The sequence below is a fragment of the Crinia signifera genome, chromosome 1 (assembly GCF_055691185.1).
Source record: "Crinia signifera chromosome 1, ASM5569118v1, whole genome shotgun sequence".
In the NCBI taxonomy this organism is placed as follows: Eukaryota; Metazoa; Chordata; class Amphibia; order Anura; family Myobatrachidae; genus Crinia; species Crinia signifera.
The window spans coordinates 200,608,216-200,896,336 of record NC_139217.1 but is presented as its reverse complement, the minus strand read 5'-3'; the positions used below and the strand labels follow the sequence as shown (position 1 = coordinate 200,896,336).

At 44.0% G+C, this 288,121-nt stretch overlaps 1 protein-coding gene and 1 long non-coding RNA gene across 3 annotated transcripts; both read right to left on the bottom strand.

The window, feature by feature from the left end:
• Positions 1-107,700: 107,700 nt before the first annotated feature.
• On the bottom strand, positions 107,701-112,951 carry LOC146067136 (uncharacterized). Its single transcript, XR_014472939.1, has 2 exons — positions 109,347-112,951; positions 107,701-109,178 (listed from the first exon to the last, which is right to left on the bottom strand). It is a non-coding gene; the product is annotated as an uncharacterized LOC146067136 (long non-coding RNA).
• Positions 112,952-132,991: 20,040 nt separating this feature from the next.
• Positions 132,992-252,799, bottom strand: PARM1 (prostate androgen-regulated mucin-like protein 1). Of its 2 annotated transcripts, XR_014472938.1 has the most exons (5): positions 252,448-252,799; positions 172,806-173,531; positions 154,136-154,214; positions 134,638-136,932; positions 132,992-134,469 (listed from the first exon to the last, which is right to left on the bottom strand). XR_014472938.1 is itself a non-coding variant. In XM_083179158.1 (4 exons), the coding sequence occupies exons 1-4, from the start codon at positions 252,530-252,532 to the stop codon at positions 136,848-136,850; spliced, it is 975 nt and encodes a 324-aa protein (XP_083035284.1). In that variant the 5' UTR covers positions 252,533-252,799; the 3' UTR covers positions 132,992-136,847. The 2 variants fall into 2 exon arrangements, 1 of the variants encoding a protein (XP_083035284.1); XM_083179158.1 differs by having other exon boundaries at positions 132,992-136,932.
• Between the last annotated feature and the right edge of the window lie 35,322 nt (positions 252,800-288,121).

The following is a 288,121-nucleotide window of genomic DNA, read 5'->3' as shown; positions in this document are numbered from 1 at the left end:
ACTACCAGAATTAAGATCTAAATGGGCGATCTATATACCAGAACTTAGTGAAGAACCCTGGAGAATAGTGTTGGTTCCACGAGGAGCCACCAACTCCCTTAGGGTGTAACAGGTGCAAATAAATATTCTACATAGGACTTGTATCCCACATTAGGTTACGCAAATTATCAACTAAACAATTTAGATAGCTGTCCAAAGTGCAGTGAGCCGGGATGTTCGTTTTGGCATCTGCTATGGCAGTGTAAACATGTTCAAGTGTTTTGGCAGGGAATCAGAAAAACTTTGGTAAATATGGGAACTCCATCTCATTGTTGTCGACCACTAAGTCAGTGGTCAGGGAACTTGGTCCTCATTACCCCACACAGTGCATGTTTTGCTGGTAACCCAGCAGGTGCACAGGTGTACTAATTACTCAGACATTTTATAAGGTCCGCAGGTGGAGTTAATTATTTCACTTGTGATTCTGTGAGGAGACCTGCAAAACATGCACTGCGTGAGGTAATGAGGACCGTGTTCCCTGACCACTGCATTACGTTGTATCCTAGGTGTATGGCCACATGAGACTGTCATTTGAGATGAGGCAGTTTGCTATTAATGAATGCTTGATTGCTAAAGTCATCATAGCCCGATAATGGATGGCGAAAAAGGGCCCAGATATTCAGGCATGGATTCATTTGGTAAATGGTACACGAGAAGTTTCTTCACTTGACAAGAATGACAATCATGAAATTTTACAGTATTTTGGGAGGGTGGTATATTGAGAATTAAATAATGTTTGTTTTATTTAGAGTATAGTTAAACCAAGCAAGGTTGGGAGGGAGGGTTGGTAAGGAAGAGTTAATTTGTAAAATTACCAGCAAGTATTTATATATTTATTTTTGGGACGCACTAGCATATTTAATCACACTTTGTAAATAATTGTTATAAAATGAAATACAGTTAATTAATTTTTGTGCTTTGGGTTCTGAGAGAAATACGCATATAAGTAGGGAGAGGGGGATAATGGAGCCAAGACTGATTTATACCTGACAGGATTGCAGTGGGGGACAACCAGACATAGATTGTTGATGGAGAGTAAGATTGTTATCAATGTTTTTCATTTTTTCCTTTGCCGCCATTCCCCAATAGATTAGATAAGAACAAATACAGCTAGGGTTGGTGGCAATGGTATTAATGTACTAATGTTGGTTGATATCTGATAAGTGGACATAGTAAGACAATGAGCCATACACGTCGGAGATACTTTGAAAAACAAGGTTTATTACCATATAAATTTTTGAAGGTTGTAAGTTTTTTGTCTTTTATGTCAATGTATGGGTCTGTACGTATAGATATATGTACATGTATGTTAGTATGTGGAATTTTTTTTCAATAAAGAAGATTTAAAAAAAGGAATGTCTGCCAAATTTGATTAATGAGTGCTTGTACCCAAAATGTTTTGTTCCCCTCGAATATTACACCACAGTCTCCCTTAATCCACTTTGCATTTTCATCAAATCAACTTTTTTTTCTAAATGGATTAGCCTCCCACTTAAGCATGTTTTCTGGCATTTGCTTTCATCTATGTCAAGCAAGTGGAATTTCACAATTAGACAAATAATGTATTCTCTTCCTCCAGTTTTGAATCTGGATAAAGAGAGAATGGTGACCTTTAAAGCACGCTACACTGAGCAATATAAATGTCCAACACAAAAGTGGATTCAGTATTGAATCCCGGCGGTCGGGATCCCGGCGTTCAGAATCCCGACGCCAGAATCCCGACAGCCGAAATGCCGACAAGGGGGGGGGCGTGGATCGCCCCCCTTGCGGGCTCGCTGCGCTCGCCGCGCAGCGGGCCCGGTGCCTCGCTGCGCTCGGCACACTAATTTATTCTCCCTCCAGGGGTGTCGTGGACACCCCAGGAGGGAGAAAGTGTCGGCATTTCGGATTCTGAACACCGGGATCCCGACCGCCGGGATCGTAACTGCATCCCCACAAAAGTGCATGATCTTGATTAGTGTAGGCTTGCTCAATCCTTCTGTCTTCATGTAATCCCGGACAGACCCTATGATGTTGAGATCGAGGCTCTGTAGGGACTGATACCATTGCGCAAAAGCAGAGTGAGGAGAGGAGGGACGGAAGTGGCGGTGGGGTGAGGCGGAGCCTGTTCTGTTATACTGTACTAATGTAGATGCCAAAGTTTTCAGGTTATAAAGTATGTAAAAATACAAATAATATATAAAGAAAAATTCTTATTTTTTTATTTAATTTTTATTTATCAAAAAGAGGAAGAGGTAACACAATATAAATCGTTAAACAGACGATTGTAGATACACTCTTTCACATTTTTCAATAACAAGAATGAAAAAGACAGACATTTTTTTAATAAGGGAAAGTAGCGAGAGGGGGTAACGGGGGAGGGAAGATAGAAAAAGAGGAGTAAAGCAGCCCATACACACTGCTATGAGGGCATACTTTCCGTGCTGTACTAGCAAGGATCACATTGCATTGCCTGTGCATGCGTTGTGCATGCAATGTGATGAAACCTAAGTACAAAAAGTATGTGCTTGCACATACTTTTTGTACTTAGGTTTCATCACATTGCATCGCATTGCATGCACAACATGTGCACATGCAATGCAATGTGATCCGTGCTAGTACAGCACAGAAAGCATGCCCTAAATAGCAGCATGTATGGGCTGCTTAAGCGGGAAGTGTAAGGACAAATTCAATTATTCAGGTATTTAGTCAAAAATTAAGTAATCTTGGGGAGAGGTATATGGTCAATACTGAGAAGAAAAGCTTATTAGTATCTGGATTAGGTTGATGTAGGTGTTAGTTGAGAGAGCGGTGTAACCATTGTACATAGCCAAGGGTCCCATGTGAGATTAAATTTATCGGGACAGTCATGTAGGTGGTATGTTATTTTTTCCATATGAACCATATGTAATTGTGTAGGGCAGATACAGGTGGGGTGTTTAGGGATTTCCAGTTTCTGGCAATTACTGATTTTGCGGCTGATAAGATATGGGAGAAGAGCTTGTTCAAGGAGGGGTCAAGGGCCTGAAAGGGGCGGCCCAGAAAAAAGACCCAGGGGTCAAGGGAGAGCGGGATACCTGATAAAGATGACAATAAATCAAGGACTTTTTCCCAAAAAGTGACTATCAAGGGGCAGGTCCACCAAATATGGAGGAGTGTGCCTCTCTGGCCACATTGTCGCCAACAGGTCGGAGTGGAGGAGGGGAACATCTTGGAAAGTCTATCTGGGGTGTAGTACCATCTGTATAATAACTTATATGAAGTCTCTTTAATTCTGGTAGAGATGGAACATTTGGCGATGCCCACTCTCACCTCGTCCCAGCAACTGTCATCTGGGGGAGGACCAAGGTCTTTTTCCCAGTCTAATTCATGGCGGAGTTGTGAAGGAGAAGTGATGTCTATTATTAATGAGTATATAAAGGAGATCATACCTCTGCGGAGGGGGTCAGTGATACAGGCCCTTTCAAAGGGGGTTAAGTCTCTGCTTGTGTCTAGTTGGGGAAGAGACATAATAAAGTGTCGGATTTGGAGGTATTCATAGAAGGGTAGGTATGGGGAAGAGAATTTCGATTTGGTGTCATCAAAAGACATCCAAGTCCCTTGGGAGAACATATCATGAATCCACCTTATTCCGGAATTGTACCATAAAGTGAAGTGCGAGTGGAGAGTTCCAGGAGTGAAGGCGGTGTTGTCCCAAAGTGTAGTGATAGAAGAGGGGAATGAGGATAGTTTAAATTTGATGGAGAGGTTATGCCATATTGATAGGTAAAATTTAAGTGAGGGGAGGACGTTAATTATTGAAGGGTTATACGTTTTATCGAGGCCCCAAATGGAAGACAGAGAGCGGACTTTTAAAAGATGAGATTCAAGGTGTAGCCATGCTATAGATCCTGGGGGAGCAAAAGAGGCCACTATTTGGCTTAGATGACATGAAAGATAGTAAAATGTAACATCCGGGAGGCCCCTACCGCCTTTAGATCTAGGGAGTTTGAATACGTTAGAGGATATCCTAGGAGACTTTTTATTCCAGACAAACTTTGTAAATGAGGTTTGTATGTCTCTAAGTATTTTGTCGGGAACTCTGATAGGTAAAGTCTGGAATAGATACAAGAGTTGGGGCATTAAAGTCATTTTAAGAGTTATAATGCTTCCCAGCCTGGATATTATATAATAATTCCATTGTGAAAGATCTTTTTTGATTTTTGTCAGAAGGCGGGGAAGTTCTCTGCATAGAGGAAGTCATAGTGAGAGGTTATATAAACTCCCAGATACTTGATTTTGCGGTCTTGCCAGTGGAACTGGTAAGAGGAGCGTAACGAGTAGCTTCCGATTTATAGAAGTTGATTTTGTAGCCAGAGGGAGCCCCGTATTCATTAATAATGTCATATAAGGCTGGGAGGGAGGTGTGGGGGTGGGTGAGGGAGAGTAGGACATCGTCCGCGTCAGGGAGATTTTGAATGATTGGTTGTCCACCTCCACTCCTTGCCTATCAGATAATCTGATCATAGCTGCCAGTGGCTCAATTACCATGGCAAATACTAGGGGTGAGAGTGGGCAACCTTGTCTTGTCCCATTAGAAAGAGGAAAAGGGGCAGAAAAAATGCCGTTCGTCTGGACTTTAGCTAGTGGTGAAGAATAAAGTGCTGTGACTGCTGTTAAAAATTCTCCAGAGATACCAAAGGTACTTGTTTCCTAGCACGGCCACAATCTTGTGGATCGTGTACCTTTAAGTTAAGGTACACGATCCACACGATGGACCCGATTTCCTTTGAAATCAGGTCCATTTTGCCGGCAAAGGTACAAAATCGGGGGCATCGCGTCGGTCGGGACCATTAACATTGGTCCCGACGCGACCGACGCGATGCCCCCGATTTCCCCATAGGCTTCAATGTTAAAATATTTTTTAACATTGAAATCGTGAGGATCGCGTCGGTCTTGTGCCATTATAATGGCACAAGATGAGATGGACTTGATTAAGTCCATCTCACCTTTAAAAAAATGTGAAAAATGTGAAATGGGCCAATATGACCCATTTCACATTATAGATGTCCCAGTCGTCACCCCACGATAGACGCCAACCCGAAGCGTGGCGAGCGCAGCGAGCCCGCGAGGGGCGGCGGTGCGCGTCCTCCGACCTTTTCATTCCCCTACTATCCACGTCGGCGTGGAGTTGAGAATAGAATAGTGTGGCGAGCGCAGCGAGCCCCGCGAGGGGACGCGTATAACTTCACAGGTATACGCGTCCCCTCGCGGGGCTCGCCGCGCTTCGGGCTCGGTGGCTCGCTGCGCTCGCCACACTATTCTATTCTCAACTCCACGCCGACGTGGATAGTAGGGGAATGAAAAGGTCGGAGGACGCGCACCGCCGCCCCTCGCGGGCTCGCTGCGCTCGCCACGCTTCGGGTTGGCGTCTATCGTGGGGTGGGGTTTACGTCGTTAAATTTGGGGGTCTAGGGAATATTTTACATTGAATCCAATGTAAAATCGGGTCCCAGGGACCCGATTTACATTTCATTCAATCAAAAAATCGGGTCTAAAATCGGGTCGGTCGCGACGATCGCATCGCATGCAACCAAATCGCATGCGATGCGATCGACCCGATTTTTCCGACACGACCACCCCGATGTAAATCGGTGTGGCCGTGCTAGGAAACAAGTACCATACCAAATGCTTGGAATGTATTAAATAGGAAAGACCATGAAATTCGATCAAATGCTTTTTCAGCATCTAACGATAGAATTATGGAGGGAGTCTTTCTGTTGTTGGGAATTTGGATAAGGTCAATTGCCCTTCTGGTGTTATCCCTGGCCTGGCGACCTGGGATAAAACCCACTTTAGCGTATAGCTTTATATCAGGGACGTGCAGTCAGGGGAGGCAGGGGAGGCAGTGCCTCCCCTGCCATTAATGATTAAGAAAATAATACAAAGAAAATACTTATGACACATGTGTCATAAGTATATGCTTTATATTATTATAATAATTTTTACAGGTTTTTTTTATTTTTTTGGAGGCACCAAGAGTGGTGCCTCCGGCTTTCCATGTTAAACTACCAGAACAGGGGACGGGCAGTGGGCGGGGCTGAGCACCGGGCTGTAAAAGCCCATTCAAAAAAGCTGGACAAGCGGCACCTATAGCAGTGCCTCGGTGACAGGGACGTGCATTCTGCCTATATGAAAGCACGCCCCTGTCACTGAGGCAGATGTGATTGGGCAGAGTGGCGCCATTTCAGTGACAGGGACGTGCATTCATATAAGCAGAAAGCACATCCCTGGCTGTCCCCGAGGCACTGCTATAGATGCCGGCGCTGCTTATTGGCAGTGCTATTTTTAAAGGTGGATGAGCGGGTGCAGCTATGGCTTGTCCGCTGATTCATGTTGCAGGGGCTTTTGTTCGGGCGCGGGAGCTGTCGGGGCTGCTTGGGGCTCTGCCTTTCCCAGCCGCTCCGGTCAGTGCTGCCAGTCAGTGCTGTGGGGTGGCGGGGGACCTAGTCCTTCCTGTGCAGGGATCCAGCATGAGCCAAGCCTGAGGGCTGCCGCTGCTCACACATACCTGCTGACCCCTCCAGCCCGTCCCCTGTATCCCTGACTCACAGCAGCCACACATTCCGTGATACTTGCAGACCTAAGGCCAGCCACTGCGGAGTTAGCTTCACGGAAGCTCTGTCCAGGCCCCCAGCACTGACAGGAACATCTTGTCCTGCTCCCTGGGTTGGTGCAGCTGCATTACCAAAAAGAGGAGCCCAGTGTGTGCAGCTGCTTCTTACCTGAAGATATGGGCTTGGATGTGGTGACAGGAGGGCTGGTGGTGGATCTGGCAAAGCAGTCATTATGTGGAGCCAGGCCCTGACCAAGGAAATCGGCAAGAAGCAGAGTTTACCCAGCAAGGAAGGAAGAGGTAAGTGACTAGTGTGCCCTGGCCAGTTGTCTAATGTTTCCAAACAGCTGCCTCCATATTCTGCCTCCATAACAGTGCAGCACTGTTTACGTAGATTCACCTGCCTGCAGACTCTCACCGTTTCCTGGCTCCTGCTGTTCCCTCTCACGGCAAGGCTGCAGGTTATTTTCCTATAAAATGTGTATTGCAATTGGCATCTGATCTGGCTTGGAAAGTGGTGCTTGTGATATTGAAGATGATCCCAGGATCGTTCAGACCACTAGGATTGTCCCCTTTTCACCTAGACTGGTAATTATACTTGGATAGTTTTAATGTCTCATAGAGCAACATAAGTATCAGAACAGTTTTGCTGAACTATGTAATGATACATGTGTAACATTTCTTTACAAACTACTTCAGAGGTTAAGCCTGTGATTATCAGTATGAAGCTATGAATAAATCTGTATACCATTAACATTATTGTTACTATAAGGTTTGGCCAATGCTAGTTTTTATTTTTCATGCTTTTTGGGGGGTATTTTGTAGTCAGTGTCTATAGCAAATAGGCTGCAGCCCTTTTATCTATAATCCTTTTATTTGTTATTTAAATACATATATTTTTTAAGCGAATGCAGCATTGAGGACACATTCCTGAGTTGCACTAGATACACCCATAAATGGAGCTAGACACACCTTATAGGTGGCGCATGATGCCCACTAAACAGTGTGCCACAGGAACATTCTGCTACAAACTATAATCTCCATGAAACTAGTTTTCAAAAGTAGGCAAGTGTGGTTTAAGGGACAGGGGTGTGTGTTTGTGTAAAATAAGTGTATTTTTAAATGAAAGAAGTATATCAGCCATACTGTATGTACTAGCCTCTGAGTACACTGGCTGTGCGGGATGCCAACTGAACTCAGAGGTTCTTTTAAAGAGGCAGACATTTACAATGCAGAACCATGCCTTGTAAATGATTGCCCTTTTAAAAAAACCTCAGAGTTCGTCTGGCACCCTGCACAGCCAGTGATCTCAGAGGCTAGTACATTTGGCTGCATGTGTTTTTTAATAGCCCACACATACAGTGGCTCTTAAATAATGTGGTGTCTTTATATGGGTAGTATAACACATGCGAGTTTGAAAAAAAATGTTTGTATACTAGTTGGTATTTTAAGAGGTAAAACACTTTCTGGAAATGTTACGGCCACTAGTGTGGTTATTGTAGGGCAGGATTAAGGCAACATTTCGGTTCATAATAGCCATCGTCAGGATATGTACTGGTGTGTATATTAGGGGAGAGGCAGGGTGTGCTGGGTTTGGGTTGCTTCTCCACGGACAGGCATGAGCTGCTCTGCGGGTCTCTGCTGCTTATGCAGGTGGCAGCTCCCGCACCTGCTTGTCAGTGCAGAAGCAACCTCACAGAGCTGGTCGGTTCTGGCTCCACTAAGCCAGTGCCTCACCAACCACTAACTTCACCGCACGTCACTGCTTTATATCTAAGTTTAATAATGAGATTGGCCTGTAGCTGGCACAATCGCGAGGGTCCTTACCATTTTGACTATGATCCTAGCTTCAAACATGGATTTGGGAAAAGGGGAGCCATGTGTGACATCATTAAACAAGGATTTAAGGTCATTTAAGATCAATATGTTACTTAACTTCTTATAATAGGAAGCCGTAAAGCCTTTGAGGGTTTCTGGGTACTTAAAACTTGCAAGATCTCCTCTTCAGTAATATCACGATTGAGTTGGGCAGAGGTATGTTCTGATAGGTTAGGGAGGTGGGCTTGTTTGAGAAAGTCTGATATCAAACTATTAGGGGTTCCAGGACTGATACTGTTTTTATTTAAATTATAGAGTTTAGAGGGAATGGGATCATTCGTCAGACTGCATTTAGGTCTACAGTCATTAGGTCGACCCCCCTAGGTCGACTGGCAGGAAGGTCGACCTGACTTAAGGTCGACATGGGCCAAGGTCGACATGACTTAAGGTCGAATTTGCATAAAGGTCGACATGAGGAAGGTCGACTGTTCAGAAGGTCGACATGGGTTTTTCACTTTTTTTTATCCGAACGTCGACACAGTCGACTTGGACACAGTTGGCAATGAGAATCGGACCCTCGCATCGCTCGCTTCGCTCGCAATGCTTCGGACACAGTGCCTCGCTGCGCTCGGCACACTATTTTATTCTCCCACCACGCCCTAGTGGATGGTAGGGCATGAAATACCGCCTGTCGGCACATGTCGGCTCAAAAAACAGTGAAAAACCCATGTCGACCTTATGACCAGTCGACCTTCCTCATGTCGACCTTTATGCAAATTCGACCTTAAGTCATGTTGACCTTGGCCCATGTCGACCTTAAGTCAGGTCGACCTTCCTGCCAGTCGACCTAGTGGGGTCGACCTAATGACTGTAGACCTAAGTTAATTCTAATAGATGACCGCATCCGTTTAGAGTAATAGTCCCGAAACTCCAGGTTAATCGTTTCAGGAGAATATGAGAGAGTGCCAGAGATGGTATGTATTGCTAGGATGTTGTTCTGGGAGTGTTGAGATTTAAGTCTAGATGCCAAGAGTTTATCGGCTTTGTCTCCTTTTTCATAGAATGTCTGGTTTAATTTTTGGAGCGTTTTAGCTGTGCGAAAAATTCTTTTTATTCTAATCATTTTTATAGTCTATGGCATGTCAGGCGGTGCCTCATCTGGCTACCTTTTGTACACATGTCTTTTCAAAACTCAGCAACTCTCCAGCAGTGTAAATAGTGCTGTATAATGCCAGCATGTACACCTGAGCTTTCATATTGTGTGCAAATCTGGCTCTGGTACTTGCCTGGGGCTCCTCAGCCATTTACCTCACCGCACGTCCCTGCTAAGGGGAAGAAGAATGAGGCAGGTGGGGCAGTTAGTAAGGGGGAAAATAAAGGAAGTAGGAGAGGAGAGAAGAAGCATTTTGGGAATTTAAGCAAAGCACAATCGCATGTCAGGGAGCTAACCTTATGCGTTAAGTGGTATGCCTTTCATATGTGTTGGTAGAAAAGGTTTTTTTTTTTTTTTTACTAGTTTGCTAGCAATTTCGTGATTTAAACCTTACACTCTTTTAGATTGTCTAGAGCAGAGGTTCTCAACCTTGGTCCTCAGGAGCCCCACACAGTGCATGTTTTCCATGTCTCCACACAGAATCACAGGTGAAATAATTAGTTCCACTTGTGGATCTTTTAAAATGTGTCAGTGAGTAATGAGTGCACCTGTGCACATGCTGTGTGACCAAGAAAATGTGAACTGTGTTGGGGGTCTGAGGACTGAGGTTGAGAACCACTGGTCTAGAGACTGCCAGACCTCCAGCCAGTTAATACCGGGTTGGACCTGGGTTTAAGACACATTTACACTACAGTGCTACCCGGTAAATTGCTAGATCAGCCCCGTTTACACTTAACCCAGGTAAGGCCTGTTTTTTCCGTATAGATTACATAAGAAAAGGCCTTTTTAAAGGGATGTACCAAAGGGGAGGTCATAAAACAGGGCCACCATTACCCAAAAGGGATGCCATTAAACAAAACATTTTCTGATTAAAGGATAGACCAGAAATATTTTTTTAAAAAAGTTTTGCTTTTATTTTAGTCCCAAATATTCAATATGAAACCTTTCCAAAAGTGTCTTCACACAGGACACGTAAAACTATTGTGAAAACTGTTGTTTGCAGTATACCTGAGCCATTGGTGTACCTGACATGTAAAAAGTGCACATAAACATGTACAAAATGCACATAAAAATACCCCAGAAGCTCCAATCATCGCTGTTTTTCAAATAACCCTGAACCCAGGTGCAAACCTGGTTCTAACCTGGGCCCTTATTCTGGTCGGTGCGGATTTATCCGCGTGAGTTCGGGCCGCCGATGTTTTGTATCTGCGCATGTGCAGAGGCGTCTCTGCGCATGTGCGAGCGGGGCGTACGGCCAAATCCCGCATGATATGTGAACACTCCGAACAGGGGGTGGAGAGGGGCGTGAAGGGCTATTTGGGCTCATTACCATATGCATACGCCCCGCGTTTCATGGGCATTCCCATGCAAACGCTGGGCGTACGTATGGTAATGCGGCCGTGACGCTCGTGTAGGGGGCGGACATATGACATCGCCGGATGTCAGCTGCCCGCCCAGATCCCTGCTTTTGCACGGAAAAATATCCGTGTGGTCTGAGGTTGCGGGAGCTGGTGGAGCACTCGGTCCTGCATTCGATGGTCTGCGACCATCAAATGATGGGGGAGGTTCCCTTAGATGGAGGAGGCGTATTCCGTGAAAAATACACGTGCGGTCCGTTCGGCCAGCTTCTTACCGCGTACGGACGGAGTTGGCGATCCGTATGGAAGGCGGGGTTTCGCACGCACAGTCCTGGCCGCATAATCGGATCCGGCCGCACCGATCAGAATAAGGGCCCTGGTGATTACCTGGGTAGGATTGCCGAGGAATCCAAACCGGGTTATGTGACAGGGAGCATTTCCACTGGCAGAAAAACCCGGGTAGATGCGCGTCCCTGTGGAGATTACCAGGTTATTTCTGCTAGTGGAAAAGGGGTATAAGGCAGTGAGCAGATTTATGTTCTGCAGTGGTTTCAGTCAGGAACAGACCCAGACAAGAATGCCAGTTGCCTTCTCTGATCTTCATTCTGGTAATACTGTCCCTAGCAACATTTGTTATACTATAAACAGGTATTTCTGCATTGGAGCAGAGTTATAAGAACGTCAAAACATTGGTATGTACAGATTCTTCCACCCCTCAGACAAACTGGACAGTACTTCCTAACCTATACGATGGTGGTATTTCCAACGGCAAGGGGCCATACTGTATGTAATAGTGTCTGAGTTCGGCAGCAGTGTAAGATGCCGGCTGAACTGAGACTTTTTTTTTCTTAAATGGGTAATTATTTACAAGGCATTTACAAACGTCTGAGTTTGGACATAATGGCTGCCAAATTCGGTCTCTGACGAGATTGTAGTCCCTATTGAAAAGAACAAGGACTACAATTCCTAAACGCCAAACTACTGATAGTCTTCCCACCTAGTGCAAGCAGCTATGAGGTTTGAGCGCTCACCATTCTCTTTATGAATGCAGTGCTTTGCAGTAACAAGAGTGCAGTTCTTAGGGAGGTTTGGACTTTACTGTGCCCTGGTTGTGGCTAATGTTGGACTGGGACATGAAGGGCCCACTGGGGGAATGCAGGTGTAGTGACCCATGCTTAAGTTTGTGACCAGACCTCCATGGGGTATGGCAGCCACCGCAGAGGCTTGGCTAACCATTAGAGAGTGTATATTCTGGGCCCCTTTGATAAATGTTTATAGTATACGCCGCGAGTGCATGCATGATTAGGTCACACTTTTAATAAAAGTATTGAGTTTGGCCCCTAATCCCGGCTACAAACATGGCAGTTAAGGGGTGTATGCGCTGTACGATTGCCTTGCTATTCGATTGCAATTTGATTGGCATCGAATCGCATGGCAAACAAACCCATTATCTTTTGACTATATAGTACAGAGTACTATATCTGTATTTTTATAGTCTTCCCTGCCCAGTCTATTTTTCTATTCAATATGGAATAAACGTGAGGTTGAACTCGATGGCAAGTCTTTATTCAACCTTAACTACTATGTAACTATGTAACACACGGGGATCAAATCTGCATCAAATGTGGAAAAAAAACAAAATATACATCCAATTTAGACTATATAGTCAAAATCTAATCGAAAGTTAGTGAGAATTGCACCCTGTGTACGGAGCAATAGTGTAGTTATTGTTGAAGTAAGGGTTCACTCTACACGGATTCAGTATTAAATGCCGGTGGTCGGGATCCCGTTGTTCAAAATCCCGACGCCGGAAATTCAGACAAGGGGGGGGGGACGTGGATCGCCCCCCTTGCGGGCTCGCTGCGCTCGCCACACAGCGGGCCCGGTGCCTCGCTACGCTCAGCACACTAATTTATTCTCCCTCTGAGGGTGTCGTGGACACCCACAGAGGGAGAAAGTGTCGGGATTTCAGCGGTCGGGATTCCGGCATCGGGATTCTGAACGCCGGGATTTACACTGCATCCCACTCTTCACATACTCCGTGGGTGGTTGCTACAGGGAAGCTTCATTCCATTCAAGATGACTACTGAACCTATTTCTGAAGACGTGTGTCACCATATTGTCATTGTGTTATAGCACCACAGAGCAAGACAGACACCTTCCTTTTAGCTCTAGGTGAGACCCTGTGAAAACAGCTACAGAGATCAGCACCTATACAGAGAATGGTAATGCATGTAGAAGCCCCAAGAGACGGTGGAGAGCGGGTACTCATTCCACAAGACTGAACTTGTAGTAGTGGCAACACCAGAAGTCTCTCCAGTCCATTCACACTGTGGTGACTGTATGTGACTGACTATATGTATGTGAATATGGTATATATTGTATATATGTGGGTGACTGTATGTATGTGCATTGGTGTGACTACATATGAATGTGTGTGGACTGCACAAGGTAGGTTAGAGCAAGCAGCTGTGAAATTATTTATTTACACCCTGCGTAACATGAAATGGGGGTATGATGTTTCTCCATGTCCCCTTTTAATTTACATGGGTAAGAGTTGCTCACAACAACCCATTGCACGTGTGCCAAATTTTGCTCTTTATCTCCCACCCCTCCCCCATTCTTAGGTGCCAAATCATAAGTGAGGCTACCGGGGAGCACAAGGGCAAATTGGTGGACAAGTTGGACTGATGAACAGGGCCTTAACTTTTGTCAATCTCTCTGCCATCAACAAAACCTGTCTTTCCTTCCCCAACAACAATTCAAATGTAGCTCTCTTATGGTGGTCTCTTCAAATACCACAGGGATGGTCGGGATCTACTTTTTGTAGACTTACCTGGTGATCTACCAGCATCTTTTCTTGTGCAAGGTATTCCCCTTCTTTACCACACGAATTATGCAAAATAATGTTATGTGGTGGGAGGGGGAAGGTGGTTTCTTTACAAATACAAGTTCATCCCAGTTGCTGCCTGTGATGGAGTTTTGTGAGGGTAAAATGAATCAGAAGAATTTTGTTTAACAAAATGGAAGCTAAATGTTTGACTTATCTAGGTATAGCTACAGTAGCTTTACCAGCTTAACAAACATGTGGTATTCTTTCTATAATGGAAATCTACTATTGTTCAGAAAATTATTCCCAACACTGTAGAAGCTCCCACAAATGAGTAGCATTTGTAGGATGCTCTGTTTTCACCCTTCATCCCAAACCAGATCAACAGAGTTTAAGTTCGGACACTTTCTAACCATTCCATTCCCCCATACCCCTCCCCCCTCCCCTGTAGATGATACTGACATAGCCTGGAGGTGTGTTTTGGGTAATTAACTTGTTGCATTATAAATCCCTGACCAGAGTGCCAGTCACTGTGCTATTTGCCAGCTTGGGATACAGCTATTGAGCCTCAGACCATTACACTCCCCTCTACATGTTAGATAAGTTGGGGAAAAAGTTGTCTTGTTGGGGAAAAAGATTTGCACAATGTATTTTGACAGGCTACTCTCACTGATGTCGGGAAGGGGATGCAAAGGTTTTAAAAATAGTGGGAAATGTGTTTGGATAATCTGGATTGGTAATATTATGAAGTTGGGATGGGGGGGGGGGGGGCAAAGCTAGTGTTGGATATTGTGAACTTGGGCTGGCGTGGAGGAGGTGAGGACAGGGCCGACAACAGAAATCTTGGGGCCCTGTACACTGATATTTCTGGGGCCCCCAGTGTAACAGAGTGCTAAAAATGAACATGCAATACCAATAGAAATAAATCAAAGAGATTGTAATGTTAAGCTCCATACACACGGAATACTAGATGATGGTTGCTGATAAAAATGAGACTCTCTGCTGGGGGAAGCCGCTGGTCGCATTAGCATGCTCGTGGGACCAGCGACCACCACCAGGGCTAGTTGCGGGAGCACACTCCTGGCGACAGTTGCCCTATACACACAGGGATATGGTTGCTCAGTGACCAAATCCCCGGTGATTATGGCTAAAATTGCCCCATGTGTATGGGGCTTTACAGCTATTTTTTAATTTGTGTGGTAGCCGGGTTTTGTTTTGCGGTGGTACAGAGAGTGCACGCTAAATTTCCTTACTATTATGGGGCCTCCGGATCTGCTGTTATCTGCGGCTTCTACTGCAGGGCGATCAACAACAGAACATATTTTGAAAATGCAGTATCTGCTTTTTGGGATTCACAGAAGTTCCTATAAGTATTCTTGTTGATCGCCCAGCAGTAGAAGCCGCAGATAACAGCGGATCCAGAGGCACCATAATAGTAAGGGAGAGTTAGCATTCACTCTGAGGCTCTGTACTACCACCGCAACAAATCAAAAAATAGCTGTAACGTTACAATCTTTTTGATTTTTTTTTGCATGTTTATTTTACTGCACTCTTACACAGTAACGCACTAAATGTAGGTGAGGGACCCTACAGATTGAATATCCCCCTAATTCTCTCTCTCTGACACCCTCTCTCTCATTACTGTCTTTCCCTGACACTCTCGCTTTGTATTCCCTTTTGTCTCTCTCTTCCCCAACATCCTCTTTGTCTCACTCACTCTCCCCCCCCCCCAACCTGAAAGGCATTGTAATTGGTGAGAGGGGGGACCTTTCATGATTTTACTATGTAGCCCACAAAGCATTAATTATGCCCCTGTCTCCTCATCATTTTGTATGTCATCTAATGTCTCCCCATCACCCATTTCCTATTTCAAGGCCATCCCCATTTTTCCAGCACATGCAAAATAACTCCTTGCTCTTTTCCCTATGGTGCTCCCTCAGTTATTTTTTTCTGGATCCGCCCCTGACAATGACTAACATGTGGTGCTAGACACAGACAGTCTCCCTGTTGCCCAAAACAGAAAGCCAGGCCAGCACACCCCTATCACAGGAAGAGGAGTGGCAGATGCTGTGAACATCTGGTCTGACTTTATATGTGCTGGTCCTCCAGGTAGTTTCCACTTATTTTTGTTACACTCCCCAGCCTCTGCTTCATGCCCCACACATTACTAGATTCAGTCAGTGTGCTGAGGGATGGAAGGTGGGTGCTATGTGCAGGGGTTAGAGATGGAGGCAGTGAGGGGAGAGATGGAAGATGGGTGCTAGGTGCAGGGGTGAGAGATTGAAGGTGGGTGCTAGATGCAGGGGTAAAAGATGGAGGGTGGGTGCTAGGATAAGGGGTGAGATATGGAAGGTGGGTGCTAGGTGCAGGTGTGGAGGTTCAGTCAGTGTGGTGAAAGATGGAGGGTGGGTGCTAGGATAAGGGGTGAGAGATGGAAGGTGGGTCCTGGGTGCAATGGAGACAAGTGGAGGAGTGATAGGTGCAGGGCTAAAGAAGGGAAGAGGGCATGAGAGGTGTAGGGGTAAATTACAGAAATGATAAATGGGTTTATTCTAGTTCATTCTTTCTGACAAAATCCTTCTTAGATGGACAAAACCATGTGCACTGCGGGTGGGGCAGATGTAACTTGTGCAGAGAGAATTAGATTTGGGTGGGGTTTTTCTTCAAAGTGAGATCTATATTGCAGTGTAAAATAAAGCAGTCAGTATTTTCCCTGCACAGAAACAAAATAACTCACCCAAATCTAATTCTATCTGCACATGTTACATCTGCCCCCCTGCAGTGCACATGGTTTTGTCCATCTAAGAAGGATTTTGTCAAAAAGAATGAACTAGAATAAACCCCAAAGTGAGAGGGGCAATGGTGATATGTAAGACATTAAGGAAAGCTGAACAAGAACATATACTGTATGGGGGAAGAGAATGATGGACACAGTGGAGGTAGATAACCCAGGTTGGATTCCATATAATATGATATGGTTTATTTTATAGTATAAAAAGTATTGAAAATAGATTTTACATGTCCCTGACGCTTCTGAGGTTCTAGGTGTACCCCAAGTCCCTGGCTATTCTATTTGATTTTCCATACCCCCACTTCTAAATTTCCACTTTGACCACTATATATATATATATATATATATATATATATATATATATATATATATATATATATATATATATATAATATATATACACACATACACACAAGATATTGTGTGCGGCCCTCGAATATTTACTGGTTTTGTTAAGCGGCCCCCCAGCCAAAATAGTTGCCCACCCCTGGCATAGAGGGACAGATTGGTTGCAGGGAGTCTGGACGTGCAGACGGGGTATTGGCGGACAAAGCACCATATGACGGTATAGACTAACGTTGGCAGCATTGCGGAGCATCATATGGGGGCATAGATGGACAGACAGAGAAATGGGAGGGTGCACTGATGGCCAAAAGGGAGGGGGCATAGACTGACAGATGGGAGGGGTAGGAGACATAGACAGACCGTTAAAAAGACAGAGCATTATATGGGGGTGTAGACGGACAGAAGGGGGCATAGATAGATGGATGGGAGGGGGCACATATGGACAGAGAAGTGCCCGTAGCCTCTAACTATAAGTGTGCAGCTGCTATGGGGCCCGATGGATTAGGGGCAATGCAATCTCACTACACTCTCTAAAAACTATATTTTTATTTTTAACCCCTTCCCGACATTTGACGTACATTTACGTCATGGTCGGGAAGTACTTCCCGACACATGGCGTAAATGTACGTCATGGCTTGTAACTGTCACCGCGTCTATAGACGCGGTGACAGTTTCAACATGTCTGCTGTCCCTGACAGCAGACATGTCCCTGCATGCCCAGGGGGGGCTGCGATGCCGCCCCCCCGTCGGCGATCGCTGTGATTGGCTGTTCAGTGTGAACAGCCAATTACAGCGTTTTCTGTGTCACCGGCGAATAACGTTCGCCGGTGACACGCGATCGGAGGTGATTGGTGCTGTAAAGTACAGCACCAATCACCGCGGGGTGTAAGGGTGACACTGGTGTCACCCCACCTCACCCCGCCCGCCCCCAAAGGCCGTGATTGGTTCGTCGGACCGACGGACCAATCACAGCCAAGGAGGGGGATTTAAACTAACGGTGACTGCACTGCAGACGCCATTCCGGTCTGGAATTGCGTGCAGTGGGGTCACCGTGCCTAGCTGCCGCAGTATACTGACCTGAACCGAGCAAAATACTTACCTGATCACTGCTTCATTACTGCTTGTAGTGTGCTGGATGCTTCCTGGATCCTGTTACTACTTGTGACTTCCTGTGTTGTGAACTTGTGCTGCTGCAGTGTAATAGCGTTAGATAGAGAGATAGATAGAGAGAGATAAAGAGAGATAGTGTCAGAGAGTGCTATATTTTGTGCTGCTGGAGTGTGATATAGTTATAGATAGAGAGATAGAGAGATAGAGAGAGATAGAGAGATAGTGACAGATTGTGCTATATATTTTTTATATAACTGACTGCTGCCCCCCCTTTTGTGCTGATCAGTATAAATTAACTGATCAGCAACTTTTTGGGGGCGCAGGTTTTTTTTTATATATATATATACCTGTCAGTGCTGCTGCTGCTGCAGTGTTATAGAGTGATAGATAGTGAGAGATAGAGAGATAGAGAGATAGAGAGAGATAGTGACAGAGAGTGATAGAGACTGCTATATTTTGTGTCTGCTGCCCCCATTTTGTGCACCCCCAGCAACTTTTTGGGGGTGCAGGGGTTATTTTTCATATATATAACTGTCAGTGCTGCTGCTGCAGTGTCATAGAGTGATAGATAGTGAGAGATAGAGAGATAGAGAGAGATAGTGACAGAGAGTGATAGAGAGTGCTAAATTTTGTGTCTGCTGCCCCCGCCTTTTGTGCTGATCACTATATCTGAGGTGATCAGCAACTTTTTGGGGGTGCAGAGGTTTTTTTTTTTTATATATACCTGCCAGTTGCACTGTCAGTTGCACCAAAGGTTGTGCACCTGCTGCCCCTCACTGGTAATCAGTGTCGCATCACTGATCACCTTTTTTTTTTTTGAGGCTGCTGTGGGGTCTTTTTTTAATTTTTTTTTTACACACACTGTGATTTTGTGGGTGTCCTGTGGCCACTGTGCGCTGATCAGTGACGTACATCACTGATCAGCTTTTTCGGCACAGGGTTGTTCTTTTTTTGTTTTTTTGATCAAATTCCTGTTGCCTTTGAGCGCTGTTCAGTGACGGACGTAACTGACCAACATCTGTGCTCAATTTTTGGCGCAGGACCTTTTTTTTTTTTTTTTTAACCCCTTCAATTTTTTTTTTTTTAACCCCTTCAATTTTTATTTTTTTTTTAACCCCTTCAATTTTTTTTTTTTGTATAAAGTATATTTTTTTTCTGCACTACATACACACTACACACTACATACCCCCCGGGTTGAAATAAAGTTTGTACCCCCCCTACACTATACACGTGTTGAAACATTTCACTACCAGTAACACAAAAATAAAAATGGCATCCCAAATGTCATCCCAAATGTCATCCCAAATGTCATCCCAGTCATCCAGAAGAATGTATTCAGCGGAGGAGGCATATGCCATGCTTGCCTCTGACTCTGACACAGCCAGTGATGCAAGCGGGGAATTTGAAGGCTTCGTCTTAAGCTCCTCTTCCTCCTCTAGTGATGAGGGACCCCCTCAAAGACGCCCCCGTAGAGCAGCTGAGACCCCCCCCCCCAATAATTGATCTCGTATGGACCCCACCACCAGACAATTTTGAGCCCCAGGTTCCTGAGTTTTTGGCCATGCCAGGAATCCAATTTGATTCCACAGGTCTCAGAGAAATTGACTTTTTCAAATTATTTTTCTCTGATGATTTTATAAATTTAATGGTGGACCAAACTAATTTATATGCCCAGCAGTTTATTGCTCAAAACCCCACGTCATCATTTGCTAGGTGGACCCCTGTAGATGCAGTAGAGATGATGACGTTTTGGGGTCTGGTGTTTCATATGGGCATAGTAAAAAAGCCAGAAATTAGGCAATATTGGAGTACAGATGTTCTGTACAGCACCCCATTTTACCGTATGGCCATGCCCCGGGCTCGATTTGAGACGATCCTTAAATTTTTGGGTACTTCTGTAGTTTCACGGCGCCGCCGCGCGCACACTCTGGCTTAGAAACTTGGCAGACTGCCAGAGGCTCTGATTAACCGTGCGCGTGCCGCTCTAGCTCAGACAGAGTGTGCTCGCGCCGCTCTAGCTGTACTGACAGCTACGTAAACAGCGTGGCGGCCGGGCAGCAGCAGCAGCGCGCTGCCCAGGCGCTGGCAGGTCACTGTGGTACTTGTAGTTCCACAGTGAAATAGGCAGCGCCTGGGCAGCGCTGACAACAGCGGGGGCAAGTGGACACACCCCGGGCACAACGCTGACGTGCCGGGGCTTGTAAAGTACTCACCCCGGCACAGCGCAGTATCCCCCATGTACACGCTAAATCCAATGGCTTGCAGCCTAGATCTAGGCGCTAATGCCCCTGGATTCACACTCCCTGCAAGCCGCTAAGAAGGAGGGGGGCGCCTGGATTTAGGCGCAAAACCCTCTGAATCCAGGCGCCTTGCGAGCCGCTAAGAAGGAGGGGGGCGCCTGGATTTAGGCGCAAAACCCTCTGAATCCAGGCGCCTTGCGAGCCGCTAAGAAGGAGGGGGGCGCCTGGATTTAGGCGCAAAACCCTCTGAATCCAGGCGCCTTGCGAGCCGCTAAGAAGGAGGGGGGCGCCTGGATTTAGGCGCAAAAAACAGGCTCCCTGGGAGCCGCAAAGGTGGTTTAGCATCTAAATTTAGACGCTAAAGCGCCTGGATTTAGTTGGGTGGAGGGGTACATCTAAATTTAGACGCAAAAGCATCTAAATTTAGCTGGGTTTAGGGGTACACTATTAAAGCCCGTCCACAGTGGCAGTAGTCGACGCAACAGCTGTCGACTGTGTAAATCCCACTATCCACGCCCACCCGAAGCGTGGCGAGCGCAGCGAGCCCCGCGAGGGGCAGCGGTACGCGTCCTACGACCTTTTCATACCCCCACTATCCACGTCGGCGTGGAGTTGAGAATAGAATAGTGTGGCGAGCGCAGCGAGCCACCGAGCCCGAAGCATGGCGAGCGGCCGCGGATACCTTCACAGGTAAACGCGTCCCCTCGCGGGCTTCACAGGTGTCCGCAGCGACGCGGACACCTGTGAAGCCCGCGAGGGGACGCGTTTACCTGTGAAGGTATCCGCGTCCCCTCGCGGGGCTCGCTGCGCTCGCCACGCTTCGGGCTCGGTGGCTCGCTGCGCTCGCCACACTATTCTGTTCTCAACTCCACGCCGACGTGGATAGTGGGGGTATGAAAAGGTCGTAGGACGCGTACCGACGCCCCTCGCGGGGCTCGCTGCGCTCGCCACGCTTCGGGTGGGCGTGGATAGTGGGGATGATTCAGGAACACATTCACACCTGCACACTCACACACCTGAGACAGTGAAGACGACATTTTCGGCAACTGTTCACTTTTTTTTTAGTTGAAATTCAAGTGAAATTTAACTTTTTTTTTGTTGAAATTCAACATAACTGTAGAATATAAATGATTCAATGACATGAAATAATCATAAACAATAAAAAAGTCCAACAATAATTTAAAAGTCATGATTTAATCAGTAGAGCAGGAAGGAACTTCGGCGTCTACGTCACCGCCAGCATTTTCAGTTGACGGACCTGCTGTGTCGACATCATCGCCGGAAGGACCTACTGTGTCAACATCACCGCCGGCATTCTCTTTCTCGACCAGGGGGAGCAGGGTCAGAGCGTGCCAAATGCGATGGAAGGGGTCCTGGGCGCCTAAACTCTGCCTCCACATAAATTCCTGAAGGTATGAATCGAGGTAATGGCGTGCGGTACCCCTCTGGCGTTTATTACGCCACTTGCAGCTGCCCCAGAGTCGCTCCACATTCTGGGTGTGCACCCCAGTGTCCGGGTCGACGAAGTGGTATTTGTGTTTCACCTTTCCGTGAACATAACCGGCCTGCTGGAGTTGCTGGGTATTGTACGCCCTCCAGCAGTCTGTGAAGACAGTAGTGCCCGGTTCCACATGGGCCTCGATGGCAGCCATCAGGGTGGCCGTATCCCGCCGCTCCACCGCAGTGATAAAGCACTGGCCGGACTCCCTAGATATTCCCCCGAATACCCACTGCTGGGGCAGGAGCCGTCCGACGTTGCTCTTTCTTTTTACATACAGGCTTTCGTCGACCTCGACGATCTGCCCCGGGCCTCCGATTCGCCGCTGAGGCTGTGCCAGCAGGTCCAGCGTGCAGGCCTCCCTCATTAGATTGCTGTATAGGACAGCAGTTTTTTGGCAGATGTTGAGCTGCTTGTCACAAAATTTCATGCTGGTCAGCTCTTCTGCCCAGCAATATACAAATCTGATCAGGGTCACGAAGGTGAGGTGAGATCCCCTGAACCATTGAGCTGACCTGACGCTGACTTTTTTTCTGCAGCTCCTAATGTGGCAGCGCCACATGCGCTCCTTTATGCTGAGCTTCATGGGGTGGCCATTGGGGCAGGTCATGGTCTGTGGCAGGAACTGGCGGGCCTGCAAGAAAGCCACAGCCTCCTCCTCCGTCTGTGGCAGGTTAAATAATGTCAGACGCCCCATTGCCATACAGAGACTTGCCACTGCCATTATTCACCTCAGCGTCTCGTACAGGGCTACAGCTGACTGACTGACTGACTACATAAACAGCGTAGCGCGCGTCTAAGCCTGAAGTGGCGGGAGTGAGAATTGACACGCTAAAAGCCCAAAATAAGTTAGCGTCTACATTGGGGACACCCCCTGTGGTAGCGGTGTGCCGGGGTGTGCGATTTATAAGCCCCGTTTATCCCATTTTGTCTCCTTTTTACACTTCATTAATCACGTTACACTATAACACTGTAGCTAGAGCGGCACGCGAGCCTCTGGCAGGCTGCCAAGTTTCTGTTAATAACATTGTAGCTAGAGCGGCACGAGAGCCTCTGGCAGGCTGCCAAGTTACTGTTACTTCCGGCGCCGTGAAACTACAGAAGTACCAATTTTTGCATTACAACGATAATGCACAGTGCCCACCCAGAGATGATCCCACCTTTGACCGGCTATTCAAAGTCAGGCCGGTCATTGATCATTTCAGTGCCAAATTTGAAGAGATGTACATCCCAGATAAATTCATTTGCATAGACGAGTCCCTTATACATTTTAAAGGAAGGGTTAAATTCCGCCAGTACCTTCCCAGTAAGAGGGCAAGGTATGGCATAAAAATGTATAAGCTGTGTGAAAGCACCTCAGGGTACACCCACAGGTTTAGGGTATATGAAGGGAAGGATTCAAGAATTGAACCGCCAGAATGCCCCCCCTCCCTCGTAGGTGTTAGTGGAAAAATTGTCTGGGATTTAGTGCACCCCTTCCTGGATAAAGGTTATCACCTCTATGTGGATAACTTTTACACCAGCATCCCCCTGTTTAAGGCCCTTGGTTCAAGAGGTACAGCAGCTTGCGGTACTGTGCGCAAGAACCAAAGAGGCCTCCCAAAAACGCACATTGCCCAAGTAATGAGAAGGGGTGAAAGCAGGGGAATATGCACCGAAAATATGTTGTTGGTCAAATATAAGGACAAGAGGGATGTCCTTATACTGACAACAATTCACGGAGACAGTACCACCTCCGTCCCTGTACGAGGTACCAGTACCCACACCTCAAAAACTAATTGTATCCTGGATTACAATAGGTACATGGGCGGAGTGGATCTTTCAGATCAGGTACTGAAGCCGTACAGTCCTCTGCAGAAAACAAAAATCTGGTACAAGAAGCTGGCCGTGTATATCATCCAGATGGCACTGTATAACGCTTACGTGCTATTCCGTTCTACCGGCCAGAGGGGGACATTTATGCACTTTCAAGAGGAAGTCATAAAGGGCCTAGTATTTGGGAACCAGCAGGCAGAGGGCCCCAGTACTTCTAGTACTGGCCCCCGTATTGTACCAGGGCAGCATTTTCCTGATGAAATCCCCTCCACTGGAAAAAAGGGCAGGACACAAAAAAGGTGCAAAGTTTGCTATAAAAAGGGAATAAGAAAGCAAACTATTTTCCAGTGTGACACTTGCCCCGACAAACCCGGCCTATGTATAAAGGAGTGTTTTAAAATATACCACACATCTATGGATTTTTAGGTTCATCATTTCACCGTGCTTCGGGGGTCTTGCTAATGCCACATAGCACCCACCATTCATTCCACCAGAATCTGAGCCGCAAAATCCAAAAATCACTCCTTCCCTTCTGAGTCCTGCCATGCACCCAACTGGTATTCTTTGGTCACATGTGAGGCATTGCCGTACTCGGGAGAAATTGGGGCACAGATTTTGGGGTGCTTTTTCTCCATCATACCTTCTGAAAATGAAAAATTTTGAGCCAGAACTGCATTTTTGTGTAAAAAAATGTAATTTTTCATTTTCACTGCCCAGTTGTATCAAAATTGGTGAAACCCCTGGGGGTTTGAAATGTACACTATACCCCTAGATGAATTCCCTGAGGGGTGTAGTTTGCAAAATGGGGTCACTTGTGGGGGGGTTCCACTGTATTGGTGCTTTGGGGGTCTTGCTAATGCGACATAGCACCCACCAACATTCCACCAGAATTTGTGCTGCAAAATCCAAATATCACTCCTTCCCTTCTGAGTCCTGCCACTTTTTGGTCACACATGAAGCATTGCCGTACTCGGGAGAAATTGGGGCACAGATTTTGGGGTGCTTTTTCTCCTTCATACCTTCTGAAAATGAAAAATTTTGAGCCAGAACTGCATTTTTGTGTAAAAAAATGTAATTTTTCATTTTCACTGCCCAGTTGTATCAAAATTGGTGAAACCCCTGGGGGTTTGAAATGTACACTATACCCCTAGATGAATTCCCTGAGGGGTGTAGTTTGCAAAATGGGGTCACTTGTGGGGGGGTTCCACTGTATTGGTGCTTTGGGGGTCTTGCTAATGCGACATAGCACCCACCAACATTCCACCACCAAAAATCACTCCTTCCCTTCTGAGTCCTGCCATGCACCCAACTGGTATTTTTTGGTCACATATGAGGCATTGCCATACTCGGGAGAAATTGGGGCACAGATTTTGGGGTGCTTTTTCTCCTTCATACCTTATGAAAATGAAAAATTTTGAGCCAGAACTGCATTTTTGTGTAAAAAAATGTAATTTTTCATTTTCACTGCCCAGTTGTATCAAAATTGGTGAAACCCCTGGGGGTTTGAAATGTACACTATACCCCTAGATGAATTCCCTGAAGGGTGTAGTTTGCAAAATGGGGTCACTTGTGGGGGGGTTCCACTGTATTGGTGCTTGGGGGGTCTTGCTAATGCAACATAGCACCCACCAACATTCCACCAGAATCTGAGCTGCAAAATCCAAAAATCACTCCTTCCTTTCTGAGTCCTGCCATGCACCCAAATGGTATTTTTTGGTCACATGTGAGGCATTGCCGTACTCGGGAGAAATTGGGGCACCGATTTTGGGGTGCTTTGTCTCCTTCATTCCTTGTGAAAATGAAAAATTTTGAGCCAGAACTGCATTTTTGTGTAAAAAATGTAATTTTGCATTTGCACAGCCCAGTTGTATCAAAATTGGTGAAACCCCTGGGGGTTTGAAATGTACACTATACCCCTAGATGAATTCCCTGAGGGGTGTAGTTTGCAAAATGGGGTCACTTGTGGGGGGGTTCCACTGTATTGGTGCTTGGGGGGTCTTGCTAATGCGACATAGCACCCACCAAAATTCCACCAGAATCTGAGCTGCAAAATCCAAAAATCACTCCTTCCCTTCTGAGTCCTGCCATGCGCCCAAATGGTATTTTTTGGTCACATGTGAGGCATTGCCGTACTCGGGAGAAATTGGGGCACAGATTTTGGGGTGCTTTTTCTCCTTCATACCTTCTGAAAATGAAAAATTTTGAGCCAGAACTGCATTTTTGTGTAAAAAAATGTAATTTTTCATTTTCACTGCCCAGTTGTATCAAAATTGGTGAAACCCCTGGGGGTTTGAAATGTACACTATACCCCTAGATGAATTCCCTGAGGGGTGTAGTTTGCAAAATGGGGTCACTTGTGGGGGGGTTCCACTGTATTGGTGCTTTGGGGGTCTTGCTAATGCGACATAGCACCCACCAACATTCCACCACCAAAAATCACTCCTTCCCTTCTGAGTCCTGCCATGAACCCAACTGGTATTTTTTGGTCACATATGAGGCATTGCCATACTCGGGAGAAATTGGGGCACATATTTTGGGGTGCTTTTTCTCCTTCATACCTTCTGAAAATGAAAAATTTTGAGCCAGAACTGCATTTTTGTGTAAAAAAATGTAATTTTTCATTTTCACTGCCCAGTTGTATCAAAATTGGTGAAACCCCTGGGGGTTTGAAATGTACACTATACCCCTAGATGAATTCCCTGAGGGGTGTAGTTTGCAAAATGGGGTCACTTGTGGGGGGGTTCCACTGTATTGGTGCTTGGGGGGTCTTGCTAATGCAACATAGCACCCACCAACATTCCACCAGAATCTGAGCTGCAAAATCCAAAAATCACTCCTTCCTTTCTGAGTCCTGCCATGCACCCAAATGGTATTTTTTGGTCACATGTGAGGCATTGCCGTACTCGGGAGAAATTGGGGCACAGATTTTGGGGTGCTTTGTCTCCTTCATTCCTTGTGAAAATGAAAAATTTTGAGCCAGAACTGCATTTTTGTGTAAAAAATGTAATTTTGCATTTGCACAGCCCAGTTGTATCAAAATTGGTGAAACCCCTGGGGGTTTGAAATGTACACTATACCCCTAGATGAATTCCCTGAGGGGTGTAGTTTGCAAAATGGGGTCACTTGTGGGGGGGTTCCACTGTATTGGTGCTTGGGGGGTCTTGCTAATGCGACATAGCACCCACCAAAATTCCACCAGAATCTGAGCTGCAAAATCCAAAAATCACTCCTTCCCTTCTGAGTCCTGCCATGCGCCCAAATGGTATTTTTTGGTCACATGTAAGGCATTGCCGTACTCGGGAGAAATTGGGGCACAGATTTTGGGGTGCTTTTTCTCCTTCATACCTTCTGAAAATGAAAAATTTTGAGCCAGAACTGCATTTTTGTGTAAAAAAATGTAATTTTTCATTTTCACTGCCCAGTTGTATCAAAATTGGTGAAACCCCTGGGGGTTTGAAATGTACACTATACCCCTAGATGAATTCCCTGAGGGGTGTAGTTTGCAAAATGGGGTCACTTGTGGGGGGGTTCCACTGTATTGGTGCTTTGGGGGTCTTGCTAATGCGACATAGCACCCACCAACATTCCACCACCAAAAATCACTCCTTCCCTTCTGAGTCCTGCCATGCACCCAACTGGTATTTTTTGGTCACATATGAGGCATTGCCATACTCGGGAGAAATTGGGGCACAGATTTTGGGGTGCTTTTTCTCCTTTATACCTTATGAAAATGAAAAATTTTGAGCCAGAACTGCATTTTTGTGTAAAAAAATGTAATTTTTCATTTTCACTGCCCAGTTGTATCAAAATTGGTGAAACCCATGGGGGTTTGAAATGTACACTATACCCCTAGATGAATTCCCTGAGGGGTGTAGTTTGCAAAATGGGGTCACTTGTGGGGGGGTTCCACTGTATTGGTGCTTGGGGGGTCTTGCTAATGCAACATAGCACCCAGCAACATTCCACCAGAATCTGAGCTGCAAAATCCAAAAATCACTCCTTCCTTTCTGAGTCCTGCCATGCACCCAAATGGTATTTTTTGGTCACATGTGAGGCATTGCCGTACTCGGGAGAAATTGGGGCACAGATTTTGGGGTGCTTTTTCTCCTTCATACCTTCTGAAAATGAAAAATTTTGAGCCAGAACTGCATTTTTGTGTAAAAAATTTAATTTTTCATTTTCACTGCCCAGTTGTACCACAATTGGTGAAACCCCTGGGGGTTTGAAATGTACACTATACCCCTAGATGAATTCCCTGAGGGGTGTAGTTTGCAAAATGGGGTCACTTGTGGGGGGGTTCCTAAATTTTAGCATCTTATGGTGCCTAGAAACCTACATGGTGCCTAAAAAATAATCTCATAAAAAGGAGGCTCCAAAATCAAGTAGGTGCTCCTTCTATTATGAAGCCTGTGGTTTGGTCAACGTGCACACTAGGGCCACATATAGGATATTTATGAAAACAAAAGAATTGGGGGAATCAATTTTTAGTCACATTTCTCTAGTAAAATGTACTGTGTTCCTTTGAAAAATGTATTAAAATTGCAAATCTGCAAAAAAAATGAAATTTTGAAATTTCACCTACACTTTGTTTTAATTCCTGTGAAACACCTAAAGGGTTAACAAACTTCCAAAATGCTGTTTTGAATACTGTGAGGGGTGCAGTTTTTGAAATGGTATCATTTATGGGGGTGTCTCACATACAAGTCCCTCAAAGTCACATCAGAACTGAACTGGTCCCTAAAAAAATTAGTGTTTGAAATTTTCGTGAAAAATTGAGAATTTGCTATTCATATTGTAAGCCTCCTAGTGTCCAAAAAAATTAAAAGGAAGTTGAAATAATGATGGAAACATAAAGTAGACATATGGTCTATATTAGTTATTAACTATTTTGAGTGGTATGATTATTTGTCTCACAAGCAGAAAATTTAACATTTTGCAAATTGCAAAATTTTCCATTTTTTCACGACATTTTGGTATTTTTCACAAAAAAACACAGACTGTATCGACCCAAATTTACCACTAATTTGAAGTACAATGTGTCACGAAAAAACAATCTCAAAATCACTGGGATAAGTAAAAGCAAAAAAAAGTTATCCCCACTTAAGTGATACATGTCAGATTTGAAAAAAAGGGCTCTGTCAGGAACGCAAAAACTGGCTCTGTCAGGAAGGGGTTAATGACTGCTGCAGCACAGGGTTTGGGGCCCAGCAGCAGTCAGTAACAGTATGAGTTGATGGTTAATTGAGAGGGGAAAAGGAATAGATAAAGTGGACACAGAGAATGATAGGTTGTGGGGGGCACAGAGAAAGGTGAAGTGGGCACAGAAAGAGCTAATGGTGGCACAAGGAAGGCTAAGGGGGCTCTGGGGAGTAGGGGTATCTGTCAGGTGGGGGTAAGGCTACATATCACTGAGAAAATCAACCCCCAGAATGAGGGGACACACCCTGGTGTCCCATCATGTACAGCAGCATCACCCCATGTACTAACGTACTGACCACTGTGCACTTTGCAGCTCCGGCGCTAGGGATGTACCATCTAGTAGTAGCTTCTAGTAGCTTCTCCTCAAGCTAGAGTCCAACTTCGCCCACATCAGGGCCCGGGTTGCGCTGCAGCTGCCGGAAGTTCCCGTCCGACTCCTCCCTGCACAGCATCGGGCAACTGCCGGTCCTGGAGACAGTACTTGCTGGGGGAGGGGGGCGGAGTTACAAAAGCACCGCACACTGCTTCTGGCTGTTCTTGTCCCGCCGGCGCCGCTGCCCTGTCAATGTAGACTGTGTGAGTGTCCTGCAGCACTGTACGCGCCGCGGAAGGACGGACACACACAGCAGGAGAGACCCGGCGGCGGCACGCTGCAGTAAGGCACACAGACAGGGGGCGGGGCGGAGTACGCGGCCACGGGGTAATACAAAAACAAAGCTATACAGCTTACAGACGGGCTGCGGCTGGGCTCTGGGGCCCTTCAGATTGCCGGGGCCCGTCACACATGTCCCCCTTGACCCCCCCTGTCACCGGCCCTGGGTGGGGAGGGGGGCAAAGCTAGTGTTGGATATTGTGAACTTGGGCTGGGGTGGAGGAGGTGGGGAGGGGGGCAAAGCTAGTGTTGGATATTGTGAACATGGGCTGGGGTGGAGGAAGTGGGGAGGGGGGCAAAGCTAGTGTTGGATATTGTGAACTTGGGCTGGGGTGGAGTGGAGTAGAAAGGGGGGCGGGTTATTTTTGCACAGGGGCCCACAATGCCCAAGTACCAACAATGATAGTCACTGCTTTAGTTTGTTTTCCCCCACACAGCCTAGGTTACTCTTACACTGCAAATAATACAATTTTTTTGTATCAGTAACCTGCCATACCAGTTCCCTTTATAGTCAAACTTCCAACAGTAAAACAATGTTTGGTACATAAAGAACTATGTTTTGTAACAATTACCAATGTTTAGTAAATAAAATAAAAAAACATTTATTAATACACCAATCTTAATAAATGTCACCCCTGGATCTCCTTCATTCCAGTTTCTACAGGGGCAATATTTATAGTCCAGCACTTGTTTTGCTCATGTTCTTGCTGGCCCCAGCAATGGGCTGTCAGTGTATCTCAGCTTAGTGCCATAAGAGGTTGTTCTCTATTGTAACAGATTTCCCTAGTAGCCAACAGTCAGGAGTACCAAATATGGAAGCCAATCCCTGCCCATTTTTCAACTGTGGGATCGGGATTAAAAACTGTCCAACCTGGGATTATTAGCCTCCTGACACCGGGCACTGCTTAGAAGCAGTTGTTTGGTGGTGGAGCATGCAGGCGGGTGAGTGGAAGCAATGGACAGTGTGGGAGGCAGCACCTGTGGGAGGGACACGCGGCAGAGAGAGGGTAGATAGGGTGGGGATGGGAGTAGCAGGTGCGTGGCTGCGCAGCCGCATGGCATGTTTTCCAGGCAGCGCCTAAGCCAAGTAATGCTGGTGCTTAGTGCTGCCTGAAAGAAAGGAATAAAATGTGCATGAGCATTTCAGTCCCAAAAATTCTGGTCTGAACTTCTGGGATCCCGCTGATCCTGGGATTGGCATCCCTAATACCAAATAGTGCCTGGTGCTCTGGAGTACTGGATAAAGGGGCTACTCAAGAGACACTACTCTGAGACCCCCTCTATTAGGGGAGCCTTAACAGCCAGAGCACCCTGACATCAATGGTCCTCCCCTGTGCAGCAGTAAGAGGGAAACCTGGTAACCATCCCAGAATGCGAGCATGACCATGCAGGCAGGGATTTGATGGAGCTCTTCTATCAGAGAAGACTAAGGGCCAGATGCATTAAGCTTCAAAAGTGCTATGGAGAATGATAAACAACCAACCATTCAGCTCCTGACTGCCATGTCACAGACTGTTTGAAAAATGTCAGGCAGGAGCTGATTAGTAGGTTGTTTTCACTCTCCATTTTATCACTTTTGAAGCTTAGTGCATCTGGCCCTGGATTGATAACCTGACTGTGTAACCTGATCAAAGCCATCAGACCGGACAGAGTCCTTGGGGATTATTCTGGTTCATTCGCAAAGGCACAATCACTCTCTAATGGACAAAACCATATGCACTGGGTTGGTGGGGATTGTACTTCAAACTGATATCTATATTGCAGTGTAAAAATAAAGCAGCCAATATTTACCATTTACAGAAAAAATAAAACAGCCAAATGTAACTCTCTCTGAATATCAGCCCCACCTTCAGTGCATATGGTTTTGTCCATTAGAGAGTGATTGTGCCTTTGCGAGTGAGCCAGAATAACCCCATTGTCCCAATGATTAAGCACAGAGACTATTGCAATTCTTGCAGGTGGCAATGTTCGCAGAACTTGTCCCATACACAATTCCTCCACCACTGGGTAAGTAAGTAGACCATTGGGTTTACTTACTAATCTGCATCAGACCTTTTGTTGCCACTGCAATAAAAATTTATCAAATAGTTATATCTCAATTATGTGGAGCCATAACAAAAATTCTTAATCCATCTAATATACTGTACACCTCTTGTAAGGTATGTTGCTGTAATGATGTGGTGCTGTCATCACATCCCAATCCCCCTGGATGAAGCACACTGCTGCGGTGTGCACGCTGCAGTCCCATAGTCAGGATAGGACAAACCAAAGTGGGGACAGTGCTCAAGAGAGGGAAGGCCAGAGGTTTAAGGGCTCCCTGTTTTTATAGCCCCAGCTCCCGAAAGCTTAATAAAGTACTGCTAGTGCTAGTCAGTATTGTATCGTCTAGGCCGGGTTGAGTTCAGTGCAAGTCAAATTGCATGTACATAATAAATGCAGATCATTCCTTATTTATCAGGTGGCTGCATCCATGCCCCTATCCATCCACTTGTGAATGTAGCTGTTATCACTATCAGCATGCATTTGCTCTAGCACTATTCTTAGTCTGAAATCAGATGGTTCTCTGTGTTCACAAAATTCCGTCTAAATACCAAAGACATGCCCTCACTCAATTTACAGGAGCGGCCCGACTATTGCACCAAATACACAGCCAAGTAAAGCGCCACTGTGAAAATGGTGCCACTGTGAAGATGAATCACAGCACCAGACTGAGGTGTGGCATGGGGGGGGGGGGGGTTGTTGATGGGCCATGAGGTGCAGCATGTACACTAGCAATGGAAAGACTGCCTGCAAATGAATCATGGCTAGTGGCCCAGGAACCAATAAGGAGTGGCTGTAGTGGGATGCTGATCTGCCACAATTGGCTCTTGGACAGTGCCACATTGAAATGCTGCTTCTGTCTCTCCAAAGATTCCATGGTTGCGGGTCAACAAGTTGTAATAACTCAAAGGCCTCACTGCCTTCCCATTTAGAACCAACCTAGAGCTCCAAACCTGTGTTACAAACATGAGATATACAGCATTTGCTTTCTGCACCATCAGCCTAAAGTCTACTCACAGAGAGGTAACAGATATAGGTATATAACAGCATTTGCTTTTAGTTGAGCTACATAGCAGCCTGGACCTATGAAGTTTATTACATCTACTGCCAGTGCTTAAAGTGGTCCTGGAAAGGTGATGGAACCCCACCCCAGCTCTCCCTCCACATGTGGCTGCCCCCCCCCCTCCAGATGTGGCTGCCCCCCCCCCCCCCCCATGCAGCACATTCCAACCTGCTTCTCTATTGCGCTCCTCATGCCATCATTAGAGCTCCTCCTTCATCACTTGCTCCCTGTCAGGTATGTGGCCTTTTGGCATTTGCTAGGTTCGTTCAATCTCTCCTCATGGCGGCTCCTCCTGCCATAGGAAGCCAGATGCAGTCTCACTGGCTTCACTGTGACTGGCAGTGACTTCCTATTGGAAATCAGACCTGTCAGTCACCCGCAGTAATGCAGTCCCATTAGGAGGTGTTCCCTCACTCCGGGATTGCCAGGACGGGATGCTCTAGGCAGAGATATGGCTTCCTATAGGAAGCCACTCCCTGCCTTGCCATGTAGCCCAATTTGGCTTCTACAGGCTGCATCCGATGCAGCCCAAAGAATCTGTTGAAATGTGCATGCGCAGTACCGTCGCCAATGTTTTGCATGTGCCAGTTACAGCGCCTGTACAATGCAGATGACACAAGCAGCAGCAGGCCTGGAAGCATTGATAAGTGTCACTGGGGGGATGTACCGGCAGCACAGCCAGTGGCAACCTACCTCCATTGACGAGGATGGAGTTGCTGCTGGCAACTACTGTATTGTATGAATAGTATCTGAATCAGTATGTGATTGTACTGTATGTGTCCCAATAAATGACATACTGTACTGTACAGTATGCTTAATATTGTCCACATGAGTGGGAGTGAGCAACACAGTATTACTAGGCGGGAAGGCAGGTTTGTCAGCATTCTTCTGTTGCAAAAGAGGCCGTAGATTGGTATATGTGGAAATAACTTTCCTGTCTGATAGTGCTGTTGTGTACAATACAAACACCATCAATGGCAAATATATACTTTTTATCTCAAGTGCGAGGGCATAGTTCAAATATTACTGATGGTCATGAACTTTTAGCAATGTTCATCATTCCAGCATGTTGTGTAAAGCTTTTTATTGCTGTGGGGAGTAGAAACAGACCAGTGACAATCTAACTGATGTTCTAGACAGTGAAGAAATCAACTTGGAGCTACAAGTATATATTATAGATAAGAATAGAGTAATGTTCTATGGCAGTGTATCTCTAATCCACAACTGGGTGTCTGGGAGTTGCTGTTCATTCTAATCTTAGTTCAACAGCTAAGAAAATAGCTATAATTATAGCGGCCTGTGCTTTCTTGTTTGACCCCTCTGGATTGCTGTCCTGTTGTCTGGTGTGCTTTTGCTTTTCCTCTGCTGGCTGATCAGACTTCTGAACAGTATTTATTTATTAACAGTTATTTATATTGTGTACACATATTCCCCAGCACTTTACAGAGTCTGTTTGAACATTCACATCAGTCCCTGCCCCAATAGAGCTTACAATCTATATTCCCTACTACATACAGTAGTTGACTTGACTGTATTTGTTTGTATTCATTTATACTAAAAGAACCGTTGCTGTGAACGATGCTGGTATATTTATCAAATATTTTGAGGACCTCGCACCGCAACGTTGGCACTCAAAGGGTTAATGGAAACTACTGAGGAGAAAACATATCTGTGTCACTGATTCAGTTCAGCCTTTGTGGCAGTCCACCCCAGAGGTGTCCCTGTGCCCTCAAAGAAGGTAAATTGCAGCTAATGCTGCTCAGAGAAAGAACTGCATTTTTATAGAAACAGCAGGGCTGTGAGGGGTTAACAGACAGCTAGTGTCCCAGCTCCCCTGCACTTGTGACAGGAAGCTGAGAGGTCAGAGGTGATCCCAGCAGCAAGGTGAGAGGGAGGAAGTGTGCAGAGAGTGAGAAGATGTGCTGGGAGCAGGGTGAGACTCAGGCAGAGAGAGGAAAAGGAGAAAGCCCAGCAGCGTGGGTGCAGTGAATGGAGAAGCTGTTCCCCTGTCCTGCACTGAAGAGGAGTGAGACCCAGAGAGGAGTGAGACCCAGAGAGGAGTGAGACCCAGAGAGGAGTGAGACCCAGCGAGGAGTGAGAGACCCTGAAGAGTCATGACCAGCAGGAGCTGGCATCTGCAGCTGAGAGTTAAGGTACAGGAGCACCCCTACCCCCAGGCTGGCCTGCACCCCACATTGGCACACTTTACCCAGCCATTGAAGTGGCTCTCCACTGCATAGGGGACAACTGTTATTGGGGTGCTGATCACCCTGCGACATTAGCAGCCCAGAGACACCTGCAACGCCCCTCTGGCTGCATGCCAGATTTGCCACCACCTCCAAGCCCATATCTACAGCCTGTGTTGTATGTCTAGCAGGGAGTTGCCCTAGGTAACGGGGACTCGCCTGTACCCCGTTATAGGGGACAATTAATATTTTCTGGCCTTTATATAGTAGTGTGCACACTAAGGTAGGGCCTACCCTTGTACTTGTGAGGATCTTCCTTCGTGGGACCGTTTCTTCATTGACTGTTTTCCTTGCAGTATAGTGTTATATGTGCAGTATAGTATTCTAGTGAGGTCATATTATTGTCTTTAATATTGCTCTCTTTGATGTCATTGTCTTTGTGTTTTTTTATCTTTCTTATTGATGTTTGCATATGTGTAGGAGTATATCACAGCGACTAGTCTAGTTGTTTTTCTTTAATAAATATTTGTCGCTGCTAACCGAAGTAGCGTTGTCTTTTGTGGGTCCCTTGGGTTGTGCCGTTCCCTCCCACAGGTTCTCCAGTAGAAGCCGCCGCCGTCACCAGCTCCAGATTTAAGGTACGCCATCTTGCACCACACCGTACAGGGGCACTGTCACACTTGGCGTCACGAACAGGATTGCACAAGACCCCTGTGAACGGCAAGATGTGGCGATCGCAGTACACAGAACCGCAGCAGATGCCAAGAACCGCCACTCCACCAGCCCAAGCCAATCAGAACTCGATTGGGGCCATCATCGGAGCGATGACCGAAATGACCAGGATGATCCGTGAGATGCGTCAGGAATGGGCGGAGGATGAAAAGGAAAGACAGCAACGTGAAGGTGGCAGAAGGCATAGATGGCAACAGAATCGCCAATGGAGGTCGGAACGACTACACAGTGACCGAGCCGATGTATGCCCACAGACTGTGAGATGGCACGGGAGAAGAGGTCCACCGGCAGTGTTCCAGAACACGTCAAGAGCATCCGGTGTAACCCAGATGACTGATAGGCCGCGAACCGGCCCAAGAAGGATCACAGGTCGTGTCCTGTGGTTTGATGTGCCACGCGGATATGGATTCATTAAGCGCGCAGACACTGGCCATAGCGTGTATGTCCACTATACCGCCATCCAGCATGCCAACCCCCAAAACAGCTTCCGGAGCCTGAGCAACGGTGAGGCCGTAGAATTTGAATTGACAAGCGGGAAGAAAGGCAACAAGGCCGCCAACGTGACTGGACCGGTGCTACGTAACAGACGCACCCTAGCACACTATCCAAGTCATAGAGAGCCCCAACCGTACTACCAGCAAGAGTACAGCCACAGCGGAAGTAGAGCTGTACTGAGGGAAGTAAATGGCGAGAGTGACCGATTTAATGTCAACCCTCCTCGACCAGGACAGATGCCCCGCCCACCAGAACCTGACATTACAAGGTCAAGCAAGAAACCGGTCGTGCGGAGTGAGGCAGTCCATCAGAACTGGCAAAAAGCGACCAGGCCTCAACTTCCGGAGCCGACGCGGGAGTATGTGCCCAGGATGGACGATGCCGATTACCGGGTGGCGAATCTAAGGCCGAGAAATGTCGGAATGGTAGACCAGCAGAGAAGCCCAGAGATTGTGGTTCACATGGCCGTGACACAGACAGTGGAGCCGTCAGCAGCAGAACCAGTTGTGCCACTGCCTGAATCCAAGGCCAAAGTAGAAGCACCAGAGAGAGAAGACAAGGCCAAGATCTGTTTCATCGGTGGGAAGCCGGTAACAAGTGGTGAATATACGACCATCTCAGGAGAGGAATTTGCCCTCAGAATCCAGCAGGCAATACAGAGGTCGAAGAGGCAAGATCGAGAGGTGAGACATGCCTAAAGATGCGTACATCGTGAGAGTGGGCGCCATCCATTGACAGCCTTGGAGAAGCTGGACCGCAGAGGGATGGAGGTCCTGTGGCAGAGGGATGGTTGACCTGGGGAGCCCACATTAGATATCAGGTGGCAGGAAGGTAGTGATGCTTATAGTTGTTATTGAATGTATAATTGATCACACCTGTTTTCATTTAGCGTTTGAATGTTGTCATGGACATTGACAGGACTTTGTCAAGAACTTATTGGTCCGGGTAAGTTGCCTGCGGACAGGCAAATTTCCAGCAGGGAGGTGTGTGGCAGTCCACCCCAGAGGTGTCCCTGTGCCCTCAAAGAAGGTAAATTGCAGCTAATGCTGCTCAGAGAAAGAACTGCATTTTTATAGAAACAGCAGGGCTGTGAGGGGTTAACAGACAGCTAGTGTCCCAGCTCCCCTGCACTTGTGACAGGAAGCTGAGAGGTCAGAGGTGATCCCAGCAGCAAGGTGAGAGGGAGGAAGTGTGCAGAGAGTGAGAAGACGTGCTGGGAGCAGGGTGAGACTCAGGCAGAGAGAGGAAAAGGAGAAAGCCCAGCAGCGTGGGTGCAGTGAATGGAGAAGCTGTTCCCCTGTCCTGCACTGAAGAGGAGTGAGACCCAGAGAGGAGTGAGACCCAGAGAGGAGTGAGACCCAGAGAGGAGTGAGAGACCCTGAAGAGTCATGACCAGCAGGAGCTGGCATCTGCAGCTGAGAGTTAAGGTACAGGAGCACCCCTACCCCCAGGCTGGCCTGCACCCCACATTGGCCCACTTTACCCAGCCATTGAAGTGGCTCTCCACTGCATAGGGGACAACTGTTATTGGGGTGCTGATCACCCTGCGACATTAGCAGCCCAGAGACACCTGCAACGCCCCTCTGGCTGCATGCCAGATTTGCCACCACCTCCAAGCCCATATCTACAGCCTGTGTTGTATGTCTAGCAGGGAGTTGCCCTAGGTAACGGGGACTCGCCTGTACCCCGTTATAGGGGACCATTAATATTTTCTGGCCTTTATATAGTAGTGTGCACACTAAGGTAGGGCCTACCCTTGTACTTGTGAGGATCTTCCTTCGTGGGACCGTTTCTTCATTGACTGTTTTCCTTGCACCAGGGACTACAGTTCAGTATAGTGTTATATGTGCAGTATAGTGTTATATGTGCAGTATAGTATTCTAGTGAGGTCATATTATTGTCTTTAATATTGCTCTCTTTGATGTCATTGTCTTTGTGTTTTTTTATCTTTCTTATTGATGTTTGCATATGTGTAGGAGTATATCACAGCGACTAGTCTAGTTGTTTTTCTTTAATAAATATTTGTCGCTGCTAACCGAAGTAGCGTTGTCTTTTGTGGGTCCCTTGGGTTGTGCCGTTCCCTGCCACAGGTTCTCCAGCAGAAGCCGCCGCCGTCACCAGCTCCAGATTTAAGGTACGCCATCTTGCACCACACCGTACAGGGGCACTGTCACACCTTACCCTCCCCTCCTGCAGCCTATACTCTAACCAAAATTCCAGCGTCGGAATTTACATGGAATGACAGGTGTATGGATTACAGTGCTGGTATTCTGACTTCCGGGATTCTGTCATGCCCTCCAGAAGGATATTAATACATTACAGACTATACAAAGAAGGGAAAATGTACGTAAGAAAAATGTATCAGGCTTTGGGCGCTGCAACCAAAAGCAGCAGAAGACTGTAGACAGGTAACCAACCTCTATATAAAAATACTCAAAAGAACAGCCTTACATACGCTAGAGGTCAAGTCCAAAAGATCTGAGTATCAGGAAGTTATACACTATTGCCCTTACTGTATTCTGGTTCACTTGCAAAGGCAAATTCCTTCTCCAATGGATAAAACCATGTGCACTGCAGGTGGGGCAGATGTAACTTGTGCAGAAAGAATTAGATTTGGGTGTTATTTTGTTTCTGTGCAGGGTAAATACTGGCTACTTTATTTTTACACAGCAATATAGATCTCACATTGAAGAACAAACCCCACTCAAATCTAATTCTCTCTGCACATGTAACATCTGCCCCCCTCCCCTTCAGTACACATGGTTTTGTCCATTTGAGAAGGAATTTCCCTTTACGATTGAACCAGAATAAGGGCCTATATAACTGAGCTACATAACAGTTACTTACAGAGGATCGGAGGTAAAGCCAAACCTCTAGCCATTTTGTCCGATTGGACCTCACTGCCTTTGGTAAGTGCAGTCATTGTGCATTGTTATTATTGTTACTTTGATTTTTATTAGTTATTACAATTGGTATTTTTATTACTATTACATAGTGCCTGAAACGCATTGATTTATAGTGTCTGCTAGACTTTTTTAGTCTGCTGTGGAGGTAAAAAAAGTCATAGAATTTGACAGCAGATAAGAACCTCCTAGCCCATCTAGTCTGTAATCACTATGGCCAATTCATCACCCTTTTTATAAACAACCCAGGGAGTGTTCCTCCAGTGACCCAGAGACATAAAAGGGATGATAAAGAAACCTGTGCTTGATATCTGTTTTTTTGAATACTTCTTCCATCTCACGTGTTAGGTGTCCTACTTGAACCATTGGGAATCCAGGTACCTTGGTTTGGAACATCACATCCCATAGCATCCATTTGCACAAACAGTGTAAATATTGCATTTACAATAATACACTATGATATCATTTTCTTTTTAATATATGTCGTTTGAACACTGAGGGCGAGATTTAGTGGTTTGACCGTTTTTGAGAAAATGCGATTTTTTCTCAAATCGCCCCAAAATCGCTGTTTTTTATAATCGCATTTTTGCCTCGAATTCGCATATTTAATGAGTTGTGTATTCCGGCATGAAAAGTGCCAGAATGTGCGATATAGGGCGATTTTCGGAATGAAAAAGTGCGATTTTTAGTCATGAAAAGGTGCGATTTTGGTGTAATGTGCGATTTTGTCATTAAAAAAAAAAAATTGGCGTGAGGTCCCCCCTCCTGTACATAACCAGCCCCGGGCTCATTGAGCCGGACCTGGTTCCAAAAATACGGGGGACAAAAAGCGTAGGGGTCCCCCGTATTTCTGAAACCAGCCCCGGACTCTTGGACCGGTCCTAGTTCCAAAAATACAGGGGACAAAAAATCTGGGGGTCCCCCGTATTTTGAAACCAGCACCAGGCTCCAACAGCCTGCAGTGTCATGCCACAGCTGGGGGACACTTTTTACATAAGGTCCCCCGGCCGTACCATGAGCACCGTGGCTGATCAGCCTTGGACGGGGTACCTGGAGGAGTGGGAACCCCCCCAATAAAGGGGTCCCCCCCAGGCTTCACCCGTCCAGGGCTGAAGCCTGGGGCTGTCACCGGCGTCCCTGGCCATTGGACGCCGGCCTGATAGGGTTAAATTCACATTCCTAACATTGCTTAATACAGGAGAACTACAAGTGCCAGCAGACCTCCCCCATATGCTGGGACTTGGAGAACCACAAGTCCCAGCATGCGGGGCATTAATGGGCCCGCTGGGACTTGTAGTCCACCTGTAAAAAGAATGTTAAAATAAAACACACACACAGAGAAGTAAAACTTTATTACATACACATACACACTTCAATTTTACACCACTATACATACCGATCCAGGATCCAGCGCTGGTCTCCCTTCTGCAGCAGAGCCGACTCCCCCCGCACTGACAGCGGGGACAACCGGCTTTCTCAGATGCAGCTAACAGCTTCTGTCGCTTAAGTCTGACATCCAAGAGTTTGACATCGCCTTATACACCAAATGCACTCTAAACAAGTGTATCAGACTCCTGCTATCCTTTTTCAGCCTTTGCCAGTATCCAGTTATCCTTGAACACACATGGAAATGGACTTTAAACCAGATGTACCTTCTTCCAAAGGCTATAACACCATCTGGGTGTTAAAATGACCAAGCTTCTTGTGTTATTCCAAATTAATTTCATATCTCTTAATTATAACCTGTTGTCCTAAACTGGTTTCAGTCTGTCTCCACCCTAAGGTCCTAAAAATTCTAGAGTCTCGGTGCTGCTATGGCCACTTACAGTAGTTCACTGACTGGAATGGATATAGGGGGTTATTCAGATCTGATCGCACAGCTGCGAGTTTGAAGGCCGGACATAGACTCCGAATGCATACAAATCATAACATGCATGCCCAAGGCCATCCTGCAATAAAATCCTTCAAATTTTTTTTTATCACTGGACATATGCAACTTGATTGAAAGAAAGCCGGCATTTGTGGGTGTTAACCGTCCGTTTTTTGGGGAGTGTCAGGGGAAAAAAAGAACACACAGTGCAGATGCACACTCCACTATATTAAATCAATAATCATGGTTATTTTAGTATATCCATTGGCCAAGAAATATTTGGCCATCAACCAGCATCAAGGTGACTCTGGTGGGCCCCTAATACTAAGTTTGAATCTGGAACGCAGGACCGCCAATAAAGCCAGCAAAAGCAGTCACCCCAGGGCAGCATACAAGTGAAAAACTAAGAGGTTAGGGCCTGATTCTGGTTCACTTGCAAAAGAAAATCCTCTCTCTAATGGCAAAAAACATATGCACTGCAGGTGGGGCTGATGTAACATGTACAGAGAGAGTAAAATTCGGGTGGGGTTTGTACTTCAAACTGATATCTATATTGCAGTGTAAAAATAAAGTAGCCAGTGCACAGACAATATAAATCACCCAAAATCACCCAAATCTAACTCTCTCTGCACATTTTGATCTGTCCATTACAGAGAGAATTTGCTTTTGCAAGTGAACCAGAATCAGGCCCTTTGTGTAAATAAAAAATGAATTGCCCCTATCTTTGGACCTGATTTCTGATTCCGAGGTAAAGCAAAACAGCAAGTAACTTTGTTACATGCTTTTGTACACTGAAATGTACATGTCAGTTTGGATACTCAAATACTAAAGATGGGTGCACACTAGATAATTATTATTTTTTTGAACAATTTTTATTAAGCATTTGTGGTAATACAACAAGATAGACAGAATTACTGTCTGAAAACAGTATCGGTATAAGAAGGTATAATAATCGGTATAAGAAGATAATTCCATCCAGAATTCTACACTAGTTTCAGTTTTGGGTGCCCCCCCGCCGTAAGGGGGAGGGGCGCCCCCCCAGCCGCCACCCCGCCAAGCGCCCACCGCCCCGCCGTCCATGCAAACCCCCCCAGTCCCCCGCAGCCTTACCTATCGCGCTGGTCCCGGCGGCTCCATTCTTCTGCTGAGGACCACCACAAAATGGCCGCCCCTATACAGCAGACAGTTTCAGAGAACTGTGTGCTATATGGGGGCGGCCATTTTGTGGTGGTCCTCAGCTGAAGAACGGAGCCGCCGGGACCAGCGAGATAGGTAAGTCTGTGGGGGATTGGGGGGGGGGGGGGTGTAGCACTGCAGCCCCCGGCGCCCCCACATGCACAGCTGCGGTGCTATAGTTACGCCGCTGACTAGTTTTCCAAAATAAAATTATTCCAAACAATAAAATAAAATGTAAACAAAAGACAGGATTGTACATCATAACATAACATGTTCAGACATTTTGAAGACATATGTATTTGTAAAGCTGTGTACACACACTTCGATTTGCTTTAGATTCGATTACATCTAGCATTAGATCTGTACTTTTACATTCGATTCAATATCAATTTCACACAATGTACACATTCGATTTACTGGATTGTATTCGATATTTCCTTGGCTGCACAGTCTATTTTTCTTTTCGATATAGAGAAAACGGGAGCACGCATCCAATCGAATGCCAGTCGAAAGTGTCCTAAAAACCATTCCAGTTCGATTACATTTCGATTCGATTTTGCTTCTATAAGCAAAATCGAATCGGAACCAGGGAAAAATCGAACCATGGCTTTACTGTGTCCAGTGAGTCAATATAGATGCCCCATTTTGTATGAAATCATTTAACTCCATTTTCCATATCCAGTAATGTTGCACGTCTATCAAAATAAAGCATTTTTTTAAATCATAACTTAACAGAAGACAAAGATGGTGCTGAGGGCGATACTCTACCGTAACCAACTCCCTCTTTCTCCCTCCCAAGTCCCAGGAGGAAAAATCCGCAAACATCATAGCTATCGGGTCTTTTACTAGATGTAAACCACAGATACCGTTAAGAAACCCCATCACCTTATCCCCAAATGTTCTTATTTTTGCAAAAACCCCACATACTATGAAAAAATGACGAGTGTATACATGCATTTTAGGCATAAACCTATTTCCCCCGGTACAAAAGGCTTGTGCTGTGCTTGTGGTATATATGCCCTATGTAGGGTTTTTAAGTGCACTTCTTGTAGAATTGCTGAGTGGAGTATTTTCATAGTTTTTTCTAGATAATCTTTTAAACAAATTTACCGATAACGACCAGCTGTTAAAACAAATTCTTTAAAGTGTACTGTGTACCCTCTGCAGGTCAATAGGGATATACTCTATGGTATGTACATGCAGCTCAAACGGGGATGTTTTAAAATGTGTCAGTGAGTAATGAGTGCACCTGTGCACAAGCTAGGTGCTCTGGAAAATGTGAACTGTTGGTAACTCTTGAGAACTGTATTTTCTAATTCAAATTCTCAGTTATGAGTCAATTAATCACCGTTTACTAACAAAACTCTCAAATATGCACTGTACAAATGTGTATTTATTTCCTTCCTCTTATAACCATCATATTTCTTTTTAAGAAAAACAATATGGAATTTATGCCAGGTTGGAGCGAAAATATAAAGCACCCTCATATTCACATGCTGGAGTTTACACTAAGGACCTGATTCTGCTTCACTTGCAAAAGCAAATTCTCTCTCTCTCTCTCTCTTTCTAATGGACAAAACCATGTGCACTGCAGGGGGGCAGGTGTAACATGTGCAGAGATAGTTAGATTTGGGTGTTATTTTGTTGGGGTGCAGTCACTTTCCCGGTGGTCGGAATCCCAGCAGTCAAAATCCCGACACTGTCGACTGCCGAAATCCCGGCACTTTGTCCCTCTGTGGGTGTCCGCTGCTTGGCGAGCCCACAAAGGGGGGGTCGATCCATGTCCCCCCTTTGTCAGGATTTCGGCGATCGGGATTCCGGCGTCAGGATTTTGACCGCCGGGATTCCGTACCAATTCCATTTTGTTTATGTGCAGGGAAAATACTGGCTGCTTTATACTTACACTGCAATTAAAAGACATCAGCTTGAAGTAACCACCCCACCCAAATCTAACTCTCTCCGCACATGTTATGTCTGCCCCCCCCCCCCCCCCCCCCAATCAGTGCACTTGGTTTTGTCCATTAGAGAGAATTTGCAAATTCTCTCTAATTCTTTTGCCCCGCTTTAAATTTTCAGCTCCGATCCACCAAGTAGCGGTTTTACATCATATGGCTTTACATCATAATGTAAAGCCATATAGCGGTTTGTGTGATTAAATTAATTCTTATTGTCATGTTCATTTTTAAAGTAATGTAAGAATTTTAATAAAAATGTTATTGCTCCTTTATTTTACTTTTATTGTCATTTAACAATGAAAAAAACTAGTAAATGATAATAATGTGTTTCTATTGCCTTGATTTATTCAAATTATTTTCTTTCATGTACTATTAAGCATTAATGAACTAATAGCGATACTCTTCTTCAATGCTGTACTTATATTATGTTGACTTTTTTTTTTAATATGAGCTGTTTTTGTCCACTTGCTGTGTTATCTCCTGGAACAAACCATTTCACCTCTGTCCTCATTTATACTGTATCTGGGAATTACTGTCCACACTTAGCAGTGTGGAGTGTGTGGGACTAATAATAACACTACTGCTTGGAAAATTTGACAAGGTCAGGAAGACCTTAACCCTTTGAATGCCAACGTTTCTGTGAGAGATGTGTAAAATATCCGCTAAAATGCCAGCCTCGCTCACAGCGACTTATCTTTTTTTGGTGCAATGTTTAACAAAACTTCAATTAATTGACTTCAGATCATTTGCAGGCAGTAGCCAGGGCAGCCGAGAGGTATGCCGGGCCCTGGTTTTTGGGGTGTGGACTAATTGCGGGAGGCATGGCCACCTTCCATGATTAGGCCACATCCCCCAAAATGTTTAGGGGGTGAAAATACACTTTAAAGTTGAGGGGGGGGGGGGTTGTTATAGTGCCCCCCCCCCCTCAGCAGCAGCACATACCTACAGCATCAGTGAGATGCTCATGCTGAGCCGTGTGTGTGCTGCTGCTGCCTGGGAGAGATGGAGGTGGAAGGTGGGGGTGTAGGACCAGGCCCCCCTGCCGGACTCCTCCAGCAAGCCTGGGCCTGGGTAATTAGTACCCGCTCACCCCCACCCTTCTCGGCGGCCCTGGCAGTAGCAGTAGTTAAAGTGATTCATAGTTCTCGACTTCGTCTTTGGCATTTTTAGCAGATATTTTGTACATTTTTCACTGTTTTTGAAATGTCATTAAAGCAAAAAGAAATGATACATACAGTACGTCTTGTCGACCTCTATAATGTGCAAAAGCAGTATGCAGTGCACTACATGTGGGAATTGCTAATTAAAAAATTTTTGGTCAATGTGAGGGTCCACGATCTCGCAGACAGTCGTATTGCAGGGGGCCATGAACACTGGTTGATAAACCCAAAGAAAAAACAAAATAAATAAATGATATATATATATAGAGAGAGAGAGAGAGAGAGAGAGAGAGAGAGAGAGAGAGAGTCGTGGTGTGCAGCACTCCAGCCAGAGTCTTCTGAGTATCGAAATAGCTTTATTAGAAACAACAACGTTTAAGTATCCAATCGATGACAATATCGATTGGATATTGAAACAATGTTGTTTCTAATAAAGCTATTTTGATACTCAGAAGACTCTGGCTGGAGTGCTGCACACCACGACTCTCTATACGATACCCAGCAGTGCGGGCACCCACACAGCAACATTTACGGAGGCAGTGCTTGGCATCCTGTGCTTTATATATATATATATACCTGCTGACAGTTCTGTCTATCTATGCTCCACACGGATCAGAAATTGAACTGTAATTGATCCTTCACTTTTTGCTGTCTTATATGCTTTAAAATCAGCGGATCAGTAGATATTATAAACCTGTTCGGTTGGATTGGACTAACCGTATTGGACCAATATTGCTGACAGCTGTTTTGAATTGGACTAACTCATCAGTAATATATTTGTCTGTGCCCAAAAAATTGTTTGGAGAAGGTCACTGATACACATCGTACCCTTAGACCCTATATAGGGACAATCTGATACAAGGAGTGTTCCACATTTGAGGGGAAGGTTATCCCAGCCCTCCTTACCATTGAAGAAATTACGCTCCAATGCATGCGTTTCTTTTGATACCCCAATGAGGGGAATACTATAACAACTTATGAAGTACTGAAGAAATTACACGCCGGTACAAGCGTTATAAGTTTAAACATTGTTAAACCCCTGATGAAGTCTTTTTAAAAGACGAAACGCGTCGGGTTACTGACATTACATTTCCGAAAGAGATACCATCTCCAGATGCGATTCTTGAAACTTTAATAAAAGCACTCTGGTTTTATGATTACATATTGTACTGTATTATATTTGACTGTAATTGGTGGAAATTCTAGTTGGTGGCTAAAGCGCTCTCTATTCCCTGCTTTCTATATCTATATATATATATATATATATATATATATATATATATATATATATATATATATATATATAAGAAAATTAAGAATGCAATGGGTCAAGGGCATGCATCTATGATGCCCTTTTTTTGTACATTTTTTTTTATTAAAGAACTGTATGGTATACATAAGGTACAGGAAAAAAAAAGGAATCTATGAGGACAATAGTCAACAGCATTTGTATGCATATAATTGATTCACAGAAATAAACAAGTGCAATCAATAAACGTGTGGTCTTCGTTTTGTTGAACCATGTTAATACTTTGCATTACAGTATTACTGCACATCATATCATAAAAAGAAGGAAGACAAAGTTCAAATATGATTGGGAGGGGGAGAGAAAAATCTAAAACAGAGGTGCATTCAACTGGAGAGTTACTACAGTATATTGTACCAAGACGTTAATTGTACAGCTTTTTGTGGGGAACTTTTAATGGTGGGGAGTAGAGAGCCAACATACGGCAGCCACATCTCTAAAAATGTCTTTGCCTTTGCTTCTTTCTCCAACCAATCCATTTGGAGTAGATAAGATACCCTGGGTAGGAGTAATGTTATTGGGTACTTGTGAGTTATCCGGGCGCCCGATTTTTGATCGGGTCCCATCGGGTCGTATCGCGTCGCATCGCGTGTTAACCAAATGGCATGCGATGCGACGCGACCAGATCAGCACCCGATTTTAGCAGTGGACCCGATTTTAACATTGGAATCAATGTAAAATGGTCCCTGAGACCCGATTTTACATTAATTTCAATGAAAAAAATGCCCAAAACCACCAAAAAGTGACAAAAGTGAAATCCCATCCCCATTGTTAACGCCACTCCACTAATGACGCCAACCCGAAGAGTGGCGAGCGCAGCGAGCCCGCGAGGGGTGGCGGTACGCGTCCTCCGACCTTTTCATACCCCCACTATCCACGTCGGCGTGGAGTTGAGAATATAATAGTGTGGCGAGCGCAGCGAGCCACCGAGCCCCGCGAGGGGACGCGGATACCTTCAAAGGTAAACGCGTCCCTTCGCGGGCTTCACAGGTATCCGCGTCCCCTCGCGGGGCTCGCTGCGCTCGCCACGCTTCGGGCTCGGTGGCTCGCTGCGCTCGCCACACTATTCTATTCTCAACTCCATGCCGACGTGGATAGTGGGGGTATGAAAAGGTCGGAGGACGCGTACCGCCGCCCCACGCGGGCTCGCTGCGCTCGCCACGCTTCGGGTTCACGTTGATAGTGGCCTGGTTGTGAACATCCAATATCATTCATCAATATCATTCATATCTGACACATTAAGGACAACAGAATTTAAGGAATAACTGTAATTATCATATAACAGCAATAAATTAGAACAACAAGAACACATATCATACAATAATTAATAGGCGTAATTACTTAGCCAACAAACTTAGTGCATGTAGAATGCGGTTAAATGGGCTGTCACCCGCCAGGCACTTTCGCCACACAAACTCTTGCATATAAGAGTCAAGGTGATTGTGGGCTGTGCCCCGCTGGCGTTTGTTCCGCCACTTTGCACATCCCCATAGTCTTTCTATATTTTGTGTGTGTGCTCCAGTGTCCGGGTCCACAAAGTTATATCTGTGATTGACCCTCAAGTGATTGTATCCAGCCCGCTCCAGTTCGGCGGTATTGTATGCACGCCAGCAATCGCTTACAATTGTACTTCCAGCCTCAATGTGCTCCGCAATTGCAGTCATCAGGGTCGTCGCATCTCTCTTTTCCACTGGCAACATGAAACATTCCCCTGTTTCGCGACACACTCCTCCAAAGACCCACTGTTGTGGGAGAACTCTGCCGACATTGGCTTGTCTCTTTGCGAACAGCGACTCCTCTATCTCCACAATTTTGCCTGCTCCACCAATCCGGCGTTGAGGCTGGGACATGAGGTCGCATTGACACGCCTCCCGCATCAAGGCGTTGTAAAAGATAGCCGTCTTATTGCAGATGTTCAAATGTTTGTCGCAGAAGTCTATGGATGTCAGTTCCTCACACCAGCAGAAAATAAATCTGAGGATTGTCATAAATGGAAGTCTGCATCCAGGGTAAAATAGTGAGGCCCGCAGACTTTGCTTTTTTTATATAGCAGCGCCATTTCCACTCTTTCACGGACAGGCGCATTGGGTGTCCATTTGGACAGGTAGCTGTGGATGGAAGCAGCCCATTGTCCTGCATAAACTTCACAGTATCCTCTTCCGTTTTGGGGAGGCTGAAGATACTGGCCGGCAAAGCCATACTGTGAAATAGGATGTAAGGGGCAAAATGGGCCAATATCCAAAGAAATTGAAAGCAAATTTCAGAAAATTCACCTCACAAAACAGTCTCATACACAGCAACACAGCAAACCACTTCTTTTCTCCTGTCAAAACTCCCTCAGAGTGAAATTGTGCCAGATGTGGCAGAGGGCGGGATTACAATTGGGCGGGATGGGTTAAAATCGCATCGCATCGCGTGCCATTGTATACCATACAATAGCATCCAATGCGACGCGATTACGACGCGATATTGGCTAGAAGGAAATTTCAAGGGAAATCGCGTCGCATCGCGTCGCATCGTATTCTTAATGTACTGACATTTAATTTCAACATCGGGCGCCCGGATAACTCACAAGTACCTGTTATTGATATACTGTAGTACCTGATGAGATCCACTGGGATAGGATCGTCTTTCGTGTTGCTGCAGCCAGCTTTGATAAAAAAAAAAAATTTGTCCAGAAGACAGATGTGTGGTGTAACGGTGTTGGGTGAAGATATATGTCCCAAAGGGCCCATTCAGGTGTGGGGGAGAAAGTGATGCCTTACTGAGTCTGTACATATTGACTCACTGTTAACCAGAAGGCCTGTACCTCCGGACAGCTCCACATACAGTGCAGAATATCTGTGTCTGGTTCTGCGCATTTAAAACAATGTGAGTTGGACGCGATACCCACTCATAGTGTCCGTTTTGACGTGTAATAGGCACGATGCAATAACTTGTACTACATCTCCATGTAAGAGGCTGACATTAAAGTTCTGTTTAACCACGTAAAGGCAGATAGAAGTGCGAGTAGGGGTACATTTGGTAAATCCGTGGACCATTTTGCCAATCCAATATTTAAATTATCTAGATTAAGTTGTCGTTAAAGGTGGTTGTACAATAGTGAGGTCTTACATGGTCTAGTTTGGGAGGGTCTAATCATTACATCCAGCCCTATAGTAATATCTGTTGCTGGTATTTTCTTAAGAATGCTAGATATGTAACTCTTCAATTGAAAATATGTAAATATGGGTATTGATATACTACACAATAGTGGAGTGGCGCCTTTCACACAAATATAAGATAGTCCTGATATAATATCCAATTTTCAGATCCAAAGAAGCAAGAAGGGAATTCTTCCAATATTCATTTATTATTCTTCAGTGGATAAGAGTATAAAACAAGGAGTAGATAACAACCCAACGCGTTTCGTCTCACAGAGACTTCATCAGGGGAATATGTTGTATCAATCTTCTATAGGTGAATTCTACTGCTTAACTGCGTAACTCCTATTAAAGTATATGATAACGATGGTTTTAAGAGATAATTTCCTTGATCCTGTTTAATTTAAGGATTTCCCATATACAGATGGGGCCGGGCTCATCTTTGCAGGGGATGGCGATGGCGTCGCCATCGCCATTCCCTGCTCCCGCGCCATCTGTGTGTCGGAAGGGGACGCGCGCGCACGAGGTGCGCGCGCGTCCCCTTCCGACGGTGCTGCCCTCGGTCGCCCGGTGCCCACACCGGGCGCCCGCACCCCCCCCACAGCCTCCTCGGGTCCCCCCAGCCCCCCTCGAGCGGGAGGCGGACAGTATTGCGTCCGCCTCGCCGGCCGGCCGGCCGCCCGGATACTGAGACGCGCGTGCGTGGGGGACGCACGCGCGTCTAAGTCAGATGGCGCGCCGTGTTGCTGGCGGATCGCCAGCAGCATGCTGCTGGCGATTCGCCAGCAAGCATAAGGCCTGCGCTATCTGTACATTGCGGATAATTTTTAGTTAGAAATGCCTAAGTGTCCACTGAAAAAAGGAAATTCTGATGGCCTCTCAGGTTGATCAGAAAATAGGGACCGGATTGTGATAAATATCTCCCAGAAGAAATAGAAATAGAATGTGCCCTCCAGAGAGCTTCCTTTCCTTCTGAAGAGTTTCTGCTGGTCTCTTCAGAAGGAAAGGAAGCTCTCTGGAGGGCACATTCTATTTCTATTTCTTCTGGGAGATATTTTATCACAATCCGGTCACTATTTTCTGATCAACCTGAGAGGCCATCAGAATTTCCTTTTTTCAGTGGACACTTAGGCATTTCTAACTAAAAATTATCCGCAATGTATATAGGAAATCCTTAAATTAAACAGGATCAAGGAAATTATCTCTTAAAACCATCGTTATCATATACTTTAATAGGAGTTACGCAGTTAAGCAGTAGAATTCACCTATAGAAGATTGATACAACATATTCCCCTGATGAAGTCTCTGTGAGACGAAACGCGTTGGGTTGTTATCTACTCCTTGTTTTATACTCTTATCCACTGAAGAATAATAAATGAATATTGGAAGAATTCCCTTCTTGCTTCTTTGGATCTGAAAATTGGATATTATATCAGGACTATCTTATATTTGTGTGAAAGGCGCCACTCCACTATTGTGTAGTATCTTGGTTGTTTTATTCCCTTCCCTCAGGGAATTTAGTGGAAAGGCTGCCATAAGTCAAGTCATAACTAATATTTGTACTCTGTGTCATATATCTGAGCATAGCGCGTGTTGGAATATTGGGATTATGGGTATTGATATATTAGGGTTTTTGTCATAGTTGTTGATAGGATAATATAGTTTTACAATCCTCGTCCATGAAATGATAAAATACACGTAACCTGCTTCGTCCCAAAGTTTGGACAACCTCAGATTTGGTGTTTTAGGCATACACAACTGCGTGTTATAAAATAATGATTGGAACAATATGTTATGGGCAGAAATTTTCAATCTGGAGCAAGAAATACGCCAGAGGTATAAGAGAAATAGGACAATTTTACATGGATGGTGGGATATGCTCATTTCAGTCATTAAAAACAGAATACTCATTACCTAATAAACTCCTGTTCAGATACATCTGTTTATGACACATCTGTTTATGACACACAAGTCAGTGTCTCTAATCAGGAGGGGGAGCATTTGGATGGCATACAATAGCCGAGGGAAGGAGATCATCTTTACCAGATGGCATCTGATGATGCCCTTTTTAAACCAAAATCTCAGATCCGACCCAGTATTTGGAACTGGGTTCCAATTCAGGTCAGATCTGGCATATTACCCCATTTACAGAGGTGTGGTTTGGGACCTGGAGCAAGCTCACATCACAAGCCCCGTACAAAGAAGGGGCCAGGCCACACAAAAGTACTCTGTTTCAAATTATGTCACACAGTCGCACAATCATATTCACATTACACTACACTCCTTACAAATAATGCCCACACAGGCACCTTACACAATGACCACACTAGTACCGCTGAGTATAAATGTCGTAATTCCTTAAAATGTTTGGCAACCGGTTGGTCTATGTCTTTGCCCTCAAGGGCATGTCAAATGGCCATCCTGTATTGAGCCATCCTTGTTCTAAAGCTGCATGACGTCTTCCCAATGTATACAAGGTTGCATGGGCAACGCAACGCATATACTACAAATGTACTTAGACAGTTTAGTACTTGCCATATCGGGAGTTTCTTGCCTGATTGAGGATGGTATATATATGGGCCAAGTTCCATATACCGGCATTTTGTGCAACCAATGCACTTGTAACATCCTGTTTTTTTGGGGATAAAAAGTGTGCCTCCGGAATTTGTGTATTGCGTTCTATATCATTGTGTACAAGCCAGTCTTTAAAATGTTTTCCCCTTCTATGGGCTAGCATGACTGTTGAGTCTACTAGAGGTTTAATTTGAGGGTCCATGTTAACAATGGGCCACAATCTCTTAGTAGTGTTACCAATGAAGGTACTCTCGGTAGTGAAGTTAATTGGGAATATCATCTTCTTGGTTTGTTTCTCTGGCGTGGATTTCTTGGCTCCATCTTGTCTCAATGGGCCTTATTCTGATTGGTGCGGCCGGATCCGAATATGCGGCCAGCACCGTGCGTCCTAAACCCCGCCTTCCATATGGATCGCCAACTCCGTCCGTACGCGGTAAGAAGCTGTCCGAACGGACCGCACGTGTATTTCTCATGAAAACACCTCCTCCATCTCAGGGAACCTCCCCCATCATTCGATGGTCGCAGAACATCGAATGCAGGGCCGAGTGGTCCGCCAGCTCCTGCAACCTCAGACCACACGGGCATTTCTCCGTGCAAAAGCAGGGATCTGGGCGGGCAGCTGACATCCGGCAATGTCATATGTCCGCCCCCTACACGTGCGTCACGGCCGCATTACCATACGTACGCCCAGCGTTTGCATGGGAACGCCCATGAAACGGGGGTGTAAACATATGGTAATGAGCCCAAACAGCCCTTCACACCCCTCTCCACCCCCTGTTCGTAGTGTACACATTTCATGTGGAATGTGGCCGTGCGTCCCGCTCGCACATGCGCCGAGACGCCTCTGCACATGCGCAGACACAAAACATCTGCGGCACGAATGCACACGGATATTACCGCACCAACCAGAATAAGGGCCAATGTTTTTATCTTTGCCTTGTGCAGCTCAATTGGATCATATCCTCTAATTTTGAGTGATCATGCAATCAATCTCCTTTTCCGCTGTGGTGGAGGCTTGACAGATTCTAATGGCTCTTAGAAACTGTGAAAATGGGAGCCCTTTCTTTAAGGAGATTGGATGACTAGTCGCGTGGAGCAAGTTATTGAGGTCGGTGAGTTTGTGGTAAATGTTAGTAGTAATGGTTTCCCCATTCCATGCCAGAGAGACGTCCAGGTAATGTATTTGTTCTGTATTTCACGTATATGTAAATTTCATATATTGGTGTTTTTTATGAGATGGCCAGTGTGTGTTGTTTTTTTTCCTGCGGGGGCCAATGGGTAATTTTTGCTGTTGTTTTTATTTTATTTTATTTGAGGTGGCCACAGTGTGTGTAATTTTTGTGCTTTTTGATATGATATAATAATAATATGTTAATGATGGATTTATTTGGATGAGGGGCTGAAAAAATGAGTGCTAGGAAACACTGAGCCAAAGATGGTTATTTAAGGAACTGAATGGTGCCAAGAGGACAGTAAAGGAGAAGAGAGTGCTTTGCCATGGACTTTGAAGTGTGATGTGCTGTGAGGTGGACTGTGAGGAGTGTTACGGCTAGCCATCCACATTCCCTGATTGCATCATTTCACTTACTGTACTTGCACTGCTAACTTTATTACCTCCATACCCACTGCCCTGGTGTATGGGGAACAATATATGGGGGGGGGGGGGGGGGGTGTCTTGGACTGCACACTTGCACACTCTAATTCTGAATGTATCGGATGTGCTACCATGCTGTGACTTGTAGCTACACACACACACACACACACACACACACACAAAAGATAAATTGTAGGTGCAATGATTCTTAGAATGGCAAATAGCTAACAGGACATGCTAACTAAGATATCGGATGTCCTACCAATGGTAGCACATCCGATATCTTAGTTAGCATGTCCTGTTAGCTATTTGCCATTCTAAGAATCATTGCACCTACAATTTATCTTTTGTGTGTGTGTGTGTGTATGTAGCTACAAGTCACAGCATGGTAGCCTACCATGCTGTGACTTGTAGCTACATACACACACACACACACACAAAAGATAAATTGTAGGTGCAATGATTCTTAGAATGGCAAATAGCTAACAGGACATTCTAACAACTAAGATTAAATGCCGTTTCACAACTATTTACTTTTTTCTTTATTCCTGGACCACATATCAGTCAACCCGGGTTGCCAATACACACTGGAGCGATCTTAATGAAGAATGGAACCGTCCTTCATTTGCATTAATAAGGGATACTAGCAGTATCGTTAGGTATGATACTGGATTCAAACCAGATGATGCCGTAAGTGAGTGTGGGCAAACAGCCTCATATGCCCTAAATTAAACGTTATATCATCTGATCCAGTGAATTGGACCAATATATCACTCAATGTGTACCCAGGTTAAGTGTGCACCAGTCTGTAGAGGACATGGACAAAGGGGGTTATTCTGATTCACTCGGAAAGGCACAATCACTCTCTAATGGACAAAGCCATGTGCACTGCAGGTGGGGCTGATGTAACATGTGCAGAGATAGTTACATTTGGGTGTTTTATTGTTTCTGTGCAGGGTAAATACTGGCTGCTTTATTTTTACACTGCAAAATAGATATCACTTTGAAGTAAAAACCGCACTCAAATCTAACTCTCTCTGCACATGTTACATCAGCCCCACCTGCAGTGCATATGGTTTTGTCCATTAGAGAGTGATTGTGCCTTTCCGAGTGAATCAGAATAATCCCCCAAGTTTCTTACGGTAATAAATAAACTGTGCACATCTTAATAAAATGTACCTCACTGATCTCGCCCTTATAATGTAATTTTTGCATTTTGTTGTACCTGTGGTTGAGGGCATTAACCTCATCCCAACAGAACAAGTTGGGCCCAGATACTGTACTATTCAGCTCTTCCTCTCAGAAGGTGGAAGTATTGTATTTTTATTGTATGTCAGTGGGCACAGGGATTGTTACATTCTCCTTAATTATTTTTTGTTGGGTGGGTACTGGCATATTTGAAATTGTATAACACTTGACAAGACCCCATATGATAATCACTATGATACACAGTAATACAGTAATGGTGGTAGTGAAACATACCTCCCAACATCTGTCGCTCACTAACCGGGACACATGCGTGGCGGAGTCATGCGCGCGCCTGAAAAATGGTGTGGCCTGGCAGGATGTGGTGTCCTCAGACTACACCCCTGTTTTTCGCCCCTCCGCATTGCTGAATAGACCCTGTGCACATGCGCACAGCCTCCCAACGTCCCCCCTTTGCACCGCAGGACACTGGCGGCCCCCGGCGAGATGCTGAATGTCCACAAAAACCGGGCCGTTCCCGTGGAAAATGGGACAGTTGGGAGGTATGATGAAATTAGAGCATTTGCCTAAAGAAACCATTGCATTTCATTAAGTAGAACAATCGTATATCTTATAAGAAATCTATAGTCTTTATGCATTTTAATACAGAGAAGTCTGCAGTAACTAGGCAAGATATTTATAACATCCCCTGGCATAACTCGAGATGAATAATGATTCTGCAAATTTCAATAATTTATAGCTCCAAATAATGTTGTAAACTGTTAGCCAATGCTTAATAAATCCAAATATGCGCGGATGTATCACATGGTTTGAGATATCAATAATGCAGTGTTCTGCTGGTGCTAGGTAACATTTGTACTTCTACGTCTGGTACAACATGCACTACAAACACATACCTCCGAACTGTCCCATTTTTTGCGGGACAGTCCCGGTTTTTGGGGACGATCCCGCCCCCTGCCCGCTGCAGGCAGTGTCCCACGGCGGGGGGAGGTCAGTTGGGAGTCCCCCTAGCCTGAAGGGAAAAGACGCTGTGCGAGTGTCCCTCTTCGGAGGATTCAAAAGTCGTGAGGTATGCAAACATTACACTTTGAAATCCTCAAAAATATATTTTATTTAGATATGTGAACTGACCACCATGTTTTGTTTTGGTTCTCGTTTTGCAGAATGTTTAACCCATAATTTTGATTTTTGTGCTGTTGTTGTTTTTTTTTTTGTTTTTTTTTAAAGTAAAATGCTAAAAAACAGCAAAAATCATGTAATTTTTTTTACCTGTTTTTATTTCTTTGAGGTTACTTAACTTAATAATATTCATTTCCAGTTTTTTCCAGTCAATTTTGACCACCTCACAATATTCTTGACCAAAATTGACCAATGGCTGTCTGGCTAAACTAAACAACAGAGCAGTGGCACAAACACATACTGTAGCAGTTATTTCTATTTAAAAATGTGTTGCAAATTAAATACATACATAGTAACATAGTAATTAAGGCTGAAAAAAGACGTTAGTCCATCGAGTTCAACCTATCTAACCTGTAACTACTGACTTGAGTAAGTCATATCTATAGGATTCCCTTAGTGGCCAAAAATGCATCCAGTTTTGATTTAAATTCATTAACAGAAGTTGCTGTAATCACCCCCACCCCCATGGTGAAGAATCCTCTTCTTAATTCAGTACGGAATTCCTTTTCCTCGAGCCTCAGTACATGCTCGCTTGTCCTAAGTATAGGCCTGTTAGTGAACAAATCATCTCCCAGTTTCATATGATTCCCAGTCCTCTATTTGAACTAATCATATCGTCTCTCAACCTCCATTTCTCCAGTGAAAACATAATTCAGCATGGATAAAATAAAAATTTTAAGGTTCCGGCAATATTTTATGTAATTTAGAAAGAATTACTCTATGTAATAATTTAATATGCATTTCTGTTCGATTGGTGCATTAGGAAAAGAAGAGGTGAATACAGTAGGTTCCTACTGTTTGTTATTCAAGTCTCCTGCTCAGCTTCTGATGTTAAGGAGACTTGAATAGTGAGTTTGGGAATGACATTAAACTTAACCAAAAAGATATGACACAATGAGAGTCTAGTCAATCCATTCAATACACGTTCAAGAGACGTTTGAAATACAGTAGGACTATTTTATGCACCCGGATTAATTTGGAAATAGTTAAACCAAGCTGAGATACCTAGATTAAATTTAAAACAAAAAATCAGGAAATGATGGAGGATGGGGAGAAACAAAATGCAAGGGACTTTATACCCAGACACACCCAATAAATAATGTGAAAATGGGGCAGTGATTTGTCTCATGCCCCAAGAGAAATATTTTTAGTAGTGAGTCAATATGAGTTGAGTGTTTAAGATCCCAAACTCAGCTGAAGGGGATGATGGAGGTGTGGGTGAATTTGCCAGGACAACCAAAGTTGGTCAGGAAGTGGGAAATCCTGGAGAAGGGCACATTCCCAGTCCACCCAAGGTACTAATGTGCGGGAGAAAAAACTAGTTGAGTAATTGAGAGCAAGGAGGCCTCATGATAACTAGTTAGAACAGAAAGAGTGAGAACCTTCCTGTTAATCAGAGTGAATCATATGGATATAATCTGTGGGGTTTAAATTTCCACACGTAGGAAAGCATCAATCTTCTCACCTGACAAAGTCATTTACAAGTAATTGCATAAAGAATAGCACAAAAATTAATCAACTTTGGTAACAGCTTAATTTTAAATGCCCCTAGGCAGCTCAACCAAGAGACACTGTGATTCATCCAGGATAAAGATGTCAGCTCACACATTAATGGGACATAGTGAACAGTAGTTAACAGTATGCATGATTGTTAGAAGGAACGTTGATTCCCAAATATAAAAGGAAAAATCGGTACTTGTTTCCTAGCACGGCCACAACGATCATAATCGCGGGCATCGGGGGTAAAATCCGGTCCATCGCGGGCATCGCATGCACTAAAAAATCGGGTGCGATGGGCCAGACGCGATGCCCGCGATTTCCCCATAGAGAACAATGTTAAATGCCTCAATTTACCCGCGATGACCCCGATTTCCCATAGGAAACAATGTGAAATGGATCAATTTACCCAAATTATCATAGGGAACAATGGTAAATGGGCCAAAAACACCCCTGAACATTAAAATGTCCCCCCAAAAGTACTAGACGACACCCCGCGATCAACGTGAACCCGAAGCGTGGCGAGCGCAGCGAGCCCGCGAGGGGCGGCGGTACGCGTCCTCCGACCTTTTCATACCCCCACTATCCACGTCGGCGTGGAGTTGAGAATAGAATAGTGTGGCGAGCGCAGCGAGCCACCGAGCCCGAAGCGTGGCGAGCGCAGCGAGCCCCGCGAGGGGACGCGGATACCTTCACAGTTATACGCGTCCCCTCGCGGGCTTCCCAGGTGTCCATGGCGACGCGGACACCTGTGAAGCCTGCGAAGGGACGCGTTTACCTGTGAAGGTATCCGCGTCCCCTCGCGGGGCTCGCTGCGCTCGTCACGCTTCAGGCTCGGTGGCTCGCTGCGCTCGCCACACTATTCTATTCTCAACTCCACGTCGACGTGGATAGTGGGGGTATGAAAAGGTCGGAGGACGCGTACCGCCGCCCCTCGCGGGCTCGCTGCGCTCGCCACGCTTCGGGTTCACGTTGATCGCGGGGTGGCGTAAACTACTTTTGGGGGTACATTTCACTGGTCAGGGTTTTTTTGGGGGGTTTCTGGCCCATTTACCATTCTTCCCTATGATGATTTGGGTAAATTGACCCATTTAACATTGTTTCCTATGGGAAATCGCGGTCATCTCGGGTAAAGTTACCCATTTAACATTGTTCCCTATGGGGAAATCGGGGCCATCGCGTGTGGACCATTTAAGCATTTTTAGCCGCACACGACGCGACCGACCCGATTTTCACTGTTTTCAATGGAAAAATCTGGGGCATCGCGTCGGTCGCGTCGCAGGCCACTAAAAATTACCCCCGATGGCCGCGATTGTGACCGTGCTAGGAAACAAGTACCGAAAAATCCTTCCAAATAAAAGGGAATTATTCTTTAAGAACTGTAGAACCATAGCAGGGATATTGATGTGAAGGGCATCAGGTTTGGTAGCAGTATATACCTATCTAGCATAAATTGCAAACAATAAAACATAATCTGTACAAATACACAATTTCTGGGTATATTACGGATTAAGAGATTGGGAAACACTGAGGATAACCAGATCATTTGGGCGAGGCTAAATGACTATCACAAATATTAATGGGGGAATGGGGCACCTGTCTAGTACCATTACAAATTTGGAAGGAGGAGAAAAGAAAACCATTACTTAAAATTCTAGCATAGGGGACAGTATAAGGGCAATCATAGAGCAAAAAATTTCCTTTGGAGTCCAAACTTGTATATATAAATGGCATTGTATATATACCCAATGATAATGATTAAATGCTTTTTCAGCCTCAGGACACAACGAAGAAATTGTGACTTAAGGCCCCCATCCAATAGTCCGATTTGGCCCCTTATCACCCGATTTGGTACTTGTGTAGTTTTACGGTGGCAGTTACGTAGTCAGCGTAGCGTCCCTGTCAGAATCAGCGTAGTGTTCCCGCGGCCAGCGTAGTCAGCGTCCCTGTCAGTATCAGCGTCCCGGACGTTCACGGCTATCCGGAGCTTACGTAGTTAGCATAGTCAGTCAGCATTACGCAGTTAGCGTAGTCAGTCAGCGCTTATGACATTGTGTAGAAACCATTGACCATTTTAACCTGCCTGACATGACAGGTGTGAATTTGTTCCTGAAACACCCCCACTATTCACGACAGCCCAAAGCGTGGTGAGCGTAGCGTGCCCCTTCAGGGGATGCAGTACGCGTCCTCCCGACTTGTTCATATGCCCACTATCCAAGTCGGCGTGGAGTTCATTTTCTAAAGTGTGGCAAGCCCGAAGCGGAAGCGGAATACACGTCGCGGGGCTCGTTGCGCTCGCCACGCTTCTGGCTCAGTGGATCACTGTACCTGCCATGCTTCGGGCTGGCGTGAATAGTGGGGGTTTAAAATGGAGACATTTGCCAGTATGTAACATGGAGCACTTTATTGTGCATGAGACACACTTGCACACCGCACCCCCCCTTTGTGCAGGAGACGCATGTGCTACCGAACCACCAACCCTGTCCGTCTCCCTGAAGTGGACACAGGCAGGGTTGCCGTACCCTGGCAAAAGAATTACTGAGACGCACAAGCGTCTGAGACGCTTGTGCGTCTTAGACAGATGGAGCACCTCTCCGCCGGCGCCCGCATGATGCCTTCTCAGTTGGCATCCGCCAGAGCAGGGGATCTGGCGGTTACCGGCACTGTGTGAGAGGCGCTCACTAGGCTTGCCAAGGACGCCGGGGACAGAGCTGCAGCTCCCGGGGACAGTACGGTGACTAGCTGCCTGACGGGGACACTACGCTGACTATGCAGGGCTACCACAGAGACACTACGCTGACTACGCTAGGCAGCCATTGGGCTATGCTGACAATGTAGCATAGCCTGCTGCCGTGAAACTACACAAGTACCCCCGATTTCGACAGGTCAAACCGAGTAATTGGGTGTATAGTGTAAAAATCGGTTGTGTCTGATATCCAATATGATCCGATGTACAGCGGTGGTGGCAGGTATGATGGCAGGCGGGCGGCGTTGCACAGCCAGGAGAGTGACGGGGCGGCCACTGCGGAGGGACAGAGAGCTGCTTCCCCTTTTTAAAACTTTCGATCCCAATGCGCGCTCCTGTGATAGCACATATCGAAACCCAGATAGACAGGGCAGCAATGACTATATAGTGCAAATCTAATGCTGATTGTATGAATTTTATGTTAAAAGTACAGAGATAGCAAAGGTAGGAAAGATTGTATAGCACTCGAATAGCAAGGGAATCTCACCGTGTGTACACACCATTACAGAGCAGACAGCATTGACTCATACGAGAAGTAGCTATGCAAGACTGGCATATAAGGTAGACTGTTGATATTAACTAAATAAAGTACAGTGGTAGGTTACTGGGCAGGCAGCCAAAATCAGAGGCAGCTTAATGGTTCCAGCTGTCTGCAAATGCAACTTTTATTAAACACCCTAAATTAAAACTTGTACATTTCACTTGCTCATGCCACTCTACCCTCAACGGCCCCCCTTCCCCATCACCCCCACCCCCACCTTTAACATTTATAGTAATAAAAAGTCAGAAGTGATCAACCATAACATATGCAATATAAAATAATAAATTAATATATACCCTTATTAAGCAAGGATCTCCCTACATGCTTGGTTGACTGTTAGCCTCCACAATAACGACTGCTTGAGTCAATGTTCTCATTTAAAAAATGCAAGTGTTCATGTCTGTCTGGTGTAGATTTCAGCTACAAAAAAACAGAAATGTTGGTTGTAGAAACTAAAGTGCATTAGAAGGTAAAATGATCCCCCATGTTATTCATTATTTCTAATACACAAAATAAGTTTTTACATACATTGCCCTACTTGCTTATAACCCCTTTCAGACCAAAACTTTAGGCCTAGCTCTGGCCATGGGCAGTTTCAGCCTAAGGCCCTTAGGAGTTTAAGGGCCCTAGGCTGAAAGCTGAGGGCCCCCTATTTCCATGGGTACAAGAATCTAAAAAAATCGGCGGCGGCCCTTGGGAACTGGAGATATCTGATTTCAAAGCAGTGGTCCCCATCCAAGCCTGTTAATTGCTCTTCCCGGTAAGATATTTCAGGTTCTGTCTGACTTAAAGTTTTGCTGAGGGTATATTCCAAAAGCTGAGACTCTCCCCCTTTGATGGACCATAGTAGCTTGTCTTTACTTTTCCCAGAACCAGAGATATCAGCCTTCCAGCAGCTGGTTACTGCTCCAGCTCCACACACCTGCTATGTAGTTTTATATACTCGTTGGCAGATTGCTCTGCCTCCTGAACGCTGATCCCCTAGTGCCCAATACCATTTGGTAGGTGGGATTCTCTAGTTTTTAATTCCATTAAAATCTAAGAAATATATTTCCGGGAACTGGAGATATCTGCAGTCAAGCAAGCTGTCCTCCCACCAGAAAATTATGAATAATAAGCCCACTCCACTATACACCCCTCCTCTGCGTATTAAACATCCTCTACCACCCTGGAAGTTATGTATCAGGACCCCTTCATTCAGCCCAATGCCCCCTTCACCCACCCCATCTCCCACCATCTGTGCAGTAAAGGGGTAATTAGTGGAAATTACTGATCCAGGCCCTACATGCTGAGTGGTTGATATATTACCCCCTACCACCAGAGGGACATTAAAGCTTCCGCTCATAGCACCCCCGCCCCCACCGCTGGAGGATGGGTAGGGGCCCCAATACATTGGGGTCTACACTACTGGGGTCTACTAGACCCCTAGAATCCTGGGTTCTACTAGAATCCCAGGGGTCTACACTACTGTTGATGCCCCTGTGTATATATATATATATATGTATACATATATATATATATTTTATTATTATTATTATTTATATACATTTGGTCTATCTATAATACTTTAACTGACCCGGCATATACTGGGTCACCTAAGTGTCCATCTCAGTGCTTTGCTCCGCCCCTCTCTGGAAATCCCCATCTGAAAATCCTGGGTTTGCCCCTGATGGGACATGGGGTATTACCCGTGTCACAGTGGCATGATACCTGTTTATGTCGCTGGCTGGATCATGATACAGGTTGAGTATCCCTTATCCAAAATGCTTGGGACCAGAAAAAATTGGGATAACGGATTGTTCCGTATTTCAGAATATTTTTATATTTCAATGATGTATCTTGAGGTATCTTGCATTTATGTCGTATACATAGGCGAATCTAGAATTATGGTAATGGGTGGTCCCAGATCTAGACACAATAGTAGGGGGACCTTTGCGGCAAAAGGGGGCGTGGCCTCATGGGAAGGAGGCCTGGCATCACAAAAAGGGGTGTGGTATTACACTTTAGACCAGTGTTTTTCAACCACTGTGCCGTGTCACACTAGTGTGCCTTGAGCTGTTCTCCAGTGTGCCCCCAGATCTAGAGATGCCCAAACCAGTTTACAGCCACCACCAGTTCAACTGTTATTTACTGGTCTCTTCTTTTCATGTAAAGGGCCAATGTATTTTATTTTCGTTACCTTTGGGGTCCAGTGTGATTGTTTTTTTATAGGGGGGGCCAATAGGTTTGTTTTTTTCCCTGTGGGGGCCAATGTGTTTTTCCCTGTGGGGATCTCATGGTGTGCCTTGGAAATTTTTAAATCTTATTTAGTGTGCCGCAAGGTAAAAAGGTTGAAAATCACTGCTTTAGACCATACACAGTAATGCCCATTACACATTTTAGCAAACTCCGTAATACCCATTACACAATAGCCACACGCCATAATGCCAATTACACATAAGGCCACACACCATACTGCCCATTAAACATTGTGCCACACATCATGATGCCCATTACATACTATATAACGAACCGTAATGCCCATTACATATTTGCCACATAAGTGCTGCTTACCTACGTGCTCATTGCTAGGGGGTTCTTGCTTGATGGCACCATATTCCCCATTACAAATGATGCCGCACACCATAGTACCCATTACACATGATGCCGCACACCATAGTACCCATTACACATGATGCCACACACCATAGTACTCATTACACATGATTCCGCGCACCATAGTACCCATTACACATGATGCTGCACACATTGGGTGAGATTTAATAGGATGAGAGATTCAGAAAGTGAGAGATTTGGTAAGAAATCTCCAGTTTTTTTTTAAAGTGGCAATCATTTACACTGCAAAACCATTTTGATTTTGCAGAGTAAATGATTGCTGCTTTAAAAAAACTGGAAATTTCTTACCAAATCTCTCTTTCTGAATCTCTCATCCTATTAAATCTCACCCATAATGTCCCTTACACATTATGCTGCACACATAAAGCCACTTACACATGATGCTGCACACCGTAATGCCCCTTACACATTAAGCCACACATTATGCGTAATGCCCCCACATACCGCCACTTGTAGCGTCCCTTAAGCAATGCCCCCAAAAGTGCCACTTACTGTAAATTTTTATATGAGCTTTCACTGCTGCTGCAGGGAGAGATGGAGAGCGGTGCAGCTGCTTCTATGGGGAGAGGAGCAGAGTGCAGCGCAGAGCACGCTCCCACTCCCCTCCTGGTGTCCCCTCTAGCCGAGTGGACATTTTAAATATTGTGCGCGCTGTTGTTGTGCGTGACGTCGGGGGAGCATGCCGGGTGCCGGCACCACATGATTAAAGGGGGGGCGAGCTGAGGTGAAAGCGGGGAGAAGAATTGGAGCGGAAGCTGCAGGGGTGACAGTCATTGACAGCTGGGCAGAGAGCAGGGGGCTGTCCGGCTGTATTCAGAACACTGCAGGTCACGGCTGTTTGAAATAATACCCCTTTCACAACAGAAAATGCAGGGATTTACCCGGGAATATGGTCCCAGGATCATGTAGGGACATTCCCAGGCTGACCCCTTATATACCAGCCTAGTCCCTGCATTTTCTGGTGTGAGGGGGAGAGACAACCACTCCCCTCTCCCTATCCCCTTTAACCAACCAGCCATATCTTCAGAACCAACTGACCCATTTACATGAGACCAGTATCATATTGAAGAACTTTTGAGTTGGCTTCTAATGATTTTGTTCTCGTGAAACTGGGCTGTTTGGTTCCAGAGAAATCTGCCCTCAAAGAACATAAAGGGTGAAATGTAATAGGATGAGAGATTCAGAAAGTGAGAGATTTGGTAAGAAATCTCCCGTTTTTTTAAAGAGGCAATCACTTACACTGCAAAGCCAGTTTGATTTTGAATTGTAAATGGTTGCTGCTTTAAGAAAACTGGAGATTTCTTACCAAAACTCTCACTTTCTGAATCTCTCATCCTATTACATTTCACCCAAACAGTCATGAAATTACATTTAAGAAATGAAAAAAAAAAAAAAAAAACTGTTTAACCTCAATATCCCTGGAACTAATTAACCCATATGAATCCAGCCTGGTATCAGATTTAAGGCCCAGCGATTTGGGTTAGACTGAGATCAACCTCGAGCTTCAGTGAGGGGGAACTGGCAGCCGTTGAACTGTTTGGGGGTCGGAATTAGTGGGTCCCATGTTATCATATAGGGAAAACGTTCCAGCTTTGCCTGGCAGTATCTCCGGTTCCTAGGGGGCTAGAGACACGGGACTGGGCTCGTTGCAAAGCCCCATCCCTCAGCTACAAATGGGCTAATTGGTGGTCCGGTGCACCCCCGGACCACCGCCTAGATTCGCCTATGGTCGTATACAGTACTATTTTTCTGGCAAAATAGGTCCAGGAACTCCAGGTCTGGAGGTGGATCAATAAAAATTAAAAATATACATACAATAAAGAGATTGATGTATATATTGTATTTAGAAACAAAGGCACTCACAGGTGACTGCAAAATAAAACTTATCTTATGGAAAGTACATTTTCAGTTCCTGATGATGTCATATTTAATTAGAGGTTCAGGAACTGAGTTCCTGCTGGTTCCTGCAGAAAAATAGCACTGGTCGTATAAACACATCAAACACGTGAAATACACCAAAATGTACTTTATTTGTGCATAAAACAAGGTTTCAAAACATGAAACAAAGTTTGGGTACTACTGTATCTCAGACACTGAATTTGAATGCTAAGTAATAATTTTCTTGCACATATTTAGTGCCAGTTACTGTATATATCATTTTCTTAGTAGTGCCAGTTACATATCATATCCTCTGCAGTTCTGGTACAGATGTCCCCAGTAGCGCTTTTAGCAAAAAAAAAATGTCTTCACTTTCTAATGTATGATTTTCGGAATAATTTGAATAACGGATATTTGGATAAAGGATACTCAACCTGTAATGCTGAAGCATACCTCTGCCGGCGCTTGATTACATCATCTCCAAATGTGTGGACTGCTGTTATCTGTTCTTGCTCCCTTGTAACCTAAGTCCTTCCCAGAGTTTATTCCATACTTACATATTCTACCGGAATGGCAAGAAGGCTCCAAAAATTCATATGGCACGCCTGGCCCCCTTAATTAGTAAAGTGCACAGGCTTGGTGGACAATTACACAATTTGTGCTGAATGTCATCATCTTAGCAATCTCGGCATTGCACGGTGAGGGCATGGCTATGATGATACGAACATGAACCATAGTCACAGCCTGCTCAGTCCCATTATTCCTCCTCTCTGCCCACTATACCAGACCACGCCCACTGCATCCGCATTTGCTGTGCTGATCTGGATGCCCACTCCCGGCGTAGGTCTGCAACTATGGTTATTGTTGTCTGCAAGGACTTATATATCATTAGACATTGTAAGCAGGCCAATTCTTGTCTGCTAATTCCTGTTTTTGTTTTATTACTTTGTTTGTTCCCAACTATAAAATGCTGCAGAACATTAATAATGTCAATAATAAACTGCCCATATCTTTTTTTTAATCTGTTATTTATTTTAGCTGTTTTATAAATTGCATTTTTAAAGCAATGAAGCTACTTAGTAATTTATGTGGTAGCTTGTTTATTTGATTATACAGTATATCAGATATGTTGCATTTCGTTGATTTTCTTTTTTCATTTAAACATAACTTTCAGATAAAACAAAAATTTATTCAACAATAACCAAATCAAGAATAAAGAAATTCTATAATGCAATCACATTGTCCTGGTTTTCCTTATTATCAAAATAGAAAATCTGAATTCTGCTGATGACATTGCTGGGAAATAGCTTCTTTATTTTATTTTTAATCTAATATACTTTAGGTAATCAATAGTACTACATTTTGCTACATTTTAAACATATTTAAAAATATTTTTTTCCATTTGCTGTATTGTACATAAATTGGAATAAAAAGATGCCAATTTTTAAAAATGATTTAGAACATGCATGATTGTAGACATCCTACAATCATGCATGTTCTAATAATTTTTAAAAATGTTTAATATTCTTCAGTGTCTTCAGTAGGCACTGTGTATGACGATGACCCTCTTTTGTATTTTTTTACACTTTCTCAATAAAATGGTTATTCAAAAAGAAAAAAAAAATATTGAAATGAAGAACAACTGAATTCTTAAAAAATTACTTGACAACGTTGAGGCTACTTTTGAATTCTTAGAAAATAATTTTATTAAGAATAAATATCTGTAATACCATAAAAGGGTATTTTCACCTTCTGATGTAGTGTGATGGTATACAAAATTTCAATGTGCATATCAATCATCAGGGGAATCTAAGGGGTGGTCCGGGGGTGCACCGGACCATCCATTAGACATACCGCCAGCTCAGTGTGGGTTTTTGTTTGCTCAAGAGAGGGCAAACGTAAGACTGAAAAAGAGCTTTGTGGGCGCACTCTTGTATTTGTAAATATGAAATTAGTTTAAAACTTAACATTTATTTCGATCTTTTAATATAGAGTAACCAAGGTTTTGAAAAATACTCAAGGTTTTGAAAAAGATATATATATATATATCTTGATAGTAACAATATTAGGAAAGAGAGAGTATAAGGGGTTAGAAAAGGGTACCAGTATATAAAATATAAAATGTTGTGTGATGGCACTTTTCACACTTTACTCTCCATTCAGCGCACTACGTCCTTATCATCATTGACATGTGGACAATGTGATTATGGGCGAAAATGAATGGTTTTAATCACCTACAGGTTCAGATCACCCGTAGGGATATCGATTACCCCAGCAACAGTATATTGGTATTATCACAGCTTGTATTGCTCATGCAGTAGGCGTGTCCAGTGCAATTATCTTAGGGATACCTCTGGACTGATACCAAACCAGATGTTCTTCAGGGGTCCCCCACAAGAATACTATTCTGGCCCGTCACTGCTTAGCTTCCAAGTTCGGGAAGTGTTTGGGCAGTTCCAGTGAGGTATGGTGGTATTTTCTGAGGTTTTCCTTCCCAAATTAGAAATTGCCTGGTTGACTGCGGATTAGAGCATTGATAGCTGACTGGATACCCAAATTGTGTGGCCACCAAAGGACTTGCAGCTAAATATGTATCCCTTCAAAAATTGCTGCAATAATGACATTACAAAGGGAGAAAAGAAACATAAGGAGGGGAGGGGATGGGGGGAGAAAAATGGGAAGGGAGAAGTGAAAAGGGTAAGTAGTAGCAATTTGTGATTAATGAGGCAAAATTGCCTGATTAGTATGGATGATATTTAAGTTTAATTATAGCTGCTAATCGAGCCTGCGGAGTTCTGGTAAACCAGCCAGCTCAGCCAGCGGGCAGAATTGAAAGCAGTGACAGCCAGACAGAGAGAGTGGTGGGCTGCCCAGCTGTACTCAGACTCAGAGCAGGTCCATGGCTATTCTGAAATCTCCTGCTGGCTCCTGAGCCATTCGGAGCTTGCAGTCTGGCAGTCAATTAGGATTCACCACTGCTGCTCCTGATTGGCTGCCGGACTACTTCCCGACACCCAGACTTGCACATAGGTGCTTCACCGCTGGCACACACCTATGGAATCGGACCCTTCATCGCGGGTGCTAAAAAGCACCCAAGATGTGCCAATGATGGGTGCAGCAGGTTCAATATGTAGGTTCCGACCCGATGTGCTCGGAACCGCACATCAGGTAGGATGGGATGTCAAACACATCTGATTTAGGACGATTTCTCAGCCTGATCTGTCAGGATTGAGTGTAATTGGCCCAAATCATATTAGTGTATGGGCATCTTTCTTTCTGCTTGCCCACATATATTGTGACGTGCAGCCACAAGCAATGGTTTTTCCATAAATAATTTGAATTGGTACTGGACTACAATCCAAGGCACCCCTGCAAGTGCTCTTAAGCGCCCCAGTGTGCCACAGCACACCCCTTCCACGGCCCACCTGCTTTACTGTCAGCAAGTATACAGAAATGTTCTGAGCATTCATGAACAGATGAATAGGGATCGTTTTACGAAGTCCTGCTGTTATGGCGCTGCATGATTTGTGTTCACAGACCCTTAGTGGCTGATTTATCAAAGAATGTTATAATTTGCAAACACATTGCGCATGATAAATGGTGCTCTAGCTAAACAGCCCCCAACTGTCATTTTCCAAACACATGTTAGTTAGGAGGTGATTGGCTGGAACACCATTTATGCAACAAAGGAGAATCTGCACCCACCACAGAGCTTGAGCAAGATGCACCAATTGGCATTACAGCTCAGGGCCGGTGGAAGATTTCTTGCCACCCTAGGCAAAACTTTGGAATAATAACACCCCCCCCCAAACCCCACCAATTGCCCACTTTCCCACTCAGTCAAGAGAGATTGCATATACAGCATCATATCGGTTTCCCAGCCACTTAACTGCATTGAACACAACCAGGATGTACTGTTTCTCAGGGCCTTATTCTAGTTCACTCTTTCTGACAAAATCCTTCTTAGATGGACAAAACCATGTGTACTGCAGTGGGGCAGATGTAACATGTGCAGAGAGAATTAGATTTGGGTGAGTTATTTTGTTTCTGTGCAGGGAAAATATTGACTGCTTTGTTTTTACACTGCAATATACTGTAGATCTCACTTTGAAGTAAAACCCCACCCAAATCTAATTCTCTCTATCTGTAACAGGCTCGGGCCTCTGCTCCGCTCATATTGCCACTAAAGGCCCATACACACTTGACGATTTTCAGCTGAAAATCGGTCAAAACAGCCGTTTTGAGCGATTTTCGTCTGAAAATCGCCCAGTGTGTATGCCCCAGAGATTGCCGACTAGCGATGATGCGCGCTCCCGCATCATCGCTAGTTAAGTGGTTCATCTGCTGGTTTTACCAGCAGATGTGGCGATGATGGATGGTTTTTCAGCCATCATCGCCATGTGTGTACGCCGGCCGGGCTGAAAGATTAACCACTTTCAGCCCGGCGGACCGCCCCGCTGCCCCCCGCCGCCCCACCCCTCGCCTGTCATAATACTCACCCTGCAGGATTGGTCCGTGCTGCTCCGCTCAGTCTGCTGCTGCGGCTGGATGCTGCAGAGCTTCGTTCCCCTGCCTGTTCTCCTGGGTCCCAGCTCTGCCGCCCAGCCACACTGACTGACACGCTGACGCCCCGCCCCCCTACACCCTGCTCCCTTCGCCTCCCTCTGTCCTGCTCCACACGGAGCACCACTGTCCACCAATGTTTTCATTTTTAAGCCAGTAATATATACATTGCTGGCATGTGCCAGCAATGTATATATTAATGGCACCACTGGGCACCAATTAGATCCTTAACCCAGTAATATATACATTGCTGGCATGTGCCAGCAATGTATATATTACTGGCACCGCTGGGCACCAATGAGTTTCATAAGCCAGTGCCAGTGGGCACCAATGATGTTTTATTTATAAGCCATTAATATATACATTGCTGGCACAGGCCAGCAATGTATATATTACTGGCACCACTGCCCACTAATGATATGCATTGAACAGGAGTGCTATGGGGACAACTGTCCCGGGCCCCGCCGCTCTGACAGAGGGTAGAGTGCAGGCAGCTCTATCCTCAGCACCCCTGCAGTGCCGGTGAGCCGAGCCGCTGCAGCCAGCAGCAGCAGAGACTCCGTCGCCTGATGTCAGACGCCAGCGTAAAGCTCAGGAGCGGAACCACTAACCCATCCGTGTTCCACCGCACTCCCCGTGCCCGTGTCCCATCGCACCCCCCCGGCATCCCACCGCACTCCCCTCTCTTCAGCAAAGTCTTTCGCCTCCTGAAAATCTCTTGCTCTTTGGGGAAAATAGCTCAGTGTGTACGCACTACTTAGGTGAAAGGTATATCTGTCAGAGATTTTGGCAAAGTCTTTTCAAATGAAAATCTTCTAGTGTGTATGGGCCTTTACCGCCCTAGCAGTGCTGGCAGTGGCATCAATCACAGCCTCAGAGGTGGAGCCAGCCGTGGCTCTCACAGAATCTCCTCTTCCCAGCATCACTGCCGCGTTGACGCCAGAAATCCGACCCCCTGCAAAATCTAAATTTCACCCTTCCATACTTTACAAAAGAAACAGTGCAAAAAAATAGGTGTAAAATGCCTGTAATAGTAGTGCCTCGTACACATAATATGCATAGTAGCAGCAATGCCATAAATAGACATTTTGTTGCCCTGTGCCTGAAAAGGAATTGGTGCCCACACATACTGACAACAGGAACAGTGCGCGCAGAAGGCGCAGTGCAAAAATGTACACTTAAATGTCTCTTACACATTATGTCAAACATCGTAATGCCCATTAATTATTTATTGTTTATTTACAGTTTTCAGCATATTCCGTTGCACTTTACAATTGGAAACAACAATGATTAAACAAACTGGGTAGATACAAACTGACATGGAGGTAGGACGGCCCTGCTCGCAAGCTTAGAAACTATAGGTATAATAGGAGGGATACATTACACATAGCACACACCATAATGCCTATTACGCATTATGCCACACACTGTAATGCTTATTGCACATTGTACCACACGCCGTAACTCCCATTACACATTATGCCACACATTGTTATGTTTCTAACATATTATTCCACACGCCATAATGCCAATTACACATTATATCACACACCATAATGCCCAACAAATATTATTCCATATAAGTGCAGCTTACCTACATGCTCGTTGCCAGGAGTTACATGCTCATTGCTAGGGGTTACATGCTCATTGTCAGGGGTTTCTTGCTAATTGCCACTGGGGGAGATTACATGCTCATTGCCAATGGGTATTACATGCTCATTACCTAGGGGGATTATATGTTTGTTACCCTGGGGGAATTAAATGCTCATTGCCCAAAGGCGTTACATGATTGTTGCCCAGGGGTAAGTGTAGTGATGGGTGCCCTGACAGATGCTACTAGGCAGAGGTGGGACAGATGCTGGGCAGGCTCTGCTGAGTGGGTGGTCCCAGCCCTGGCTGCTCCCACAGTTCCAGGGGAATTCTCATGAGACCTTGCCAGCCCCTTAGCAGCCTCTATAGATGCTAAAAGTAATTGCCCCAGAGCTTACATATTGAGATGCCCATAGCAAAATCTCATATAAAATAGAAATCCCATCTATGGGCAACCAATCAGATACTATTATCTTCTAGAAGGTGCTAAATAAATAAGAAGTCGATTCTGACTCTTTGCAAATAGCAACATTCTACTGTATGTGAAATAGAGTTCTATTACTGAGATGAGATGTTGCTATGGGCAACCAATCAGATTCTACAAATGGAAAAGAAGTTTTGAGATCCAGAAACAGTACACAGCGCTAGAACTAAAATACAAAATCAATAGTGGACACATCAATGTGCACAAAAAAACAAAAATCAGGAGCACTTCCCTTCCGTATATTTCAATGGGTAAAAGGTAAGTGTATCGGTCCCTTTTCGATGAATAGTTCTTAGAATGTGAAATACGTTCTCTTCATACGTATCTCAGAGTGGTTATGAAAATGAAAAAACATGCATAGTGTAAACAAGTGAAATGTAATAATAAAGTGATTCAGTTCGAAAGTGCTTTGAAGTTGGGGTGTTCTTTTTTTTTGCACAGGTGTCTATGGGCGATTTGCTTGTCCCTGGTTATGTATTTAACAGGAAGTCTGCTCCGGAAGCGTACCTCCACTCACATAAAAATTATATGTTGTAATCCCATAAAGGTTTCTTTTTGTTATTAAGGCCCCTTCTATTGGTTTACACAGGAAGGATAGATAAGCGTACCCCCACTCACTGGTTACTAGGTGGGGTAACTCTCATCAAGGTATCTTTTGTAGAGGTTTTTTTCAAAGTTATATTTCAAACAATGAATTTATGTTGGCGTACCCCTACTTACATCCAAGATGGTGGATGTAAACACATTAAGGTATCTTTCTGTAATTAATTCCAGATGGTTTTTTGATAAGGAATGGCGTACCACACTCACGGAGTTTCAGAATGGAGCCAGACGCATCAAGGTTTCTTTCGGATATCCAAACTGATTATTATATGTATATTTCTCATTCAGTGTGCAATAGGGATACAAACTGTTTTTTTTCCTAACCAGATTTACCCCTCCCTGTTGGCACCTGAATGACAGACCTCTGATTGAGCAGCTTGCCAATAAAAGTGTTGTGCAGTTGAGAAAGGCACAGATGGGTCAGCATTAGGAGGGATTGCTGACACCTGAGTGCCATTGGAGAAGCCAGGGGTATCTCCAGGTAAGCTGGCTCTCAGATGTTGTAAGCCATTATCATGTGGCCTTACACTGGGCTATTAGGCCCATAAATTTGTTATTGTGCATGGGATGGGTTTGGGAGTGTGATTCCCTCTTTGTTGGTATGGCTGGTCTGCTCCAGGTTGACACACCCTAACACTTTATTAACATTTATGTTTTTCCCTATCACATTGTATGTATTATTTTAACCACACCTTCACCTCCTTACATAGCACTTATGTGCTTCTTATTTAACACCTACTAACTTTCATTTGTGTGCTGCCCTGGAGTAGTCAGCCTGTGCCGGCATATTGGGGGCCCACACCCCAGACCCATACCCAGTGTTAGGGACCCCCAGTGACAGAGATGCCTTGACGTACGGCCTGGGGGCTTAACCCTATATCTGCAGATATATGCAACCAAGATCTCTGTATTATCTGATTATTATATGTATATTTCTCATTCAGTGTGCAATAGGGATACAAACTGTTTTTTTTCCTAACCAGATTTACCCCTCCCTGTTGGCACCTGAATGACAGACCTCTGATTGAGCAGCTTGCCAATAAAAGTGTGGTGCAGTTGAGAGAGGCACAGATGGGTCAGCATTAGGAGGGATTGCTGACACCTGAGTGCCATTGGAGAAGCCAGGGGTATCTCCAGGTAAGCTGGCTCTCAGATGTTGTAAGCCATTATCATGTGGCCTTACACTGGGCTATTAGGCCCATAAATTTGTTATTGTGCATGGGATGGGTTTGGGAGTGTGATTCCCTCTTTGTTGGTATGGCTGGTCTGCTCCAGGTTGACACACCCTAACACTTTATTAACATTTATGTTTTTCCCTATCACATTGTATGTATTATTTTAACCACACCTTCACCTCCTTACATAGCACTTATGTGTTTCTTATTTAACACCTACTAACTTTCATTTGTGTGCTGCCCTGGAGTAGTCAGCCTGTGCCGGCATATTGGGGGCCCACACCCCAGACCCATACCCAGTGTTAGGGACCCCCAGTGACAGAGATGCCTTGACGTACGGCCTGGGGGCTTAACCCTATATCTGCAGATATATGCAACCAAGATCTCTGTATTATCTGATTATTATATGTATATTTCTCATTCAGTGTGCAATAGGGATACAAACTGTTTTTTTTCCTAACCAGATTTACCCCTCCCTGTTGGCACCTGAATGACAGACCTCTGATTGAGCAGCTTGCCAATAAAAGTGTTGTGGATATCCAAACAGGCCTTTATATTTTTCAAAAAAAGGGGAGTTTGGATCTCTCAATGTAGATATTTTTGAACCCAAAAGACAAGGAGAATAATGGGTAGGCTAAAAAAAACTTTAATTTGACAAAATGTCCATAGTTAAACTATGAATACATACAATGTGAATTCATATAACATTGGATAAAAAAACATTCAAGGTAAAAAATGAATAAAAATAAAAAAATGAAAAATAAAAAATGAATGCAAAAAGGACCTGGTGACCCAGGAGGCAACGTGAAAGCTACAACTCAATCACAAAAACAATAGATGTAATACGTCCGGACAAGTGAAAGGTTTAAGGTGTCCAATGTTACCTCTGTAGGTCAGGCAGGTCCAAGATGCATCAAAGTCCCCTAGTGTCAACGCGTTTCGGCTCTCTCAGAGCCTTTTTCAAGACATGGGGACTGAAGGAGACTGCTAGGTATTTATGTGAAAGTGGTCCAATCACAAAATAGCAGGAAGTGGTCACAGGAAATGATCACTACACAATGGGTGTGTACATACACATACAATCAGATTCTACAGTACCTAGTATCTTCTAGAAGGTACTAAATAAATAAGAAGTAGATTTTGCTATGGGCAACATCACATCTTCCATAGAAATCTCATTTTAATAAATCCCTTAGTTAGGATTAAAGCAAAAAAAGCAAGTTCCTGTGCATCAGAGCAAACCTTGCTGCAATACAAAGGGAATAAATAGATTTCTTCTTTTTGCATGCAGGCTAAATATAGTCTGTTTTTGCATGTAGCTCACAAATTCTGGGCAGACTTATTTTTACACCACAATTTACATAGATTTCAATGTGGATATAATTCATTTAAATATAAATCATTCTTGTCCACTCCAGGAGAAGCACGCAAAGGAGACCACTTTAGACCACTTCAGGGGGCGGTGCCAAATTGGCTTGTCAAAATCTGATTCACAGGTCTGCAACAAAGTGATGGGGGTCAAATTACAGCATTCACAACATTTACCGGTGAATGTCACACCATCCTGCCCACTTCACTAGGAGAATTATCTATGCTTCTGGGGCTTAGGGGGACTATCCCAAAAAACATGTGTCTCCGCAGGGAAGGAAAGTATGATATACATTTTAAACAGCTGCTGTATAGCTTTAAGTCACCATCAAAATTTGCGCACAAATATTAATAACAAGCAGGGCCGCCATTAGGGGGGTCTAGGGGTACTTCAGTCCCAGGCCCCAACAGAAATGTACTAGGCTGCCGTGCGCACCGACGGCCCACAGTGTCATTGGTTAGTAATACTTAACAGTACGCTGTGGGCCATTTCAAGAGGCTGTGCAGTTGGACGTGCCAATCCACAATTCTCCCCCTCCTCTATTGCAACTGCTGCCGGGCGCGACGTCACAAACTAGTGACTTCCCCAGCACGAAGAGGACTTTGCCGCGCTGCTCCTGAAGGTGATGCTGCGCTGCTGCCAACCCAGCACGAGATCCTTCCGGGACTGAAGGGAAATGCTGCTCGGCTGTCAGGGGACCCGCAGCTGCATTAGGTACAGTACATAGTACGGCTTTGTTATGAAAGGTGCAAGGTCATATCTACTGTACTCTACTTTTTTTCTGGCCCTCTTCTCCCTTGCACTGCTTTTCTCTCTCCCCTTTGTCCCTCTCTTTCTGTGTCTCTCTCCCCATTCTCTTTCTTTCACTGCTCCCGTTGTAGCTCTACCTACTGTACATTATCCACCTATGCACCCCACCATTCCCCTATGGGGCCCTGCCTATTTTGTCAGTACAGGGCCCCACAATTTGCGATGGCAGCCCTGATAACAAGTACCAAAATTCATTAAAAATGTAGGGTACTTGTGTATTATCAGGGCGCCCAAAATTTTTAATTGTACAGGCACCCTGATGGGTGATTACTATGTGAAATGCACCCCCATTGTTAACGACACCCCCACTATCAACGTCCACCCGAAGCGTGGCGAGCGCAGCGGTACGCGTGCTCCAACTTTTTCATACCCCCACTATCCACGTTGGCGTGGAGTTGATTTTAGATAGTGTGGCGAGGGCAGCGAGCGCGAAGCGTGGCAAGCACAGCGAGCCCCGCAAGGGGACACGGATTACTTCACATATAATCCGCGTCCCCTTGCGGGGCTCGCTGCGCTCGCCACGCTTCAGGGCCGGTGGCTCGCTGCGCTCGCCACACTATCTAAAATCAACTCCACGCCGCCGTGGATAGTGGGGGTATGAAAAGGTCGGAGGACGCGTACAGCTGTGCTCGCCACACTTCGGGTGGACGCTGATAGTTGGGGTGGCGTTAACAATGGGGGTGCATTTAACATAGTAATCACCCATCAGGGTGCCTGTACAATTTAATATCGCATCGCATGCCATTTCTAATGGTATGCAATGAGATATTTTATCGCACAGTGCGGGTCTGTGCGCCCGGAAATCGGGTCCCATCGCATCCCTTAATTAGTGGTATGCGATGCGATGGGTGCCCGGATAATACACAAGTACCAAATGTAGTAATATCAGTGGTAGCTGGGTAAGATCATAAGAAGCAGATAACAGAATAGGTGCACAGTCATAGGACACAGTCCAGTTTTATAAAATCACTCTACATGAATCGGAGGCTGGTAAGTTACTGTATATACTATCAAGTAAGTATTTGTCTACCACATTTACTGCAGCACAAACAATGAAACCTGTGCTATTATTATACTTCCTGGTTCTTTTTATAGCATGTGACCATGACAATCTACGTTGTTTGCTGTTTTCACTAAATTCATAAAAGTAGGGCAAGGTTAAAAGATGGGCTGAGCACATGAATCATTCCAAATCACACATGCTGTACTTTCCAATAAACGTATCTATGGAATCCATTTCGAAAACTTTTTCACTGTTGATCACTTCCTCATTGCCAGTGATTTTATATAACGGCTATTAAATCACATGGATTTATAATTTGATTATCCACATGTGATTGCTTGTTTTGCTGGCAAAGTTAATAAGTTAAATACTAGCATAGTGTGGGTCATATGAATAACTGATGGGCTGATGGCCATTCAGGCAGCTGTGTAGCTAGGTGCCATGGTGCCCGGAGCAAGCACATGTTTCGTGCACCCCCCCCCTCACACACACACACACACACACACCAATCCCCCAAACCCCATGATCATTCCCCATGATTTGATCTTTATTTAAAAACTAAAATCCACCTTGATGATAGACCGCACAGCAGGGCGGCAGCCAGCACCAGTCAGCCTCCTCATCCAGGCTACAGCCAGCGCTTGCAAAGGAGTGATGATGACGCTGCTGCAGCAGCCAGGGAGGAGGGAGTGACTGTGTAGCAGGGGAGGAGTCCTCTTGATTTCTGCTGCGCAGTGCTGCCTGGCCAGCTCGTCATCACAGCTGACTGAACCAGCCCGAGCAGCAGCAGCAGCAGATTCGGCCAGGGAGGAGTGGGGAAGAAGACCGTGCCATGCGTGTCGTCATCGGTTTTGTGGCCGCGGCACCAGGGTGAGCAGGCAGGTGCGGGCGCCGGGCACGGCGGCCGCAGGCGCATAGATGCTGGGCTGAGACTTACCGAGTCCCGGACTCCAGTTCCGGCTCATTTGCTGAGGGGGGCGGCGCCCTGCACCCCTTCAGCGCCCGGAGCATGTGGTCCACTGGCTCCACCCTCCCTACGCCTCTGCATAAACAGAGGCATATAAAATAATGTCATGACATTTACACTAATATATGCTGTCCAATATTCTGGGAATAAAAATACCAAAATGCCAGGATTCAGCTGTTAAAACTCTAGAAATTCGGGACAGATTGGTGCTAGGCTACATGATTAAAAATGTACAAAGATAAAGCCAAAAACATCTTTGTAACATGAAAGTACAAAGTTGTCACCTCTATACAGTGGAAATCTTAATGTATCTAGTATAGGAATTCCCAATCTCAGTCCTCAACGCAAACTAAAGTTGGGTACACACTTACAGATATATCTGCACCTCCTGTTGCCCTGATGCCTCCTGCTGTGTTGCCCAGACCAGTGACCTCCTCTGCCCTAGCACCCTTTCTGGGAGCAGGGAGGAGGAGGCGTAGCCCGGCAGTCCATGCAGCCATCTGAGCAGGAGGCTACCAGCACTGGAGGAGGGGGAGAGTCGTCGCTGGGACACACCAATCCCCCCGCCCCTCGGTCGCTTCACAAAGGGCAGCTCTTATCGCAAGATCGACACACAATACGTCGATAGGGTGTAAAGGTCGACATGAAAAAGGTTGACAGGGTTTAAAGGTCTGATACTAGCCAGGGTATCTGGGCTGATCATAGACTGACTTATGATAGACAGTCATATGGTTGACCACTAATGGTCGACCGTCACAAGTTCGACACACATGGTCAAAAGGTCGACATGACATGGTTTTATTGTACTACATTTTCAGCCGATATGTGCAGAAGCATGGCATGCGCGTCCCAGTTTAATGGAGCCCTGTCCACCGGTGCTCGCCAGAGGGGGCGTTCTGGTGGGCGCCGGGCAAGGACAAGGGACGCTCCATCTGTATATTATTTGTAAAATGTAAATATGCTTGATACAGCCTATACTATACACACGGGCAGAACTAGAGCTTGTGGGCCCTATAGCAAAATCTTAAACCCCCCCCCATGAAAAAAACACATCAGCCACTACAGTACAAGTTTTCATCTGCTTAAGGGAAATATTAAGGGCAATAGGGAGGAGATAAATTTGATGATACGTGGCAGAGATGGGGAGATAGACGCTAGATAGTAGGGAGGTGACAGTGACATGCAGGGCATTAGGGAGGGGATAGAGAGATGCAGAGTGGTAGGATAGGGAGGTGACATGCAGGAAAGTAAGGAGGGGAAATAATGACGCAGGGCGGTAGGGTGGGGAGAGAGAGAGACGAAGGGTGGTAAGGAGGAGAGAGAGACGCAGGGAGGTAAGGAGGGGAGAGAGAGAGACGCATGGTGGTAAGGAGTGGAGAACAAGATTCTAGGTGGTATGGAGGGGATAGAGAGATGCCAGGTGGTGAGGAGGGAATAGAGAGATGCCAGGTGGTGAGGAGGGGATAGAGAGATGCTACACGGTGTGGGGAGAGACACATTAATAATCACCAAATACATATATACATACTGTATGATAAATTATTTCAAATTATTCATGCAAGCAGGGTAAATAGCCATAAACTAAAAAAAACTTTCTCACCTCATAGTGCCTGCAGCTGCTCCTCTGAAACCTCCTGGCACTATACAGAGAAAGCTGTCCCGGATGGCCGGATGGGTCATGGTCATCTTTCCTACAGTAGGTGCTACTTAAGTAGAAGTGGTCCTTACTGTAGAAGCTAGCCACCCGCAGTTACCCGGACACCACCCCCACCCATCACCCCCCCCCCCCCCCCCTGTTGGCCGGTGCCCGACTTCTGCACAGCAATGAATCGGAACTTGGCCCTGAGCCTGGACCCCCCCCCCCCTTGCATCAGTGGTCACGCGGATCCTCCGCTGGCCCCTGCCCGACATCAGATCACCCGGAAACACCCCACACAGGCCGATGTCGGTCATGAGCAGACAGCCGGACCCCACCGACCATCTACTACACGGTAACCTGGACCCCCGTCGGCCGCTGCCCCGTCACCCCTGCTATTTATTATTGGTGTGCTGGCATTGCTCTACCACCGGCCATGATTTAATTATGTAAAAAAAGAAAAAAACATACAAGGCAGGTATAAAATGACGTAAGTGTAACCGCTCCAACATCTATTGTGTCTGAGACACCAGTGTTCATGCGATTGTCTTGCGGTGGTTAATACCGCCCGCTGTGGTACGTCATTTTATACCTGCCTTTTATTGGAAGAAAAATCTTTTAAAAGAATAAAGCATCTTTATGTTATTGCACTATGGAGCGCTCTCGTTTATTTTTCTAGTGTCTATACATCTGTGTAATTCAGGTGATTGAGAGCTGCCGGGCCAATTTAAAGGAACCTTGGTGCTTTGAAATATGTGTGTGTGCTTTATTTTAACATTCTTTTTACAGGTAGACTACAAGTTCCAGCGGGCCCATTAATGCCCCGCATGCTGGGACTTGTGGTTCTCCCAAGTCCCAGCATGCGGGGGAGGTCTGCTGGCACTTGTAGTTCTCCTGTATTAAGCAATGTTAGGAATGTGAATTTAACACTATCAGGCCTGCGTCCAATGGCCAGGGACGCCGGTGACAGCCCCGGGCTTCAGCCCTGAACGGGTGAAGCCTGGGGGGGACCCCTTTATTGGGGGAAAAAAGTGTCCCCCGGCTGTGGCATGACACTGCAGGCTGTTGGAGCCCGTTGCTGGTTTCAAAATAATTTTTGTCCCCCGTATTTTTGGAACCAGGTCCGGCTCAATGAGCCCGGGGCTGGTTATGTACAGGAGGGGGGACCTCACGCCAAATTTTATTATTTTTTTTATCAAAAAATCCCACATTTTACCAAAATCGCACCTTTTCATGACTAATAAATCGCACTTTTCATCCAGAAAATCGCCCTATATCGCACTTTTCATGCCGGAATACACACCTCATTAAATATGCGAATTCACAGCAAAAATGCGATTTAAAAAAACCCCCACTAAATCTCACCCACTGCAACCACACATGATCGCTGGTTTCAATTGTAAAGCTACTGTTCGTATGTTGCCTTATACAAAAAAGGAGGGGAAGCCCAAAAGGGCTATATAGAAGCGCTGGTTTTTATGTACCTGAAGGATCACACCAATGCACACCGTTGCTGCTCCCTGTCAGAGTTTGTGTAACTCAAACAGAACAAAGGAAGAACAAGAACATGCAGTTTGCACTGTCATGTACTACCAGGGAGCGCTATGGTGTGCAGCACAATAATTACCACTTGTTTCTTATAGCAATGTAAAAAATTTTGCGATATTCTGCGGTGATTAGATCTGGCAATCAGTGGTCAGCAACAAAACACGTTTCTCCGCCTTAAGGTCAGCGGCTTCCTCAGTTGTCTGAATATCGCTGCCACTACTGACTAGAGCAGCTGTTGGACTTATTGGTGCTGCAGAGCTTTTCACCTTCTCTCCATACAAAATAGGAGAGCTACTCTCAATCTACAGAGGTAAACTGTGTACCTAAGAGCATGGACACTAATTAAACCGGACACACCACCTTGAGACCTGTCTCTTCCAACCATGCGGGACTGGTAACTATAAAAAGCCTTGCTTAAAACAAAGTAACTGTTGCTTTGAATGACTTTCCAATCCAGCCTCATATCAGCAGAATTAAGCTCTATAAAAGCCTCTCTATGTTAAATGTTGTGAGTCTTGTCCGTTTTTGTCTTGCAATTGCAAAATGAAAGACTTATGAAGTGCACATATATGTATTGTTATTGTTGATTTTTTATTTATTTTTAATACATTTTTTTACATTGCTATAAGAAACAAGTGGTAATTATTGTGCTGCACACCATAGCGCTCCCTGGTAGTACATGACAGTACTGCATGTTCTTTGTTCTTGTTGCCATTTACAAACTTGTTCTGGTGGTATGCGGCTCTTCATATATTTTTTTCACCAGCCACTGCAGGACACACCCCTGGGTGGAAATAGATACACCCATATGTGTCACTAGACACGCCCTTTTGTTCGTCGGGAGGCTTGCCACCTAGCAACAGCTGGTGGGTTATGGTGTAAGCCTCCCGACATACGCTGGAATGGTATAGTGAAATAAAATTTTCACTTACCTTACCACAGCCAGGGGAGTAGGGAGCTTAGCTGCTGATGCATGACATGTGCACAGGCAGTGCACATATACTGCAGGTCATGCAGGTGCACTCTAGTCACATGCACCTGCTGTATATAAGGCTAAGCTCCGCCCCCTGAGGTCAGATTTTACCTCAGCGCTGAAGGAAGGAGGAAGCTGTGTCTGTGTCTGCTACAGACAGACTAATAAAATCCCCATCCTTCAGCAAAACAAACGGCCCTCCAAACATTACATGGCTGTGGCTGCTTATACCTCCTCTTCCTCACAGAATGAGGTATTATTTAAGAGGAGAAAGTTATTTAACCCTGTCAGGTCGGAAGACAGCAGGGAAGTTTCTGTGGAGAAAGGAGAGCCCAGTCAGGCAGAGTTTCTTCAAGAGATGCCTGTTCAGGCAATAACATCTCTTTACCAGGTATTGCCTGCAGTAGGAATACCTGAGAGGTCTGTAAAAGGAGAAAGGAGAGCCCAGACAGGCAGAGTCTCCTCCTCCCCTTGCCTATTCTCACAGTGTTGTGGAAAGGCACAAAAATAAACAAACAACAGTTCATGTTTTCTTCAAGAGATGCCTGTTCAGGCAATAACATCTCTTTACCAGGTATTGCCTGCAGTAGGAATACCTGAGTGGTCTGTAACAGACCACCCTCTCTTGCCCATGGCCAGCACATTTCCCTGCCTGTCACTGGCAGTATGCTCAACAACAAGCTCATAACAGGGACTAGTGCTCAGAAAAGGGACTAGTCACCACAGTACACAGTCCCCAGCTAACTCACAGGGAGTGGCTTGGGAGTTGGAGGATGTAACAAGATCCAGTGAATCCTCTCACAGGGGTGAATATAGTGATTTGCAAATGACCTGAGTGGCATTGGCAAGTGAAATGCCGCATTTATGCTATACACAGCACACTCTGCCCTGAACAAGTGCTTAAGGTGTAGTAATTCACCCAGCTGGCTTTTGCAGCCCCTCATTAAGGAGGACAGATTGTTCTCTGTAACACCTGGGCATTCCTGAAATCCCTGCCCTTTTTACCCTAGAGATTGACTCTGCTTTCTCAGCACAAGTGGGGGGAAAAGTGCTGCAAAAAATAAATAAATAAAAATAAATAAAGTTCATAGTAACTGACACTGTGGGCCAGTATTATTTGCCCTGGATAAGGCAGAGTAAAAAGGGTTCCAGTGAACTCCCTAGATGGCCCTATTGAAAGATGTTAATAGAGCTACCCTGATGATTGGCCAGGCCTTTAATTCTATTTCAAATGCCTGCAGAACTGCCAGCAAGCAAGTGCAGATCTCAGTAATGTAGCTCCTGCATCAGTGGATGTCCCAAACCTAATTCTGATCTTTCAGTCCTGACTTCATACACAAGGTTAAGTTCTGCTAAAGTCCCCAGCCCTTCAAGGGGCCTGTTTGCTAGGAGGGTCATTCTGTTAGAGCCAGCAGTTTGAACCTAGAGCAATGTGACAGCCACAGAGTGCTCAGAGGAGGCTTCTCCCAGACACAGGTCACGAGAGGTGAAGTGAATATCATCCTAATAAAGACAGAGGATTCCTCCCTGTCTTTCCAGAGCATTGGCCTCCTGTAGGCGGACTACCATGTACAGGTGGGAGGAGGGGCATATTCCCTTGTTCCTTTTCCTAACCAGATATGCTCCCATCCAGGGAACACTAGTTCTGGATGCTGGATAAATAATGTCCCTGGCCCTTTAACAGGGCTAGATCGAGTCGGCAGACAATTGCAAATAGGTTGGGTCAGCTACCATTTCCCTGTAAGGAAACAGGACCTTTCATATAGGCCAGTACTGAATATATATGAAACCTTGGTCTTTCCATATGGAGGGTTTAGCAGATATACCCTTTAGGCTGGTCCAAGCTAAACATTGTAGCTAAACAGACCCGAAGGAGGCATTGAACATGATACTGGAACATCCAAATCATAGGAGGCTGCTAAGTTCCCTGTGGAGAGACGTTCCATGCAACTGGACTGTAATGGATTTCGGACTGTCCAATGCCCCTTACATACTCATATGCATCATGAAGGCAGCAATTACACACCTCAGACAGTAAAGGGTTCACTGTTATTATCTACCTAGGTAATCTCCTGGTAGTGCAATTGTCCCCCTTTTCTCCCAGGTATCTTATCATGTCGCTCCTCTGGCATCTAGGTTTTCATAAGAACCTTGAGAAATTTGTATTAACCCCTTCCCGACATTTGACGTACATTTACGTCATGGTCGGGAAGCACTTCCCGACACATGGCGTAAATGTACGTCATGGATTTAAACTGTCACCGCGTCTATAGACGCGGTGACAGTTTCAACATGTCTGCTGTCCCTGACAGCAGACATGTCCGTGCATGCCCAGGGGGGGCTGCGATGCCGCCCCCCCGTCGGCGATCGCTGTGATTGGCTGTTCAGTGTGAACAGCCATTCACAGCGTTTTCCTGTGTCACCGGCGAATAACGTTCGCCGGTGACACGGGATCAGAGGTGATTGGTGCTGTAAAGTACAGCACCAATCACCGCGGGGTGTAAGGGTGACACTGGTGTCACCCCACCTCACCCCGCCCGCCCCCAAAGGCCGTGATTGGTCCGTCGGACCGACGGACCAATCACAGCCAAGGAGGGGGATTTAAACTAACGGTGACTGCACTGCAGACGCCATTCCGGTCTGGAATAGCGTGCAGTGCGGTCACCGTACCCCCCTGCCGCCATACTGACCAGAACCTTGCTCCATACTTGCTCCATACTTACCTGATCGCTGCTTCATCACTGCTTCCTGGATCCTGTTGCTACTTGTGCCTTCCTGTGAAATTGTGCTGCTGCAGTGTACTAGCTAGATAGAGAGATAGATAGAGAGATAGAGAGAGATAGAGAGAGATAGAGAGAGAGATAGTGTCAGAGAGTGCTATATTTTGTGCTGCTGCAGTGTGATATAGTTATAGATAGAGAGAGAGAGATAGAGAGAGAGAGAGATAGATAGAGAGGCCTAGTGACAGAGTGCTATATTTTGTGCTGCTGCAGTGTGATAGTTATAGAGAGATAGAGAGAGATAGAGAGAGAGAGATAGAGAGAGATAGTGACAGATTGTGCTATATATTTTTTATATAACTGACTGCTGCCCCCTCCTTTTGTGCTGATCAGTATAAATTAACTGATCAGCAACTTTTTGGGGGCGCAGGTTTTTTTTTATATATAGATATACCTGTCAGTGCTGCTGCTGCAGTGTCATAGAGTGATAGATAGTGAGAGATAGAGAGATAGAGAGAGATAGTGACAGAGAGTGATAGAGAGTGCTAAATTTTGTGTCTGCTGCCCCCTTTTGTGCTGATCACTATATCTGAGGTGATCAGCAACTTTTTTGGGGGTACAGAGGTTTTTTTTTTTTTATATATACCTGTCAGTTGCACCAAAGGTTGTGCACCTGCTGCACCTCACTGGTAATCAGTGTCGCATCACTGATCACCTTTTTTTTTTGTGTGTGTGCTGTGGGGTCTTTTTTTAATTTTTTTTTTACACACACTGTGATTTTGTGGGTGTCCTGTGGCCGCTGTGCGCTGATCAGTGACGTACATCACTGATCATCTTTTTCGGCACAGGGTTGATCTATTTATTTTTTTTTTTGATCAAATTCCTGTTGCCTTTGAGCGCTGTTCAGTGACAGACGTTACTGACCAACATCTGTGCTCAATTTTTGGCGCAGGACCTTTTTTTTTTTTTTTTACCCCTTAAATTTTTTATTTTTAACCCCTTCATTTTTTTTTTTTTTATTGGTATAAAGTATTTTTTTTTTTCTGCACCACATACACACTACACACTACATACCCCCCGGATTGAAATAAAGTTTGTACCCCCCCCTACACTATACACGTGTTGAAACATTTCACTACCAGTAACACAAAAATAAAAATGGCATCCCAAATGTCCTCCCAAATGTCCTCCCAAATGTCCTCCCAGTCATCCAGGAGAATGTATTCAGTGGAGGAGGCATATGCCATGCTTGCTTCTGACTCTGACACAGCCAGTGATGCAAGCGGGGAATTTGAAGGATTCGCCTTAAGCTCCTCTTCCTCCTCTGGTGATGAGGGACCCCCTCAAAGACGCCCCCGTAGAGCAGCTGAGACCCCCCCCCCAATAATTGATCTCGTATGGACCCCACCACCAGACAATTTTGAGCCCCAGGTTCCTGAGTTTTTGGCCATGCCAGGAATCCAATTTGATTCCACAGGTCTCAGAGAAATTGACTTTTTCAAATTATTTTTCTCTGATGATTTTATAAATTTAATGGTGGACCAAACTAATTTATATGCCCAGCAGTTTATTGCTCAAAACCCCACGTCATCATTTGCTAGGTGGACCCCTGTAGATGCAGTAGAGATGATGACGTTTTGGGGTCTGGTGTTTCATATGGGCATAGTAAAAAAGCCAGAAATTAGGCAATATTGGAGTACAGATGTTCTGTACAGTACTCCATTTTACCGTATGGCCATGACCCGGACTCGATTTGAGACAATTCTTAAATTTATACATTACACCGATAATGCACAGTGCCCACCCAGAGATGATCCCACCTTTGACCGGCTATTCAAAGTCAGGCCGGTCATTGATCATTTCAGTGCCAAATTTGAAGAGGTGTACATCCCTGAAAAATTTATTTGTATCGACGAGTCCCTTATACATTTTAAAGGAAGGGTTAAATTCCGCCAGTACCTTCCCAGTAAGAGGGCAAGGTATGGCATAAAAATGTATAAACTGTGTGAAAGCACCTCAGGGTACACCCACAGGTTTAGGGTTTATGAAGGGAAGGATTCAAGAATTGAACCGCCAGAATGCCCCCCCTCCCTCGTAGGTGTTAGTGGGAAAATCGTCTGGGATTTAGTGCACCCCTTCCTGGATAAAGGTTATCACCTCTATGTGGATAACTTTTACACCAGCATCCCCCTGTTTAAGGCCCTTGGTTCAAGAGGTACAGCAGCTTGCGGTACTGTGCGCAAGAACCAAAGAGGCCTCCCAAAAACGCACATTGCCCAAGTAATGAGAAGGGGTGAAAGCAGGGGAATATGCAACGAAAATATGTTGTTGGTCAAATATAAGGACAAGAGGGATGTCCTTATACTGACAACAATTCACGGAGACAGTACCACCTCCATCCCTGTACGAGGTACCAGTACCCACACCTCCAAACCTAATTGTATCCTGGATTACAATAGGTACATGGGCGGAGTTGATCTTTCAGATCAGGTACTGAAGCCGTACAGTGCCCTGCGGAAAACAAAAATCTGGTACAAGAAGGTGGCCGTGTATATCATCCAGATGGCACTGTATAACGCTTACGTGCTATTCCGTTCTACCGGCCAGAGGGGGACATTTATGCACTTTCAAGAGGAAGTCATAAAGGGCCTAATATTTGGGAACCAGCAGGCAGAGGGCCCCAGTACTTCTAGTACTGGTCCCCGTATTGTACCAGGGCAGCATTTTCCTGATGAAATCCCCTCCACTGGAAAAAAGGGCAGGACACAAAAAAGGTGCAAAGTTTGCTATAAAAAGGGAATAAGAAAGCAAACTATTTTCCAGTGTGACACTTGCCCCGACAAACCCGGCCTATGTATAAAGGAGTGTTTTAAAATATACCACACATCTATGGAATATTAGGTTCATAATTTCACCGTGCTTCGGGGGTCTTGCTAATGCCACATAGCACCCACCATTCATTCCACCAGAATCTGAGCCGCAAAATCCAAAAATCACTCCTTCCCTTCTGAGTCCTGCCATGCACCCAACTGGTATTTTTTGGTCACATGTGAGGCATTGCCGTACTTGGGAGAAATTGGGGCACAGATTTTGGGGTGCTTTTTCTCCTTCATTCCTTGTGAAAATGAAAAATTTTGAGCCAGAACTGCATTTTTGTGTAAAAAAATGTAATTTTTCATGTTCACTGCCCACTTGTATCAAAATTGGTGAAACCCCTGGGGGTTTGAAATGTACACTATACCCCTAGATGAATTCCCTGAGGGGTGTAGTTTGCAAAATGGGGTGACTTGTGGGGGGGTTCCACTGTATTGGTGCAACATAGCACCCACCATTCATTCCACCAAAATCTGTGCTGCAAAATCCAAAAATCACTCCTTCCCTTCTGAGTCCTGCCATGCACCCAACTGGTACTTTTTGGTCACATGTGAGGCATTGCCGTACTTGGGAGAAATTGGGGCACATATTTTGGGGTGCTTTGTCTCCTTCATACCTTGTGAAAATTAAAAATTTTGAGCCAGAACTGCATTTTTGTGTAAAAAAATGTAATTTTTCATGTTCACTGCCCACTTGTATCCAAATTGGTGAAACCCCTGGGGGTTTGAAATGTACACTATACCCCTAGATGAATTCCCTGAGGGGTGTAGTTTGCAAAATGGGGTCACTTGTGGGGGGGTTCCACTGTATTGGTGCTTTGGGGGTCTTGCTAATGCGACATAGCACCCACCATCATTCCACCAGAATTTGTGCTGCAAAATCCAAATATCACTCCTTCCCTTCTGAGTCCTGCCACTTTTTGGTCACACATGAGGCATTGCCGTACTCGGGAGAAATTGGGGCACAGATTTTGGGGTGCTTTGTCTCCTTCATACCTTCTGAAAATGAAAAATTTTGAGCCAGAACTGCATTTTTGTGTAAAAAAATGTAATTTTTCATTTTCACTGCCCACTTGTATCAAAATTGGTGAAACCCCTGGGGGTTTGAAATGTACACTATACCCCTAGATGAATTCCCTGAGGGGTGTACTTTGCAAAATGGGGTCACTTGTGGGGGGGTTCCACTGTATTGGTGCAACATAGCACCCACCATTCATTCCACCAAAATCTGTGCTGCAAAATCCAAAAATCACTCCTTCCCTTCTGAGTCCTGCCATGCACCCAACTGGTACTTTTTGGTCACATGTGAGGCATTGCCGTACTTGGGAGAAATTGGGGCACATATTTTGGGGTGCTTTGTCTCCTTCATACCTTGTGAAAATTAAAAATTTTGAGCCAGAACTGCATTTTTGTGTAAAAAAATGTAATTTTTCATGTTCACTGCCCACTTGTATCAAAATTGGTGAAACCCCTGGGGGTTTGAAATGTACACTATACCCCTAGATGAATTCCCTGAGGGGTGTAGTTTGCAAAATGGGGTCACTTGTGGGGGGGTTCCACTGTCTTGGTGCTTGGGGGGTCTTGCTAATGCGACATAGCACCCACCAAAATTCCACCAGAATCTGAGCTGTAAAATCCAAAAATCACTCCTTCCCTTCTGAGTCCTGCCATGCACCCAACTGGTATTTTTTGGTCACATGTGAGGCATTGCCGTACTCGGGAGAAATTGGGGCACAGATTTTGGGGTGCTTTTTCTCCTTCATTCCTTGTGAAAATGAAAAATTTTGAGCCAGAACTGCATTTTTGTGTAAAAAAATGTAATTTTTCATGTTCACTGCCCACTTGTATCAAAATTGGTGAAACCCCTGGGGGTTTGAAATGTACACTATACCCCTAGATGAATTCCCTGAGGGGTGTCGTTTGCAAAATGGGGTCACTTGTGGGGGGGTTCCACTGTATTGGTGCTTGGGGGGTCTTGCTAATGCGACATAGCACCCACCAAAATACCACCAGAATCTGAGCTGCAAAATCCAAAAATCACTCCTTCCCTTCTGAGTCCTGCCATGCACCCAACTGGTATTTTTTGGTCACATGTGAGGCATTGCCGTACTCGGGAGAAATTGGGGCACAGATTTTGGGGTGCTTTTTCTCCTTCATTCCTTGTGAAAATGAAAAATATTGAGCCAGAACTGCATTTTTGTGTAAAAAAATGTAATTTTTTCATGTTCACTGCCCACTTGTATCAAAATTGGTGAAACCCCTGGGGGTTTGAAATGTACACTATACCCCTAGATGAATTCCCTGAGGGGTGTAGTTTGCAAAATGGGGTCACTTGTGGGGGGGTTCCACTGTATTGGTGCAACATAGCACCCACCATTCATTCCACCAAAATCTGTGCTGCAAAATCCAAAAATCACTCCTTCCCTTCTGAGTCCTGCCATGCACCCAACTGGTACTTTTTGGTCACATGTGAGGCATTGCCGTACTCGGGAGAAATTGGGGCACAGATTTTGGGGTGCTTTTTCTCCTTCATACCTTCTGAAAATGAAAAATTTTGAGCCAGAACTGCATTTTTGTGTAAAAAAATGTAATTTTTCATTTTCACTGCCCACTTGTATCAAAATTGGTGAAACCCCTGGGGGTTTGAAATGTACACTATACCCCTAGATGAATTCCCTGAGGGGTGTAGTTTGCAAAATGGGGTCACTTGTGGGGGGGTTCCACTGTCTTGGTGCTTGGGGGGTCTTGCTAATGCGACATAGCACCCACCAAAATTCCACCAGAATCTGAGCTGCAAAATCCAAAAATCACTCCTTCCCTTCTGAGTCCTGCCATGCACCCAACTGGTATTTTTTGGTCACATGTGAGGCATTGCCGTACTCGGGAGAAATTGGGGCACAGATTTTGGGGTGCTTTTTCTCCTTCATTCCTTGTGAAAATGAAAAATTTTGAGCCAGAACTGCATTTTTGTGTAAAAAAATGTAATTTTTCATGTTCACTGCCCACTTGTATCAAAATTGGTGAAACCCCTGGGGGTTTGAAATGTACACTATACCCCTAGATGAATTCCCTGAGGGGTGTAGTTTGCAAAATGGGGTCACTTGTGGGGGGGTTCCACTGTATTGGTGCTTGGGGGGTCTTGCTAATGCGACATAGCACCCACCAAAATTCCACCAGAATCTGAGCTGCAAAATCCAAAAATCACTCCTTCCCTTCTGAGTCCTGTCATGCACCCAACTGGTATTTTTTGGTCACATGTGAGGCATTGCCGTACTCGGGAGAAATTGGGGCACAGATTTTGGGGTGCTTTTTCTCCTTCATTCCTTGTGAAAATGAAAAATATTGAGCCAGAACTGCATTTTTGTGTAAAAAAATGTAATTTTTCATGTTCACTGCCCACTTGTATCAAAATTGGTGAAACCCCTGGGGGTTTGAAATGTACACTATACCCCTAGATGAATTCCCTGAGGGGTGTAGTTTGCAAAATGGGGTGACTTGTGGGGGGGTTCCACTGTATTGGTGCAACATAGCACCCACCATTCATTCCACCAAAATCTGTGCTGCAAAATCCAAAAATCACTCCTTCCCTTCTGAGTCCTGCCATGCACCCAACTGGTACTTTTTGGTCACATGTGAGGCATTGCCGTACTCGGGAGAAATTGGGGCACAGATTTTGGGGTGCTTTTTCTCCTTCATACCTTCTGAAAATGAAAAATTTTGAGCCAGAACTGCATTTTTGTGTAAAAAAATGTAATTTTTCATTTTCACTGCCCACTTGTATCAAAATTGGTGAAACCCCTGGGGGTTTAAAATGTACACTATACCCCTAGATGAATTCCCTGAGGGGTGTAGTTTGCAAAATGGGGTCACTTGTGGGGGGGTTCCACTGTCTTGGTGCTTGGGGGGTCTTGCTAATGCGACATAGCACCCACCAAAATTCCACCAGAATCTGAGCTGCAAAATCCAAAAATCACTCCTTCCCTTCTGAGTCCTGCCATGCACCCAACTGGTATTTTTTGGTCACATGTGAGGCATTGCCGTACTCGGGAGAAATTGGGGCACAGATTTTGGGGTGCTTTTTCTCCTTCATTCCTTGTGAAAATGAAAAATTTTGAGCCAGAACTGCATTTTTGTGTAAAAAAATGTAATTTTTCATGTTCACTGCCCACTTGTATCAAAATTGGTGAAACCCCTGGGGGTTTGAAATGTACACTATACCCCTAGATGAATTCCCTGAGGGGTGTAGTTTGCAAAATGGGGTCACTTGTGGGGGGGTTCCACTGTATTGGTGCTTGGGGGGTCTTGCTAATGCGACATAGCACCCACCAAAATTCCACCAGAATCTGAGCTGCAAAATCCAAAAATCACTCCTTCCCTTCTGAGTCCTGTCATGCACCCAACTGGTATTTTTTGGTCACATGTGAGGCATTGCCGTACTCGGGAGAAATTGGGGCACAGATTTTGGGGTGCTTTTTCTCCTTCATTCCTTGTGAAAATGAAAAATATTGAGCCAGAACTGCATTTTTGTGTAAAAAAATGTAATTTTTCATGTTCACTGCCCACTTGTATCAAAATTGGTGAAACCCCTGGGGGTTTGAAATGTACACTATACCCCTAGATGAATTCCCTGAGGGGTGTAGTTTGCAAAATGGGGTGACTTGTGGGGGGGTTCCACTGTATTGGTGCAACATAGCACCCACCATTCATTCCACCAAAATCTGTGCTGCAAAATCCAAAAATCACTCCTTCCCTTCTGAGTCCTGCCATGCACCCAACTGGTACTTTTTGGTCACATGTGAGGCATTGCCGTACTCGGGAGAAATTGGGGCACAGATTTTGGGGTGCTTTTTCTCCTTCATACCTTCTGAAAATGAAAAATTTTGAGCCAGAACTGCATTTTTGTGTAAAAAAATGTAATTTTTCATTTTCACTGCCCACTTGTATCAAAATTGGTGAAACCCCTGGGGGTTTAAAATGTACACTATACCCCTAGATGAATTCCCTGAGGGGTGTAGTTTGCAAAATGGGGTCACTTGTGGGGGGGTTCCACTGTATTGGTGCTTGGGGGGTCTTGCTAATGCGACATAGCACCCACCAAAATTCCACCAGAATCTGAGCTGCAAAATCCAAAAATCACTCCTTCCCTTCTGAGTCCTGCCATGCACCCAACTGGTATTTTTTGGTCACATGTGAGGCATTGCCGTACTCGGTAGAAATTGGGGCACAGATTTTGGGGGGCTTTGTCTCCTTCATTCCTTGTGAAAATGAAAAATTTTGAGCCAGAACTGCATTTTTGTGTAAAAAATTTAATTTTTCATTTTCACTGCCCAGTTGGACCACAATTGGTGAAACCCCTGGGGGTTTGAAATGTACACTATACCCCTAGATGAATTCCCTGAGGGGTGTAGTTTGCAAAATGGGGTCACTTGTGGGGGGGTTCCTAAATTTTAGCATCTTATGGTGCCTAGAAACCTACATGGTGCCTAAAAAATAATCTCATAAAAAGGAGGCTCCAAAATCAAGTAGGTGCTCCTTCTATTATGAAGCCTGTGGTTTGGTCAACGTGCACACTAGGGCCACATATAGGATATTTATGAAAACAAAAGATTTGGGGGAATCAATTTTTAGTCACATTTCTCTAGTAAAATGTACTGTGTTCCTTAGAAAAATGTATTAAAATTGCAAATCTGCAAAAAAAATGAAATTTTGAAATTTCACCTACACTTTGTTTTAATTCCTGTGAAACACCTAAAGGGTTAACAAACTTCCAAAATGCTGTTTTGAATACTGTGAGGGGTGCAGTTTTTGAAATGGCATCATTTATGGGGGTGTCTCACATACAAGTCCCTCAAAGTCACATCAGAACTGAACTGGTCCCTAAAAAAATCAGTGTTTGAAATTTTCTTGAAAATTTGAGAATTTGCTATTCATATTGTAAGCCTCCTAGTGTCCAAAAAAATTAAAAGGAAGTTGAAATAATGATGGAAACATAAAGTAGACATATGGTCTATGTTAGTTATTAACTATTTTGAGTGGTAAGATTATTTGTCTCACAAGCAGAAAATTTAACATTTTGCAAATCGCTAAATTTTCCATTTTTTCACGACATTTTGGTATTTTTCACAAAAAAACACAGACTGTATCGACCCAAATTTACCACTAATTTGAAGTACAATGTGTCACGAAAAAACAATCTTAAAATCACTGGGATAAGTAAAAGCAAAAAAAAGTTATCCCCACTTAAGTGAGACATGTCAGATTTGAAAAAAATGGCTCTGTCAGGAACGCAAAAACTAGCTCTGTCAGGAAGGGGTTAATACCTTCCCAATCTGTTGTCTTTCTGGGGTCTTTGATAGATTCCTCTTCTTTATCAATAGCGGTTCTCTCAGGCAAGTGGAACGCCATACAAGTCTGTTTCTTAGGTGCTCAGTTTTCACTGAGAGACTTGGCTAGGCTGATAAGGAAAATGAGAGCCTCAGATCCTGGGTTTTCTCCACGTACCTCTCATATGCAGACAATTCCAGAACCTCCTATCATCCCTTATTTGACAGGATTAGGACAGACAAAATGATACTATCTCCCATAGTCCACAGGGAGATTCACAGTTGGAAAACATTTCCTATTCCAGATCTCCCCTACCTCCTACTCCAGACATATTCATCACATCAGATGCATCCCTCATGGGCTGGGGGGCATTCACCCAGTGCAATACAGTAGGAGGGAAGTGGACCGCTTGAGATTCTAAAGCTCATATCAATCTCAGAGCTAAGAGCTGCCAGATTGGCTATATCCTCTGTATTTCCCTCAGACCCACGGGATAATTCAGTTCAGCTCTGTCTGGACAACAAAACCACTGTTTATCTACCTCAAAAGAATAAGAGGCACTTGATCTTGCATTCTCTGTCAGCAGGCAATAAATGCCTGGAAGTGGGCAGTACAGCGGTCCATTCTCCTGTTTGCTACATGCATACAAGAAGAGTTAAACAAGATAGCCATTTCCTTATACATAACCAGTCATACTGTTAATTGAGCGACTCTCCAGTTCCTTCGGAGGTGTAGATTTAGATCCCACTGCTGCCATAACACACCAGAGATCTTTCTCAGAATTGCAAAGACCTTGGGTCACCCACAAGTGGATACGTTTGCAACACCATCAAACGTACAAGTTCTGACATTCATATCCAAATATCAAGGGACTCTCCACATGGATGCTATGTCCTTTTTCGCGGGCTGACATTCCACTTTCATATGCCTTTTTCCCTCTGGCTCTGCGGTTGTGGGTCATCCACAAAATCAAAACAGACGTGTCCAAAATACCCAAATATTTCTGGCATACTCTGTCTGGCCCCCCCAGAGTTTTGTTCCCCTTATCAACCTTTTTCACAAGGTTACGGGTTTCCTCTAGGTTCATCTACAGACTGCTTCCAGGGCAGCACAGACCTACTGAAACATCTTCCACATTGTATGTGGATTGCAACATTACTAGGTTGCAGACCATTCCCAACCTCTCTGCCTTTTCCACGCCTTGCCTGTTTTAAGCCTAGAATAAGATCCAGATATCAATCCATAATTGAATTTCTAGCCTTACAGTCCTCTAACCTTCCTTCTTCAGGCCCCCTTTTCCGAGCCTAGCATAACTCTGGACTTCCTTGCCACCACATTCGAAACAGGTTTGGCTTATGCCAAGATATGCTCATATGGCTTGACTCTAGCTCTCCTTATCCCAGGCCTCAGAGAATAAGAATACTTAAAGGATTCTTTCTAGCTAGCCCACCATGCTATGGCATTCTACCTGGTGGGACATTAATCCCTTTTTGTACTTCTTGGCCACTATACCACCATCTGCAGATATCTTTGGCCTTTCAAAGAAGTTAGCTTCACTGTTAGCCCCTGCCTTTGCAGCCAGAGGGGCTGAGTTTTCGTCAAACCACATATCTGAACCTGGATGACCCCTACGCCAATGGGTTTCCTTATTATTCTACGGGGACACACAAAAACAAGTTCCATGCACACACCTCTGGTGGAATGTGATCTGGTCAGAGACCAGTCAGATCTTTGTATAGTTGATTGCCAATCCACTTACTTACCCCTCACAGTACCTGTAAGGAGAGACATCAAACAAACTTCTCTCTCACATGCCAGAATATTTTTCATCCTGCCAGACCTTTTTATGACCAGGGAGTGTATAGTTTCCACCATACAGAGTTCTAGAATAGACACTCCACTTCAGAGGCCATCCCCTTCACTGTGACGCAGTTAATTCAATGGCTGCTAGAGGCATACCATTTCAGCCTGTATTGCAAGCTGCACATTGTTCATCCGCTTGGACTTTCTTTAGACATTGCTGGAGGCCTTCTGGTTCTCAAAGAATTGCGTTCCTTAGAGCAACCACCAGGTGTGTGGTAGTCTACCCACCAGCTGTTGCTAGGTGGCAAGCCTCCCGACGAACAAACACTAGTTTGCAGGAATCTATGATCTGCAAACTCTCTTTGTTCTAGGGAATAGGATTGCCACCTAGCAACAGCTCCCACCCTTCCCACCCAGTACCTTGCTAGGTCTGCTGCTTGTTCTCTCTAAGGTTCGGTTATATACCTAACTTATCCTTTGATTCAAGGCACTCCAAAGGCCTAGAAGAAGCAACAAGTGCTGTCACCTAAAGATCAGAAATTAATTATTTCCTCTTCTCTGCTATACTCACAAGTTTGCCTCAGTTTATAACATGCCTGGCTACATGACAGCATGGCAGTTATTTCAGTTGTTGGTCCCTAGTCCAACCCAGTTTCATTCTTACTCCTTCCAGTAGAGTTTCTCAGATCTGATCTATGTTCGTTATGAATGTTCTAGTTAACATTTATTTTTGCATACAATGGTCTTTGCATACAATGGTATTTCTCTCTTGTTCCACTTTAGGATTGCCATCTGTAAGCTTCTGTAAAATCTGACCTCAGGGGGCGGAGCTTAGCCTTATATACAGCAGGTGCATGTGACTAGAGTGCACCTGCATGACCTGCAGTATATGTGCACTGCCTGTGCACATGTCATGCATCAGCAGCTAAGCTCCCTACTCCCCTGGCTGTGGTAAGGTAAGTGAAAATTTTATTTCACTATACCATTCCAGCGTATGTCGGGAGGCTTACACCATAACCCACCAGCTGTTGCTAGGTGGCAATCCTATTCCCTAGAACAAAGAGAGTTTGCAGATCATAGATTCCTGCAAACTAGTGTTGGTTGAAATATGACACACCCCTTTAATGGTGTGCGACGCTGCGCTCGGTGCATTTTGCTTGCATCTGAAATCTCCCTCATTTTGCTTTTCAAAAGTAGGCAAGTATGATGTTACTACAAGTGCAAATCCATTAAAGTACCCTGCAGTGACAAACAGAAGTTGAGATCTGTTTTGCAATCCTTATCCTGGGAAAGTAAAATGATATATTGTTGAGTGTGGAGATAATATCCCATCGTTTACTAAAATCAAATCATAACATTATTAAGCTGACCTTGTAGGCCCCCGTAATTCTGTTATGAATAGGAACACTCATCGGTTGCAAAATAAAATGTAATTATCATTCAACATCAACCTGTGAAAAAGAGCAATTAAGAAAATAACCTAACCATTAGCTGTGCACAGGACAATTTAGATATATGGGCCACTTACAGTATATGCCTGGAAACAGAGTAAACAAAACAGTTGTTTTGGAGAAATAAGCACAGAGATCTAGATTAGCATGTAAAGAAGCAGCTGAAAAGCAGACATTCTTACCTGATGAGAAATCATATTTTGAAAGATATCTTAGATCTAATAAGGTTTTAATACAACTGTGCAGTTTATTCATGTTGACCTACTGTAAGTAGTCTTCGATGCACACATTTGGTATGCCTCAATAACCTGTGTCACGCTTTCTCTTCTGCTGCAATTCATTAACCAAACAAGGCAATCATGGTTGTACTTATGTGCCCTCGTAAAGACTTGCAAGAAACTCCACTCTGCGTCTGCTTATTCATAGTAGCAGAAGACTTCAATACTCATTAAGCACATATGGTTAAGAACTGGGCTGTTCATGGACTCAGGACATACGTTGGTGTGAAGTGTCACTGTGCCATACTACCGCCAGTTGTACCTACCTGTACAGATAGCGCAGGCCTTATGCTTGCTGGCGAATCGCCAGCAGCATGCTGCTGGCGATCCGCCAGCAACACGGCGCGCCATCTGACTGAGACGCGCGTGCGTCCCCCACGCACGCGCGTCTCAGTATCCGGGCGGCCGGCCGGCGAGGCGGATGCAATACTGTCCGCCTCCCGCTCGAGGGGGGCTGGGGGGACCCGAGGAGGCTGTGGGGGGGTGCGGGCGCCCGGTGTGGGCACCGGGCGACCGAGGGCAGCACCGTCGGAAGGGGACGCGCGCGCACCTCGTGCGCGCGCGTCTCCTTCCGACACACAGATGGCGCGGGAGCAGGGAATGGCGATGGCGACGCCATCGCCATCCCCTGCAAAGATGAGCCCGGCCCCATCTGTATATATATCCCAAAGTTACATTGGTTTGCGTCATTTTTGAGTTTAAGGTTCCCAAATGTGATCTTATATTTAGTGCATGTTGAATTAAAAAATATAACAAATTCTTCTCAATTTGGTTTATTTTTCTCTCTCTACTTTAAAAAGTTCTTATTTCATACACATATTGTTATAATTTAGAAAATATAGGGCGAGATTTAGTGGGTTTACCGTTTTTGGGAAAATGCGATTTTTTACTCAAATCGCCCTATATCGCCGTTTTTTTATATCACATTTTTGCCGCGAATTCGCATATTTAATGAGGTGTGTATTCTGGCATGAAAAGTGCGAGAAAGTGCGATATAGGGCGATTTTCGGAATGAAAAAGTGCGAATTTTTAGTCATGAAAAGGTGCGATTTTGTGATAAAAAAAATAAAAAATGGCGTGAGGTCCCCCCTCATGTACATAACCAGCCCCGGTCTCTTTGAGCCGGACCTGGTTCCAAAAATACGGGGGACAAAAAGCGTAGGGGTCCCCCGTATTTCTGAAACCAGCCCCGGACTCTTGAACCAGTCCTGGTTCCAAAAATACGGGGGACAAAAAATCTGGGACAACGCGAAAGAAGCTGTTAGCTGCATCGGAGAAAGCCGGTTGTCCCCGCTGTCAGTGTGGGGGGAGCCGGCTCTGCTGCAGAAGGGAGACCAGCGCTGGATACTGGATCGGTGAGTATAGTGGTGTAAAATTGAGATGTGTGTGTATGTGTGTATGTAATAAAGTTTTACTTTTCTGTGTGTGTTTTCTTTTAACATTCTTTTTACAGGTGGACTACAAGTCCCAGCGGGCCCATTAATGCCCCGCATGCTGGGACTTGTGGTTCTCCAAGTCCCAGCATGCGGGGGAAGTCTGCTGGCACTTGTAGTTCTCCTGTATTAAGCAATGTTAGGAATGTGAGTTTAACGCTATCAGGCCGGCGTCCAATGGCCAGGGACGCTGGTGACAGCCCCGGGCTTCAGCCCTGGACGGATTAAGCCTGGGGGGGGGACCCCTTTATTGGGGGGTCCCCACTCCTCCAGGTACCCCGTCCAAGGCTGACCAGCCACGGTGCTCATGGTACGGCTGGGGGACCTTATGTAAAAAGTGTCCCCCGGCTGTGGCATGACACTGTGGGCTGTTGGAGCCCGGTGCTGGTTTTAAAATACGGGGGACCCCCAGAATTTTTGTCCCCCGTATTTTTGGAACCAGGACCAGTCCAAGAGTCCGGGGCTGGTTTCAGAAATACGGGGGACCCCTACACTTTTTGTCCACTGTATTTGTGGAACCAGGTCCGGCTCAATGAGCCCGGGGCTGGTTATGTACAGGAGGGGTGACCACGTTTAAAAAAAAAAATATTTTAACTTTTACACATATTTTAGCAAAGAACCATACACAGATCACAATGATCTGTGCATGGTTCTGACAAAATCGCCATGGTTCTGACAAATTCGCCAGTCAGGATCAGGTCTATTTTTTTTTTTGATGTTTAGACCATTTTTTATGGCGATTTCCAAATTCGCATCTCATTAAATATGCGATTTGTATATTTTTCAATGGGGAAAACATCTGGATGCGAATTCCGGAGATAAAAAAAAATCGCACTTTCAGAAAGTGCGATTTCGCTGCAAATCCCGCATTTTTTGCCGATTTTCGCATCTCAGTAATCATGCGAATTCGGGAAAAAGTGCGAAAACGGCCGTTTTTGCGATAAAAATCGCCAAAAACCCAACATCGACCTCTAATAAATGTCACCCATAGTGTTTATTGTTGTAAACTAGTATTTACATACCAAATCTTATGCTGTGTTTTCCTGCCAAACACCAAAGGTGTAGCTCCCAGAGGCAATGGAGCCTCCAAGCACTAAAGGGCATCTGCATGTACAGCAGCACTTGTGTGGCTCGCAGTAGGTTACAAGTATGACCTCTGCTCTTCCAACAGAGCTCTGTGGCAAACCTGCTGCTAGTTAACTGATCTATCCCAGGAGCTGCAATAGGGGACACCGCGGCTCCTGCCTAGGGCCTCTCAGACTGCTCTGCAGCAAGCATTGGTGAAGCCTACATCTACATATCAAATGAGATGACACAAGCTGGATTCAAAACCCATAAATCCATCTATAAACCAAAGTTGAGGTCTGACTGGTGAGAATGGAAATCCAAAATATGCAAAGAGGCTTTGCATTAAACAAGTGTCACAACTTGTGTGTAACCATTAAAACCATGACAACAGTGAAATTAATAGCAGTTTTGAGTTTTTTAATAAAGGAGACTGTTGTTATAGTTCATGAAGGCTGTAAGAGGCATCTTACTGATGTACATATATGTCCTTAAACATCTTTGCTGGAAAAACAGACACATCTGGTCAGATAATAATGTGTCTTCATAGCAATACAATGTGACCAGGGCTGTGAGAGAGAGAGGGTGGGTGGGGGAGTGGGTACTAATTACCCAGGCTTGCTGGAGGTGCCCGGCAGGGGCCCTGGTCCAACCCCCCAGGCAGCAGCAGCACACCTCTACAGAATGTGGTGTTGACAACAGGCTCAGCATGAGCGTCTCACTAACAGCGTGAGAGCTCATGCTGAGCCTTCTGTCAGCACAGCACATTCTGTAGGTGTGTGCTGCTGCTGCTGAGGGGGGCACAATAACAGCTTATTAATTGGATATATGATACTTGTATCAGGTGTATGGTCAGCAGATCTCCCATACACACAGCATGATGCGCCTATATATCTTTAGCTTTTTCTGCACAGCCAACGTACTATGTCTGTGAACAACGCTGTTCACAGACATATCACTAATACCCACTGTCCGATGGTCCAGTCATATATTGGCCAGTGTGTATGTACCTATGGTTTGCTATCCTGCCTTGTAAGCCAAGCTTGCTATCTTGTTATACTGTACAATAAGCCTTGTCTGTCAAACTGCAGGCAAAGTTTAAAATCCTGTTATCATGCTCTGCAAGCCATGTATATCCTGGTATCTGCCTCATGCACAAGTGTGTAATAAACCAGCTATTGTTTCATTTTACTTGTACAATTCGGTACTTGTGTACTAGCACGGCGCCCATCGCATCGCAGACCATATCGCATGCGATGCAACGCAATATCGGCCGATGTTCCACAATTGCATACAATTTTTAAATTGTATGCCAATGTATATAGCATACAATGCCATACAATGCGATGGGATGCGATTATAAATTGTATAAGCACCCTAATGGGTGCTTACAATGCTTAAATGCACCCCCACGCCACCCCCCAAGTATAAACGTGGTGTAAACCACCCCCCAAGTATAAACGGCGGTATGCGTCCTATGACCTTTTCATACCCCCACTATCCACGTCGGCGTGGAGTTGATTTTATAAAGTGTGGCGAGGGGACGTGGATACCTTCACAGGTATCCGCGTCCCCTTGTGGGCTTCACAGGTATCCGCGTCCCCTCGCGGGCTTCACAGGTATCCGCGTCCCCTCGCGGGGCTCGCCATGCTTCGAAGCTCGGTGGCTCGCTGCGCTCGCCACACTTTATAAAATCAACTTCACGCCGACATGGATAGTGGGGGTTCACGTTTATACTTGGGGGGTGGCATGGGGGTGCATTTAAGCATTGTAAGCACCAATTAGGGTGCTTATACAATTTAATATCGTATATGGGTCAAAATCGCATCGCATTGCATGCCTTTGGGTGTATGGCATGCGGTGCGATAAAAAATCGGGCGACTAATTATCGTGGGCGCCGTGCTAGTACACAAGTACCTACAATTCTTCTATTTAAAAAGTACACACTTGCAACAAGGATAATCCAAATGACTCATAGCATAGTGAATCCTAGGAGTTTCTTGCTTGTCTAACTCAAGTTTTTTGTAGGTTGCTACAAGAAGTCTGAAAGTAAAAGTCAGGGCGACTATGCCCAGTGTGTATAGACAGCTATGATCACTATCATCGCTGGGGGGAAAGCTGCTCACTGCATACACACTGAGCGGCTTTCCCCCTGCCCGGTGCGGTCATCGGGGGGAGGAAGGCTTTGCATAGTGCAGCGCTATGCAAAGCCATCTTCAAAGCCACTCATGTCCAGCCATTCAGAGAGACTGGAGCTGGCAAAGCAGCTCTGCTCTGATTAATAATTATTGCATTGCAGGTGATTGATAAAGGTGAATTTGTGAGATTTTGATACCAGATACTTTACTATGTACTATGGATTACCAACCTACACGGACTGTGGTGGAGAGATACTATCACCTCTTTCCCATCACAAAGCCGGGTCAGACCCAGGAACGCGACCCCCTGTCCGATGCTTTCACAATCAGCGGCGTATTGGCCCACTGGGACATTTCCTGGTGGGCCGATCCCATAGACCACTCGGCAGGCCGGTCCTCTAGTCTCACGGGCTGGCTCACAATGATTGCGGTCCCGTGCTCACTAAACTGGCTGCTCCTGCACTTCTCTGTGCTGCTCGCTGGGAGCAGATTGCAGCAGCCGCTTAGATTAACTTCAGCCGAACTGGGGCAAACGCAGGATTTTCAGAAGGGGGTTTCCAGAGGGGCGGAGCAAAGCACGGAAATGGACACTTAGGTGACCCAGTATATGCCGGGTCAGTTAAAGTATTATAGATAGACCAAATGTATATAAATAATAATATATATATACATACATATATATACATACAGGGCGTCAACAGCAGTGTAGACCCCTGGGCATAGCAATGTATTGAGGCCCCTACCGATCCTCCAGCGGTAGGGGTAGCTTTGATGTCCTGCGGCTGGTAGGGGGTATTATATCAACCGCTCAGCATGTAGGGCCTGAATCAGTAATTTCCACTAATTACCCCTTTACTGCACAGATGGTTGGAGATGAGATGGGAGAAGGGGGCATTCGGCTCAATGAAGGGGCCCTGATACATAACTTCCAGGGTGGTAGAGGACGTTTAATATGCAGAGGAGGGGTGTATAGTGGAGTCGGCTTATTATTCATAATTTTCTGGTGGGAGGACAGCTTGCTTGACTGCAGATATCTCCAGTTCCCGGAAATAGATTTCTTAGATTTTAATGGAATTAAAAACTAGAGAATCCCACCTACCAAATGGTATTGGGGAAAAGGGGATCAGAGTTCAGGAGGCAGAGCAATCTGCCAATGAGTATATAAAACTACATACCAGGTGTGTGGAGCTGGAGCAGTAACCAGCTGCTGGAAGGCTGATATCTCTGGCAGAGACAAGCTACTAGAATCCATCAAAGGGGGAGAGTCCCAGCTTTTGGAATATATCTTCAGAAAAACTCTCAGACAGAACCTGAAATATCTTTAACAGGCTTGGATGGGGTCCACTGCTTTGAAGTCAGATATCTCCGGTTTCCAAGGGCCGATTTTTTAAATTCTTGTATCCATGGAAAGAGGAGACCCTCAGCTTTAAGCCTGGCCCTGGGGGGGTTTCTGGGTACTCAGAAACCCCCCCTGCATGCACCAATGCCGAGGCAGGAGTGAGAGAGGGTCACTGAAGGGCTGTGGCAGCCTTGTCTACAGCTCAGGCCACTGGCTGGTGTTTTTGGACAGAGAGCACTGCCTGCATATAGGGTTAACACCCCTGATGCCTCTACAAAGTGAAAGTGCAAGAAACAGCAGATATGGAGCTCAGGAGCTCCGCTGTTATCAGATGGCTGCCTGGCACCTTTAAGTTTACAGTCAGAACACTTTATCAGCTGCATACAGTTCTACATGGATCTTCTTCTATTCTAAAAAACAAAGTACAATAGGATAGAAACTGATTAATATACCTATAATTGCTGCTGAATTTACACATATGGGCCCTTATTCAGATCTAGGAAAAATTAGGTTATATATAACAAAATTTATTTAAAAATTAGTATATTTTATAATATGACATTTATTCACCGGCCGGTGGTACACAACATACAATCATACAATTTAAAAAATAAAAAATAAAAAAAGAGGGGTAATTTGTTTAAGGAATGGTTCCTTTAGGGGTACTGAATGTATTAGTTAGCCCAACATAGTAAGCTGGCGGTTTCTGTATTGGCCTGTATGTGGCCAGTTAGTCCAATTAACAATAGGTAGCTCTCTCACAACTCCTATGGGTTAAAGGATGTTTCACATGCAGTAGCCAATTAGTAGTGTTAGTACTTGAGGACTTTTGGTATTAGCCTGTAAATGGCCAGTTAGTCCAATTCACGATAGGTAGCTCTCTCACAACTCCTATAAGCAAATGGATGTTCACATGCAATGGCCAGTTAATAATATTTAGTACTTAAAGACTTTTGGTAACTTGCCAAGCTCCAGATGTAGCTCTTCAGCTGCAGATTCCCTGCGTGTGCAGTGCAGCCAGGCGGACTCATCCACACTCCCGGGGTTATGGCAGTCAGTCAAAGGCTCACTTGTAGCAATGAAGGGTACCGGTACCGATGAATGGCTCCTTTACGCGTTTCCCCGCCTTTCGTTTCAGCGGCTTCCTCAGAAGGACATATGGGGCATCATCTCCTCCTAAATCTTAAGGTATAATGTTGATTTGCGACTTTGGCCTGAGCACTTTTAGGTGAGCCCAGCGAAAATGTTATTTTATCTATAACAGTGGTTCTCAAACTGTGGGTCCTGACCAGAGCTGAATTTCCCATTAGGCACGTGAGGCACATGCCTAGGGGCGGCACATGTTTGGGGGCGGCACTTGGATGCCTGTGATGGTACTGTCAGCCCAAAGTGTACCAATAACTGCAAAATATCCACTGTGCTGTACAGTATTCCATCTTAAATAGAGTGTAAATGATAGGACATGCAGATACTGCCCCTGTAAACTGTCCTACTTAGTAATATGTATACACAATAAAAGAACGTCACAGTTAGTGGCTTTTTTTTTAAATAATTGTTTTTATTGTTAGTGTTTTTTTTTAAATAAATCCATTATATTGGCTATTATCAAATGAGGGCTTATAAGTAATCAATAAAAATAATATAATTAGACAGGGGGTAGCATTATTGTTGTGCCTAGGGGCGCCGTCATCCCTAAATCCGCCCCTGGTCCTGACCCCGAAGTGGGTCCCCATCATCTCAGCATGGGGTCACGACTCCATGTTGCTGACCATCAGGCTGATGACTTCTTTCATCTCGTAGTCAGTGATCTAAGGAGTCTAGAAAAAATCAGTTGAATTGTCTATTACTTCAGACTGCACAATGCTGCCTTGCATGTACTGTCTGCTGACTACACAAGTTCAGTAATTTCTGGGGTCCTGTAATAATTTTTATTATCTACTGGGGTTCCAGAGCAACACAGATTTAGGGCGGTATTCAATGTTTAGGTCACCGCCGTGACCCTGTCCCATTCTCGGTCAGCTAGACCGAGAACATGCAGGCCGGGATTCAATGTCCCGCTTGCCGGGAAGCGAGAAGTGGGGGCGTGGCCGCGAGTTGCGGCTGGGAAGAGGCGAGCTGCAGCCGGCAGCTCGTCACTTCCCAGCCGTTCTCGGCAGAACGAGCCCGACAGCTAGTGAAATCGTGCTCTTTCTGCCGAGAAACCCTGACCAATGCTGTCGGGGAAGACAGCATTGAGTAGGGCCCGGCAGTCATCACCCCCGTGGGGAGATGGTCACCGGCGATTGAATACCTAAGAACCCTTGGTCTATAATATGTTTCCATATTGAGGATCCTAGGGGAATTGTTGTCTGGGGGACATAGTAAAAGCATTTATTTTACTAAAGGAAACTTACTGCATCAGTTTACTATGCCTGAATGCCATATACTAAGATCCACTTAAGTATAGCTGCAAATTTCTACAACTATTCAAAATAAAAATGTGTTTTAGGTCTGGGCAGTCAATTCAGTTGTCAATATAATTGTATGTTTCATTCCTTTCCATGCCAAAACCTGCAACTTCAAAACTATTTATTAATACATTTCATGTATAGAAACCAATGCCAATAGTTTCGGAGCCAGAATATTTAAATGATCACTGGCAATCATATGCCAACTGCATAAAGAGGTCAACATGTTGATCCAGCCGTAACTATGTAGTGTTTATACCTAAATGGCCGCAGTGTAAACACATTGCTTGGATAGAGTACTTTCCTGGCCATCATTACAAATTATTTCTAGAAAACATATTAATCACGTTTAGTTTCTAAAGAATTGTGTTTTTGGTGTGAAAGGATAGGCATTTAGATGAATAAATCGGGCCATGTTAACCCTTTGAGTCAACGTTGCTGTGAGAGATCTGTTAAAAATGCCATCATTGCTCACAATGACTGCTCTTTCTTTGGGTGCAATATTAACTAAATTTCAATGAATTGACTTGGCTGTACTGGTATTTATTTATACTAAAATAACAGCCTCTGTGAGCGATGCTGGCATTTTTACCCGGTATTTTGAAGATCGCTCACAGCAGCGTTGGCCCTCAAAGGGTTAAAGATGGTATGGCCACAAACATTCGTTAATACAGATTGCATAGTTTATGAAATAAATAAACCAACACACAGTGTAAACAAGATCAAAACTCAGTGGCACATATAGTATTTCCATAAACTGTAACTGCTAACTAAATTATAAGCAGACATCTTAATTTTATGCCAAACAATGTTTATATTAGGAAGGTCATATTTGAGAATGAGCTTCACACGGTCTGTTTCAGGTCAATGAAGCCAATGTAGGCATAGTTCAATTTGCATATTTTTTTTAATTTTCTTATTTTTGCATAACTTCCTATGCTTCAAAAGACATTAGAACGAATGTTTGGATTTGAACATAAGCTGGGAATATTAAAATTGTTGACATAAAAATATTTGAATTCATCCAATGATAATATGGCTGCTATAGATTGGGCAAAAGGCCTGATTCTGGTTCACTCACAAAAGCAGATTTTCTAATGGACAAAGCCATGTGCACTGCAGGTTGAGCAGATGTAAAATGTGAAGAGAGAGTTAAGGTGCCTTCCTGGACAAAAGATTTCAGATAAGTGCACATCTTTACCAAAGATTTATCTTAAGATCCGATGTGCATTCCTAGTTTGCTAAATCTTCTGAACTTCATGCAGCATCATGAAATCAGAAGATTTAGCAAAAGATCAGCGGAAGCACACATCCGATCGAGACTGGCTGATTTGCGGCCGATTCTCCGGTAAAAATTGGCCGATTGGTCAGAAATCGGCCAATCGGCAAACAAACTGTTCTATTGTGTGGATACCCTTAGATTTGGGTGGGGCTTGTACTACAAAGTGATATCTATATTGTAGCCAGTATTTACTCTGCACAGAAAAAAAATAACTCACCCAAATCTAACTCTCTCTGCACATGTTACATGTGCCCCACCTGCAGTGCACATGGGTTTTGTCCATTAGAGAGAGAATTTGCTTTTGCAAGTAAACCAGAATCAGGCCTAAAGTACATCGCTGAAGGCACGGGAAGTGGGAGATATTTACCCGTGACATATAATGATAAAACAAGAACCAATAGTTTAAAAAATAGTGGTTAGGTGGGCAGTGTTACAAGGAAGGACAGAGATAGAGAGGACAAGAAATATTAGTTTTTTTTCCTCTCCAACATTTTTAACTTCCATCTGATTTACCAGAAGTCCAGTAAAAGACAAAGACAAGGGATTGTACATTTTAAGCCTCAACAATTTATTTTTTGAAATTGCCAAACAAATGATAAAGTCTGAGTAATATATACATATCTTGGTTAAAGCTCGTGTGCTCCATGGTGAAGGTCAGTCGCATCAATCCAGTGTCTTATTTGTCAACATGGTTGAAAACACAGCTATGCAGATTTTGGAGTGTTGTTTTAATATGCATATTACAAAAAGTAGAATAGATAAAAATAAATAGCAATCATTTCCAAGATACTGTCGTTAAAGGCAATATTTCAAATGGAGTGCATCTAACACATTCAAGCAAATCCTTATTTACCATTTCACACATAAAACATAAGTACCAAAACAAATAGCAATGGTTGTTAAAATGAAAATCAAATATAGAAAAGAATGTGTCAGGGAGACTTTTGGCAAGTAAATGAAAAACAAAGAGCATTGAAACAAATGATCAAAATGAAGTACCTGTATCACTTTACAAACATAAATGAGGGGTTCTTAAAGTCAGGTGTGCTGATAGGGGAGGGGCTCCGATTGTCTGAAGTAGACTATTTATTGTATTAGTAGGAGGCGTAGTCATGCCTAATGGATTCAGCCACTACACTCACAAAATCTGGGCCTTGTCCAGCCAACAGAGGAGACCCTGTCTACAGCTGTTTTCATTTGACAAGCAATTATCAGGTCACAGTTGGAGGATCTAAAGTAGAAAGTGCTACACTTCAAAACAAAGCATCCATATCAGACAACAGCTTCAGTCTCATTATGAAATCAACTAAAGGAATGCCACAGCATGGTTACAGATGGACATATTACCCTTTTGTCTGCCTAGAGCAGATACTGTCTACATTTCTTGAAGTCTGTCCCTAAATAAATAAAAAAATCCCACAAAATAATACTTTTATCTGCAATACTTTCAGCTTTAAATGCTCTGTAAAAACAGTGTGCAAAAGCATTACATTCAAGTGTGATTTATGCACCATCAAAGGAGGAACAAGATAAGGCTGACATTAGGTACAAAGCAAGGCATCAAGAAATTCATCAGACTCAAGATGTATGCAGTTTTATACTGTTATTGGGTACCATGTACTAAGAGGCAAAGGGGCCAAATGAAAGAGAGACAAAATATCTGTCCATATTACTTCTCCATATGCATTAAGAGGAATTCTCTGCCTTCTGCCTACTAACACTACTAGCAGGCTGGAATACTGGCACCACCATTAGCATCTAAAGCAGTTCTTAGGGACCTAGGTGTTACTAAGAAGAGTAGATACTTACTGTACCATCAGCTGTTTCTGGTACAAATTGCAGTAGACACCTCTTTTTCTGCAAGGATAGCAGGGTAAGCAGGAACTTATTGCATGGAGCCAATAATGACATTTTGTGGATTGATATTTGGATTTACTGGGCAGAGTAGATGCTCCGAGACTCGACTTTTCTTCTGTCAAACATTCTTTGTTGTCAACAGCACCTTTTCACATCATTGCTGAACTGATGCTGATTTTAGTTCTACCAGCTATACCCCCATTTATACTGTATTTTTCAACACACCCTGTACGTTACCTCGTCATTTATTTTTTGTTTGCTATGTACGGCGCTGCGGACACTTTGCGGCGCCCTATAAATAAACGTACTACTACTACTACTACTATTGCTAACATAATACTTTGATCAGTCAATAGCCAATATACTGTACTTTGTATATTGTGATTGTCACCACCAGGATCACATTCGCACATCCATGATAAGAGGCAGATTTAACAATGAGCAAGAGGGTTTACTAATGGCCTTACGGACAGAAGTGAACGGGCGTCTATTATGTGTCAAGCTGCTGCTACTGGGGGGCGTCAAACCCTAGGGGATAGATACAAATGGCAAAAAGGTGGAAAAATGGATCAACTGATATAATTTATATATAATAGTGGGTCCATAAACCTTGCTGGGTTTAAGTTACGCTGGAGGACATGGATGAACCCGAGTTGGAATAGGGGTGTCCTCAACGATAACACGTACTTGTAATCCGCAGTTTATAGGTGATGGAATTCCAAGAGTGATTGTATAAAGTTGGTACCTTTTCCAGCTGATAGCCCAGGAATTTTAGTTGTAGAGTGAATCTCCAAAAGCAGGGTGTCCAATACCATTCAAAGTAGCCCAACAGAATAAAATCAACAGGTGTTCACTTTATAATATAATTATAATAAATTATATTATTGTTTTTTTACAATTAACCAGTTGATCCATTTTTCTTAGATTTAATAATGAGTAAACTCTTGTTATCACTTGTTACAAAAGATTAATGATGCTCCAGCCAATTAGTTATGAAATGTTATTGTTCAAAATCATGACATCCAGTATAGGAACAGTGGGGATTGCAGCGCCGACCATGTAGTGAGGGGTCTGGTACCGCTTAGCACATATAAACATACATGTGATCATGTATGTAATATATGTGCTGGATGGTTCCCCTGGAGATAGAGTGGGCACCATACAGCACCCAGGAATCAGCATGCTTCACACACTCCTATGCCCACTCCTGGACTCCTGTGAAACTAGTCAATGGGGGTCTGGGGGCAGGGCCTATTAGTGTGCGAAGCATGCTGTTTCCTCAGTGTGACACTGTATTGAGTGCTGCCAATCCATGGGGGAACAATCTGGCACATAAATTACATACATGATCACATGCATGTTAATATGTATTAAGTGGTCCCGTCGGTTGATGCACTACATGGTCGCTACCTAGGAGCTGATTTTATCATTTGTTATGAGACTATCACTCATTGTTAAATATGCCCCAAATTAATAACTATCCAGCAATACCCAGTGTGTATGCTATTTGACTATTTGTATACAATCTAATTTGAGAATGTTTTTATTCTACCAGTTTTATTCAAATTTTTCATGTAATAGGCCACCTATGCTACAAAAACATGCTCTCAGGCACACTTCAGAACTAGTTGTTATCTCTCCTTCAATGGAAGACTTCCAAAATGAGTCATGTCATACAAGTGGTCTGGATACACAAATGCAACAGTCTGATCAGCGGAAAACAAGAGTTGCTAGGCCACATGTGACCTACATGTTTCTGGTTGTTAAACCCGGCATTGCATGACTGAAAAACCAGAATAGACTAGTCTGAAGACAAAAACAAAACCCCAATTAGATGGAAAATATCAAATCACATGATAGGAGCAGTGAGGTAGAGCATGTCGCCTGCGTGTTTAAGAAGGGTGATGATGTCTGTGATCTGAAATGCAACACATGGACATTTTGCTGGCTATATTATGGTCACTAGCTGCATGAAAATATATTTTAAATAGGTATGATGTCTGACTGTTAAGCACGAAATATCTAGATTAAGGTAATAATATTAACTGATCTGTATTATCCTTAATTACGGTAATGGATGCAAGAAGCTTCTTTGGATTGTAAAGAAAGTGCTTTTCAAATGTTAATGCTTCCTAGGACGGTTTGTATGCAAGCATCCGTATGTGTGCAAAACTGCATTTCAATGAAAAAATATATAATCACTATGTTTCTCCTAATAATAAGGCCATTAGTCATTACACTTTCTAATAGAAAGCATGATCACTGATTGGGTTTACTGAAGGGGATAATGTTTCATGAAGAACTGCACGTATAATAATTGCTGATTAGTTTCAGTAGTAAGATGCTTATTTTACAGAATAGTACAGAAATCTCACTTTGGTTTTCAGTTCATATTCATTACTTTGTTCAATGCACAGCAGACATACAGCGTGATAGGTCATTTCAGCAGGCCTGAGAATTAAAAGGTAAAGCGTATTTGCTGGCCTGACTCAACACAACAGTAAATCAGACAATACATTTTGTTCTTGCTTGAAATTTTTCCTTCAAGAGTCATCATACAGAGGATTGTTGTAGTTGCCTAGGGAACCGTAATCCTGGTCTTCTAGTAGTCTTCCATAGGACGAATGCCTGTGGAGCATAAAATGTAAAAGGTTAATAAAACGCCCACAAAATAAAAGTAAACAGTCCAGCATTACAGCATATCACCAACATTCAGGCTTTAAGATAAAAATAGTCATCAGTTATTTATTTTTATGAGGGTTTTTTGTGTGTCACTTGTTGGACTCCTTGCTGGATGTACTTTAATGGGTGTCCTCTGTGTAGATGATCCTTGACTATTATATTTTGTGTCTTTTACTGTAAATTATAAATAGTAAAATGTTACGGGACCTGCACAAGTAGTGATATACAGGCATTTACTGAGCGATGTTACTTAATTTAACTGCATCGCTCAGAAAATGCCCCTACTTTGTTCCGTGTGTAAGGGCCATAGCGACAGCAATGCCTGCCGATATCTCCTGGTGATTAATAACCAGCACACTCGAGGCCAGTGTTATCCCCTGAGAACACTGGTCCTGACAGTGTTGTGTGCGATCTAGCATCTTGGGCTCTATTACCCCTTTGTTTCAACTAAACATAAAACGATCTAAATAACACTAAATACCTTGTTTGCTTTATGCATATTCCTCCAAAATCTATCCTTAAATGGATGTCTAATGAAGGAAATCATATCTCTGCTAGCCATAGCGATGACCAGCAGTGTCAGTCATACCTTTAGACATAATTTAGCCTTGATAATATATTACCATCTATATTTATTAGCATGGTAACATGTTTCTATTTAACCGTATATGAGTCTGACTCGTAAGTATTGTGTCTTAGATACATACACAGATGTAAAACTTCTGAACACCAGGCCTATTGATCCCAAAACAATCAAATTTGGCCTTACATATACCCAGTGCTATTTGACAGTTTGCTGTAGAAAAGCCTTACATCAGAAACGGACATTTCCAGTCTATAGTACAGCCCCGTAAACAATAGACAACACAAGGCACCGGTTGTATCGTTAATGGATGGGTGGAATAGTGCTTACACACTGAACAATAGGTTAACTTGCACTAGGTCGACATGGACAAAAATGTAGACACCTGAAGAGATCGCCATGAGTTTTTCATGGGTTTTTGGTGTCAATGTCGACTCCTGTCAACATGAACCCTTACATGGCTCGCTGCACTCACCACACTTCAGGCTCTTTAATGTTACCAAAAACGGAAAGGATTAACAATAGTGAGCGCTTGTCATGTGCTGCTAACTCAAAGCAGCTGCTTTAAAGGGAGTAGTCAGCTCCCTGTAAATAGTATACAAAAACAGAGAGGAAAGCAGCACTACACAAATAATGTTTGGCTAGTGAATCAATCAAAAAAGGCAATTTTAATACTACATATACTCACATATAAAAACAAATATCAGGAAGAAAAAGAGACCTTGTGCAACAATGAGTCAACCCAATGGGTAAGTTTGTAACCTGCACTGAACAAATCGTCAGTCCTGCGTGGAGGAGTCCTGATGGTACTAAAGTGGATGCTGCTGGAGGTGTATCCTGATGCTTAAGGTGATAATTTACCAGATCCATGGAACCTCAACAATGATGCGGAAGATTGTCCAGGTGGCATAAACAAAGGTCTTCCAAGATGGTGGGACGTGAAGGTCAGATGAATCAGCACAGGCACCGGTCAGGGTTGCACTGACGCGTTTTGCTGATATAACTAGCAGCTTTATCAAGGTGTCTCATTGCTGTACTGGTACTGATATTTATACCCAGACTCCATATTGGGTAATTTGCATATTCAATTGATTCATTTGTTTAACATTCATAATAAGAAGAAGTCTAACTCGGAGACAGATTCATAATAAATAAATATAACCTATTCAAATATAAAACTCATACTTATACTAAAAACCAAAGTTCTAAGTGGTTTTTAGTCTACTCCTCCAGGACACTTAATTACCATCAGGACTCCTCCACACAGGACTGACGATTGGTTCAGTACAGGTTACGCACTTACCCATTGGGTTGACTCATTGTTGCACAAGGTCTCTTTTTCTTCCTGATATTTTTTTTATTATGTGATTTTTATGTAGTACAGGTTGAGTATCCCGTATCCAAAATGCTCGGGACCAGGAGAATTTTGGATAACGGATTATTCCGTATTTCAGAATATTTTAATATTTTAATTATGTATTTTGCAGTATCTTGCATGTATGCTGTATAAACACATAAAATACACACAAATATATTTTATTACCACATAAAATACACACAAATATATTTTATGTATTAAAATTGCCCTTTTTTGGATTGTTTCACTTGCCAAACATTATTTGTGTAGCGCTTCTTTACTGTTCCCAACTGCAGCCCACATGGATTGTTAAGCATGAAAAGTAAAAAAAAGGGATTTTTGTAAGAACTTACCATTCGAATCCCTTTCTCTGATATGGTCCTGGTGACACAGCTTCACATTGGGATGTAGGAGGGTCCGCAGGAGCCAGGCACCTATCCTAAAGCTTTTGGAGGGTAGGCTCCTCCCCTACTGCATCCCAGACTCCTCAGTTCAATCTTTCAAAGCCACTGGAATACATTAACTCAGTACAACGCCTGCACATATTATATGCACAATTTTAAATTTAACTTTTCAACCAATTATAACATGAAACATCATGAACACTGGCATACTTACTGAGCGTAAGGGAGGGATCGCTGTGTCACCAGGACCATATCAGAGAAAGGGATTCGAACGGTAAGTTCTTACAAAAATCCCTTTTTCTCTTTCAATGGTCCTGGTGACACAGCTTCACATTGGGACGTTCCAGAGCCGGTCCTTTTGGGTGGGTACGCTCAGGTCTGCAGTTCTCATCACTGCTCGCCCGAATGATGCGTCCACCGACGCGAACTCATGGAACCTATCGAATTTGGCAAAAGTATGAACAGATGACCAAGTGGCAGCCCTGCAAACCTGCTCAGCTGTTGCCCCATGTCGAACCGCCCAAGAGGTGGCGACTGATCTGGTGGTATGCGCATTAATCCTGGCTGGCACAGGCCTACCAACTTTAGTATATGCAAACGCTATAACAGAGCGCAACCACCTATCAACGGTCTGCTTAGAAGCAGGCCAACCATTATTTTGTACATCATACAAAACTAGCAAAGTGTCAGTCTTCCTGACACTCTTTCCTCTGTCCACATAAATGCGCAAGGCGCGCACAACATCCAAATTCCTCAAGTTGCCCCTTTTCCTTGAACCCTCTGGGGTTGAAACACAGGCAGAACTATCTCCTGATTTAGATGAAAAGCAGAGACTACTTTTGGTAAAAATTTTGGGGTACTGTCCGAAAGACAGCCCTATCATCATGACATATAAAAGGAGGGAAACTTGCAGGACAAAGCTCCCAACTCCAATACTCTTTTTTGCTGACGCCACCGCCAACAAAAATACCAGTTTCCCTGTAAGGAATCTAAGGTCAGCCGACCTTAACGGCTCAAAAGACGCCTTTTGAAGGTACTCCAGAACCAGAGATAATTCCCCTGGCGCTACTGGTTGCTTGTAGGGAGGTTTCAATCGAGACACCCCCTGCAGGAAGGTCTGAACTTCCGGTATTAATGCAACCCTTCTCCGGAAAGAAAATGACAAAGCCGAGATATGAACTTTGAGTGACTGAAGGCCTAACCCAGAGGAAAGGCCATCCTGTAAAAACTCCAACAATTTTAGCCATTTTAAATCGCGATGTGTGTGACTTCTGTCTTTCACACTATCGAATATAGGTCTTCCAGACCCTATACTAATTTACAGAAGACACTGACTATCTGGCTTTGATCATTGTGTTAACCACCGCCTCTGAGAATCCTATATTCCACAAAATGGCGGTTTCAACAGCCAGGCCCTCAATCCAGATGGTTAAACGGTCCTTGTTTTAGACGGTCTGACCTCAGAGGTAGACGCCATGAGTCCACAGAGAATCTCTGAAGCCTCGAATACCAGGACCTCCTTGGCCAATCTGGGGCCACTAAAATTACTGGAATTGTCAGGGCCTGTATCTTTTTCAACACTCTTGCCAGCATTGGCGGAAACACATAAAGAGGATTCCCCTCCCAGGGGATAGTCATGGCCTCCACTGCTTCTGCCAGTGGATCCCTCGTCCTGGCATAAAACCTGGGTACCTGATGGTTGAATCTGGATGCCATCAGGTCCCCCACCTCAGTGTAATCTGGTGGAATACTTGTGGGTTCAGGCTCCATTTCCCTTCCATCAGCTCCTCCCTGCTCAGGAAGTCGGCCTCTATATTCTCCACTCCTGGTATGAATATTGCTGATAATGCTGGAACATTCTGTTCCGCCCACAAGAAGATTCGGGACACCTCCAACATAGCCAGCTTGCTGCGTGTGCCTCCCTGGTGGTTCAGATACGCCACAGCTGTGGCGTTGTCGGTCTGAATCCCTAAAGGGAGCCCTTGTAATCTTTTCTCCCGCCAGAGAAAACATCTTCCACACAGCCCTCAGTTCCACGTGTTGATCGGTAAGGCAGACTCCTCTGAAGTCCACAAACCTTGCAGACGCAGGTCCACAACTACTGCCCCCCAGCCTCTGAGACTGGCGTCGGTAGTGACTACCAGCCAGCTCCAGGACTGCAGGGACCGACCCCACTGAAGGGAATCCACCTCCATCCATCATTTAAGGAGTGATCGAGTTTCTGAAAACAACAGTATTTGTTCTGACATCATGGTCTGAGTACTACCTGACCAGTCTGTCAAAATGTTCCACTGGAACACTCGAGAGTGGAACCTGGCGAACTGTAACGTCTCGAAAGACGCCACCACCTTCCCCAGCAGTTTGAGGCACCTCCATACTGATGTGCTCTGAGACCCAAGGATCTCCTGTACCAAGGCAGCCAGATCCCTGGCCTTTGCCTCTGTTAGAAACACCCGATGCAACTGGGTATTCAAAACAATCCCCAAGAATTGGAGTCTCTGTGACTGAGACTTTTGTAAATTTAGAAGCCAGCCATGAATCTGCAAAAACCTGATGGTTTCTGCCAAGTGACTCTTCAACTTGTCTGCTGCCTCCGTATTAAACTGCAGGTCGTCCAAAAATGGAATCACCATTGATTTCCCTCAGTCGAAGCACAGCCGCCATTACTGACATTATTTTGGTGAATACCCTTGACGCTGTGGCTAGACCGACGGGCAACGCCTGGAATTGCAAGAGTAGGTCTCCTATTGCACACCTCAATAGAGCCTGATGTTCTGGGTGGATAGGAACATGCAAATATGCGTCCTGGACATCCATGGACGCTAAAAATTCTCCCTGGTCCAGGCTTAGCAGCACAGACCGTAGAGACTCCATTCTGAAAAGGTCTACCCACAAATGGATATTAATGACTTTAAGTTTAGGATCAGCTGAAAGACCCGTCTGGTTTGGGCACCAAACACAGAGTGGAATAAAAGCCTTCTTTTTTCCACTCCGCTCTGGGGACCGGGACTACCACACCCTTCTCTAAAAGAGAATGATCCGCTCCCAAGAGAGCTGTACGGAGCCGAGCCTCCTTTGGTAGTCGTGTAACCCTGGGTTATAATTTCTAACACCCAAGAGTCCCGGTCTAACAGTGCCCATGCGTCTTTGAACAGTGACAGACGTCCCCCCACCTTAATCACTGCCGGGCAAAACCCCTGGCAGTCATGCGGAGGGTTTGTCCTCTCCTTTGGTTTCTTATGAAAGGAACCAAATTTTGACTTTGGGGCCTTGCCCCTGGAGGACTGAGACTATCCCTTAAAAGACTGTCCTCGAAAGGACGCACCTCCTCTAGGGGAGGGCCGAAAGGACGGCCTGAAAGCAGAAAACCTTGATGTCTGCTTGGCTGCAGGGGTAGGCAGGAAAGTGCTTTTTTCCACCTGTGGCCTGCTTAATAATCTCTTCCAGTTCTGAACCAAATAACAGCTTTCCTTTAAAAGCTAATGCCTCTAAGCCTTCTCGGACTCGTTATCTGTCTCCCAAGCTATAAGCCAGAGCACTCTCCTGGCATTGACAGACACTGAGGAAACTCTGGCAGCCATTTTGAGATCTTCCTGCTCAGCCTGAATCACATACTCTGCAGTAGCTTTAGGCTTCTCCGCAAGTAACAACACACAAGGAACAGTATGTCAACTAGAGCACAGGTCACTGACCCACCAATCCTGGCCTTAGAGACCCAGACTGGAGCAATCAGAGGGCGGAGTGTAGTCCACCCTTTTAACCATTGCCTTGCTTGAAGGCTGTTCCCCCCTGCACTGGTAGCACAGTGGCTTTTGACAAGCATGCCACAGAAGCATCAACCACTTGAACTTTCTCCCAGAGGTCTGCATGATCCTCAGGCATGGGATATAGGCTTAAACGTCTTTTAGGCATCTAAAGCCTTTTATCAGGGGTTTTCCAATAAATCCTGTAAACCCTCGTCTGCAGGGAGATATCATTTTCCTTACGCTGTCTCTTAAAAACAACCTTTGCAGGAGTTTATCCTTCACAGACAAATTCAATGCCTGTTTAACAGCAGTAATTAAATCCTCCACCCCTGAGGCTGAGGTCTGTGTACTCTCCTTCCTCATCAGCAGCTAATAATGGCACTGAATAAGACCTTTTAGGGGTCCCCACAGAATAACCATAAAACTTGTCCAACAAGTAATTTAAACCTGCTGATTCCCCATAGCAGTATCCTGCATGACCTGTATAAGTCAGGATCTGTCTGGGTCCGAGGCAAAGAGCTAGAGGACTGCTGAGAGAATGAAAATGGTCTAGGGAAGTTACCAGCCATCACTCTGCCTGTCCAGTAATGCACCAAAGCATTTTCAGACCTGCCCAGGGACTTAGCCCACGCAAGCTCCGATGCACTACCCTCTGGGGTTCACTCCCCATGGGTTTCACAGTAGCGCAATAAATACATAAGCCCCCCTTATCTGCTCAGGGACAAATCTCAGTGTACAACCACTGCAAGCGCTCAATGCATTTAAGGCTCTCTCCCCCAAAAACACAGACTGTTGCTCAGACATGATGTTCTCAATTAACACAGTCACAGCATTAAATGTACAGACATTATATACAGAACCAATATACTCAGTTCACTTAGCTTTCTGTAGTCTTCAGAATGGGGAAAGCGCTGCCCAGGAAATCCAATCACTCTGTCAGGATCTGTAAGCCAGCTCAGCTCCGCTGCAAGCGTTCTGAATGGCGCCAAAACAGAGTGAGGGAAGGGACCAAGTCCCTGCTGCTGCGGGGTCTGTGACTTCTGGCGCCAACTACCCCCAGACAGCCGCTCCCATTGTAGGATCTCCTAGTTCCAGTATCTCCCCTCAGCTGGGGACCACTCAAAACATGCCTGTAACAACACTGCTGTCCTCTCATATCAGGAGCTCAGTGTGTAAGCGCCGCAGAAAATGGCCGCCGCCATCACGGAGCGCCTGTCCCCCATGATCCCCACCTAGCGTGAAGCCGGTTTCAGAGCGCTCCGGAGCCCAGGCAGCTTCTTAAAAGAAGCTGTAAGCGCTGCACAGGGAGGCCTGACAGCGTCTCCTCTGTGCACAGCGAGCTGACAGGACACGCTTCTGTCAGCTCCTGCTGCGCTAGCAGTGTGAGGATTCACTAATGAGAATCCTCACACTGTGCCTACCTAGCTAGTGTAAAAGTTAATAAAATAATAAAAACCCTAACTAACTCTACTCCTTCGGCTGCACCGGCAGCCCTTTAGAATAGCACCCACTCCAGTGGGCACCTTACACGAACTGAGGAGTCTGGGATGCAGTAGGGGAGGAGCCTACCCTCCAAAAGCTTTAGGATAGGTGCCTGGCTCCTGCGGACCCTCCTACATCCCAATGTGAAGCTGTGTCACCAGGACCATTGAAAGAGAAAAAAACAATTAAAAAAACATGAATAACGCTTGTCAAACGTTTCATGTGTCAACAATCGCCATGTGGAGACCAGCATGGAAAACCACCATACTTGAGTCTGTGGACATTTACAGTACCAGTGAAGCCTACAACTAATCTTCCCTGCTGGACACAGTATGGTTGAGTATCCCTTATCTGTTATCGAAATTATTCCGAAAACCATAGTTTCTGGAGTGTACTCTTTTTTTATACTAAAATCATTATTGGGGACATCAATAACTGGCACTACTGGGGACATCTGTAACTGGCCCCTACTGGGGACATGATATGTAACTGGCGCTACTGGGGACATCTGTAACTGGCACTACTAGAGACATCTGTAACTGGCACTACTAGGGCCATGATATGTAACTGGCACTACTAGGGACATCTGTAACTGGCACTACTGGGAACAACTGTAACTGGCACTACCGGGGACATCTGTAACTGGCATTACGGGGGACATCTGTAACTGGCATTAAGGGGGACATCTGTAACTGTCCCCTAATGGGGACATGATATGTAACTGGCAATACTGGGGACATGATATGTAACTGGCACTACAGGGGCATTCTGTAACTGCATACCCTCCGACATGACTCATTCCATTAGGTACAAAATGCTCTGTTCCTGGACTTCTCTGCCAGTGGCAGTTACAGAGGTGGGGCTGCAGCACAGTCCAATATACAAAAAGGGGAGCCACACATAATGCCACTCCAAACATCACTGTCCTGGACTCACTGGCAGTTGATGTGACCCCCTCTTTGAATTTTGGACTGTGCTGGAGTCCAACCTCTGTAACTGCCACTGACAGGGAAGTCCAGGAACAGAGCATTTTGTACCTCATGGAATGGGTCATGTTGGGGGGAATGTAACTGGCACTACCGGGACATTTGTAACTGGCACTACTGGGAACATGATATGTAACTGGCACTACTGGGGACATCTAACTGGCACTACCAGGGACATTTGTAACTGGCACTACCGGGGACATGATATGTAACTAGCACTAAATATGTGCAAGGAAATGATTGCTAAGCATTTCAATTGTACTTGAGATAGTACACAACTTTGCGCCTAATTCAGACCTGTTTGATAGGCTGCGTATGTTCGTAGCCGATAGAACAGGTAAACGCCACCTGCCCAAATGCCTGTCCTCGCCATTTGCATGTACCATTTGAATTTAGCTATTTGCACATGCTTACATATTTCCTCTCATGTGGCTGAAGGTGTGAAAAATCATTTGATGGTTGCCTGCATTCCTTTCCCTCCCCTTGCGAATGCCTCGGCGAGTGTGATACTAGCCGAAGATATCTGCTCAGGTGGTCTGCACATGTGCATATTCATGCATACACAGACCCCACCCTGAGAAAGAGTGCCGAATTCAGCCCTATTTGATTGGGTCTGAATTAGGCCTTTTTGTTACATGTTTTGAAACCTTGTTTCATGCACAAATAAAATAATGATGTAATCTCTCGCTAATCAGTTCCTTGTAGGCATGACCCAGGTCATGCCTTTCAGATGACAGACGACCCTTGCTGGTCAAGGGAGTAATCCTGGGACCGGACAAGGTCACGGACCCAGGACATTGGAACTGGGTTGAGTCTCTTCAGAAATAGCTGAGCCCCGGGTCAAACTGTTTGTCAGCAGAGTTGTGCAGACAAATGCCTTAAACAGCCTCCTTATATTTCTATTTTCATGGTCTTACTTACACACAAAATAACTATGTCTATAAGTACCAAAATGTATATGGGGTCAGACCAATGGTTTCGTACTGCACATGGGCATATTCACCATGGCGATCACAGGGGGTGGGGGAGTCTGGCAGGGTGTGTTCGCATGTGATAGCCCTGCATTTTCCAAAAATGGTGGATGTGCATCCAGGAAAACGTTGGGTGTCCCCTTCCAGGGGCAGACGGACACAGGATGTCAGCCGTCCACCCCGTTCTCAGACCCAGACGCTCCAAGTCTAAGTCAGTCCATCATTGGCGATCATCAAATGATTTTGCCCCGTACGCTACCCTGTGAATGGATTTTTATGCAAAACATCCATTTGCAAAGCGGAAGGGATGTTCGGAGTGCAATGGGAGGCGTGTGTTCACACACCTGGATGTAGGGGATGTTCGGAGTGTGACGGGAGGCGTGTGTTCGCACAGCCGGATGGAGGGGATGTTCGGAGTGTGACGGGAGGCGTGTGTTTGCACATTCGGATGGAGGGGATGTTCGGAGTGCGATGGGAGGCGTGTTCGCATGCCCGGCTGGCGGAGTTAGAAGGCTTGCTAAGCAGCGAGATTTCCGGCTTATTGAGTGAATCAGAAAGACCCATAAACCGATGTGACAAGTATTTTTATTGTTATGAAACGTTTCACATCTTTAAAAGTTTTCTTTTGCTTTTATCCACAATTTACAGGACCTTAAGGAACACACAGGGATGCCAAACTTCTACATATACCATGCACAATAATATGTATGTGTCAATGCTTTTTACATTTTTGTATTTGTAGACTGCATTTTTGCACAGTACATTAAATAAACAGTGAACATTTCTATATGTTTGTTACACTGTATACAAAATGCTTTTATTTTACAAATCTGGTTTTATTTTTAATTTTCTGTATGTAATGATGCAGTGCTTTAATTAACTATTAAAAAAAATAAAATAAACAGTGAAAACAATCTTGTTGTACTTCCCTGCCAAAGTTCAAATACCAGCTAATAATAGTATGGAACACTGTAACGAAAATAGTCTAATGTGGAAGAGGAGTAGTAGTGAACTGATATGAACACTCTTCCCTCTTTACAGTATATCACTGTTTACTAATGGTTCCGAAGATACAAAGTGGTTCTATTGCTCTCCTCATGTACTTGAAGAACAGAAAATATATAACGCAGGCTGCTGTTATATACTGTATAATAAGTAACATAAATATTCACTAAACGGCTTTCACAAAGTTCTTAAATCATATCCCATAGTACTGTACATCTATTTCTCTTTATGTTTATACTCATCCATTCATCATTTTCACATGTACCTGACCGTAAAATTTTAAAATAATGTTATAGATTATTTGTACATTTTAGTACTTTGAGCCTGATTCAGAGTTGATCTCTGATCAGCAAGTTCGCAAATTGAACAACTGCATGTGCAGGTTGAAGCAATTACCCACGGTCAATGATTGCTCTGTTTACTTGTAGTAAGTTTTTGCAGTGTGAAGTGTTTTAGCTTCATAGTAAACCCTGTTTTTTCCATTCACATTGCAACTGTGGACCAGTACTGTGGCGCTTCCTCCCCTCCCCCTCCTCTGATGCTACAGCTGCCACAGCGGACTCAGCGCCGTGTGGTAGCATGGCTTCTGCCATGATGCTGCACACAGTACGCCCTTCAGCCACGCAGTGATTCTCCTCCTGCAGACACAGGGGAGACTGGAGGAGGAGCTGAGCAGCCTAGAGAGAGGTTAACATAGTACTAGGGGAGGTAGCAGGTTGCATATTATAGCGAAGAAAGGGGTCATTATGTGGGCACTATTGTAGGCATTATATGTAAGCGACACTATGGTTGGCATTATGTGTAAGTGGTATTATTCTGGGCATTTTGCGTAAGCATCGCTACTCTGGGCATTATGCTTAAGCGGCACTACTATGTGCGCAAGCAGCTCTGCTGTATGCATTATGCCTAAGCATTGCTACATTGGGCATTATGTGTAACAGTTGCTACTCTGAGCATCATGCATAATCGTCGCTAGTCTAGGCATTGAGCGTAGGCGTTTCTACTATGGGCATCATGTGCAAGCATTGCTAGTCTGGGCATTATGCATAAGGGGAGCTGCTGTGTGCATTATGCATAGGATCGCTAGTCTAGCCATTAATATCCCTTTCACACCAGCCTAAATTCCCGGGTTGGGTCCGGGAACAACCCAGGACTAGCTCTGATGTGAAGATTCCAGGGACAAATTCCAGGGTTAATTTGCCGGCAATTCAACCCTGCTAGGTAGCAGGGTTGCTCCCGGGTCCTTCCAGGGTTACTGGCTGGTGTGAAAGGTACAGAGACATGTCCCTGCTTCCCGTGTTGCCTAGTGCTGATTTGCTAGCAGGGCAACTTCCTGTTGTGGTGGACAGACACGCCCAGAGACCGCATACAGAGTGCATGTTCTGTGGCACCACAGACCCCAGAAGTTCATTTTAACCCCTGAAAGCCTGCAATGTGTGCCATGTCTTGGACCAGGCATTCCCAACCACGGTCCTCAAGGTACACCAACAGTGCAGGTTTTGTAGATATCCAGGCATAAGCACTCGTGACTTAATTAGTATCTGAAGGATTCTGATTAAACCATCTGTGCTGAAGCCTGGATATAACTTATGGTGTGTACACACGTTAGATGTGCCTTAAGATCCTATCCACGATCTGATCAGATAGGATCGTGGATAGGATCTTAAGGCACATCCGATTTGCATCCTATCTTGACTATATAGTGCAGATCTGCACTATATAGACAAGGCAGCCAAGACTTTCTGGCTTCCGATATGTGAACGCGCATCGGGATCGGATCGGGATCGCAAGGGTTAAAACCCTTGCGATCTGCATCCGATGCTGATCCGATGTTGACTATATCGTCAACATTGGAAAGGAAATCGGACCGTGTGTACACAGCATAAAACCTGCACTGTTGGTGTGCCTTGAGGACCGTTGTTGGGAATGCCTGTCTTGGACAAATGAGGAGGTGAGAGAGCTATTAATCATTAGAGGGGAAGATGCTTTCATATGCCTTTTAAATTTGTTTTATACAAGTAAACAATGGCTGAAACACAACAAATGTTTTGTGTCTTAATTATTAATAATCAATAATCTAATGTGAGCCTAAAAAAGGCCATTTTCAATGCTATTCTCATAGAAATGCAGGGTCATCCCGGGTTCAGTGTGAAAGGTGTCAACCCGGGTTGTCCCTGCTTCAAAAGCATGTGTGAATGGGTCCCGACCCGGGAATGTCCCTGCTTGTCCCTGGAATTTAATTCCTGGGGTTTGTCTCTGCATTCCTGGTGTGAAAGGGGTATAAGTGTAAGCTTCGCTACTCTGGGTATTATGCTTAAGGGGCACCGCTTTGGGCCTTATGCTTAACTATCGCTAGTCTGGGCATTAACCCTTTGAGTGCCAAGTGAATTTGGCAAAATAGGTGATGAAAATGGCCAAGCAAACATATTAATTCATCATAATGACATGCAATGTTTTCCTTATGTAGGAAATATAATATTTTGACACATTTATCTAAATTTATATAACAAATGTGAGCGACGCTGGCATTTTTAGCAGATATTTTGTGCATCTCTCAGAGATGTTGGCACTCAAAGGGTTAAACGTAAGGATGATCTGTGCATGGTTCTGACAAAATCGCCATGGTTCTGACAAATTCGCCAGTCAGGATCAGGTCTATTTTTTTTTTTGATGTTTAGACCATTTTTTATGGCGATTTCCAAATTCGCATCTCATTAAATATGCGATTTGTATATTTTTCAATGGGGAAAACATCTGGATGCGAATTCCGGAGATAAAAAAAAATCGCACTTTCAGAAAGTGCGATTTCGCTGCAAATCCCGCATTTTTTGCCGATTTTCGCATCTCAGTAATCATGCGAATTCGGGAAAAAGTGCGAAAACGGCCGTTTTTGCGATAAAAATCGCCAAAAACCCAACATCGACCTCTAATAAATGTCACCCATAGTGTTTATTGTTGTAAACTAGTATTTACATACCAAATCTTATGCTGTGTTTTCCTGCCAAACACCAAAGGTGTAGCTCCCAGAGGCAATGGAGCCTCCAAGCACTAAAGGGCATCTGCATGTACAGCAGCACTTGTGTGGCTCGCAGTAGGTTACAAGTATGACCTCTGCTCTTCCAACAGAGCTCTGTGGCAAACCTGCTGCTAGTTAACTGATCTATCCCAGGAGCTGCAATAGGGGACACCGCGGCTCCTGCCTAGGGCCTCTCAGACTGCTCTGCAGCAAGCATTGGTGAAGCCTACATCTACATATCAAATGAGATGACACAAGCTGGATTCAAAACCCATAAATCCATCTATAAACCAAAGTTGAGGTCTGACTGGTGAGAATGGAAATCCAAAATATGCAAAGAGGCTTTGCATTAAACAAGTGTCACAACTTGTGTGTAACCATTAAAACCATGACAACAGTGAAATTAATAGCAGTTTTGAGTTTTTTAATAAAGGAGACTGTTGTTATAGTTCATGAAGGCTGTAAGAGGCATCTTACTGATGTACATATATGTCCTTAAACATCTTTGCTGGAAAAACAGACACATCTGGTCAGATAATAATGTGTCTTCATAGCAATACAATGTGACCAGGGCTGTGAGAGAGAGAGGGTGGGTGGGGGAGTGGGTACTAATTACCCAGGCTTGCTGGAGGTGCCCGGCAGGGGCCCTGGTCCAACCCCCCAGGCAGCAGCAGCACACCTCTACAGAATGTGGTGTTGACAACAGGCTCAGCATGAGCGTCTCACTAACAGCGTGAGAGCTCATGCTGAGCCTTCTGTCAGCACAGCACATTCTGTAGGTGTGTGCTGCTGCTGCTGAGGGGGGCACAATAACAGCTTATTAATTGGATATATGATACTTGTATCAGGTGTATGGTCAGCAGATCTCCCATACACACAGCATGATGCGCCTATATATCTTTAGCTTTTTCTGCACAGCCAACGTACTATGTCTGTGAACAACGCTGTTCACAGACATATCACTAATACCCACTGTCCGATGGTCCAGTCATATATTGGCCAGTGTGTATGTACCTATGGTTTGCTATCCTGCCTTGTAAGCCAAGCTTGCTATCTTGTTATACTGTACAATAAGCCTTGTCTGTCAAACTGCAGGCAAAGTTTAAAATCCTGTTATCATGCTCTGCAAGCCATGTATATCCTGGTATCTGCCTCATGCACAAGTGTGTAATAAACCAGCTATTGTTTCATTTTACTTGTACAATTCGGTACTTGTGTACTAGCACGGCGCCCATCGCATCGCAGACCATATCGCATGCGATGCAACGCAATATCGGCCGATGTTCCACAATTGCATACAATTTTTAAATTGTATGCCAATGTATATAGCATACAATGCCATACAATGCGATGGGATGCGATTATAAATTGTATAAGCACCCTAATGGGTGCTTACAATGCTTAAATGCACCCCCACGCCACCCCCCAAGTATAAACGTGGTGTAAACCACCCCCCAAGTATAAACGGCGGTATGCGTCCTATGACCTTTTCATACCCCCACTATCCACGTCGGCGTGGAGTTGATTTTATAAAGTGTGGCGAGGGGACGTGGATACCTTCACAGGTATCCGCGTCCCCTTGTGGGCTTCACAGGTATCCGCGTCCCCTCGCGGGCTTCACAGGTATCCGCGTCCCCTCGCGGGGCTCGCCATGCTTCGAAGCTCGGTGGCTCGCTGCGCTCGCCACACTTTATAAAATCAACTTCACGCCGACATGGATAGTGGGGGTTCACGTTTATACTTGGGGGGTGGCATGGGGGTGCATTTAAGCATTGTAAGCACCAATTAGGGTGCTTATACAATTTAATATCGTATATGGGTCAAAATCGCATCGCATTGCATGCCTTTGGGTGTATGGCATGCGGTGCGATAAAAAATCGGGCGACTAATTATCGTGGGCGCCGTGCTAGTACACAAGTACCTACAATTCTTCTATTTAAAAAGTACAACAAGGATAATCCAAATGACTCATAGCATAGTGAATCCTAGGAGTTTCTTGCTTGTCTAACTCAAGTTTTTTGTAGGTTGCTACAAGAAGTCTGAAAGTAAAAGTCAGGGCGACTATGCCCAGTGTGTATAGACAGCTATGATCACTATCATCGCTGGGGGGAAAGCTGCTCACTGCATACACACTGAGCGGCTTTCCCCCTGCCCGGTGCGGTCATCGGGGGGAGGAAGGCTTTGCATAGTGCAGCGCTATGCAAAGCCATCTTCAAAGCCACTCATGTCCAGCCATTCAGAGAGACTGGAGCTGGCAAAGCAGCTCTGCTCTGATTAATAATTATTGCATTGCAGGTGATTGATAAAGGTGAATTTGTGAGATTTTGATACCAGATACTTTACTATGTACTATGGATTACCAACCTACACGGACTGTGGTGGAGAGATACTATCACCTCTTTCCCATCACAAAGCCGGGTCAGACCCAGGAACGCGACCCCCTGTCCGATGCTTTCACAATCAGCGGCGTATTGGCCCACTGGGACATTTCCTGGTGGGCCGATCCCATAGACCACTCGGCAGGCCGGTCCTCTAGTCTCACGGGCTGGCTCACAATGATTGCGGTCCCGTGCTCACTAAACTGGCTGCTCCTGCACTTCTCTGTGCTGCTCGCTGGGAGCAGATTGCAGCAGCCGCTTAGATTAACTTCAGCCGAACTGGGGCAAACGCAGGATTTTCAGAAGGGGGTTTCCAGAGGGGCGGAGCAAAGCACGGAAATGGACACTTAGGTGACCCAGTATATGCCGGGTCAGTTAAAGTATTATAGATAGACCAAATGTATATAAATAATAATATATATATACATACATATATATACATACAGGGCGTCAACAGCAGTGTAGACCCCTGGGCATAGCAATGTATTGAGGCCCCTACCGATCCTCCAGCGGTAGGGGTAGCTTTGATGTCCTGCGGCTGGTAGGGGGTATTATATCAACCGCTCAGCATGTAGGGCCTGAATCAGTAATTTCCACTAATTACCCCTTTACTGCACAGATGGTTGGAGATGAGATGGGAGAAGGGGGCATTCGGCTCAATGAAGGGGCCCTGATACATAACTTCCAGGGTGGTAGAGGACGTTTAATATGCAGAGGAGGGGTGTATAGTGGAGTCGGCTTATTATTCATAATTTTCTGGTGGGAGGACAGCTTGCTTGACTGCAGATATCTCCAGTTCCCGGAAATAGATTTCTTAGATTTTAATGGAATTAAAAACTAGAGAATCCCACCTACCAAATGGTATTGGGGAAAAGGGGATCAGAGTTCAGGAGGCAGAGCAATCTGCCAATGAGTATATAAAACTACATACCAGGTGTGTGGAGCTGGAGCAGTAACCAGCTGCTGGAAGGCTGATATCTCTGGCAGAGACAAGCTACTAGAATCCATCAAAGGGGGAGAGTCCCAGCTTTTGGAATATATCTTCAGAAAAACTCTCAGACAGAACCTGAAATATCTTTAACAGGCTTGGATGGGGTCCACTGCTTTGAAGTCAGATATCTCCGGTTTCCAAGGGCCGATTTTTTAAATTCTTGTATCCATGGAAAGAGGAGACCCTCAGCTTTAAGCCTGGCCCTGGGGGGGTTTCTGGGTACTCAGAAACCCCCCCTGCATGCACCAATGCCGAGGCAGGAGTGAGAGAGGGTCACTGAAGGGCTGTGGCAGCCTTGTCTACAGCTCAGGCCACTGGCTGGTGTTTTTGGACAGAGAGCACTGCCTGCATATAGGGTTAACACCCCTGATGCCTCTACAAAGTGAAAGTGCAAGAAACAGCAGATATGGAGCTCAGGAGCTCCGCTGTTATCAGATGGCTGCCTGGCACCTTTAAGTTTACAGTCAGAACACTTTATCAGCTGCATACAGTTCTACATGGATCTTCTTCTATTCTAAAAAACAAAGTACAATAGGATAAAAACTGATTAATATACCTATAATTGCTGCTGAATTTACACATATGGGCCCTTATTCAGATCTAGGAAAAATTAGGTTATATATAACAAAATTTATTTAAAAATTAGTATATTTTATAATATGACATTTATTCACCGGCCGGTGGTACACAACATACAATCATACAATTTAAAAAATAAAAAATAAAAAAAGAGGGGTAATTTGTTTAAGGAATGGTTCCTTTAGGGGTACTGAATGTATTAGTTAGCCCAACATAGTAAGCTGGCGGTTTCTGTATTGGCCTGTATGTGGCCAGTTAGTCCAATTAACAATAGGTAGCTCTCTCACAACTCCTATGGGTTAAAGGATGTTTCACATGCAGTAGCCAATTAGTAGTGTTAGTACTTGAGGACTTTTGGTATTAGCCTGTAAATGGCCAGTTAGTCCAATTCACGATAGGTAGCTCTCTCACAACTCCTATAAGCAAATGGATGTTCACATGCAATGGCCAGTTAATAATATTTAGTACTTAAAGACTTTTGGTAACTTGCCAAGCTCCAGATGTAGCTCTTCAGCTGCAGATTCCCTGCGTGTGCAGTGCAGCCAGGCGGACTCATCCACACTCCCGGGGTTATGGCAGTCAGTCAAAGGCTCACTTGTAGCAATGAAGGGTACCGGTACCGATGAATGGCTCCTTTACGCGTTTCCCCGCCTTTCGTTTCAGCGGCTTCCTCAGAAGGACATATGGGGCATCATCTCCTCCTAAATCTTAAGGTATAATGTTGATTTGCGACTTTGGCCTGAGCACTTTTAGGTGAGCCCAGCGAAAATGTTATTTTATCTATAACAGTGGTTCTCAAACTGTGGGTCCTCACCAGAGCTGAATTTCCCATTAGGCACGTGAGGCACATGCCTAGGGGCGGCACATGTTTGGGGGCGGCACTTGGATGCCTGTGATGGTACTGTCAGCCCAAAGTGTACCAATAACTGCAAAATATCCACTGTGCTGTACAGTATTCCATCTTAAATAGAGTGTAAATGATAGGACATGCAGATACTGCCCCTGTAAACTGTCCTACTTAGTAATATGTATACACAATAAAAGAACGTCACAGTTAGTGGCTTTTTTTTTAAATAATTGTTTTTATTGTTAGTGTTTTTTTTTAAATAAATCCATTATATTGGCTATTATCAAATGAGGGCTTATAAGTAATCAATAAAAATAATATAATTAGACAGGGGGTAGCATTATTGTTGTGCCTAGGGGCGCCGTCATCCCTAAATCCGCCCCTGGTCCTGACCCCGAAGTGGGTCCCCATCATCTCAGCATGGGGTCACGACTCCATGTTGCTGACCATCAGGCTGATGACTTCTTTCATCTCGTAGTCAGTGATCTAAGGAGTCTAGAAAAAATCAGTTGAATTGTCTATTACTTCAGACTGCACAATGCTGCCTTGCATGTACTGTCTGCTGACTACACAAGTTCAGTAATTTCTGGGGTCCTGTAATAATTTTTATTATCTACTGGGGTTCCAGAGCAACACAGATTTAGGGCGGTATTCAATGTTTAGGTCACCGCCGTGACCCTGTCCCATTCTCGGTCAGCTAGACCGAGAACATGCAGGCCGGGATTCAATGTCCCGCTTGCCGGGAAGCGAGAAGTGGGGGCGTGGCCGCGAGTTGCGGCTGGGAAGAGGCGAGCTGCAGCCGGCAGCTCGTCACTTCCCAGCCGTTCTCGGCAGAACGAGCCCGACAGCTAGTGAAATCGTGCTCTTTCTGCCGAGAAACCCTGACCAATGCTGTCGGGGAAGACAGCATTGAGTAGGGCCCGGCAGTCATCACCCCCGTGGGGAGATGGTCACCGGCGATTGAATACCTAAGAACCCTTGGTCTATAATATGTTTCCATATTGAGGATCCTAGGGGAATTGTTGTCTGGGGGACATAGTAAAAGCATTTATTTTACTAAAGGAAACTTACTGCATCAGTTTACTATGCCTGAATGCCATATACTAAGATCCACTTAAGTATAGCTGCAAATTTCTACAACTATTCAAAATAAAAATGTGTTTTAGGTCTGGGCAGTCAATTCAGTTGTCAATATAATTGTATGTTTCATTCCTTTCCATGCCAAAACCTGCAACTTCAAAACTATTTATTAATACATTTCATGTATAGAAACCAATGCCAATAGTTTCGGAGCCAGAATATTTAAATGATCACTGGCAATCATATGCCAACTGCATAAAGAGGTCAACATGTTGATCCAGCCGTAACTATGTAGTGTTTATACCTAAATGGCCGCAGTGTAAACACATTGCTTGGATAGAGTACTTTCCTGGCCATCATTACAAATTATTTCTAGAAAACATATTAATCACGTTTAGTTTCTAAAGAATTGTGTTTTTGGTGTGAAAGGATAGGCATTTAGATGAATAAATCGGGCCATGTTAACCCTTTGAGTCAACGTTGCTGTGAGAGATCTGTTAAAAATGCCATCATTGCTCACAATGACTGCTCTTTCTTTGGGTGCAATATTAACTAAATTTCAATGAATTGACTTGGCTGTACTGGTATTTATTTATACTAAAATAACAGCCTCTGTGAGCGATGCTGGCATTTTTACCCGGTATTTTGAAGATCGCTCACAGCAGCGTTGGCCCTCAAAGGGTTAAAGATGGTATGGCCACAAACATTCGTTAATACAGATTGCATAGTTTATGAAATAAATAAACCAACACACAGTGTAAACAAGATCAAAACTCAGTGGCACATATAGTATTTCCATAAACTGTAACTGCTAACTAAATTATAAGCAGACATCTTAATTTTATGCCAAACAATGTTTATATTAGGAAGGTCATATTTGAGAATGAGCTTCACACGGTCTGTTTCAGGTCAATGAAGCCAATGTAGGCATAGTTCAATTTGCATATTTTTTTTAATTTTCTTATTTTTGCATAACTTCCTATGCTTCAAAAGACATTAGAACGAATGTTTGGATTTGAACATAAGCTGGGAATATTAAAATTGTTGACATAAAAATATTTGAATTCATCCAATGATAATATGGCTGCTATAGATTGGGCAAAAGGCCTGATTCTGGTTCACTCACAAAAGCAGATTTTCTAATGGACAAAGCCATGTGCACTGCAGGTTGAGCAGATGTAAAATGTGAAGAGAGAGTTAAGGTGCCTTCCTGGACAAAAGATTTCAGATAAGTGCACATCTTTACCAAAGATTTATCTTAAGATCCGATGTGCATTCCTAGTTTGCTAAATCTTCTGAACTTCATGCAGCATCATGAAATCAGAAGATTTAGCAAAAGATCAGCGGAAGCACACATCCGATCGAGACTGGCTGATTTGCGGCCGATTCTCCGGTAAAAATTGGCCGATTGGTCAGAAATCGGCCAATCGGCAAACAAACTGTTCTATTGTGTGGATACCCTTAGATTTGGGTGGGGCTTGTACTACAAAGTGATATCTATATTGTAGCCAGTATTTACTCTGCACAGAAAAAAAATAACTCACCCAAATCTAACTCTCTCTGCACATGTTACATGTGCCCCACCTGCAGTGCACATGGGTTTTGTCCATTAGAGAGAGAATTTGCTTTTGCAAGTAAACCAGAATCAGGCCTAAAGTACATCGCTGAAGGCACGGGAAGTGGGAGATATTTACCCGTGACATATAATGATAAAACAAGAACCAATAGTTTAAAAAATAGTGGTTAGGTGGGCAGTGTTACAAGGAAGGACAGAGATAGAGAGGACAAGAAATATTAGTTTTTTTTCCTCTCCAACATTTTTAACTTCCATCTGATTTACCAGAAGTCCAGTAAAAGACAAAGACAAGGGATTGTACATTTTAAGCCTCAACAATTTATTTTTTGAAATTGCCAAACAAATGATAAAGTCTGAGTAATATATACATATCTTGGTTAAAGCTCGTGTGCTCCATGGTGAAGGTCAGTCGCATCAATCCAGTGTCTTATTTGTCAACATGGTTGAAAACACAGCTATGCAGATTTTGGAGTGTTGTTTTAATATGCATATTACAAAAAGTAGAATAGATAAAAATAAATAGCAATCATTTCCAAGATACTGTCGTTAAAGGCAATATTTCAAATGGAGTGCATCTAACACATTCAAGCAAATCCTTATTTACCATTTCACACATAAAACATAAGTACCAAAACAAATAGCAATGGTTGTTAAAATGAAAATCAAATATAGAAAAGAATGTGTCAGGGAGACTTTTGGCAAGTAAATGAAAAACAAAGAGCATTGAAACAAATGATCAAAATGAAGTACCTGTATCACTTTACAAACATAAATGAGGGGTTCTTAAAGTCAGGTGTGCTGATAGGGGAGGGGCTCCGATTGTCTGAAGTAGACTATTTATTGTATTAGTAGGAGGCGTAGTCATGCCTAATGGATTCAGCCACTACACTCACAAAATCTGGGCCTTGTCCAGCCAACAGAGGAGACCCTGTCTACAGCTGTTTTCATTTAACAAGCAATTATCAGGTCACAGTTGGAGGATCTAAAGTAGAAAGTGCTACACTTCAAAACAAAGCATCCATATCAGACAACAGCTTCAGTCTCATTATGAAATCAACTAAAGGAATGCCACAGCATGGTTACAGATGGACATATTACCCTTTTGTCTGCCTAGAGCAGATACTGTCTACATTTCTTGAAGTCTGTCCCTAAATAAATAAAAAAATCCCACAAAATAATACTTTTATCTGCAATACTTTCAGCTTTAAATGCTCTGTAAAAACAGTGTGCAAAAGCATTACATTCAAGTGTGATTTATGCACCATCAAAGGAGGAACAAGATAAGGCTGACATTAGGTACAAAGCAAGGCATCAAGAAATTCATCAGACTCAAGATGTATGCAGTTTTATACTGTTATTGGGTACCATGTACTAAGAGGCAAAGGGGCCAAATGAAAGAGAGACAAAATATCTGTCCATATTACTTCTCCATATGCATTAAGAGGAATTCTCTGCCTTCTGCCTACTAACACTACTAGCAGGCTGGAATACTGGCACCACCATTAGCATCTAAAGCAGTTCTTAGGGACCTAGGTGTTACTAAGAAGAGTAGATACTTACTGTACCATCAGCTGTTTCTGGTACAAATTGCAGTAGACACCTCTTTTTCTGCAAGGATAGCAGGGTAAGCAGGAACTTATTGCATGGAGCCAATAATGACATTTTGTGGATTGATATTTGGATTTACTGGGCAGAGTAGATGCTCCGAGACTCGACTTTTCTTCTGTCAAACATTCTTTGTTGTCAACAGCACCTTTTCACATCATTGCTGAACTGATGCTGATTTTAGTTCTACCAGCTATACCCCCATTTATACTGTATTTTTCAACACACCCTGTACGTTACCTCGTCATTTATTTTTTGTTTGCTATGTACGGCGCTGCGGACACTTTGCGGCGCCCTATAAATAAACGTACTACTACTACTACTACTATTGCTAACATAATACTTTGATCAGTCAATAGCCAATATACTGTACTTTGTATATTGTGATTGTCACCACCAGGATCACATTCGCACATCCATGATAAGAGGCAGATTTAACAATGAGCAAGAGGGTTTACTAATGGCCTTACGGACAGAAGTGAACGGGCGTCTATTATGTGTCAAGCTGCTGCTACTGGGGGGCGTCAAACCCTAGGGGATAGATACAAATGGCAAAAAGGTGGAAAAATGGATCAACTGATATAATTTATATATAATAGTGGGTCCATAAACCTTGCTGGGTTTAAGTTACGCTGGAGGACATGGATGAACCCGAGTTGGAATAGGGGTGTCCTCAACGATAACACGTACTTGTAATCCGCAGTTTATAGGTGATGGAATTCCAAGAGTGATTGTATAAAGTTGGTACCTTTTCCAGCTGATAGCCCAGAAATTTTAGTTGTAGAGTGAATCTCCAAAAGCAGGGTGTCCAATACCATTCAAAGTAGCCCAACAGAATAAAATCAACAGGTGTTCACTTTATAATATAATTATAATAAATTATATTATTGTTTTTTTACAATTAACCAGTTGATCCATTTTTCTTAGATTTAATAATGAGTAAACTCTTGTTATCACTTGTTACAAAAGATTAATGATGCTCCAGCCAATTAGTTATGAAATGTTATTGTTCAAAATCATGACATCCAGTATAGGAACAGTGGGGATTGCAGCGCCGACCATGTAGTGAGGGGTCTGGTACCGCTTAGCACATATAAACATACATGTGATCATGTATGTAATATATGTGCTGGATGGTTCCCCTGGAGATAGAGTGGGCACCATACAGCACCCAGGAATCAGCATGCTTCACACACTCCTATGCCCACTCCTGGACTCCTGTGAAACTAGTCAATGGGGGTCTGGGGGCAGGGCCTATTAGTGTGCGAAGCATGCGGTTTCCTCAGTGTGACACTGTATTGAGTGCTGCCAATCCATGGGGGAACAATCTGGCACATAAATTACATACATGATCACATGCATGTTAATATGTATTAAGTGGTCCCGTCGGTTGATGCACTACATGGTCGCTACCTAGGAGCTGATTTTATCATTTGTTATGAGACTATCACTCATTGTTAAATATGCCCCAAATTAATAACTATCCAGCAATACCCAGTGTGTATGCTATTTGACTATTTGTATACAATCTAATTTGAGAATGTTTTTATTCTACCAGTTTTATTCAAATTTTTCATGTAATAGGCCACCTATGCTACAAAAACATGCTCTCAGGCACACTTCAGAACTAGTTGTTATCTCTCCTTCAATGGAAGACTTCCAAAATGAGTCATGTCATACAAGTGGTCTGGATACACAAATGCAACAGTCTGATCAGCGGAAAACAAGAGTTGCTAGGCCACATGTGACCTACATGTTTCTGGTTGTTAAACCCGGCATTGCATGACTGAAAAACCAGAATAGACTAGTCTGAAGACAAAAACAAAACCCCAATTAGATGGAAAATATCAAATCACATGATAGGAGCAGTGAGGTAGAGCATGTCGCCTGCGTGTTTAAGAAGGGTGATGATGTCTGTGATCTGAAATGCAACACATGGACATTTTGCTGGCTATATTATGGTCACTAGCTGCATGAAAATATATTTTAAATAGGTATGATGTCTGACTGTTAAGCACGAAATATCTAGATTAAGGTAATAATATTAACTGATCTGTATTATCCTTAATTACGGTAATGGATGCAAGAAGCTTCTTTGGATTGTAAAGAAAGTGCTTTTCAAATGTTAATGCTTCCTAGGACGGTTTGTATGCAAGCATCCGTATGTGTGCAAAACTGCATTTCAATGAAAAAATATATAATCACTATGTTTCTCCTAATAATAAGGCCATTAGTCATTACACTTTCTAATAGAAAGCATGATCACTGATTGGGTTTACTGAAGGGGATAATGTTTCATGAAGAACTGCACGTATAATAATTGCTGATTAGTTTCAGTAGTAAGATGCTTATTTTACAGAATAGTACAGAAATCTCACTTTGGTTTTCAGTTCATATTCATTACTTTGTTCAATGCACAGCAGACATACAGCGTGATAGGTCATTTCAGCAGGCCTGAGAATTAAAAGGTAAAGCGTATTTGCTGGCCTGACTCAACACAACAGTAAATCAGACAATACATTTTGTTCTTGCTTGAAATTTTTCCTTCAAGAGTCATCATACAGAGGATTGTTGTAGTTGCCTAGGGAACCGTAATCCTGGTCTTCTAGTAGTCTTCCATAGGACGAATGCCTGTGGAGCATAAAATGTAAAAGGTTAATAAAACGCCCACAAAATAAAAGTAAACAGTCCAGCATTACAGCATATCACCAACATTCAGGCTTTAAGATAAAAATAGTCATCAGTTATTTATTTTTATGAGGGTTTTTTGTGTGTCACTTGTTGGACTCCTTGCTGGATGTACTTTAATGGGTGTCCTCTGTGTAGATGATCCTTGACTATTATATTTTGTGTCTTTTACTGTAAATTATAAATAGTAAAATGTTACGGGACCTGCACAAGTAGTGATATACAGGCATTTACTGAGCGATGTTACTTAATTTAACTGCATCGCTCAGAAAATGCCCCTACTTTGTTCCGTGTGTAAGGGCCATAGCGACAGCAATGCCTGCCGATATCTCCTGGTGATTAATAACCAGCACACTCGAGGCCAGTGTTATCCCCTGAGAACACTGGTCCTGACAGTGTTGTGTGCGATCTAGCATCTTGGGCTCTATTACCCCTTTGTTTCAACTAAACATAAAACGATCTAAATAACACTAAATACCTTGTTTGCTTTATGCATATTCCTCCAAAATCTATCCTTAAATGGATGTCTAATGAAGGAAATCATATCTCTGCTAGCCATAGCGATGACCAGCAGTGTCAGTCATACCTTTAGACATAATTTAGCCTTGATAATATATTACCATCTATATTTATTAGCATGGTAACATGTTTCTATTTAACCGTATATGAGTCTGACTCGTAAGTATTGTGTCTTAGATACATACACAGATGTAAAACTTCTGAACACCAGGCCTATTGATCCCAAAACAATCAAATTTGGCCTTACATATACCCAGTGCTATTTGACAGTTTGCTGTAGAAAAGCCTTACATCAGAAACGGACATTTCCAGTCTATAGTACAGCCCCGTAAACAATAGACAACACAAGGCACCGGTTGTATCGTTAATGGATGGGTGGAATAGTGCTTACACACTGAACAATAGGTTAACTTGCACTAGGTCGACATGGACAAAAATGTAGACACCTGAAGAGATCGCCATGAGTTTTTCATGGGTTTTTGGTGTCAATGTCGACTCCTGTCAACATGAACCCTTACATGGCTCGCTGCACTCACCACACTTCAGGCTCTTTAATGTTACCAAAAACGGAAAGGATTAACAATAGTGAGCGCTTGTCATGTGCTGCTAACTCAAAGCAGCTGCTTTAAAGGGAGTAGTCAGCTCCCTGTAAATAGTATACAAAAACAGAGAGGAAAGCAGCACTACACAAATAATGTTTGGCTAGTGAATCAATCAAAAAAGGCAATTTTAATACTACATATACTCACATATAAAAACAAATATCAGGAAGAAAAAGAGACCTTGTGCAACAATGAGTCAACCCAATGGGTAAGTTTGTAACCTGCACTGAACAAATCGTCAGTCCTGCGTGGAGGAGTCCTGATGGTACTAAAGTGGATGCTGCTGGAGGTGTATCCTGATGCTTAAGGTGATAATTTACCAGATCCATGGAACCTCAACAATGATGCGGAAGATTGTCCAGGTGGCATAAACAAAGGTCTTCCAAGATGGTGGGACGTGAAGGTCAGATGAATCAGCACAGGCACCGGTCAGGGTTGCACTGACGCGTTTTGCTGATATAACTAGCAGCTTTATCAAGGTGTCTCATTGCTGTACTGGTACTGATATTTATACCCAGACTCCATATTGGGTAATTTGCATATTCAATTGATTCATTTGTTTAACATTCATAATAAGAAGAAGTCTAACTCGGAGACAGATTCATAATAAATAAATATAACCTATTCAAATATAAAACTCATACTTATACTAAAAACCAAAGTTCTAAGTGGTTTTTAGTCTACTCCTCCAGGACACTTAATTACCATCAGGACTCCTCCACACAGGACTGACGATTGGTTCAGTACAGGTTACGCACTTACCCATTGGGTTGACTCATTGTTGCACAAGGTCTCTTTTTCTTCCTGATATTTTTTTTATTATGTGATTTTTATGTAGTACAGGTTGAGTATCCCGTATCCAAAATGCTCGGGACCAGGAGAATTTTGGATAACGGATTATTCCGTATTTCAGAATATTTTAATATTTTAATTATGTATTTTGCAGTATCTTGCATGTATGCTGTATAAACACATAAAATACACACAAATATATTTTATTACCACATAAAATACACACAAATATATTTTATGTATTAAAATTGCCCTTTTTTGGATTGTTTCACTTGCCAAACATTATTTGTGTAGCGCTTCTTTACTGTTCCCAACTGCAGCCCACATGGATTGTTAAGCATGAAAAGTAAAAAAAAGGGATTTTTGTAAGAACTTACCATTCGAATCCCTTTCTCTGATATGGTCCTGGTGACACAGCTTCACATTGGGATGTAGGAGGGTCCGCAGGAGCCAGGCACCTATCCTAAAGCTTTTGGAGGGTAGGCTCCTCCCCTACTGCATCCCAGACTCCTCAGTTCAATCTTTCAAAGCCACTGGAATACATTAACTCAGTACAACGCCTGCACATATTATATGCACAATTTTAAATTTAACTTTTCAACCAATTATAACATGAAACATCATGAACACTGGCATACTTACTGAGCGTAAGGGAGGGATCGCTGTGTCACCAGGACCATATCAGAGAAAGGGATTCGAACGGTAAGTTCTTACAAAAATCCCTTTTTCTCTTTCAATGGTCCTGGTGACACAGCTTCACATTGGGACGTTCCAGAGCCGGTCCTTTTGGGTGGGTACGCTCAGGTCTGCAGTTCTCATCACTGCTCGCCCGAATGATGCGTCCACCGACGCGAACTCATGGAACCTATCGAATTTGGCAAAAGTATGAACAGATGACCAAGTGGCAGCCCTGCAAACCTGCTCAGCTGTTGCCCCATGTCGAACCGCCCAAGAGGTGGCGACTGATCTGGTGGTATGCGCATTAATCCTGGCTGGCACAGGCCTACCAACTTTAGTATATGCAAACGCTATAACAGAGCGCAACCACCTATCAACGGTCTGCTTAGAAGCAGGCCAACCATTATTTTGTACATCATACAAAACTAGCAAAGTGTCAGTCTTCCTGACACTCTTTCCTCTGTCCACATAAATGCGCAAGGCGCGCACAACATCCAAATTCCTCAAGTTGCCCCTTTTCCTTGAACCCTCTGGGGTTGAAACACAGGCAGAACTATCTCCTGATTTAGATGAAAAGCAGAGACTACTTTTGGTAAAAATTTTGGGGTACTGTCCGAAAGACAGCCCTATCATCATGACATATAAAAGGAGGGAAACTTGCAGGACAAAGCTCCCAACTCCAATACTCTTTTTTGCTGACGCCACCGCCAACAAAAATACCAGTTTCCCTGTAAGGAATCTAAGGTCAGCCGACCTTAACGGCTCAAAAGACGCCTTTTGAAGGTACTCCAGAACCAGAGATAATTCCCCTGGCGCTACTGGTTGCTTGTAGGGAGGTTTCAATCGAGACACCCCCTGCAGGAAGGTCTGAACTTCCGGTATTAATGCAACCCTTCTCCGGAAAGAAAATGACAAAGCCGAGATATGAACTTTGAGTGACTGAAGGCCTAACCCAGAGGAAAGGCCATCCTGTAAAAACTCCAACAATTTTAGCCATTTTAAATCGCGATGTGTGTGACTTCTGTCTTTCACACTATCGAATATAGGTCTTCCAGACCCTATACTAATTTACAGAAGACACTGACTATCTGGCTTTGATCATTGTGTTAACCACCGCCTCTGAGAATCCTATATTCCACAAAATGGCGGTTTCAACAGCCAGGCCCTCAATCCAGATGGTTAAACGGTCCTTGTTTTAGACGGTCTGACCTCAGAGGTAGACGCCATGAGTCCACAGAGAATCTCTGAAGCCTCGAATACCAGGACCTCCTTGGCCAATCTGGGGCCACTAAAATTACTGGAATTGTCAGGGCCTGTATCTTTTTCAACACTCTTGCCAGCATTGGCGGAAACACATAAAGAGGATTCCCCTCCCAGGGGATAGTCATGGCCTCCACTGCTTCTGCCAGTGGATCCCTCGTCCTGGCATAAAACCTGGGTACCTGATGGTTGAATCTGGATGCCATCAGGTCCCCCACCTCAGTGTAATCTGGTGGAATACTTGTGGGTTCAGGCTCCATTTCCCTTCCATCAGCTCCTCCCTGCTCAGGAAGTCGGCCTCTATATTCTCCACTCCTGGTATGAATATTGCTGATAATGCTGGAACATTCTGTTCCGCCCACAAGAAGATTCGGGACACCTCCAACATAGCCAGCTTGCTGCGTGTGCCTCCCTGGTGGTTCAGATACGCCACAGCTGTGGCGTTGTCGGTCTGAATCCCTAAAGGGAGCCCTTGTAATCTTTTCTCCCGCCAGAGAAAACATCTTCCACACAGCCCTCAGTTCCACGTGTTGATCGGTAAGGCAGACTCCTCTGAAGTCCACAAACCTTGCAGACGCAGGTCCACAACTACTGCCCCCCAGCCTCTGAGACTGGCGTCGGTAGTGACTACCAGCCAGCTCCAGGACTGCAGGGACCGACCCCACTGAAGGGAATCCACCTCCATCCATCATTTAAGGAGTGATCGAGTTTCTGAAAACAACAGTATTTGTTCTGACATCATGGTCTGAGTACTACCTGACCAGTCTGTCAAAATGTTCCACTGGAACACTCGAGAGTGGAACCTGGCGAACTGTAACGTCTCGAAAGACGCCACCACCTTCCCCAGCAGTTTGAGGCACCTCCATACTGATGTGCTCTGAGACCCAAGGATCTCCTGTACCAAGGCAGCCAGATCCCTGGCCTTTGCCTCTGTTAGAAACACCCGATGCAACTGGGTATTCAAAACAATCCCCAAGAATTGGAGTCTCTGTGACTGAGACTTTTGTAAATTTAGAAGCCAGCCATGAATCTGCAAAAACCTGATGGTTTCTGCCAAGTGACTCTTCAACTTGTCTGCTGCCTCCGTATTAAACTGCAGGTCGTCCAAAAATGGAATCACCATTGATTTCCCTCAGTCGAAGCACAGCCGCCATTACTGACATTATTTTGGTGAATACCCTTGACGCTGTGGCTAGACCGACGGGCAACGCCTGGAATTGCAAGAGTAGGTCTCCTATTGCACACCTCAATAGAGCCTGATGTTCTGGGTGGATAGGAACATGCAAATATGCGTCCTGGACATCCATGGACGCTAAAAATTCTCCCTGGTCCAGGCTTAGCAGCACAGACCGTAGAGACTCCATTCTGAAAAGGTCTACCCACAAATGGATATTAATGACTTTAAGTTTAGGATCAGCTGAAAGACCCGTCTGGTTTGGGCACCAAACACAGAGTGGAATAAAAGCCTTCTTTTTTCCACTCCGCTCTGGGGACCGGGACTACCACACCCTTCTCTAAAAGAGAATGATCCGCTCCCAAGAGAGCTGTACGGAGCCGAGCCTCCTTTGGTAGTCGTGTAACCCTGGGTTATAATTTCTAACACCCAAGAGTCCCGGTCTAACAGTGCCCATGCGTCTTTGAACAGTGACAGACGTCCCCCCACCTTAATCACTGCCGGGCAAAACCCCTGGCAGTCATGCGGAGGGTTTGTCCTCTCCTTTGGTTTCTTATGAAAGGAACCAAATTTTGACTTTGGGGCCTTGCCCCTGGAGGACTGAGACTATCCCTTAAAAGACTGTCCTCGAAAGGACGCACCTCCTCTAGGGGAGGGCCGAAAGGACGGCCTGAAAGCAGAAAACCTTGATGTCTGCTTGGCTGCAGGGGTAGGCAGGAAAGTGCTTTTTTCCACCTGTGGCCTGCTTAATAATCTCTTCCAGTTCTGAACCAAATAACAGCTTTCCTTTAAAAGCTAATGCCTCTAAGCCTTCTCGGACTCGTTATCTGTCTCCCAAGCTATAAGCCAGAGCACTCTCCTGGCATTGACAGACACTGAGGAAACTCTGGCAGCCATTTTGAGATCTTCCTGCTCAGCCTGAATCACATACTCTGCAGTAGCTTTAGGCTTCTCCGCAAGTAACAACACACAAGGAACAGTATGTCAACTAGAGCACAGGTCACTGACCCACCAATCCTGGCCTTAGAGACCCAGACTGGAGCAATCAGAGGGCGGAGTGTAGTCCACCCTTTTAACCATTGCCTTGCTTGAAGGCTGTTCCCCCCTGCACTGGTAGCACAGTGGCTTTTGACAAGCATGCCACAGAAGCATCAACCACTTGAACTTTCTCCCAGAGGTCTGCATGATCCTCAGGCATGGGATATAGGCTTAAACGTCTTTTAGGCATCTAAAGCCTTTTATCAGGGGTTTTCCAATAAATCCTGTAAACCCTCGTCTGCAGGGAGATATCATTTTCCTTACGCTGTCTCTTAAAAACAACCTTTGCAGGAGTTTATCCTTCACAGACAAATTCAATGCCTGTTTAACAGCAGTAATTAAATCCTCCACCCCTGAGGCTGAGGTCTGTGTACTCTCCTTCCTCATCAGCAGCTAATAATGGCACTGAATAAGACCTTTTAGGGGTCCCCACAGAATAACCATAAAACTTGTCCAACAAGTAATTTAAACCTGCTGATTCCCCATAGCAGTATCCTGCATGACCTGTATAAGTCAGGATCTGTCTGGGTCCGAGGCAAAGAGCTAGAGGACTGCTGAGAGAATGAAAATGGTCTAGGGAAGTTACCAGCCATCACTCTGCCTGTCCAGTAATGCACCAAAGCATTTTCAGACCTGCCCAGGGACTTAGCCCACGCAAGCTCCGATGCACTACCCTCTGGGGTTCACTCCCCATGGGTTTCACAGTAGCGCAATAAATACATAAGCCCCCCTTATCTGCTCAGGGACAAATCTCAGTGTACAACCACTGCAAGCGCTCAATGCATTTAAGGCTCTCTCCCCCAAAAACACAGACTGTTGCTCAGACATGATGTTCTCAATTAACACAGTCACAGCATTAAATGTACAGACATTATATACAGAACCAATATACTCAGTTCACTTAGCTTTCTGTAGTCTTCAGAATGGGGAAAGCGCTGCCCAGGAAATCCAATCACTCTGTCAGGATCTGTAAGCCAGCTCAGCTCCGCTGCAAGCGTTCTGAATGGCGCCAAAACAGAGTGAGGGAAGGGACCAAGTCCCTGCTGCTGCGGGGTCTGTGACTTCTGGCGCCAACTACCCCCAGACAGCCGCTCCCATTGTAGGATCTCCTAGTTCCAGTATCTCCCCTCAGCTGGGGACCACTCAAAACATGCCTGTAACAACACTGCTGTCCTCTCATATCAGGAGCTCAGTGTGTAAGCGCCGCAGAAAATGGCCGCCGCCATCACGGAGCGCCTGTCCCCCATGATCCCCACCTAGCGTGAAGCCGGTTTCAGAGCGCTCCGGAGCCCAGGCAGCTTCTTAAAAGAAGCTGTAAGCGCTGCACAGGGAGGCCTGACAGCGTCTCCTCTGTGCACAGCGAGCTGACAGGACACGCTTCTGTCAGCTCCTGCTGCGCTAGCAGTGTGAGGATTCACTAATGAGAATCCTCACACTGTGCCTACCTAGCTAGTGTAAAAGTTAATAAAATAATAAAAACCCTAACTAACTCTACTCCTTCGGCTGCACCGGCAGCCCTTTAGAATAGCACCCACTCCAGTGGGCACCTTACACGAACTGAGGAGTCTGGGATGCAGTAGGGGAGGAGCCTACCCTCCAAAAGCTTTAGGATAGGTGCCTGGCTCCTGCGGACCCTCCTACATCCCAATGTGAAGCTGTGTCACCAGGACCATTGAAAGAGAAAAAAACAATTAAAAAAACATGAATAACGCTTGTCAAACGTTTCATGTGTCAACAATCGCCATGTGGAGACCAGCATGGAAAACCACCATACTTGAGTCTGTGGACATTTACAGTACCAGTGAAGCCTACAACTAATCTTCCCTGCTGGACACAGTATGGTTGAGTATCCCTTATCTGTTATCGAAATTATTCCGAAAACCATAGTTTCTGGAGTGTACTCTTTTTTTATACTAAAATCATTATTGGGGACATCAATAACTGGCACTACTGGGGACATCTGTAACTGGCCCCTACTGGGGACATGATATGTAACTGGCGCTACTGGGGACATCTGTAACTGGCACTACTAGAGACATCTGTAACTGGCACTACTAGGGCCATGATATGTAACTGGCACTACTAGGGACATCTGTAACTGGCACTACTGGGAACAACTGTAACTGGCACTACCGGGGACATCTGTAACTGGCATTACGGGGGACATCTGTAACTGGCATTAAGGGGGACATCTGTAACTGTCCCCTAATGGGGACATGATATGTAACTGGCAATACTGGGGACATGATATGTAACTGGCACTACAGGGGCATTCTGTAACTGCATACCCTCCGACATGACTCATTCCATTAGGTACAAAATGCTCTGTTCCTGGACTTCTCTGCCAGTGGCAGTTACAGAGGTGGGGCTGCAGCACAGTCCAATATACAAAAAGGGGAGCCACACATAATGCCACTCCAAACATCACTGTCCTGGACTCACTGGCAGTTGATGTGACCCCCTCTTTGAATTTTGGACTGTGCTGGAGTCCAACCTCTGTAACTGCCACTGACAGGGAAGTCCAGGAACAGAGCATTTTGTACCTCATGGAATGGGTCATGTTGGGGGGAATGTAACTGGCACTACCGGGACATTTGTAACTGGCACTACTGGGAACATGATATGTAACTGGCACTACTGGGGACATCTAACTGGCACTACCAGGGACATTTGTAACTGGCACTACCGGGGACATGATATGTAACTAGCACTAAATATGTGCAAGGAAATGATTGCTAAGCATTTCAATTGTACTTGAGATAGTACACAACTTTGCGCCTAATTCAGACCTGTTTGATAGGCTGCGTATGTTCGTAGCCGATAGAACAGGTAAACGCCACCTGCCCAAATGCCTGTCCTCGCCATTTGCATGTACCATTTGAATTTAGCTATTTGCACATGCTTACATATTTCCTCTCATGTGGCTGAAGGTGTGAAAAATCATTTGATGGTTGCCTGCATTCCTTTCCCTCCCCTTGCGAATGCCTCGGCGAGTGTGATACTAGCCGAAGATATCTGCTCAGGTGGTCTGCACATGTGCATATTCATGCATACACAGACCCCACCCTGAGAAAGAGTGCCGAATTCAGCCCTATTTGATTGGGTCTGAATTAGGCCTTTTTGTTACATGTTTTGAAACCTTGTTTCATGCACAAATAAAATAATGATGTAATCTCTCGCTAATCAGTTCCTTGTAGGCATGACCCAGGTCATGCCTTTCAGATGACAGACGACCCTTGCTGGTCAAGGGAGTAATCCTGGGACCGGACAAGGTCACGGACCCAGGACATTGGAACTGGGTTGAGTCTCTTCAGAAATAGCTGAGCCCCGGGTCAAACTGTTTGTCAGCAGAGTTGTGCAGACAAATGCCTTAAACAGCCTCCTTATATTTCTATTTTCATGGTCTTACTTACACACAAAATAACTATGTCTATAAGTACCAAAATGTATATGGGGTCAGACCAATGGTTTCGTACTGCACATGGGCATATTCACCATGGCGATCACAGGGGGTGGGGGAGTCTGGCAGGGTGTGTTCGCATGTGATAGCCCTGCATTTTCCAAAAATGGTGGATGTGCATCCAGGAAAACGTTGGGTGTCCCCTTCCAGGGGCAGACGGACACAGGATGTCAGCCGTCCACCCCGTTCTCAGACCCAGACGCTCCAAGTCTAAGTCAGTCCATCATTGGCGATCATCAAATGATTTTGCCCCGTACGCTACCCTGTGAATGGATTTTTATGCAAAACATCCATTTGCAAAGCGGAAGGGATGTTCGGAGTGCAATGGGAGGCGTGTGTTCACACACCTGGATGTAGGGGATGTTCGGAGTGTGACGGGAGGCGTGTGTTCGCACAGCCGGATGGAGGGGATGTTCGGAGTGTGACGGGAGGCGTGTGTTTGCACATTCGGATGGAGGGGATGTTCGGAGTGCGATGGGAGGCGTGTTCGCATGCCCGGCTGGCGGAGTTAGAAGGCTTGCTAAGCAGCGAGATTTCCGGCTTATTGAGTGAATCAGAAAGACCCATAAACCGATGTGACAAGTATTTTTATTGTTATGAAACGTTTCACATCTTTAAAAGTTTTCTTTTGCTTTTATCCACAATTTACAGGACCTTAAGGAACACACAGGGATGCCAAACTTCTACATATACCATGCACAGTAATATGTATGTGTCAATGCTTTTTACATTTTTGTATTTGTAGACTGCATTTTTGCACAGTACATTAAATAAACAGTGAACATTTCTATATGTTTGTTACACTGTATACAAAATGCTTTTATTTTACAAATCTGGTTTTATTTTTAATTTTCTGTATGTAATGATGCAGTGCTTTAATTAACTATTAAAAAAAAATAAAATAAACAGTGAAAACAATCTTGTTGTACTTCCCTGCCAAAGTTCAAATACCAGCTAATAATAGTATGGAACACTGTAACGAAAATAGTCTAATGTGGAAGAGGAGTAGTAGTGAACTGATATGAACACTCTTCCCTCTTTACAGTATATCACTGTTTACTAATGGTTCCGAAGATACAAAGTGGTTCTATTGCTCTCCTCATGTACTTGAAGAACAGAAAATATATAACGCAGGCTGCTGTTATATACTGTATAATAAGTAACATAAATATTCACTAAACGGCTTTCACAAAGTTCTTAAATCATATCCCATAGTACTGTACATCTATTTCTCTTTATGTTTATACTCATCCATTCATCATTTTCACATGTACCTGACCGTAAAATTTTAAAATAATGTTATAGATTATTTGTACATTTTAGTACTTTGAGCCTGATTCAGAGTTGATCTCTGATCAGCAAGTTCGCAAATTGAACAACTGCATGTGCAGGTTGAAGCAATTACCCACGGTCAATGATTGCTCTGTTTACTTGTAGTAAGTTTTTGCAGTGTGAAGTGTTTTAGCTTCATAGTAAACCCTGTTTTTTCCATTCACATTGCAACTGTGGACCAGTACTGTGGCGCTTCCTCCCCTCCCCCTCCTCTGATGCTACAGCTGCCACAGCGGACTCAGCGCCGTGTGGTAGCATGGCTTCTGCCATGATGCTGCACACAGTACGCCCTTCAGCCACGCAGTGATTCTCCTCCTGCAGACACAGGGGAGACTGGAGGAGGAGCTGAGCAGCCTAGAGAGAGGTTAACATAGTACTAGGGGAGGTAGCAGGTTGCATATTATAGCGAAGAAAGGGGTCATTATGTGGGCACTATTGTAGGCATTATATGTAAGCGACACTATGGTTGGCATTATGTGTAAGTGGTATTATTCTGGGCATTTTGCGTAAGCATCGCTACTCTGGGCATTATGCTTAAGCGGCACTACTATGTGCGCAAGCAGCTCTGCTGTATGCATTATGCCTAAGCATTGCTACATTGGGCATTATGTGTAACAGTTGCTACTCTGAGCATCATGCATAATCGTCGCTAGTCTAGGCATTGAGCGTAGGCGTTTCTACTATGGGCATCATGTGCAAGCATTGCTAGTCTGGGCATTATGCATAAGGGGAGCTGCTGTGTGCATTATGCATAGGATCGCTAGTCTAGCCATTAATATCCCTTTCACACCAGCCTAAATTCCCGGGTTGGGTCCGGGAACAACCCAGGACTAGCTCTGATGTGAAGATTCCAGGGACAAATTCCAGGGTTAATTTGCCGGCAATTCAACCCTGCTAGGTAGCAGGGTTGCTCCCGGGTCCTTCCAGGGTTACTGGCTGGTGTGAAAGGTACAGAGACATGTCCCTGCTTCCCGTGTTGCCTAGTGCTGATTTGCTAGCAGGGCAACTTCCTGTTGTGGTGGACAGACACGCCCAGAGACCGCATACAGAGTGCATGTTCTGTGGCACCACAGACCCCAGAAGTTCATTTTAACCCCTGAAAGCCTGCAATGTGTGCCATGTCTTGGACCAGGCATTCCCAACCACGGTCCTCAAGGTACACCAACAGTGCAGGTTTTGTAGATATCCAGGCATAAGCACTCGTGACTTAATTAGTATCTGAAGGATTCTGATTAAACCATCTGTGCTGAAGCCTGGATATAACTTATGGTGTGTACACACGTTAGATGTGCCTTAAGATCCTATCCACGATCTGATCAGATAGGATCGTGGATAGGATCTTAAGGCACATCCGATTTGCATCCTATCTTGACTATATAGTGCAGATCTGCACTATATAGACAAGGCAGCCAAGACTTTCTGGCTTCCGATATGTGAACGCGCATCGGGATCGGATCGGGATCGCAAGGGTTAAAACCCTTGCGATCTGCATCCGATGCTGATCCGATGTTGACTATATCGTCAACATTGGAAAGGAAATCGGACCGTGTGTACACAGCATAAAACCTGCACTGTTGGTGTGCCTTGAGGACCGTTGTTGGGAATGCCTGTCTTGGACAAATGAGGAGGTGAGAGAGCTATTAATCATTAGAGGGGAAGATGCTTTCATATGCCTTTTAAATTTGTTTTATACAAGTAAACAATGGCTGAAACACAACAAATGTTTTGTGTCTTAATTATTAATAATCAATAATCTAATGTGAGCCTAAAAAAGGCCATTTTCAATGCTATTCTCATAGAAATGCAGGGTCATCCCGGGTTCAGTGTGAAAGGTGTCAACCCGGGTTGTCCCTGCTTCAAAAGCATGTGTGAATGGGTCCCGACCCGGGAATGTCCCTGCTTGTCCCTGGAATTTAATTCCTGGGGTTTGTCTCTGCATTCCTGGTGTGAAAGGGGTATAAGTGTAAGCTTCGCTACTCTGGGTATTATGCTTAAGGGGCACCGCTTTGGGCCTTATGCTTAACTATCGCTAGTCTGGGCATTAACCCTTTGAGTGCCAAGTGAATTTGGCAAAATAGGTGATGAAAATGGCCAAGCAAACATATTAATTCATCATAATGACATGCAATGTTTTCCTTATGTAGGAAATATAATATTTTGACACATTTATCTAAATTTATATAACAAATGTGAGCGACGCTGGCATTTTTAGCAGATATTTTGTGCATCTCTCAGAGATGTTGGCACTCAAAGGGTTAAACGTAAGGGTCGCTAGTCTGGCTATTAAGCATAGGCGACACTACTCTGGGCATTATAATGTGCTGCGGAATATGTGTGCACTATATAAGAAACTTTTAATAAATAAATGTGTAACCAGTGCTACTCATGGCATTATGCGTAAGAGGCAGTACTTTGGGAATTATACAAAAGAGGCACTTCCCTATGCATTATAAGTGGTGCTGCTCTAGACATTTTGCTATTATGTGTATGCGGCGCTACTGTGAGCATTATACATTAGCTGCGCTACTGTGAGCATTATGTGTAATCGCACTATTGCTGGCATTATGTATAAGTGGCGCTACTCTGGACATTATATGAAATGGCACTACTCTGGGAATTATGTGTAAGCAATACTAGCCTGGACATTTCACAGTAAGTGACATTACTGTGTAAGTGGCATTACTATGTGCATCATGTGTATTGGGCACTACTCTGGGCATTATGTGCCAGGGGCATTATAGTGGGCATTATATGTAAGCAGCATGATTGTGGGCATTATGTGTAACCTGCATTACTCTGGGCATTATGTGTAAGTGGCACTACCCTGGGCATTATGGATAATCTGCATTACTCTAGGTATTATTTATTTATCACCAGTTATTTATATAGCGCACAAATATTCCAAAGCACTTTACAGAGAATATTTGAACATTCACATCAGTCCCTGCCTTATTGGAGCTTCCAATTTTCCCTACCACATCTACACGCACACACATTCATTCTAGGGTTAATTTTGCTGGGAGCCATATAATCCTACCAGTATATTTTTGAATTGTGGGTGGAAACCGGAGTACCCGGAGCAAACCCATACAAGCACCGGGAGAATATACAAACTCTGCACAGTTATGGCCATGGTGGGAATCAAACCCATGACCTCAGTGATTTGAAGCGGTAACTATTACACCGCCCAAGCAGCTGTACTGTAGGCATTATGTCTAACCTGTATAACTCCTGGCATTATGTGTAAGTGGCATTATTGTGGGCATTATGTGTAAGTAGCATTACTGGGGGCATTAGGTGTAACCTGCATTATGGGGTTCATTCTGGTTTACACGCCAGGCAACGAAAAATCACCTCTTAGCAAGCCATCTCCCGCCGCCAGCCAGACGAGCGAATGCCCGCTCACCACAGTGTTCTGAACATCCCCAGCACTTTGAAAATGGATGTTAAGCATAAAAATCCATTCACAGGGAAGCGTAAGGGGTTGCCGACCATCAAATGATTTTCCCCCGTTCACAAATATAAGTCAATCTTGACTGACCTACTGTATATTTGCGCCGTCCAGTACAAGAATGTCCTGTGATGTCATCCGCCCATGTTTTCATGGGTGCACTCAGCGTTTTTGTGGGTAAGCCCAGGAAACACCAGGCGTCCCCATGAAAACACCCCCTGCCCGCCTCTATCGGCCAGAAGTCGCTGAAGGCATCCGCACAGCAGCCTTGCACATGCGCATATGCAAATATGATGAAACAGGTTAGAATGAGGGCCAGTGTGTAGGTTGCACTACTGTGGGCCTTAGGTGTAACCTGCATTACTCTGGCAATTATGCATTAGTGTGGGTATTATTTGTAAGATGCATTACTGTGGGCATTATATGGAAAAGGCACTACTACTGGCATTATATATAATGGGCACTACTGTGTGGCATAATGGCCTTTATTCAGATCTGATTGCATTACAAATTTGTTCTCCAAATGGGCAAAACCATGTGCACATATAAAGGTGGGGCACATATAATATTTGCAAAGAAAGAGTTAGATTTGTGTGAGTTATTTTGTTTCTGTGCAGGGTAAAAACTGGCTGCATATTTTTACATTATTTAGATTTCAGTTTCAACTCACCCCACCCAAATGTAACTCTCTCTGCACATGAAAACCAGAAATCTCTCACAGGGCAAGAAGATACAGTAAGTGGAAAACACCCAATCCTTTTTATCACGTATCCGAATGCACTAAAGCTTCTCCGGTGGGGCTCCATTGTGAAGGGTAATGCTGGCACTATCCTATAGCAGCCTATGGGCTTCTCTCCGCACCACTGTGTAAGAGATCTGACAAGGAACCCTCCCAGCATGTCCCGCGGCTGCCTGTGCCACTCTCACAGACCCAGAAATTCAGGCAACAGGGTGCTAATTTCAAAGGGTAGTTCTTATCGGAAAAGCTAGCCATAGAATTGCTAACTGCATATGCTAATACATATGGAATTAGCATCGGAGTGATTGGCGGCGGAATGTAGCGCCAGTGCTTGGTGAACTTAATGGCAGATAAGATCCACTTGACCCATCTAGTCTGCCCATGTACCTACACTTTCACATAAAGGTTCAATTTTGAACCTGCCAGTATACTGTATTGTTGGATTGTGGGTGGAAACTCACGCAAGTACCGGGAGAATATACAAACTTCACACAGTGCTAACTAGTGCACCATACATACTGTTATCTGATGCATTCACTAATATGTTAAAACCTCATTACAAACATTACAAAAACAGTTTTACTTGATAACAAATAATGTTTATCTATGTCAAGATTCCAGCATGGTAAGTCTGAGTGTTAGCAGAGGCGTAGGGAGGGCAGAGCCGGTGGAGCACGGGCTCCGGGAGATCAAATGGCGCCCGAGCTGTGCAGCCTATTCCCCTGCTCCCTCTCCCACCCGTTCCCTGCGCTGCCCGACCCCACTCAATGAAGCCACAGTCCGACCCCCCCCCCTACTAGGAGTGCAGCGGCACCTCCCCCGCCCGGACTGTCACCCGTCACACGAGTGACAGGCTGTACCGACCGGACTCCGGGGAAGCCGCGCCGCGTGAGTGCTAGTACTTTGCTGGTCAACCTGCCTCCCCCCCCCCCCCACATCCTGTCCAGCTGTTAGTGTCCACAGCCGCTTGCTCTGAGTCAGTACGGAGTACAATGCCCGATGCCCGCTCCCTCCTCTGCTCCACACGGAGCACACTCCTGTACTTGCGGTCCTCTCTCCCCCTGCTCTAATCCGGCTGTCAGTATTTGCCTGCTCCGTATGGAGCGCAATACAAGTTGCCCGTTGCTCGCTCCCTCCCTGCTCCCCGCTCCATAATTATCACAGTACCTGCCACCCGCTCCATTCTCCTGCGACGCCGTAGCAGCACCAGAAGTACACTGCCCACCAATGTATTTACCCATAAGCCAGTAATATATACATGTTACTGGCACAACTGGTCACCAATTTATATGGCAGTAATATATACATTGGTGGCACAGGCCAGCAATGTATATGTTACTGGCATTACTGCCCACCAATGCACATTTCTTTATATGCCGGTAACGGGCGTAGGGAGGGTAGCAGGGCGCCGCACCCCACACTCACTGCCCACCGGTCTGCCCTCCTAATGCCGTCCGCCGCTGAGGCCAAGAGTCTCTGACAGAATTACAGAGACCCTGTGCCCTGGCCGCTGCACAGAGAAGACACACTAGAGTACTCCTGCACCACCAGCGTCTGTCTCCTTTGCGGTGGCGACCATCTTTGGAGGGGAGCAGGGTCTCTGTGATGCTGTCAGAGACTATGCTCCTCCGTGGCACTGACGGGTGGGCAATAAAAACATTTAAATCCCCCTGGGCAAGGGGGGGTGCAAAATGTATAATTATGCAATTGTAAGTATAGCGTTACCCAGAAGCATTACGTGTGTGGCATAAAAGTGAATTGATCATTATGGTGTGTGGCATGTGCAATGGGCATTACGGTGTGTGGCATAATGTTTTAGGTATTATGGTGTGAGTCATAATGTGTAATGGGAATTACGGTGTGTGGCATGTGTAATGGGCATTATACTGTAGATTGTGGGGTATATTGTGTAATGGGCATTACGGTTTGTGTGGCATAATGTGTAAAGAAAAATTATGAGGGGGGGGGGGTGCCGAAATACACTGTTGCTACGGGCACCATGTCACCTAGCTACTCCTCTGAGTGTTAGTGCATGATGTACACAATATCAAATACTAAAACCACCTTCTATATCTTAAACTAATGTATATAAGGCACTTACCTAATCTTCCAGAAAGCAGCTCCTCCAAATATTAATAAGACAAGGACAATTACAATTATTGTAATGGCAGCAACACTTCCTGTATAAAACAAAACAAGAGAACACTGGTTAACTAGGCTGTTATCCCTGACGACGGGAGGTTACTCCCGAAACATGTCGGTAGCAACAATAAAGAACCGATTGTAAAGACTCACGAATGATATAAAGGACAGCTACTGTACGTAACTAAAGAAAAGTAGCTTGATACAGAGGTGCTTCTAGAGAGGTCTCAGTCTGGACCCCTCCTCTTTAGCTGGCAGCGCTGTAGACTGAGGGCTGCTAGCTAGGGGTCCATCATAGATCTGATCAGATCTATATGAAGTGATCCGAGTAGTCCAAGGTCACATCAGATTCAAGGGACATCTGAAGAGATGTATAGCTGCAGATATGTCTATATAGTGGATGGGCAGCTAACGATTGTGCAATCTTGTTGCGTACTCTGACATGGTGGTACTACTACGTGGCCATGCCCCCCCCCCCCCCTTCTGCGACAGCACCCTTTTTTGTGGTGCACATTTTCCTTATTATATGTATGGGAGGGTGCAAATTTCTCATTTGCAGGTGGCCACCAAACACCCTTTAACCGGACCTCATGACAAGGGTAGCTATCACTTGCTGCATTGAAACTACTAGTATACATTCGTAGAAGTTATAACATTGAAGTATTGCATCAGTCTGGGGAACAACTGGTGGCCCTATTGTCCCATGTAGGCCTCAGAGCTGCCTGTATGTAGCTGTAGCCTTTTGTTTTTCTTGGTATATTCTTTTCCACTCTACTGAATAAATGATTGCTGGGTTAGTAGAAGGGTAAATTCCAGATAGAACATTGCCGAGCAATGTTAAAGGCCCATACACACTGGGCGACTTTGAGCTGAAAGCCGCTCAAAACAGCCTGTTTGAGCGGCTTTCAGCTCAAAGCCACCCAGTGTGTATGCCCCAGCAATGAGCGGTGAGCGCTGCTGCACGCTCCCGCATCATCACCGGGAAAGCCGCTCATCTGCTGGTAGTACCAGCAGATGAGCAGCTTTGAGGACGGCTTTGCATAGCTCTGCGCTATGCAACACCATCCTCCCCCCTCCATCGGCGCTGGGCAGGGGGAAAGCCGCTCAGTGTGTATGCACTGAGCGGCTTCCCCACAGTGGTGATTGTCATCATCGCTGTCCATACACGCTGGGCATAGTCGCCCAGTGTGTATGTCCATACACGCTGGGCATAGTCGCCCAGTGTGTATGGACCTTTAATGTCTAACTTTGCATGATATAAAGTATACTGCACCTGCTTCTATTTAATAATTACCACACTTTAAAGGTACACAGGGCCTAATTCTAATATGTTCAGTATTGTGCAGCTGTAGTGACGTGGCTTTACAAGACCATACAACTGAAATGATGGTCAGAGCCTTCAACTATTGCATAAGCCAAACTTTTTGGGTTAATCATAGGGCAGTATTCAATGAGCTTATTTACAGAGTGCAGCGAATCCTGTTTAGGATTCGCTGCACTGTCGCCGTGTTCCGGAGCCTCGCTGTCCCCCTGCTATCCCCCTATTCAACGTCGCAGGGGCTCGCTGCCCCTGATGGCGAATGTGAACCCTCCCTCCGCAGGGAGCCGGAGGACAGCAGCAGGCAGGGAGATGGAAGTCTCCCTGCCTGCCCCAGAACCTATCACCCGATCGTGCATATGTAATGATCGGGTGCAGTGAATATATGAATATCTAATGAGCGGCTCTCGGCCCCTGCTGGCTGCTATGTGTAAAAATATATATATATATTTTTAAATCAAATATATATTCATGTGCTATAAGCACATGAATATAAATTGCATGCCCTTTCACAGAAGAAAATTCCTGATTTTTTGACACCAAATGTAAAACAACAACAACTTTATTTTAAAAGTTCACTTTCCACTTCACCATGAAAAGATGGCGATTTGCTACACGGCGAAAATCACTTTGAAAGACGGCGAAAAGTGCACATTGAATAGGGTGATTCACTTTCTGACCCAAAAAATCACCTTCCAACGCGAAAATAGCACAAATTCGCCGTGAAACAGGGCGAAATATCCTCATTGAATACTGCCCATAGAAGTCCATCAGACAACGCAGACCCTGGGTTTGGCATGTCTATAATATGAGGGTGGCAAATGCCCATTCTGTAAAAACATCCTGGTCACAATACAGTGCAGTGTAATGTGAGCAATACGGTGTGGTGTGATGGACAGACACTACTGCGTGGCGTAATGCAAACGAATTAATAAGGTGTTATGTTTCTTTTAATTTGAATTGGTGGTACTATTTGTTTAAATGCTCCTTTCTATTAAGAACACACCCTTTTGTGGTCTTCGGCGCGCACTGTACCTACAGTGTTTACAATAAAGAGGGTGAACATGCCAATGCTCTGGCAGCCAAAAGCAACAAAATTGCTATGGGTGAGGGGTGATGGGTATTGCTGCTGTTATCTGTGCTGATGCTATGTTGAGTTAGAGATGAAACTAGCGGAAGTGCTAAGGGGTAAAAAAATCTAGAGTAGGCCATCAAATTGGTCAGAGCTGTCTCTACTGTACATTGGGCTTTTAATTAATTAAAAACGGTTCCCTAAGAACAGTGTTGTATACTATGGTTATTACAATTTTGGTTCCCCATTGATTAATAAATGTAACATATTTTCTGTGCACCTGACCAATGCCTGAACAAATCTGCCAATAACCAGAAACACACTTGTAGTCTTTTTAATTTACTTACAAATAAACCTGAACAGTGGACATTTATGAATACTGTTATTGACATACATATTTGCATTGATTGGAGATGTTATTTAGCATGAATGGTGTCTGTTGCTCTATTTGTGTCTGCACTATGAACAGGTAGAAATGCTTGCTTAAGGAAATGTGAGGGCACAGAGTTTTAGGTAAAGGGTACTAGAGCCCTGCGATCAGATAATCGCCACCCTGCCCTGTGAAAGCCAGCGAAAAGCTTGCAAAAATATTGTGATTAGCTGCAAATCCATTCGCAACTGCTCAAATGATTTTTCCAATGTGAGCAGTCTGTGCTTAGCCCAGGACCTACCTGGCTGGTGCGATAGAAACAGACCGATCAGAGCTGGAGTGGACATCACACACCCTACCTTAAAACACCTGGGGACACCTACATTCCCCCCCCCCCCCCCCCAGTAAACAGCCAGGTGATACTCACAAAGCCATCTTCCTGACAATCAACTTGCGTACCGGCCAGCGATTAAAAAGACTCTGTATTTTTATCACAGGATGGCCTTGTGTATAGATACTGCGAGCTGTACATATGGTGATCAATAATCACCCAGCATGCAAATCAGGTCTGAATAACCCTCACTAAATGTAAAACAGTTAATATGTAGAACCAATCATAAGAAATAATCTCAGCCAGCATCAAAAGCCCAGGATTATGGAAGGACTATCAGACAAACAAATTGGCCTAATTAAACCTGGAACTCTGGGAGTTGAAACAGATTAGGTGGCACTGGAGCTATACCAATGTTGTAAGGTGGAAAACAGCATATGACCTATAATGAGCAAGTTGCTATTATCTTTCTGAACAATAGTACAGTCTGATTAGCTGCTACAGTATGTATTATACAAATGTGCGCCTTTCCTCCTTTCAATGTTTGAAAATAACCAACACACCCCACTCAAAATGAAGTTTCTCTAAAAATTCTAAGAGGTTTATTTTCCAAACATTGGGTAAATGTGTTTATGGGCGGGATTCACTAATAACCCCCGCTGTACATCGCCGGCATACGCATTGCTAATAATCGCATATGCAGTAACATATGCGATTACTGTATTAACGCCAAGTCGAAGGCCGGCGATGTGCAGCGGGTCCCCCCTCCCTCCCTGCACCCTTACCCACTGTGTGGGTGCTCCGTTTCCTCCTCCCTGCACTCAGAAGAGGTGCAGGGAGGAGTAGGTCACTGGTCCGGGCAGCACAGCAGGAGGCTGCCCGGACACAGGTGAGGAGGGTGCGAAGGGAAGCCCATAGGCTTCCATGGGGTTACGCCATCTAGAACTGGCATAACCCCCCGCAGTGAAGCCCCGGCGGAGGGGCTTTGCTGCATATGGAAATGCGGTAAAAACTGGGTTTTCACAGCATTTTCAGTTTGGTGAATCTCGCCCTATGCCTGAAATGTAAAAGGGCAATGCATTGCCCTTTTTTTTTTTGGTTATAGACACGATGGGAAGCGTTGGATTTCAAATCTGCCCCAATCGAGGTCAAAACAGTTTTGCCAAGGTGCTACGTTGCTTTTCCTTCTTTGATTTGCTCTCAACTCAGCCTCTGTGGAAAACACAAAGATGTACAGCTTATTTCAATGCTTACATGTGACTATTTCACTTGTGTAAGGAGGCTCTTAAAAATCTGGTGGCACTACCAGCTCCCTGCATAGGTGAACAAGTCTCCTGCATCCCCGACCAGGCCCCCACAAAGATCAGCAAAGGGACAAGTCTTGTAGTAACATGAGGATGACCACTTGTACCCCTTTCAGACCGCCAAATCAAAACGAGTTATTGTCATGTTAATCTGGGTTGATCTGCGGTATGAAAGCGCCACAGCCACATTTCCCGGGTCAAGCAACTCGGCATTTCAACCCTGGTCATGACTATTATTTATTTATTTACAGTTTCTTATATAGCGCAGCAGATTCCGTTGTGCTTTACAATAGTAAACAGTGATAAAACAAACTGGGTATCAACAGACAGACGTGGAGGTAGGAGAGCCCTGCTGCAAGCTTACAATCTATAGGCAAACTGACTAGGATTGAACATGGCTGTTGTGCATTGTGAAAGGTAACCGTGGTTGAGCGCCCCCCCGTTCACACAATGGGGGAGGCAGTGCTTGGAGACATCGTCAGCTCCAATCGCTGCATCCTCCCAGCCTCCAATGATGCGCCACTGCTCTGCCCCGGACCCTTGTCCCGATCCCGGATGGAGCTGGCATTTGTGGTCTGATCGGGGTAAATATGTATAATTTTTAATCTCAATTTACAATTTTGTGTTAAAAGTCCAAAAAGGAAACAATTTATTAAATGTCTTATATTTTTTAAAACTACACACATTTTATAGTAATAATCTAAAATTTAAAAAACTGCATATTTTTTTTTTTGTTTCTCGGATTCACTTTTGAAGCAGGAGATATTTAGATGCTGTATTATTGTCATAGTGTCTATTACTGTAATTGCATTGTCAGTACAATAAGTTATTAGTTGTAATATACCATCTATAATTATTGTCTTTCTATCCATTCTGATCTTTAGCTGACCCTAGAGTCCACAGCTCATACGCTTCAGCTGCAGATAAATTGATTTCCACAATATTCAGAGATAAACATGGTAGGCATCATGCCTGGGCAGGAGATGAAGGATCACTGTTCATGATGTATCACATTTCGCAGCCTGCAAAATGATACAACACATGGATCATTAAGTTGGTCCAATGTTGTATTATGTCATTCATTTTACCAAGATTTTGTAACATTTCTCTTATGGCACAGGCAATAACAGGCTATGTTGCTGATGGACAGAATACTGATTGACAAAATCCCCACAAGCAAATGCGATGAACAATATACCGACATATACACACCACGACAATCGAAATACAGACAACTTTAAAATACAGACTGTCACGATCTTAGGCGGCTATTCCCCCAAATACGCCAATCTGCAAATCCCTGCCATGTGACACGATTACTGAGTACCCCAAGCGTGTGTTTATTTCACCGCGATTTTTCGCTTGCCACCAGCCAAAGTACCTTTTAGACCTAGGGCCTTATTTTGGTTTACTCTTAGAGGCAAATTCCTTCTTAGATGGGTAAAACCATGTGCGCTGCAGGGGGGCAAATGTAACATGTGCAGAGAGAATTAGATTTGGGTGAGTATTTTGTTTCTGTGCAGGGAAAACACTGGCTGCTTTATTTCTACACTGCAATATATATCTCACTTTGAAGAAAAACCCCACCCAAATCTAATTCTATCTGCACATGTTATATCTGCCCCACCTGCAGTGCACATGGTTTTACCCATCTAAGAAGGATTTTGCCTCTAAGAGTGAACCAAAATAAGGCCCCTAGTCTATGACAGCTTTGGTTCTGCTGACACACCAAATGATGAATTACATGGTAACGCTCTGGCAAATTCGTCAGAGGCTTGGGCTGGACACCAAAACTAAATTATGATTTTTAATTTAAGTGAAAACACTACAAGGCTTACAGTATATTACAGAAAACATAGGTTACAAGATATATACGGTATTTGCTGGCGTATAAGACTACTTTTTCCCCCTGAAAAACATGCCTCCAAGTGGGAGGGTCGTCTTATACCCCGGGTGCACTTATATAACAAACTCTATATTTTGAATGGAATTGGTGGGGGGTCATCTTATACACTGGCAAATACGGTAGTTAAAAGTCAAGTCACAGAAAACATTTTTAAAGAAAATGAACAGGGAAAGAAAAACCTACTGATCCAAGTACACTCAGTCAGGGCTATTTTTCAGCAGGCTCCAGCAGGAACTGAGGCCCTTATTCTAGTTCACTCTTTCTAATAAAATATTTCTTAGATGGACAAAACCATGTGCACTGCAGGTGAGGCAGGTGTAAAACCCCACCCAAATCTAATTATCTCTGCACAGGTAACACCTGCCTCACCTGCAGTGCACATGGTTTTGTCCATCTAAGAAATATTTTGTCAGAAAGAGTGAACTAGAATAAGGGCCTCAGTTCCCGCTGGAGCCTACAGAAAAATAGCCCTGCACTCAGTTTGGGACAGTGGGACGGAGTGGAACCTCAGGATCATTATAGCAGACAAGGTCCTAGTCCTGTCTCATTCCAAGATAATGACAATATTTCTTATGTGCCAAACACTTTTTAAGAACTGAACCCCCACACAATCACACAACCCCACCTCCGGAATCTTCACTCTCACATGGGGTCTCCTGGTGAGATACACAAGGGCTGGCTAATTTACTTTCCTTTTGAAGCTGAGCAATTAGCCATCAACAACCAAAGCTTTGACACTTTTGTATCCAGACCAACCCTCTAGGGTCAGAGTCAACAACTGTGTTTAGACATACCAGCCAGACCAGATCTCGGTCTGGGTTCTAGGGGAAATTACTCCAATTGATGCTATGCTGAGGAGATATCATCAAAACATCATAAACAGAGAGTATGGACTTCAAAGGAAAGGCATTCCATTTGCTTCCCTGATTGTTGGTATAACCTTTTCACCCACCATTACTTCATAACCATCCAGGGTAAATGCAGGTCACTTATCAATAAAAGGTTATGAACAGTTACGCCCATTCTGGCATCACCTCCCGCTTTTAAAATCAGCCTGAGAGCAGCTGGCACAAAAATCCACAGTCTCTAGGCTGTGCCCTGACCCTTGGCAGAACATGGCCTGGATGGGCAGCCGTCGTCTTCTTGATGAGAAGAACTGCCGCAGTTCCCATGTTAGGACCAGCGCTATGGGCATGGCCCATGAGCTTCAGGATTCTAGTATTACCCCTAGGCTCTGCATCTCACACACCTTCCATCTGGTTACCTGTAACCCCCCCCCCCCCCATGTAACCCGGGAGGCTGGCTCTTTCACAGGTGTTACGTGACATGGGTCGTCCTGGTGGGCACCTAGGTACATTTTTCCTGGTCTCCCTGTGAAGCAGGTCTGTTACGGGTGCAGGGTGTCTGACCACTGACGCTGCTGCATTCCTACTAACACATTCCGATAATCGGCATCTGTCAGGATTCCACCTGACACCTCAGCAACGGATAGGGCGGGCCAGGGACTTGGTTCCTGCTCCTCTTCCAGGAAACAGCAAGCTGCGGGCAAACAGCTGTCCCTGTGCAAGTCGTCTGTGGGCACACTGATATAGTGGAAGCTGTGTCCCCTTGTGCCACCCTTGCTGGCAAGGAAACAGCCCACCCCAGCTGTGCGTTGGACTTCTGGGCAAGGATCCTCCCCTGCAGCCGGCAGTTTAGCTGGACTCACTGAAATCAACACCAGCACCTTCTGCCACACCCTAAGCGGGCATTCCCCTGTGGTGTAGGCATTCCACAACCTCTGTGTGGCTTGGGGAACCTTCAGGTGTCGACCTACTGCTTGAGTCCACCTAATGACCTGTCGACCTAAACCAATGTCAACCTAGACCCATATCGACATTGACCCATTTCCACCTAGAACCATGTCGACCTTACTCCATGTCCACCTAATGGTGTTGACCATCTTGCTGTAGACCTAATGATCATATCCCCTTTATTTAAATAGTCAGCTTCCCAAAGCCAACCTCTCTGTGGGTGATGCTCTAACAGTATGTATTAAGTGAATTTTTCCTATGTATATTTTCCCTGTGTTTGTAGGAGTTTCCCCTGAGTACCCCGGATTTCCTGCTGCACTCTACCAGAAATTGGAACCTATTGTATGTGTGTGAGGTAAGCGATACGCTGCCAGGAACTATTGTGAATGATCTAAAAGAGTAGTGAAATATGTATACATTATATAAATAACTGGTAATTAATTAAATATAACAGACAATCTTTTTAAGTTAAGTAGATATGGAACTAACATGTCCCCCTGGGTAAGCTAATTAGAAATACAGAATAAATCCTAATATACATCTGAGCAGTATGTCTTGTTGTTCCTGCAATCCAGATTTTGAATTGCCTGTCTGTGTGACAATCAAAAATAATAACACTGAGCTCAGAGAAAGGATCCCCTGGGTACAATACACAACCACTGAACGTTCTGGTCAGTGCATGATAGAAACTGATTTAATGGCACTGGAAAAGCTGCAGTATTCAGCATTTTGGTCATGACACATTTCACTGTGAATGTGAACAATTTCATCAGAGATGAAAAATAAAAAACAAAAATAATTCTTAGCACATATTGCAGTGTGTAGACAGCTTGCAATGACAATTATATTGTATCTAGTCTAGTGTTCTAGTATAGGCTAAATCATCCATAGTCAGTAAAAGCCGTGTGGGAGTTTGCCATGTCTCACAATACTGGCTAGTGTAAAATAGGCCTGTTTGTGTTACATGTAAAAAAGCATAAAATGGATTCCTTTATATCAACATAGGTCAGAATTGTAAGTGATCACCAGTTTAAAAAAAGTGCATGTGTCTCTGTATCTGCCTCTACATTTGTAATGTATACTATGCAGCTTCTTGCAATCTATACCACGGAAACATGAAGATATAGATCTTTGGATTGCCAGATAGTGATGCTGAGTGGCATTAAGCTTTCATTAAGGTACAGTACATTTTGCAGTCTGTATATCTTTAAACAATAGGTGAAAACCAGTATTATTATTATTATGGGATGTAAGATAGAAAGATATACTTAGTTATAAGGGCACACTAGCAGGCTTGGGAGGCTGAATGAAGAATAATATAACTAGGGAGGATAGGAGCAGCCTGAAAAATATTAACTGCAAGAGTGCTAGGTGGTGGTGATCAGGGAGGAGCTTAAGTGGCAATCATTAGCAGAGGGAAGATGGCTGGAAAGAGTAGATGAGGAAAAGAGGCAGGCAATGTAGTGAGGAGCCATGAGGATGAGAGTGAGGATTTCTTAATGTATATAGGGTATAGGGGGCCAATGGGGTGACTCTCAGAGAAGGACAGTAGAGGTAGGGAGATGAAAGAGTAAAATTGACTGCAGCCCATAAAATGCTTCCTAGAAAAAGCCAGGGTACTTGTGTATTATCACGGCGCCCACTAAGCTATTTGCTTAGTGGGCTACTCTGCGTAGGAAAATTGCATCGCATTGCATCTCATGGGCCATTGTAAGTGCCGATGCGATTTTCCGATGCAATTTATTCAGTGCTCTTTTATTTATATTGTATAGGGTGTACAATGTCATTAGGTATACAATAATGACATACAATGAGGTTTTAGGCACCCCCCCCCCCCACTATCCACGCCACCCTAAAGCGTGGAGTTTAATATTATATAGTGTGGCGAGCGTAGCGAGCCACCGAGCCCGAAGCGTGGCGAGGGACAGCGGAATACATGTCAAGTAAACCGCGGCTGCTCGCCACGCTTCGGGCGCGGTGGCTCGCTGCGCTCGCCACACTGTATAAAATCAACTCCGCGCTGACGTGGATAGTATGGGTATGAAAAGGTCGGAGGACGCGTTCAACCGCCCCTGGCGGGGCTTGCTGCGCTCGTCACGCTTTGGGCTGGCGTGGATAGTGGGGTGGTGCCTAAAACCACATTGTATGTCATTATTGTATACCTAATGGCATTGTACACCTAAATGGCATTGTACAGGTGCGATGCAATGCAATGCGATGCGATTCCCCAGGGCTGAGAGCAGTGAATAAATGACATAGGAAAATCGCATTGCATCGCATGACCGTTATAATGGCCCATGCGATGCGATACAATTTTCCTACGGTGCCATACGTAACAAACTTGGGCGCCGTGATAATACACAAGTACCAAAGCCAGCTCTCTGCTAATCGCAGCCTGATGTGGCAATCCCAGAGAAAGGAAATACACTATATGCACAAAGGTATTTGGCCACACCTGTTAATTATTGAATTCAGGTTTTTCAATCAGATCCCCTGATATATGTTTTTAAAATCAACCACCTAGCCATGCAGTCTCCATTTGCAAACATTTGTGATAAAAAATGGGTAATTTTGTAGAACGCATTGACTTTAAGGTGGTACGATGATATGATACCACCTTTGCAATAAGACGATTCCTGAAATTTCATCCCTACTGGATATTTCACAGGCAACGGTTAGTGATATTTTTCGAAAGTTGAAGTGTTCAGTAACAGAATCAACTCAGCCACCAATTGAAGACCACAAATATAACAGAGCAGGATCAATAAATGCTAAGTCACATGGTGTGTCAAAGTTTCCAATGCTCTGCTAATTCCATAAAGCTGACGAGTTACCAAATCCACTGGAATTAATGTAAACACAAAAATTGTGCAGGGGGAGCTTAATTGAATGAATTTTCATGGCCAACAGCTCCATGCAAACCTTTTATCCAAAGTCCAATGCCAAGTGTCGGATGGAGAGGTGTAAACTAAATTACACAGACACTGGACTGTGGGGCAGTGGAAACATGTTTTGTGGAGTGACTAATTACACATGTCTGGCAGTCAGATGGGCGAGTCTGAATTTGGCGGATACCGGAAGAATTTTACCTGTCTGACTGCATTATGCCAACTATGAAATTCGGTGTAGGAGGAATAATAGTATGGGGTTGTTTGTCAGGGTTATCTTCTGGGCAAACTTAATGCTTCAGCATACCAAGACATTTTGAACAATGCTATGGCCTTTTATTCCAACATGATGCTGTCCCAGTGAATAATGTTTTGGAAAGCCTTCCAAGAAGAATGGAAGCTGTTATAGCTGCAAAAAGGGGACCAACCCCATATTAAAATATACGTATTATAATACAATGTCATTACATTCCCTGTTGGTGTAACGGTCAGGTGTCTATATAGTGGATTTCCCAATGGGACTGTCTGTCCTGCGGGTGACTGGCAGGTAGGACTTCACCTGTTATTGCTCTTTGCTCACTGTGGTGGTGGATTTTACTGGGGGTCCTGCTTCCAGTAATATTGCAGCTGTGACAACTGCAGCATTATGAAAGATAATGTGTGTGTGTGTGTTGGGGGGAGGGGTGAAGGAAAAAGCTGATTGACACTGGAGGAAAGGCGACTTTGACAAGGACAAAGACTGCTGTTACGCCACTTGGTTTGTGTGGACGAATCTCTGGATCAGAGGCTGGTGCAAAAGCAGAGGTGGGTGATGTATGGTTTATTTATAAGCTGGAGAGAGTTTTTAACTTAATAACAGACAGTTATTGGAAACAGAACAGGGTCTAACACACCAGTGATCTTTGCCAGGGAACTCAAGGGTATACGGAGTGTGAGGCTCCTGAAGTACAAGTCGTGGTCCATTACATGGGTCCCCTGATATCAAATACTGAGCTAGACTGAAATAGAGAAACATAACCAAATAGACTTGGCTGAACTGAGCTTGACCAGACTGATCAGAGTTTAACTGGACTAAGCTAGACCAAACTGGACTGAACCGAATTGCACTGGACTGAATTTAACCAGACAGGACCAAACTGAAGGTAACCGTATTGGACCGGGCTGGATTGGACCGGACTTGACTCCAGACAAATATTTCCAGGGAACAAAGGCACAAGAGCACAGTCTAGACTGAAAATTATTGTTGCACTCGCAACTCATGAGTCCCAAGATTCCACTGTTATACCCTTAGGCATGTTGCGATTGGTCCCAACGATCAGTTGGATTCAGGACTGAGCAGGATTGGTCAGTAGTGGATCACATGACTGAAGAAAGATGGCTCTCAGCTCTGGAATTGGCAAGGATCTGAACATTTGCTTCCGTAGCACTGAGCCACCATCCTGACATCACAGAAGTGCGAACCCAGTACCTCCCTCCTATCCCCGAACAGGTTAATGACAGACCGGTCTGTGACAACAGAGTTCAGTTTTAGAAGTATTGGGAAGTATTGGGTTTCAGGAAGTGTTTTTTTTTTTTGCAATTCAGTATGACATGGGCGACAAGGGAAAGGACAGAAGGAGAGAGGTCCATTGTAGAAAGTGGTGGTAGTGAAGTCCAAAGCAACTAGCACTAAATTTTTTATATTTAAATAAGTTAGGGAAAATGCTTCTAATCCTGGCCCAGGGAATACCAAAAAGTGTTGCCCGTCAAAAGTGTATTTTTTTTCTTTTTATTCTGACAGATTGTACTGTCCTGGAACTGAAGTTATGTAACTAACACTATGGCGGTTATTTTGGTTCGCTCTTTCTGACAAATTCCTTCTTAGATGGACAAAACCATGTGCACTGCGGGGGGGGGGGGCAGATGTAAAATGTGCAGAGTGAATTAGATTTGGGTGAGTCATTTTATTTCTGTGCAGGGAAAATACGGACTGCTTTAATTTTTACACTGCAATATAGATCTCACTTTGAAGTAAAACCCCACCCAAATCTAAATTTTCTCTGCACAAGTAACATCTACCCCACCGGCAGTGCACATGGTTTTGTCCATCTAAGAGGGAATTTGTCAGAAAGAGTAACCCCCTTTGTAAGGTATTTGGTTATATTAAACCAGGAAGACAAAGTGGTATCCTAAAGCTACTGTAAGTTTAAAAACATTTTGTGACAGGGTCTTGGAATGGGTCCTGGCATACTAAGCAGGCTGTTACATTTGATTTCAGTAGCCAGTTCTGTACCTTATGCTAGCCACATTTAGGAAATAATTGCATGCTGTAACAAGTGATTTCAGTGACCTGTTATGTACCTTCTGCAAGCTGCGTTCAGGCAATTATTGAATGTTTAGTCCAAAACTTGACAAAAATTGATCAAAACCGATTTAGTAGATAGGAACTTTTATAGTTTACATTGTGATGAAAATTTCTGATGAATTTCTTTGAATTATTATTATAATTTGAGATGAGCGGTTTCGGATCCTAGAGATCCGAACCCCCCTGAACTTACCTAACCCGAGGCCGGATCCAAAGAGTTCGATGGGTCCTGCCATTTTTCAGAGTCCAAAACATCATCATCCCGCGTCGGATTCTCGTGAGACCGGATCTCTATATAAGTCCCGGCTCCATCTTCATTCGGTATGTGAAGGTCAGACAGCACGGATGTGCCAGGGACATGGACTGCGGGGGAGGCAGGGACACAGGCATACATGGGCATGGGACAATACAACAGCAAAAAATGAGCACTAGGGACTGACTGTGATGTGCCGTGAGCAAATGGCTGCCCTGTGGTTGAGGGATGCCGCCCTCAAATAGAGAAAAACAAGAAACAAAACCACTAGGCGCCGTTTGCACACACAAAATAACAATTTAATAACAAATTAATAACAATTCACAATAAAACAACCAATTGCATGAATGCAGGTTTAAAATACATTAATGTGGATACATTAATTGCCACAACACTAAGCGCTTAGGTGTGGAAGGCCTTGGTTGCCACTGTGGACACGAAAGATGCAGAGTAATTTGCACAGATGTTAAAATGACTTGCTGTCACTCCCAGGTATAAGCAAAAATGTCCCAGCGGTTGGCAAGGGGAGTTTGATTATAACTCACACTGAGTATGGTTGAATGTGTAATAATTACACTTGTGTGCCCCTATGTGGGTATAGTAAGGGCAACTTGTGGCACTCCGTGTGGTGAGCAGAGTCCAGGACAAGGAGGGGTGAGAGCAGACACAGGTGCAGTACTCACTGGCTTTGGTAGGTGGTATCAGTCCGTCACTGGCGATGTTTAACCAGCGGATAAGCCACTTAGTGCATCCGGAGTCTGCTGCCGCTTTGCAGCGTCTGTCTGCCTCCAGGCTCTGTCGCCGGTCAGCGGACCGAGTGTGTGCTGGATTAGACAGGTCCCAGCGGCTGCGTCCACTCGTGCGGTGATATCTCTCAGTGTGCTCGCAAAGCAGGGTTGGTGTGCGGGCTGGGCTGTATTGATAACCCACCAATCCAACACCTGAGCTGACAGGACCGTGGTATGGGAACAATGTGGAAAGTTGCGGGGGTCAGCGGCAACTCTGGTCCACAGCCTCAGATAAACAGGGAACCACAAAAACGCGTTTCGCCGCGCTCAGGGCGGCTTTTTCAATTCTGAATACATGGGCATGGGCACAGACAGGCAGGGACAGAGGCATGTAAGGGCACAGAAGGACAGGGATAGAGGCACACATGGGTAGGGTCAGAGGCGCATATGGGTAGGGGCACAGAGGGGCAGGGACAGAGGCACACGTGGGTAGGGACACTGGCACACATGGGCAGTGGTACACATGGCAGAGACATGGCAGGATACAAACAGACAGGGGTACAATCCTCCTTCCCTGCAGCAGTCCCCGCCAGAGCAGACTACCGCAGAAGCACACAAATAAATATCCACATAACCACACTGACCTAGGGGCTGCCTGCTGACTGCAGCTGCCGGGAGTTGATGCTGGCCGTCTGTAGCCATTGGGTGGGGAATGCCAGTTGAATGCAGCCTCCAGGTGGGGAGGTGATGGGGCAATCCGCCTGCACTCCTGTAGCTGGAAGGGGAGTGTGGTGTGGAGGGGCTGCCTGTTGACTGCAGCCGCCGGGTGGGGAGGGAGGTGATGCTGGCATCAAGCCTGCCCTTAGCTACTGAGAGGTACTGCAGCCACCGGGTGGAGAGGGAGGTGATGCGGGCTGTCCGCCCTCAGCCGCGGAAGGGGGAATCTGGTGTGTAGGGGCTCCCTGCTATGCAAATACAGTATGCTGGTGCTGAAGTTAAAAAAAAAAGTTCAGTGCTTGAAGTGCCGCTATACCAGTACTTTATTAGTGATAGGTGAAAATAGTAAATTAGAAACAGTGAGTGGCATGGAATAGTTAAAATGAACCATAAAGTATGTTTATGTAATTTAATGTTATGGCAACACGTAAGATGTATTGTCCTGGATATACTGTATATCCTGTCACAATGGGAGAAATTTAGTAAGACTAAAGAATACACAAGTTGTATTTCAACTGTATTTCAACTCATGAATAGGGCAGATTTACTAATCTGCCGTAATTACGGGATTCATATTTCCTGATGGCGTAGTCAGCTGTATTTTTTTTACATTTGTATTTGGCGGCCAAATACAAATCATGTATCAGTCTAATTTTAAAATGTTATTGTGCACATCTTTGTTTAAGTACACCATCTTTCAAGTATTGTGAACAGGAAAGAACTATCATTGTATAAATAGGTGGTGGGATAACTACTGGCAGCACCACTGTCACGTACAACTGTTTGTTTGCTTTATACTATGTTGGGTCTTGGTGTATGCCTAGTGTGATTATTGGCAGCAGCCTAATTGGGACATTTACTAAGATGTGTATTCTACTTCACATGTGATGTTGCTATGGGCAACCAATCAGATCCTGTCTACTATCTTCTAGTGAATGCTAAATAAATAAGAAGTAGATTCTGAATGGTTGCCCATAGCAACATCACATGTGAAGTCTTATTCCCATTTTAGTAAATTTCCCCCTTAAGCTGGCCATACAGTACATCAGAAAGATCGATCTTAAGATCGATTGCGCTCATGATTGTGTACAACTTCCCTTGAAATCCCCGGCAGTCCTTGGTGGTTTTTGGACACACAATCTACTCACAATCCATCATATAATCAGTCATAGAATCCATCTGCTGCATGATTGTGTATACAAGATGTGCACACAATCTGCATACAATCCATCATACAATCAGTCATACAATCCATCTGCTGCATGATTGTATGATTGTGCAAGATGTGCACACAATCTGCATACAATCCATTTTACAATCAATTGAGATTATATGATTGGGTACAATGGGCGGGATGTATTAATATACAGTCTGGGGGAGTCTCTATTAGGGGGTGTTCTCTATTAGGGGGTGTTCTGGGGCAGTGGCAGCCGAGATAAGATGGGAGGGAGAGAACACAATCTACTTCCCTGTTAGAAGCTGCTGCTGTTTCCAGACAGAGCAGATAGCCCCAGTGCAGGGAGGTAGCTTACTATTCGGGGAGGGGGGTATGTGGGAGGGCTAACTGTGCTATACTTAAGTGGTTAAAGACCATGCACATACATTTTTTTACTTTTACAGAATTGTTACAGACATTGCTTTTAATTTTTCTATAATTACCTTTTTGATGATGATGATTGTATGATCAGGGGCAGATTGGCCCACCAGGGTGGGCTGGTCCAATCGCCCCCCTTAGCTTGGCCTGTCCCGTAGCCCCTGGGCCTGCTGCTACAGCTAGTGGGCACTTCTTGGCACTGCTAGCTGGGAGCAGCACCCGCAGCAGTGGGTCACCCGGGCTGATAGATATGTGTGCGGGTGGATAGGTGCGCTGGCATACAGAGAGATGGGCATGCGGGTGGAGGGATAGGAGTGTGGGGGGCCATCACATTCTGGAAGCCTGCCACCCAGAGGAGAGGAGACCCAGCTACTGCTGGGAGACAGTTCCAGGGCTACCTGTGGATCTTCTGCATGTGGATGCCGGAGCCTGCCATCACTGAGAGGGTCAGTAGTGTAGTAGCAGGTATAGAGGGGTCAGTAGTGTAGTGGGGGGTATAGTGGGTTCAGTAGTATAGTGGTGGGTACAGAGGGGGTCAGCACCCTGTAGTACATCCCATCAGATAGATGAATGATACAAGTGTACTCACATTCTAGTGCCTTTAAAATGCCCTTACACAGTAGAACGCCCCAGCTGTCATGTGATGACACACGGCACATCCCAGATCTATTGTAGTAATATAAAAACATTCCCTAATGATTGCTTACCCCCGATTTCCCACACGGTTTCTGACAACTGAGTATGTTAGACTGTGGCATAAAGCCATCATACCAAGGACACAGCTCCAAGTACTTTGATTGCTAGCACCAATCATTTTATAGGTCCAGACATTGGCCCTTATTCAGATCTAATTGCAGTACAATTTTTTTGGGAAAATGGGCAAAACCATGCTGCACTTCAGGTGGGGCAGATATTACATGTGCAGATAAAGTCAAATTTGGGTGGGGTGTGTTGAAACTGAAATCTAAATTGCAGTGTAAAAATAATGCAGTCAGTATTTACCCTGCACAGAAACAAAATAACTCCCCCAAATCTAAATCTCTCTTTACATGTTACATCTGTCCCACCTGCAGTGCACATGGTTTTGCCCATTTTGAGAACAAATTTGGGTAATTGTGTACTAGCACGGCGCCCATCGCATCGCAGACAAAAGGCATGCGATGGTATGGTATGCGATGTTACGCGATGGCAGGCGATGTTACACAATTTTAAATTGTATACCATCGCATTGTACGGCATTGTATCGCATATACAATGGTATGCGATTTAAAATTGTATAAGCACCCTAATGGGGTTTTCAATGGTAAAAGTGCCCCTATAACATAACTAAACGTGATGGGTGCTTATTATGTTAAAAGCACCCCCACTATCAACGCCAACCCGAAGCTTGGCGAGCTCAGCGAGACCACGAGGGGCGGCAGTACGCGTCCTCTGACCTTTTCATACCCCCACTATCCACGTCGGCGTGGAGTTGATCTTATATAGTGTGGCGAGCGCAGCGAGCCCCGTGAGGGGACGGAGAATATATGTAAAGTAATACACGTCCGCTCTCCACGCTTCAGGCTCAGTGGCTCGCCACACTATATAAAATCAACTCCACGCCGACGTGGATAGTGGGGGTATGAAAAGATCGTAGGACGTGTACCGCCGCCCCACGCGGGCTCGCTACGCTTCGGGTTGGCGTTCATAGTGGGGGTGGCGTGGGGGTGCATTTACCATTGTAAGCCCCCATTAGGGTGCTTATACAATTAAAAATCATATAGGGGGCTTATACAATTTAAAATCGCATCGCTGTGTATCGGGTGTATGGCATGCGATGCGATTATATATCGTACGACTTAATATCGTGGGCGCCGTGATAATACACAAGTACCCAAATTTGTACTCTGATCATATCTGAATAAGGGCCATTATCCACCAGTAGGAGTGCTGGGCTAACCCTGACTAACAATACTTTAAGTCAATCATTTATAGTTGCAGCATTCAGCTTTTTCAAGGCCCCAACACTCACCTGTACTTAGTGCATGATGAAGATCTTTATTACTTTCTGTTGCTGCCGTATTTGAGGACTGAGGACTGTTTTTGCTTACAGGTGTAGGTTCTGTATTACTATCAGTTTTCTCACTGAGTACTAGAGAAGATGATAAATAACCACTACTAGTACCACTAACTGGAATATTCCCAGTAGCTATGGTTACTGTATCTGTCTCAATTGTAGTTATTTCTGTCTGATTTATAGTTGTTCCTATCAGACTAATAGTTGTTTGTGTGTGATTTATAGTTGTTTCTGTGCTGGATTCCACAGTTCCATTTGAAGGCTCAACAAATATAGTGGTGAGAGTTCCACCAGTTGCCATAGCAGGAGTACTAGGTGCAATGGTTGTCACTTTTGATTCGGTTGGTAAACTGCTGGGAACAGTGGTGCTTACGGTTCTTTCATCTGCAACAGAATTTGTGACGGCTAAATCAGTTTTCATAGGGGTTGAAGTATTATTGGCAGCTGATGCTGTTGTGCTGCTGTTGCTATCTGCTACAGTGGTTTGACCTTCTGTGTTATTCTGCAAAGATTCTTTTGATGTAAATGTTTCTGTCACTGCAACAATTGAAGTAACAGTGTTTGAATGTTCTAATGTTGTTGGAGATTGTGATGATTCTGAATAAGGACTTGTGGAAATAGACAATGCGGGCGTTGTTGATTGTAAGATTTCAGCAGACACGTTACTTTTAGCATTAAGTCCTGCAAAAAAAAGTAAAAAAGTACAGACAATTAGAATAGTGAAAGTCACATGTAAATAAATAACTAGTGCATATTGTAATAACTTACTCCACCCTAGAGGTGGAAAAAGCAAAAGAAAACAGACACATGATGTATGTATACTTACAGATAATTACAGGTTGTTGCTAGCCACTTTATTAATTACAATCAATAATCAAAGAACCCAAGTGCATTATGTAAACATCTATTTTGATATTAATCGCACCCATTATATGTGAGCACATAAAGTACATAAAGTATTTTTTATTAAAATATAGAATGTATTGATTTTTACCAAATCACAACTGTTAGACCATATATCCATTGGCATTCAAATATCGCCCTACCTTAAATTTTGAGTGCAAGTGCACCATCTTCATTTGGATGTTAAAATAAAACCATTCTGTTCAGTTATGTCATTGGGTCTAATTTGTACTCAAATGGGCAAAACCATGTGCACTAAAGGTGGGGCAAATGTAATTTGATTTGGGTGGGTTATATTTAGTCTGTGCAGGGTAAATACTGGATGCTTTATTTTTACACTGTAGTTTAGATTTGACTTTGACCCCACCCCACTCAAATCTAACTCTCTTTGTACATGTTACATTTGCCCCACATGTAGTGCACAAGGCTAGGCCCAGGTCTGCTATGCGTATGCAGTTTCCTTGTCCTTGCAAAGCTCCCTGCGACTTCAAGTATGAGTAGGGTCAGACTTGCGCAGTCGTACAGTCACAGATGAACATCGCAATGATGATCGTGATGTTCATCTAGAACTGCGATTGCATTGCAGCTTTAGCAATAACAAATGTAGGCAGGGGATGGTATGCAGCTCTTCATGCATTTGCATTGCTAAGGATCCTATTTGCAAAGCTGCTGCTGCTATGCCATATCATTATTCGCATTGCATAGTTAGTCATCAGTTTTCATCTTCATCAGAATTATTTGGGTAGATTCATTGCAATTATGAAGAGGTGAGGTATGTGACATTTACCAAGGGATACACATGTAATTGCCTGCTCGGTCAGCATTATACAGTACATTTATGCAATGCTAGGTGCTGTGCTGGTTGGAGACCAATGTGTCAGCATGTATTTAACAAGAAGAACAGAACAGTTGGAGGTCTTGCATCATTTCTTCACTGATGTATCAACAATGGGTTCTCCCAACACAGTTTCCTGTAGAGATCTTGTGGTAGGAAAAGGACCTAAATAAGGTTAACCGAAAAAAGTTCATGTGCACTGAAATATGACTTGGTGCTATGTTTTCTTTGGTTAAGGTGTGTACACACGGTGCAATATGGTCGCTGAACAATTTTGGCTTAATATTTCTCAGCAATATGATGCTCAGCGACCATTTTGCTCAGTGTACCATTTTCATCGGCGAGACGCGATTTTGGCTGAAAATTGCAAGCAATTCTATTTTGACTAGAAATCGCTGGTGCACAGTGTATTGTGCACCAGCAACCAGTGATGTATAGCCATAATCGCAGGAGCATTCTATAGGCCGCCTAGCTGCCAATCAGGAGCCGAGAAAATCAATACGAATGAATACGACATCAGGGATTACAAAGCAGTCGTATTTGACTGCTTTGTAAATTCCCCTCCGGAATAAGAATTTGCATACGGCTAAAACAGCCATATGCAATCGTATTCATTCGTATTAAGAATATGAATACGAGCCCAACAAAGAAAAACCGAAGAATCCTAACAAAAATACACTTGAATACAGACTTCTTACTTTTGCAGATTTATTATTAGCGAGTTTGCAAACGTTATACACAATTCTATGTGTTATTTTTATTGAACTGTATTCATCTGCTGTATGTTTGACTTACATTCTATGTATGAGCTCAACTTGCTTGATTATATTATTTGATTTCTGTATGTGCAATTTTTGACTCTATTAAAAAAAAAAATACGAATATGAACAATCATTTTCATATTCTTAGTAAATTTCCCCCAAAGTGTCTGGTCTTTATCACCGGCCAAACAGCTCCTACCTGTCATTTTTCAAACCAAGCGTGTAACTTCATAGTTAGGAGCTGATTGGCCGGTGATAAAGTACCAGCCACATTATCACTTCACCGAGCTTAATAAATCTGCCCCTCATTGCTTTAAATTGGGAAGTATACAATGACATAGCATACAGTTACTTTATTCCCACATTGAACTTGATTAACAAGCCACATCTAAAGGGCGGGATGCGCTAAACTCTGCCGGTGCATCCTATTATATATCGCATCCTTATAAATTTGCATTTTTAATAATCGCATATTTACTAACATGCGATTAATGCAAAGGACAGCTCTTCCGTTAAGAGCTTTTGTTTACAAAGTGGCCGCAGGGCATGCTGGGAGGTAACTGTTGGATTCCTCAACCAGCACTGCTGACAGAAGCCCATGCATTACTCTCCGAAGTGAAACCCCGTCTTGGGGGGTTTAGTGCATTGGGACAGTGGGGTTTTTACTGAATTTTCCCTTTAGTGCATCCTGGCAACAGAGAGAGAGCTACGGTACTTAGCTACTGTATAAGCAGGATAGGATAGACTCTGAGGGGAACCACTATCTCCATTGTCTTGCTTCTACCAGACAAGTGAGGCTGTGACCCGCATCACCAGTGTGCTGCAGCAGGGCCCAGAGCTAAAGCTGGGTACACATATATACAATTGTCGGGCCGTCCGACCCACAATTGTCGGGCCGTCCGACCCGTTCTGGGTCGGACGGCCGTTCAATTGTATAGGTGTGTACGCTGTCCCGTACAACCGATAAACGGCAAAAAACTGTCTTGACCGTCCATACTTGGAACAAAAGTGCAGTGTGTATGCACGTTCGACCGATATGGGGCCTTATTCAGATCTGATCACAGTACAAATTTGTTCTCAAAATGGGCAAAACCATGTGCAATGCAGGTGGGGCAAATGTAACATGAATAGAGAGTGTTAGATTTGTGTGAGTTATTTTGTTTCTGTGCAGGGTAAATACTGGCTGCATTATTTTTACACTGCAATTTAGATTTCAGTTTCAACACACCCCACCCAAATGTATCTCTCTCTGCACATGTTACATCTGCCCCACCTGCAGTGCACATGGTTTTGCCCATTTTGAGAACAAATTTGTACTGCGATCAGATCTGAAATAGGGCCATGGTCCTTGCGATTATACTGCCAAAGCTGGAACACCCATGTGGGCGTTCCATAGCTGCATAATCTCTCGGCAGGGTGACTAAAAAAACATAAAAAACGTGGGGTCCCCCCCACTGCCGTAAAAAGCACCCGGCTGAAAGAGCGGGGGCTGGTATTAAAAAATCAGGAAACCCAAAAATAGGGGTTCCCTGATTTTTTAAAACCAGCCCCAGGCCTGGTTCCCAAAATACGGGGGACAAAATGACTAGGGGTCCCCCGTATTTTAAGAACCAGCCCCAGGCCAAACCAGCCAGCAGGGTAATGCCACAGCCGGGGGACACTTATTATATAAGGTCATTCAGCCTTCTGACCGGTCTGCCTGGCCAGGGGTCCTGGGGAAGTGGGGACCCCCCAATAAAGGGGTCCCCCCTCCAGGACTTACCTGACCAGGCTGAAGCCTGGTGCTGTCCCCGGTGGCCCTGTGCGGTGGCCACCGGGCTGATTCAGTGTAAAAAAATAGAAGAAAAACTATTGTCTTTTACTGTGGAACTATGAGTCCCAGAAAGCCTCCCCCGCATGCTGGGACTTGGAGAACCACAAGTCCCACCATGCGGGGCATTAAAGGGCCCGCTGGCACTTGTAGTTCCTATGAAAACCCATTTATTTATATATGCAAAGTATACTTAATTTATTCATGTCGCACGTGATCAATAAGCGAATGTCCAGAAATATAATCAATGAATATTATTTAAGAATGCAAGCGAATGAAACTGTATCAATGATTGTACAATATAGTAAGACAGATATTACAATTAATACGTTTACAGTACCAGCATCCTTAAATACAGTTAACCTCAGTGTTATATGTGCGTATGTGTGTACAGTGCTGGGGGCGTGGCTATGAACCGCATGAATGAATCTGATTGTCGGCCATCTTGTGGCCAGATCACACTAGAGGAGGCAACAGGGGATTAGCCATTTTGTACTCAGCCTCTTGGCCCACAAAGGAACCGCAACACACTGGGCCTCAAGATGCCGCATGGCATCCGCCATTTTAGGGTAGAAAATGGCCTAACCTCCTGGGTGCAAGAAGAAACCGTATCAAGCCTGTCTCTCCATAATACTCCATTCTACCGCACATTGTAACATAATATCTTGTACTGACTTACGCTACGTTATTCACCAACAACTTCCATATCATTGAACTGGCTGCACACTCAATCATCTGTCCACAACGCAACTCCAAACTACCACTAACCGGCATCATGCAACACTCACAATCCTGAATATAACTTGCACATTTATCAAACACACTAAACCTACAGCATACATGAATTGAATATTATTAAGCTACAATGTATTCGCTAAATATCGCACCTAAATAGCACTATACAATCCAAGGCCTTGCTATACCAAAATCACAACACATGGCAGTACACTCGCCATCCAAACAGTGCTCATATATATATACGATAAAAGTGAACACATGCAAAAGACACTATTACATTATAATAGGTTTTATCCGCCAGTTTATCTAGATATTCTCACTGGATATTACACAAAGCTTTCACACACTTAGGTGGAAACAGTTTAAAGCTAATCCAAACACCCTTCGTTTCTAGGCCCTGAACACACAATTGATAAAACACAAATGCTGGGGTCCATTCATACTCACGCTTAGCCTAACACAGGTCTTCAGTTACCTGCGTCCCTTGAAGGCCCACACACATGTGGATACAAAGAATCCATCCAGACTATAGTGAAATACACACTCAGCACCATATTTCTTACAGACCTTTTACATCAGATTATCTAGATATTCTAGCCAGACAATATACTATAAAGCTTTTCCACACCCAAACTAGGACACACATGGGTTAGTTTACATACCCAGACACATAGTAACAAAAGGGATCCATTTACACTCCTCGCATACAAAAGATCTAGGAACTAGGCCTGTAGCCTTGCCACATGGCAACAGCATACCTCGGCCTCAACTTGTCCACATGTAAACGGACACGGTTATATCTACCAATTTAAGCATGGCCTAGCTCTCAAATCATAACAGCTACAAATACACACTATAGGGCATATTCAGGGTCCGTCGTTAGCTGATGTAGTTCTGCCTGTTCTAGCTTTTACATCAGCTAGACAGGCGTATTTGGTTTCAGCTTTTCACCAATTAGTGTATTCACAATGAATACAGGGCGGAACGCCTCCAGGCGTTAAAACACCTATGAGGCGAAAGGGGCTATGTCCAATTCGCCTGCATGCTGGGTGAGTGTAAAACTTTATCTTTTTCTTCAAACTCCCCTGCTTCGTTCATGTAAATGCAGGGGAGTTAACTGGGCACCAGCTGTTTTAATTTTACTGTGTCCCCCCCTCCCTGCTGGGTACAGATCTGTCCCCGTAGTGAAACTCCGTCTGCCCTGCATGATTTATGCTCACACGCTGGCAGCCAGCCCCCGGCTGCTGACACAGCGTGACCCGGTCCCGGAGCTCTTATGCGGCTCACCCCAGACACTTGTAGTGTGCTCTGCTGTGTCCCCCCCTCCCTGCTGGGTACAGGTCTGCCCTGCATCATTTATGTTCACACACTGGCCGCCAGCCCCCCGGCTGCTGACACAGCGTGACCCCGTGTCGGAGCTCTGATGCGGGCATGCATCTCACCTCACCTCAGGCTCTCCCCATGGTCCCCCTTTGCTCCGGGCTGTGTCAGCAGCCGGGGGGCTGGCGGCCAGCGTGTGAACATAAATGATGCAGGGCAGACGGAGTTTCACTCCGGGGACAGATCTGTACCCAGCAGGGAGGGGGGACACAGTAAAATTAAAACAGATGGTGCCCAGTTAACTCCCCTGCATTTACATGAACGAAGCAGGGGAGTTTGAAGAAAAAGAAAGTTTTACACTCAGCGGGCTGACAGCGGGGAAGACAGCGGGCAGGAGTGCACTCCAGGGCGGACAGCGAGCTGTACACTGGAGGCTGCAAGGAGGGATGGGGGATGCAGCCATGCCAGCCAGTATGAATGAAAGGGGAGCAGGGGGGATGTCCAGCGCACTCCCCTGCTTCTTTAATCCACATGCAGGGGAGTGCGCTGGACATCCCCCCTGCTCCCCTTTCATACTGGCTGGCCCGGCGCCTGCATCCCCCATCCCTCCTTGCAGCCTCCAGTGTACAGCTCGCTGTCCGCCCTGGAGTGCACTCCCGCCCGCTGTCAGTCCGCTGCCTTCCCCCCGCTGTCAGTCCGCTGCCTTCCCCCCGCTGTCAGTCCGCTGCCTTCCCCCCGCTGTCAGTCCGCTGCCTTCCCCCCGCTGTCAGTCCACTGTTTTCCCCCCGCTGTCAGTCTGCTGCCTTCCCCCCGCTGTCAGTCCGCTGCCTTCCCCCCGCTGTCAGTCCGCTGCCTCCCCCGCTGTCAGTCCGCTGCCAGCCCGCTGCCTCCCCCGCTGTCAGACCACCTCCTTCCTACTTGCAGTCTCCGGGGTGCCGCCTGCTGTCAGCCCTGGATGCCGGAATCCCCGCAAGACGCCCTGGAGAGCACGCCTGGCCGCTGCCTGCCCCACTGTCAGGCCGCTGCCCACCCACTGTGATCGATAGCCAGGTAAAAATCCCCAGCAATTCGGCATGGAGCACACCAGCCGCCATTGTTCCACCCTCCTGCTGCCCACCTGCATCACCCTGCTGGCCACCTTCAGCCCCCCTGCTGCCCTACTTCTGCCCTTCCATACCCTCCTGCTGCCCACCCGTGCCCCTGAATCTGTAAAATCTGATGCCACCTGTGCCCCTCCTGCTGCCTTCTGCTGCCCATTTGTGCCCCCCTCCTACTGCCTGCCTGCACCCTCCTGCTGCCCTCATTCACTCCCTGCTGCCCACCTGCGCCCCCGTGCTGCTGTGCCCCCTCCTGCTGCCCACTTGTGCCCCCTCCTGCTGCCCGCCTGCACCCTCCTGCTGCCCTCATTCACTCCCTGCTGCCCATCTGCGCCCCCGTGCTGCTGCCCACCTGCGCCCCCCTCCTGTTGCCCGCCTGCACCCTCCTGCTGCCCTCATTCACTCCCTGCGCCCCCGTGCTGCTGCCCACCTGCGCCCCCATGCTGCTGCCCACCTGCGCCCCCATGCTGCTGCCCACCTGCGCCCCCATGCTGCTGCCCACATGCGCCACCGTGCTGCCTCTGTCACCCTCCAGCTGCCCTCTTTCACCCACTTGCTGCCCTCCTTCACCCGCCTGCTGCACTACAGCACCCGCCTGCTGCACTACAGCACCCGCCTGCTGCACTACAGCACCCACCTGCTGCAGTACAGCACCCTCCTTCACTCCCCTGATGCCCACAGGCACCCTCCTTCACCCACCTGCTGCCCTCCTTCACCTGCCTGCTGCCCACCGGCACCCGCGTTCACCCTCCTTCACCCTCTGGCACCCTCCTGCCGCCCTCCTGCTGCCAAATAGCGCTATTGGCCACCTAGCGGCCGTGCGACTTCTGATTGGCCGATAGGTGGACAATAGCGCAATTCGGGGTGAGGAGCCGCAGGATGTACACAGACATCCTCCGGCTCTCCTCAGTCCATGCCGGGATCAAGTACTGCGTTTTTTTTTTATCTTGCAAAGTGCCGTGGATGCCTACTTTGCAACGAAGAAGTTTTGATTTATGCCAGAGGACCCAGGTGAGTATGGTTTCCCTCCACAGGTACCCATACTGGATTTCTACTGGACAAGGGGACTGAACTACTATCAAGATAGGTAAGTATTTGAATGAATGGGCTCTGTGTGCATTAAAGTTTTTTATTTTTCAAGTGTCTTTGTGTTTTTATTTAACTATTGGTTCTGCTGTGGAACGAAGAGTCCCAGCAAGCCCATTAATGGGCCGCATGCTGGGACTTGTGGTTCTCCATGGTTCTTTCTATTTTTTTTACACAACATCAGCCCGGTGCCCACAGCCCAGGGGCACCGGGGACAGCACCAGGCTTCAGCCTGGGCAGGTAAGTTCTGGAGGGGGGGGACCCCTTCATTGGGGGGGGTCCCCACTTCTCCAGGACCCCTGCTCAGGCTGACCGGTCAGTAGTTTAATGCTTCGGCCGCGTGACCTTGTATAATAAGTGTCCCCCGGCTGTGGCATTACCCTGCTGGTTGGTTGGGCCTGGTGCTGGTTCTTAAAATACGGGGGACCCCTATTCATTTTGTCCCCCGTATTTTGGGAACCAGGACCGGCCCTTTGCCCTGGAGCTGGTTTTAAAAAAATACGGGGAACCCTATTTAATTTGGTCCCTGATTTTTTTAAAACCAGAACCGGCTCTGTGAGCCTGGGGCTGGTTATGCCCGTGGGGGGGGACCCCACGCCATTTTTTAAAATTATTTATTAATTTTTCTCTCTTTTTTTTACACTGCAGCCTGCACGGATCTGACTGATTCGTGCAGGCTAAAGCCAAATACGCCTGGAAAATTAAGTGTATTTTCCAGGCATATTTGGCCAGCAATTAGCAGCCGTATCCCGCTAATTACCGGCCGTATTAGGAATCACCACTCTTTTGAATGGTGATTCCTATTCGTATTCTTTCAATGGTGTATACATTCGGAAATATGAATAAGAATGTGCCCGAAAATACGAATACGTATAGGTATCACATGGGTACAACACTGCATGCTGGTAAAACACAATGCTACATGGGGAGAGTAAAAAAAAAAAATATGAAAAAAATCTAAATATATTTATATAGGCAATAATAAACATACAAAATTTATTTATAAGCAAAATGACAATAAATTACATTGATTCATTTAAAAAACGACATAAATAAAATAATATTTTATGTTTTGTAGAGCAGTCCCGACAGAAGAAATTGTCTAGTTCATTTTGTCTAAAGCCTGCCTGAAAACTGTAGAATCCATTTAGACAATCAGACACTGAATAGGCTAAATCAGATTAACATGGCTGAGTTTAGACAAAGTGAAACAAAAAGTCCAAATGACTCATTTAGACAGGCGAGGCAAACGAAAAGAGTTGACAGGTGAAATGCTTTAGACTGTCTAGAAAAAATGATAGTGAATACTACAATTCATCTAGACTTTTTTTCAGGCGTAAAATATGCTGTTTTAGACAGAATGGACCTAACGACCAACAGTGAATACACCCCTATGGGCAGTATTCAATGAGAAAAGTTCTCTGTGTTTTATGGAGAATTTGTGCTTTGTTCACCTTGGACGGAGCATTTTGCTCTCCAAAAGCGAGCAACCCTATTCAATGTGAAATATTCTCCGTCTTTCTAAGTGATTTTCGCCGTCTCTCTCCGTGTAGAAATTCTCCATCTTTTGATGGAGAGCTGGAATGTGAACTTTTAAACTAAAAGGATTTTTTTTTTAAATTTTGGTGTAAAAAAATCAGGGTTTTTTTTCTGTGAAGGGGCATGTTATTTTTATTCATGTGCTTATAGCACATGAATATATATTTAATTAAAAAAAAAAAAAAAAAAATTTTTTTTTTTTTTTTTACACCGTGCAGCCAGCAGGGGGCCGGAGCGCTCGAGCCGCTCATTAGATATTCATATATTCACTGCATCCGATCATTACATATGCACGATCGGGTGCAGTGAATACTGGGTCCCCCGCTGGCTATAGGGGGGGGCAGCCTGTGCTGCCTGGGTCCCGGGGGGGCCCCCTACCCTCCACATATGTTCTGGGGCATCCAGGGAGACTTTAATCTCCCTGGATGCCACCGTCCCACGGCTCCCTGTCAGCTCCCTGCCGCGGACGCTCGTCCGCTGCAGGGGTTAAGACTCGCCGCGAGTGGCGGCGAGTCTTAAATACATTGAATAGTGGGAGCAGGAGGCTCCGGAACACGGAGAGTGCATGGCGAGAGAAAAAATCTCTCGCCATGCACAGAGAATTTTCGTCATTGAATACTGCCCTAAATATATATATATATATATATATATATAGAGTTTTGATAGATGCGGCACTCCACTGACCCAAAGAATATACACAAACCGGTGCCCGCCGTCAGGTGTACCCAAGGGTACTTGTAGATAGCGTGTGGTGCGCGGCGGCACTCGAATAACTGAGACAGACTGCAGGGATTATCCCAACGTTTCAAGACCTTTCGGTCCCTTTATCAAGGTCTTGAAACGTTGGGATAATCCCTGCAGTCTGTCTCAGTTATTCGAGTGCCGCCGCGCACCACACGCTATATATATATATATATATATAACAAATTCCAATCATCACTAATCTCTTACAGTCACGTTTCACATTCCTTCCAATCATTTACCCTTCTCAGACATTCAACACTCCGTACTTGAACCATACTCTCATGTATAAGCTCTATCCGTTATCAATATTCCGAGCCATGCCTGATACACAGTATATAAAATATAGATACTTATTCCTCAATCTATCCTGGCGAAGTCAGTTCCATATCTTCTTCCGTCTGCTGCTAAATACACACTGACTTGGTTAATTGCATTCCCTTTACAAGAAAACTCACTTAGGTCGAATCCATTGTTCACTGGCACACCCCTTTGTTTACTGTATCTCTCTGAATGGTCAGAAGGGTCCTTTTGAAAATGTTAATGACCTCATCTCTTCTGCTGGTCTCTGAGATTACTCTAATGTAAATTTATAACTTGTATAAAATGTGAGTGCAACATGATATGAAGTTCTAATAACTGTCATCTGATGGCTACTATTATTCCAATCAGTTTAAGACCAAACATGGCATATGAGCTAGAATATGTAAATTAATGTGCGATATTTTCCTGATTTATGAGATAAAATAATATTTATCTCAGACTATATTTATGTTATGGGCATGGTTAAAATCTTAATTATGGAAATTATATGCTGGGGAAAAATAGGCTTTGACATTCCACAGAAAAAAATAGTCAAATAAACACACTGACACACAATAAAATAAAACTTTATTACATCCAAAGCCCATACATACTGATACTTACCTATCTTGAGCCCGTCGATAGGTCCCTGGGTCCGGTGCCTTGGTTCCGGGGCTGGTCCGGGGCTCCATGGCTGAAGAGTCCGGGGTCCTGGATCTGAAGAAATCCATGGGGGACCTGTGGAAGGAAATCCAACTCACCAGGTCCTCTGGCGAACATCTTCTCCATCTTCTCAGTCTCCGCCGCATCAGCCGCTGGTACCCGATGGGCTTTGAGAGGCGCAGAGATGTTTCATCTTCAGCGCCTCTCGTCCGAATAATTCTATTGGCCGCCTAGCGGAGACGGAGAAGATGTTCGCCAGAGGACCTGGTGAGTTGGATTTCCTTCCACAGGACCACCCATGGATTTCTTCGGATCCAGGACCCCGGGCTCTTCAGCCCTGGAGCCCCGGACCAGCCCCGGAACCAAGGCCCTGGAACCAAGCCCCGGACCCGACCCAGGGACCTACCGACGGGCTCAAGATAGGTAAGTATCAGTATGTATGGGCTTTGGATGTAATAAAGTTTTATTTTTTTGTGTGTGTCAGTGTGTTTATTTGACTAATTTTTTCTGTGGAACTCCAAGTGCCAGCCCTTTAATGCCCCGCATGCTGGGACTTGTGGTTCTCCAAGTCCCAGCATGCGGGGAGGCTTGCTGGGACTCATAGTTCCACAGTAAAAGACAATAGTTTATCTTCTATTTTTTTACACTGAATCAGCCCGGTGACCACCGCACAGGGCCACCGGGGACAGCGCCAGGCTTCACCCTGGTCAGGTAAGTCCTGGAGGGGGGATGACGACACCCCTTTATTGGGGGGGATCCCCACTTCCACAGGACCCCTGGCCAGGCTGACCGGTCAGAGGGCTGAATGCTTTGGCCGCGGGACCTTATATAATAAGTGTCCCCCGGCTGTGGCATTACCCTGCTGGCTGGTTTGGCCTGGGGCTGGTTCTTAAAATACGGGGGACCCCTAGTCATTTTGTCCCCCATATTTTGGGAACCAGCCCCGGACCTGGAGCCTGGTTTTAAAAAATCAGCGAAGCCCTATTTGTCGGGTTTCCTGATTTTTTAATACCAGCCCCGGCTCTTCAGCCTGGTGCTGGTTTCGGCAGTGGGACCCCATGTCGTTTTTTTAATGGGTAAAAGAGTGACTAAAATTACTAACCCAGCCCATTATGATAATTTTGTTCACATATGACGTGTCATTAGCCCAAATCGAGACAGTGTGTACGATGGTACAATCTTTTTATTGCGACTGTTTGGACGGGAGTACATCGGACGTTGCAAGTAAAATTGTACAGGTGTGTACGCGCGTGATCGGCTGTTGTTTGTGAATGGTTCGACGGGTGTACGGTCGGTCCAACGGTCGCAAGAAACAGGGATTGTATATATGTGTACCCAGCTTTAGACTGGTGGAGAGAGACTGCTGCCAATATGGTCCTGAGCTATGGTATAACCATACTGGGAGTGCTGCTGGCCTGCCAGGCATGCAATTTACTGACCAGCCCCTCTGGGACCACAGAACTCATGTGATAAATGAAGAAATCAATGAATAACAGTGGCAATCAATGGTGGCACAGTTGGTAAGGGTACTGATCATTGATTGATTGACACCTTTAATGACAACCACCAGGACATATGTTTGAAATAGTGTGATACACTGTAGTAATGACTAATACTTCTAAGTGATGCTATTAATGTTCTATACATGTACTTTAAGATAAAAAACATTTAATTGTTTAGTGTAAAGATTTATATACCAGCCGGTAACTCTTTTCCTTTTAATTTTCATACAAAGCTCATTTATTTAAGTGCAGCTGCTTCTGTTTTTCCCTCTGTGAACAGGCATGTCATACCATTAAATCAGGGCTTGACAAATTCTTAAAAAATCTAGGAGCCAGGATGAAAGTGTAGGAGCCAGACAAACTAAAAACAGGGCCAGTGTGCGCCGAAAGCGCGGAAAATATTTACAACGCAATGCCTATTACAAGTCACACACCCATTACGTTATTCCACAGGCCATAATGCCCACTACACGTGCCATAATGCCCACTACACGTGCCATAATGCCCATTACACATTATGCCACACACTGTAATGCCCATTACATATAATACCACACGCTGTAATGCTTAGTACATATTATGTCACATGCTCATTGCCAGGGGTCAAAATGCCAGGCAGGTACAGCTGGTGAAAATTCAGTTACAGGCAAACTCTCCCTCCTAATAAAACACCCAGCCCCTCTACCTCCCCTGGCCACACACAAGCCCCAGGTAATGCTCCTCCACAGTACCACATCCCTAATGCCTGCCCCCCCCCCCCAGTAGTGACACATCCATAATGTGCTCTGTGGTGGTCGGGCAAAGGGGGGACGGAGCACCGGTGGCTGGGCACAGGGGAGGGATGTCATGGAGGCTGGAGCTCACATGGACTGGCGGAGGGGGGCTCTCATGGAGCTCACACTGCCTGGTGGAGGGGGGGCTCTCACGGACGGAGCTCCTGCAACAATGGGGAAGGGGGACGGAGATGGAGCTCCAACGCCGGGCCACAGTGGTGGAGGGGGGCGGTCACGGAGCTCCCGCAGCAGGGTGTAAGGGGACATAACTCCAGCGGCCGGGCAGAGGCAGGGACGGAGCTGCTGGCGGTAAGCAGTCTCTCCCTGATGGGACCCGCGGCCGCCGCTCTTAAAAATTTTGATAAGGGCAGCGCATCTTCTTATACCAGCCTGTGCCTGACACGGGCTGGCCGGGGGGTCGGGGACCGCGCTGCGCTGGCCTGACAGGACGGGGGAGACGGGTGATCGGGCTGCTGACGACCAGATTCTGCTTCCTCCCTCCCTGCAAAATATCTGGTCGCCAGAAAGCAGAATCTGGATGCCGTGGCGACCTGGCCCCCGGTATTTGTCGAGCCCTGCATTAAATGCTGCCTCAGTATGAACTCCCCTTCTAGTTTGCCTATGCCAATCACTACCTGTCTGTCTCTCTTTTCTTTTTTTTCTCCTTTTGTGCTAAGTTTGAACCGCTCTGTCTGTCATCTCTCTAGGTGATAACATTCATCATGGGTGCTGATGCCTCTTTCACACACATGTGCCTTTGTCATCCCATGTGTTCTTCATCTTCACCAATGATTGCCTTTGCCTTCCCCAATGATGAGACATGGAAGCCGGGAGTGAAAGGCAGGAGGTTAAAAAGAGAGGGGAGGGTAAGAGGGGCAAACATAACAAAGGAAAGGAGGGAGTAAAAGGTGCACGGGAGAGAGAGAGAGAGAGAGAGAGAGAGAGAGAGAGAGAGAGAGAGAGAGGGAAGGAGATGTGTACACACGTTGCAATTTGGGCTTAATATCTCTCAGCAATATATTGCTCAGCGACCATATTGCTCAGTGTACTGTTTCCATCAGCAACCAGCGATTTTTAATGAAAATTACTTGCAATCTTATCTCTACCTCATTTTGACTAGAAATTGGCAGCAAATTTTTTCTCCTGTGACCATTAAGGGCTGGCTGCAAAAGCGCAATCCTAGTGATTTATTGTCCACAACACAAAAAATGATTGGCGATATGGTCACTCAGCAACTATTTAACCAATGATAATGGCTTGGATTGGCTCGTGTATACAGGGTTAAAGCTCCGTACACACGGAGCAATATATCGCTCAGCGACCAAATTGCTTAGTATCCCATTTTCATCAGCGACCAGTGATGGTCGCTGATAAAAACGAGACACTCTGCCAGGGGAAGCTGCAGGTCACTGGGAAGCCACACTCCTGCAACCAGCGATCACTTCAGGGCTGACTGCGGGAGCGACCATATTCCCGGTGACCGTGTGTATGGGGCTTAAGAGTTTCAAGGGTAAGAAACAGAATGAAGGAGTGAGATGTGCAAGGGTGATAGAGGGAAGGATTGAGTGAAAGGTGCAGGGGTGAGAGAGAGAATAATGGAATGACAGGGGCAAGGGTAACAGTTGGACGGAGGGAGTAAAGAGGTGTACACTAGGGCGGAGTGAAAAAATTGAAATTGAGATACCGTATTCAAAATCGGCTAGCGTGGAAAAGTTGTGACTTGACCTGAATAAGAAACGTGCAAAAGCGTTTTGATCTGAGTCACCATCTTCTGTTCTAGCAAGAGACCGAAAGTTTAGCTTTTTAGGTGAAAATAATGAAACCTATGAAGAAGCTCCGATCTAGTTAAAATTATGTCAGGATGTCAGAGTGGTTCATTAATATACTTTAGCATAGTAAAAGAGAGTACGAGCTTGACCTAGTGCAAATTAAATGACTGACTTTGGTGGGAGAAAAAATCCCTGATAACTGACCCATTTTTATTGTCACAATTGTGAATATAGGCCCTTATTCAGATCTAATTGCAGTACAAATTTGTTTGGAAAATGGGCAAAACAATGCTGCACTGCAGGTGGGGCAGATGTAACATGTGCAAAGAGAGTTAAATTTGGGTGGGGTGTGTTGAAACTGAAATCTAAATTGCAGTGTAAAAATAATGCAGCCAGTATTTACCCTGCACAGAAACGAAATAACTCACCCAAATCTAACTCTCTCTGCACATGTTACATCTGCCCCACCTGCAGTGCAGCATGGTTTTGTCTATTTTGAGACAAATTTGTACTGCGATCAGGTCTGAATAAGGCCCAAAAGGCAGTATTATATATCAAACAGTGTCACTAAAATTCCACGTCGGCGTGGAGTTGAGAATAGAAAGTGTGGCGAGCGCAGCGAGCCACCGAGCCCGAAGCGTGGCGAGCGCAGCGAGCCCCGCGAGGGGACGCGGATACCTTCACAGGTATCCGCGTCCCCTCGCTGGCTTCACAGCTGTCCGCGTGCGCTCGCCACGCTTCGGGCTCGGTGGCTCGCTGCACTCGCCACACTTTCTATTCTCAACTCCACGCCGACGTGGATAGTGGGGGTATGAAAAGGTCGTAGGACGCGTACCGCCGCCCCTCGCGGGCTCGCTGCGCTCGCCACGCTTCGGGTTGACGTTGATCGTGGGGTGGCGTTAACAATTCGGGTGCCCATTATACACTTCAGGGTGCCTATTTGGCCTCTGTGGCCCATTTAACATTGTTTCCTATGGAAAAATTGGGTCAATTGAGGCATTGAACAGGAAAATTGGGTCAATTGAGACATTTAACATTGTTCCCTATGGGAAATCGCGGGCATCTCGTCGGTCGCATTGCACCCGATTTTTTAGTGCATTCAATGTCCGAGATGCCCGAGATTTTTTACTAACGATGCCCACGATCAAAATCGTGGGCGCCGTTCTAAGTAAAGAGTACCATTTATTTTATTTATTTACAGTTTCTTATATAGTGCAGCATATTCCATTGCGCTTTACAATTGGAGACAACAGTGATTAAACAAACTGGGTAGATACAAACCAACTTGGAGGTAGGAGGGCCCTGTTCGCAAGCTTACAATGTATAGTGATATATTCTGCACTAAAGACCCATACACACTAGGCGATGAAGTGGTTCACCCCCCTTTGAAAATCGCTCAGTGTGTATGCACCTTTAGTTGAACCAGCAGACATTACTGTAATGGGAATGTATCATTATCCTAGCTTGGAAGATTGCTGAAGACAATTAGGAAAACAGAAAAGCAGAAAGCAGCCTGGGTCATATGAAAGCCATCACAAAGAAAAAATATGAAAAAGTACAAATGCTTCTTCTTTGAGAATTGAGTAAATGATAGGAAATTCGGCAAGGTCTAAAGGAGATGAAAAATCAAAACACAATGCACCTGCCTATAAGAGTTCCAATTCTTTTCAAACTAGATGAGGTATGCCACAAAACTGACCCTCTGCTTGATACTATGCTTCTATTATAACATCCTTTCAACTCATTTCTTACAGGAAAATAGGCTTTTTGCGAGAATTGATACAGTAACTCATTCTTTTTTGGAGAAATGCTGTAAATATTACAAAACACAGACATATAAATTAAGTAGGGGTGTGAAAGTTAGCACGAATAGCTGCTCAAATTATTAAAAGGAATATATTATGAAAATGTATTTATTACATAATTATCCTCCAATTGCTATACCACATATTCAAATGGTCTGTAATGTGAAAGCAGCATGGGTGTTCACAATAAAGGTCCATACACACTGGGCGATTATGGGCGTATATGGACAGCAATGATTATGGCCAATGTGCGCGCGGACGGGGGGGGGGGGGGTGGGGGGGGGACGGACACTCAGTGCTTACACACTGTGCCGCTTTCCCCCTGTCCGGCGCCTTCAGCGGAGAGAGGATGGCTTTGCATAGAGCAGCGCTATGCAAAGCCTCCTCAAAGCCGCTCATCTGATGGTAATACCAGCAGATTATCGGCTTTCCCGGCGATGCTGCAGGAGCCCGCATCACCGTTCATCACTGGGCCATACACACTGGGCGGCTTTGAGCTGAAAGCCGCTCAAACTTGCTGTTTTCAGCTGCTTTCAGCTCAAAGTCACCCGGATACACACTGGGCGGCTTTGAGCTGAAAGCCGCTCAAACTTGCTGTTTTCAGCTCAAAGTCACCCGGTGTGTATGGGCCTTTAGAGACAGATGTATTATAGCAGCACTGCTATAATACTTCCTGCTTCGCCTCATTAAGGAGGCAAAGCAGGAAGGGGCACAGCAAGATGTACTAATATCTTGCCCGCCAAAGCAGAAAAGCGTAAACTCCCCCTTAAGGTTAAAAAGTAAAGAAATTAAAATGATAGATCACAAAACACAATTATAACAACTCTTATAGATATATGACAGGGCCATAACTACAGGCATGTGTATGCTGCCATTGAGGGCTCTGGGGGTGGCACTGTCACTGCTCTGTGAGACCTGCATGGGGGTGGCAGAGTGCCTAGTGTAATGCAGTGCTTAAAATGGACCTGGTGAGGTTGTGGAACTCTCCCCCCCCCACACCCCCCACCATATGTCACAGCCAGGGTGGGTGCTAGGGTGTTCGGCGCCCCCCTGCAAGCTTTAAATTAAATGAATGGCCTATCTCAAATACCCATGAAAATAATAATGTGGGCCACATAATGCCACCTTTAATGCAAATTATACCCCCAGTGCAAAACAATTTAACAGGCTAAAAAGGGGGATGGCTTTGTGGGACAGGGGATTATGCACACCGTAATGACCATTATACACTATGCCACACATCACAATGCCCATTAGACAATATGCCACACATAGTAATGCCCCTTACATATTATGCCACATAAGTGCTGCTTACCTACATGCTCATTGCTAGGGTTTTCTTGCTTGATGCCAGGGTTACATACTCAGTGCCAGGGGTTACATGCATGGGGCCTGGGGTAACATGCTCTGTGCCAGGGGTAGCATGCTACTGTACTCATAGACAGTGTGCACAGCAGGCCAGCAGCAGCCCCTTCTCATGCTTTCTGCCTGTCAGAGCCTGAAACAAAATAACTCACCCAAATCTATCTACACGTTACATCTGCCCCACCTGCAGTGCAGATGGTTTTGTCCATTCGAGAAGGATTTTGCCTCTGAGAGTGAACCAGAATAAGTCCCAATGTTTGTTGGTAATATCACTACTACATATAGAAGCCAACGCATCCCAGCCTGGCAGCCTCATTTCAGAAAGGGAGAGGGAAAGCTAAGAGAATAAGAGAGCAGGCCTGATTCAATTGTAAACAAGCAGTGTATGTAAGTGCTGACAGCCTGACAGACAGCTTGGCTGAATTCTATGGCTAGAGGACCAAGCACAGGGAATGACAGCAGTACCAGCTGGATAGACCCACACTATGGCTGCCACTAGGCTAGCCAAGCATAATGTCATTTTAAGTGGTGGAACCTGTGAGTGGTGATGGAGAAGCAGGGGTGACAGGGAGGAAGAGTGTGACAAGGGGAAGTAAAGGGTGTCATGGGGAAGATGTTGGTGGGTAGAGCGGCAGAGGATGAACAGAGAGAGAGAGAGAGAGTTGGTGTATAGAGAGAGGCAATGAGTGGCATGAGGAGGCAAAGTACCAGCCCCAACCCAAACACACACACATAAGACACACCTCCTGCCCCTAGCTGCTGCCCTGCAACAACATTACATAATAATTGCTCTGACTATAACTCACAATAGAATGCGGTTATAATCCCGGCATTGAGGATGCCAGCATTCTGTATCCTGACTGCCCTCACAACCCTGGTGCTGGAACTCTGAATACATCCGGATCCCGATTGGTAAGTATGCGAGGCTAGCTAGCGGGCGACTGGGGAAGGAAGGGTTAGATTTAGGCACTAATGGATGGAGTTAGGGTTAGGCTGCGGGGAGGGGAAGGTTAGGATTAGACTGCAGGGAGTGGGGGGTTAGGATTAGGAACAGTATATAGTATGCCACACAAAAGAAAAAAAATTCCTTGAACGTTACAATTTTTGCAAAATGTTATAAAAATGCAGAAAATCTACATTATCAGCTACCAGAAACATTACTGTATACTGTATAACTGTGTAAATTTAATAATTCCAAAATAAATATATATATTTGAACAGATTTTTGCTTGATGTTTTTCTTTTTTTTTTTTTTAAATGGTGTCTTATCTAAATCCATAATTGACAGTTTTTATCTATGTAAATAACTATATGGACACACTGAACTAAAAAATAACTTACATCCTCATTGTGGTAAAGTATCCTTATAGATACCTGCCATCATTCTTAGGACCCCAGTCAGGACATCTGTGCAACCTCAAAAATGAGACATGGCTTTGGGGGGAAAGGGGCCTGGCTTTACAATGTATGCGACAACAAAGCCACTCCCACAATTCGCTGCTCTCCTGTGAATAGATGCTGTTTCCCACCCATTACTCCCTGAAATTGTTTTGTTACATAATGTGATTTTTTTCCCTACTGTGAATAATAACAATGTAATGCCCACCCTTGGTCCGCCCCGTATAAACTGGAGGTCTCAATGATAGTGCTCCAGACCAGCTCACCACATGGGGTTCCTCCTTCCCTTGATTCTTACTATCTATCTAAGTATTTCCCCTGAAGATGACAATCATGTTTAGCATTTTTTAGATATGGTCATATGACCCACAGGGCATAAGTATGTACATCCATGTGGTGGCCCCAGACCCTAGGTATTACTTAGGATTTACTGGTACACTTCTTTTTCTTTCCCCAATATCAGTGTACCGCTGTGGTTCTTTTCCCCTTATCTTTATATACGTATATACCAGGGCTGTGGAGTCGGAGTCGAAGTCGAGGAGTCGGAGTAAATTTCGAGTACCTGGAGTCGGCAAACAATGCACAACTCCGAAAATTATAATTAATGACTTCTCTACTGTGAGAATAAAGACCAATGCATGCAGTGCCTCACGTAACCGCAAAACAACACGTTAAGTGACCGTGAAAAAGCATGCTTTTCATGTGCTTCACTATATGGCATGCAACGCACAATTCACCAATACTTATAAATGTATTCTCCTTTGTAGTTTACAACTTATTTCCAATGTTCAATAAGGTTATCAATACCTCATTGGTAGAAATCACCTGGTGTAGACTCGAAAAATTAATTCAACCAAGCTCTCCCACCATACGCACAACATCTTTTTACGCGGATGAAGATCTTGTTTCATGCACGGGGTCGTTTGTTTACCTTGGCTAAGCCATTCCTTACGCTGGTTCTTATTGATGTACAGGCACCATTTTTCGTCGCCAGTAACGATTCGGTAAGGAAATCGTTCCTTGTGTCCATGAATTGAACGGTGACGAGCAAGCAAACCAGCGCAGATTGTGGCTCGTTGATTTTTGTTGTCATCACAAAGCATGCGGAACTCATGCTCCACACTTCTGAACCTTTCCTATTGTTTTTGTTCCCAAAACAACCAAATAATGTGGTTTTTATCTTTGAACTGGTAAAGTTCCTGTTCCTGATGTTTATGCCTACTGCTACTATCCAGCCATTTAATTAATTAATAAAAAAATTAATAAAACGTTGTTTTCATTGTGTTTGTCCTTTGCTTAAACTGTTCAATACAGTAGACTGTTGGCTTCCCAGCCTCTAGTTTCTGTAGTAATAATATGTATGTTGCCTTTCTTTCCTTCAAAGAATGTATCAAACACATTCGCATATTAATACAGAGGAGTAGGAGTCGACGTCAGAAGTACGAGGAGTCGGAGTCGGGGTCGGAACATTTATCGACCGACTCCACAGCCCTGGTATATACATGATTCATAGATGGTTCATCGACTGACTACTTATCCCAAACTTCCACAGAGCCATGGTTGCCCTTAGCAACCAATACATTTATAAACCGTGGCTGAAACCCGTGGATACTGGTCACCATGGAAACACTCACACTGCCCGCAGTACTCACCTTTTAATATATCCCTTGCCTATTTTAACTTATCCTTTTCACTGAATGAGGTTTGTAGTATGTGAAGACTCATAACTGTGTATGTGACAATGCACAGTCTCTCCCCCCCTCCCCTCCCCGCTATCATGGGAGGAGGTTTAATACAATAATTATGTCAAAATAGGACATATCTTAAAATACATATCTTTCACTTACACTGCGTGGCAACGCTAATTGTTTATTTTAGATATGTGCACTGATACATGTTTTTCACTTGTAACTTATGCCTTATGTATGTATTGCAGGCACTGCTGGACGAGATGCCGCCCACCTGGGTCCAAACCAATCATAGTACAGCACCCGGGTAACCCCGGCAATGCAGGAGCATGCTTTCCAAACCCCCTACAGGAAGGCAGCCATTGTGACAACTTCCGGCCGTGCCAAGCCAGTTCAGTACAGCGCATTCCCCGGGCAAGCCCGGCTGCGCAGTAATGTGAATTTACAGCTAGCCTTAGGGAGATAGATCATGGAGTGCACCTTGTGTGCATGAAATGACATAAGTTTTATGGCCCTTGCATAAAATGTATTCCAGAAGCCCTCGGCAACAAGTGATGGGGTGTTTTTGTTTTTCTGAAGGTCGGATTGGATGTTACACAGCAGGCTATTATTGGCTAGGAATTGTTATGGGCGTGTTTAAGGTTAGGATTATGGGAGATTCTAGAATATTCTGCCTCTTTGATTTCAAACGTTGGACTGATAAGTACTGTGTTGAATTCAGAGACCATATATCACTGTTTCTCACTATCTTTAGCTATATCTTTCCTTTATTTCTTTTATTCTTATTGCCATCTGGTAATTTACCTCACCTACTCTATCTTTCTGTCATCTCCTAAATAGCTTTTCTATCTTTTCCTTGTCTTTACTTGCTCTGTGGAAATGTCTGCCAGGCCAAGGAGGGATGCTGGGGTCCCTGCTCGCTTTCTTCAGGGAGCAGGGGTGCCAGCTACCTCAGGGGCGAGAGGGAGGGCAAGGGCCAGGGAGCAAGCAGGGCCTGGTCCTGCTTCTGTCCCTTCCCGAGTGCGCACCCGACCGCCTGGCAGAGATGCGGTGAGAGGCCTGTCAGGCTCTCCTACACCGCTTGCTAGGCTGCGTTCACCCGCGGCTGATGCTCAGTCAGCGCGCGGGTGGCGGGAGGCGGGCCCCGAGGCAGACTTTATGTCTGCTGATGGGCAGGTATTAATGGCGCCCACGGTTGCGGCGAGATCAATTTGCGGGCGCCGTGGGAGGATGGAGTCGCCCGCGGCTGGTGCCCAGTCAGCTCGCGGGCGTCGCTCTGTGACACGGCAGCCCGCGGCTGCTTCAGCTCGCGGGCGGCCGGAGCGGGATGGAGCGCCGGCTGGTGGAAGAGGCCACGCGCAGGCGGCGGAGGGATCTCGCCGCCGTCAGCCCGTCGCTATACGTTCGCGTCGGGCTGGCGGGGGGCAGGGGTCAGCGGCGGTGCCGGCGGCTTTGCAGCAGCAGCGAGGGACTCGCGCTGCTAGGTGTGTAAACCCTATTGTTACTGAGGGCAGCACAGGGCGCCAGGGACAGCCTAGGTGCCCTGTTTCAGCTAGGGGGGGTAGGCCTGCGCGTGGCAGAGGCCGCGCAGGGCTGCCCCCTGGCGGTGATTTAGTAGATGCTGGGGAGATGGATATAACTCCCCAGCATTATGAGGAGGATTGGGATTATGCTCCGGTTGGGTCCAATTCCAGAGCAAGAAGGAGGAATAGGAGGGCACTTCATTTTGATGTGCCTGCAGAGGGATCAGGGGATGGAGGTTCATCCACTGGTTCCTTGGAGGAGCGAAATGTTATGGCATTGGTTCCAACCGGAGGCAGGGGTAATCGTTCTGGGTCCCACCGTACTTATGCCGAGGTGGTGCGAGGGGAGGGTGCCCCCTCTGGGAACATGGCTTCGGTATCCGCAATCTGTGCAGCAGTGGTATCCGCCATAGTGCCCCTGTTAACCACCGGTCCAGGTGGGCAGCGTCCAGTAGACGCTGCAGCACTGACACAGGCCATGGTGCCGGCCCTTTCCTCTGCCCTGGGTGCCACCAGCAATGTGTCAGCTGGGCCTGCTGTTACGCATGACTTGATTGATGAGACTAATGCCCCATTTGTGCCCGCAGTAGCAGGCACTTCGGGAGTCATGGATCAAGCAGCAAGGGGACGCCGACGAGGTGATGGCAGCAGGTCTGGAGGATCGTCGCATTCTGGTGGTGAGCTGCCTTCCGACCCTGATTGGGTTAAATCAGGCGGGTCAGGGACGGGTAACTCTGACACTGAGGGAACTAGCTCATCAGGAGGTGGGAGGCGCAAAAAGGGTAAGCGTGGCAAGCGGTCAGGTAGGAAGCGCGGACACAGGCACTCGGACAGTTCGCTGGCCTCCACTTCTTCTGAGTCACCGTCCTCGTCGGATGACGGGGTGAGGAGATCCAAGAAGAAGAGGAGACGTACGAGGCGATCTCCGAGTGAAGATTCAATAGTCACAGTTGAATCCGATTCGGTCCAGTGCGCAAACACTGCAGTAATGCGGGGGTTGCGTCCAAGGATGCGGGATAGGATTAGGAAGGGCAAATATGTTAACATATTTGCCCTTACTAGCAAAAGCCAGAAGGCGCTGATTGCTGCGAGAAAGAAGGGCACTGACAGCGAGGAGGCGCTTATGACTTATAATAACTGGGTGCGAGGAATGCTGGTCTTCGCAGCTTGTTATATGGAGTCTAGGCCGGATGAGTATATGAGTTTGATACGGTATCAGTATCTGATTCATAACTTATACACATCATACCGCGGCTATGGATGGCGCACGTATGATGAAGAATTCCGGCGTAAGCAGCATGGGAAGGATATTTGTGACTTCGGCAGGAAGGACATTGAGCTTTATGTTGAGGTCACAAATTCGGCCGTACCATTGGGTGAGGCTTCCTCAAAACCTTGGAATAGGAAGCAAGGGGGCCAGGTGTCAGAGGGCAGTACAAAAAGAGTAGGTCATGGGAAATGCTTCGCCTACAATAACAACACTTGTAACCTGGGTCAGAAGTGCCGTTTTCGGCACTCCTGTATCAGGTGTGGAGGCGGTCATCCCATTAAAGACTGTAGCAAACCAGCGCAGGGACAGGGTGGAGCTTCTGGCAATAGGCAAATCCGCGGTCCAGCGGAGCCAAACCATGCTTAGAGCTCCATCTCCTGTCCGGCTACAGGCCATGTTGCCGTGGTTGGAGAGGTACCCCTTTAGAGAGGAAGCAGAATTCGTTAAAAATGGATTCTCAGAGGGGTTCGCCTTGCCAATCTCGGGTAACATTAATCAAGGGTCTGTCAGGAATTTGCGTTCGGCATATCAGTTTCCTTTAATTGTTAAGGAAAAGGTTAGTGCCGAGGTGAATTTAGGCCGGATGGTTGGTTCTTTTGAAGAGCTTCCTATTCAGGGCATGATCCTTTCCCCGGTAGGAGTAGTCCCCAAAAAGGCGGAGGGAAAATTTAGGCTGATTCAGCATCTATCCAGCCCAAGGGGTGCATCAGTTAATGATGCCATCCCTGATGAATTATGTAGGGTGGTGTATCAATCTTTTGATGAGGCCATTGCATTAGTGAGGTCATTTGAAAAAGGGGCTTTGCTTTGCAAGATTGATGTTGAATCAGCTTTCAGGTTATTGCCTCTGCACCCATCAGCTTTTAAATTTATGGGTTTTAAATTAGATGACGGGTATTATTTCGATAGATGCCTTCCCATGGGGTGTTCCATTTCCTGCGCTTATTTCGAACGATACAGCACCTTTTTGCAATGGTGTTTGCATGAGGTTTCTGGAGAGTCCGGAATAGCGCATTACCTAGATGATTTTCTGCTAGTTGGTCCACCAAACTCGGATAGATGTTTTGCCCTATTAGAGTGTACTCAGAAACTTTTTAAGTCATTTGGAGTACCAATAGCGGAGGGTAAAACCGAGGGCCCAACTACAGTATTAACCTTTTTAGGGATCGAAGTGGATACAGTACAGGGACAATGTAGGCTCCCAAGGGACAAGATTAACAGGTTACATGAGGAGATCTTGTTTGGCCTCGCAGCAGGTAAACTGACGCTTAAACAGGCTCAATCATTATTGGGTGTGTTTAACTTCGCTTGCCAGGTAATACCCATGGGTAGGATTTTCATGCGAAAATTAGAAAGGGCTACCGTGGGGATTAGGAGGCCTCATCATTTCCTTAGGCTCACCAGCGAAATACGGCGTGACCTGGTTATTTGGGATTCCTTTTTGTCTCACTTTAATGGAGTTTGCATATGGCAGGAGGCACCCATGGCTAATTCCATTCTGGAGCTATATACCGACGCAGCGGGCGCCACTGGTTTTGGCGCTTTCTTTGCCGGTAGGTGGTGTTCAGAAGCCTGGCCTGCTAGCTGGATAGAGAAAGGATTCACGAGGAACATGCTTCTATTAGAAGTGTTTCCCATAATGGTCGCCCTTGAGCTTTGGCATGATTTCTTAAAAAATAAGGAAGTGGTTTTTTGGTGTGACAACCTAGGGGTTGTTTACGCTATCAACAGACAAAAATCTACTTCCTTAGAGGTTCTCAGGGTTATTGGTCAGATTGTGCTGACGTGTCTGGTCAACAACATAACGTTGAGAGCCAAACATGTCCCCAGGGTACATAATGAAATAGCCGATGCCCTTTCGCGTTTTGAATGGCAGCGTTTTAGACGTCTGGCACCATCTGCACTTGTAACGGGTGACATTTGCCCTTTTTATGTATGGCAGGTAATACACCCGGAATGGAGGGGCTAGCACATAGCTCTTTGGCCCCGGCTACGTTTGCCGCATATTTGTCAGCTTGGCAGTGTTGGAGCCAATTCCTATTGGAAAGGGGCAACAGAGGTAAGACTTTAAAATCATTAATTCTTGCCTTTGCGTGGCGTTTCTATGTAGCCGGGAAGTCTCGTGGCGCAGCGAGTAAGGCCCTAGCAGGCATCTCTTACTTTCTGCGTTTGAAAGGGAAAAGGGACATTACAAAGTCCTTTTTCCTGCAGAGAATGCTCAAGGGTTGGGCGAGATTACAACCACCCATTCCCGACAGGCGGCGGCCAATTGACGGCCGCTTGTTGGGAAGGCTGGTTCGCGCCTTGAAAACAGTTTGCTCCTCTCTGTATGAGGCCAAACTGTTCGCCATGGCTTTCGTCATGGCCTTCCATGGGGCGTTCAGGGTAGGTGAGCTGGTGGCACCATCTCGGTCATCGGCTTCACCTATGCTGACAAACCATGTCGTCGTTGCCCCCGACGGGTTATGGTGCAGAGTACAACGGTCCAAGACCGACGTAGTTGGCAGGGGTCGTTGGGTGTGAATGGGGTCCTGTCCGGATCGCCGGATTTGTCCGTTGGCCGTGGCAGGGGCTTATTCGTCCTTGCGTCCTGACGTGCCTGGGGGTTGGCTCATTCACGAGGATGGGTCTCCCCTGACTCGCTATCAGTTCAATGCGGTTTTGAAACGGGGTATTCTGCACCTGGGTCTTTCACCGGAGATGTATGGGACACACTCTTTTCGCATCGGCGCCGCTTCGGCTGCCGCTGCGGCGGGTTGGTCTGATAGATCTATTCGGGCACTGGGTAGATGGAGGTCTGGTGCGTTTCGGCGTTACATCAGGCCTTGATCTGGCAGTGCGCCCCCTTTGAGGATTAGCCGCTCGCTCAAACACGCTTTAGTGTTTGGGGGGCCTTGAGGAATTTTTTATTGCCACCAGTTTTAATTACGGCTTCTGCCGGCTGGTGGGTGTGTTTTTTGCCTCAAGTCAAATTGGGGCGACCCAAATCCCCTCCCCCCCCCCCCTTTAAACCCAACCAATGTTAGGGATTGTGCACAGCCCAATGTCAGGATACCTATTTAAATTAAGTTAATTCAAAACCATACTAATTCTTTTAAACATTCTTTTTTCAGGCATGAGGATTGACCCGCAATGTATCTGGTTGTTGGGTCATTCCTTCGTTTACTGGTTATCAGTTTCCCCAAATGTTCTGGATTATTCTCAGTATCCAGAACTGAATCTGTTCAGATGGCTAGGGCACCGTGGGTTGCGGTTTTCGCAATTTAGACAGACATTCGAAGAGGCAGTGGAGAGGTTTGGTTTTCCATTGTTTTTAATTGTGCATTTAGGGGGGAATGATTTAACGTCCAGAACCTGTCTGGAGGTTAGATTTGAAATTAAGAACGAGTTATTAGATATTTTGCAGCGTTTCCCCTTTTGCAGAGTTTTTTGGTCTAATATTATACCTAGGCAGAATTGGAGGGGTGCTCTTAATCCTGGTGCAATTGACCTGGTTAGACGGAGGGTGAACTCAGTAGTGGGTCGAGCGGTCTGTCAGCATGGCGGATACTCGATTCCGCATGCGGGTATCACCTTCCGCGATCAGAGGTTGTACAGGAGTGACGGAGTACACCTTTCAGAAGAGGGTATGGCCTTGTTCCTAAGGGATATTTTAGAGAGTTTGAGAGGTATGTAGTTTAGTCTATGGTGGCGGTGCCGGATCAGGAGATCTCGGCAGGTGGCCGGTCTCAGAACGGTGGCTAGGTTAATTTGTGTATTAACACCTTTTGAGATTCATTTCCCTTGAGGGGCAACTCCTTTGGAGAAAGTGACTTTAGCATGGCAACAGTTTTCCTTCAGGGGCATCACCGATCCAGGTGGGCCCTTTATGTCGCTTTAGTTGAGTTGTGACCTGATGGGGAATATTTAGATCGTTCAGGCAGGTGGCCTGAACTTTATTTTAAAATTTTATTGTAAGGACAGGGATGTGGCAGGAGGCCAGTTCTTGTTCTTTTGGGCAGTCGGCCCAAGAAATCGTTATTTAAAGCTGTTCTGACCTCGCCACCATAGATAGTTAAATTTAAATATTATAATTAGATCAAATAGGCCGCCCTCTTTCAGAAAAATAAAAAGACGACCCCATTCACCACATTTCAGTTGTCCGAGTCGTTATTTTAGATAAGATGATTTGAATGGTACATGAATGCAGTGGGTCATGAAAGACTTATGACAGCGTGACCATTTCCGGCCGCGTCATACCCACCCAGAGACCCATCGGTGGCGCCGGTGCAGCCCAGCATGACACGCTGCCTCAATCACTCTCACCCCTATATAAGGTAAGCACTTCACTGTGTGTCTTTGTTTTCACCTACACCTTGACAAAGGGGCGCAGCCCCGAAACGTTGGTTGGTTTTATCCACTGTTTGAATACAGGCATTTTTTCAAGACCCAGGAGTGCCAGTCTCTTTCCTTCTACCTACATCCATACCAAGACGGGCACCGGGGCGGTTAACCCATCGGAGTGAGTGCCGGGCCGCACAGCTACAGTGTATATATATATATGTTAGTGACAAGGATCACAAACATGGGGACTCAGATGAAGACTTTGTTGTTTATTTGTTCATAATTTTTTGGCTTTGAATGATCTGTAATGTCTAACAATTTTTTTTCTCAACAAAAGATATCTCAGCTATAAAGCCTCTAAATCAAACATTTTTAAAAGTGAAAATAAATCCCTAATGCATGACCAACATGTGGCTTCCAGCTGTTGTAAAACTACAAGTCCCTGCATACCATGCTACAGTTTTGCTATCAGGAAATGCTAAAACTGCGGCACGGCATGCTGTGATGTGTAATTCAATAGGGGGGCCTTTTGTCCTCAGACGCCTTCTGCGCCATCATAATGTTGAGTGTTTTCATATATTTTATTTAATATTATAAGCCTGATTCTACATTATTGTATTACCTGCTAAAAGTGCTAGAGTAAATATTATCCACCATACCGATGTGTCCTCATACCTCTCTCCTCAATACGCCACACAGCGTGAGATGCCTGATGGAAGTGAGCTGCAAAGTCCCATGCACCTAGAATGCACATGGGGACTGTTCTGACTTGTTTTCTGTGCACGATTGACTCTGTACATGAAGCACAATGGAATTCGGCATGGATCTAAGCAGTGTCTACTGAATCGTGGTAATCTGTATACAGAATCAGAAACTGAGGGGTAGATGTATTATACCAGGTCTTATGGAGGAGAAGTGGTATGTGCTCTTATACCGCTTCTCCCATATGTAAGAAAGCAGTGATAAACTGCAAATGCCATGAGCACTTCATTGTCAGCGTTGCTATCTACAAGGTAGTGCGCCAAAGTGTCAGTGGCACTGACTGCTCCGTTAGCTGCAGCTTGCGCTTTCAACTTCTGAAGCTGACATTGCCCTATCACCACAGCCGGGGCATCTCTGTTCCTGGCTGCTACAACTGACGGTTCCAGTCTGCATGGGAGATCTGATGTCCCTTGCGCATCTGATCGGAGTTCGGACCTGCCAGCACTTCCAACCTCTGACTCAGACCCCCTCTCAGAGGCAGGGAATGGCATCGAATGCGATACATCACATACCAAAGGACCGCATGCGATGTACCGCTCCAGGGGGATACCAAAGGACCGCATGCGATGATTCCAGGGGAATCAGATGGCCATACACTACTGTGACATTTTGCAGTAGTGTATGACCACCTTAAGACACATTTTCCGTTAAAAACTTATCTTGATGCTAAGAGATCCTCATGGGACCTGGCAATACAGTTTATTATATAGCGCTAACATATTCTGCAGCGCTTTACAGAGTATAGTTCAACATTCACGTTCATCAGTCCCTGCCCCAATGGAGCTTACATTATTACCTATCTACAGTATATTACCTACCACATGTACACGCACACACAGACATTCTAGGGTTAGTTTGTTTTGCACCAATTAAATTACAGTACCAGTATATTTTTGGATTGTGTGAGGCAACCGGAGTAGCCGGAGGAAACCCACACAAGTACGGGGAGAATATACAAACTCCGCACAGTTAAGGCCATGGTGGGAATTGAACCCATGACCTCAGTGCTGCAAGGCAGTAATGCTAACCATTACACCATCCATCCTGCCCGATACAATAAAATAATGTGTAAGGACACATCAGTACTCTTGAAAGTTAATATCAGGATCAAGATCTGTAATAGAAATACTAATGTGAGTATACACTCCATAAAGCCACACTCCACTATGGCTTTAGCGGACAACATTTATAAAAAAAACAATAACAAATGAAACCTGTGTATTTAGACCACAATGTGAGTCAGGTTGATCATTTAATATAACAAGTCTGAAAATGTCCTTTACAGCACACACTGTATGCTCATTATCTCTGTTTTTATTATCATTAAGCTGAGGATTTACAGTGTTTTGGTCTTGTTTGGAATGTTATTAAAAATATGCACTTAGAAATACTTTTGAGGAATAATAGTTTTCCAGTGGAAACAGAGCAGAGGTCAGGGCAGGTGAAACAGTATGGTGCAGTCTAAAATGCCTCAAACTGGCAGGCCTCCATATAACATGCAGCGCAGAAATCCTAATTCTTTTGCATGCTACTCATAACCAAGAGATCAGTGCATAGCTATAATGTTTACAATACATCAGTATAAAAGTGGATGTAATCAAAAGGTCAGCTATAACAATATTGACATTCATCATTTTGACAACACAATGTTGACAGTTACAATGTAAAAATCATAAAATTGTTGACAGTCAACATCACTATATTGTTAGAATGTCAATAGGTGAAATGTTGACAGTGTCGGAAAGTTAAAATGTTCAAACTCTAACCCATACTGCTTTCACATTGCAGAAATGGGTAATGACACGGTATTCTTAAATGGGACTTTAAAATGGGTCTGAGCCTTGAGACCTTTCACATTGCAGGTGAAAACCGTTTTAAAAATCATTTAATACCATTCAAACATTCAACCCGTTTAACCCCCAAGGGACATGTTTCAAGCCATTGAAATAGAGCTGTTGAAACTGCCAAAAAAACGGCTTTGAACCGTGTAGGACTCTGCTTTTTAACCGTGTTGAAATACCGGTTAACTTTAACCGGTAAATCAACTCTGGCACTTTCACATTGCAGCCTTAAATGTTTTAAAATGGAAAAAAAACAGCAATATACCGTTTTAAAAGTGCGATGTGAAAGGGGTACCAGTTAAAAAAGCTGCCTGTCACTTTATAAATAAAGTGCAATGCCTCAAATAAATGTTAACACCGACTAATATAGTGTATATCTTGTTACTTTTGTTTTATACAACAAAATAAGAAACCTATATCCAACTCCGTTTATTCCATTCATACAAAACAAAAAAAACTGTTCTGCACAGAAGGCTTGACTCATGTTTGCAAGTAAAGGTTGTGTTCAAAATTAAAATCTTAAATGCAGTGTGAAAATAAAGCTGTCTAACATTTGTAGGCAACTGTACATGCAAAAGCAACCGTATTTACCCAGCACAGAAAAAATACTACCCACCCAAATCTAAATCTCCCTGCACATGTCACATCAGTTTACCGGCAATGCAACATAGTTGTTTGCTTTACTTATACCCCTTTCACATCGCAGATGCCGATCCGGCATTTGCAAGCTTTTCTCCCCCACAGCAACCCGGAATATTGCCGGACCGCTGATGTCAAACGGAGGCAGGGTGGAGCAGTGGCTTGTCATCTGGGCGGAGGAGGCAGCGATTTAAGTCAACACTGTCATCAAGTGCTGCCGCCTCCATAGTGTGTATAGGACCCGGGTTACCCATTCACACTGCACAGCAACCCAGGTCTGTCCCAGGATTAACCCTCTTTTTAAACCGGGTCAGAATGCTGGGTTGCTAGACCCGGGATATTTCAAAAGGCCTTTTTACAGTGCATAAAGACACAGGTCGACCTGGCAATAACCTGGGATTAACCCGGGTTATTTTTGCGACGTAAAAGTGATTTAAAATCATGAAAAAAGGCCCTGAGTGTGATAATTTACCATAACAGAGTCTAGTTACTCTAGTACAATATTGTGGAAGACAATTGCATAGTAGGCTTGCAAGCTTTTACAATCTACATGAATGAGCAGCTGTTGCTAAGATAAATGGGGAATTTCAAAGACGTATAAACATTTGATAGCTGAGACTAATTACTCACATTTCTTAAATGTATACATTTACAAGCACAGACGCTAGAGTACAATAAAAATAGAAATGAAAGTGCATGTGAGTTTATGGGAACTTAAACCGCTTTACTTAAATTGGCACAATAGGAGACATCAATATCATACCGAAAGAAAGGGTATGTTATAAAATGCTGACATGAAAAATGGACATACAGTACGGTACAGTACAGTACTGTATCTAGAGCATAAAGATTTTTTTTTTAACTGGTTACAGGTCAAATTTTGGCAAATCAACAATAAAATGTCCTACAAAATCAGATAACATAGCTGAATATAAGCAAATATAGTAAATAAATAAAAGTAAAAAATACATAAATAGTGTTCCCCCTAGGTATTATGGGGGACAGGGCGCTGGTTTGGTGGACCGGGCACGCCGACGTCACGGCGGGGGGCGTGCCCAGGCTGCCGCGTCACGACAGGGGGCGTGCCCGGGCTGCACGTCACGGCAGGGGGCGTGCCAGGGCCGCCGCGTCACGCTAGGGGGCGTGCCCGGGCCGCCGGGTCACGCTTCGGGGCGTGCCCGGGCCGCCGCGTCAATACAGGAGGCGTGCCCGGGCCGCCGCATCACCCCAGGAGGCGTGCCCGGGCCGCCGCATCGATGAAGGGGCTTGCCCGGCCATGACTACGTCACTGAGCTGCCGGGACCTAGCCATGGCTGGGCAAGCCCCCTTCAGCGATGCGACGGCCCGGGCACTCCGGCGGGCAGAATGCAGGCTGATTTAGCGGGGCGCTGCTAATGGGGCAGGGCGCATTTTGCCCTTTAAAAATCGGGCAGGGTGCAGCGCCCCGCTAAAACAGCCTAGCGGGAACACTAATAAAAGTGATATGGTTACTAATACTTTAGAGAAATAATAGTATTTACAATGTTTCTCGTTATCTAGTCTGGGTGGTTGTTATGAGATAATGGGGCAGATGTATTGAGCCTTAACAAGAAAAAAATGCAAGGGTGATAAAGAGAGATAAACGTCCAGCCAATCAGCTCCTTACTGACTTTTTTTAAACACAGCCTGTAACATGGCAATTAGCAGGCGATTGGCTGGACATTTATCTCTCTTTAACACACTTGCATTAATCTCTTGTTAAGGTTTAATACATCTGCCCCAATGACACTACAACACTGTGGTTAATATCACACTCTTCTGTTTGTAGTCTATAATTAAAAATGGCACACTAAATATACAAATTAAATGGAAAAAAAATGCAATAGATGGTGAACATTATATAACGCAATTGTTCATGTATATGAATGAGGATCGGATCAATACCTACGTGGTGGTAATATTGGGGCAGATGTATTAAGCTTTGTGAAGAGATAATCTTGAGATGTATTCAATGCTCCTATGGCATGTATTCAATGCTCCTATGTCGCCGTAAATAACGGTGAGTGTGCATGTTTTTTGGAGAGTGGTGAACTTTTCTCTCCTATTTTGTGCTTCCCTGTATTCAGCTCTGTTGCTTCTCCAAAAATATTTTGCGAAGCTAACTCAGTTCACCCTGCACTTCTCCCCATGTCTGTTCAATGGGGATTTTAGTGTCTCTCTCCAAAAGTGTATTCAATGCACAAATTGCGAGTCCTGCTGGTTTCTTTTTTTAGAGCAGTTCTCCATTTTTCCCTCGGCATCTTTTTTAGGTGAACTGTAAGGTTATCTTTCTTAAAGTTGTTAATTTTTTTTTGTTTTTTATGGCTTATAAATTTTAAAAAATGTACTCTAATGTATGTATTGCAAGTGCCATAATGCTGTACTTCTATATAAATTTATTTGGAATTAATAAGTTATTTTAATGATAACCAATAAGAAATCATTTTGGAATGCTCCTACTAATTTCCCATGCTTCCTCTCTTCTTCCTCACATAACCCCCAAACAGGCTTTTAAACACACTAACAATTATAAAATAAATTAAATAAAAACACAGGGCAAAGAAACAATGCTAAAAGCACAACACAAGGATAAAGGCCAAACAGAACAAAATACACCCGTCTGAACAAACCCAATTAAAATAGTCACACAGCCATTTATTGTAAAATAAATACTGAACAAAACATTTACCTTTCTAAACCTTTGTAAAAAAATACAAGTCCACAAATGTGAGGAACAGGCTGCTGAGAATATCCCAGTCTGACCAGCTCACGTGGAGAGCAGGAGATAACAGATGTCTCCAGTTACAGCTCTCCCATTTGAACTCGCATAATTATGCTAAGTTCGCAAAAGGGGCCGGCGAGCTGGCCACACGTTGAATACTGAGGAAGTCAGAAATGAGGAGATGAAAAAGTGGTGAGCACTTCAGCGAGATCACAGGGACACAGAACAGTGAGCGGTGAGCCAGACTCTAAAAAAACATTGAATACTCCTATCTTGGAGATAAATTGGAAAGAGATAACGCACCAGCCAATCAACTTCCAACTGTCATATTTCAAACCCAGCTGATTGGCTGGTGCGTTATCTCCTTCCAATTTATCTCCACTTTATCTCAAGTTTATCTCGCCAGGCTTAATACATCTGCCCCATTGAGTGATGCTACACTTGTTCAATAAAGGTTCACATTGGTGAGGTCAAGGTTCAGGCTGCGGTGTCCCACTAGTCTGCATTAGGTGTGTGCATTTAAGGAATCTCTAGTGATGTATTGGATTAAAGCAACTATACAACAGGACACTAGTGACACTAGTGTTCCGCCTTAAAAAACTACTTTGTAAATGCTTTGTTTAAAAAGCACTCTTTGGTATGAGACCTATTTATATGACAATGACACACCGGGTCATTTTTGCTGCATGTATATTGGTAATCTGAGCTGGCTTTTTGTTATTTGTATTGTTTTTTTTGTCATGTTCTTTGTAATTTGTATCCACATTATTCTTAATGATGATGTAGTGTTTTGTAATGTTTTTTGTTGAAGTACAGTATTTTGTGTATCATGCTGACGTTATAAAAAATGTTATAAAAGTGATCTTGCCAAATGGTAAAAAAGCAGCTCATCTCAAAATAATTTGTAATCCTCTTGGAAAAATTTACACAGTACAGACTTAAACATAATATGGAAATTGAATTATTCAAGGCAAATTACTGCAAACTAATTAATCCCCCAGGGCTAGTCAATAAGCCCCAGTCTGCACTCTACATTTAACAGGGATTTATTTTTGGATATGAGCAGTCCCAATAAAAAATCCCTAATACATAGTCTGTTATTGGGTCCCACAAACTCGTTAACACATACGCTAGGTCCGGGAACTCATCCTGGATTTTAGACCCAGATAACATGTTCATTTATCTTGCAAAAAGAAAGGTTTGTAATTGAAAAGCCGTCAGCGTTGAAGCCTGTGGCATTTTTACTCCTTTGAATTAATGGGGCTAATTGAAATCCATTCAATTTGTCACAAACTGAAATGGAAGTACTTCTGAAAAAATCAAAAACATTTCAATTCAGTTTAGGCAAACCTCAAGAAAAAGGTTTCTTTCCTAGTCATGCGAAAAGGGTGGCCCTTAAGGCCCTTGCTCCTACAGGCTCCTATTCATATGTTTTAGCAGTGAGCAATAGAACAGACATTGGGCCAGATGCACCAAGCTTCAAAAAGTGATAAAGCGGAGAGCGGCAACAAGTCAGTTAGGTGCTGATTGGCTGGTTATTTGTCACTCTCCACTTTACCACTTTTTGAAGCTTGGTGCATCATGCCCCTCGTCAGCCAGTTTCAAATATATGCTACCAGCTGATGACATTGATGGCAATCAGATTCATATTAAAACACCCCCATAATGTATTACAAGGAAGGTACAACTGTAACCAGAAAGTTGATTTTACAATACTGGCTGTTAAAGATTAACGTGAAAGACAGCTAAAATGCGCAGCACTCCAATCACATTTGCAGAAGTCAGTAGAAAAACTTTGGTACTCTTTACTTAGAAGGGCGCCCACGATTTTGATCGTGGGCATCGTTAGTAAAAAATCTCGGGCATCTCGGGCATTGAATGCACTAAAAAATCGGGTGCGATCAACCGACGAGATGCCCGAGATTTCCCATAGGGAACAATGTTAAATGTCTCAATTGACCCAATTTTCCTGTTTAATGCCTCAATTGACCCGATTTTTCCATAGGAAACAATGTTAAATGGGCCACAGAGGCCAAATAGGCACCCTGAAGTGTATAATGGCCACCCGAATTGTTAACGACACCCCACGATCAACGTCAACCCGATGCGTGGCGAGGGGCGGCGGTACGCGTCCTACGACCTTTTCATACCCCCACTATCCACGTCGGCGTGGAGTTGAGAATAGAAAGTGTGGCGAGCGCAGCGAGCCACCGAGCCCGAAGCGTGGCGAGCGCAGCGAGCCCCGCGAGGGTACGCGGACAGCTGTGAAGCCCGCGAGGGGACGCGGATACCTGTGAAGGTATCCGTGTCCCCTCGCGGGGCTCGCTGCGCTCGCCACGCTTCGGGCTCGGTGGCTCGCTGCGCTCGCCACACTTTCTATTCTCAACTCCACGCCGACGTGGATAGTGGGGGTATGAAAAGGTCGTAGGACGCGTACCGCCGCCCCTCGCGGGCTCGCTGCGCTCGCCACGCTTCGGGTTGACGTTGATCGTGGGGTGGCGTTAACAATTCGGGTGGCCATTATTCACTTCAGGGTGCCTATTTGGCCTCTGTGGCCCATTTAACATTGTTTCCTATGGAAAAATTGGGTCAATTGAGGCATTGAACAGGAAAATCGGGTCAATTGAGACATTTAACATTGTTCCCTATGGGAAATCTCGGGCATCTCGTCTGTCGCATCGCACCTGATTTTTTAGTGCATTCAATGCCCGAGATGGCCGAGATGGGCGCCCTTTAAAACTTTAATGTACACAATGATGTTGTCATCAGGTATCATATATATACACACTGTATATATACATTTTCTTTTAAACAGGCTATGTACGTACACATTATATAAGGTGTATTCATGCCAGCTTCATCCCCTGGTAAATATGTGCCAGCATACAGTGGAATAATGTTATGTCCCTATGTCCAGCCTATGACACAGCTCCATTGTGCACAGCTCATTGTAGCCCCCAATATGCACAGCAGCCGTTCCTTTACCGAGCAAAGCAGTATCCCCTCATTTTGTTGAGTTCTACATGTAATGGAGCTCTGACAGCTCCATTAGTATCAGTGCCTGCTCGTAGAAGAGAAGAAAACTCAAAATCATTTCAGTTCCAGCCATGGTATTTGTCTTCATAAGCTGACACTTATGAGGTTATGGTGACATCTGCTTTTAAATAGCAGCACAGGGCCTGAATAATTGGCTTGCTGCATCACAGAGGGCTTGGATTTAACAAAAATCTCACTACATGAATGTTTTACCAATGTTTATATTGGCTTCATACTGTCTTGCAGGACATTCATGCTGGTAGGTTAATTGACTTCTGACAAATAAAAACTGACCTAATTGTATAAGTGTGTGTGTGTGTGTGTATCAAAGTATATTAACTGTAAGCTCTACTGGGGAATGCAAGGATGTGAATGAGGTGGCCATACATCAGAAAGGCCGATATTAATGTACGATCATGATTGTATCCAATTTCCCTTCAACTCCCTGGCAGTCCTTGGTGGTTTTTGGACACACAATGTACTTACAATCCATCATACAATCAGTCATACAATCCATCTGCTGCATGATTGTATGATTGAAAAAGGGGTGGTGGTGACCCTGACCACACAGAGTGGGTCTGGGTGCAGGTGCGCCTGGCTGGAGCTGTGTTTCCCTAGCTGCTGCTCTGACAAAGCTGCCTGGAGCAGCGAAACCGGTCAGGACTCAGGTCTCTATCTCCTTCCAGAATACCAAACTGGTACCCCTAAAGAACCCGGAAGTGCTTATTTGTGCACACACTTACCACCCTTTGTCCAATTGGACCACCAAGTCCTAGCAGCAAGGTTGAGGTCGAGGACTGTATCCCGCTCTATTCCATCCAGCGGAGGGAGTCGGTTATTTGTGCCATCCTGGGGCGCTTCTTATCAACATCTTCAAGTCCTCCCCACCATCTGCTACATTGGAGACAACCATCACGCCTCACCAGGACCTGGGGGGCCCCTTGGGCCACGCACAGATCCCAGTCCGGTAATACCACCTCCACTGGTTCCATTTGGATTGAAAATTCCTACAGTAAGGTAGAGGTAGAGGACCCATCCCGCTCCAGTCCATCCAGCGGAGGGAGTCGGCAATCCGTGTCAACTTAAGCCGCTCCTTATTCTTTTTTTTTTTTTTAATTGAGTCTTTATTTTAATTTTTTCAATATAAAAAGGAACATTTAGACATAAACTTATACCAACATACGACACTACACATAAAAGGAGAAAAATAAGAAAGAGAAAAAAAAAAAAAAAAAAACAACATGTCGAACCATTATACATCATACTCTATAGCAAAAGTTGGTCAATTACACAGCAGCAAATTTCCATTCGATATTTTATACCAACCAAAAAAAAAAAAAAAAAAAAATCAACATTCAACAAGTACAAAGACATAGACATACATACAAATTCACAGCACCTTTTTGAATATTTATCTCTACCCCTGTCCCCTCCGCTCCATTTTTCCCCAGTCTGCCCTGCCCCATATACAGTTAACAACCCTTCAGACTCCTCCCCCCACTTTTGCTCTCCCCAGTCGCTATCTATCCCCTTTCACTTAGTTTGTACGGACCCCCCTTTATCATGTTTATTCCCGACATATTTCTGTACCCCAGACCAAACTGATTCTACTGCGTACACCAACCACAGAGTTACCTCAAACACACACAGTGATACTAAAAAAAAAGATATATATACCGATGGGAAAAAACAGATTCAACCCAAAATGAAAAAAAAAAAAAAAAACAATCAGATATATACAGTTTCTCCTTTTCCCCCTTCCCCTTTCTTCCCTTCCTTGTGTCTACAATTTATTGCGGATCAAGTATAAAACCTGAATTAAATTATTTTAATACCTTGTGACTAAACGTCGTAATTCTTAAGTGAAATCCGATCCCTTATTCGCTAGGGAATAATTATTATATGGCCTCTCAAGAGGCAGTCTCATTTTACTCAACATGTGCTAAGTAGCCCACCCTTGTGACCTAAATGTGTTCAACCAAACTAAATATATACTCTTTAAACTTACTTCCCCTATAATAATAATAATAACCCAGATTCAGCTATTCGCCCTCTCAACATTTAGAACTCTGTGGTTGACTGACCTATTCCAGTATCCCCATATAGCCCGGTACTTTATTGACACCCCCCGGGAGGCATAAACAAATTTCTCATGCTCACTAGTCTGGTTTACCAAATATATCCATTCTCCATGAAGCGGACTGAGGGGAGACATCCACCGACGAGCTACTATTACCTTTGCTAATGCTGTGAGGCTCTTAGCCAGTTGCCTCAGTTCCCATTTCACCGCTCGCCCCTCCCATGTCCCCAAAACTAGATTTAACTTGTTGAGGGCAACACGTGGAAGGCCTATCTGGACTAGGGAATTAACTACATCATCCCAAAACCTACTGACCATACGACAACTCCACAACAAATGGTCAAATGTGGCCCCCCTCTCTCCGCACTTTGGGCAGTTATCCGCCGCTGCCCCCGCGAATTTTTTCATTTTTACCGGCGTTATATACGTCCTATGTAAGATATTAAATTGGACTTGCTGGGTCCGCATTAGATTGGTAGCTTGCCGAGGGCCGGCCAAGGCCACCGACCAACTATTTTCCTCCAACTGAGGGATGTCCTCCACCCATTTTTCCCGTAGAGCCGCAAGATCATCGGCTTGGATAAATGAATGCAGGAAGTTATACAGTTTGGCCAGGCGTTTGCCCTTTGAGAGTTGTTTTAAAAAATTTTTACACGGAGCCTCCTCCACCCTCCAAGAATTAATACTCCCTGTTTGGGTCAAAGCGCTTCTTACTTGCAGGTATCTGAAAAAGGATTCATTCCGTATACCAAACTCTACTTGGAGCTGAGAAAATGACTTCAACACCCCATCTTCACACCATTGGCCTATTGAGCTAATACCATAATTTTTCCAGACTGTCCCCCCTTGTTGTTCTTTAAGAGCCCACATACCAGGCAGGGATAGAATAGGAGTGTCGGGATCCAGGCCAGCTGATTTTGTGAGTCTACAAGCCCATCTCCAAACCTTAACGGCCTGGCAGACTATTGGAGGTATGTCCCTCCGCAGCCCCCCCACAAATAATCTCTGAAGAGGGGTATAGTCTGAATCCACACACTCCATAAGATCTCGCAGCTCTGGAGTTTCCTCCCCCCGCCTAACCCATGAACAAATATGAACCATCTGTGCGGCCATATAATATGTTTTAAAATCTGGGAGAGCCAAACCCCCTCTTTCTCTATCTCGGGTCAAAATATCCATTCTAACCCTGGGCTGTTTATCCCTCCAGATAAAGGACGAGACAATGCTCTTTATTTTCCTAAAATACTCATCCTTAATAAAAACTGGAGAGTGTTGCACTATATATAGGAACTTGGGCAGGATTGCCATCTTTATCAAATTAACACGACCTAATTGTGACAGCTGGAGTTTGGTCCAGCTCCGACATCTAGATTTAAGCTCTTTGATGAACGGGCTTAAATTCTCACTTATAAACGCTGAAGAGTTCCTAGTGAAGCAAATACCCAGGTATCTAAATTTTTCCACCCTGTTGAGTTGTACCTTATTCCCTTGGTCACATCTCACCTCTTTCCCCAACTGGATATAATTGGACTTGTCCCAGTTCATTATAAGACCGGAGTACCCCCCGAACTCCTGAATAATCTCCAGGACTTTGGGAAGCCCTCCAGGCTCCTCTAGACCCACAAACAAGTCGTCCGCATACAGCGCCACTAGATTTCTACCAGGGACCCCTCTCGCTCTCCCCAGGGCAGTTCTCAATGCACACGCCAGGGGCTCCACCACCACTGCAAACAGCAAGGGGGATAGAGGACACCCCTGTCGGGTACCTCTGGAGAGGGCGAAAGATGGGGACGTAAACCCATTAATAGTTAATCTAGCTCTTGGTTTCTGATAGAGAACTGAAACCCATCCAATAAACCTATCCCCGAACCCAAAGGCCCGAAGAACCATCCAGAGGAAAGGCCATTCGACCGAGTCGAATGCCTTACTCGCGTCAAAAGACGCGAGCACTGCATCCGACTCCCTCATCTCCGCCCGTTGTAGGTAGGTATAAGCTCTACGTAGGTTAATCATGGTGGACTTCCCCGCCATGAAGCCCGTTTGGTCGGGGTGGACCACCTGGTCTATCACCTTTTGAAGTCTGGTTGCTAATATTTTTGCATATATCTTGGCATCAGATGTTATTAGCGATATAGGCCTATAAGAGTCAACACAGGTTGGGTCTTTGCCACTCTTAGGAATCACAATAATTGCCGCCTCAGTCATAGACTGGGGGATACAATCCTCTACCTCCATATTCTGAAAGACCCTCAACAACTGTGGACCCAGTTTGTTGATGTATTTTTGATAAACCTCACCGGATATCCCGTCCAATCCAGGGGCTTTACCCCCTGGAAAGGAGTTGATAGCGGCAGTCACCTCCTCCATTGTCAGGGGATCCTCCATCATGTCCCTTGAAGCTCCAACCCTGCCAAATACTCCCCAATTAGCTCCACACTGCAGGTTAATTTAGATTTATACACTTCTTCAAAATGCTTTGAGAAAAGCTCGATTATCTCAGGGGTTTTGGTTACCACTACCCCGGAATCCGACATGATCATAGGGATAATATTAGGCGGACTCTCCTGTCTCATTATATGGGCCAGAAATTTCCCAGTGCGATCGGAGTTGGCATACCACCTATGCGACCCCGAGGCTAGTCTCCGACAAGTGACCTCCTGAAGGTACTCTACCCATTCTTTTTGGGCTGCCTCCCATGTTAACCTATCTGGATCAGTTTTACTGGCCAGGAAGATATTTTCATACTGGACCATCCGGGCTTCTAGTTCACTTGCCCTCCTCCGATTTGTTGACTTCAGATAGGCTATCCTCTTGATAAATACCCCACGAAGATAGGCCTTGAAGGCGTCCCACACCACAAAGCCGCTCCTTATTCTTACATCTGGTCCTCCCTCCCTACTGCTCCAATTGGGCATATCATTGCAGCTCCATACAGGACGATTTACAACTCAGCCCTATACAGGACTCTTGGGACTCTCCGGGCCATACATTTTCCCCAGTTTGGTTGGTGAGATATGAATTTTATGTGATTTTAGAGAATTATCAATGTATTCTGGCTATATGTATTTTAGACATTAAATCTTTTTGTACTAGATCAACCAATCCCTCATTTTTTTCACCCAACTTTACAGGTTTCATTACCTCACTTTTTACAAAGTTATACCAAGCGCAGCTCAACACCCCTTTCTTTTCATGATTGTATGATTGAAGCTTCATTTAAATAGGGGTCTGGCCTACTAGGATCAAAAGGATAGGAGTACCAAAATTCCTGTTTTTTTATTTATTCTTTTAATTTACAAATTGCCAGCAACTATCAATCGGCTCAAATCTGCTGTGTTATGCCATTATTAAATAGCTCTAATGAAGCAATCCTCAGTAGGGACAGAATTGTGCAAAAGGACGTCCACCGCTCAGGGGCAGATTTAGGATGAGGGCGCCCCTAGGCACATCAATAATGTTCGCCCCGCCCCCCCGCCTAATTGTATTATTGTTATTGATCACTATTATGCCCTCATTTGATAATAGATAATATAAAAGATTTATTAAAAAAAAGCCACTAACTGTGACATGGGGCGGGATGTTGTAACATCCGCTGCCCATTATCACCAGGCATTGCATTATTAATAACGGCATATGCTGTAACATATGCGGTTATTAACGCAAGGGACAGCTCTTGCGATAAGAGCTGTCCCTTGCAATGCAGTGCTGGAGTTCCGGGTCTGTGACCCGGGAGTCCATCTGCGCATGCGCAGATCAGTGACGGATCCCTCAAACAGCGCTGCGGTAAGAAGCTCATAGCTATGGCTGGCGATTCCCTCCACAGCGCTGCCACTGCAGAGGAGTGTTAGAAATGCGTTAAAAACCCTGATAACGGGGTTTTTACCGCATTTCTTTGTTAGAGAATCGCCCCCATGTTCTTTTATTATGAATACATATTTACTAAGTAGGACAGTTTACAGGGGCAGTATCTGCATGTCCTATCCATTTACATTAAGATGGAATATAGTACAGTACAATGGATATTTTGCAGTTTGTGGTACATTTTGGGCTGACAGCACTATCACAGGCATCCAAGTGCCACCCCCAAACATGTGCCGCCCCTAGGCACTTGCCTCACGGGAAATTTGGCTCTGCCACCGCTCTCTTCAGCCACCGGCCTGTCTGCCACTTGGAAACTTCTGCGTCTCCCAGCATCTTCACTGCCGCACGGAAGCTGCACCTCTCTTCTCTGCTAGTCAGGGAGGGAGTGTCACATGCCTCTGGTTGTATGAGCCATCTAATGACAAATTGCATGTTAAAAGCACATGCAATCTTCTCCCAATCCCAACTGATCTGACGTGCAACACGTCAGATCAGAGAACCAATCCTCCAATCTCCCAGGGCCAGCATTGTATGATTGTGTGCACATGATATGCACACAATCTGCATACAATCCATTAAGATCCAATGTCTTACTGATGTATGGCCACCTTAAGACACAGATTCAAATAGCTACAGGGTTTGCTATTAAACATAATGTATATATATGTGTCAGCTTACACATTTCTCATCGTCTTTTTTATAAAGATGAAAAGAAAGCACAAGAAAACAGTACATTGTGTTTGCAGCTTCCACCGACGTTGGCAAGTGCATACACACTTGCCGATGTGGGTGGCGAACGGCTGCCTGCAAGGGGGGGGGGGGGGGGCTGCAGAGTTAATGACCCTGCATGCACAGATGATGAAGAGGGGTGTTAATGACTCACCAGAGCGTGCTTCGTCTATCAGTGGAGGCCTACACACTGGGCGTTATAATGAGCGATAATGCACAGAAGGGCTAAAATGAGCAACATCATACGTGAGCATGAGGGAGAAGAGTGTTGTGAAGAAAAGCTTTTCACAGGACTCATGTGAGAGGTGTAGGGAGCACACGGGGCAGGGAATCGGCTGGCTCTTGTGAGCATCTTTTAGGAAAGGAACAAAATATCTTACTGACTCTATACTGACAACCAGACTAATCGATGGATCAAAACAATCCCCCCCCCCCCCTGTGATTTTCAGGAAATATTGTTTATGTATTCTAATGAGTGAATATTATACTGAACAAAAGGCATATGAAGAACTACGATAGATCATAGCTGCCAAATTCTCAGAGCTCCATTCTGGGAGATGCAACGGGGGGACTCAGATGTCAGGGATGGGTAGAAGAACATAATGACACTACTGTTCTTGGTGGGAGGTGAATAATGACACATGGACTGATACACAGGTGGCAATGGACCAATTTGATGTTAGCTATCTGATGGGTGTTATTTTATAACTCCATTTAGTAAAATGGTGCCCATTCCTCTCCCAAATAGCCTCAGCCATCTGAATAACCTTTGGGTTACTCAGATAGATGATGCTTGCCTGAAGAAGCCATCACAGGCTGTCTTTCACACAAGGGTCCGTATTGAATGTGGCCGGCGAGGGGGTTAAATAGCGGGGATCGCCGAAAACAGGCGACCCTCGCGTTTAACCCCCATTCTGGCCGCTAACTCTATTCAATGTCCCGGGGGAACCCTCGTTGTCAGATGACGGCGATGATTTCCCCAAACAGCGAGGCTCACGGCTAATGCAGGGAGATCGCTGCATTTACCCGCGAGCCTCGCCGTTTTACCGGCTGCAAATGCCATTTCCACGTCGCTGCAAAAACCCAGCAACATGGAAACGGAGTGTGCAGGGGGTCAGTTAAATACTGACCTGCGAGTTGTGACAGCAAGCAGTCAGCACTGCTCGCAAAAAACATGGAATATACCACAAGATGTTACCTATGGCTTCTGCATATTTTTGCACTGCCGCTGTGGACAAAGGTGCAGTGACATCATGTATAGTGTCCACCTTTCATTCAGCTTCAAAATCTCATCATCCCACTACAGTGGAAGTAGTGTGATGGTTCAAATTCCAAGATTATGTTGGGTTTCGACTACAGCTTGTCAATCTTTCCCAGCTACAGGGAGATTGTTAGACTTTCTGGGGACTCCCATAAATTCCAGGACACATATACTGTAAGGTGTGGGTTTGTCCGGCCCTGCTGCCCGCTCGCACACATGCCCGCTTACCCTCCTTCCTGTCAAACAAGAGCGGTGATGCGCCGCCCGATTGCCCGGCCAGATAAGGGGGAGAGCTGTGGAGACGCGCCGGCCAATCACTGCGGGCTGTAGTGGTGACGCGCCCGCCAATCACTGCGGGCGATAGGGACTTCCATCCTCTCGTGAGTGCTGTGATGCACCCGCCATGCACTGCATGGGCGGGAGCATTGCGAGAGGACGGAGTCCATCAGCCACAGCAGCAGCAGCCGCCGCCATTACCCTGTGCAGCCGGAGCTACCGTAATAACTGTAAAAAAAAAAGGTAAATGCTGCTCCCGGCTCATCACTTTCCCTAGCTGCCAACCACCCAGCCTCACTCATGCCGACCTCCCTTCCCCAGTGACTGATCCAGGGGTTGTCATTTATTCATAAAAAGTGACAGTGTGGAAGAAGCGGGTGTCTCCCCCAAACAGTTTTATGTGATTATGTCTGATTATCCGACATAATCACATAAACCTGTTTGGGGGTGCCACCCCCCTTCCTCCACACTGCCACTTTTTATGAATAAATGACAACCCATGGATCTGTCAGTCATCCATATCACCCTCACACTGCTGTGCATTAATTAGCCCACCCTGGTGTCTCTGCAGTGGTGGGCAGAACTGTTATGCATATGTCCGCATGTATATAATGCCGCTGCCCGTGTGTACAACGCCCACATATATGCGCCGCTGCCCGTGTGTAGAATGCCCACATGCACGTGCCGCTGCCGGTGTGTATAATGCCCACATGTATGTGCCGCTGCCCGTATGTATAATGCCCACATGTATGTGCCGCTGCTGGTGTGTATAATGCCCACATGTATGTGCCGCTGCCTGTATGTATAATGCCCACATGTATATGACGCTGCCTGTATGTATAATGCCCACATGTATATACTGCTGCCCGTATGTATAATGCCCACATGTATATACCGCTGCCCGTATGTATAATGCCCACATGTATATACCGCTGCCCGTGTGTATATTGCCCACATGTATATACCGCTGCACGTGTGTATAATACCCACATGTATATACGGCTGCCCGTGTGTATATTGCCCACATGTATATACCGCTGCACGTGTGTATAATGCCCACATGTATATACGGCTGCCCGTGTGTATAATGTCCACATGTATGTGCCGCTGCCCGTGTGTATAATGCCCACATGTATGTGCCGCTGCTGGTGTGTATAATGCCCACATGTATGTGCCGCTACCTGTATGTATAATGCCCACATGTATATGCCGCTGCCCGTGTGTATATTGTCCACATGTATATACCGCTGCCCGTGTGTATAATGCCCACATGTATATACGGCTGCCCGTGTGTATAATGTCCACATGTATACGCCGCTGCCCGTGTGTATAATGCCCACATGAATATATAGATACTTTTTAAATGGCCCTTGGTAGAAAACAGGTTCCCCACCCCTGCTCTAGGGCAATGATTTTCAACCTTTTTACCTTGCGGCACACTAAATAAGATGTTAAAATTGCCAAGGCACACCATTAGATCCCCACAGGGCAAAACACATTGGCCTCCAGAGAAAACCAAACCTATTGGCCCCCATATAAAAAACAATCACACTGGTCCCCACAGGCAACAAACATAACATACATTGGCCCTTCACATGAAAAGAAGAGATTCGTAAATAGCAGTTGAACTAGTGGTGGCTGTAAACAGGTGTAGGCATCTCTAGATCTGGGGCCACACTTGAGAACAGCTCAAGGCACACTAGTGTGCCATGGTACAGTGGTTGAAAACAGTGCTCTAGGTTGCCATGATTCAAAAAAGTTTGGGAACCTAGGCCATAGCCTATTAATACGTGCATTTTTGGATGGAAATTGTGAGGATTTGCAGTGCTTGCCTATGAGAAGCTTGTAAGCATTATACATATGTGTATCAGTATCAGTTTGTTGATTTTGATGGGAATGTGCAAGGGACTATGAAGCAAGAGAATGTATGGATCCATTGGTACAGTGCAGGAGGCATGAAATTTACTGCCATCAACCTATTACTGGATCACAGGCCATTCCCACCAATTGTGGAAAAAAGTACCAAAATTCATCTAATTTTTTTTTATTTTTTTATCCAGGATCAACATTGAGTATTGGTAGTACATAATATCAGTTGTCAGTGGCCTGAAAGTCCAAAAATCACACTGAACTAGCGAATAACTAATACATTTATAAATTTTCATAGAAAAGGATATTTTTTTGTTCTAAATCAACTTTATTACTTCTTAACAGGAGTATAGGGCAATTAAGGCATAAACTATAAAAAGATGGGGCAGAAAACAATAGATTTGTGATTAGGGGTAGTTAGAAAAAGTGAATTACTAAGGAATAAGCAGCCAGTGGTGTGTGAATTGTACTAGAAAGGAGACACAAACAGGGGACTGCTAGAAAGTAAGTATTCTCTTGTGTATGAATAAGTGGAGTTAGAAGTTAGAAAAAGAAATAAAACATTTTCAGAGCTTGCTACATTAGTGGAAATTGGTGCTCCCATTACAGACAAGGGAACTGGAGTGATAGAACGGTCCCTTTTATTTTTAGGTAACACAAATGGTTTATGCAAAATCTCCTGCATTCACAATTTTATAGATATATGCTTAATTTTCAATATATAATTAAATATGTGTGTGAAGATTAGTATTTCCGCATTTTTTTAGGGTAAATTTGCTTGATAAATGTGCCCGAAAATGTGTTAACAACTGTCACAAGTGAAGTTCATGCAGAGCCAGGGGTGCAGAGGTGCATTTTAATGAGTATGCCATAGAAATTGTGCCACTCATTTAATTGGACTTTGAACTATAAATTTCTATCCAATATATAAATTAGTACGCAATAAGAAAAATATGCAGAAGCAATACGTATAATCATATCTTTAGTTTGTAATCTGAAAGACTAGCAAATTAGCTGATCATGGTTATGTTGCCAAATTTATTACTTTTATCAGATGACATTTTGGCCACAGAATCACCAGAATGTTTGTTTTCAGATCAATTTACCACCAAAAGAAGATGTGTACAAACTGCTGCACACTTGTGTAATTGTAGGGAGTCTTGCATGTTTGTGTAAGTTACTCACTTTAAAATAAGCTTATTTAAAGCACTAAATACACGTTGAGATAATAACAAGTTAGAATGGAACAATAAATCTAGTACAGCAAATGAAAAAGATAAGTAAAAATATCACTCTTTTGTATTTGACTAACTGCCAAATCAGTTGCATAATAAATATTTAATATCAACATGTCAACTGCTAGCAGCAGTGTAGTTAGAAGTATACATTTCTTCCAAATACACTAAATGACACTGTGGATTCCATTTAATCCAACATTTACTGTAATACCCCTTTCACACCAGCCTAAATTCCCGGGTTGGGTCCGGGAACAACACGGGACTAGCGCTGGTGTGAAAGGCTCCAGGGACAAATTCCCAGGTTAATTTGCAGGCAATTCAACCCTGCTAGGTAGCAGGGTTGCTCCCGGGTACTTCCCGGACTACTGGCTGGTGTGAAAGGTACAGAGACATGTCCCTGCTTCTCGTGTTGCCTCTGCTAATGCTGATTTGCTAGCAGGGCAACTTCCTGTTGTGGAGGACGCTCACAGACACGCCCAGAAACAGCATACAGCGTGCAGGGAGACACTGTGCAAGCTCTGTGGCACAACAGACCCCAGCAGTGCTATTTCACCCCCGAAAGCCTGCAATGTCTGCAAAGACCCGCCCTCCCTCTCTCCCTTTACCCCTCTCCCTAATTACCTCATCTATGTGGGCCAAAAAACGGCCATTTTCAATGATATTCTCATAGAAATGCAGGGTCATCCCGGGTTCAGTGTTAAAGGTGCCGACCCAGGTTGTCCCTGCTTCAAAAGCATGTGTGAATGGGTCCCAACCCGGGAATATCCCTGCTTGTCCCTGGAATTTAATTTCTGGGTTGGTCTCTGCATTTCTGGTTCACATGCCAAGTAAACACGTGTGAACCAGGTGAGAGGCATTTTAAGATGGAAGGGAGCCAGTATACAGGCTTAAATTGGGTCCCTTCCTCCCGGCAGTGCAGTAGTCTCTGGCATTGCAAGCTGATTCATTGATGAAGAAAGTTATTTCAATGGGAAATGATGTATATCATAACATCACACACCCTTTGTAAAGGTCCAAAATATAGTCAAGTATGATATAAAGCCGTTGCACTATTGATCGCGACTATATAGTCAAAATCGCATAGCACATATTGCAAATCACATTGTCCTATGCAACACCAGATCCCGACACTTTCTCCCCCGGTGGGTGTCCACGACACCCTCGGAGGGAGAATAAATTAGTGTGCCGAGTGCAGCGAGGTACCGGGCCCGCTGCGTGGCAAGCGCAGCGAGCCCGCAAGGGGGGGCGATCCACGTCCCCCCCCTGTTGGGTTTTCGGCGTTCGGAATTCCGGCGTCGGGATTTTGAACGCCGGGATCCCGACCGCCGGCTTTTCATGCCGAATCCACTGAAGCATAACACAATCACCAAAAATAAATGACAACATTGATGTAAAACGGAACAGAAAAGAAAGCTATTGATTAGTTCTACTGGCAACAGCCATTAATCCATCTGCTTTTGTCGGAAACGCAGCCAAATACGACAAGTTTTAAGGCCCCCATACATTACGCTGACAAGTCTGCCTAATGTTGGCCCCGACTTCCACTGAGCTCCCCCGGCAGCTCCTGATATGATTTGGCACTTGATGTGCCATTTTTACATGTGATAAATCAGATCGATTTATCACATGTAAATCCGGGGGAGCTGAAGGACAGCAGGGTCTGGGGGAGCTTACAGGCAGGCCGGTGTCAGGGTCGGTGGCGGGGGCAGGGTCCTGGTCCTTGGGAGCAGGTCCGGGGGGGGGCGGGGACCAGAGACCGTGGGAGCTGCAGAAGGGGTAGAGAGGTGGCGGGGAGCGGGGTCCGGTCCAGCTGCAGGGGTAGTGGGCTAGCGGCAGGACTGGAGAGGTAGCGGCAGGCGGGGAGCGGAGACCGCATAACAGATTCCGGGTAGCGGGAGAATAGGAAACATCCTATTCAAAAGACTGGGCAGACGCTGATTGGCCTTGAGCTCAGCCAATCAGCGGCCGCCCTGCCCTGTCTTTTGAATGTTTCCTATTCTCCCGCCGCTACCCGGACTCTGTTATGCGGTCCCCGCTCCCCGCCTGCTGCTACTTCTCCAGTACTGTCGCTAGCCCATTACCCCTGCAGCTGGACCGGACCCCGTTTTCTGCCACCTCTCCTGCCGCTAGTAGTAGTAGTGAAAGGGGTATTACAGTAAATGTTTGATTAAATGGAATACACAGTGTAACTTCTTTTAAATAGTTTGCTGTCTTTGGAAAAAATGTATAGTAGTAGTACGTTTATTTTTAAGGCGCCACAATGTGTCTTCATCGCCGTACATAGCAAACAAAAAAAAACTAATTACAAGGTAACGTACAGGGTGTGTTGATAAAATACAGCATAAATAGGGGTATAGCTGGTAGAACTAAAACCAGCATCAGTTCTGAAGTACTGTAGGTGTCGAAATTGTCGAGGAGACTGAAGATGAAGTAGAGGAAGGGAAGAACAGGGCAGGAGCACTGGTGAGGTAAAGAGGTAGGGTGAGTACGTGAGGAAGGAGGGCCCTACTCATAAGAGTTAACAGACTAAGGAGGTGGGTGGACGAACGAAAAACAATAGGATAAGTAGGAAAGGATGGGAATGGAGGGGTACAGTAGGCAGGATAGGAGGAGCAAAAGAGGTTAGGAGGCGGAGGGATAGGCTAGTCGGAAGAAGTGGGTTTTGAGGGAGCGCTTGAAGGAGGTAAGGGAATCAGAAAGCCTCATGGGTAGTGGGAGGTTGTTTCAGTGCAGGGGGGCAGCGTGAGAGAAGTCTTGGACACCGGAGTGGGAGGACGTGATTAGGTGAGAGGTCATGCGGCGGTCGGTGGTGGAGCGAAGAGGACGGGAGGGAGTGTGGATAGAGATCAGTGAAGAGAGGTAAGGAGCGGTGGAGGAGGAGAGAGCCTTGTAGGTGGTGGTGAGGAGTTTAAAGAGAACTTGGAAAGGAATGGGGAGCCAGTGAAGAGATAGACAGAGGGGGGAGGCGGAGGAAGAGCGGCGGGAGAGGAAGATGAGCCTAGCAGCGGTGCGAAGAATGGATTGGAGAGGGGTGAGGCGGACGAGAGGTACCCGGAGAGAAGGATGTTGCAGTAGTCAAGGCGGGAGATGACAAGAGAGTCAATAAGAATTTTGGTTGCGTCAGTGGAGAGGAATGGTCTGATGCCTGAGATGTTGCGGAGGTGAAAGCAGCAAGACTGTGAGAGAGCATGAATGTGGGGGGGGGGGGGGGGTGAAAGAGAGGGAGGAGTCAGGGATGACACAGAGGCAGTGAGTTTGGTCGGTGGAGGTGATCTCGGTTTCACCAATGCTGATCGAGATAGTGGGAGAAGAGGGGATGTTCGGAGGATGGAAGATTAGAAGTTCAGTTTTAGCCATGTTTAGTTTCAAGAAGCGTTGGGTCATCCAGGCTGAGATGGTCGTGAGGCATTCGGAGACCTTGGACAGGAGTGATGGGGATAGGTCGGGGGAGGAGAGATAGATTAGGGTATCATCAGCATAAAGGTGGTAATGGAAGCCGTAGGAGCTGATGAGGGTACCCAGAGAGGTGGTGTAGAGGGAGAAGAGGGCCAAGGACTGACCCTTGGGGAACATCGACTGGCTGCGGGATAGTAGGAGAGGACAAGCTCGGAGTGGAGACAGAGAAGGAGCGATCGGAGAGGTATGAGGTGAACCAGGAGAAGACCGTGGCAGTGATGCCAAAGGAGCGGAGGGTGTTGAGCAGTAGAGGGTGGTCAACAGTGTCAAAGGCAGCCGACAGATCAAGCTGGATTGGAGAGGGGTGAGGCTGGCGCTAGCTCACTACCCCACTAGCGCAGCTCCCATGGACCAGACCCTGCTCTCCGGTCTCTGGTCTGCACTCCCCCGGACCTGCTCCCTGCCGGCTGCACATAAGATTAATCTTATGTGCAGACCGTCCGACATCCAGATCTGATCCGATACGCAGTGGACCGCGCATCGGATCAGATCGGATGTCATACCCTACGCGATTTGGCCAATTTCACCCGATTTCTCTGCCCAATACTCCAGAATCGGGTGAAATCGGGCCCAAATCGCTTAGTGTATGGGGGCCTTTAGTCCCGTTTCCGTCAATCTTAATCCTCCTGCTGCTCATGTTCACCCGTCCCGGCGCTGATGGGTGGCCCTCCCAGCAGCGCTCCCCATTTACAGACTGCCAGTCCATCTTTCTCCAGCACCTCCTTGTGATTTTACACAAAGGGGGCTGCTGGCACAGAGAGCACAGGATTGGCAGAAATGGTAACGGAAGCCACAGGAACGGCAAAATTCATCTGACCGTTGGATTTGGCCGCTCATTTGAATAGGGCTTGTCGGATCCATTCTGACAAAAGAAAGTCAGAATGAATCAGACTTTAATTAAATATACCCCTTAGTGACCAATTTAATCTCCAACCTGGGAGCGACTCATTGACATACTGTACCATTGATGCTATGTCTGTTTCCAGCAATTTAGATTTCAGTTTGAACTCACATCACCCCACTTTAAAGGTGCCCACATATGCAAGCACTGTATTTAGTGCAATTTGAACTTTTGGTGCTTGTGTTTTAGAAGGCGCCCAAATTAGCATACGTACGCTAGCGTAGGGAAATCGCATTGCATAGGGTGCGATGCCATTATATTAGCTATGCACTTGTATGACATGCAATGAGGTTTTAGGTACCCCCCCACTATCCAGGCCACCCCGAAGCGTGGCGAGCGCTGCGATTTTCTTACGCAGAATAGCCCACTAAGCAATTTGCTTAGTGGGCGCCCTGCTAAAACACACATGCCGAACTTTTTAAGTTCAAATCGCATTGCGTCTAGTTCGCACTGTTTATTTTTTCCTTGCGATGTGATATGCACTCCTGTGTAGTCCATGTCGCAAGGCAAAGTATGTGCAGGCAGGAATTATTTATCTAGATACCTGCCTGCACATACTTTTTTTTTAACTAGATTGCATATATCCTGTAATTGACTATTGTAGTGTAGACAAAATTGGGTGTAATTCAAATCGCATGTGGTTCAAATTGCACCCAGCATACAGTCCAAATTGTATAGCATAAATTGTATGGCTCAAATCACACCTGGCACACATCTCACAGTGTGTGAGCACCATAACTCTGTCTGCACATGTTAGATCAGTCCCACCTACAAATTTGCACTGTGATCAGATCAGGTATAAATTAGGCCCATTGTGCAAACACATTTACCAATCAGCCGCACAATATGTATGTTGAGAAGAACCCATTTAAAAATGACAGTTTTGATGACACTTTCAAAGGTTCCTGAGGGCCACATATTGTGTGGTCATTTTGTTGCCTATACATGCCAGGTCAGTAAAAAGATAGTAATGTAGACAGATGATCCAGGAATGGAGGGGAGGAGCATATGATGCTGGGTAAGAATTGCGTCATGTAAGTAATAAGGTGGGGGAGCAAGGGTAGAGTTGCAGAGAGTTGCCTAGAGCTCACACACATGGGGGTCCCCCACACATAGCTACATCTCCATGGAGGGCACTTTGACATTCGTAAACTGTGTTTTCTGTGTGGCATATAGTGAATTGGCGGCAATTAGAGTACATTTAACACATTTGTGGTGCTGGGAGTATTTATTATAATAGATTTTAATAAAATTATCAGCATTACATATTGACAATGTTATTTGTAAGGGCCCTCATAAATTAGTTGCACTGGAGCCCCAGCATACCTTAGACCAGTGGTTCCCAAACATTTTGAATCACAGCACCCTTAACCCCTTCCTGACAGAGCCAGTTTTTGCGTTCCTGACAGAGCCCTTTTTTTCAAATCTGACATGTATCACTTAAGTGGGGATAACTTTTTTTTGCTTTTACTTATCCCAGTGATTTTGAGATTGTTTTTTCGTGACACATTGTACTTCAAAATAGTGGTAAATTTGGGTCGATACAGTCTGTGTTTTTTTGTGAAAAATACCAAAATGTCGTGAAAAAATGGAAACTTTTGCAATTTGCAAAATGTAAAATTTTCTGCTTGTGAGACAAATAATCATACCACTCAAAATAGTTAATAACTAACATAGACCATATGTCTACTTTATGTTTCCATCATTATTTCAACTTCCTTTTAATTTTTTTGGACACTAGGAGGCTTACAATATGAATAGCAAATTCTCAAATTTTCAAGAAAATTTCAAACACTGATTTTTTTTAGGGACCAGTTCAGTTCTGATGTGACTTTGTGGGACTTGTATGTGAGACACCCCCATAAATGATACCATTTCAAAAACTGCACCCCTCACAGTATTCAAAACAGCATTTTGGAAGTTTGTTAACCCTTTAGGTGTTTCACAGGAATTAAAACAAAGTGTAGGTGAAATTTCAAAATTTCATTTTTTTTGCAGATTTGCAATTTTAATACATTTTTCTAAGGAACACAGTACATTTTACTAGAGAAATGTGACTAAAAATTGATTCCCCCAATTCTTTTGTTTTCATAAATATCCTATATGTGGCCCTAGTGTGCACGTTGACCAAACCACAGGCTTCATAATAGAAGGAGCACCTACTTGATTTTGGAGCCTCCTTTTTATGAGATTATTTTTTAGGCACCATGTAGGTTTCTAGGCACCATAAGATGCTAAAATTTAGGAACCCCCCCACAAGTGACCCCATTTTGCAAACTACACCCCTCAGGGAATTCATCTAGGGGTATAGTGTACATTTCAAACCCCCAGGGGTTTCACCAATTGTGGTACAACTGGGCAGTGAAAATGAAAAATTAAATTTTTTACACAAAAATGCAGTTCTGGCTCAAAATTTTTCATTTTCAGAAGGTATGAAGGAGAAAAAGCACCCCAAAATCTGTGCCCCAATTTCTCCCGAGTACGGCAATGCCTCACATGTGACCAAAAAATACCATTTGGGTGCATGGCAGGACTCAGAAAGGAAGGAGTGATTTTTGGATTTTGCAGCTCAGATTCTGGTGGAATGTTGGTGGGTGCTATGTTGCATTAGCAAGACCCCCCAAGCACCAATACAGTGGAACCCCCCCACAAGTGACCCCATTTTGCAAACTACACCCCTCAGGGAATTCATCTAGGGGTATAGTGTACATTTCAAACCCCCAGGGGTTTCACCAATTTTGATACAACTGGGCAGTGAAAATGAAAAATTACATTTTTTTACACAAAAATGCAGTTCTGGCTCAAAATTTTTCATTTTCAGAAGGTATGAAGGAGAAAAAGCACCCCAAAATCTGTGCCCCAATTTCTCCCGAGTATGGCAATGCCTCATATGTGACCAAAAAATACCAGTTGGGTGCATGGCAGGACTCAGAAGGGAAGGAGTGATTTTTGGTGGTGGAATGTTGGTGGGTGCTATGTCGCATTAGCAAGACCCCCAAAGCACCAATACAGTGGAACCCCCCCACAAGTGACCCCATTTTGCAAACTACACCCCTCAGGGAATTCATCTAGGGGTATAGTGTACATTTCAAACCCCCAGGGGTTTCACCAATTTTGATACAACTGGGCAGTGAAAATGAAAAATTACATTTTTTTACACAAAAATGCAGTTCTGGCTCAAAATTTTTCATTTTCAGAAGGTATGAAGGAGAAAAAGCACCCCAAAATCTGTGCCCCAATTTCTCCCGAGTACGGCAATGCCTCACATGTGACCAAAAAATACCATTTGGGCGCATGGCAGGACTCAGAAGGGAAGGAGTGATTTTTGGATTTTGCAGCTCAGATTCTGGTGGAATTTTGGTGGGTGCTATGTCGCATTAGCAAGACCCCCCAAGCACCAATACAGTGGAACCCCCCCACAAGTGACCCCATTTTGCAAACTACACCCCTCAGGGAATTCATCTAGGGGTATAGTGTACATTTCAAACCCCCAGGGGTTTCACCAATTTTGATACAACTGGGCTGTGCAAATGCAAAATTACATTTTTTACACAAAAATGCAGTTCTGGCTCAAAATTTTTCATTTTCACAAGGAATGAAGGAGACAAAGCACCCCAAAATCTGTGCCCCAATTTCTCCCGAGTACGGCAATGCCTCACATGTGACCAAAAAATACCATTTGGGTGCATGGCAGGACTCAGAAAGGAAGGAGTGATTTTTGGATTTTGCAGCTCAGATTCTGGTGGAATGTTGGTGGGTGCTATGTTGCATTAGCAAGACCCCCCAAGCACCAATACAGTGGAACCCCCCCACAAGTGACCCCATTTTGCAAACTACACCCCTCAGGGAATTCATCTAGGGGTATAGTGTACATTTCAAACCCCCAGGGGTTTCACCAATTTTGATACAACTGGGCAGTGAAAATGAAAAATTACATTTTTTTACACAAAAATGCAGTTCTGGCTCAAAATTTTTCATTTTCAGAAGGTATGAAGGAGAAAAAGCACCCCAAAATCTGTGCCCCAATTTCTCCCGAGTATGGCAATGCCTCATATGTGACCAAAAAATACCAGTTGGGTGCATGGCAGGACTCAGAAGGGAAGGAGTGATTTTTGGTGGTGGAATGTTGGTGGGTGCTATGTCGCATTAGCAAGACCCCCAAAGCACAAATACAGTGGAACCCCCCCACAAGTGACCCCATTTTGCAAACTACACCCCTAAGGGAATTCATCTAGGGGTATAGTGTACATTTCAAACCCCCAGGGGTTTCACCAATTTTGATACAACTGGGCAGTGAAAATGAAAAATTACATTTTTTTACACAAAAATGCAGTTCTGGCTCAAAATTTTTCATTTTCAGAAGGTATGAAGGAGAAAAAGCACCCCAAAATCTGTGCCCCAATTTCTCCCGAGTACGGCAATGCCTCATGTGTGACCAAAAAGTGGCAGGACTCAGAAGGGAAGGAGTGATATTTGGATTTTGCAGCACAAATTCTGGTGGAATGTTGGTGGGTGCTATGTCGCATTAGCAAGACCCCCAAAGCACCAATATAGTGGAACCCCCTCACAAGTGACCCCATTTTGCAAACTACACCCTCAGGGAATTCATCTAGGGGTATAGTGTACATTTCAAACCCCCAGGGGTTTCACCAATTTTGATACAACTGGGCAGTGAAAATGAAAAATTACATTTTTTTACACAAAAATGCAGTTCTGGCTCAAAATTTTTCATTTTCAGAAGGTATGAAGGAGAAAAAGCACCCCAAAATCTGTGCCCCAATTTCTCCCGAGTACGGCAATGCCTCACATGTGACCAAAAAATACCAGTTGGGTGCATGGCAGGACTCAGAAGGGAAGGAGTGATTTTTGGATTTTGCGGCTCAGATTCTGGTGGAATGAATGGTGGGTGCTATGTGGCATTAGCAAGACCCCCGAAGCACGGTGAAATGATGAACCTAAAAATCCATAGATGTGTGGTATATTTTAAAACACTCCTTTATACATAGGCCGGGTTTGTCGGGGCAAGTGTCACACTGGAAAATAGTTTGCTTTCTTATTCCCTTTTTATAGCAAACTTTGCACCTTTTTTGTGTCCTGCCCTTTTTTCCAGTGGAGGGGATTTCATCAGGAAAATGCTGCCCTGGTACAATACGGGGGCCAGTACTAGAAGTACTGGGGCCCTCTGCCTGCTGGTTCCCAAATATTAGGCCCTTTATGACTTCCTCTTGAAAGTGCATAAATGTCCCCCTCTGGCCGGTAGAACGGAATAGCACGTAAGCGTTATACAGTGCCATCTGGATGATATACACGGCCAGCTTCTTGTACCAGATTTTTGTTTTCCGCAGGGCACTGTACGGCTTCAGTACCTGATCTGAAAGATCCACTCCGCCCATGTACCTATTGTAATCCAGGATACAATTAGGTTTTGAGGTGTGGGTACTGGTACCTCGTACAGGGACGGAGGTGGTACTGTCTCCGTGAATTGTTGTCAGTATAAGGACATCCCTCTTGTCCTTATATTTGACCAACAACATATTTTCGGTGCATATTCCCCTGCTTTCACCCCTTCTCATTACTTGGGCAATGTGCGTTTTTGGGAGGCCTCTTTGGTTCTTGCGCACAGTACCGCAAGCTGCTGTACCTCTTGAACCAAGGGCCTTAAACAGGGGGATGCTGGTGTAAAAGTTATCCACATAGAGGTGATAACCTTTATCCAGGAAGGGGTGCACTAAATCCCAGACAATTTTTCCACTAACACCTACGAGGGAGGGGGGGCATTCTGGAGGTTCAATTCTTGAATCCTTCCCTTCATATACCCTAAACCTGTGGGTGTACCCTGAGGTGCTTTCACACAGCTTATACATTTTTATGCCATACCTTGCCCTCTTACTGGGAAGGTACTGGCGGAATTTAACCCTTCCTTTAAAATGTATAAGGGACTCGTCTATGCAAATGAATTTATCTGGGATGTACATCTCTTCAAATTTGGCACTGAAATGATCAATGACCGGCCTGACTTTGAATAGCCGGTCAAAGGTGGGATCATCTCTGGGTGGGCACTGTGCATTATCGTTGTAATGCAAAAATTTAAGGATCGTCTCAAATCGAGCCCGGGGCATGGCCATACGGTAAAATGGGGTGCTGTACAGAACATCTGTACTCCAATATTGCCTAATTTCTGGCTTTTTTACTATGCCCATATGAAACACCAGACCCCAAAACGTCATCATCTCTACTGCATCTACAGGGGTCCACCTAGCAAATGATGACGTGGGGTTTTGAGCAATAAACTGCTGGGCATATAAATTAGTTTGGTCCACCATTAAATTTATAAAATCATCAGAGAAAAATAATTTGAAAAAGTCAATTTCTCTGAGACCTGTGGAATCAAATTGGATTCCTGGCATGGCCAAAAACTCAGGAACCTGGGGCTCAAAATTGTCTGGTGGTGGGGTCCATACGAGATCAATTATTGGGGGGGGGTCTCAGCTGCTCTACGGGGGCGTCTTTGAGGGGGTCCCTCATCACTAGAGGAGGAAGAGGAGCTTAAGACGAAGCCTTCAAATTCCCCGCTTGCATCACTGGCTGTGTCAGAGTCAGAGGCAAGCATGGCATATGCCTCCTCCGCTGAATACATTCTTCTGGATGACTGGGATGACATTTGGGATGACATTTGGGATGCCATTTTTATTTTTGTGTTACTGGTAGTGAAATGTTTCAACACGTGTATAGTGTAGGGGGGGGGGTACAAACTTTATTTCAACCCGGGGGGTATGTAGTGTGTAGTTTGTATGTAGTGCAGAAAAAAAAAATACTTTATACAAAAAAAAAAAAATTGAAGGGGTTAAAAAAAAAAAAAATTGAAGGGGTTAAAAAAAAAAAAATTGAAGGGGTTAAAAAAAAAAAAAAAAGGTCCTGCGCCAAAAATTGAGCACAGTTGTTGGTCAGTAACGTCCGTCACTGAACAGCGCTCAAAGGCAACAGGAATTTGATAAAAAAAAAAAAAAAAAGATCAACCCTGTGCCGAAAAAGCTGATCAGTGATGTACGTCACTGATCAGCGCACAGTGGCCACAGGACACCCACAAAATCACAGTGTGTGTAAAAAAAAAATTAAAAAAAGACCCCACAGCAGCCTCAAAAAAAAAAAAAGGTGATCAGTGATGCGACACTGATTACCAGTGAGGGGCAGCAGGTGCACAACCTTTGGTGCAACTGACAGTGCAACTGGCAGCAACTGGCAGGTATATATAAAAAAAAAAAAACCTCTGCACCCCCAAAAAGTTGCTGATCACCTCAGATATAGTGATCAGCACAAAAGGCGGGGGCAGCAGACACAAAATTTAGCACTCTCTATCACTCTCTGTCACTATCTCTCTCTATCTCTCTATCTCTCACTCTATAAAACTGCAGCAGCAGCACTGACAGTTATATATATGAAAAATAACCCCTGCACCCCCAAAAAGTTGCTGGGGGTGCACAAAATGGGGGCAGCAGACACAAAATATAGCAGTCTCTATCACTCTCTGTCACTATCTCTCTCTATCTCTCTATCTCTCACTATCTATCACTCTATAACACTGCAGCAGCAGCACTGACAGGTATATATATATATATAAAAAAAAACCTGCGCCCCCAAAAAGTTGCTGATCAGTTAATTTATACTGATCAGCACAAAAGGGGGGCAGCAGTCAGTTATATAAAAAATATATAGCACAATCTGTCACTATCTCTCTATCTCTCTCTATCTCTCTCTCTCTATCTCTCTATCTATAACTATATCACACTGCAGCAGCACAAAATATAGCACTCTCTGACACTATCTCTCTCTATCTCTCTCTATCTATCTCTCTCTATCTAACGCTATTACACTGCAGCAGCACAAGTTCACAACACAGGAAGTCACAAGTAGTAACAGGATCCAGGAAGCATCCAGCACACTACAAGCAGTGATGAAGCAGTGATCAGCTAAGTATTTTGCTCGGTTCAGGTCAGTATACTGCGGCAGCTAGGCACGGTGACCGCACTGCATGCAATTCCAGACCGGAATGGCGTCTGCAGTGCAGTCACCGTTAGTTTAAATCCCCCTCCTTGGCTGTGATTGGTCCGTCGATCCGACGAACCAATCACGGCCTTTGGGGGCGGGCGGGGTGAGGTGGGGTGACACCAGTGTCACCCTTACACCCCGCGGTGATTGGTGCTGTACTTTACAGTACCAATCACCTCCGATCGCGTGTCACCGGCGAACGTTATTCGCCGGTGACACAGAAAACGCTGTAATTGGCTGTTCACACTGAACAGCCAATCACAGCGATCGCCGACGGGGGGGGGCGGCATCGCAGCCCCCCCTGGGCATGCAGGGGACATGTCTGCTGTCAGGGACAGCAGACATGTTGAAACTGTCACCGCGTCTATAGACGCGGTGACAGTTACAAGCCATGACGTACATTTACGCCATGTGTCGGGAAGTACTTCCCGACCATGACGTAAATGTACGTCAAATGTCGGGAAGGGGTTAAGTATCAGAATATTTTTCACGGCACCCCTATGCCAAAAGTTGGTTACTAATTTCACGAAAACAAACAAAAAATTAAGTAAGTTATGATTTAAATGTTTTCCTTAGGTCCAGTTATGTGGTGAGAAACATGATTCACTTCTGTTTACCCACATATTCTTAATTGGAAGCCACAAGCACTGATTTTGCCGATTTCATTGGCCATAAATAATTTGAATTGGTTCTGGTCCACCAACCTGAGGCACCCCTGCAAGTGCTCCGAGTCACCCTAGGCTGCCTAGGCGCACAGTTTGGGAACCACTGCCTTAGACGATCCATAAGAGTAGAATTCACTTTCTCCCTGCTTCTCTCCCTACAGATACCACAACAGCATAGGTTCCTGTTCTCCTTCAAAAGTTCTTTAATTTTGTTGTTACATTTTGTTTTGTGTTCCTTTTATTGTATATCTCAATCTCTTGGGCCATTATATTCTGTGTGGGTATTGTTAATAAATAAGAAGCTGGCAGACATTCTGAAGTATGATTCACTTTGATTATGGGTAATTTGTACGTCTTTACACGTATCATTATTACATAGATTAACAAGCACCTCTGGGAGCGACTATTTATCTCAGTGTTTCCACAAAGCTCTCATGGGATAATTAGATAAAGCAAAGGAAGAACACTTACTGTATGTCACGCATGCTGTTGATACTGAAGCTTCTTGTGCCTTTGTGACATTGGATTACATTAATTGCGTTAGCATTCTGTTAATACAGTAATCGGGAAATTTACTAAAATGGGAATAAGACTTCACATGTGATGTTGTCATGGGCAACCAATCAGAAACTACTTGTTATTTATTTAGCACTCTCTAGAAGATAGTAGACAGGATCTGATTGGTTGCCCAAAACAACATTACAGGGGTTATTTTGGTTCACTCTTTCTGAATAATTCCTTCTTAAGCTGTGTACACACTGGGGCGATAGGGGCTGAAATCGCTGGAAATATGGTCGCAGGCGACCATATTGCCAGTGATTGGAGTGTGCCATGGCGATAAATCGCCGAGTGCGCGCTCCCGTTTTCAGCCCCATTATAATTGCTGGTCGCAGGAGCTCCTGCGACCAGCTGATTACCTCTACGGCTCCCCAAGCAGAGGTTCCTTCTCATCAGCGACCATCTCTAGTCGCTGATGAAAAGGAGAAACTGAGCAATATATTGCTCAGCCATATATTGCCAGCAATATATGGCTGAGCAATATATCTCCCCCCGTGTGTACACAGCTTTAGATGGACAAAACCATGTGCACTGCAGGTGGGGTAGATGTTACTTGTGCAGAGAGAATTAGATTTGGGTGGGGTTTTACTTCAAAGTGAGATCTATATTGCAGTGTAAAAATAAAGCAGTCCATATTTTCCCTGCACAGAAACAAAATAACTCACCCAAATCTAATTCTCTCTGCACTTTTTATATCTGCCCCCTGCAGTGCACATGGTTTTGTCCATCTAAGAGGGAATTGGTCAAAAAGAGTGGACCAAAATAACCCCCTACTTAGTACCCCTTTTACACCAAGAAATAACCCAGGTCGGACCCAGGTCAGCGTTGGTGTAAAAGAGGTCAACCCAGGTCCAGTAACACTGGTCTCCTACCCAGGTCCTGACCAGGGTTGAACACTGGTTGGTCCTGGGTCGTGGGCGGTGTAAATGGTACCAACCCAGGTTGGGACATCTGGGTAGTGCTGAAAGGATACCAGAAGTGCTGGATGCCTTTCCACAGTGCGCTGCAGTGGCAAAAGACAGCAGCCAGGAAGGATATGGGCAGTGTACACATAAATCATAATTGGATAATTGGATGCAGTATAATTTATATTATTATTATTATTATTATTATATTTTTTTTTTGGGGGGGGGGGGGGGGAGCACATGGGAGATTCGGTCTGCTGCTGCAGTGGAAGGGGCTGGGGAGAGCACATGGGTGATGCTGCACTTTTATACCGCTATGTGTGCTTGAGCAGTGAATAAAACTATTTGAAAAATATTTTACTAAATAAAAACCAACATTTTTCAGTGCTAACTTGTCATGTCTTTTAATTTTTATTTTATTTTAAATCATTGAGGGAAAGTTGGATGGCAGTTTATCCTAAAATGGACATTTTTAATGTCATCCATAGGGAAAAGCAGTGCTGACCCAGGTTCAGTGTAAACGGTGCAGACCTGGGTCACAGTGCTGTGTAAATGGGGTATGAAGCTGGGTTCAACCCTGGAAACTCCTATTATAGAGACATTAGGGGGGTAATTTACTAAAGGAAATTTGTAAAAAAATAGGTGTATTTGTATCCAGAAATACACTTATTTTTTGACATTTACTATCCCGAAAATACGGCAATTCATAGTCGTATTGATGTGCTATCAATACGAATATGAATTGCCGTATTTCCGGGATAGTAAATGTTAAAAATAAGTATATTTCTGGATACAAATACACCTATTTTTTTTTTACAAATTTCCTTTAGTAAATTCCCCCTAAATATATCTTTAAGAATGCTAAAAACTCTCATTCCGAACTTGAATATCTCTAAATGGATTGCTGTGGGCCTAATAGAGTTAGGAGGCATCTGTGAAGGTGGAAGATTGATATCGTTTAGGGCAGGCCAGCCCAAAGTCAGGCCCGGGGGCCAATTGCGGCCCATGCTATCATTTCAAGTGGCCCGCAGCCTCCAGCTGAAAGCATCAGATGTGGGAAGCACAGCACAGGACACTAAAGGTGGGGCCCCGGCGAGCGCGTCTTTACCTTGCTGTCTGCTGCAGTGAGGAGGTGCCAGCAACCACAGTCAGATGTGTTTGGCATCATACCCCTGCTGCTGCAATCGTATATCACCCTACTCCACAATCACAGTGACAGCAGTGTTTGGGGAGGGGGGCAGCAAGGGCGAAGCTTGCTCCCATAACATGCAGAGTGGAGGAGGGCAGCAGCAGGAGCCCAAGCATCTCCTGTCCTTGCAGTTCCTGCTTTGCCTCTTCTTCCTCTGGCTCACACAAGGGGCTGGGAAACATACAGAGAAGGGAGGGGGCAGAGTGGGGGACATACAGTGAAGGAGGGTCAGGCTGGGGGACATACAGTGAATGGGAGCAGAGTGGGGTACATAGAGAATGGGGGTCATACAGTGAATGGGAGTCATACAGTGAAGGAGGGTCAGGCTTGGGGCCATACAATGAATGGAGGCACTGATGGACATTAAGAGAAGGGGCAGGCTGTGGGACAGTGTGAATGGGTGCAGAGTGGGGAACATACAGTGAATGGGGGGACATACAGTGAAGGAGGGGCAGGCTGGGGGACATACAGTGAATGGGGGCAGGCTGGGGGAAATACAGTGAAGGGGCAGGCTGTGGGACATAGAGTGAATGGGGGCAGGGTGGGGGACCATTCTGATGTGATTAATGATTCAAAGAATGTCAGGCTGAATGGTTGGCCCCCCACATTTTCACCTCACCAAATCTGTCCCTCGTCACAAAAAGTTTGGACACCCCTGGTTTAGGGACTTGCAGACTTGTTTTGATCTGCCTAGGGCAGAGTTTTTTCAATACAGACATTCCTCACTTAACGACCTACCTGTTTACCGACCGTTTACCGACCACCCGGACTTACGACCTGGGACTTTGTTTAGCGTCCGTGCTGTGACTTCTCTGACTTACGACCCCGTCTTCTCTGATTTACGACCTGCCCGCCTACCCTCTCGCAGTTACAACCTGCCCTGCCTGTTTAGCGACCCGCGTCTCAGAAGTCTTAATGGGTTTTATATAGGTTCGTTTAACAACCAATTCGCTTAACGACAGGTCGTAGGAACGGAACCTGGTCGTTAAGTGAGGAATGTCTGTATATGCAAAATTGTATACAGAAAGCGAGGGGAAGCGAGGGGAAGCAGGAAATATTGAGCTACGCGCCATCCGCCCTCTTGACCCAATTGAATAAACATGGTACAAAGGGAGGTATTTCACATTGGTATAACTGTTTGACAGAAATGGCACAAACCCCTAAGTCCCAAGCCCAACATAAGTGGGAAAGGGACATAGGTCTTCATTTATCTCATAAACAATGGGAAGCAATTTACACTACCTCCTTTAATATGTCAAGATGTCTGAACCATTCAGAAATGCAGGTTCAACTAATAAATAGGCTATATTTGACTACGGACAAATTACACTTATTTTGGCCCTCATGCTCACAATATTGTTGGAGGGAATGTAGAGAAGTGGGTAATATCTACCACGTGTTTTGGTTGTGCCCAATGATACAACAATCTTTGAGAGAGGTCTTTGCGCTCATTAGCAAGGTATTGGAAGTGCCAGTAGCCCCTTCCCAATAATTGGCCCTCCTACACATACTGTATACCTGATAGAAATGTCAGTGAATCAACGGTACATGGTAGGCCAGATATGTATAGCAGCACAAGCAGCCCTGGCCCAATGTTGGAAGCAAACTACCCTCCCCCTTTTTCAGAAGGTAATCTCCAAGGTCCAGTTCCAATACGCAATGGAGACAGAGGCCACACTAGGTATTACACCTCCTATATCGTTACTGAGAAAATGAAAGATATGGTGTACACATGTTACAGAAAGCGAGGAAGGGACCTAAATAAAACTAGAATAGATTGGACTTTTAAAACTCCAATCTAGAGGTAGAAATACATGTATGTCTAAATAGAGGGGAATAATGTTGGTAATAGGAGGTAGGAAGTGTAACTGTGGAATATGGATAAGAGAACCTCCATAGCTATTTATGAATGGAAAGTTAATGCTAAATTGTGTGGGCATTTTTTGTCTTTATGTTTTTACTGTAAACCCCCTGGAATGTACCCTTCCCTTTTTTTATCCCTTCCTATAGTTCCTCGCTTTTTTTTTTCTGTACCCTTTTATTCTAATGTTTATGTTTTCACTATTTCCCTTTTTGTGTATAGATTTGTATATTTGAAAAACTTAATAATGAGACTTAATGAAAAAACACTGCATGCACTGCTTTTCTATGCGCACAAGACTGCGCATCACCATCGCTATAGGGTGTACATACGGACTGATCCATGCTACATTTGTAAGCCATCTAGTCAGATCGCTTATGGGCTTTACACATGGGCCGACGAGCGTTCAGAGCAAAGCTACTTCCTCAGAATGCTCTGTCTCTCTCAGCACGCAGCGCTGCAGAGCAAGGTGTCAGGGTCGGTGTTCTCCATTGGGAACACTGGCCTCAACTGATTAATAAGTAATAACATTCGTGCAGGTTATGTGTATAAGGCCCATTAGAAATGCCCTGTGTGCATGCTCCTTTATTATAGATCATTCATATACTGTAAACGCATAAAATGTATACAGTAACAACAGTGTAATCTGCTGACCTATTTGAAAATCCGTCAAGGTGATAAGAGTTAATTTATCCTGATCTCTTATTTCTCCTGCTGGTGGTTCTGCCTTACACTGCCATTCCCAGTGTGCCAGATTAGTGTTCCCGCTAGGCTGTTTTAGCGGGGTGCTGCGCCCTGCCCGATATTTTAAGGGAAAAATGCGCCCTGCCCCTCTCGCAGCGCCCTGCTAAAACAGCCTGGTGCCTGCCCGACAGCTTGCACGGGGAAGCCCAGCGCCGCCTCAGACGGCGATGCCCGGCGCTTCCCCGGCATCACGGCGGGGCCGGGCCCGCCCACTTTAGTGACGCCTGGGACCGCCTGCAAGTGTGACGTCGGCGGGCCCGGACCGACCCTCGGCGCCCTGCCCGACAAAATTTCTAGAGTGAACACTACCAGATTCCACTATAACTAATTAAAAAAAAACTTGATAGGCAACATGTGGTCCTAAGCCCTTTGATGTGTTACATTTAAGGCTGCAGTGCCATCCTGCTTTACTGTCAAGATGTGTTTATTATAACTTGTAAGTCTAATGTGGGGTACACATCAGGACGATATGGCCCAAAACTAGTCAATTTAGATACAATCTCGACCGATTGTATGTAAATTGGCCATGTTTTGGGCCATTTCGGTGTCCTTTTGATGCGATCCCGATCCGATGCGCAGCCCAGCGGGTCGGTCGGTCTTTTCTAAGATCCTACCTGCTGCAGGTAGGATCTCAGAACGGACCATTACAGTGGGTGGGGGTTGTGATCGGATCGCGATCACATCAGCCGCATTTTCGCGGTGTGTTGGCGGCGCCGTCAGCTCATGAGCGGGTCGTACGTTCCTGTGGTGACCCGCTCACAAGCAAAATTGTCCTGGTGTGTACCGGGCATTACTTTAACTACATAATAAGTTATCACAAAGATGTATCTACTTCAGTGGTTCCCAAACTGTGTGCTGTGGCTCCCTGGGGTGCCTCCGGACATGGGTTGGTGGGCCAGGATCAATTCAAATTATTTATGGACAAAACCAGTGTTGGTGGCTGCCAATCATAAAATATGTGTACAGTAAAAAGCAAATCATGCTCTTTAACATATAACTTAACCTTAGAAGCACATATAAACACAATCTACCTCAATTTATATATATTTTTTGGGGCCTAGGGGTGCCATGGAAAAATTCTGATACTCTAGGGTGCTGTGATTCAAAAAAGATTGCGAACCCCTGATCTAGTTGATTAATATAGTATTCTGCTTGATTAATGTTAAGGTTTAACCAATTACTAAGAAAATGGGCAATGTGTGGCCTTTTCATATTATTTTATTATAGTACCCATTAGAAATCATGGTTCAGATTGCCTTTCGCTACATGTCTAGTACTGTACCTTGTTATACTTAATATTATGGGTGTATGGGTGTATGGGATTTAAAATATTACACCGCATATATCTAACACAGCAGGTCAAACATATGTTCATATTATACAGTTCGGTGACAAACCAACAACACAAGCAGATGATACTGACATGCTATATTTAGACCTTTTCAGTAAATTGATTGTAAAAACTGTTAGGACTCAAAGAAACTAATCTTGTTTCTTCCCACATTCCAAAAATAGAGTGTAAGGTTAATTGGCTCCCATTAAAAATTAACCCTAAAATGAATGTGTGTGCATGTATATGTGGTAAGGAATATAGATTTTATAGACTGGGGAAGGGACTGATGTAAATGTTCAAATATTCTCTGTAAAGTGATGCAGAATATGTGTGCGTTAAATAAATAACTGGTAATAAATAAATATACTGACCAATACATATGATTTATGCTGGGAATATACGCTACGATTATCAAGCTAATCTAGCCTATAGTGCCAGACCAGCCACCACTAGATTGGCCAACCAATTCCTATGACACACCCAGTCTAGCAACGTACCAACATCTAAATACCCAAGGTTTTTGTTGGGAAACATGGAGAGGGAATACTTTGAATAGATACATATAGGTACACTTTATATCCAGAAAGTTTCCAAAAAAAGTAGATAACCCCATTAAACAGACTATGGAGTTGATGTCTCAAGCTGTGAAAAGAGTGGATAAGTGAATCGTTGGGGAAGTTTTCCAACAGCAACCAGTCAGTATTGGGGTAAGATTTCTTCATCAAGTAGATTCTATAAAATGATATATTTTGAAGCTGATTGGTTGCTATGGGCAATTTCTTTCACTTGATATAAACCCCTATATATTTTTTTTTGTAAAAAATAAACCAACATATAATAACCAATCATTATTAAACAAAGCAACTTAGGGGGTTATTCAGGTTGGTTTGGGAAAGCAAACACATTCTTTAATGAACAAAACCATGTGCACTGCAGGTGGGGCAGATGTAACATGTGCTGAGAGAGTTACATTTGGATGAGTTATTTTGTTTATAGAGTAAATACTGTCTGCTTTATTTTTACACTGCAATTTAGATTTCAGTTTGAACACATCCCACCCAAATGTAACTCTATCTGCAAATGTAACATCTGCCCCACCTGCAGTGCATATGGTTTTGTCCATTAAAGGAGTTTGCTTTTTCATACCAACCTGAATTAGGCCCTTAATACTTTGGCAGGTATTCAATGCTGTTTGCGAGTGGTGACAGCGAGCAGGGCTTCCTGCTCGCTGTCACCACTCACCCTGACAGCATTCAACACAGCCCCCTCATACGCCAATTTCCCCTCGCTCCGTTTTTTGAGCGAGGGGGAATTGGCGGATGCGGCTCCAGAAGCAGCGAGACCCGCGGCTAAAAACTGCGAGTTTCCTGCAGTAGCCGCGGGTCTCGCTGTTTTGGGGAATTCTCGCCGTCCTGTGACGGCGAGGATTTCCCCAGAACGTTGCATAGTGCGAGCGGCCGGCGCGGAGGTTAAACAGCGAGGATCGCTGGTTTTCAGCAACCCTCGCTGTTTAACCCCCTCGCCGGCCGCTCGCAACGGCCTTGAATACATGCCTATAACTAAAGCACAAAGACCTTAATGAATGTTTATTGTATGCAAAGTAATCTTAGCAAAGACAAGTATCAAATATTTACAGTATTTGTTATTTTACTATATTTCTTCATTAGCCTTACAGGTATATAAAAAAAATGAGAACTGCATTTACCCTATCTGATCAGCTAGACATTGCAAACATGTCACACTGGTTTGGGTAGATTGTTTTGACTGTCAGACTAAATTTTATGTATTCCACACCTTTAAGCTGAAAACCAGAATGTCCCTGCTGCTAAATGCAAGGAAACGAAGCTAAAATAACCACAAAACCACCACTGCTTCACCAAACCCCAATCAGGTGCACACAGCCAGCAGATCTCCCTACTCACTCATAATCTCAAAGACTCACGGCTACATCAGCATTAAAATACTTAATACAGGATGAACTTTATACAGTCAATTTGTTAAAAAGAAGCAGCAAAACTCAGCCAACTTCTCACCAGCCAGGAGTCTTTCCCAGGCTGTTTCTAAATTTATATTACAAATTTACTAAATAAAATCATCCAACATTAAATGCTGGAACAGTGCTGCAGGCTCCATCCTGTCCATAATTACAATGGAACAATTATAAAAAACCGTCCCACTCTTGTAGAGATGAGTTGAACTACAGTACATTAAAACTGCAATCCTCCCTGAATGAAGTCGTTCATAGCAGCAGGAAAACTATTACCAGATAAGATTGCAATGAGGAAGCATAGGCTGTAACTAATGATAGTTGCAGCCAGAAGAGCAATTCTATTTGGCAAGAGACTGTTGGATTAAATAGGAAATTAAATCTATTAAGTATTATATAATCCCACTTTTAAACAGAGCCTCAGGGACAGAGGGTTGGGGGCAGCTGGGATTCTAGGGTCTTTTACAGCCCTCTGCCGTCCTACTGTTGCTTTGGTGAGGATGCTCTTTGCTATCCTACTCGCACTCTGGCTACCAGGTTTTTCCTCAATAAGGGTCAAAATTCTGGGTCTATGACCCTGCTTGGTACCAGAGTTATAACTGGGTCAAACCCAGGTCACCTGTTTTGTGAAAGACGTATGCCAAGTCATAAGGACCTGTGTCATACCTAAAAGGTCCTGGGTCACTGGAAGACCTAGGTCTGGTTTGAACGGCGAGTACTCAGGAGTAATTTGAGTTCAACAACTAAGGAGATGTACTAAGCTTGAAAATTTATGCCATGTCACACAGCCTGTGACATGGCAGTTACGAGCTGATTGGCTGGTAGTTTAACACTCTCCATTTTATCACTTTTCAAGCTTAGTAAATCTGGCCCTAAATGTGAATGGGAGTAAGTACTAAAACACTGGGTTCAGACTTCCTGCTGGACCGAATTCATTGACTACCAAAAGCTAAAAACGCTCCAGATAATGCACCTAGAGACACTCTGATGCGACTACATTATCACCACATTAGAGAAAAAAATCTTACAAGCCGCCAGACCTTCAAATACTTCTACGCCTATCCTGGGCGATCCTCACATTTTTGGAGATCTCTCTGCTACAACTTTAGCACTATGACGAACATTCCACCCAGTGACAAAAAGACTCCGTGATGCAGAGATCCAATACAGATGGGGCTTCCCAACAAAACTAATCGTCCGATATAACGGATCCACTAATGTCATATCTACCCCGGAGGAAGGCGCCAAGTTACTGGCAGCCTGGAACCTGCAGAACATTCCTTCTACGGATTCGCACAGCCTCCGAATCCCCTCAGAGTGGTCAATGGTTGGCCCCTCCGCCCAATACTGACTGACAGCCCCTGGCCAGGACAATGGTCGTCCAATTCCTCGAGAATCAGCAAGTATCACTATTGCCTTATCTCTACCTATACAAAAACTTTTGTTGAATAAGATGCATTCATTCCAGGACTTATGCCCTATGGATGTTGTTATTGGTGTAATTCACGTTGAGTTATACATATACTTGTTTGTAGATTAAGCTAAGATGTTATGCCTTAAACTTTCAAGAGTGAGCCATTAGCAAGCTCTTAGATTTTGAACCCCTTCAGCAACGGCGGAGTTGATAGTCTCCCCCCTCGTTACGCTTAACCAAACTACACCCGACCACCCATCCTACATAACTATGTTTAGGTTGAGCTCACCAAGTCGGGGGTTCTCATGGGAAATTACTATTTTCCTTTATTCCCCTTTATAGTCTATTCTACCTTGTTTATGTGGAGCGATGGAGGGGTATCACCTCCACGCATACCCCAATGTGCCACCTTTATGGTGTTATTTAATGTGTTTCTGTTATTGTCTTTGTTTACCCCCACCCCCCTCTTTATCCCTACTCCCCCCAATACTCCTGAGCCCTATAGAGGCACCTCCAACATGTTACTTGAATTGCAGCTCATTGCTTGGTTATGTAACGTATTTCCGAATCCGACATGGTTCAAGTACTATGTATGAATACTAAGGGTTTAAACTCACCGCACAAGAGGAGACTAGCACTTCGCTACTTTACCAAATCAGGGGCGCATATTGTAGCACTACAGGAAACTCATTTTATTAAGACAGCTCCAACGACTTCTCAAATGCTAAATACCCCTTCTGTTTTACCTCAAAGGGACCTAGCAAAAAGGCAGGGGTCGCAATTCTGGTGTCAAATACCTGTGACTTTACACTAGATAAACAATTATCGAACCCCGACGGTAGATACTTGATTCTACTAGGGAAACTGTACAACAAACCGGTTACATTAGCTACTGTCTATGCCCCGAACACTAGGCAATGCCAATTCATCTGGAAATTTTGTAAACTGCTACACTCCTACCGTCAGGGCTCTATATTGATTATGGGTGACTTTAATATGGTATTAGACCCGACTATAGACAGATCCGCCGGCTTACGACACCCCCCGCCACATGACCAATCCCACCTTTTTAGACGTATTCTATCAGAATATGATCTGTATGACGTATGGAGAGCCAGGCACCCATCCACGAGAGATTATACATTTTTCTCTCAGGCCCACCATTCCTATTCCCGCATTGACCTAGCGCTGTCTGACAAATGGACCCTCCAACAGATAAAAAAAGGCTTCTATCCTGCCTATAACGTGGTCAGACCACTCTGCTATACAACTTAAGTGGGAATGCTCTGAGAACAACCCCCCCCCCCCCTAACCCATGGCGTCTGCCTGATCACCTCTTATCAGACCCAGGGGCTAAACGTACCATTACTGATGCTCTTGCCCTCTACATAGACACCAATCACCCAAATGACACATCTAGCTTCACATTCTGGTGTGCCCTCAAAGCGGTAACGCGTGGGTCAGCGATTCAGGCTGCCGCCCATATCCGTAAAAACACCCAACGCACCCAAGCAGAACTAGAATCTAAAATGCTAGATCTAGAAACCAAACATAAACGAGCCCCGACTGATAAGGCACTGTACCGTGCATTATTACAGGCACGTGACGCATGGAACGTCCTAGCTATGAAAGAAGTCCATAAAAATCTCTTTAAACTAAAGCAAAAATTTTATGTGCAGGGTGACAGGGCAGGCAGAATGCTGGCTAGGAAGCTGCGAGGGAAAGCAAAAGATCGCATACGAACTATTGCTAACACACACGGCACTAAGCTCACAGAGCCCTCTGAAATAGCTGCTACCTTTGCACAATATTATTCATCTCTATATAACCTAGTGAATGACCCCATGACAACTCAACCCTCCTCACCTAGCATTCAAGACTTCTTGAACAAACTCACCTTACCCTCCATTACAGACTCTTCCCTTCAGGCTCTTGAGAAACCATGGGCCACAGAAGAGATAGAAGCGGTGATTAAATCTTTGCCACCTGAAAAAGCTCCAGGCCCGGACGGGTATACCAACTTGTTCTATAAAACCTTTAAAACTAAGCTCACACCTCTCCTAACCCAAATGTTCCATGTTGCCTCAGAAACTGGCACCTTCCCAAAAGAGATGTTAGAATCCAGAATTGTGATTTTTCCCAAACCAGGAAAAAACCCGACTCTTACGGGAAATTATCGCCCAATCGCTCTGCTCAACACAGATGTCAAAATATATGCTAAACTCATTGCCAATAGACTAAACCCCTTATTACCATCCCTTTTACTTCAGGACCAAGTGGGATTCGTCCCGGGTCGCCAATCACCCGACAACACCAGACGAGTTATTAACATACTAGAATCTCTATCCCGTTCAAACTCCTCTGACCCCCTACTTCCGTTATCTTTGGACGCAGAGAAAGCCTTTGATCGGCTCCATTGGGGCTACCTCCGGGCTGTCCTTCTAAAATTTAGATTCACAGGTAGGACACTCCTCTATTATGGCCCTTTATTCAAATCCTACGGCCAGAGTATTTATCAATGGGGTATTATCCCCAATATTCCCCATAACCAATGGAACACGCCAAAGATGCCCTCTATCCCCCCTAATCTTTGCGCTGGCAATGGAACCCCTAGCCGAATCTATCAGATCACACCCAGATATCACTGGCCCCCTACTCCAAGGGAACTCCCACAAAATCTGCCTCTTCGCAGATGATGTCCTATTAACTATCACTAACCCATCCTCTTCGCTACCATGTCTTCATAAATTACTCGATGACTACGCAGCAGTCTCATACTACAAATTAAACAACACTAAAACCGAAGCCTTACCTATAAATTACACTCCTGACCTTCAGTGCATAAGGGGGAATACCCTTATTCATGGCAGGATAGAAGCCTCAAATATCTGGGGATTCAAATCCCCTCGCAAGTATCAGACATAATTCCATGTAACTATCCCCCCCTTTTAGCCAAACTTACAATGTTGACATCCGGTTTGGATGCTCCAGTCTGTTTCCTGGATGGGGCGTATAGCAGCCCTTAAAATGGTGGTCCTCCCCAAGATACTATACTTATTTAGAACCATCCCCGTCCTGGTCCCTAATACCCTCCTTGGTAAATTCCGCTCTCTTTTCCTCAAGTATACAGTATCTGGAGAAGGAAAAAACCCAGATTAGCCAATAAAATTTTGTCTCTACCTAAACAGTATGGGGGCCTGGCGCTGCCAGACCTACAACTTTACCAAAACACTGGGTTCAATCCATGCTCATTGTCCCGGATCCAAACCAGGCTAAAGCTGGGCTTTATGTGTTAAAGGACCCAGGGTATAATACCCCTTTCACACCAGCCTACATTCCCGGGTTGAGTCCGGGAACAACCTGGTACTAGCGCTGGTGTGAAAGGTTCCCGGGACAAAATACCGGGATAATTTGCCGGCAATCCAACCCTTCGAGGTAGCAGGGTTGTCCCCGGGTCTTTCCCAGACTACTGGCTGGTGTGAAAGGTACGGGGACATGTCCCTGCTTCCCGTGTTGCCTCTGCTGATGTCAGCTAACACTGATTTGCTAGCAGGGCAACTTTCTGTTGTGCTGGACGCTCACAGACATGCCCAGAGGCAGCATATAGCGTGCAGGGAGATACAGGGTGCATGTGCTGTGGGAAAAAGTGCGTTTTAACCCCTGCAAGTCGGCAAAAGTGTGTTTTAACCCCTGCAAGTCGGCAAAAGTGGGTTTTAACCCCTGCAAGTGTGTCTGCCATGTCTTGGACAAAGGATGAGGTGAGGGAGCATTAGAGGGGAAGAGGAGATCCGGCGCCAGATTACAGGCACTGTGAAGGATGCCCAGATATACCACAACATTGCCAAGGTACTGGCATCACGGGGCTTCGTCCACAGCCAGCAGCAAGTGGTGAACAAGCTGAAGGGGCTGAAGAAACAATTCAACCGCATACATGACCGCAATCGGAATAAGAGCGGGGCTGCAAGGCAAGATTGGATCTTTTATGAGCTGTGCACAGCATGTTTCGGAAACACTGCACTGAGTGACCCCATCAGCCTGTCATCCTCCAGCTCTGCCACTCTCTCAACAGTGGTTGATGATGACAATCAGTCGATGGACAGTGCCCAATCTGGCCCAACATCATCAATACCACTCACAGATGAACCCGATTTAAACTCCTCCGTTAACCACGCAGATGACAGCATATCCGGCACCAGTGTAAATGCTGACACCATCCATGAGAGTGTTGTGCCCGCAACACTCAAAGCAACACCCCAGAAAGCTCACCCTGTGATGCGCACCAATAGTAAGTATTTATCCTTGCTTTAATGTACTAAGCACTTGCATTCCAATACACAGTAATGCTGCACTATACGCCACCATAACCATCCGCCGCAAAGTTTGGTGTCGCAGAGTGTATCAAGTGTAGATGGGAGGAGGCCACAAACACCACTGCTTTTTCTTAAGCCTTTTTCTCCTTCTTTAACTCTCCTTGCAGTATATACAGTTCCCCAGTGGAAAAGCAAAGTCACCAAAGTAGAGCTCGCGGCACGGTAAATGACACGATATGGACAACAACATGCAGCGACAGGAGAATGCCCGGCAACTCCGTTTCATAGAGGCGGAGAGCTGCAGCAAACCTTCATAACACAGATAATGAGAAACCAAGAGTGCATCTTGCACAGCTTCCAAGACCATCAATTCCAGTTTCTGGAACACATCCTGCCTCGCTTTGTGGGTAACAACACGCACCCAGCTAACCAAGGCCCTACTGTCCCTGAGCATAGCTACCCGCCGTATTCCAGAGGTCCCTACCATGACCCTCCTAACCCGCCAACACCCTCACCTGAATACCCTGTATACAGGCAATTGCAATAGGCAGTTTTAAATGTTATGGCTGTTTTTAGTGCACATTTTTCATTTAGGGGGGCAGGGGGAGTTTGGGTTTTTAGGGTGTTATTTTTTTATTTATATGCTGCACTTTATATGCCTGTGCATTTAGCAGGTTAGTTGTTTACAATGGCCGATGTTTGCCTTGCACTTTTCACTAAAGTTTACAAAAATAATGGCCTGTTTCATAAGGTTCGTGTTTAGGGGTGGGGGGATGTTTGGCGGGGGTGGGGGAATGTTTGATATGTGTAATGGGGGGCGGGGTGGGGGGATGTTTGATATGTGTACTAATGTGCCATTATATTTATGTTGCACTTTTGTGCCTAGAAATACGCAAAGTTTTATACTTTTATATGCCTGTTCATTTGTTTTACACAAGTAAAAAAAGTTAAAATAATCTAATGTGGGCCATTTTCAATGATATTCTGATAGAAATGCAGGGTCAACCCAGGTTTGGTATGAAAGGTACCGACCCGGGTTGTCCCTGCTTCAAAAGCATGTGTGAATGGGTCCCAACCCAGGAATGTCCCTTACATTCCCAGGTTTGTCTCTGCATTTCTGGTGTGAAAGGGGTATTAGTAAACATATCGTTGATTTCTGCATAGAGTGAACTAGGGTCTTGGATTTTTGTGCCCGATTGGCTTATACTGTATATGAACATTTTTGTTTCTGTTTGAAGCTAACTAATACCCCTTTTCGCACCCGGCTTTTTGGACCCTGGTTGAAGCCGGGTGCGCCCCGGCGTTTAGGGGCATTTACACCGGACGGGCTTAAACGCCCGCACCCCCCTCGCGCCCCTTCCCGGCGCTTGAAGATGACAGCGCAAACGCCCAGCACCAAGGTAAGCTGCTAGGCTGCCCCCAGTCCCCGCGCGCACCCCCCGCCATTGGACAGGAGGTGAATGGATGCTGCACACAGGCATCCGTTCACCTCCCTCCCCCGCCGCCGCTGCTGTCTGCAGAGTATAGCAGACAGCATCGCCGGCTGTCAGTGTCAGACTGACAATCCGTCCAACCTGCGGACGCTGCGGTCCGCAGGTTGGACGTTCCCCATTTATGTAAATGGGAGCCGGGTCATCCGACCCGGCGTTCCCATTTACACCGCCCTCTACCCAGGTCCTAGCCGTGTTCTACCCAGGTCAGGACCTGGGTAGAAGTCCCGTGTAAAGGGACACAGCGTTAGGGATTTACACCACCGAAGATCTGGGTCTGACCCTAACCTACAGGGATATTTTCATAAATACACCTCTAAATCTGTTAAAATGGACCGTCAGTTTTGAGTGCCTCTGCCTGACAGTAAGTAGAAATAGGGGGTGATTCTTATACTGTAGGTCTGGACATTTGACTACAATAGCTTTCTATCTACAGTACGGAAGAGTTTCCACAAAGTGCTTATATTTATTACTCCCGGTGTGCTGTATAACTAGTGCAGCAAGTACTATAGTACAGTACTATTCAGAAAGTCAATGACAATGCAGTTTAATTTTTAACAAAAGCACTAAAGCAAATCAGACTTGCTGACCATCATGAAAGTGGCTGTAAATATACAAGTGTACACTTTACATACGCACAGACACACTGTACGTATATGTACAGTATGTTTGTGGGCGTTTGTGGTGGATGTGTATGTGTATTGTATATCTATTTATATATATATATATATATATATATGACAGAGAGATTGACAGATATAGATAGATCTATAAATAGATAGATATATAAACACACACAAACACCTGTTTTAGGAGGGTCTGTTAAACGAAAAGCTTGCTTCAGATGTACTGTCGTTTTTGAAGATTAGCTACATTATAGTTAGGTTACCCAGTTGTGTAGTAAATCACCAGTATAACTACTTAATCTACAGACCTGGCTTAAGGCTCCCACAGATATTTGTGTATGTATTTATACTACACACCAAACAGCAACATGATCAGGTTAGTGTGTCATGCACACACTACACATAACAGCCAGAGCTCATTGTAGCCACCTGCTCTCCTCACTCACACCATCTCACACACGGAGCAGCAACAAGTTACCGCATACTGTATACACACACACTGCGCTGTACGCACACACACAAACTGCGCTGTACACAACCGGGGAAGTCAGAGAACATAGCACATTACCTGATAATAGGAGCAGGCATGCAATCGCTGTCCTGCAGAGCATTGCCGCTGCTGGACTCGGTAGCATCTGTTGTTTTACATCCATGTTGCGTTACCGCGAAGGAGCAGAACTGAGAAGGGAGGGCTGCAGAAGAATAGAACCTGGGATGGAAAGCTGTAGGGCAATGCATGCACAGCAGGTGTATCACAGCCTGTAATGGGGCAGGGCACCTGCTCCTCCTGTCCTGTGCAGCCTCTCATCAACAACCCATGCTTCCTTATCTGACACACAGCACTCCGATATGACACCCGCCAGTGCCCACGCCTCCTCTCCCTGTGATCAGTGACACACTACTACTGCTGCTGCTACCACGCTGGGCCTGTGACAGTGACCAGCCGCACGGCGACCTCTTCTGGCCAATCTGCTCTCATCTCACCCAACAGCCCCAATTTATCCAAATGAAGCATATAGAATCTTGTAATATACGGTTTATCTATTCATCTGCAAGAGAGCTTGTAATATGAGGCAGTCTGTTGTATATTAGTCTTCAGATCACTGATAATTGAAGAGGTTTGCTCAAAATTATAATTATGCTCCTAATTACAAGTTATTTTGATCAGTGACAAGAAACATCTATGACAAGTGTCTATTGTTTAGCTAACAAAGTATTCAGTCACGCAAAACGCAGAAGTTTCAGCAGAAAGCAGAGGACGTTTTTTGGGGACTAGTATCAATAGCTAGGTAAACACTCAATAGGTCATCATCAAAACATTGACATGCACTAGGCCAACATTGACAAAAGGTCAAAACAAGCAAAATGAAAAGATCCATGAGTTTTTCGTGATTTTTTTTGACTTTTTCATACTGATTGGGAACAGTAAAGTGTGCCAAGCGCAGTGGGGCACCTGACATGCAAGGGGATGTGGTACACTGATTATGGGTCCATATGCTCAGCTGATGCTCAGACCCATGAGCATCTGTCCCCCCCTCTACCCTTCTCCCTCCTGCCACTACCTGAGCTGTCGATCAGAAGTGTGTGTTAAGGTGTCGGTGGGAGCTAGTACTTCTACAGCATGCGCCTGTTGGAAGGCCCCCACATGCGAGACTTCTACCGCCGCTGCCGGGGTTCACATCTCAGACACTGGGGAGGAGGCTCCGGGTGTGCCGCCCTGCACAGTGACACATGACAATAGAGCAAGGCAGCTACAGCGCCCTCTACTTTAATGCTTTATGCTGCAGACAGTGCTGACCCGCTCTGTATATCGCCTCAAAGCTGCAGCTAGACACTATCTTTGCGTGCAGCGCCACATTACCAATAGTAAAAATTTTTATATAACTTAAGATGGTGCAGGGGATTGTCTGCTGGGCCCCCAGGTCCCCTAGCCATGGGGCCCCATAGCAGTTGCACCCCCTGCACCCTCCATAGTTATGCCACTGGTGGGGTGTAAGTTCATGGGGGACCTTGAAAAAGTGCGCAGGTCGCACGAAACGCGTTGGTCAGCCAAGAAGAAGACCCAGCTGAACCCTAACACCTATTCCCCCAAACTCTATCCGTCCACTCGGATCACCGGCAGCGATTCCCGGCGACTTCCGGCGACTTCCGGTACGCGCGGTACACAGCGGGCAGCGCTATCAACATCTACAGCGCTGGGAGCCTCTCATTCCATCGGGGGACCCGGCCAGCGTGTATAGTGTCTGCACTGTAAGAAGATCTGAACCGCTACATCATCAGCCGGGCAGCGCCGATTCACGCACGGAGCAGCGGGCATACCATCACACCTGCACGTGCCTGCATCATCACAGCCACCAGAGGACACAGAGGACAGGGTAAGATAGGGACAGAGAACAGCTGGCTACTTCCATCTCATATACATTGTCCCCAAAAGGGTGTAAACATTACACTAATCTTTTCCTTTACAGGTACCACTCTTAGTCTTAATTCCATCGCTACTTTTTTCTTTTTTTAATTTTTCATTGCCCAAATATCCACTCCACAATTAACCTTAGCGCTCTTAAAATTACCTACTCATGGGGGACCTGCCAAAGAAGAAGAAGGTGGGGTGTAAGTTCATTGGGGGGGCCTGTCAAAGCAGAAGAGGGTGGGGTTTAAGTTTGAGGGGGGGTGTCGAAGAAGAAGAGGGTGGGGTGTAAGTTTGTGGGTCGGCATCGAAGAAGAGGGTGGGGTATAATTTCGTGGGGGGGGGGCTCTCAAAGAAGAAGAGGGTGGGGTGTAAGTTCGTGGGGGGCCTGACAAAGAAGAAGAGGGTGGGGTGTAAGTTCATGGGGGGGCCTGTCAAAGAAGAAGAGGGTGGAGTGTAAGTTCGTGGGTGGGCATAGAAGAAGAGGAAGGTGGCGTGTAAGTTCATGGGTGGGGCCTGACAGAAGAAGAGGGTGGGGTGTAAGTTCGTGGGTTGGGCCTGTCATAGAAAAGGGTGGGGTGTAAGTTTGTAGGTGGGCGCCGAACTGTTGCATAACGTTTCTAGAGATACACCATAAGAATATGTATTGTGTACATAGAGTGGATTGAAAATGGCAGGCAGAAACAGATGCCACCAGAGCTGCACATAGCAACACTTCCCATAGCAACAATTCTGGCCATGCCCCTATTGTGACATCACAATATTGTGACATCACAATATTGTGACATCACAATATTGTGACATCACAATATTGTGACATCTCAATATTGTGACATCACAATATTGTGACATCACAATGAAATGGAATGTCTAGTACCTGAACATTCTAAACAGTCCCAGCAGTAGTGACTGGAGGTAGTAGAGAAATGAGAGGCTGGAGGAGAAGAGAGATGGTGTAGCAAGAAGAAAGTAGAGAGAGGTGGGAGTTGAGGAGGAAAGACATCTGAGGGGGAATCAAAGACATTTTCAAAAGGAATGAGAGGCATGGGGGCCAAAAGACAGCTGCCAGAGAAATATATCTCAGGACAAACAGGAACACCAAGAAAAAAAGTTTCAGAGAAATGAGCTCAAACATTACTGGGATGAGAAGAATGAGGTAAGTAGCAATCTTTACATTGTAGGCATTAAAGAAGAGGAGGGTGGGGTGTAAGTTCGTGGGTGGGCATCAAAGAAGAGGGTGGGGTGTAAGTTTGTGGTGGGCCTCACTCATTTTAATCACTTCTCCCAGAGTCAAAGGGATACATATAAAACATGTCTTAAAGCTTCACCCACATGCATGGGGGGTACTACACAAAAGCATCACTATTTGCAGCTGTAGTAGCTAACTCCACAAATGTATTCTTTCCATACCCTTTAGCTTTACCATCAGGATGTTCATATATTATGTCATCGTAATATGGATCAATCTTAGGTTGTGGGCTGCTCATAATAGGGAGGTTTATTACCATACCTTCTTTCATTTGTAACAATGCTTCTGTATTATTTCCACCCTCCTCTCCATCCACCTCATAACACCAGATAATACACTGATTACTTGGCACTTTTCCACAATTCCTGCAAATACACCTGAAAACATTACTCATCCTATAACAATCTTTGCCTTCCATTGGATTTCTCTTGTTCCTGTCATTAAGTGGGGGGTATTGCTCATCATAACACCATTTAATACACCTTTCTTCTCGGTTCCTACCACAATATTTACATATACAGAAAGCTACTGGGGGCAATCCTTTACACTTATATGACAACTCTTCATATTCTTCCTGTATTTCTCTCTTATTTCGCATGGGACTACTGTTATTCTGACTATTTTGACTATATCCAGTGGTCATCAGAAACTGGTCATCAGGGGATGTTTCTCCATCATTTCCAGCAACAAAGACCCCTTCCGGGACTCCGGCCTTCTGCATTCTGTAAATGATATAGCAAGTCAATAGTGCGGTTAACCATAGGATCACCAAGACGGCGGCTGATGAGGCAAATGAATCACATATACTTTTCCCATGTCTCTTCCTCTTCACCTGGCTTGGTGACAAGAGGGCCTTTTGTCCATCAAAAACAATCTCTTCTTCCATCATTCTTACCAAACCAGGACTTACTTGGGCGCTGTTACACTTGTTTATACAGTTCTTTTAGGTCTGTTGCCAAGTCTTCTGGGATATCTTCTCCCTGGCTGACCTTCTCGGTACTTGTCTTCTCTGAGGCATCAGGTTCTGCGGCAGGTTCCTTTACCTTTTTACAATGGGATGCGTGTATCCACGTTGGTCTCTCAGCAACTTTGACAGCTGTGGGTGTGATAAGTAACACCTGGTATGGACCTTCCCACCGATCTACAAGGGAACCTGAACGTAAGAAATTTCGGATCATTATGAGTGCACCTGGTTTAATGTTATGACAGTTCATCTCATCACTTTGCTTAGCTTGATTCAATATGATACCATTCTGAATTTGTCGGAGCTGCTTGGTAAGGGCAATTATGTACTTCGGTGGTTAAATGATGAACGGTTGAGTGATCTTCTTCTGGGCTTAACATCATGTTGGGGCATTTTCCAAACAAAGTCTCATATGGGGACAGGTTCAAGGGAGCCCTGGGAGTAACTCTGATGCTGTGTCATGCTATTGGAAGCGCATCAACCCATGTTAACCCTGTTTCCTCCATGACCTTGGATATCTTACTCTTGATAGTAAAATTAACTTGTTCAATTTTGGCAATGGAGATTGGACTTTATCCCCATTATCCTACACATTTCTTGAAACACTTTACCTGTAAAGTGTGTTCCCTGGTCTGATTCTATGATACTGGCTATACCATATCTAGATACAAATTCTTGCACAATTTTCTTTGCTGTGAAACTGGCTGTGCATGCTACTGCTGGATATCCTTCTACCCACCCAATGAAATTGTCAATAACAGTTAAGACATACTTGGAAATTTCTACATGGTGGAAGTTGTATAAGATCAATCTGTATTGCCTGGAAGGGTCCTTTTGTGTGTGGAATATGAGCAATGGGTGCCGGTACCGGTTTACCTTTATTCTTCCTCAAACAGGTAAGACACTCCTTGGCTTTCTTTCCTGCATAGGAATAAAAACCAGGAGCGAACCAGTAGGCCCGAAGGGTCCTTACCATACCTTCTCTCCCCAAATGGGTCAAGCCATGAGCTGCTTCAGCTAAGGCTGGTAGGATCGCCTTAGGAGCCACTGGTCTTCCCTTGTCATCTCTCCAGATGCCTGAGTTATCTGGCCGGCATCCCTTCATCTTCCATGGGGACATTTCCTGCTTAGTACAAGATTGATACAAGTTAATCAATTTGTCAACAGTCACTGGAGTAAACATTTGTATATATACATAATTTACAGTATCCTTGTCATCCACCTCTTTGTCTACTTTCTCTATCTCCATGTTGGCTGCTTGTTTAGCTATCAAATCTGCTTTAGCATTACCCACTGAGAAAGGATCTTTCTGAGTAGTGTGAGCTTGACACTTAATAACAGCAATTTCTTGTGGTAACAGTACTACTTTCATTAAGTATTGTACTATGTCTGCGTGCGATATAGGTGATCCATTTGACATTAAGAAATTCCTTAGTTTTCATATGGCATCATAATTATGTAGAATACCAAAAGCATATTGTGAATCAGTGTAAATGTTAACAGTTTTGTCTTTGGCTAGTTCACAAGCTCTTCCCAGAGCCATAAGTTCTGCTCTTTGGGCTGAATGAGGGGGAGGCAACGCATTTGCTTCCACTACTTCTTCATGTTCATTTATTATGGCATATCCAGAAGTCAATATACCTTGAGTGTTTTGTCTGTTACAGCTACCATCTACATAGAAAATGAGATCAGCGTTTTCTATAGGGGTGTCTAATATATCTGGTCTTGGTGTGCACAACTTTTGTGTAAGTGCTTCACAATCATGGTCAGGGTTATCGGTGACATCCTCCTCCCCTTGTGACTGATTAGTCACACCAGGAAGTAACGTTGAGGGGTTTAAGTTAGTACATCGTTGTAAGGTAATGTTTGATGGCATTAACAATGCCAATTCCCATTTGGTTAGACGTGAAGCAGTAATGTGTTTGGTTGCGGATCCATTTAAAAGTGCAGCAATGGCATGAGGTACATAAAGGTGTAATCGATGTCCCAAAACGATGTCAGCTGTCTTTTCTACTAGAACGGCTGCTGCACCTACTGCACGCAAGCATTATGGCAATCCTCTGGCAACTGTATCAAGTTGTACACTGTAATATCCCACTGGGTGATGTCGATCTCCATTCTTCTGGGTAAGGACACCAGCGGTACATCCTGATGATTCTGTACAAAAGAGATAAAATGGTTTAGTATATGATGGAAATCCTAGTTATAATATTATTATATTATTAATCATATATAACCAGAGAGATGCAGACACATTTCTCATTAATATTACTATTACAATTATTATTACTAATTATTATATTTATTTAATATTGTTTAACTAGCATACTACAAATGCATGTATGCTTATTATAGTACATTCATTATTATAATTATTTATTTAGTAACATATAACCAGAGCTGCATGTGCTGTATTGTTGTTAGTTAGTAACATATAACCAGAGCTGCAGGCGCAGTATTGTTATTAGTTAGTAACATATTACCAGAGCTGCATGTGCTGTATTGTTATTAGTAAGTAACATGCCACCAGAGCTGTATGCGCAGTATTGTTATTAGTTAGTAACATAACCTGAGCTACATGCACAGTATTGTAATTAATGTATTAAAAATGTACTATGACATCACAAGTAATATGACATCATAAGCAATATGACATCACAAAGTCATTATAAGTGCCTCCCATGCACAGGCCACTCATTTGCAGATAAGTGGATACAAGGTAAAGTATGAATCCTGTGCTCTGTGCATTTCTTAATACAAATAGTTATAATATTATTATATTATTAATCATATATAACCAGAGAGATACAGACACATTTCTCATTAATATTACTATTACAATTATTATTGTTATTACTAATTATTATATTTATTTAATATTGTTTAACTAGCATACTACATATGCATGTATGCTTATGATAGTACATTCATTATTATAATTATTTATTTAGTAACATATAACCAGAGCTGCAGGCGCGGTATTGTTATTAGTTAGTAACATATAACCAGAGCTGCAGGCGCAGTATTGTTATTAGTTAGTAACATATAACCAGAGCTGCATGTGCAGTATTGGTATTAGTTAGTAACATATAACCAGAGCTGCAGGCGCAGCATTGTTATTAGTTAGCAATATATAACTAGAGCTACATGTGCAGTATTGTTACTAGTTAGTAACATATAACCAGAGCTGCATGTGCAGTATTGTTATTAGTTAGCAATATATAACCAGAGCTGCATGCGCAGTATTGTTATTAGTTAGTAACATATAACCAGAGCTACATGCACAGTATTGTTATTAGTTAGTAACATATAACCAGAGCTACATGCACAGTATTGTTATTAGTTAGTAACATATAACCAGAGCTGCATGCACAGTATTGTTATTAGTTAGTAACATATAACCAGAGCTACATGCGCAGTATTGTTATTAGTTAGTAACATATAACCAGAGCTGCAGGCGCGGTATTGTTATTAGTTAGAAACATATAACCAGAGCTGCAGGCGCGGTATTGTTATTAGTTAGTAACATATAACCAGAGCTGCAGGCGCAGTATTGTTATTAGTTAGCAATATATAACTAGAGCTACATGTGCAGTATTGTTATGCGTTAGTAATATATAACTAGAGCTACATGTGCAGTATTGTTATTAGTTAGTAACATATAACCAGAGCTGTATGCGCAGTATTGTTATTAGTTAGTAACATATAACCAGAGCTACATGCACAGTATTGTTATTAGTTACTAACATGTAACCAAAGCTGCATGCACAGTATTGTTATTAGTAAGTAACATGCCACCAGAGCTGTATGCGCAGTATTGTTGTTAGTTAGTAACATAACCTGAGCTACATGCACAGTATTGTAATTAATGTATTAAAAATGTACTATGACATCACAAGTAATATGACATCATAAGCAATATGACATCACAAAGTCATTATAAGTGCCTCCCATGCACAGGCCACTCATTTGCAGATAAGTGGATACAAGGTAAAGTATGAATCCTGTGCTCTGTGCATTTCTTAATACCAATAGTTATAATATTATTATGTTATTAATCATATATAACCAGAGAGATGTAGACACATTTCTCATTAATATTACTATTACAATTATTATTGTTATTACTAATTATTATATTTATTTAATATTGTTTAACTAGCATACTACAAATGCATGTATGCTTATTATAGTACATTCATTATTATAATTATTTATTTAGTAACATATAACCAGAGCTGCATGTGCTGTATTGTTATTAGTTAGTAACATATAACCAGAGCTGCAGGCGCAGTATTGTTATTAGTTAGTAACATATAACCAGAGCTACATGCACAGTATTATTATTAGTTAGTAACATATAACCAGAGCTGCATGTGCAGTATTGGTATTAGTTAGTAACATATAACCAGAGCTGCAGGCGCAGCATTGTTATTAGTTAGCAATATATAACTAGAGCTACATGTGCAGTATTGTTACTAGTTAGTAACATATAACCAGAGCTGCATGTGCAGTATTGTTATTAGTTAGCAATATATAACTAGAGCTGCAGGCGCAGTATTGTTATTAGTTAGTAACATATAACCAGAGCTACATGCACAGTATTGTTATTAGTTAGTAACATAAAACCAGAGCTGCAGGCGTGGTATTGTTATTAGTTAGTAACATATAACCAGAGCTGCAGGCGCAGTATTGTTATTAGTTAGCAATATATAACTAGAGCTACATGTGCAGTATTGTTACTAGTTAGTAACATATAACCAGAGCTGCATGTGCAGTATTGTTATTAGTTAGCAATATATAACTTGAGCTGCAGGCGCAGTATTGTTATTAGTTAGTAACATATAACCAGAGCTACATGCACAGTATTGTTATTAGTTAGTAACATAAAACCAGAGCTGCAGGCGCGGTATTGTTATTAGTTAGTAACATATAACCAGAGCTGCAGGCGTAGTATTGTTATTAGTTAGCAATATATAACTAGAGCTACATGTGCAGTATTGTTATGCGTTAGTAATACATAACCAGAGCTGCATGTGCAGTATTGTTACTAGTTAGTAACATATAACCAGAGCTGCATGTGCAGTATTGTTATTAGTTAGCAATATATAACTAGAGCTGCAGGTGCAGTATTGTTATTAGTTAGTAACATATAACCAGAGCTACATGCACAGTATTGTTATTAGTTAGTAACATAAAACCAGAGCTACATGCACAGTATTGTTATTAGCTAGTAACATATAACCAGAGCTGCAGGCGCAGCATTGTACTAGTTAGCAATATATAACTAGAGCTACATGTGCAGTATTGTTACTAGTTTGTAACATATAACCAGAGCTGCATGTGCAGTATTGTTATTAGTTAGCAATATATAACTAGAGCTGCAGGCGCAGCATTGTTATTAGTTAGTAACATATAACCAGAGCTACATGCACAGTATTGTTATTAGTTAGTAACATAAAACCAGAGCTGCAGGCGTGGTATTGTTATTAGTTAGTAACATATAACCAGAGCTGCAGGCGCAGTATTGTTATTAGTTAGCAATATATAACTAGAGCTACATGTGCAGTATTGTTATGCGTTAGTAATACATAACCAGAGCTGCATGTGCAGTATTGTTACTAGTTAGCAATATATAACTAGAGCTGCAGGCGCAGTATTGTTATTAGTTAATAACATATAACCAGAGCTACATGCACAGTATTGTTATTAGTTAGTAACATATAACCAGAGCTGCAGGCGTGGTATTGTTATTAGTTAGTAACATATAACCAGAGCTGCATGCGCAGTATTGTTATTAGTTAGTAACATATAACCAGAGCTGCAGGCGCGGTATTGTTATTAGTTAGTAACATATAACCAGAGCTGCAGGCGCGGTATTGTTATTAGTTAGTAACATATAACCAGAGCTGCAGGCGCAGTATTGTTATTAGTTAGCAATATATAACTAGAGCTACATGTGCAGTATTGTTATTAGTTAGTAACATATAACCAGAGCTGCATGTGCTGTATTGTTATTAGTTAGTAACATATAACCAGAGCTACATGCACAGTATTGTTATTAGTTACTAACATGTAACCAAAGCTGCATGCACAGTATTGTTATTAGTAAGTAACATGCCACCAGAGCTGTATGCACAGTATTGTTGTTAGTTAGTAACATAACCTGAGCTACATGCACAGTATTGTAATGAATGTATTAAAAATGTACTATGACATCACAAGTAATATGACATCATAAGCAGTATGACATCACAAAGTCATTATAAGTGCCTCCCATGCACAGTCCACTCATTTGCAGATAAGTGGATACAAGGTAAAGTATGAATCCTGTGCTCTGTGCATTTCTTAATACCAATAGTTATAATATTATTATATTATTAATCATATATAACCAGAGAGATGCAGACACATTTCTCATTAATATTACTATTACAATTATTATTGTTAATACTAATTATTATATTTATTTAATATTGTTTAACTAGCATACTACATATGCATGTATGCTTATTATAGTACATTCATTATTATAATTATTTATTTAGTAACATATAACCAGAGCTGCATGTGCTGTATTGTTATTAGTTAGTAATATATAACCAGAGCTGCAGGCGCAGTATTGTTATTAGTTAGTAACATATAACCAGAGCTGCATGTGCAGTATTGGTATTAGTTAGTAACATATAACCAGAGCTGCAGGCGCAGCATTGTTATTAGTTAGCAATATATAACTAGAGATATATGTGCAGTATTGTTACTAGTTAGTAACATATAACCAGAGCTGCATGTGCAGTATTGTTATTAGTTAGCAATATATAACCAGAGCTGCATGCGCAGTATTGTTATTAGTTAGTAACATATAACCAGAGCTACATGCACAGTATTGTTATTAGTTAGTAACATATAACCAGAGCTACATGCACAGTATTGTTATTAGTTAGTAACATATAACCAGAGCTGCATGCACAGTATTGTTATTAGTTAGTAACATATAACCAGAGCTACATGCGCAGTATTGTTATTAGTTAGTAACATATAACCAGAGCTGCAGGCGCGGTATTGTTATTAGTTAGTAACATATAACCAGAGCTGCAGACGCGGTATTGTTATTAGTTAGTAACATATAACCAGAGCTGCAGGCGCAGTATTGTTATTAGTTAGCAATATATAACTAGAGCTACATGTGCAGTATTGTTATGCGTTAGTAATATATAACTAGAGCTACATGTGCAGTATTGTTATGCGTTAGTAATATATAACTAGAGCTACATGTGCAGTATTGTTATTAGTTAGTAACATATAACCAGAGCTGTATGCGCAGTATTGTTATTAGTTAGTAACATATAACCAGAGCTACATGCACAGTATTGTTATTAGTTACTAACATGTAACCAAAGCTGCATGCACAGTATTGTTATTAGTAAGTAACATGCCACCAGAGCTGTATGCGCAGTATTGTTGTTAGTTAGTAACATAACCTGAGCTACATGCACAGTATTGTAATTAATGTATTAAAAATGTACTATGACATCACAAGTAATATGACATCATAAGCAATATGACATCACAAAGTCATTATAAGTGCCTCCCATGCACAGGCCACTCATTTGCAGATAAGTGGATACAAGGTAAAGTATGAATCCTGTGCTCTGTGCATTTCTTAATACCAATAGTTATAATATTATTATGTTATTAATCATATATAACCAGAGAGATGCAGACACATTTCTCATTAATATTACTATTACAATTATTATTGTTATTACTAATTATTATATTTATTTAATATTGTTTAACTAGCATACTACAAATGCATGTATGCTTATTATAGTACATTCATTATTATAATTATTTATTTAGTAACATATAACCAGAGCTGCATGTGCTGTATTGTTATTAGTTAGTAACATATAACCAGAGCTGCAGGCGCAGTATTGTTATTAGTTATTAACATATAACCAGAGCTACATGCACAGTATTATTATTAGTTAGTAACATATAACCAGAGCTGCATGTGCAGTATTGGTATTAGTTAGTAACATATAACCAGGGCCGGCGCCACCACTAGGCAAACCTAGGCATTTGCCTAGGGCGCCGGCCACTGGAGGGCGGAAAATGCCGCCCGGGTACCTGTCCTAGCTACGGCGCTGTCTATTTAAAGCTGGCGGCAGAGGCAGCGGGGGTCCCTGCAGTCTATTAAAACTCACGAGCGCTATCCGCCGGGCTATGCGGAAGCGCTTCTAGTGTGAAAACTCTGGCAGCCAATCAGCGTGCTGCCAGTGTTTTCACACTAGAAGCGCTTCCGCATAGCCCGGCGGATAGCGCTCGTGATTTTTAATAACCTGCAGGGACCCCCTCTGCCTCCGCCGCCAGATTTAAATAGACAGCGCCGAACGCCAGGTACCACCCCCCCCCGGCACCGGGGCGCCCCCAGCCCGACTCGCCTGGGGCGCTCCGGTGCCTTGCACCGGCCCTGCATATAACCAGAGCTGCAGGCGCAGCATTGTTATTAGTTAGCAATATATAACTAGAGCTACATGTGCAGTATTGTTACTAGTTAGTAACATATAACCAGAGCTGCATGTGCAGTATTGTTATTAGTTAGCAATATATAACTAGAGCTGCAGGCGCAGTATTGTTATTAGTTAGTAACATATAACCAGAGCTACATGCACAGTATTGTTATTAGTTAGTAACATAAAACCAGAGCTGTAGGCGCGGTATTGTTATTAGTTAGTAACATATAACCAGAGCTGCAGGCGCAGTATTGTTATTAGTTAGCAATATATAACTAGAGCTACATGTGCAGTATTGTTACTAGTTAGTAACATATAACCAGAGCTGCATGTGCAGTATTGTTATTAGTTAGCAATATATAACTAGAGCTGCAGGCGCAGTATTGTTATTAGTTAGTAACATATAACCAGAGCTACATGCACAGTATTGTTATTAGTTAGTAACATAAAACCAGAGCTGCAGGCGCGGTATTGTTATTAGTTAGTAACATATAACCAGAGCTGCAGGCGTAGTATTGTTATTAGTTAGCAATATATAACTAGAGCTACATGTGCAGTATTGTTATGCGTTAGTAATACATAACCAGAGCTGCATGTGCAGTATTGTTACTAGTTAGTAACATATAACCAGAGCTGCATGTGCAGTATTGTTATTAGTTAGCAATATATAACTAGAGCTGCAGGTGCAGTATTGTTATTAGTTAGTAACATATAACCAGAGCTACATGCACAGTATTGTTATTAGTTAGTAACATAAAACCAGAGCTACATGCACAGTATTGTTATTAGCTAGTAACATATAACCAGAGCTGCAGGCGCAGCATTGTACTAGTTAGCAATATATAACTAGAGCTACATGTGCAGTATTGTTACTAGTTTGTAACATATAACCAGAGCTGCATGTGCAGTATTGTTATTAGTTAGCAATATATAACTAGAGCTGCAGGCGCAGCATTGTTATTAGTTAGTAACATATAACCAGAGCTACATGCACAGTATTGTTATTAGTTAGTAACATAAAACCAGAGCTGCAGGCGTGGTATTGTTATTAGTTAGTAACATATAACCAGAGCTGCAGGCGCAGTATTGTTATTAGTTAGCAATATATAACTAGAGCTACATGTGCAGTATTGTTATTAGTTAGCAATATATAACTAGAGCTGCAGGCGCAGCATTGTTATTAGTTAGCAATATATAACCAGAGCTGCATGCGCAGTATTGTTATTAGTTAGTAACATATAACCAGAGCTACATGCGCAGTATTGTTATTAGTTAGTAACATATAACCAGAGCTGCAGGCGCGGTATTGTTATTAGTTAGTAACATATAACCAGAGCTGCAGGCGCGGTATTGTTATTAGTTAGTAACATATAACCAGAGCTGCAGGCGCAGTATTGTTATTAGTTAGCAATATATAACTAGAGCTACATGTGCAGTATTGTTATGCGTTAGTAATATATAACTAGAGCTACATGTGCAGTATTGTTATGCGTTAGTAATATATAACTAGAGCTACATGTGCAGTATTGTTATTAGTTAGTAACATATAACCAGAGCTGTATGCGCAGTATTGTTATTAGTTAGTAACATATAACCAGAGCTACATGCACAGTATTGTTATTAGTTACTAACATGTAACCAAAGCTGCATGCACAGTATTGTTATTAGTAAGTAACATGCCACCAGAGCTGTATGCGCAGTATTGTTGTTAGTTAGTAACATAACCTGAGCTACATGCACAGTATTGTAATTAATGTATTAAAAATGTACTATGACATCACAAGTAATATGACATCATAAGCAATATGACATCACAAAGTCATTATAAGTGCCTCCCATGCACAGGCCACTCATTTGCAGATAAGTGGATACAAGGTAAAGTATGAATCCTGTGCTCTGTGCATTTCTTAATACCAATAGTTATAATATTAATATGTTATTAATCATATATAACCAGAGAGATGCAGACACATTTCTCATTAATATTACTATTACAATTATTATTGTTATTACTAATTATTATATTTATTTAATATTGTTTAACTAGCATACTACAAATGCATGTATGCTTATTATAGTACATTCATTATTATAATTATTTATTTAGTAACATATAACCAGAGCTGCATGTGCTGTATTGTTATTAGTTAGTAACATATAACCAGAGCTGCAGGCGCAGTATTGTTATTAGTTATTAACATATAACCAGAGCTATATGCACAGTATTATTATTAGTTAGTAACATATAACCAGAGCTGCATGTGCAGTATTGGTATTAGTTAGTAACATATAACCAGGGCCGGCGCCACCACTAGGCAAACCCGGCCACTGGAGGGCGGAAAATGCCGCCCGGGTACCTGTCCTAGCTACGGCGCTGTCTATTTAAAGCTGGCGGCAGAGGCAGCGGGGGTCCCTGCAGTCTATTAAAACTCACGAGCGCTATCCGCCGGGCTATGCGGAAGCGCTTCTAGTGTGAAAACTCTGGCAGCCAATCAGCGTGCTGCCAGTGTTTTCACACTAGAAGCGCTTCCGCATAGCCCGGCGGATAGCGCTCGTGATTTTTAATAACCTGCAGGGACCCCCGCTGCCTCCGCCGCCAGATTTAAATAGACAGCGCCGAACGCCAGGTACCACCCCCCCCCCCCGGCACCGGGGCGCCCCCAGCCCGACTCGCCTGGGGCGCTCCGGTGCCTTGCACCGGCCCTGCATATAACCAGAGCTGCAGGCGCAGCATTGTTATTAGTTAGCAATATATAACTAGAGCTACATGTGCAGTATTGTTACTAGTTAGTAACATATAACCAGAGCTGCATGTGCAGTATTGTTATTAGTTAGCAATATATAACTAGAGCTGCAGGCGCAGTATTGTTATTAGTTAGTAACATATAACCAGAGCTACATGCACAGTATTGTTATTAGTTAGTAACATAAAACCAGAGCTGTAGGCGCGGTATTGTTATTAGTTAGTAACATATAACCAGAGCTGCAGGCGCAGTATTGTTATTAGTTAGCAATATATAACTAGAGCTACATGTGCAGTATTGTTACTAGTTAGTAACATATAACCAGAGCTGCATGTGCAGTATTGTTATTAGTTAGCAATATATAACTAGAGCTGCAGGCGCAGTATTGTTATTAGTTAGTAACATATAACCAGAGCTACATGCACAGTATTGTTATTAGTTAGTAACATAAAACCAGAGCTGCAGGCGCGGTATTGTTATTAGTTAGTAACATATAACCAGAGCTGCAGGCGTAGTATTGTTATTAGTTAGCAATATATAACTAGAGCTACATGTGCAGTATTGTTATGCGTTAGTAATACATAACCAGAGCTGCATGTGCAGTATTGTTACTAGTTAGTAACATATAACCAGAGCTGCATGTGCAGTATTGTTATTAGTTAGCAATATATAACTAGAGCTGCAGGTGCAGTATTGTTATTACTTAGTAACATATAACCAGAGCTACATGCACAGTATTGTTATTAGTTAGTAACATAAAACCAGAGCTACATGCACAATATTGTTATTAGCTAGTAACATATAACCAGAGCTGCAGGCGCAGCATTGTACTAGTTAGCAATATATAACTAGAGCTACATGTGCAGTATTGTTACTAGTTTGTAACATATAACCAGAGCTGCATGTGCAGTATTGTTATTAGTTAGCAATATATAACTAGAGCTGCAGGCGCAGCATTGTTATTAGTTAGTAACATATAACCAGAGCTACATGCACAGTATTGTTATTAGTTAGTAACATAAAACCAGAGCTGCAGGCGTGGTATTGTTATTAGTTAGTAACATATAACCAGAGCTGCAGGCGCAGTATTGTTATTAGTTAGCAATATATAACTAGAGCTACATGTGCAGTATTGTTATGCGTTAGTAATACATAACCAGAGCTGCATGTGCAGTATTGTTACTAGTTAGCAATATATAACTAGAGCTGCAGGCGCAGTATTGTTATTAGTTAATAACATATAACCAGAGCAACATGCACAGTATTGTTATTAGTTAGTAACATATAACCAGAGCTGCAGGCGTGGTATTGTTATTAGTTAGTAACATATAACCAGAGCTGCATGCGCAGTATTGTTATTAGTTAGTAACATATAACCAGAGCTGCAGGCGCGGTATTGTTATTAGTTAGTAACATATAACCAGAGCTGCAGGCGCGGTATTGTTATTAGTTAGTAACATATAACCAGAGCTGCAGGTGCAGTATTGTTATTAGTTAGCAATATATAACTAGAGCTACATGTGCAGTATTGTTATTAGTTAGTAACATATAACCAGAGCTGCATGTGCTGTATTGTTATTAGTTAGTAACATATAACCAGAGCTACATGCACAGTATTGTTATTAGTTACTAACATGTAACCAAAGCTGCATGCACAGTATTGTTATTAGTAAGTAACATGCCACCAGAGCTGTATGCACAGTATTGTTGTTAGTTAGTAACATAACCTGAGCTACATGCACAGTATTGTAATGAATGTATTAAAAATGTACTATGACATCACAAGTAATATGAGATCATAAGCAATATGACATCACAAAGTCATTATAAGTGCCTCCCATGCACAGGCCACTCATTTGCAGATAAGTGGATACAAGGTAAAGTATGAATCCTGTGCTCTGTGCCCTTCTTAATACCAATAGTTATAATATTATTATGTTATTAATCATCAATAACCAGAGAGATGCAGACACATTTCTCATTAATATTACTATTACAATTATTATTGTTATTACTAATTATTATATTTATTTAATATTGTTTAACTAGCATACTACAAATGCATGTGAGCTTATTATAGTACATTCATTATTATAATTATTTATTTAGTAACATATAACCAGAGCTGCATGTTCTGTATTGTTATTAGTTAGTAACATATAACCAAAGCTGCAGGCGTAGTATTGTTATTAGTTAGTAACATATAACCAGAGCTGCATGTGCTGTATTGTTATTAGTAAGTAACATGCCACCAGAGCTGCAGGCGCGGTATTGTTGTTAGTTAGTAACATAACCTGAGCTACATGCACAGTATTGTAATGAATGTATTAAAAATGTACTATGACATCACAAGTAATATGACATCATAAGCAATATGACATCACAAAGTCATTATAAGTGCCTCCCATGCACAGTCCACTCATTTGCAGATAAGTGGATACAAGGTAAAGTATGAATCCTGTGCTCTGTACATTTCTTAATACCAATAGTTATAATATTATTATATTATTAATCATATATAACCAGAGAGATGCAGACACATTTCTCATTAATATTACTATTACAATTATTATTGTTATTACTAATTATTATATTTATTTAATATTGTTTAACTAGCATACTACATATGCATGTATGCTTATTATAGTACATTCATTATAATAATTATTTATTTAGTAACATATAACCAGAGCTGCATGTGCTGTATTGTTATTAGTTAGTAACATATAACCAGAGCTGCAGGCGCAGTATTGTTATTAGTTAGTAACATAAAACCAGAGCTACATGCACAGTATTGTTATTAGTTAGTAACATATAACCAGAGCTACATGCACAGTATTGTTTTTAGTTAGTATTATATAACCAGAGCTGCATGCGCAGTATTGTTATTAGTTAGTAACATATAACCAGAGCTGCAGGCGCGGTATTGTTATTAGTTAGTAACATATAACCAGAGCTGCAGGCGCGGTATTGTTATTAGTTAGTAACATATAACCAGAGCTGCAGGCGCAGTATTGTTATTAGTTAGCAATATATAACTAGAGCTACATGTGCAGAATTGTTATGCGTTAGTAATATATAACTAGAGCTACATGTGCAGTATTGTTATTAGTTAGTAACATATAACCAGAGCTGTATGCGCAGTATTGTTATTAGTAACATATAACCAGAGCTACATGCACAGTATTGTTATTAGTTACTAACATGTAACCAAAGCTGCATGCACAGTATTGTTATTAGTAAGTAACATGCCACCAGAGCTGTATGCGCAGTATTGTTGTTAGTTAGTAACATAACCTGAGCTACATGCACAGTATTGTAATTAATGTATTAAAAATGTACTATGACATCACAAGTAATATGACATCATAAGCAATATGACATCACAAAGTTATTATAAGTGCCTCCCATGCACAGGCCACTCATTTGCAGATAAGTGGATACCAGGTAAAGTATGAATCCTGTGCTCTGTGCATTTCTTAATACCAATAGTTATAATATTATTATGTTATTAATCATATATAACCAGAGAGATGCAGACACATTTCTCATTAATATTACTATTACAATTATTATTGTTATTACTAATTATTATATTTATTTAATATTGTTTAACTAGCATACTACAAATGCATGTATGCTTATTATAGTACATTCATTATTATAATTATTTATTTAGTAACATATAACCAGAGCTGCATGTGCTGTATTGTTATTAGTTAGTAACATATAACCAGAGCTGCAGGCACAGTATTGTTATTAGTTAGTAACATATAACCAGAGCTACATGCACAGTATTGTTGTTAGTTAGTAACATATAACCAGAGCTGCATGTGCAGTAGTGGTATTAGTTAGTAACATATAACCAGAGCTGCAGGCGCAGCATTGTTATTAGTTAGCAATATATAACTAGAGCTACATGTGCAGTATTGTTACTAGTTAGTAACATATAACCAGAGCTGCATGTGCAGTATTGTTATTAGTTAGCAATATATAACTAGAGCTGCAGGCGCAGTATTGTTATTAGTTAGTAACATATAACCAGAGCTACATGCACAGTATTGTTATTAGTTAGTAACATAAAACCAGAGCTGCAGGCGCGGTATTGTTATTAGTTAGTAACATATAACCAGAGCTGCAGGCGCAGTATTGTTATTAGTTAGTAACATATAACCAGAGCTACATGCACAGTATTGTTATTAGTTAGTAACATATAACCAGAGCTACATGCACAGTATTGTTATTAGTTAGTAACATATAACCAGAGCTGCATGCGCAGTATTGTTATTAGTTAGTAACATATAACCAGAGCTGCAGGCGCGGTATTGTTATTAGTTAGTAACATATAACCAGAGCTGCAGGCGCGGTATTGTTATTAGTTAGTAACATATAACCAGAGCTGCAGGCGTAGTATTGTTATTAGTTACATAGTTACATAGTAGGTAAGGCTGAAAAAAGACTTGCGTCCATCTAGTTCAACCTGGTATAGATATCCATTGCTGATTTGGTAGGTTCTGGTATTTTACAGACAAATTATATTTCTTATTTGTACCCATGGATGTTTTTCTCCAGTAAATGTTTGTCCAACTTTGCCTTGAACGCATTTAATGAGCCAGCCATTACCACCTCTCTGGGAAGAGAGTTCCAGAGTTTGACTGTTCTGACCGTAAAGAAATTCTTTCTACTAGCTGAATGAAATCTTTTTTCTTCTAATCTATACTCATGCCCTCGCGTCCTAGATTCCTTTCTAGTAGAAAATAGGGTGTGTGACAGTTCCTTATATTGGCCCTTGATCTACTTGTACATGTTGAGCATGTCCCCCCTTAAACGTCTCTTTTCTAATGTAAATAGTCCCAAATTGCTTAATCTCTCCCCGTAGCTTAAATTCTCCATTCCCCTAATAAGCTTTGTTGCTCGCCTTTGGACTTTTTCTAATTCTATGATGTCCTTTTTATAGTGTGGGGCCCAGAACTGTACTCCATACTCTAGGTGAGGTCTCACCAATGCTTTATATAGTGGCATAATTACCCTTGAGTCCCTAGTTTCCATTCCCCTCTTAATAAATGCCAGAATTTTGTTGGCCTTTTTTGTAGCTACATTACAATGGGCACTACATCCTAGATTGCTGTCTATTTGGACTCCTAGATCCTTTTCAAGTATGGAATTACCCAGTTCCTCTCCGCTAAGGTTGTAACTTGCACACTGGTTGTGTCTCCCAAGGTGCATAACCTTACATTTATCTACATTGAACCTCATCTTCCATTTTTTAACCCACTCATCTAGAATTGCAAGATCATTTTGAAGCATGGTGACATCTTCTGGTGATTTGATGACTTTGCTAAGTTTTGTATCGTCCGCAAAGATGGATACATTGCTGAGTAACCCTATCCCAATATCGTTAATAAAAATGTTAAACAAAATGGGCCCCAAAACCGAGCCCTGGGGCACTCCACTTAGTACCGGTATCATATCTGATACGGCACCATTCACAACCACTCTTTGTTCTCTATTACATAGCCAATTCCCTACCCATCTGCAGATATTTTCACCCAATCCTAGGTTCTCCATTTTATTAATCAATCTCTTGTGTGGGACAGTATCAAATGCTTTAGCGAAATCTAGGAAAATCACATCTACAGCATTTCCATTATCAAGGTTTTTGCTAACCTCTTCATAGAACCCTAGTAGATTAGTTTGGCATGAACGATTTTTCACGAACCCATGTTGGTTAGTACTGAGTAGACGGTGATTATCTAAATATTCCTGGATACCATCCCTTAAAAATCCTTCAAATAGTTTACCCACAATTGATGTTAAACTAACGGGTCTGTAATTAGCGGGATCTTCCTTTTTTCCTTTTTTGAATATTGGCACTACCTCTGCTATTCTCCAATCTTTTGGTACTATACCTGATGATAGTGACTTGCTAAAAATATAATGTAGGGGGGTAGCTAGTTCATCCCTTAATTCCATTAATACCCTCGGATGAATCCCATCTGGCCCTGGTGACTTATTTGTTTTGAGTTTGCTTAGCCTCAGTATTATTTCCTTCGGCGTGAAATCCACAATGAGATCTGGCTTATTTGTCCCGTTTGTGGTAAATGTTCGTTCCACAGTCTGCTCTCCCTTAGTAAATACTGATGAGAAGAACTCATTTAACAGTTTTGCTTTTCCCTTGTCCTCAGTAACACTTTTTCCACTAGTATCAGTTAGTGGGCCTATGTTTTCCTTAATTAAACGTTTACTATTTATGTATTTAAAAAACTTCTTTGGGTTGGTTTTGCTTTCAGTGGCTATGCACTCTTCATATAATATTTTAGCTGCTTTGATTACCCCTTTACAAGTTTTGTTTGATTCTTTGTATTTTGCGAACGCCTCCTCATTCAAGTTATTTTTATAGAATTTAAAGGCTCTGGTTTTATTGTTGATAGCTGACCTTACTTCTTTGTCCAACCATGGTGGCTTTTTTTTGTTGAATTTACCTTTAATTACTTTAGGAATGTATTCAATAGTTAGTGAATCAAGCACCTTTTTTAGAGTATCCCACATTTCCTCTGCATTTTTTCCCTCCATAACCGTTTCCCACCCAATTCCTGTAAGGGCTTCCCTGAATAATTCAAAGTTCGCTTTTCTGAAGTTTAGTATTTTTGCAGATCCTTTTTGATGTAATTTACTGAAGTTGATTTCCAGTGAAACCATATTGTGATCACTATTCCCTAATTGTTCAATTACTTTTGTGTTTGAAACTAAGTCTGTGTTATTTGTTAATACTAAGTCCAAGAGCGCCTCATCACGAGTTGGAGTTTCTACCGTTTGTGTAATAAACTGGTCTTTAAGTAAGCTTAAGAACCCATTGCTTCTTGCTGATTTACCTGTTTCGTTTTCCCAATCAATGTCGGGTAAATTAAAATCCCCCATAATTAATACCTGACCCTGATTTGATGCTTGTTTTTGATTTGGTTTAAAAGAAGAGACTCTTCCCTTTCATTTATATTTGGTGGTCTATAGCATACCCCTATTATAAATTTGTTTTTTGGTTTCTTATTATTGTCGGTTATCTCTGCCCACACTGTCTCTGAGTTGTCGTCTTCCAGGTCTGTGCTCATATTTTTCTCACATGATGTTAAGTTATTATTTACATATAGGCACACACCCCCGCCCCTTCTATTTTCCCTGTCTTTCCTGTAGAGTGTATATCCCTCCATGTTTAATGCCCAGTCATGCGACTCATTACACCATGTTTCTGTAATACCAATGATGTCGTAGTCATCCCTACTGATCACCGTTTCAAGCTCCCCGATTTTACTCACTAAGCTTCTTGCATTAGCCAGTAAGCATTTTAATTTATGTTTATTTTTAGATATGGCTCTAATATTGTGATTAGTTTCACCCCAGGACCCATTTGAATTCTTTACTAGCTTCCTTTTTCCCCTCTCCCCTTCAATAGACTCTCTACAGGCCTCCCCACCATGCACACTGCCTGCCCTCTCCATAGTTCCGGGAATTCTTCCTCTGTCATTCCCTCCTTCCCGTATACTAAGATCATCTGTACCTAAGAACTGTAATGGGGTAACGTGACTGTTACAACATAACATTTTATTACATGACATTCCTGATGCACCCTGAGAGTTACCCCCGATTATACCCTTGTTATGTCCCAGGGCTTTGTCTATGTCTCCGTCCCCCCCCCCATCTCCTTCCCCCATATGATTCCTGATCCCAGTCCGGCTTCTCTCCCTGATGGTCCCATAATGTCTTGCTGCCCCCACCCCCCCGTCGCCTAGTTTAAAATCTCCTCCAACCCTCTAACCATCCTTCCCCCCAGCACCGCAGCCCCCTCCTCGTTCAGGTGCAATCCATCACGGCAAAAAAGATGGCGCCTGACCGAGAAGTCCGCCCAGTGTTCCATGAACACGAATCCCTCTTTCCTACACCAATCCTTAAGCCACACATTTACCTCCCTGATCTCCCTCTGCCTCCCTGAGCTAGCGCGTGGCACTGGTAATATTTCCGAGAAAATTACCCTAGATGTCCTCGCCTTTAATTTCTTACCTAATTCCCTATACTCTTTCTTGAGGACATCCCACCTACCATTGACTTTGTCGTTGGTGCCGATGTGCACCAAGACCGCCGGGTTGCTCCCAGCCCCTCCCAACAATCTGTCGATTGTTATATATATAACTAGAGCTACATGTGCAGTATTGTTATGCGTTAGTAATATATAACTAGAGCTACATGTGCAGTATTGTTATTAGTTAGTAACATATAACCAGAGCTGTATGCGCAGTATTGTTATTAGTTAGTAACATATAACCAGAGCTACATGCACAGTATTGTTATTAGTTACTAACATGTAACCAAAGCTGCATGCGCAGTATTGTTATTAGTAAGTAACATGCCACCAGAGCTGTATGCGCAGTATTGTTGTTAGTTAGTAACATAACCTGAGCTACATGCACAGTATTGTAATTAATGTATTAAAAATGTACTATGACATCACAAGTAATATGACATCATAAGCAATATGACATCACAAAGTCATTATAAGTGCCTCCCATGCACAGGCCACTCATTTGCAGATAAGTGGATACAAGGTAAAGTATGAATCCTGTGCTCTGTGCATTTCTTAATACCAATAGTTATAATATTATTATGTTATTAATCATATATAACCAGAGAGATGCAGACACATTTCTCATTAATATTACTATTACAATTATTATTGTTATTACTAATTATTATATTTATTTAATATTGTTTAACTAGCATACTACAAATGCATGTATGCTTATTATAGTACATTCATTATTATAATTATTTATTTAGTAACATATAACCAGAGCTGCATGTGCTGTATTGTTATTAGTTAGCAATATATAACTAGAGCTGCAGGCGCAGTATTGTTATTAGTTAGTAACATATAACCAGATCTACATGCACAGTATTGTTATTAGTTAGTAACATAAAACCAGAGCTGCAGGCGCGGTATTGTTATTAGTTAGTAACATATAACCAGAGCTACATGCACAGTATTGTTATTAGTTAGTAACATATAACCAGAGCTGCATGCGCAGTATTGTTATTAGTTAGTAACATATAACCAGAGCTGCAGGCGCGGTATTGTTATTAGTTAGTAACATATAACCAGAGCTGCAGGCGCGGTATTTTTATTAGTTAGTAACATATAACCAGAGCTGCAGGCGCAGTATTGTTATTAGTTAGCAATATATAACTAGAGCTACATGTGCAGTTTTGTTATGCGTTAGTAATATATAACTAGAGCTACATGTGCAGTATTGTTATTAGTTAGTAACATATAACCAGAGCTGTATGCGCAGTATTGTTATTAGTTAGTAACATATAACGATAGCTACATGCACAGTATTGTTATTAGTTACTAACATGTAACCAAAGCTGCATGCACAGTATTGTTATTAGTAAGTAACATGCCACCAGAGCTGTATGCGCAGTATTGTTGTTAGTTAGTAACATAACCTGAGCTACATGCACAGTATTGTAATTAATGTATTAAAAATGTACTATGACATCACAAGTAATATGACATCATAAGCAATATGACATCACAAAGTCATTATAAGTGCCTCCCATGCACAGGCCACTCATTTGCAGATAAGTGGATACAAGGTAAAGTATGAATCCTGTGCTCTGTGCATTTCTTAATACCAATAGTTATAATATTATTATGTTATTAATCATATATAACCAGAGAGATGCAGACACATTTCTCATTAATATTACTATTACAATTATTATTGTTATTACTAATTATTATATTTATTTAATATTGTTTAACTAGCATACTACAAATGCATGTATGCTTATTATAGTACATTCATTATTATAATTATTTATTTAGTAACATATAACCAGAGCTGCATGTGCTGTATTGTTATTAATTAGTAACATATAACCAGAGCTACATGCACAGTATTGTTATTAGTTAGTAACATATAACCAGAGCTGCATGTGCAGTATTGGCATTAGTTAGTAACATATAACCAGAGCTGCAGGCGCAGTATTGTTATTAATTAGTAACATATAACCAGAGCTACATGCACAGTATTGTTATTAGTTAGTAACATATAACCAGAGCTGCATGTGCAGTATTGGTATTAGTTAGTAACATATAACCAGAGCTGCAGGCGCAGCATTGTTATTAGTTAGCAATATATAACTAGATCTACATGAGCAGTATTGTTACTAGTTAGTAACATATAACCAGAGCTGCATGTGCAGTTTTGTTATTAGTTAGCAATATATAACTAGAGCTGCAGGCGCGGTATTGTTATTAGTTAGTAACATATAACCAGAGCTGCAGGCGCGGTATTGTTATTAGTTAGTAACATATAACCAGAGCTGTAGGCGCAGTATTGTTATTAGTTAGCAATATATAACTAGAGCTACATGTGCAGTATTGTTATGCGTTAGTAATATATAACTAGAGCTACATGTGCAGTATTGTTATTAGTTAGTAACATATAACCAGAGCTGTATGCGCAGTATTGTTATTAGTTAGTAACATATAACCAGAGCTGCATGCGCAGTATTGTTATTAGTTAGTAACATATAACCAGAGCTGCAGGCGCGGTATTGTTATTAGTTAGTAACATATAACCAGAGCTGCAGGCGCGGTATTTTTATTAGTTAGTAACATATAACCAGAGCTGCAGGCGCAGTATTGTTATTAGTTAGCAATATATAACTAGAGCTACATGTGCAGTTTTGTTATGCGTTAGTAATATATAACTAGAGCTACATGTGCAGTATTGTTATTAGTTAGTAACATATAACCAGAGCTGTATGCGCAGTATTGTTATTAGTTAGTAACATATAACCATAGCTACATGCACAGTATTGTTATTAGTTACTAACATGTAACCAAAGCTGCATGCACAGTATTGTTATTAGTAAGTAACATGCCACCAGAGCTGTATGCGCAGTATTGTTGTTAGTTAATAACATAACCTGAGCTACATGCACAGTATTGTAATTAATGTATTAAAAATGTACTATGACATCACAAGTAATATGACATCATAAGCAATATGACATCACAAAGTCATTATAAGTGCCTCCCATGCACATGCCACTCATTTGCAGATAAGTGGATACAAGGTAAAGTATGAATCCTGTGCTCTGTGCATTTCTTAATACCAATAGTTATAATATTATTATGTTATTAATCATATATAACCAGAGAGATGCAGACACATTTCTCATTAATATTACTATTACAATTATTATTGTTATTACTAATTATTATATTTATTTAATATTGTTTAACTAGCATACTACAAATGCATGTATGCTTATTATAGTACATTCATTATTATAATTATTTATTTAGTAACATATAACCAGAGCTGCATGTGCTGTATTGTTATTAATTAGTAACATATAACCAGAGCTACATGCACAGTATTGTTATTAGTTAGTAACATAAAACCAGAGCTGCAGGCGCGGTATTGTTATTAGTTAGTAACATATAACCAGAGCTGCATGTGCAGTATTGTTATTAGTTAGCAATATATAACTAGAGCTGCAGGCGCAGTATTGTTATTAGTTAGTAACATATAACCAGAGCTACATGCACAGAATTGTTATTAGTTAGTAACATAAAACCAGAGCTGCAGGCGCGGTATTGTTATTAGTTAGTAACATATAACCAGAGCTGCAGGCGCAGTATTGTTATTAGTTAGCAATATATAACTAGAGCTACATGTGCAGTATTGTTATGCGTTAGTAATACATAACCAGAGCTGCATGTGCAGTATTGTTACTAGTTAGTAACATATAACCAGAGCTGCATGTGCAGTATTGTTATTAGTTAGCAATATATAACTAGAGCTGCAGGCGCAGTATTGTTATTAGTTAGTAACATATAACCAGAGCTACATGCACTGTATTGTTATTAGTTAGTAACATAAAACCAGAGCTACATGCACAGTATTGTTATTAGTTAGTAACATATAACCAGAGCTGCAGGCGCAGCATTGTTATTAGTTAGCAATATATAACTAGAGCTACATGTGCAGTATCCCCTTCATGACAGAGCCAGTTTGTGCCTTCATGACAGAGCCCTTTTTTTCAAATCTGACATGTCTCACTTAAGTGGGGATAACTTTTTTTTGCTTTTACTTATCCCAGTGATTTTGAGATTGTTTTCTCGTGACACATTGTACTTCAAGTTAGTGGTAAATTTTGGTCGATACAGTCTGTGTTTTTTTGTGAAAAATACCAAAATATCGTAAAAAAATTGAAAATTTTGCAATTTTCAAAATGTTAAATTTTCTGCTTGTGAGACAAATAATCATACCACTCAAAATAGTTAATAACTAACAAAGACCATATGTCTACTTTATGTTGACATCATTATTTCAACCCCCTTTTCATTTTTTTGGACACTAGGAGGCTTCAAATATGACTAGCAAATTCTCAAATTTTCAAGAAAATTTCAAACTCTGATTTTTTTAGGGACCAGTTCAGTTCTGATGTGACTTTGAGGGACTTGTATGTGAGACACCCCCATAAATGATGCCATTTCAAAAACTGCACCCCTCACAGTATTCAAAACAGCATTTTGGAAGTTTGTTAACCCTTTAGGTGTTTCACAGGAATTAAAACAAAGTGTAGGTGAAATTTCAAAATTTCATTTTTTTTGCAGATTTGCAATTTTAATACATTTTTCTAAGGAACACAGTACATTTTACTAGAGAAATGTGACTAAAAATTGATTCCCCCAATTCTTTGGTTTTCATAAATATCCTATATGTGGCCCTAGTGTGCACGGTGACCAAACCACAGGCTTCATAATAGAAGGAGCACCTACTTGATTTTGGAGCCTCCTTTTTATGAGATTATTTTTTAGGCACCATGTAGGTTTCTAGGCACCATAAGATGCTAAAAGTTAGGAACCCCCCCACAAGTGACCCCATTTTGCAAACGACACCCCTCAGGGAATTCATCTAGGGGTATAGTGTACATTTCAAACCCCCAGGGGTTTCACCAATTGTGGTACAACTGGGCAGTGAAAATTAAAAAAATTAATTTTTCATTTTCACAGCTCAGTTGTATCAAAATTGGTGAAACCTCGGGGGGTTTGAAATGTACTCTATACCCCTAGATGAATTCCCTGAGGGGTGTAGTTTGCAAAATGGGGTCACTTGTGGGGGGGTTCCACTGTATGGGTGTTTCGGGGGTCATTCAACCAGAATCTGTGCTGCAAAATCCAAAAATCACTCCTTCCCTTCTGAGTCCTGCCATGCACCCAACTGGTATTTTTTGGTCACATGTGAGGCATTGCCGTACCCGGGAGAAATTGGGGCACAGATTTTGGGGTGCTTTGTCTCCTTCATTCCTTGTGAAAATGAAAAATTTTGAGCCAGATCTGCATTTTTGTGTAAACAAATTTAATTTTTTACACAAAAATGCAGTTCTGGCTCAAAATTTTTAATTTTCACAAGGAATGAAGGAGACAAAGCACCCCAAAATCTGTGCCCCAATTTCTCCCGAGTACGGCAATGCCTCACATGTGACCAAAAAATACCAGTTGGGTGCATGGCAGGACTCAGAAGGGAAGGAGTGATTTTTGGTGGTGGAATGAATGGTGGGTGCTATGTCGCATTAGCAAGACCCCCGAAGCACCAATACAGTGGAACCCCCCCACAAGTGACCCCATTTTGGTCACCAGCTTTGGGAGGGGGGCTGGCGCTGCGGCTGGCGGGGGGGTGGGAGGGGTGCTGGCGCTGCGGCAGCCGGGTGGGTGGGAGGGAGGGGGGCTGCCGGGTGGGAGGGGGGGGGGGCTGGCGATCGTTGGTGATCGGTGCGGTATACACACACACACACACACACACACACACATATATATATATATATATGTGTGTGTATATATATATATATATATACAGATAGCGCAGGCCTTATGCTTGCTGGCGAATCGCCAGCAGCATGCTGCTGGCGATCCGCCAGCAACACGGCGCGCCATCTGACTGAGACGCGCGTGCGTCCCCCACGCACGCGCGTCTCAGTATCCGGGCGGCCGGGCGGACACAATACTGTCCGCCTCCCGCTCGAGGGGGGCTGGGGGGACCCGAGGAGGCTGTGGGGGGGTGCGGGCGCCCGGTGTGGGCACCGGGCGACAGAGGGCAGCACCGTCGGAAGGGGACGCGCGCGCACCTCGTGCGCGCGCGTCCCCTTCCGACACACAGATGGCGCGGGAGCAGGGAATGGCGATGGCGACGCCATCGCCATCCCCTGCAAAGATGAGCCCGGCCCCATCTGTATATATACATATATATACACACACATATATATATATATATATATATATATATATGTGTGTGTGTATATATATATATATATATATATATATATACATATATATATATATATATATATATATATATATATATACATATACATTTGCAATACTTCTTTTTTATTTTATTTTAACTTTTCTAGCAGCATGATGCTGCTGCTGCTGCTGCTGCTGCGGGGGGGAGGGGGGAGGAGGGCAGCGCTGCGTGCGCACCGGGGGAGCCGGGGGAGCTGCTGCCGCTGCCGGGTGAGTGCCCGGCGGGTGGGAGGGGGGGGGCTGCATATCGGTGGTGATCGGTGCTGCACAGATCACCACCGTTTTCTGTGTTACCGAGCGGCTTAGCCGCCGGTAACACAGGAAACGCTGTGATTGACTGTTCAGATTTGAACAGCCAATCACAGCGATCGCCGACCGGGGGGGGCACCCCTGCCCCCCCTGGGCGACGAGGGGGGATGTCTGCTGTCAGGGACAGCAGACATCACCTAACTGTCACTGCGTCTCTAGACGCAGTGACAGTTAGAAGTCATGACGTATATATACGTCATGTGTCGGGAAGTACTTCCCGACCATGACGTATATATACGTCAAATGTCGTGAAGGGGGTATTGTTACTAGTTAGTAACATATAACCAGAGCTGCATGTGCAGTATTGTTATTAGTTAGCAATATATAACTAGAGCTGCAGGCGCAGTATTGTTATTAGTTAGTAACATATAACCAGAGCTACTTGCACAGTATTAATATTAGTTAGTAACATAAAACCAGAGCTGCAGGCGCGGTATTGTTGTTAGTTAGTAACATAACCTGAGCTACATGCACAGTATTGTAATTAATGTATTAAAAATGTACTATGACATCACAAGTAATATGACATCACAAAGTTATTATAAGTGCCTCCCATGCACAGGCCACTCATTTGCAGATAAGTGGATACAAGGTTAAGTATGAATCCTGTGCTCTGTGCATTTCTTAATACCAATAGTTATAATATTATTATGTTATTAATCATATATAACCAGAGAGATGCAGACACATTTCTCATTAATATTACTATTACAATTATTATTGTTATTACTAATTATTATATTTATTTAATATTGTTTAACTAGCATACTACAAATGCATGTATGCTTATTATAGTACATTCATTATTATAATTATTTATTTAGTAACATATAACCAGAGCTGCATGTGCTGTATTGTTATTAGTTAGTAACATATAACCAGAGCTGCAGGCGCAGTATTGTTATTAGTTAGTAACATATAACCCGAGCTGCATGTGCAGTAGTGGTATTAGTTAGTAACATATAACCAGAGCTGCAGGCGCAGCATTGTTATTAGTTAGCAATATATAACTAGAGCTACATGTGCAGTATTGTTACTAGTTAGTAACATATAACCAGAGCTGCATGTGCAGTATTGTTATTAGTTAGCAATATATAACTAGAGCTGCAGGCGCAGTATTGTTATTAGTTAGTAACATATAACCAGAGCTACATGCACAGTATTGTTATTAGTTAGTAACATAAAACCAGAGCTGCAGGCGCGGTATTGTTATTAGTTAGTAACATACAACCAGAACTGCAGGCGCAGTATTGTTATTAGTTAGTAACATATAACCATAGCTACATGCACAGTATTGTTATTAGTTACTAACATGTAACCAAAGCTGCATGCACAGTATTGTTATTAGTAAGTAACATGCCACCAGAGCTGTATGCGCAGTATTGTTGTTAGTTAGTAACATAACCTGAGCCACATGCACAGTATTGTAATTAATGTATTAAAAATGTACTATGACATCACAAGTAATATGACATCATAAGCAATATGACATCACAAAGTCATTATAAGTGCCTCCCATGCACAGGCCACTCATTTGCAGATAAGTGGATACAAGGTAAAGTATGAATCCTGTGCTCTGTGCATTTCTTAATACCAATAGTTATAATATTATTATGTTATTAATCATATATAACCAGAGAGATGCAGACACATTTCTCATTAATATTACTATTACAATTATTATTGTTATTACTAATTATTATATTTATTTAATATTGTTTAACTAGCATACTACAAATGCATGTATGCTTATTATAGTACATTCATTATTATAATTATTTATTTAGTAACATATAACCAGAGCTGCATGTGCTGTATTGTTATTAATTAGTAACATATAACCAGAGCTACATGCACAGTATTGTTATTAGTTAGTAACATAAAACCAGAGCTGCAGGCGCGGTATTGTTATTAGTTAGTAACATATAACCAGAGCTGCAAGTGCAGTATTGTTATTAGTTAGCAATATATAACTAGAGCTGCAGGCGCAGTATTGTTATTAGTTAGTAACATATAACCAGAGCTACATGCACAGAATTGTTATTAGTTAGTAACATAAAACCAGAGCTGCAGGCGCGGTATTGTTATTAGTTAGTAACATATAACCAGAGCTGCAGGCGCAGTATTGTTATTAGTTAGCAATATATAACTAGAGCTACATGTGCAGTGTTGTTATGCGTTAGTAATACATAACCAGAGCTGCATGTGCAGTATTGTTACTAGTTAGTAACATATAACCAGAGCTGCATGTGCAGTATTGTTATTAGTTAGCAATATATAACTAGAGCTGCAGGCGCAGTATTGTTATTAGTTAGTAACATATAACCAGAGCTACATGCACAGTATTGTTATTAGTTAGTAACATAAAACCAGAGCTACATGCACAGTATTGTTATTAGTTAGTAACATATAACCAGAGCTGCAGGCGCAGCATTGTTATTAGTTAGCAATATATAACTAGAGCTACATGTGCAGTATTGTTACTAGTTAGTAACATATAACCAGAGCTGCATGTGCAGTATTGTTATTAGTTAGCAATATATAACTAGAGCTGCAGGTGCAGTATTGTTATTAGTTAGTAACATATAACCAGAGCTACTTGCACAGTATTAATATTAGTTAGTAACATAAAACCAGAGCTGCAGACGCGGTATTGTTGTTAGTTAGTAACATAACCTGAGCTACATGCACAGTATTGTAATTAATGTATTAAAAATGTACTATGACATCACAAGTAATATGACATCATAAGCAATATGACATCACAAAGTTATTATAAGTGCCTCCCATGCACAGGCCACTCATTTGCAGATAAGTGGATACAAGGTTAAGTATGAATCCTGTGCTCTGTGCATTTCTTAATACCAATAGTTATAATATTATTATGTTATTAATCATATATAACCAGAGAGATGCAGACACATTTCTCATTAATATTACTATTACAATTATTATTGTTATTACTAATTATTATATTTATTTAATATTGTTTAACTAGCATACTACAAATGCATGTATGCTTATTATAGTACATTCATTATTATAATTATTTATTTAGTAACATATAACCAGAGCTGCATGTGCTGTATTGTTATTAGTTAGTAACATATAACCAGAGCTGCAGGCGCAGTATTGTTATTAGTTAGTAACATATAACCAGAGCTACATGCACAGTATTGTTATTAGTTAGTAACATATAACCAGAGCTGCATGTGCAGTAGTGGTATTAGTTAGTAACATATAACCAGAGCTGCAGGCGCAGCATTGTTATTAGTTAGCAATATATAACTAGAGCTACATGTGCAGTATTGTTACTAGTTAGTAACATATAACCAGAGCTGCATGTGCAGTATTGTTATTAGTTAGCAATATATAACTAGAGCTGCAGGCGCAGTATTGTTATTAGTTAGTAACATATAACCAGAGCTACATGCACAGTATTGTTATTAGTTAGTAACATAAAACCAGAGCTGCAGGCGCGGTATTGTTAGTAGTTAGTAACATATAACCAGAGCTACATGCACAGTATTGTTATTAGTTAGTAACATATAACCAGAGCTGCATGCGCAGTATTGTTATTAGTTAGTAACATATAACCAGAGCTGCAGGCGCGGTATTGTTATTAGTTAGTAACATATAACCAGAGCTGCAGGCGCGGTATTTTTATTAGTTAGTAACATATAACCAGAGCTGCAGGCGCAGTATTGTTATTAGTTAGCAATATATAACTAGAGCTACATGTGCAGTGTTGTTATGCGTTAGTAATACATAACCAGAGCTGCATGTGCAGTATTGTTACTAGTTAGTAACATATAACCAGAGCTGCATGTGCAGTATTGTTATTAGTTAGCAATATATAACTAGAGCTGCAGGCGCAGTATTGTTATTAGTTAGTAACATATAACCAGAGCTACATGCACAGTATTGTTATTAGTTAGTAACATAAAACCAGAGCTACATGCACAGTATTGTTATTAGTTAGTAACATATAACCAGAGCTGCAGGCGCAGCATTGTTATTAGTTAGCAATATATAACTAGAGCTACATGTGCAGTATTGTTACTAGTTAGTAACATATAACCAGAGCTGCATGTGCAGTATTGTTATTAGTTAGCAATATATAACTAGAGCTGCAGGTGCAGTATTGTTATTAGTTAGTAACATATAACCAGAGCTACTTGCACAGTATTAATATTAGTTAGTAACATAAAACCAGAGCTGCAGGCGCGGTATTGTTGTTAGTTAGTAACATAACCTGAGCTACATGCACAGTATTGTAATTAATGTATTAAAAATGTACTATGACATCACAAGTAATATGACATCATAAGCAATATGACATCACAAAGTTATTATAAGTGCCTCCCATGCACAGGCCACTCATTTGCAGATAAGTGGATACAAGGTTAAGTATGAATCCTGTGCTCTGTGCATTTCTTAATACCAATAGTTATAATATTATTATGTTATTAATCATATATAACCAGAGAGATGCAGACACATTTCTCATTAATATTACTATTACAATTATTATTGTTATTACTAATTATTATATTTATTTAATATTGTTTAACTAGCATACTACAAATGCATGTATGCTTATTATAGTACATTCATTATTATAATTATTTATTTAGTAACATATAACCAGAGCTGCATGTGCTGTATTGTTATTAGTTAGTAACATATAACCAGAGCTGCAGGCGCAGTATTGTTATTAGTTAGTAACATATAACCAGAGCTACATGCACAGTATTGTTATTAGTTAGTAACATATAACCAGAGCTGCATGTGCAGTAGTGGTATTAGTTAGTAACATATAACCAGAGCTGCAGGCGCAGCATTGTTATTAGTTAGCAATATATAACTAGAGCTACATGTGCAGTATTGTTACTAGTTAGTAACATATAACCAGAGCTGCATGTGCAGTATTGTTATTAGTTAGCAATATATAACTAGAGCTGCAGGCGCAGTATTGTTATTAGTTAGTAACATATAACCAGAGCTACATGCACAGTATTGTTATTAGTTAGTAACATAAAACCAGAGCTGCAGGCGCGGTATTGTTATTAGTTAGTAACATATAACCAGAACTGCAGGCGCAGTATTGTTATTAGTTAGTAACATATAACCAGAGCTACATGCACAGTATTGTTATTAGTTAGTAACATATAACCAGAGCTACATGCACAGTATTGTTATTAGTTAGTAACATATAACCAGAGCTGCATGCGCAGTATTGTTATTAGTTAGTAACATATAACCAGAGCTGTAGGCGCAGTATTGTTATTAGTTAGCAATATATAACTAGAGCTACATGTGCAGTATTGTTATGCGTTAGTAATATATAACTAGAGCTACATGTGCAGTATTGTTATTAGTTAGTAACATATAACCAGAGCTGTATGCGCAGTATTGTTATTAGTTAGTAACATATAACCAGAGCTGAATGCGCAGTATTGTTATTAGTTAGTAACATATAACCAGAGCTGCAGGCGCAGTATTGTTATTAGTTAGCAATATATAACTAGAGCTACATGTGCAGTGTTGTTATGCGTTAGTAATACATAACCAGAGCTGCATGTGCAGTATTGTTACTAGTTAGTAACATATAACCAGAGCTGCATGTGCAGTATTGTTATTAGTTAGCAATATATAACTAGAGCTGCAGGCGCA

Excerpts from the sequence above, each read along its gene's own strand:
- PARM1 (XM_083179158.1), bottom strand. The coding sequence starts at position 252,532 with ATGGATGTAAAACAACAGATGCTACCGAGTCCAGCAGCGGCAATGCTC. Across the intron at positions 154,215-172,805 it reads TCATCATGCACTAAGTACAG|GAAGTGTTGCTGCCATTACA; the intron begins GTGAGTGTTGGG and ends TGTTTTATACAG. Across the intron at positions 136,933-154,135 it reads GCTGCTTTCTGGAAGATTAG|GCATTCGTCCTATGGAAGAC; the intron begins GTAAGTGCCTTA and ends TATGCTCCACAG.